The sequence below is a fragment of the Delphinus delphis genome, chromosome 18 (genome assembly GCF_949987515.2).
Source record: "Delphinus delphis chromosome 18, mDelDel1.2, whole genome shotgun sequence".
NCBI lineage: Eukaryota > Metazoa > Chordata > Mammalia > Artiodactyla > Delphinidae > Delphinus > Delphinus delphis.
This window is the reverse complement of record NC_082700.1, coordinates 912908-1167869: the sequence shown is the minus strand read 5'-3', so window position 1 is coordinate 1167869 and position 254962 is coordinate 912908. Positions and strand designations below refer to the sequence as shown.

At 47.6% G+C, this 254962-nt stretch overlaps 4 protein-coding genes across 9 annotated transcripts; 2 read left to right on the top strand and 2 right to left on the bottom strand.

The window, feature by feature from the left end:
* Window positions 1-3076: 3076 nt before the first annotated feature.
* EEF1AKMT1 (EEF1A lysine methyltransferase 1) lies at window positions 3077-26480 on the top strand. Of its 3 annotated transcripts, none has more exons than XM_059995595.1 (5): window positions 3077-3125; window positions 17362-17512; window positions 19321-19400; window positions 23692-23972; window positions 24885-26480. In XM_059995595.1, the coding sequence occupies exons 2-5, from the start codon at window positions 17369-17371 to the stop codon at window positions 25019-25021; spliced, it is 642 nt and encodes a 213-aa protein (XP_059851578.1). In that variant the 5' UTR covers window positions 3077-3125; window positions 17362-17368; the 3' UTR covers window positions 25022-26480. The 3 variants fall into 3 exon arrangements, with proteins under 3 accessions (XP_059851578.1, XP_059851576.1, XP_059851577.1); XM_059995593.1 differs by having other exon boundaries at window positions 19318-19400; XM_059995594.1 differs by lacking the exon at window positions 3077-3125 and adding an exon at window positions 3128-3227 and having other exon boundaries at window positions 19318-19400.
* A 260-nt stretch (window positions 26481-26740) lies between these two features.
* On the bottom strand, window positions 26741-50792 carry IL17D (interleukin 17D). The gene is made up of 3 exons (XM_059995591.1): window positions 49643-50792; window positions 48912-49207; window positions 26741-27291 (listed from the first exon to the last, which is right to left on the bottom strand). The coding sequence occupies exons 1-3, from the start codon at window positions 49991-49993 to the stop codon at window positions 27009-27011; spliced, it is 930 nt and encodes a 309-aa protein (XP_059851574.1). The 5' UTR covers window positions 49994-50792; the 3' UTR covers window positions 26741-27008.
* A 2519-nt stretch (window positions 50793-53311) lies between these two features.
* Window positions 53312-129237, bottom strand: IFT88 (intraflagellar transport 88). 3 transcript variants are annotated; one of them, XM_059995587.1, is made up of 26 exons: window positions 129145-129237; window positions 123048-123143; window positions 119547-119609; window positions 113905-113961; window positions 112722-112775; window positions 112048-112111; window positions 111319-111388; window positions 108291-108381; window positions 106776-106880; window positions 104512-104614; window positions 103329-103443; window positions 101237-101468; window positions 100204-100274; window positions 92396-92482; window positions 87130-87229; window positions 82319-82405; window positions 79883-80069; window positions 77293-77401; window positions 75203-75353; window positions 74594-74709; window positions 72802-72854; window positions 71094-71159; window positions 67691-67797; window positions 58294-58360; window positions 53853-53959; window positions 53312-53633 (listed from the first exon to the last, which is right to left on the bottom strand). In XM_059995587.1, the coding sequence occupies exons 2-26, from the start codon at window positions 123135-123137 to the stop codon at window positions 53508-53510; spliced, it is 2478 nt and encodes an 825-aa protein (XP_059851570.1). In that variant the 5' UTR covers window positions 123138-123143; window positions 129145-129237; the 3' UTR covers window positions 53312-53507. The 3 variants fall into 3 exon arrangements, with proteins under 3 accessions (XP_059851570.1, XP_059851571.1, XP_059851572.1); XM_059995588.1 differs by lacking the exons at window positions 53312-53633; window positions 53853-53959; window positions 58294-58360; window positions 67691-67797 and adding exons at window positions 69221-70191; window positions 70563-70683; XM_059995589.1 differs by lacking the exons at window positions 53312-53633; window positions 53853-53959; window positions 58294-58360; window positions 67691-67797 and adding an exon at window positions 70459-70683.
* An 11952-nt stretch (window positions 129238-141189) lies between these two features.
* On the top strand, window positions 141190-214832 carry CRYL1 (crystallin lambda 1). 2 transcript variants are annotated; one of them, XM_059996084.1, is made up of 8 exons: window positions 141190-141322; window positions 148923-149030; window positions 161963-162089; window positions 190883-191044; window positions 194592-194786; window positions 208677-208782; window positions 213838-213944; window positions 214299-214832. In XM_059996084.1, the coding sequence occupies exons 1-8, from the start codon at window positions 141273-141275 to the stop codon at window positions 214410-214412; spliced, it is 969 nt and encodes a 322-aa protein (XP_059852067.1). In that variant the 5' UTR covers window positions 141190-141272; the 3' UTR covers window positions 214413-214832. The 2 variants fall into 2 exon arrangements, with proteins under 2 accessions (XP_059852067.1, XP_059852068.1); XM_059996085.1 differs by lacking the exon at window positions 141190-141322 and adding an exon at window positions 151812-151876 and having other exon boundaries at window positions 148924-149030.
* The last annotated feature ends 40130 nt before the right edge of the window (window positions 214833-254962 follow it).

Genomic DNA, 254962 nt, shown 5'->3' with positions numbered 1-254962 from the left:
TGATGCTTCCCAGAACTGATAAATGAAAAAAAACGGAAGCAAAGAGAGTTTATTTTTATTTATTTATATTTTATTAAAAAAAAATTTGGGCTGTGCCACGCAGCATGTGGGATCTTAGTTCCCCGACCAGGGATCGAACCCGCACCCCCTGCATTGGAAGCGCAGAATCTTAACCACTGGACCTCCAGGGAAGTCCTGCAGAGAGAGTTTAAACAGGGATGTGCTAAGTATTTTTATTCCCATAGTAGTTAGCAGTTTTGTTTTTAAGTTTCGATAGTGTTCACTACTGATTACTTTGCCAGGTCAGTTTTCAAGTATTCCTTTTAGTAAGCTCCAAATCTTAGGCTGCAATTTTGCAGCTCATAACTGCACTGCCCTGGATGGTCCTTTCTGAGGACTGATTTGGTAAAGCTCTTTGAACTGGCAGAGTACAGGGTAGAGGCCGGGAGACCTAGATTCAGTTCACAGCTACACTACTTAGGGTTTACATGGATTTCCACAGTCTGTCATCTTATCATAGGACCAGAAGTGTTGTTAATTCCCAAAGAACAAATTGAAAGCACAGTGATGGATAAAATATAATAGTAGATGCTCAATAAATTCCATTCTGTTTAAAGATCATTGATAAGAACACATTTTGCTCCACTAGATAAATGTGTCCTAACACAAAGTCTGACACCTGATAGTCATTCACTCCGGTGGTATTATGATAGAGTTAACTGTATTATTTACTGCATCTTCTTTTCTAAATGAGAGAATTGATCTATTTAAGTCAGTGGTTTCAGTTTCTGTTGAATATGCTCGTATTATTCCCACAACAAAAAGGCCTAATAGTGATTCCCCAAATAAGTTTCATGCGCCACTAATCCTTTGTAACTTAGCTGTTACCAAGTAATTGGAGAAATAAAACTAGTTTCTTTACTGTGTGAAGTTAAATGCTTTACTGCACAAGTGCACGTTGGGAGGCTGTAGATCTTAATCCGACTTTCCTTACGTGGTGGCCTCTTCACAAAGCACCTTATGGGACTAGACTTCTAGGGACTATCCTTTGCAGCATACTTGGGTTAATTTGAGTAATTTGGTAACAAACCACTAAAAAAAGGAAGAAAAACCTGAATCTGTGTTCTTGTAAGTATAGGTTATACTAGATATTTTTAGAGAGGAAAACCAAGTCTCGCTCCATCTCTAAAGAGGTCTTTCCAGAGTAATCTCCATTTCTTTTATGCCCCGTTTCTGAAGAGTAGCATGACGAACAAAAATCACTTCTGAATACACAAAAGGAGTAATTCCTGAATTAAGGTTGATTTGAACTTGCCTGGCAAGTCCAGTTTACTGGACAAATAATTTCCCATTTATTTACTTACTTAACTTAGCTCGCGGCTTGTGGGATCTCAGTTCCCCAACCAGGGATTGAACCCTGACCCTCAGCAGTGAAAGCGTGGAGTCCTAACCACTGGACCGCCACGGAATTCCTGTAATTTCCCCTTTATTTCAATGATGATAAAATTGCCTCTTAATATTTTAAATTTTTTATGATTTGCAAAAACCGTTACATTACATTGCAAAAGTCTCATCTGGAAAATTCTGATCTTCATGTATCACTGTGACATGCTGTCTGAGCAGTCAGCACTATTGGTGGAGGTGTAACTATTTGAACTTCCTGACAATTATGGTCACTTTAATTATAAAAACAACATAGTAATACACATTACATGCAGATAACACTATCGTGTCACATGATATGAAAGCAACTGAAACTTTGAAAGCTTAAAATAGATCTGTTTCAAACCAAAACTAATTTGCTTTAACGTAAGCCTTCCTGTTTAGCCAAGGCAGTTTCCTATGTATGGAACACTACCTCTGTAAAAAGTATACTGCCATAAAAGTTGGTGGTTGTTTCTCGGTTCATGTTGCTTTCTTTTAGCTTGTGTATGTTTGCTTTCCTGCTCCTTTGCTAATAAGTTACAGCTGGTTTTGAAATACCTGGCTTAGTGGAGTTGTCATCAAAGCAATCAAAGAAAAAAAAAAGTATGGATTGCTGTAAGCCCGGAAACAGTTTTTAAAATGGAAATTATGGTACTGCCAAAGCTGTAAACCTGTTTTTTCATTTATATCCTTACCTTACACCGAAAGGATGTAAAGCTATTTAGCAGAATTTAACTTAACAAGATCATAGGATCGGTAAGGAAAATGAAGGAAAAGAAGGTAGGAACATAATACAGATAGATAGCCTTGGAGAATGGAAAGTGAATTCATCACTTATAATTGGTAACTGCCAGGGTGGAAGGGAGCCTTCCTTTCCGTGTGCAGGTGCTGTGTTGGGTGCCTTAGAGCCGGCCTGCGAGCGCACTCCTCCCTGGAGGCTCTGAAAGACTGAGCCAGTGGGCTGACCAACACCATCCTACGTTTGGGTCATTTCCATAGAAATTGTAGTGGCTTCATAATGAGACTATTTGCCGGAGTAGTAGCTGGTCTTATTTCAGCGCGGAGACAGCGCGTGCGTCTTCGGTTCAGGCGCCTCTCGCCCTCTTCACAGCGAACCCCAGCGTGACAGGTGCAGGTGCTGGTCTCACCTTAACCACGTCAGGTTTGGGAAGGGAGAGCACACCGCGGAGGAAGTCGAGCGCAGGGTTTTAAAGGTTTTTTCTAATGCTATCTTTACTATAAAGCTTCAGGTTAATGTCCGAATTTCTCGATTAGACGGAGGAGACGGAGCAGACAGAGCCTTAATGTCTGTGAAACGTACAAGCGTATCGAGTGCAAAAGAGCAGGTCCCTTCGTATGCGTTTGACCTGAAGGGAATCTAGTTAAAACCTCAAGTACCTTTTATTGCCTCCATCTGAAGCACCTGCTGAGTGCGGCGCCTCCCACCAGCACGAGGCGGCCCAGCGACTGACGCGGGACCCAACCGCCTGCCGGAAGCGCCCGAGTGGGCGGTGTACGCGTGCGCGTAGCCAGCCACCCCGCCCACGTCCCTGTTCTGCTGGTTACTGCGCGTGCGCGGGCGGAGCCCCGCCCACGCTTCCGGCCTGGCGGGACAGTGTGCGCACGCGCAGAGGCAGTCGGCTGTCCGGGCCAGCGACGGGAGGCGGCGGCGCACGGGCGGAGGCGAGTGGGGCGCGTTGGTGAGTAACCAGAGCAGCCTCCGTGCTCCTGTGTTCGGGTTTCTGCTCCCTCGGGTTTCCCGGCGCAGCCTGCGGGCTGCGGCTGTAGTCAGCGGGGCCGGGGTAGGTGGGAGCTGAGGAGGGTCAACCCCGGCTGGCGGGGGCGGGGCGGAGGGGCTGCCGCCTTCCGTCCCCTCAGGGCGGCCGCAGGGGCTGAGGCGTCTCGGCCGGGCAGAGGGGGCGGGGCGGGCCGGGGGCTCGTGTGCGTCGAGCCGCGCTTCAGGCAGGTGGATTTCACCCCCGTGTCTTAGTTGTAAAATAACAGGGTAGAGTTTTCGAAGGCGGGAGAGCAGGCGCCGTACGGAGCGGGAGACCACGCGGACCGCCCGGGCTGTTCCGCCGGGTCACTCGGGAGGCCCCCGCGCCCCGCCCCCCTCCTGCGCGGCCCCGGGGTGGCCTTGGCCAGGAGACACTGTGTGCATGGTGTGGACAGGGAGGAGCGGCCGGCTGTAAACCTGACACGTGGAAGTAGGCTTGTGTGCGTTTGAAACGTGCATGGCCTAAGGTTGCCTCTTGTGGGAGGGTCGCTTTGGTTTTGTGGAGTTGTTCGCGGCAACGCAGGGTAGCCCGCTCCTCCCTGCTGACGCAGCTCCTTGACGTGCAGCCTTCGCGCGTGCTGTCCGCCTGCACGCCCCCTTCCGCATCCTTGCCTGTCCCTCAAGGCCCAGGTACGAGCCACCTGCTGCTTGTCTCCGCCCTCCACCCGCACGCGCTGCTCGTTCTGCTCTCAGGGCACTAAGCGGTGCCCCTCGGATAGAGGGCTCGGCACGTTGCCACACTCAGCTGCCTCCTGTGCGTCTTTCTGCCGAGAGCAGAGTCTCAGCCCTAGCGCTGGTGACTTTGGGGCCGGGGAGTTCTTTGCTGTGGAGGGTGATTCTCTAAACCGTACGGTATTTACCAGCATCCCTGGCCCCTACCCATTAGATGCCAGCGCACCCTCCGCAGAGAACCACTGAGCTGCAGTAGCAGCCACACGAGGCTTAGCATCAGTTTAACAGCAGTGTAGCACAGCACTTCCCAACTCTTCTTGGCTCCTTTTTTTCTTTTTTGGCTGCGCCAGGCTGCTTTCAGGGTCTTAGTTCCCCAACCAGATCTTGAACCGGCCCCCGGGCAGTGAAAGCATGGAGTCCTCATAACCAGCGGACTGCCAGGGAATGCCCTTCCCAACTCTCTTGGAATTGAAAATCTCACAGCAGTTTCACAGGCCCACTTAGAAAAATTTTTAAAGATGCTAAAGATACGATGAAGTAGTGACTTAAGCTTAAAAAAATTTACTGTATTACAACTAAAGTTCAGTTAATTTAGAGTTTAGTAATGTTTATTATATAAACAGATTTTAATTTTTCCCACTTGTGATGCTCTCATGAACTCACTCTAATTATGTGAAACAGTGTATGATTGCTAACATTTGCAGTTCATGTCTCTCCATTGAGCGTCTCTTACCGTAATCCAAAATATATTTTATTCCTATTGTTTGTTTTCTCCCTGCCTCACTAGAACGTAAGCGCCAAGAGGACAGGGACTTGGAGTCCCATCACCAAGAATAGTGCTAGTGCGAGGTAGTGCCTTGGTAAATGATTATCAGCTTTAAAAATAAACTTTTAGGGCCCAATTCATATTGAAATACAGATTGAAATTTAATTGCTTTTTACAGCCACAAAAGTAGGCAGTTTTCTTAAATTGCTCTTTGGAATTCTTTCATTTGAACGAAGTCAACTTTTTTTTTATGGTTTTCATGTGTTATTTCTAAATAATTAGCTAACAAGATTCCAAGTTGCAAATGAAAACCTTTCTCCATCCACAAATGCAGCTGTGGAAAGTGTTTAGTACTAATAAATAAAAATTCAGATATCCCTGTCTGTATGAAGGATACACACGTATATGTGTATATATGACTGTATGTGGACACACATGTTTTTCTTTGTCCTTCTTCTAGACAGTACTCTTCTAGACAGTATTCTTCTAGACAGTATTGTGGGGCAGCTTGGATCAGGAATCGGTTGTACACTTCAAATTTCTCAGGAGACGTTGGACTTTAATATTTGCCTGATTCTGACTCTTGAAATACAGGACTAAAATGAAGCCTCTTAGTACTTTGCAGATAAGTTTGCTGTGTTCTCAGACTTCCTCAGCTCAGCATTGCACACACTAATAATTCTCCCTTCTTCTTTTCTTCTTCTGGGACTCCCACAGTGCGTATGTTGGGCCACCTGAAGGTGTACCCCATCTCTGCTGATATCTCCATTTTGTTCAAACATTGTTTTCTTACTGTTCTCCACATCTTTTAGTTCTTTTAGCATCTTTAAGACAGTTGTTTTGCCATCTGATCTTTTTCAGGGATGGTTTCTGTTGGTTTACTTTTTTCCTTTGAGTGGGCCATACATTCCTGTTTCTTTGTATGCCTTGTGATTTTTTTGTGGAAAACGCTGGAAATCTCAGATTCTCCCCCTTCCCCAGGATTTGCTTTTTTTGTCATTCTGTTGTTGTTGCTATTATTGTAGGCTGTTTTTGTGCCACGGATCAGCCTGAGGAAACTTAAGGTCTTTCTAAGCCTACACCTTTTCCTAGGCATGCATAGTGACCTTCTAAATTCCTCCATATATTCAGTTGCTGTTTATAATGGTCTAGTCCTTAAATGTGTGGCCCCCAAAAGGGCGAAAAGAGAAAAATGGAAGCGGGGGAGGTGCTGGCACTTTAAATCCCCTCAAAGTTGCTTCTGCTGGAGGGGGGAAGTGCTAACAACAATATGAGCCTTGCAGCGATGGCTGCCTGACTCTGTCTTTGCCTCCATGATTAGAAGTAGCTGTCAACGATCAGAATACAGATCCCCATTATTTGAAGGGCGGGTCCTTATTGCCCACCTTGCTCCCACAGGCTGCTCCTGGAGCTGTTGAAATTGTGTGTTCTCAGACTTTATTATGTTTGTCTACTTGGCATCCATTAATTACAGGGCCAAAGTAATGGCCCTGTAATTCCTTACATCTTCTCTGCACGTTAGCTCTCATGGGCACGTGAAAGTCATATCACAGACCTCCCAAACCACACATTATAGAATGTGTGTTTTCCCTTCTTGCCCACTGTCTTAACAATAAAGACACTGTCCCAGTTCTCTCTCTGCTTCCTTGTTCCTGCATGTGACAGGTTTCATGTGGTCCTTCACCATGTGCTGTGCCTCTCATTTCCTGGGGAACTGTGAATAACAAACTCCTCTTTCAGTGGCATTGACCTCTCCATATCCTCATTCGGCTGTATAAATTAATCCCTGAGCACAAAACAGGTATTTGTGCACACCTTCCTGAGGCAGGAATGAGGAGTGAGGAATGGGTAGCCACTGCCGAGTTAAGTGCCCAAGTGGAGTGAAATTAACCAAATGTTAAGTCTTCCCCTGGGAGTTGCAAGCCTTTGAATAGACTCTAGGGATCCAAGATAGTTACATCAGATAGATTTTGCCTGTAAAATTATCTAGGTATGGAGACAGTCTTCCCAGAACCTTCTAATAACCTTTATACACACTCTCTCACCATTCACTCCCATTGATACCACCTTGATGGTGTCAACCTTCAGAACAAGTCTCACCTCTCTGACCATTTTATTTTGAGGCTGTAAAATGATAGATCTGCTATATCTGCATTTTGTCTAAAAGTGATAATAGTGATAACTGTATTTTATCAAATCTCAAGAAAACATGCTGACAATTAAACTTACACTAATTTTAAAGCCATTTGTTAAAGTAATTTAAAAAAATGTGTATCTTAAGTCTGAATGTGATACATGTGACAAGTCAGTCAAAGTCAGTCCCGCTCCAGGCAGACAGCATCCACCGTGCTCCAGGCAGACAGCATTCACCATGCTCCACGCAGTTTCCTGTCACACTTCATAGTATTCCCTTTAGTTACTAATTTCCTGTGCTCCAGTTTCACTCATTCCCTCTTCTGCCAATTCACTTTTTGTAAAGTAGACAGTCATATGAAGGTACTAAACTGTCTTATTTAGTGGTTATAACAGATACCATATTATTAGTGGTATACTTACAACTTCAGGGAGTACTGAAAGTAATATTTGTGTTCCTGTTGTGTGCCAAGGACTATTAGGCACTTTATAGATAGTAATTCAGCTAACTCAAAATAACCCTATTAAGTAGGTGTTTGTTAATATTTGTCCATTTTATAGATGAGAAAATTGAGGCATAGAGGGGTTAAATACTTGCTTCAAGCTATGCAGTTAGTAAGTGGCAAAACCATGATTTAAGCCTAGGTAATTTGGCTCCAGAGGCCATGCTCTTAATCCTGTATCATGTTTTTCTGAATGTCTAAATAATAGCAGAAATACTTTTTCACAATTAGTATAAAAAATGTTATCAAGTATAAAAAATGTGATCATCTGCTTCGAGTAAGAGTTGTTTATATGATCTAGTCCAGTAAAGTATTAGAACATCTACATCTTGAGATGGGTGTGTGCACAAATTACAGATAGTTTACAATGAAAAATTTCAAACGTTTAAAACGACAGCCTGTAGTAAGAAGTTTTGTATCATGATACATGACCCTGTACACACATGTGTATTTTTTGCTAAAACATTTCACAGAGCAATACTTAACTTCTACTATAAGCCATATACTTCGATACAACTTTTTCTATTTAAAAAAAAATGCTGGGCTTCCCTGGTGGCGCAGTGGTTGAGAGTTTGCCTGCTGATGCAGGGGACACGGGTTCGTGCCCCGGTCCGGGAAGATCCTACATGCCGCGGAGCGGCTGGGCCCGTGAGCCATGGCCGCTGAGCCTGCGCGTCCGGAGCCTGTGCTCTGCAACGGGACAGGCCACACCGGTGAGAGGCCCGTGTACCACAAAAAAAAAAAAAAGCTGATGTTGTCCTACTATATTGACTTCATAACTTAAGGGAGATCACTGTACAGTGTGAAAAACACGGATAGAAGAATAGATGAGCTGTTCCACGAGATTTATTCTAAGTTCTTTCAAAAAGTTTAGTGCCCTGGGGTGGCATCAAACTGTTTGGAAGCCATTTTAGGCACTTTTTACTTACATAATCAAGTCCATGGGTCTCTGCAGATATGTAATAAACATTTAAAATATTATGTGTATCCTCACTCCCAGAGGTAATCACTGTCTTTAAGCTTCAGTTTTTCATTAACTTGCTTTTATCTTCATGTTTCTGAACTTCATTTAAATAGAATTATTTATACTATACGTATTCTTCTGTAACTTAGTGACTTACATGTTCTTGAGATTCATTCCTGTTAGCATATATATGGCTGTAGTTAATTATTTTTTACTGTTGTGAATTTCCACTTGGAGTAACAAGGGCTAAATTTCCCCTCCCATCTGATATAACTAAAAAACAACAACAACAAAAACCAGATAAAATATGTGGGAAAAAAATGTCTTTGAAAATATTGGCCACAAGACAACAAAGGGCAGTGGTCCCTGAAAGAGGGGAACAAACAAAATGAGCCTGATGATTGCCCCATCTTACTACCTGAGAGACTTTTCAGACTGCTGTGCAGGGGAGGGAAACCCAGACAGAATCCAGAGACCTCTCTGAATTGAGGAAATAGTTCATAGATCCTGGGGAAGCCACATGGGGCCAGAGTGCAAGGCAGAGTGCTGTACCAGAGAAAGAACCCTAGAGAACTGCAGAGGGACCTCCTTGAGAAACTACCTGAGGCTAGAGAAGACAAATACCTGAAAGGATTTGAAGGAACAGAACTCACTCAAGACTGGGAATAGTGACTGTTTCTACCAGCTGTACTGAAAAACCTCATAATTCATGGGGCGTTGGATAAAGTACTTAGAGATACTGCTATTTTGTTACAGTGGTGAGCAGTAATTAGTGCTAGAATAACTGCTGTTCTCCTCTCTACTAACAGTCTTAAAAGCAAGACCCGAAAGGATAAAATTGTTTCCAGGTAACTTTACTGTGTCCCAATACAAATCTCAAGAATACTTACATTTTTAAATACTAATTTATGTTTATATACTTAAGGAGTACAAAAATACCTGCCATCGAACAAGTTACATTTCATAATATCTAGCATTCAATAAAAAAAATTAACCAACCATGCAAAGAAGAAAATATAACCCATAATGAGAAAATCAGTTGGTTGAAACTGACCCAGAACAGACACAGATGTTATAACTAGTAGACAAGGAAAATCAACAGTTATAACTGTATTCTGCACATTCAGAAAGCTAGAGGAAAGACCGAACATGTTAAGTAGAAATATGAAAGAAAGATTGGGTTGGCCAAGTGCCTTTGGGTTTTAAGTAAAAGATACATTTTTCATTTTCACCAGGAACTTTATTGAAAATGTATTCACCGTTTTGTTCCACTACCTTCTGCCATTTTTCAGGCAACTTCATAAGTCCACTTTCCCAAAATGTCTTATCTTTTTAAGCAAAGAACTGTTCCAGGTGGCTTTTACAGTCTTAAAGGGAACTGAAATTTTTTCCATTAAGAGAATTTTGTAAAGACCAAAACATGGAAATCCAAAGGTGCAAAGGTGAATACGGAGGATGAATCAGAACTTCTCAGCTGGAATTTCCCTGGTAGTTCAGTGGTTAAGCCTCTGTGCTCCCAATGCAGGGGGCCCGGGTTCGATCCCAGGTCAGGGAACTAGATCCCACATGCAGGCTGCAACTGAGACCTGGTGCAGCCAAATAAATAAATATATTTTTTTAATTAATTTATTTTTGGCTGCATTGGGTCTTCGTTGCTGCGCGCAGGCTTTCTCTAGTTGTGGTGAGTGGGGGCTTCTCTTCATTGCGGTGCATGGGCTTCTCATTGCAGTGGCTTCTCTTGTTGCAGAGCACAGTCTCTAGGCGCGCGGGCCTCAGTAGTTGTGGCTCGTGGGCTCTAGAGCGCGGGCTCAGTAGTTGTGGCACACGGGCTTAGTTGCTCCGTGGCATGTGGGATCTTCCTGGACCGGGGCTTGAACCCATGTCCTCTGCGTTGGCAGGTGGATTCTTAACCACTGCACTGCCAGGGAAGTCGCATAAATAAATATTAAAAAAAAGAATTTCCCAGCCAAGCTGTAATAGTTTTTGCCTGATCATCAAAGAAACGTGCTGTCGTGCGTTATCCTGATGGAAGATTATGCGTTTTGTTGGCTAATTCCGGACACTTTTTGGTGAATGCTGCTTTCAGTTGGTCTAATTGGGAGCAGTACTTGTTGGAATTAATCGTTTGGTTTTTCCGGAAAGAGCCCATAATAGAGGGCTCCCTTCCAATCCCACCATATACACATCACCTTCTTTGGATGAAGACTGGCCTTTGGTGTGGTTGGTGGTGGTTCCTTTTGCTTGCCCCACGGTCTCTTCCAAGAGTACAGTATCCACTTTTCATTGCTCTTCACAAATTTGTTTTAAAAATGGAACATTTTTATTACATTTAAGTAGAGAATCGCATGTGGAAATCAGTCAAGAAGTTTTTTCCACTTATGTGGAACCCAAACATCAAAGCAATTAACATAACCAAGCTGTTGCAGATGATTTTCAGTACTTGATTTGGGTATTTTGAGTATGTCGTCTATCTCCTGTGTGGTATAATGTCGATTGTTCTCAATTAATGTCTCGATTTGATCGCTGTCAACTTCAGCTGGTCTACCCAACCTTGAGCATTGTCCAGTGAGAAACCTCCAGCACAAAACTTCGCAAACCACTTTTGACACGTTCGACCAGTCACAGCACCTTCTCCATACACTGCACAAATCTCTTTTTGCGTTTCAGTTGTGTTTTTACCTATAATAAAGCATAATATGCCAAAAATGTTGTTTTTTCTTCCATCTTCAATATTAAAATGGCTACACAAAAATTCACCAATTTTGATAAGGTTTTTTTATTTTTTTAAAAAAGATGTTGGGGGTAGGAGTTTATTAATTAGTTTATTTTTGCTGTGTTGGGTCTTCATTTCTGTGTGAGGGTTTTCTCTAGTTGTGGCAAGCGGGGGCCACTCTTCATCGTGGTGCGTGGGCCTCTCACTATCGCGGCCTCTCTTGTTGCGGAGCACAGGCTCCAGATGCGCAGGCTCAGTAGTTGTGGCTCACAGGCCTAGTTGCTCCGCGGCATGTGGGATCTTCCCAGACCAGGGCTCGAACCCGTGTCCCCTGCATTAGCAGGCAGATTCTCAGCCACTGCACCACCAGGGAAGCCCTGATAAGTTTTTTTTAATTGGAGTATAATTGCTTTACAATGTTAGTTTCTGCTGTACAACGAAGTGAATCGGCTATATGTATACATAGATCCCCTCCCTGTTGGACCTCCCTCTCACCCTCCCCCATCCTGCCCACCTGGGTCATCACGGAGCACCAAGCTGAGCTCCCTGTGCTATATCGCAGGTTCCCACTAGCTATTTTACACATTGGTATAGTGTATTTGTCAAACTTAATCTCCCAATTCATCCCACCCTCCCCTTCCCCATCCCACCCCCACCCCCACCCCCACCCCCACCCCCACGTCCACACATCCATTCTCTATGTCTGTGTCTCTGTTCCTGCCCTGGAATTAGGTTCACCTGTACCATTTTTCTAGATTCCACATATATCCGTTAATGTGCGATATTTGTTTTTCTCTTTCTGACTTACTTCTGTATGACAGACTCTAGGGCCATCCACATCTCTACAAATGGCCCAGTTTCGTTCCTTTTCATGGCTAAGTAATATTCCATTGCATATATATATATATATATATATATATATATATATATATATACCCCACATCTTTATCCATTCATATGTCGATGGGCATTTCAGTTGTTTCCATGTCCTGGCTATTGTAAATAGTGCTGCAGTGAACATTGGGGTGCATGTGTCGTTTTGAATTATGGTTTTCTCAGGGTATATGCCCAGTAGTGGGATTCCTGGGTCATATGGTAGTTCTGTTTTTAGTTTGTAAGGAACCTCCATAATGTTCTCCAGAGTGGCTGTATCAATTTACATTCCCAGCAACAGTGCAAGAGGGTTCCCTTTTCTCCACGCCCTCTCCAGCATTTATTCTTTGTAGATCTTTTTTATGATGGCCATTCTGACCAGTGTGAGGTGATATCACATTATAGTTGTGATTTGCATTTCTCTAGTGATGCTGAGCATCTTTTCATGTGCCTTGTGGCCATCTGTATGTCATCTCTGGAGAAATGTCTATTTAGGTCTTCTCTTGTTTTTGATTGGGTTGTTTGTTTTTTTGATATTGAGCTGCATGAGCTGTTTGTATAGTTTGGAGATTAATCCTTTGTTGCTTCATTTGCAGACATTTTCTCCCATTTTGAGGGTTGTCTTTCCTTGTGCACTTGAGAAGTGAGTGTATTCTGCCGCTTTCTGGTGGAATGTCCTATAAATATCAATTAAATCTGTCTGGTCTGTTGTGTCATTTAAAGCTTGTGTTTCCTTATTTTCTGTCCGGATGATCTGTCCATTGGTGTAAGTGGGCTGTTGAAGTCCCCCACTATTATTGTGTTACTGTTGATTTCCCCTTTTATGGATGTTAGCATTTGCCTTATGTATTGAGGTGCGCCTATGCTGTGTGTATAAATACTTAAAATTGTTACATCTTGTTGGATTGAACCCTTGATCATAATGTAGCATCCTCCCTTATCTCTTGTCACAGTCTTTATTATAAAGTCGATTTTATCTGATATGAGTATTGCTACTCCAGCTTTCTTTTGATTTCCATTTGCATGGAGTTATCTTTTTTCTATCCCCTCACTTTCAGTCTGTATGTGTCCCTAGGTATGAAGTGGGTCTGTTGTAGACAGCATATATATGGGTCTTCTTTTTGTATCCATTCAGCCAATCTGTGTCTTTTGGATGGAGCATTTAATCCATTTACATTCAAGGTAATTATCAATATGTATATTCCTATTACCATTTTCTTAATTGTTTTGGGTGTGTTTTTGTGGGTCTTTTTCTTCTCTTGTGTTTCCCGCCTAGAGAAGTTCCTTTAGCATTTGTTGTAAAGGTGGTTTGGTGGTGCTGAATTCTCTTATTAGCTTTTGCTTGTCTGTAAAACTTTTGATTTCTCCATTGAATCTGAATGAGATCCTTGCTGGGTAAAGTAATCTTGGTTTTAGGTTTTTCCCTTTCATTATTTTAAATACATCCTGCCACTCCCTTCTGGCCTGTAGTTTCTGCTGAAAAAATCAGTTGATAACCTGATAGAGATTCCCTTGTATGTTATTTGTTGCTTTTCCCTTGCTGCTTTTAGTAGTTTTTCTTTGAATTTATTTTTTGTTAGTTTGATTAATATGTGTCTTGGTGTGTTTCTCCTAGGGTTTATCCTGTATAGGACTCTGTGCTTCCTGGACTTGGGTGGCTATTTCTTTTCCCATGTTAAGGAAGTTTTCAACTATAATCTCTTCAGATATTTTCTCGAGTCCTTTCTCTCTCTCTTCTCCTTCTGGGACCCCTATAATGTGAATGTTGTTGCGTTTAATGTTGTCCCAGAGGTCCCTTAGGCTGTCTTCATTTCTTTTCATTCTTTTTTCTTTATTCTGTTCCACAGCAGTGAATTCCACCATTCTATCTTCCAGCTCACTTATTGTTCTTCTGCTTCAGTTATTCTGCTGTTGATTCCTTCTAGTGTATTTTTCATTTCAGTTGTGTTGTTCATCACTGTTTTTTAGTTCTTCTAGATCTTTGTTAAACATTTCTTGTATTTTCTCAGTCTGTTCCTCATTTTATTTCTGACGTTTTGGATCATCTTTATTATCATTACTCTGAATTCTTTTTCAGGTAGGTTGCCTATTTCATCTTCATTTATTTGGTCTTGTAGGTTTCTACCTTGCTCCTTCACCTATAACATATTTTTTTGTCATCTCATTTTTTTTTTTTTGATGGGTGGGGCTGTGTTCCTGTCTTAGTGGCTCTTTGGCCTGAGGCATCCAGCAGTGGATTGCAGGCAGTTGGGTAGAGCCGGGTCTTGTTGCCAAGATGAGGACCTCCGGGAGACCCCACTCCCCTTAATATTCCCTGGAGCCTGAGTTCTCTGTTAGTCCAGAGGTTTGGACTTGGTGCTCCCACCACAGGAGCTCAGGCCCGAACCCCGGCCTGGGAACCAAGATCTTGCAAACAAACAAACAGAAGAGCTGAACAATAACAATAAATAAAATTAGAGAAATAAAAAATATATTAGAAAAAATAAAAATATAAATGAAACAACAACAACAAGGTAAAACAGGGACTTCCCTGGTGGTCCAGTGGGTAAGAAAGACTCCGTGCTCCCGGGTTTGATCTCTGGTCGGGGAACTAGATCCCACATGCATGCTGCAACTAAGAGTCCACATTGCCACAACTAAAGATCCGGTATGCTGCAACGAACACCCCGTGTGCTGCAACTAAGACCCAGCATAGCCAAAACAAACAAATAAATAAATAAATACAACAAGTTAAAACAACCACAACAGCAAAAAAAAAAAGAAAAGGCCTTGGCTGTGGGGGGCGGGGCTTAGGCTCTGGACCCTCGCAGCCAGAAAAGGCCCTGAGTGGGCGGGGCAGGCGCAGGGCTTAGGCTCAGCATGCCTGGAGGGGGCCTCAGAGTGCGGAGGATCAGGCCTGGGACCTCAGCAGGCTCCCCGGGGCCCGAGTGGGCGGGGGAAATTCTGGCTGTGTTCCCTTCTGATCCTCTGATCCCCCAAGGGTCTCTCCCTGTCCCCGTTGATCCCCTCACTGTGAGTGGGCCCCTCCCCCAGCCACCCCTCAGGGATGCTGGTCCTGTCCTGCCTCCACTTCTCCTCCCCTCTCCCTCCCCCCCAAGTCCTACCCCGTCACTTGGGAGTTCCTCCCGTCCCCTTAGGTGTCCGAGGTCCCCCACCAGCACCTGGTAGGTGCCCTAATTGTGAGGAGATGCAAACTCCACATCAGTAAGTTTTTTTAAAATGCATGCTGATATGACAGCTGTCACAATACAATCTAACAAAACTGTTTCAAATGAAGGTAAAGACATCTAAGTGCTACTAGAGCCATCTTACAGAAAAACCCAAATGAACTTTTTGGCCAACCCAGTAAAAGAGACCCAAGTCAAACTTCTGGTCATAAAAACTACAGTATCTGAAATAAAAAATACACTGGGGCTTCCCTGGTGGCGCAGTGGCTGAGAGTCTGCCTGCCGATGCAGGGGACACGGGTTCGTGCCCCGGTCCGGGAAGATCCCACATGCCGCAGAGCGGCTGGGCCCGTGAGCCATGGCCGCTGAGCCTGCGCTCCGCAGCGGGAGAGGCCACAACAATGAGAGGCCCGCGTACCGCAAAAAAAAAAAATACACTGGATGTGATTAACATCAGGTTAGACATTGAAGAATAAAAAATTACCAAACTCGAAGACCAGAAATGAAAACTTATCACAAATGAAATACAAAGAAAAAAGTTTTGTTTTTGGTTTTTTTTAAGTGAACAGAGCATCAGAGAGCTTTGGGACAATTTCAAGTTACCTAACATTCATGTATTTGGATCCCGGAAAGAGAAGGACAGCAGAAAAATATTTGAGAGGGCTTCCCTGGTGGCGCAGTGGTTGGGGGTCCGCCTGCTGATGCAGGGGACGCGGGTTTGTGCCCCGCTTTGGGAAGATCCCACATGCTGTGGAGCAGCTGGGCCCGTGAGCTGTGGCCGCTGAGCCTGCACGTCCAGAGCCTGTGCTCCGCAACGGGAGGGACCACAGCAGTGAGAGGCCCGCGTACCGCAAAAAAAGAAAAAAATTTGAGAAATAGTGGCCAAAAACTTCTCAAATTTCAGGAAAACTGTAAACCCACAGATCCAAGAAGCTCAGTAAACTCAAAGCATAACAAACATGAAGAAAACGACACTGAGACACATCATAACCAAATGCTCAAAACCAGTGACAGAAAAATCTTAAAAGCTACCAGGGAAGGAAGACACAAACAAAAAGTAAGAAAACTAAGGGTGACAGCAGATTTTATGTTGGAAATAATGCAGCTAATAGTGGAGGAATCTCTTTAGGGTGCTGAAGAAAAACTCAACCTAGAATTCCATCGCTCCAAAAAATAAAATCTTTCAAAAAGCAAGGCAATGTAAAGACAGTTTTAGACATAAAAGCTGAAAGGATGCATCAGCAGTAGAACTGTGCTACAGGAAATGTTAAAAGAAGCCATTCAAGCAGAAGGAAAATGACAACAGATGGAAATAGTAATCTGTACAACAAAATGAAGTGCAGTGTAAGTGGTTACGAAGTAGGTAAATACATAAGGTTTTTAAATTTAACGGTGTGGTGTGGAGTTTATAACAAATGTAAAAATAAGATGTTGGTCAAACAGTAACACGAAGGATTGGAGGAGAGAAATGGAAGTTATAAACAATTATAAAATTTTTATGTAATACAAGAAGTGATATGTTACTTGAATGTATGCTGTGATATATATACTGTAAACCTTAAAGCAACCACTTAAATAACAAAGGTATAGGTAGCAAGCCAACAAAGGAGAAAAGGGTGATATAAAATGTTTTCATTGCTGTATAGTAGTATCCCACTGTAGGAATATAGCAGTATATTTTATAATGTCCAGTGGGTGGATACTTCAGTAATTTTAGTTGTTGCTAGTACACATTTCTACTTTGAACGTATTTTACATGTCCATTTATGTGAATTACAGGAGTTTCATATAGTTATATGATCTATATGTATATACAGAATTAGTGAGTTGAAGCAAGGGTAAGGTCAAATTGTTTTCCAAAATGTTTTCATCAGTTTACATTTCAACAGCAGAATAGGCAATTACCATTACTCCACATCCCCAAAACATTTGGTATTATCAGTCTTCTTAATTTTAGTCAATCTGGCAGGTATATAGTGGTGTCTCATTATTATCATAATTTGCATTCTCTCGTCCTTTTTATTTTTCATATCTCTTCCTATACCCCTCCTTTATGATCCTTCACTTATCCTGTCAGTGACACCCAGGAGCCTTAGGTCACCTAAAAACAGTGACATTCACACATAAAAAGATCTTATTAAGAGAATCTACTGTGAATTAGCTGCATGTGGCCGTTGGGGCACCAGAAGAAAGTGCAACATCTTTATAGTATTTATGGTAAAGATTTCACTCTGCAAGGGATCATACAGGTGTGTTTCCTTTATACAACTCATTTTCAGTTTGGATCCCTGCTGTGAGATAAAATTTTTTTAATCGTTGTTTGATGGAAAAGAAAAAACAAACATCACTTATAGTCATTTCCCTGCAGGTGTGAAATGAGCAACTCTGAAGATGAGGACCTCCCCCAGCTCTCTTCCCATGCCCTGGCAGCTCTGCAGGAATTTTATGCTGAGCAGAAACAGTACACCGACCTCGGTGGTGATGACAAGTATAACATTGGAATAATAGAAGAGAACTGGGTAAGTTAATGCATTCCCCACCCATCAGGAAGTGTTGGTGTGGAGCCTATTCTGTACCTAGTCCAGTGTTTGTCTGTATCTGACCTAATACCCAAGTTTATCTCACTTGTCACTACGAAGCTGATAACCTGTTCAGGAGCTAAGACAGAAAGCAGTCCACGAACATTTTAAGACAGTATAAATGCAGATTTTCCTAATTCTGACTCTCAGGCTGCCTGGTGATCAGAGGAGGGGACATTTCAGATAGAAGAACAGCGTATCATTATATCCAACACAAACTGTGCTTCCTTCTTGTATGCAGATGCATTCTGTTGGTTGTTACGGAGCCCAGCAATCCTTGAGAAAAGGGAAAAATTGATCATTGCAGTAATGGGGTGACTGGACTTAAACATGTAGTAAAAAAATAGATGAAACTGAGTTTTTAAGAAGATATTAATAGTTTCTGGGGCACACTATGTATTTTAATTGTATTTTTATGGTCCAAATAAAAATAGGAATTTAAAAAAGTGAGTTCAGAAAAACTAACCTAACCTGGAATGTAGAAATTTACATTTTTGAAGGAGATAGTTGAGAAATAGATGAGGCTTGAAATTTCTGTCTGTGACTACCCCTTGATAATAGATCTGCCTCTCTTTGCAGCCGGAAGGAGGGGTATGTGTGTGTTTAAGCAGACGTTTACATTTTGTGTCAAGTTCAGATCTCTTAAGTTATATAAAATTTCCCTGTTTACCATCTGTTTGAGACTGGGACAAAAATGTTTCTTTACATTTATTCTAAATGTTCCACTTACTCAGATGCCTCTTTCTCACTGCTTCCCTTCTTTATGTGCTTTTGTCTTTAGCCTGATTCTTTGAATAGTCAATATTAGAAACTTGAAGTACGTTATTATTCTTGAGGTGGTCTTTTTCTCTTTTCCTTCTGCTAATTTAAATACTATGTACTTTTTTCTGATTCTAAAAGTAATCTATGGTTGTTGTAGAAAATATATAAAAACATGAACAAAAAAACGAAAGTCATAACTCCACTACCTGAATTAACTATTTGTATATTTTTGACACTTTCTTTTGGTTTGTTTTGTTTATAAAATTAAGGAGATCTCCCAGGAAGTTGGGGGGGGGGGGAAAGACGATGATACAAATTATAGAAAGAAAACATAAAATTAGAGGATAAATCCAGGAAGCTCAATATTCAACTAACTGGAGTTCCAGAAAAATAGAACTGAAAACAAAGAGGGGAGGAAACCTTCTAAGAATGATATTAGAAAATTTCCCAGAACCAAAGACCCTCACTAAGACACATTATTATGACTGAAAATTCTGGATATAGGTGACAAAGAAGATCCTAGAACCTTCCAGAGAAAAGCATGACACCTACAGAGTCTCAGGTCTACAAGTCACATTGCACTTCTCAGTAGCTTTACTAGAAACTAGAAAAAAGTGGAGCAATTCCTTCAAGATTTAGAGTGAAAATTTGTTCAGCCTAGAATTCTACACCCAGCTGAGTTATCAGTCAAATGTGAGGATAAAAGTAAAATGTTTTAGACATGGTAAGTCTCACAACATTTACCTCCTACGCACCACTTCTCAGAAGCTGCAGGATGTTGGGAGAATTAGGGATAGGTTCAAAGAACCCAAGCAAATGAAACAATCATGTATTAACTCTAGGAAAAACGAGGTACCATATATTACTTGGCCCAGCAGTGAACACTGATAATTGATATAGTATATATTGATATAGTAGATATAAATTAAAAGGATAAACTCTATGCCAGTTGTAAAATGATTTCACTCATTCCTCTGTCATAGCAGCTGAGCCAGTTTTGGTACACTCCGGAGACCGCCCTGCGCCTTGCAGAGGAAGCCATGGCAGCTGCTGGGGAAGGTGGCAGGTGAGATCAGTTTCATTTCTCTTTTGCCTTTTAATCTAAAGTAATATTTTAAATGTCCTTCCTAGATGGGACATGGTTGGTAAGAAGGCTGAACTGTAATCTGCAAAACCTGTAGTTTGCGATTCGCAGAACATGAGGAAATAAGAACTGCTTCACTGTTGAGTCTGGGGACACACACAGAAATCTATCTTATCTCTGTTCCTTATTTTAACATTTTCTACCTGTTACTTTTATACCCCTAGAGTTTGCTTTAAAAGAAAAAAATCTTGACCTTTTTGAAGTTTTAAGAATAGATTTTTTTTTTAATTTGGTTTTTACTTCTGTCAAAACTCTGCACGCATATAAAGTCTAATGGTCCTAAAAGACTTGTTCAGAAAATAATCCACTGTTAATTTTCCCCTGGTCCACCCGCTCGCCTTTTCAGCTCTTTCACTGACCTCTTGGTATTTACAGACATTTCTAAATAATGTTTCTCTTGGCACTTCTTGACTTGTCACTCATAGACCTTATTTCTTGACTTCTCACTTTAAGAGAATGAGGACTTGGCTCCCTTCACTGGCCACAACTGCCACATACGTGTCTGCTTTCTGTCCACTCTCCCGATAGAGTTATATCCATATCCTTTTTTCATTTTCTTTTTTTTAGTGGCTGGACTCTTTGCTAATTTTTTGTGCGGGCCTCTCACTGTTGTGGCTTCTCCCGTTGCAGAGCACAGGCTCCGGACGCGCAGGCTCAGCGGCCATGGCTCACGGGCCCAGCCGCTCTGCGGTATGTGGGATCTTCCCGGACGGGGGCACGAACTCGCGTCCCCTGCATCGGCAGGCGGACTGTCAAGCAGTGCGCCACCAGGGAAGCCCCATCTTTGCAAATATTTTGTTGAGGATTTTTGCTTCTATGTTCATGAGTGATATTGGTTTGAAGTTTTCTTTTATTCTCTTGGTTTGGGTTTCATATTGGTTAATGGTAGCTTCATAAAATGAGCTAGGAAGTATTGCCTGTACTTCTATTTCCTGGAAGTGACTGTGTAGAATTGGTGTTAGTTATGTCCTAATTTTGGTTAGAACAGGGTTTATGTTGTTAGGACAACATAGATGTTCTTTACAGCTGAGTCTTTTCCTTTTCTGTGCAATGTTTCATCTTCCCTGAAGAAAATAATAATTTTTTTTTTTTTTTAGTATTTCTATGTCCATATTACTAATTAACTCTCAAATTCTCCCCAGTGGTGTGAATCTCTTATCAACAAATTCAAACATATTTTTCAGCTCCTTGAAAAAAATGACTTCCAGGGCTTTGCACCCTGTTCCATGTGGACTGGTTGATTTCTGGGTTTGCTGCAGCTCTGGTCTACCTCTCTCTGTTCCAGACGCCCTCTGTCCAGTACCCCAGGTCTTAGTTTACAGCTTTATCCTGGTTGGGTATATCCTTCAATAGTTTCCATGGGAGGGAAATTCTTAAAACCTTTCATGTCTGAAAATGTTTTTATTCCACCCATTCTCTTCATGTGTTAGTTTTGTTGGCTGTCGAATTCCAGGTTTTGAGGGCATTGCTTCATTGACTGCACGTTTCGGTAGTGCTATTGGAAAATACAGTGCCATTGTGGGAAACCTGTTTTCCCATCCCTGCCTACTGCTAGCTTAGGATTTTCTCTTGATCCCCAGTATTCGATGTGTCTTGGTGTGTTGTTGTACTGGGTGGAAGCCCTTCCATCCTCATAACTCAGGTCCTTCAGTTTGGGAAAATAGTCCTAAATTATTTGATTTCCTTCCCACTTTTTTTTTCGATTCCTCTTTCTGGAATGCCTATTATTTGAATGTTGGACCTATCTACTTGTTTTTCTGTCCTTTTTCCATCTTTTGACCTTCTTCTGGGAAAATTCCTCAACTTTATCTTTGAAACTTTCTACTGAATTTACCATTTCCGCTGTCATGTACTTAGTCATCTATACCATAGTTCTTTTTTGGGTCTCTGAATATTTATTATTGTATCTTGTTCATCCTTCTGAGGATATTATAGGATTTTTAAAAAAAGAGCTCCCTACGCAGTCTCTAACGAACTGCACACATGCATCTTGTTTACTTTGGCCTCTGGTATTATTAGATGCTTTCCTTGAATGTCTGCTGTCCGTCCGTATTTAAGGGTGAGGCGCTCTAGGGCTGGAGGTTCTGATACCTGGGCAGGACTTCTCTACTTGGGTGTCTGCAGATGGCTGTTTCCCCATCAACGCCCAGGGTCAGCATGTCCAGGCCTTTCCTTGTGGGCTGGTTAGAGCCCCAGGAAGTCTTCCTGCCTGGAAGTCACGCACCTCATTGACCTCATCCCAGAAGGCTTATTTCTGAAAGAGGGCTGGGGGTGCCAACATCCAATGGGTTTAACGTGATCCTTGCCATTTCCACATGGTGCCTGGCACCCACCCTTCAAGCCCCCCCCAATCCAGAGAACATCTATGGAGGCTTGGGATAGGGAAGAGAATCCTGGGGGGGTGCATTTTCCTGTTTGTTGCCCCACCGTCCCCCCCCGCTCCTTGAGTCACCTGGTTGTGCAGCTTCCTGAGCCACGGGCGCTGTGCTGTCAGCCGGGTTCCTGCTCAGCCTTCCTGGCTGCCAGTTTGGGACCTGGCTAAATGAATGTGTTCCCTCTGCCATCTTGAGCTGGAAGTTTAACTGGAAGTCCAAAGGTTTTCTTTTTTCTGTCCTTTTTCTATGTAGTTTATTACGTTTTTCTTAATGACATGTTTTTACCTGTATTTTATTTTTACATATAAGGGCTTTGGAAGCAACTTATTTTTTCTGAAAGGCATCTTCAGTATTTTTAGGAGTTATGTCATAATTTTAAAGATGAGTAGTAAGAGTAGCATTTATTGAGTACTTACTGTGTGTCCTGTCTCCTGGGTAAGTGCTTTCTGAGGGTCATCTTGTTTAACCCTCACACCTCTGGAGGTAGTTCCTGTTATCCTCTCCATCCTAAAGACGGATGCTGAGGCCCACGCGGTCACATCACTCGCACAAGGGCCCCAGCTGGGAGCAGCAGGCCGTCCGCTTCCCCTGCCACTGTCGCCACACCCTGCTCCTGTGCCGTCCTCCACCTCAGATCACTGTCCTTCCGCCGGAAGTACCTCCTCTGGGGTTTTTAGGGAAGGAGGTGCTGCTGTGGTTCAGGTCCTCTGCACCCCCGGCCCAGAGCTCTGGCAGCAGGCGGGCTGGGGTCTGGTCCCCACAGAAGGCGGTCAGGATGCCCCCAGACTTCTTACGTGCTTCACGTGCATTTGGGCCAAGAAGCCTTTGAGCCCAGCGTGGGCACCTAACCAGACGTGTAACACTTCTCTGAAGAAATGCATCTCACAGTTTTAAAGCTGAGTTTAATTCTCTAAATAAGTAGTTTTCTGAATGATTTTATGTGTGTGCGTGTGTGTGTGTGTATAATAAAAATCTAAAAGTGACAAAGGGGATGGAGACAAAAAGTCTCTTTCCCATTGTCTGCAGACAAGCTGTGTATCTCCAAGAGGTAAGCATAAACCCCACTCCATGGAAGCACAGTTTACGCTCTCCTGAACTTGACTGTCTTGGAGAGTAATGACAACATGGTATTCCACTGTAATAGACGTACCACAGTCAACTGAGTAATTCAACATTTAAGGTACTTCTAGCATTTTTGGCAGTTGGCTTTAAAAGTTAACTACTGGAACACTACCCATTCATAAACTGGAGATGCTTGTAATGAGACAGATTTACTGTACCAGATATTCCTCTGTCAATATCTGGTACAGTAAATTTTGTATAATTATACAAAACAGCAGCAGAAATTCGAAGTAGTCTGTCTGCACTGAGACCTAGTTTTAATGTACTTTTTTGGAAAACTAAAGTTGTTTAGGAAGTTATTTGGAGTTTTTTCTTCAAGACTATATTACAAAGTAACTTCAAAATATTTAGTTTGAGGCTAAAAAGTATTTGAAATAAATGTTAAGAGACCACCATGAAAATACTAAGTAAATTCAGGCCATGGGCTTCATAACCCTTGTCCTAATAATGTTTTACATTTTTTTTTTTACCATGAAAAGCACATTTATCCTTTCATACTTTAAAATTATGAGTTGTAGATTTGTAAACAGTAGATTCCTTAAAAGTGAGGCAGTAGAAAGTCTTCTTTCAAAATGTACTGCTGTTATTACTTCAGTTTGCATTATTGTTTCCTTTAAGAAAATCTGGACACGGGGACTGTGGCTTTTCAGTGAAGTGGTTATTGACGCCATGTGCTGTCACAAAGCTCAGTCACGAGTTGGCTCCTTCTGTTCCAGAGTAGCATGTGTGAGTGCCCCCAGCGTTTACCAGAAGCTGCGAGAGCTGCACAGAGACGACTTTTCTATCTGCATCTTCGAATATGACCACAGGTTTGCCATATACGGAGAGGAGTTTATCTTCTATGACTACAATAACCCAGTGGATTTACCTGAGAAAATTGCTGCACACAGTTTTGACATGGTAATAGCAGATCCCCCTTATCTCTCTGAGGAATGTCTCAGAAAAACGTCGGAAACCATCAAGTACCTGACCCGGGGCAAGATTCTGCTGTGCACAGGTAGGTGCCAGATTGGCAACACACATCCCATGACTTTAATAAACAAGGTTCTTCCCCTCTCTGTGCCCCAGTCGCCTTATCTGTACAGTGGGGCTGAGATGCTGCCTGCCTCTCAGGGTTGGGGAGAATTAAGTGGCATGATGCCTGGGAATCGGGGTTCGCCACTGGGTGAGTGCCCACTGGGTGAGTGCACCAGGAGTGTTACTTGTACTCATCAACGGCAGTAACAGTAACAGTATCTCACTCAGCCCGTACAATTGATAAGGAATCTCGGGCGTTAAAGTGGATGCCAAAGGTTACAGCGCTAGACATTAGATTAGGTTTACCAAGGCTGAGAAAGAGACTTCCGCACTGGTGATGTGGATATATTTTCTTAAGGTGGATATACTGGCATTTGACTGAGAACGAAAACATTAAGTGCTGGTCCCCCTACTTCCGGGCAGCTTGGCATCCAGGCCTGCTGTGCGGGCCCTGCTTCCCCCAGTGCAGTGGGTGCGGAGGACAGGGCAGGAGGGAGGGATGGGCTGCTGCGAATGTACTGGTACAAGTTTGCACGATTTGCTACTATTGAAAAAGGGGTTGTTGACTCGAAGTTGGAAAATGGTGGTTTTTAGTAATTATTTTTGCTTTCCTTATGTTACTTTGTGGAATATAATTATTATCTCAGCCTTGCAGATGTAGGAAAATTATTAAATGAAAAAGAAAAGGGAAAACATAGGTAATATGCATAAATGTTGGAGGAAGTAAAAAAGGAATATAGAGCACTGACCTGCCCCCTTATCGCTGAGTGGTACCGTCAACTCACCGCTTCCCGCATCTGGTCGAGAATACCTCCCTGGCCGGCCTGGTGGGTGTGGAGCTGAGACATGGTTGGTGCCTCAGTCTCCGGGTTCATCTGGTTGTTCTCTTCAGGTGCCGTCATGGAGGAAGAGGCAGCAAAACTTCTTGGAGTGAAGATGTGCAAGTTTATTCCAAAACACACTCGAACCTTGGGAAATGAATTTCGCTGTTACGTGAATTATGATTCTGGGCTGGACCGTGAACTGTGAACGCAGCTGGTAATACAATGTAGTAAAGGACCCATGTGACATTTCCCTCTTTTTATTTTCTTAGTAGATTGAAAAGCTACGGCCTCCCCTCCGCCCTCACAAACTGGGGCTCCCCCGGCCTAACTTTCAAGATGAAGAAGACAACATCTTGTTGTGATTTCCTTAGTGAGGGCATCCCTAGAGCTTGGGATGCTTGTGCCAACTTGAGTCAGTGGGATTATATTTGGAGAAGCCATAGAAGCCATCTAGTCTACTCTCCACTTAACGCAGGTAAAGAGCAGAAGTACAGGCGGCTTAGTGATTGGCCAGGACCTTGGCCTCTGCCTTGGGCGCGTCCTGTGTCCTACGGGTGGCTGCGGACACCTGCGTGTGCTTTGACAGCCATGCGGTTTGGAGTTGTAGCTGAGGACGAGGGCTGTGTCCAGTTCGCAGTTGCCTTCCCGGAGCTCAGTGCCCAGAAGAGGGCACATGCTCAGTAAGTATTTGTTGAGTGTTCCAGTCAGAGAAAAAATGCAAATACAGGTTGCCTTTCTAGATCTTGGAAGGGAAAGCTGATTCTTCCATTGGAAATGCGTTACCTGTTAACAGCTAACGTTAGTTAAACTGATGCTTAATACAGTTTATGGAATAGCAGTATTATCCCCATGCAAGCCGTTTACTCTGCTTCAGTCCGCTCCTCTGATGTCTGCACTATTTACGTTTGAGGAGTGGCTAGACAATGTTACACCACAGTGGCAATGCTTGAAATAATTACCCAAGGTTTGAAAGGCAGTTTTTCTTTTTAATTTGTGGATTTCTTTGTTGACGTATGCTAGATATACCACCACTAGGCTTACCTTTTTTTTTCCCCAGAGGTTGAGCACAGAAGTAAAGTTCCCCAAATGGTATAGAAGTACCCACAGCTATCAATTTCAATTTTGAATTTTTTATTTTGAATTTTGCTCAGCAGTGTTTTTCATGCACAACCTCTGTCAATATCTGGTACAGATTGAAAGTTCTCTCGGTTGACCTTCTGTCCAGATCAAACCAAGACTGATTGTAAGTAGGGACAAGAGCATATAAACGAGGCCGACTCTGCAGATCATCTTCCTTGAACGTTAACCATAAAATTAAGATACAGTGATAGACCTTAATTACCACTGTTTCCTCTGAAAATTAGTGGAGCCCTTAGTGGAGCCCAGAGAGAAATGCACAGCCAGCATGCCCTTCACCTACAATTGTTTTAAGGATTTTAAAGAACTTTTAAGCCTAAAGAAAAGGGTAAAGGTTTAGCTCACGTTGCGGTCGTAGAAGAGGACTCCACTCCTGATTTCTGGGAATCGTAAGTCTGCAAGTGAAAAAAATTTCTAATTGTATAAACCTTGTAAGTGTGAGATTCTGGGGTGAGCTGAGCCTCCCAGGGGGAGGGCAGGTCCTAGGCAGCCATGTCCACTGGTGACCGTCGGCAACAGGCGGGGTTCAGGGACCCAGGCCACAAGGCGGGCTAGAGGGTGTGCTTCTAAAAACTCCTGCCGAGGAAGTGAAAACAATGTTTATAAAATGTTTACATGTCAAGTAAAATGTTTTTAATATACTTGCTCAAAATGGCTAATATAAAAACTTTCTGCCCCTACTGAAAATACCTGAATAAACAAGAAGGTATATATTCTACTTTTTTAAAAAAAGGTGGTAAGTGTTGTCCTCGAGGCTCTGTGCCCTCCCAGCAGTCCTTGCAGTGCTATTACCCGTGGTTGAAGGGGCCGGTGGCCGGGAGCCTCAACGAACTCTGGCGAAGCGGGTCACCTGTGGTGGCCCCAGCCTTGGGCCGCCCACACAGGGCTGCGACGTGGTTGGTTCCCGCCACCTTTCACCGCCCTGCGCTCCTGCCCAAGAGGAAGCCTGGGGGATGCAGGAGGTCAGGCTCACACGCAGTCCAGTCCAGTCCAGCGCTGGGTGCTCCGTCCGAGTTTCCTCGGGGCCTCGGGGTCCCCGGATTGGGGATGGGTGCTCAGGGCCGGGCCGGCTTGTCCAGGCTGGAGTTGGCGCCGTCTGCATCCTTGTCTGGCCCGGGCACGCAGGTGCAGCCCACGGGGATGGTGACGTACTCCTCGGTATAGACGGCGCGGCCGCCCGCGCAGGCCGGGGTCCGGCGCAGGACCACCGCGGGCACGAGCACTGGGGCGCTGCGCAGCCGCACATCCTCCTCCCCGCGCGGCCCGGTCAGGCAGCCCCGGCACAGGCAGTAGGCCTCGGGCAGGTACCTGGGGAAGCGGCCGGGGTCGTAGGAGATCCTGCAGGGAGAGGACGGGCCCTGAGGGCTTGGCTTCTGGGCCGGTGGGGCTGGGGTCACTGACTACGCGAGGGGCTGAAGCCGAGCAGCCCCTGGCCTTCACTGTATTAAAGTGAAGACGGTTGACGGCCGCCACGTTCCCTGAAAACGCTCAGACTCTGCACCAGTGCCCGCAGGAGTGGTGTACACCACACAGCCCGCGTGCTCCATGAGATGCCCCCAGCCACCCTGCTCTGGGCCCTCACCACCCCACGGGCCCAGGCTGGGCCGACCCTGGCCTCCCCGCCACTGACAGAGCCTCAAGCAGAGGCGGCTGCCAGACACTACCTGTCCAGGAGACCCTGCATCCCACTGTCCATCAGGGTCCACGTGCCCTCCCTCCCGCGTGTGGGAAAGGGGCCGAGTCACAGCAGGCGGTGGGGGGCGGGCAGGAAGGACTGGCTGCCCAGGACAGGTGGGAAGTGAAGGATGCCTTGAACTGGACCACTTCCGTGTTCCTCCAGGTCTCCCTGCTTTCTGGTCAGATGCCAAGACCCAAGTGTCGGCAGCCAGGACGATCCTGTGGCTGCTGGCTGGACCCTGCCCTCGCCTCCCTGAAACCAGGAGGTCACTGATGGAACCCAGGGCTCCTCCCTAACGTCCCCTTGTATGGGGACGCTTGCCCCACCTCATGGGATCGCCAAGACCCCAAACTCTCATTTCTGTTCATCTGCCTTCCTACTCTTGGAGCTGGGTCCTCGTGACGCTGAAGTCTGAGTCACAGCCGTGACCTGACCTCGCAAGGGACACGCATCCATACGTCCACAAGCACCACGCCCGGGAAGGCCCCCGCGCGCTGGCCCGAGGGGAGCCGAGGAAGGAAACGGGCCAAGCAAGATGTGCCCAAGCGTGCCCACCCCTGGGACCTGGGGCTCCGCGGGGAGGGCGTCGCCAGGCTTCCAGAAGCTTCTTGTCCCTCACACGCAACTTCTGTGGACTAGTGTCCCTCGGCCCTCACCGTGCAGGACTGCAGGGCACCAGCCAAGCGAAGAAGTTTCCAGATGAGAAGGACCTTCTGAGAACCAGTTAACGAAAGCGCAGAGGTGGGAAGGCACACAATGGGTGAACTGGGCAAACTGGGCCGGGAGGCAGAACCTGACCAGCTGTCAAGCGTGGGGGACTGGAGGCCGCGTCAACCGGGCCAGCTGCCCATGGCCTGTGGACAGCCTCAGGAACGGTATCTTCACGCTTGACACCAACTGCATGCCACTTACACAGCAGGAAAGAACTAAGGCAGGGTCAGGCCTGGGCCCGAGCTGGGCCCGAGGGAGGGAGGAGGCCGGTGGGGAGGGGCGGGGCGGGCCTCAGGATGCGACCAGACGGAGGGTGGTGCTTAAACTCAGGGACCACACCGCCCTGCCCCTGAGCATCCCAGAGCCCAGAGGGACATTTCTGAGTCCTTGGCCACCATGTGGATGTGGGGATGAGGTCAGGGGAGAAGTCGGGGTGACCAGGAGGATAGCAACGGGGGGCAGGGAGGCCTGGCTCTGACTCCCTTCTCACTGCTGTGCAAGGAGGGGCCCTGGAAATCTGTGCGCCAGGAGGAGGGCAGCGGGGCTGGCCTGCGAAGGCACCTGCCTGCCCCCGGGACACGGAGACCCACAGCAACCCCACCCGGCCCGCATTACCACAAGCAGGTGAAAATCTTTTATAAGCGTCTCATCGCTTTTCCCTCCGTGCTGCCTTTGGAAGAACTTTACTTTTCCAGCTTTTCCACCCCCATAATGCCTCATTCCCACCCCCTCCCGGGGCAGAGGCCCCCCCACACCCCCTGTCGGGCAGGGGCGGTCATGTCAGGAAAAACCCCAGCTCCTCGGCTTCGCCTTTAGAGGCCTCCGCGACCTGCCCCTCGCCCACATACCTTCCCAGCCGTCCGCGTGCCCGACACCCGCCCCCAGAGCGGGACGCCTGGCAGGGGCCACGGCTAAGCTTTGGCTCAAGATGAACTCTCCCCCAGACCAATCTCAACTCAGCAAAGACTTGCCATGTTTTAAGGTCCAATGCAAGTCATTATCTTCATTATCTTCCAGAGTTTTCAGATTTCCTTCGTCAGATTTAACCTCTTCTTTCCCCATATCCTCATAACACCTTGGGCCTCTCAGACAAAACTGCACATTTTCCACATCTTCCCCTGTGAGGGAAGGGTAAGGACTGTATCTGGACTCACTCTCATGCTCTAACAAGCCCACCACAGCGCCTGCATAGAGGAAGAGTTCAGTAGACGGTAAGAGGGTGGTGGTGAGTCTGGACTCCTCAGCTTCCTGTCCTCCAGACCCTTAGGTCAAGATTAGACCCTAACTTACATTGAAGGAAAAGGAATTTATAATGTCTGCAATCACATTCAACATTCATTCAACAAACACCTAAGGGCCAGTGGTGTTTCAGGCAGTAGGAATATAGATGAAATACTATAATAATCTACCATCCAAGGACTCACCCTCTCAGGGGATAAATATACAAAGAAACAAAGAGTTAAAGCAGGCCATCACAGCAGAGGAGGCTTCCTGGTAAAGTGGAACCTGGGTGGATTCATCCAGATGACGAAGGAGAAAGGGCATTTAGGGCAGAGGTCAAAGCCTAGATGTGAGGGACCACGTCAGTTATAGGAGCCGCAGCACAGGAGAAGAACCAAGAGCTGGGGCTGGAGCCATCTGGGGGGGCCTCCAGGGGGGCCTCCAGTTCCTAACAGGAATTTGGATCTGACCCTGAAGGCAAGAGGAAGGATGTTAAAGAGAAGTGACCCCGTCAGACGGAATTTTAGGTCCCTCAGACTAGAGTGGAAGCCGGTCTGGAGCCCAAGAGAGATCTTGGCTGGAGACGGAGATTTTTAAATTATTAGATATGAATAGTAGTTAAGTGAGATCATTCACATAAGTGTATAGATACCAAATAAAAGAAACTCAACAGAGGTTTCATTCCAAGAGGGAAAAAAGAGGCAGGGGAACCTAAATATTAAAAGAGCCTTGAGAAATCATCAACAAAATGAAAAGGCAACCCACTGAATGGCAGAAAGTATTTGCAAAGCATATATCTGATAAGGGGTTAATATCCAAAATACAAAGAACTCATATAACTCAATACCAGAAGAACAATCTGATTAAAAAATGGGCTCAAGACCTGAATAGACATTTTTCCAAAGAAGGCATATAAATGTCCAATAGGCACATGAAAAGATGCTCAAACATCGCTCATTATTAGAGAAACGCAAATCAAAAGCACCTCACATCTGTCAGAATAGCTATTATCAAAAAGACAAGAGGACTTCCCTGGTGGCGCAGTGGTTAAGAATCCACCTGCCAATGCAGGGGACATGGGTTCGAGCCCTGGCCCGGGAAGATCCCACATGCCGCGGAGCAACAATGCCCATGGGCCACAACTACTGAGCCTGCGCTCTAAAGCCCATGAGCCACAACTACTGAAGCCCACACACCTGGAGCCCGTGCTCTGCAACGAGAGGCCTGTGTACCACAATGAAGAGTAGCCCCTGCTCGCTGCAACTAGAGAAAGTCCGTGCGCAGCAACGAAGACACAACACGCCCCCCCCCACCCACCCACCCAAAGACAAGAAATAAGTTGGTGAAGATGAGGAGAAAAAGGAAACTCTTGTGTACTGTTGGTGGGAACATAAGTTGGTGCAGACACTGGAAAATAATATGGAGAATCCTCAAAAAAATTAAGAATAGAATTACTAAATAATACAGCAGTTTCACTGCTGGGTATTTATCCAAGGCAACAAAAACACTAACTTGAAAAGACGTATGATCACTGCATTATTATCACAGCATTATTAGAACAGCCAAGACATGGAAACAGCCTAAGTGTCCATCGACAGATGAATGGATAAAGAAGATGTGGCACATATATACAATGGGATATTACTCAGTCATAAAAGGAAACGAAATTGAGTTATCTGTAGTGAGGTGGATGGACCTAGAGTCTGTCCTACAGAGTGAAGTCAGAAAGAGAAAAACAAATACCGTATGCTAATGCATATATATGGAATCTTGAAAAACAAAGAAGGTTCTGATGAACCTAGGGGCAGGACAGGAATAAAGACGCAGACATAGAGAATGGACTTGAGGACAGGGGGAGGGGGAAGGGTACACTGGGACAAAGTGAGAGAGTGGCATGGACATATATACACTACCAAATGTAAAATAGCTAGTGGGAAGCAGCTGCATAGCACAGGGAGATCAGCTCGGTGCTTTGTGACCCCCTAGAGGGGTGGGATAGGGAGGGTGGGAGGGAGGCACAAGAGGGAGCAGATATGGGGACATGTGTATGCATATGGCTGATTCACTTTGTTATACAGCAGAAACTAACACAGCATTGTGAAGCAATTATACTCCAATAAAGACGTATAAAAAAAACAATATAGCATATTCGAGAGTTGCTAAGAGAGTACATCTTAAAATTTCTCATCATGCACAAAAGATGTATAACTCTGTGGTGACGGACGTTAACTAGATTTACTGTGATCATTTTGCCGTATATGCAGATATTGAGTCATTACATTGCACACCTGTAACTTAATAACATGTCAACTGTATCTCAATTTAAAAACCGGAGCACCTTGAGCAGAGTGATAAAAGTACTGGGGCATCGCTGACCTGGTTTACACGAGCCGACCAGGTGCAGCTAGGAGTTGAGCCCCAATTCCCAAGTGTTTCCATTTGGATGAGAAACCATATGGTTGCTTAAAAAACATATCAAACCCTTAGGGACATTGGACAAAACAATGGGAAGTGTCATAGCCACGAGAGACAAAGGACTGAGGGACTGTCACAGACTGAAGGGCCCTGAGCTGCAGAGGCTGGACCCTGGGGCAGGGAAGAGGCACGAATAGGAACCCTCTGAAGGTCACAGTTCAGAATATGGCGCCATATCCACACAGCGCCTCATCTTGGTAACTTTGCTGAGCTGTGATGCTGACATTTGGGCAGTCTGGGTAAAGGGTACAGGGATTTCCTTGTACTAATTTCACAAATTTTCCTGTTACGTTTAAATTTCAAAGCAAAGAATTAAGTAATAAAAGAAAAAACTTTAAGTTTTACAAATACGAGACAATCAAGAAAATCTAAACTGGACTATTTGAAGATATGAAGGAAGTATTCAATTTTAGGTGTGTTCAATGGTATTGTGGTTTTGTTTAACAAAGAGTCTTTACCTTTTAGAGAAACTACCAAACGTGTGTGTACACACACACACACACACACACACACACACACACAGAGTGACCGTGTGCCTCTGAACCTGTCTCAGCAGGTCAGCAGTGAGCCTCGATTTTCAAGCTTCCGCCGCGCAGCCAGGGGTCGGACACACCCGCGCATGGGACCCAGGGGAGGCCCAGGGGTGAGGTGAGGCCAGAGGGCTGGGCTCGCAGGTAGTGGGGGAGGGAGCCAGGGGAAGTGGCGCGCGCGCGTGTGTGTGTGTGTGTGTGTGTGTGTGTCTACACGCGTGTGTGCGGTGGGGCAGGGACTTGCGAAGGAATCTGCGACGTGGCAGGACCCCTGAGCCCAGAGCAGAGAGTCTGGAGTTACGGGTCCCGGAAGCCACAAGGGGCTGTGAGACGCAGACAGGTTCAGGCTGACAACAGGAAGCTCGTGCCGACGGCAGTGTAGACGGCTGTGTGGACGCAGCCATGGGACAGAATCGGGTGTGGGAGGGAGGCCCCAACCTGAGGGCGTAAAGATTCCTTTCAAACAACTGGGGTTTCTCTTTCTACACAGGTGACAGTCCCCGTGTCACGTGCTAGTTTTGTAGGTGGACCTGATGGCCGCCTGGATGTGGTGACGGGTCAGAAGCCTCATCCGACTAAAAATACCCCCCCGACTCCCGCCAGTTGGCCCGAGGGACTGAAGTTTCCACTGTCACAGGGACACCTCTGGCCAAGGCACTGTGACCATGGGACCCCTGCCCACCCCACCTGGGATGGGAACATGGATGGCTCAGCAGTCATGGCCGGCGTTTCTCTCAGGATAGAAATGTGCTCCCACGGGATGGGGTGCAACGCGTCCATCCCACCCGACACCGAGCACTGCAGGTAGGGGGCCGGCGGGGACCATGACGGGGCGTGGGGCTCAGGAGCAAAGTCCAGAAGCCTCGGGACATGGGACAGACGCAGGCCCGTCACCCCACCCCCCTGCCCTGAGATTCTGGGAAAATCCTCAGGAGTGCTTTCGGGGTAAAGAAAGCTGCCAGCAGGGATCCTTTGTCGCCCCGCAAGGACACGCGGTCGAATGGCCCCCAGCGCCCACTGCCTCAGCCTTCCCGCTTCTGCTGCCACCGTGCGCGCGCACCCAGCCAGAGGGAACATGCAGGAGCGAGGCCAGGTCCCCTCTGCAGGGACCCCACGTGTGAAGCTTGGCCGCAGGGAGCGACAGCTGGACCAGCTTAATCCAGGAACAAAGGACGTGAGGAGAAGGGATGGAAACCGAGCCCAGAGGAATGTGAGTGACGGCAGGGCCAGAAAAAGAGCCGCTCGGGCCCTGGACAGGGTAGGAAACAATTCGAGGCAGTTCCCCGAGGAGTGCAGCAGGTCACCGGCAGAGCCGCCACCGTGTTTATGCATAAACCCATCCTCCCTCTTTGCAAAACACAAATGAGTTTAATTTCATACAGCAGAGGCTGTGTGATCACTTCTTTCACAGCAATCCCAAGACCCCAGGCCCCAAAGCCAGGAAGAAGTGGGGAAAGGCCCCTCTGCCCAGAAGCAACGGATGGAACCAAGTGGCCTCAACAGTCCGGGGTCCCCAGATCCCAAGGTCAAAACAGACTTTCTTAAAGGGGTGGCCTGGAGTCAGTGTCCTGAACTTACAATTTTGGTCCAACCTGGTTACCAACCAGTGACACTGGACGAGTCATCGCCCCTGCTGGTTCTCTGCAAAGTGTATGGGATGGATTTGATGGGCGGGCTGCTTCCTCCACCTTCTTGATGGCAGGACTAATAGTGATATTTTTATCAACATTTTCTGCTTAGAAGAGACGCCTGTAATCCCCTGAGTTTCTAAGATATCAGAGACTCTCCCCGAAGTAATTTATGAAGTCAGTGCAATTCTCGTAGATTTCTCTTAGGACTTGGCAGGCGGATCCTAAAACTCGTACAGAGAGAAAAGGGCCCAGAGCAGTCTAAACAGCTGCGAGGAAGAACAGGAAGGGCTTTGCTCTACCCGCCTTCAAGACGCTGGTAACGGGAGGACATCGGGCGGCCCTCGGGGAAGCTGAGGGGGACAGTGTCTTTTCCCAAGCGCTGTTTCTCCTGGACGTGGGCAATTAAGGCAGAAACAAGGTTTCCAAACTGTGGTTTTCAGAACCGTGTGGCATGGGGCCTGTTCAACCCCGGATTCCCACACTTCCCTCCACACTCAGGAGCTCAGCCCGCTGGCTGCCAAGTGACCGCCTGGCTCGTGTCTGGGAGCCCCAGACAGAAGCCCCCCAGCACCTCCGAGGGGGTGACTGCACACAACCGGGGCACTTCCCCATCCCCCCAGCCCCCATCTCAGGACCCTCCCGCTGGACGCCCATGCCAAGGAGTCTAATTAGCCCACAAGGTCACTGCTGAGCCAGCATGGACAGCAGCGCTGCGACTGGCTTGCTCCCTGCTGGGATGCTGTCCCCTCCCCAGGGCTGTGGAGCTCAGGGGGGCGCAGGGCTGGGCCGGGCCAGGTCTAAAAGCCCCCTGGACAGTCCTGACCAGACCCGGGGGAGGCCACTGGGCCCAGGTCTGAGAGACCACAGGGCACTGAGGCAGGTCTGTGCCAACGGGTCTGACCACCTGGGGCGCAGGGACAGGAGACAGCAGCCCCCCGTGCGGCGCCGCTGGCCCTCCTGTTGCTCCGGTCGAGCCGGACGGGCTTTCACCACGGCTGCCAGTAAGCCCCGAACACGGCCCCACCCGACGAGAACCTGAGTGTGTGTCCCTGGGGAAGAGGACATGGGACCAGCTGGGAGGCAGAGGGACCTGACCGCATGGACCCTGAGGCCGTCCCCGCGGGCGCACCTGGCCCTATGCCGGCGAGGACGTCCAGGGGTCAGTGACCCTGGGCCGAGGCCACCGAGCTGCGATCCTCAGCCTGGCCTCGGACAGCCCTGACCCCAAGCCAGGGAGGCCGATGCAGACCCACTGGCTCCTCTGCCGCCAGGCTGGTCCCCGCGGAGCCTGGAAGGCCCGGCCCAGCCCCCAAGGGTCAGCCCCGCACGAGGGGCCCGAGGCCCCCAGGGGCTCAGCCCTACCACCACGGGGCCATTGGAAAAGGGTGACCTGCTGATTCCATGCAAGACCTGACCACCTGGGAGCTCAGGGAAGAGCAGAGACACTTGGAAAGAATCTGGAAGACGATTCAGGACAAAAGCCCTGCTGAGGGACAGAGAAAGGGAGCCAGGGAACGAATGAGCCAGAGCTTCTCTAGGGCCCTTTTCTCCCTCAGGGCAGATGCCACACATTCCGGGCAGCTGGGAAGAATCTCTTCAGAGGAAAAACAGAGCTCCTGCCACGGCGGCCTGGACTCTCTGTCCAGGGAAGCCGCAGAATCTGGCGTTAGAGCCACGTCCGCTGCGTCCGTCCTTGGGGCGGGCGGGCCAAGCACCTCGTGCGCGGTGTGAGGAATAATCCACACGGAACACGAGCCCAGACGCTGCGCCTCATCCTGGGAGCATTTTGGAAGGTCATTTTCCCCTTGACCGCGGGAGCCAGGCACCCACTGCCCTCCTTCAAGCCTCGTGTGTCGTTTCCACAAGACCAAGGCCAAGAGCACGCGGCAGGCGTGCTCGCCACCCAATCCTTCCACCCGCGTGAAGGACACAGACGTTTTATTCAGGGGACGACGGGATGGAATATTCACTCATCTTACGTAGAACAAGACCCAGCAGTCAGAGAAGACAACCTTCAAAGCAAAACGAACGGCCTATTTTCAGGAGAGACCGTCACCCCACGACGGCGCTCCCGACAACGCTTCTATTTCTTACTCTGGAACGCTGGTGGCCGCAGCCCAGCCCGCTGTGTGCCGAGCAGCTCAGAGAAAAAGATCGTGCAGGACGTGGACCAATTAAAGTCACTTATGCATAAAAATATTTGGGGGGAGAAATACCACCATTTCCTACCAAGCTGCTTTAAATGATGAGTTTCTCCTTCTCTACCACGGAGTCTGACGATGTCCCCTCCCGAGCCCAATGTCCTGTGCTGTCACTGGAGCCCCACCCCCAATGGCAGTCGACTGCCTCCGTCCTTTCCTCCCTCCCTGCCCTTCTTAACAGAGAGGACACGACACCTGTACTGAGAAACCCGGGAAGGCAGAAAGGCTTTGCTTCTAAATCATTAGAATAACGAAGCCCGGCGCCAGGCGTCAGTGAACTTGCCAACGGAAAACAGACAGAAGCAAGGTCTCCCCAGGTTCAAAGATGACCGGGGCCGGCGGGCGGGTGGGTTGGCCGGTGCTGCCCCCTGCCGGCCACCTCCCTGGGAGCTGCGGCTCCTGTCTGTGGGGACCTGGGCTCTCGGTGCCGGGACACAGTCTGACCGTGCACCCGGGGGGAGGGGGCGCACGAGAGAAACAAGCGGGAACATTAGAAAGGGGGCGGACCTTCTCTAACATGATGCTTCTCACCTCTGTACTTTCTCTAATTAACATTCTTTTACAATTTGAAGGACAACATAATGAAGAAAAAGCGATGTCCACAGCACCGCCTCGCACAGTGGATTGGACAACTGGGCGACACTTGTTGGGGAAGGGGCGCGGAGGCGACGCTCGGGGGTGGCGTGGCGGACTCAGGGTCGGAGGAGGGGTGAGCAGAAGCGCCCTTCCTGTTTCAGCCCTCCTGAAACCAGCGTGGCTGAATATCCACCCACCGGCTCCTGGGAACGTGTAGGTCATCGCCGCGGGCATCTCGCTGGCCCGGCCAGAGACAGTGGTGACCTTCTCCCCGCCACAAGCTGGGAGCTGTCGCTGCTGCCGCCCTGCTCCCAGAGTCCCCTGCTGAGAGTCCCGGCCACAGAGCAGAGCCAACCTGGGTTCTCCGTGCGAAGATTCCACTTTCCTGACGCTTCCTAACACCTGGCCAGCGCCCCTGCTGGTACCCCCAGTGCAGGCTCACCCGTAAAGGGCCGATGTGCCCACAAGCGGGTGGCCCCCCTGCCCCTCCCGTTAGGTCCCTCGACCTCCCTGTCCTGTTTCTTTTTCTTTCCATTTATTCCCTTGCTGCTATTGTGACCCATGGAGTTGTCTATTGCAAAATAAACGTAGGTGTAGTTGCTTAAATTCCCAGGAGGAATTTATAAAGAAAAGTAGCAAAGCCTAAAAATAAATTGTTGTGCATTATTCACATCCTAGAGAAAAGCTACCTTTAGACTAAGACCCAAAATTGAGAAATGTAAACAAGTTACGTGGAGTGCTGGTGGGCGTGTATCTTCGGGGTGTCAATGTGTGTCTTTAAACTGTAATAAACCTCAGTACTCCTACAATATGTTTCTTACTGTGTCAATGTGACTTTAAAAAACTTACTGAGCAATCACATTGATTTTATTTTTGTCGTATTTGTTTCTAAAGCTTAAGAGAAACAAACACGATGACACAAAGTAAGTGAGAAAATATTTTTATATTCTGGAGGCTGAATGTTGCTTTTCTAACAGCCCATATGTGGGGAGCACAGCCAGGGGAACCAGAGCGGTCTGGACCTGGGTCCTGGCTCTCCCCACCCAGTTCCTTGTGTCCCCAGGCTGTGGCTCCCGGGGGCTCTGACCTCCGTGAAGGCAAGTAAGGCCTCTGCCGGGAGCCCACAACTGGCGAGAGCAAACAGTTCCCTTGGAGCCAAGACTCTTGGGAAATCGACGGCTGTCGTGACCCGCTGAAGCTCGGTTTCTTTAGTGTCTGCTCTTTCCTCGCGGTTGGTAAATTTCCCTTCTTTCCACTTTAAAGTTAAGATGTTTCGGCCCCTTTCTTGGAGCTTGGCCATGATGGTGGAGCAGGAAGACCCCCAAGCTCACCAAAATGACAAATATTTACAGAGCAACTACCAATAAAAAAAAGACCAGAAACTACCAGAAAAGATGTTCTACAACTAAAGATATAAAGAAGGAAGCACAATGAGATGGAGACGGGTAGTAGTGGCAGAGCGTATACATAGGAGCATGATACTGTGCATAGAAAATCCTAAAGACACTACCAGAAAACTACTAGACTCTTCAATGAATTTGGTGAAGTTCCAGGATACAAAATTAATACACAGAAATCTGTTGCATTCCTATATACTAACAATAAAATATCAGAAACAGAAATTAAGGAAACAATCCCATCTACCATTGCATCAAAAAGAATAAAATACCTAGGAATAAATCTACCTAAGGAGGCAAAAGACCTGTAGTCTGAAAACTATAAGATGCTGATGAAAGAAAGTGTAGTGACACAAACAGGTGGAGAGATATGTTCTTGGATTGGAAGAATCAATATTGTTCAAGTGACCATACTACCCAAAGCAATCCACAGATTCAACGGAATCCCTATCAAATTACCAATGGCATTTTTCATAGAACTAGAACAAAAAAATTTTAATTCATATGGAAACACAAAAGATCCTGAAGAGCCAAAGCAATCTTAAGAAAGAACAACAGAGCTGGAGGAATCAGGCGCCCTGACTTCAGACTATACTACAAAGCCACAGTAACCAAAGCAGTATGGTACTGGCAAAAAAAAAAAACAGAAATATAGCTCAATGGAACAGGATAGAAAACCCAGAAATAAACCCACGCATCTATGGCCAATCTACCACAAAGGAGGCAAGAATGTACAATGGCGAAAAGACAGTCTCTTCAATAAGGGGTGCTGGGAAAACTGGACAGCTACATGTAAAAGGATGAAATTAGAACATTCTCTAACACCATACACAAAAATAAACTCAAAATGGATTAAAGACCCAAATGTAAGACTGGATACTATAAAACTCTTACAGAAAAACACAGGCAGAACACTCTTTGACATAAATCTCAGCAATGTCTTTTTGAATCCACCTCCTAGAGAAATGGAAATAAAAACAGAAATAAACAAATGGGACCTAATTAAACTTAAAAGCTTTGCACAGCAAAAGAAACCATAAACAAAATGAAAAGACAACCCACAGAATGGGAGAAAATATTTGCAAATGATGCAACCAACAAGGGATTAATCTCCAAAATATACAACACTGTAGCTCAATATCAAAAAAACCAAGGAATCCAATCAAAAAATGAGAAGACCTAAATAGACATTTCTCCAAAGAAGACATACAGGTGGCCAAAAAGCACATAAAAAGATGCTCAACATGACTAATTATTAGAGAAATGCAAATCAAAACTACAATGAGGTTTCACCTCACACCAGTCAGAATGGCGATCATCCAAAAGTCTACGAACAACAAATGCGGGACTTCCCTGGTGGTCCAGTGGTAAAGAATCTGTCCTGCAATGCAGGGAACATGGGTTCAATCCCTGGTCGGGGAACTAAGATCCCATATGCCATGGGGCAACTAAGCCCGTGCGCCACAACTACTGAGCATGCATGCCTCAACTCAAGAGCCCTCATGCCACAAACTACAGAGCCCACGTACTCTGGAACCTGCGCACCACAACTAGAGAAGAGAAAACTCACACACTACAACTAGAGAGAAGGCTGTGCGCCACTAGAGAGTAGCTCACACACTGCGAGGAAAGATCACGCATGCCGCAACGAAGACCCGATGCAGCCAAAAATAAAAACTAATTTTTTAAAAAGAATTAAAAAAAAGAACTATAAATGCCAGAGTGTGTGTGGAGAAAAGGGAACGCTCCTACACCATTGGTGGGAATGTAAATTGGTGCAGCCACTATGGAAAACAGTATGGAGGTTCCTTAAAAAACTAAAAACAGAGCTACCATATGCTCCCACAATCCCACTCCTGGGCATATATCCAGAAGAAAACATAATTCAAAAAGATACATGCGAACTTACCTGGTGGCGCAGTGGTTAAGAATCCACCTGCCAATGCAGGGGACACGGGTTTGAGCCCTGGTCCGAGAAGATCCCACATGCTGCGGAGCAACTAAGCCTGTGCGCCACAACTACTGAGTCTGCACGCCTAGAGCCCGTGCTCTGCAACAAGAGAAGCCACCGCAATGAGAAGCCTGTGCACTGCAGTGAAGAGTAGCCCCGGCTCACCACAACTAGAGAAAGCCCGCACATAGCAATGAAGAGCCAATGCAGCCAAAAAATAAATAAATAAAATAAAATTTTTTTAAAAAGGTCTACAAACAGTAAATGCTGGAGAGTGTATGGAGAAAAGGGAACGCTCCTACACCATTGGTGGGAATGTAAATTAGTGCAGCCACTATGGAAAACAGTATGGAGGTTCCTCAGAAAGCTAAAAATAGAGTTACCATATGATCCTGCAATCCCTCTCCTGGGCACATAACTGAAAAAGATGAAAACTCTAGGGACTTGCCTGGTGGCACAGTGGATAAGACTCCGCACTCTCAATGCAGGGGGCCCGGGTTTGATCCCTGGTCAGGGGACTAGATCCCACATGCATGCTACAACTGAGAGTTCACATGCCACAACTAAGGAGCCCTCCTGCCACAACTAAGGAGATCGCAAGCCACAACTAAGGAGCTGATGAGCTGCAACTAAGGAGCCTGACTGCCGCAACTAAGACCAGGTGCAACCAAATAGATAAACATTTTTTTAAAAAGATGAGAACCCTAATTCTAAAAGATACATGCACCCCAGTGTTCACAGAAGCACTATTCTAAATACCCAAGACATGGAAGCAACACAGATGTCCATCAACAGATAAATGGATCAAGAAGGTGTGATATAGGGGCTTCCCTGGTGGCGCAGTGGTTGAGAGTCCGCCTGCCGATGCAGGGGACGCGGGTTCGTGCCCTGGTCTGGGAAGATCCCACATGCCACAGAGCAGTTGGGCCCGTGAGCCATGGCCGCTGAGCCTGCGCGTCCGGAGCCTGTGCTCTGCAACGGGAGAGGCCACAACAGTGAGAGACCCGCGTACCACAAAAAAAAAAAAAAAAAAAGGTGTGATATATATACACAATAGAATATCAGCCATAAAAGAATGAAATAATGCCATTTGCAGCAACATGGATGGACCTAGAGATAATCATACTAAGTGAAGTCAGAAAGAGAAAGACAAATATCATACGATATCACTTATATGTGGAATCTAAAATATGGTAGAAATGAACTTATTTACAAAACAGAAACAGACTCACAGACATAGAAAACAAACTTGTGGTTACCAAAGGGGAAGGGGAGGAGGATTAATTAGGAGTTTGGGATTAGCAGATACAAACTACAATATATAAAATGGATAAACAAGGCCATACTGTATAGCACGGGGAACTATATTCAGTATCCTGTAATAAACCATGATGGAAAAGAATATGAAAAAGAATATATATACATATATGTGTGTATATACATAACTGAATCACTTTGCTCTACACCAGAAACTAACACAAAATTGTAAATAAGCTATGGTTCAATTTAAAAAAAAATTTTTTTTAAACCAGTTCTAAGAGGGAAGTTTACAGCGATACACACTCAGGAAAAAAGAAAAATCTCAGATAAATAACCTAACCTTACACCTAAAGGAACTAGAAAAAGAACAAACAAAACCCAAAGTTAGTAGAAGGAAAGATACCATGAAGATCAGAGCAGAAATAAATGAAATACAGACAAAACAAAACGAATAAGAAGATCAATGAAACTAAGTGCTGGTTCTTTGAAAAGATAAACAAAGTTGATAAACCTTTATCCAGACTCATCAAGAAAAAAGAGAGAGGGTCCAAATCAATAAAACCAAAAATGAGAAAGGAGAAGTTACAACTGATACCACAGAAATACAAAGGATCATAAGAGATTACTATAAACAACTGCATGCCAATAAAATGGACAACCTAGAAGAAATGTACAAATTCCTAGAAGTGTACAATCTCCCAAGACTGAACCAGGAAGAAATAGAAAATATGAACAAAGCAATTACCAGTAATCAAACTGAATCAGTAATTGGAAAAAAAAAGAAAAAAACTCCCAACAAACAGAAGTCCAGAACCAGATGGCTTCATGGGTGAATTCTACTAAACATTTAGAGAAGAGTTGAAGAGTTGATTCCTATCCTTCTAAAACTATTCCAAAAAATCAGAGAGGAAAGAATGCATCTGAACTCATGCTATGATACCAAAACCAGACAAAGATATCACACAAAATAGAAAACTACAGGCCAATATCACTGATGAACACAGATGCAAAAATCTCCAACAAGACATTAGCACATTGATTCCAACAATACATTAAAAGGACCATACACCATGATCAAGTGGGATTTATCCCAGGGATGCAAGGATTTTTCAACATCCATAAATCAATCATTGGGATACACCACACTAACAAATTGAAGAATAAAAACCATTACGATCATCTCAATAGATTCAGGAGAAGCTTTTGACAAAATTCAACATCCATTTCTGATAAAAACTCTCCAGTAGTGGGTATAGAGGAAACATACCTCAACATAACGAAGGCCATATATGATAAGCCCACAGCTAACATCACACTCAATGCTGAAAAGCTGAAAGCATTTACTCTAAGATCAGAAAGAAGACAAGGACGCCCACTCTCACCACTTTTATTCCACATAATATTGTAAGTCCTAGCCACAGCAATCAGACAAGAAATAAAAGGGATCCAAACTGGAAAAGAAGAAGTAAAACTTTCACTGTTTGTAGCTGACATGATGCTATACGTATAAAATCCTAAAGACACCACCAGAAAACTACTAGAGCTCATCAATGAATTCAGTAAAGTTGCAAGATACAAAATAAATACACAGAAATATATTGCATTTCTATACACTAACAATGAACTGGGAGAAATGGAAATTAAGGAAACAATCCCATTTACCATATCATCAAAAAGAATACTTAGGAATAAATCTAAGGAGGTAGAAGACCTGTACTCAGAGAACTATAAGACACTGATGAAAGAAACTGAAGATGACACAGATGGAAAGATACACCGTGTTAACTGACTAGAAGGATTTATACTGTCAAAATGACCAAACTACCCAAGGCAATCTACAGATTCAAAGCAATCCTTATCAAAACACTGATGACATTTTTCACAGAACTGGAACAAATAATTTTAAAATTTGAATGGAAACACAGAAGACCCTGAATAGTCAAGCCAATCTTGAGAAAGAAGAACAGAGCTGGAAGAATCACACTCCCTGAGTTCAAACTATACTACAATGCTACAGTAATCAAAATAGTATGGTACTGCCACAAAAACAGACACACAGATCACTGGAACCGAATAGAGAGCCCAGAAATAAACACACACACTTATGGGCAATTAATCTATGACAAAGGAGGCAAGAATACATAGTGGAGAAATGACAGTCTCTTCAATAAGTGGTGTTTGGAAAACTGGACAGCTACATGTAAAAGAATGAAATTAGAACATTCTCTAACAACATATACAAAAGTAAACTCACATGGATTAAAGACCTAAACGTAAGATCAGACACCATAAAAGTCCTAGAGGACGGCTTCCCTGGTGGCGCAGTGGTTGAGAGTCCGCCTGCTGATGCAGGGGACATGGGTTCGTGCCCCGGTCCGGGAAGATCCCACATGCCGCAGAGTGGCTGGGCCCGTGAGCCATGGCCACAGAGCCTGTGCTCCGCAATGGGAGAGGCCACAACAGTGAGAGGCCCGCATACAGCAAAAAAAAAAAAAAAAAAAAGTCCTAGAGGAAAACATAACCAGAACACTCTGACATAAATTGTAGCAATATTGCTTTCAATCTGTTTCCTAAGGCAAAGGAAACAAAAGCAAAAATAAACAAATTTAAAAGCTTTTGCACAGCAAAGGAAACTACTGACAAAAGACAATCTACTGAATGGAAGAAAATATTTGCAAGTGTTATGACCAATAAGGGGTTACCATCCAAAATACATAAACAGCTCATACAACACAATATCAAAAAACAAACAAAAAAAAACAATTAAAAAATGGGCAGAAGACTTGAATAGACATTTTTCCAAAGAAGATATACAGATGACCAAAAGGCACATGAAAAGATGCTCAACAATGCTGATCAGAGAAATGCAAATCAGAACCACAATGAGATATCACCTCATACCTGTCAGAATGGCTATCATCAAAAAGAACACAAATAACAAATGTTGGCAGGGATGTGGAGAAAAGGGAACCTTTGTGCACTGTTGGGAATGTAAATTGGTGCAGCCACTGTGGAGAACAGTGTGAGGATTCCTCAAGAAAAAACAAAAATAGAACTACCATATGATCCAGCAATTCCACTCCTGGGTATGTATCCAAAAAAAAAAAATGAAAACACTAATTCGAAAAGATACATGCACCCCAATGTTCACTGCAGCATTTTTTACACTAGCCAAGATATGGAAGCAACCTAAGTGTCCATCAACAGACAAATGGATAAAGAAGACGTACATACTAGCCATAGAATATTAGCCATAGAAAAAGAATGAAATCTTGCCACTTGCAGCATTGTGGATGGACCTGGAGGGTATTATGCTTAGTGAAATAATTCCGACAGAGAAAGACAAATACCATGTTGTCACTTGTATGTGGAATCCGAAAAAAGAATATAACAAAACAGAAACAGACTGACACAGAGAACAAACTAGTGGTTGGTTACCACTGGGGAGAGGGAAGGGGGAGGGGCAAATAGGGATTTGAAATTGTCGTAGTTAATACCTAACTGCATAAAAGCTGTACCAGTCACATCCCCAGTATAGGGAGAGCCTTCCCCTCACACCGTGCCAGCTCGCCTGGACGGGCACTCCCACCAAAACACCTCTCTCAGCACAGTGATTTTCTTTTTTTTTAAGAAGAGTTGGCTTTGTTTTTTCTTTTTCCTTTTGGCTGCGTTGGGTCTCTGTTGCTGCGCAGGCTTTCTCTAGTTGCGGCCAGCGGGGGCTACTCTTCATTGCAGTGGCTTCTCCTGTTGCGGAGCACGGGCTCTAGGCGCGTGGGCTTTAGTAGTTGTGACACACGGGCTTAGTTGCTCCGCGGCATGTGGATCTTCCCGGATCAGGGCTCGAACCCCTGTGCCCTGCATTGGCAGGCAGATTCTTAACCACTGCGCCACCAGGGAAGCCCCTTTAATATTTATTTAGTTGGCTGCACGGGGTCTTAGTTCCAGCACTCAGATCTTCGTTGCGGCATGCAGGATCTAGTTCCCCAACCAGGGACCGAAGCCAGGCCTCCTGCATTAAGAGCGTGGAGTCTTAACCACTGGACCGCCAGGGAAGTCCCAGTACAGTTTTGTTTTTTGTTTTCGGTACGCGGGCCTCTCACTGTTGTGGCCTCTCCCGTTGCAGAGCACAGGCTCCGGATGCGCAGGCTCAGCGGCCATGGCTCACGGGCCCAGCTGCTCCGTGGCATGTGGGATCTTCCCGGACGGGGGCATGAACCCACGTCCCCTGCATCAGCAGGTGGACTCTCAACCACTGCGCCACCAGGGAAGCCCCCCAGTACAGTTTTAATACGCCTGAGGGCGAAGTCTGTCCTCCTTTCAGAGTTGGGGTCATGTGACTTCCCTCCATGAGGACTGACCACGGCCTCTGTCTTCCTTTCATTGGGTCTTTTTTTTTTTTTTTTTTTAACTTTTATTGGAGTACAGTTGCTTTACAATGTTGCTAGTTTCCACTGTATAGCAATGTGAATCAGCTATACATATACATATATCCCTTTTGGATTTCCTTCCCATTTAGGTCACCACAGAGCACCGAGTAGAGTTCCCTACACTATACAGTAGGTTCTCATTACTTATCTGTTTTATACATAGTATCTACAGTGTGTATATGTCAACCCCAATCTCCCAATTCATCCCACCCCATCTTCCCCCCTTGGTATCCATACGCTTTGCTCGCTACATCCGTGTCTCTATTTCTGCTTTGTAAATAAGATCACCTATACCAATTCACTGGGTCTTTTTCTTGGTTTGTAGGAGCTCTTCATGAAACAAGCCCTTTGTCACATGGGTTGCAAGTTTAGCCTTGTATTTTTTTCCAATTTTGCCAAGAAGAAATGGCAGATAATTATGTAATTAAATTTATCAATCTCCTCTTTAATGACTTTGGGGGCCTGTGAGCTACAAAACAGGCCTTCTCCACTCAAGAGTATAAATATAATTGACTGCGTTTTTATGTGTGTTTGTGGTTTTACTTTTCACGTTTAAGTCTGAGTCATCGGGAACTTATTTCCATACACGAGTGAGATCCAATTGTATCCTTTCAGCTGCTTACCCAGTCCCAACGCTATTTATCAAATGATCCATCTCTCCCCTAAAGATACGGAAAGCCACCTTATACTCCAAATTTCTATTTTAAAGCCTAGCTTACCCAGCTGAAGTGGTCCTTTCCGTGGCTTTCGGGTTTGACGTGCAGTCCATTTCCCTATCCATCTTTAAGAGTTCTCTGTTTGTAGCCTTAAATAGCACTTCTGAGTCTGAGCTGACACAGCACAGGTGAGGCCACTCTTCCGCCCGCGATCCCGCCCGGCAGTAACATCTAAGCACACCGCTTAAAGAGGCTCTGGGGTGCCACGTGTATTGCTTTATCTAATCTTCCCAGAAACTCGGGAGGTTGGGGAGGTGATCCGAGGTCAAGGCGCAGGTCGGGGTCTGCCGGCAGCACCAGGCAGGGCCGGCTTCAGCGGCCAGCCACCTGCAGTCCCGGCCCGTGCCCATCCTGGAAACCATCCTTCCCGCAGAGCGTGGAGCCACTGGGCCTCCCCGTGCTGAGGGGCAACCTCACGAGGCTCGAAATGTCTGAAAAACGACGCAGGCGTAGCTCCTGGCCCAGGCCCGCGAGGGGCAAAGGCTCCCCAAGCAGAACCACGCGATGCTGGGTTCCTTCCTGACAGCTACCTGCCCAGGCCGCGCCCTGCTCCCTCCACTCTGGGGTCTTTCCTGGGGAGACACAGGCGTCAGTGCCAGCAACGTGCAAGGGCAGCTCAACTCCACCACGGGGAGCTCTCGGGCTGACAACTCCTGGTCTGCGCTCCAGCCCCGACCTCTCGCGAGACCACACCTCTGCCCGCGTGCTCTCAGGGACCGAACTCAGCAGCCCAGCACTAAATTCGTTTCCTCCAGGGAACCTGCTTCCTCGTCCTGTTGCTAAAATGCGTCCACAACCCAAGCCAGACGCGTGGCAGACGCGCCCAACAGGAGGTCCTGAGTTAACAGTTTCCCTGCTGCCTCGTGGTCCTCGTGGTCCACGGGCCAAGGCCTGGCCTGGGAGGAGAGTGTAGTCTGTTTTTCCACGATGCCACCTCGCACATCAAGGGTGTGACATGAGGCTAGAAAGAGAGGGGCGGGACAATAACCCACCCTTTGGGGCCCTGGGATTGGTGGGGAGAAAGAGGAAAAGGCGGAGACGAAGCACCAGCGTGAATGGCTGGCAGGTGTGTCCCGAGGGCACCAGCCGCTGGTGGGAAGAGCCAGCACGCGGGGCGGAGGGGGCTGGGCGCCATGGCAGGCGGGGGAGGTCTTCGCACGTCCCCGCACAGCACACCGTGGGGACTGGGACGCTGTGGGCCCCTCCGTCCCACACGGAACCATCCTCCACTAAATCCTGTCCCTTTTCCTTTAAGCAGTGCCATTCAAATTGGTCCTGGTCTCACCTCCTCCACCATCCTAGCTGCGTGTGTCCAGTATTCCCCCCTCAGGGACAGCTTCTCGAAACACGAGTGGCTGTATGGCTTCCTCGAACGAAAGAACACCCTCAAGGATAAATGTCAACCTTGCAACACTGCTAAGGGCAAACCCAGGCCTGCGCTCCCCGTCCCCCGCTCCCCCCCCGCCCCCCGCCCCGGCCTGAGCTCCTCCCTCCCTTTCCTCCGGGTCACCCCGTCCCTTTCCCGAGGCTGTGGCAGCGAAGGATCCCACTTTCTCCAGCCTGAGAGCCCCTCGGGACGGTGACACTCCGCAGCGACAGCAGGGAAAGAAGCGGACGGCCATACGTGCGCTGAAGACACTCTGACCACACTGTGCCCTGTCTGCACGCCGCTGCTTTCCTGCGAGATAACCTCTCCCCCGAGCGACCCCGGAATGACGCCCGTCCTCCAGCGTGCTCGATGCCCCTCCGTCCTCCCCCTCCCCCCGCTTAAACCACCGCACACTTAACTCCTCATGTCCAATCACGTCCCGCCTCGTCTGCTCCCAATGACCGCCACCCCCCCTCCTGTCGACCACAGGCTTGACGAGCTCGGAGGGTCGAAGGCCAGCAGCACCTGGACCAGCACAGGCGCCCGAGAAACGTCCGCAAGACCCCACGTCAGACCCCGCACAAGCCTCCTGCGCAGAGTCCTCTAACACTCAACGAAGGCTCCCCGGGCTCGGCCGCGTAGACCCCTCTTAACCACGTACCTGACAAGGTACAGGTGCTCAAGAAACTGGGGCGTCGGAAAGACCGGAAAGGTGAACGGAGAACGCGGGTCCCTCGGAGGGAGCTGCCCGGCCTCTGCGGGAAGGAGCCGCTGCAGGTCCGGCGCCCCCCGCGCCCCCCGGCGCGCCCGCTCACCTGTAGGCCCAGGGAGACACGCTGCGCAGGTTGGTGGGCGGCCGGAAGCGGCGGTCGGCGGGCCTGCCCCCGGCCGGGCAGCTGGCGTTGCGCGCCTGCTCGCGCGGGCCCAGCTGCAGCGTGTGGTGGAAGGCGCCGAGCACGCCGGCCGCCAGTCGCCCGTACAGCTGCTCCAGAAGCTCCTCGGGCCGGTCCGCGCAGCCCCGCGCCCGCGCCGGCCGCCGGCCCGCCCTCGGGGCGCCCTCCGCCCGGCCCGGCGACAGCGCCAGCAGGACGCCGGCCACCAGCGCCCAGACCTGCGGGACAGGCCGCGCTCAGCGCCGCGCGGAGGAGGGGCCCGCGCCCCGCCCCGCGCCCCCGCCCCCGGGGCCCCGCCCCGCGCCCCCCGCCCCGCGCCCCCGCCCGGAGGATGGGTGCTGACCACGCCGGCCCCCGCGCGCCCTCCCCGCCCGCGCGCCGCCCGCGGGCACCCCGGGGCCCTCCCCCGAGGCGGCCCGCTCGCCCCCCGCCGCCGCCGCCCCGAGCAGGGGTCCGCGTGGGCCGCGGGTGCGCGGTGCGCGTGTGCGTGTGCCGGCCGGGCTGCTGCGCCGCGGGCTGCGAGTGCCTATGACGGCGCCCGGGCCCCTCGGCGGCCCCCGCGTGTCCTGGGCGCGCGGGCCCCACGAGGCGGCCCGGGACGGAGGGCGGCGGCGCCCGGGGACCGAGACGCGGCCGCTGCGCCGCGCACTCACCGGCGGCCCCAGCATCGCCCCGAAGTGGCTCCGGTGGTCGCGGAGGCGCGGACACGTCCCGAACGGAGCCGCGCGGCGCTGAGCGGAAGGAGGCGCCTCGGCTGGAAGGGAAGTCGGCCGGGTCCGGCCGCCGCGAAGAGCCTCCCGGACGAAGGCGCCGCGGGAGCGGGACGGGCACCTGGAGAGGCGCGCGCGGGGCCTGGAAGCAGCTTCTTCGCCACGACTTCCTCTGAGGGACTGGAGATGGAGAGCGTTCCGAACGGGGGGCGGGGGCGCTTCTCCTTCCCCCAGACACCAGGAAGCGGTCCTTATCTGCCCCACTAGCACCTCCGAAATCCAAGCACCAAACATTCTACCCAGCTTGCACTTTTATGGCCGGAACTGGGCATCCTTGGGCGCTACAGGGTCAGGAACTCCTGCTTCGTGATGCCGGGACTGTAAGCGCGCGCAGTCATGTAAAATAAGCCTAATACTTTGTAAATAAAGAAAATATACTTACACGAGGGAATTCTATTTCAAGAACCAAAGCAAACGTGCTCGTTCGTTCATTCTGTAAATGAATGCTTAATGCTTTTTAGGTGGTGGGCTAGTGAATACGCTCATTTTACGGCAGTCATACTTGGCCAATGAAAACAAATGATTGATAACAGCTGAAAGGTTTTCGAAGGTATAGAAAATACATAATTGTTCTCTAAATGCTTTCCAGCTTTGGTATTTGACTGCCTTGTAAATCACTGGTTAAACTACATTTCAGTTATGCTGTGTAGAAAAACAACACTTGTATGCCTTGAATATTCTATAACTGAAGAGTTTAGGGATTGTTCTATTGACTGCTCAAAATCCCACAGAAATCTCCAATTTAAGCCATTTAAGCTATTTACAGCTTGGTGAGTAAACGTTTGTTTTGAGGTTACAAAACTTTTTTTCTGATTAGTAGAGAAATTGTGTTCTTTCTGGTAAAATGGGAATAAACATATCAGTACACGAACACATACTGTTTTTTTTTAAATGTGGGAGAAGTGTGGGAATCCTTTAGGAGACGGCAGTTTCATCCTTTGAAAGGTAAGGCAGTACAGCGCCACACCGCTCATTCTATATATTATTCAACAAAATATCTTCCATTGTCTGATAACATGGCAACTTCTCTCTCCTCCCCTGTTACTTGGAAACGAAGGTATTTACTTTCCAACACTTTTCATTTTATGAAAGATCATAAACTACTGAAGATGCTTGCCCACTTGATAGAACATAAAATGCATTTCTGTGATGCTAAGCAGAGTTGAGAAATTGTCTTCTCAACAGGTGCAAAACGTCTGCAGTCAATTGCCCTCAAACCTGAACATATTTATGAACGTGTGAAATAAACACGCTCTTAGTTCGGTCCAACATTAAGACGAGTGAGAAAAAGGCGACAAAACACTCAAAGGCAGCCTCGTCACGTTCCCTTGGAAGCTAACTCCTCTACAGTGTTCTCCGCAACGAGAGCCGTTCCTCTCTCAGCCCCTGGATCACTCAGTCCCCCAGTGCCAGACCGGCTGTAGCTCCCTGGCATGGGAGCCGGGGTAAGGGTGGCTACGTCCACTTACCTTCCTGGGTTACTGACGGATCCAAACCTCCTTCCCTCCTCCGAAGGTCAGGTCTCCCCACCAAGAGTTCTTTCTGTCGTCTTCGCGGGCAGCACCTGGAGGTCCCACCACGCCTGCACCTCATTCCCGCACCTTTAACACCTGTGGAGGAGCCACCCAAGACCTGGCCTCTAACTGGCTACCCCAGCTCCACCTGCTTTCCCCCAGCACGTCTCGACTCTGGAAGCCTGTGCTCCCCCACCGCAACCCCTGCGCTCATTACCGGGAGCGGCTCCCCGTCCGTCCGAGTGTGTGAGTGGCCCCCGACACCAGCACCTTCTCTCCGCACCTGTCCTGTAGCTGGCTGTCTGACCTCGTCTGCTGCCCCTGCCTTTTCACCAGCCACCCCACGCAAGTCCTAGTTTCCCTTCTCGGCTGGGGCAGAGTTGGTGGTTCGACGCGATCACCACGCCCCTGCAAATACCCTGGTCCCTTGTTCCTTTTTCGCTCTGTGACATCTGCCTGGAACAACCCCACTCTGTTCGTTCATACAGCTGGGCGTGCGCCGCATCTCAGATGGCCATTCCACACGCGGGCCTGTCACACTTTCCGAGTTACATACTTCTCCCGAGATGACTAACTTCCGTCTCCCTCCTCGGATCTCTCCTCCCCACCTCTCGCCTGGGCTCCGAACGCACGTCTGTCGCTTAGCCCTGCCGCTCGCGGCCCTCCTGACGCACAGCACACGGTCTGCTCGCTGCTTTCCCGGGGCCCTAGTGTGGCAGCACTGGCTGCCCTGACGCGACCACCTCAGAGAAAGGCAACCCCGGCCACAAACGCTGCCATCGTGTTCTCCTCTTGCTCACAACCCGCACACAGGCCACCGGTAACTCTCCCGCGCTCTCCCTCCCAAGCTCTCCCTCCCAAACGCGTGCTGGGCCGCACCGACCCTCACAGCCCCCAGGCGCCCCTCTCCCACGCAGGCCGCCCGCCCCAGCCAACCCCCTCAGGGCGGCGGGCTCGCTGCTCCCGAGGTTAGACCACGTCACGTCACGCGCCCTCCCCCAGCGAAACCTGCCAAGGGCGCCTTCGCTGTTACAGAGTGAAGCCTCAGGCGCCGCTGGGCTCCACGAGGCCCGGCCCTGCCCCGGGGGCCCGGGCCCTTCAAGCTCCCCACCGGCGCGCAACACCCCCGAAGCGCGTCTGCCTGCTGCTGACACAAACGCCCCTGGAGGGCTTCCCCAGCTCGCCCCCTCCACCACCGTCACGCTCCGTGGCACTCCTCCACTTCACTCTCTTCGCCGCCCTTAACAACACCCAAAGCCCATCGAAAAAATACACTTGTTGTCCGCGTCCCCCGCCAGCATTTACGCTCCTTGAGGGCAGGGCCCTGCTGTCTCCGTCACGACCGTAGCCTCACGCTCTCGCACACTAGCCGTTTAGTGTATTTGGTGAACGCCTGCCCCATCAGATCATAACTTCTTCTGCGAGCAGGGAATGTGCTCTGCTTTTGGCGTTTCCTCTCCCGCACCCAACACAAGTGTGCATGCCGTGGAAACAGGGTAAAGTGAGGTGGAGGGTCCACTCTCTCTCGTGAGGTGTGACAGACCGGCCGCGTCTGCCCTGACTGCCCACCACCACACTCCTCTGGACGATGCCCGCCAGCCAGACATACCGTAAGAAGGATGCACGCAGTCCTGGCTTCGACCCCGCATTTCACCGGGAAGCACAACTCGAGGCTGCCGCGCTGGGGGCTGAAGGGGCCACGGGCTGCTGCTCTCTCACTACTTTACTGCCCCCAAACAGCTGCTTTACTAGCGCTGGAATCCCCACAACGCAACACTTCCAAAGCAACTTACCTGAATACAGACTCATCAAGGGCGTGTCCCAGCACAGCTGTCAAGCTGCAAACCATGAAATCACTAGAGTGTTTCCATTACTCACACGTTGTCTCAATGAAATTACAGAAGACAGCAGCACACACTGTAGTAATCAGTGAGTAATAATACTTACGTGTGTGGAGGTCCTAGGGAGTGCTACAAGATCTATTTCTTACTGTGGGTCAATGTTTTCAAGAGGGTAAGTCAGTCTCTGGCCTAAAGTATTATTTTCACATGTTTTTATTCCATTAAAAGCAAAACAAAATCTAAATCCATACTCACAGAACAGAATACACTTATTTAAAGTTTTGACAGTGTGCAAAATTAAAGTTTGGGTATTTAATCCAAACTTTAACATGAGTATTATCTTGTAAGGCGATTCCTTCCCTTTAATTAATAAATAATACATTAAAATATATATTATTCTGGAAGCAAATCATCTCCTAATTCTTCATCAGCAAAATCATCCTCGTCGACTCTCTTTTTGGCTGCAGTTCTGGGTCTTTCTATTTGCGGGCCAAGCGGATCCACATAGGAGGCGTCTAGGTTTCAGAACAGATGGTTGCATTAGAGGAACAGGGAAAAACAGCAAATGTGAAACCAATGAGGCTCATCTTCAAAACTGAACAACCCAGAATGAAAAGAAACGCTCTCCCAAGTCATGTAAAACTTCTGTCTGTGCTGGAAAACCCTTAATAACGCCCAGGTGGACGCGTCTGCCCGTCCCTTCCAGTCCAGACCTGCCAGGCCCGGGCACTTGCCTAGCTCCTTGTTACTGCTGCTGTCGTAAGGCTCCTCCGTCCTGGGCAGGGCTCGGAGCTGGGCGCTGAGCCGCTCGCCTCTGCTACCGGCACCACAGTTCTGGCCGCCGTCTGGAGACACAGGAGCAAAAGCACATGTGTTCAGCACGGTGGGCAACATCACACTGCATTACAAATCTTAATGTCTACTTATCTGTCAAGAAACAGGAAGGCTGTTTCATTTGACAGCCAATTTCCAAAGGATGTAATCCTTGTTTTTTGAAATTTAAAAGAAATCTCTTGTTGGGAACCTATAATATAGTCAAAGCATCACTCAAGAGTAGGCTTCATCAGACCCTTTCCACCGTGTGCTTGGAGACACTGGCGAACACCCCCTGGCGCGGAGTGGGGCAGCGGGTGGGGGGAAGGGGCTGGGTCGTCGCCCACGTGGAGCCTGGGAGCCGTCAGAGGCCTGGGCAGGTGAGGGGCGGGAGAGGCCAGCGAGCCTGGCCCAGGCACCGCCCCCCAACTCTTCACAGGCCTGGAGAATGAGTACAGAAGGGGTCAGATGTGCCCGGCAGAGGAGGATAGATTCTGGCCCAATTTAAGGAAAAACCTTAAAAGGATTATAGAATCCAAATATGGAATGGAAATAGTGCATAAGAGACGTTCACACCCAAGACAGAATAAAAATTAGACTGAAGAACGCAGTAAACCATTAAGTATCACACGCAGTAAACGACCAACAATTTTAACACAAAACCTTCATAACCCAGTACGCGGAGTCAGTCAGCAAACCCGCTGTCCCCCAAGGGCAGACAGGGCCGCAGGAGAGGCCACCTGTCCGGCTCCCGGCCTCGGGAACATGCTGTCCCTCTCACCCCTCATCCCTGCGGACGCTACGGGGCGGCCATGTGGACCCTGAACTCGTGGAGCTCAGCTCTGCCTGTGCACGTGCATTTGATTTAATTGTTTTTCTCAACTGATGTTTTGGCACCGAGCTGTTAAAACCTGAAGCCAAAATTTTGCATTTAAGGGTAATGCATTTTTTATTTCAAGTACTTAAAACAAGTTCATTTCATTTTAAGCTTATTCTGTAAAAAACAAACTAAAGTACTGAAAATCCTGCAAAGCTCTAAAGCAAACGCTGCTGCTTCCCAGCGCGATTTGTGTAAGTGATAATAATAACATACTGTTTGCCCAGCATCGGCGTGTGCAGGCGGGTCTCACACCACCTCCCGGGGGGAACCCCCTGTGGGTGACAGAGCCCGGAGGCTGGGTGACCAGAGACTGCCACATACGTGAACGTGGGTTTGGTGGTAGTAGTGGTGGTGACCTTTTACATACACGAGGCCGCATGTAATCTGCATTCTCTCCTTTGAGATACAGCATTGGTTCTCCAGGTGTGGTCCCAGGACCAGCAGCGGCAGCTGGGACCTGGTCAGAAACACAGGACCCCGGGCCGGTCACCGGGGTTGGGGGCTCGGGTCTGTTTTAACCAGCCTTCCCAGTGACTCTGCTACACACTCAAATCTGCTACACGTGAGGAAGGGTGCTGAGGTCAATCAGCAAATTAACAGAGACCAGAGTCTGGTGCACAGAAAAAGAACAATTTTCAAGGGCCCTCAGGCATTTCAGAAACAGCCATTTTATACAAACGAATAATTATGATGACATGTTCCCTATGGTCCTCTCTCCTAGGCAACACTTTTAAAAACCTAGTTGTAGGCGCTGCACTTAATTTTAACACATCATACTTAACAGCTCCAGGCTGGCCTCACCTGGATCCACATAGAAAATTGTCCCTTTCCCCTATTTGAGCTGCGGGTCTCATCCAGACAGAGTGCCAGAGAGTTCCAGGCTGAGACGTGTGCTGCTGGGTCTCCCGGGGCAGAGGTGGAAGGTGGTGGGCCCCGGGCACCCTTCAACACGCAGGCCGTGCTGGGAGCTAGAGGGATGGCCAGCGACCTCGGCCCACGGGGGGCTGCAGGGGGCGGGGGCGGGACGCTGCTGAGGGGGGGCTCATCCACGGGGCCCAGGGTGTTCCGAGGGCCGCAAGGCGAAGCAAGGAGGAAGCCCAGTGGGCTCAGACCCCAAAGCTGGGCGGGCCGGTCCCCGGCCTGTGCGAGCTGGAGGGGGGCCGAGAGCCAGGCTCCGGGGACAGGGAGGGGCCCCAGGAGGAAGTGGGGTGTCGGCGATGATGGGAAACAGGAACAAAAGAGCAAGTGTAGAGAGAGAGAGAGGCAAGCCCCCCGGGAGCCGGGAGCTGCTTTAAACCTGCCCCAGAGCCAGGTCCACGACCCCTGGCCCACAAGGCCCACGGCCGGAGCTTCGGCTCCAAGAAGCGTGTTTGTGCCCCAGGACTGCCTGTTTGTGCTGGGCTGCAACGCACTGGATGGGAGAAAGGAAAACCTACTAAGAGAGAAACGGCAGTGGTGGGGAGGCTGGCCCAGGAGGCGCCCTCCTCTGCGCGGGGTGGCACGTGGGAGGCGGGTCGGGGGCCACTCTCTGGGGTGGACACCGTCGTCTGGGCTCCGGCTCAGCACCGGCAGCTCTCAGGACACCTCGCTTGGAGGGCTGGAGTCTCCCAAGTGGACCCTGAACGTGAGGACCCCCAGGGGCCTCAGCGACACGTCACAAGCCCACGGTGACCAGGGAAGGCCCTGCGGACCGAGGGCAGGCTTGGTGATGGGTGTGCGTTAGGGTTACTCTGAGCTCAAGATTTTCAGCGGGACGTGGAGGATCTTAGAGGGTGGTGAATCTGGTCCTAGAACTCAGTAAGTAACTGACACTTCCCTGGGGGTTACTCCTTCGAGGGACACGCAGTTCAAGAGCTCCCACCTCGGCCAGCTGGCGGGCTGCCCAGACCCTCCCCAAGCTGCTTCAATGCTTTTGGCAGACGCAGGCCCACAGCCCCTCAACGACAATCCAAATTCCAAAGAGCTCTAAAGCCAGGTTTCCAGGCAGAAACACAACTTCACGTCAAGAATAAAACCTGACTTGACCTGCAGCTATTCCGGGCCATTGCTTATCCTTAGTGTGAATGTTCACGCTTCCCTGAAGTAGTGAGACTCCTTGACTTGGAGGTGCTCCCCAGGGGAGGTGCTCCCCAGGGGAGGTACAGGGTACATGGCTAATGCGTCACAATACATACTTCTCTAAACTCCGCAAGATGCTGAATTCCACCGCAGGTGGCCCTGCTGGACAAGGGACTGAGAGCTGCTGGGACAGGTCTCCAGACCAGGACCTGGATGGAGGGCCACCCACACGCATGGGACGGGGAGGGGCAGAGGCGGGGAGGTGAGGGGCGGCCCCGGCACACACAGGGCCCAGGCTCAGGGCCGCCCTGCCAACTTCTCAAGCTCTGGGTGCTGGTCCCTGGGACCAGGCCTGGGGCTTCTGCTGGAGCAGCGGGACTGACCCTCGGGGAATCCAGATGTCCCGCTGGACCAGGCACGGCACTGGCTGTCAGCGGCTGGGCGCACCGAGAGAGCAGAGCTCCGCCCTCGAGGGTGCTCTCCGTCCCAGCTGCGCCCCCACCCCCGCCAGGCGGCGCCCTCAGCAGATCAGGGCCCGAGTGTCTTTCCAAGTTGATCCTGATTTCCTTGAGGGCAAGGGCCCCGTCTCATTCGTCCTCATGTCCTCAGCACCCAGCGTGCATCCAGTAAATGAACGAACGAACGAAAGAAAGGCCTCCCTAAACCGAGGGTCGCATTTCTCTTTGTTGTGACTCCTGACCACAGACAGACACAAGATGACGACGTCGGGTCCTGTCTGCACGACGGTGCTACGAGCGGACATGATACGGATCCCAATTTAGCATTTGTTTTTCTAATTAGTTTCTTTAAAACCATCCAATTTCCCCTAAATATAACTTCTACTATCCCCTGAAGTAGAGACAGAAGGTAGATTTTGTTGATGGGGAAAAAGGGGAGGAAAACTTAACAAACCTTCTTATTAAGTAACAGTGTCCCCAGCAGCCACAGAATCGCCCAAAGCGACAGCATTTGCGTGGCTGGTCCAGAGACACAGGGCTACGGCTGGGACCATGGCCATGCCGCCCAGTGCCCACACCGGCACCACTGCTACACTACAAGTGTACAGGTCTGTCAGCATCCAGGTGACGACCCCAGGCCCCATGGCGCCTCCTCACAACGCAACCTAAAAAACGTGACACAGTAAAACCCACTAGTATGGACACCCGTGATAATCTATCCAATGTGAACTGTCTATTCATCAATTAGCAGAAACAGGTCCGTTTATTCAGGAACCAACACCCACTAACACCTACAAACACTCGATTACACAGCAGCCTGATGCTCACAAAAGTAGAGTAGGTGAAGTTTAACTGTGTATAAAACAAACAAACAGGACATCTTCAGATTACTTCAAGGTGCTTCTAGAAGCCCGTGTACTAGAAATCTGTCAACTGGCACGTCCGGGGAGACAGGAACAGGGACACTCACCACTGCCAGCGCTCCCGTCTCTCCTGCCGCGGGGACCCCCGCTGCCATCCCTGCCGGACTTGGTGCGCTAAAGCAAGAAGGCGACACGTTAGAAGGACATACTGGATGTCAGCTGTACTGTAATGAAAACAGGAATAAATGATAGTCCTTCAAGGTCAACGATAACCAAGCACCGATTTCTAAAACACACGTTAAACTGTGCGTCCCTTCGGCCTTACTGTCCTGCCTCCCGAGGCTGGGCTCACTGGGAGTGGCCCCTGAGTCGGCCCCGCAGGAGGGAGGCCCGGCTGCCTTGTAAGTACGGGGGAAACCCTGAGAAGGGCCACCAGTCCCGCCAGACACGCGAACGGCACTCAGGCTTCAAAGTGCAGGGTCGTCCTTGCTTCTGCAAACAACTTAAAAACCAAGTATTTCCCAGATGTGAAAGCTCAGGTCTTAAACGCAGTGGCTGAAGGGGTGGAGGGAGAAGGGGACCTTGCGAATGGGCTATTTCTGCTTTAGCCCCACTTGACATGATTAAAGGACAACAGGGTTTTGAAAGTCAGCTTCCACAATAAAGGCACTGTTAAATCTCTATACCTGAGATCTGCCCAACAGTCTACTTTCTTACACATCAACTCACCCTTAAGACATAAGAATTATCTCCAAACTGTGACATTCTTAGGTTTCTTTTTACACGCTTTGCTGCGCCTAAGTTAGAGCTTCTGATTAAATGCTGACTCCAGGCTCTTGTATGAATAATGGTTTGTTTAGAGAAGAGGGTAGTCAGTGAGCAGAAACAGACGGCTTTTGACAACTATTTACAATTGAATTAAAATTTCTTAACATAGATTGGTATCTTATTTAGATCTTCAGTAACGTAAACATAATTTCATCATTAATTCAAAGGACACCATTCATTCCCCCAACCCTGACAACTCCCCAAATATTTATAAATTATCAGGTCACAGATGGGATTACTGACATTGTAGTCTCCTAGGAAGAAAAAAAACAATCTTTTTCAATGATTCAAGACTCATTTCTGTAGAGACACAGATGTAGAGAAACAAACGTATGGACACCAAGGAGGGGAAAGTGGCAGGGGGGTGGGATGGTGGTGGGATGAATTGAATTGGGATTGACATGTACACACTAATATGTATAAAATAGATGACTAATAAGAACCTGCTGTATAAAAAATAAAATAAAATTCAAAACACTAAAAGACTGGGCTTCCCTGCTGGCGCAGTGGCTGAGAGTCCGCCTGCCGATGCAGGGGACACGGGTTCGTGCCCCGGTCCGGGAAGATCCCACATGCCGCGGAGCGGCTGGGCCCGTGAGCCATGGCCGCTGAGCCTGCGCGCCCAGAGCCTGTGCTACACAACGGGAGAGTCCACAACAGTGAGAGGCCCGCGTACCGCAAAAAACAAAACAAAACAAAACAAAACAAAAGGCTCATTTTTGTAAAATGAAACACTCTCCTAAAACTTAGGAACTTCAAATATATGTAAACATGCTTGAGTTTTTTCTATTAAAAAGAAACCTCCCCAGAACTCCATCTCTCCCTCTGCCTTCACAAACAAAAGAAAATCTAAAAATGATGCAACAAAATAAATATTTTAATATCTCTAATCAGATTTTATTTCAGATTAGTAATTGCCAGCATATCTGTAAGACGTAGACAATAAAATAATTAAACTCATAAAAACAAATGTCCACATAACTTGAAACTTTTTTCCAAATCAAACGTGGGAAAAGATCTAAGAAACTGTAAGCTTAGCACAGGACAACCTAGGAAAGCGAGCACGTGCATCGATGACTGTGCCCCCGTCACACCGTCTTTGCGCCTGTCTAGAACTTTCCCATGCTTTGGCTTTCACTCGCCTTTGCCTAATTCACCCCCTCAAGCCCTCGCTGTTTTCCAGCCTGGAAGCCCCCTGCCATGGCAAGCCCATCTGCATCAAGACCCCCAGGTGGGGCACGTGGGGACGTGGCCTGCTTTGCTCCCAGGAGAACCCAGAGCCGGCTGACTCAGCCGAGCCCCATGGACCCGAGTGGACTGGCGCCCGCCGTGGGCTCAGACTCCATCCTCCTGGGCCCGGGACCGCACGCCCCCTCCCCGGTGCGGCCTCCTCCTCGTGGGCTTGTCCCCCAGCTCCACCAGCTCCCCCGGCCAGCCCCCCTCACTCCCCGAGGCCCCCATGACTCCACTCACTCGTCTGTGGGTGGAGGTCAGGGTTCTCGTCCTCTTCCACCCATTTGCCACTGGAAATCAATAAACCCCACCGTGATCAATCTTGTGTCCCCGTCGCCATAGCAGCTGGAGCAGTGAGTCCGTGTGGAGGTTACAGAGACGGCGATGTCACAAGTGAGACAAGAACGTTTACCGGCACATAGGCTCGATAAGGTTCTAAGTTTAAAGCAATGTGACCTGTGGAGACTCGGCCAAGTCTTCTCTCAGACCATCCACACCCAGAGGCTGGGTCGCGGGGCCTTCAGGGGACGGAATGAAGGGGAGCCCTCAGAGGGTCGGGTCCCGCCACCCCCCAGAGCCCCGGGAACTAAAGGGACAGGGAGGGGATGACAGAGCGGGGCTCCGCCAGGCAGGTTGGAAAGGTCAAAGTGGCCGCTACATTCACACCATGGCCGTGAGGGTCTTGGGGAGGGACGCGTCAGCCGCGTGACTGGAGGGGGTTAAGACGAGGTCCAGTTTGGGGAAACCTTCTGGAGAAAGAGAACATGAAACTCTGAAAATAAAGTAGGCACAACAATAACAACTTATTGGGAGGGGCCGGTGCAAACGGGCCCCAGCCCCACAGCGAATGCCAGGGGGCAGACCACAGGCCCAGGGACACAGGCGCACTAGAGCGTCACGTTTTGTTCTCAGCAGGAGACACTGCCGCCTTCTCAGAGTTTCAACACCTCATAAAGTTCCCAGGAATCCGGACTCACTTCCAGGGGTGTGAGGTACGGAAGCGGGACTGACAGAAGATTCTCATCACAGCAACACTGACACGTCAAACAGCCACAGAAAGGGGCAAAAAACGACAGAGGCCTGCCTTTGCTGACATGGGAAGCTGCCATGTTATCTTCCTCAGTGAGGGGAAAACTCAGGTTACAAGACAGTATTTTTATAAAAATCCATTTTTGTTTAAAAAAAAAAGTCCCATTTAAAAAACGTATTGATAGGGCTTCCCTGGTGGCGCAGTGGTTGGGGGTCCACCTGCCGATGCGGGGGGCGCGGGTTCGTGCCCCAGTCCGGGAGGATTCTGTGTGCCACGGGGCAGCTGGGCCCGTGAGCCATGCCGCTGGGCCTGCGCGACGGAGCCTGTGCTCCGCAACAGGAGGGGCCGCGGCAGTGAAAGGCCCGCATACAGCAAAAAAAAAAAAAAAAAAAAGTATTGATATGTTTGCATATATTTGTAAAAATGCCTGGGATTATGAAATGTCAAAATGCTAACAGTGATCTCAAAGTCGTGGCTGAACGATTTTCACTTTTTCCTTAACACATTTTTATTTGAATTAAAACGTTACTTACAAAAGTAATCTACCTGAATTTTTAGAATAACATTTGTTTCTTCAATAATATGAAAAAAAAAAGATGCCATACCCACTTTGGGGGAAACAATGAGAGAAGAAGGTACAAAGAGAAGAGGAGCAAAGTAGATATAAATAAAATGATGGAAAATTGAACAGGTAAGTGTTGGGAAAGTGTTTTCTCCCCGCCGTGAACACACGACACTGCTCTCCTGCAGGGGACAGGCAGAGTCTCCAGGACCCGCGCAGCCCCACATTGTCACACTGTCACCTGCCCCCGGAGGACAGTGGTCACAGGACCCAAGGGTGAGGGCTGCAAACTCTCGCAGCGATTTGACGTTTCTGACATCCAAGGATGCGGTCGTTTTCTAGCAATGTCGGTGACAGACTGGGACAAACCTAAGTTCACCGTGGACGGTTGTGAAGGCCAGCCGAGAACACTGTCCTCATCTTACTGAAGAGAACCAGGTCTGGAGCGGACTGGGGTTGGGGAGGAAAGCCCAGGGTTCCGTCCACCATCCTGGGCTTTTATTCCGTAAGAATTAGATTTCTGTCTTAGAACAAGGAGCAGTTGTTACCTAGTTAAGGATCCTTAAGAAGATTGGCTCTGACTTCAAATTCAAGAGAAAACAGAATTTAAGACGCTTCTTTGCAGCTTCAACTCCAAAGAACTCACGAACGTGGCCGCACCTTCCTGCCCTCGGACCTCTCTCACACCTTCCCGTCTCCACGCCAGGCCCTGAGGTCCAGCCACACCTCCCCCGGGGACCATTCGGACCCCTGGTCGTGGGCCGAACCCCATCCGGTGCACACGCTGCGTGTCTCTGCTGGGCAACAAGCGACCTGTGTTTGTCTCGTTCTCCTGCCAGGTGACGAGCAGCTGGAGCACCTCGTCCATGTCAAGTGTCTCCTGAACAGGTGAACCAAGGACCCAGCACAGGGTGATGCCAGCAGGCGAGGACTCCACGGCCTTTAACCAGAGCGTTGCGGAGTCTCACCCTGGAAAATGTCACGGCCCAAATCACCACACACTTGATACCAAGGATGAATGCTATATGAATTATCCTGTGTTTCTGTTGAACTTTATAAATGCAGTAATGTATAAAATGGGCGAAACATTCTCGCAGCTTTCATTACATACGTAAACTTTAAAAATTTTGCATTTTTCCTTCACAGTTAATTTAAAGCTGTGTCTTTATGAGACCTTCATACAAAATCTTTTTCTTTTTAAGAACTTTTAAGAACGCTTTTGAGACCAAAAAGGTTTCTGCTCAACTAGCTTCTGGTAATAACTGGAAATCTGAGGATAAGTACCAACTATATTTTACATTAGTTTTGAATGTCACATATTATTTTAAGTTGGCCAAAACAAAGAATTTCTTGAAATTATTTGACTTCTTTGGGGGGAAAATGGCAAATACTGGGAGAGGAATTCTCCTTTTGAATATTGTAAAAATTTAGAAATTCGATTTTTAAAAAGGAACAAATTATTAATGTACTTCATTTGTGAATGAGCAATTAAAACTTTGTGTTTTGGGGGCTTCCCTGGTGACGCAGTGGTTGAGAGTCCGCCTGCCAATGCAGGGGACACGGGTTCGTGCCCTGGTCCAGGAAGATCCCACATGCTGCGGAGCGGCTGGGCCCGCGAGCCATGGCTGCTGAGCCTGTGCGTCTGCAGCCTGTGCTCTGCAGCCGGAGAGGCCGCAGCAGTGAGAGGCCCGCGTACCGGAAAAAAAAAAAAAAAAAAACTTTGTGTTTTGTAAACTCTCTCTTTCCCCATCTTCTTTTTCCCTCCTAATCGTTTCCTTTTGTCCCTTAATCCTCTTTGGTGTGGGCTGGTATTTTTCTCTTCCTTGGCATTTTTAAAATACTCAGCCTTCAACTCCTGTCTTCCCATTTTGCTCTCTTCCATTCGTGCAATAAAGTTTGAAGAGTTCCTTGCAGCTAACGTTCTTCTGTTCAGCGAAGCGAAAATGCGAACTGTCTCTTAAAACCCAACAGTGCTGGGGGGCGGCTCCACCCAACGCCCGGGACTGTTTGCCACGGCTCTGCGAACAGGGCACAAAGCTTCCTCCCCGCCCAGGAACACAGGCCCCCAGCACAAAGGCGAGAACAGCCGCCTTCTCCATAAATGTTCCAGAAGAGGACGCACTTCTCTGAAAAGTCAGCCCAGAGAAATGAGTTTCTAGCTTTCATGCTTTAAGACTGGAGCTGGGGGCCTGGGGAGGTCCATCACCCCCATCCACATAACCCTGAATCTGTTTATCTTTCCTTCTTAGGTCTACACAAATTCCTTTCCGTTTTAAAACAGTTTTTAAAAATCCACGGCCTGATTTATTTTGTGTTTACTTTTCCCCTTAAAGCAGATTCTGTATCCTGAGCTGGTGTTTGATCGTTTGAAGGTAACCCTTCGGAAGCATAACACTACACCAGTGCTTCTGGAATGTCTGTGAGTAAAAAATTAGTTTGAGAACTTGTTTAAAAACCACATAGATTCTTGGACTCCATATCCGGAGACTTTAATTCTGGGGTTGGGGTAGTCTGGGGTGAGGCCCAAGACTTTGTAAGAAGCCCAGGCGATTCTGAGGCTCTGAGGGTCCACAGGCCACACTTGGAGAGCACTGTTCTGAGGTCCTAGCTCTGATCAAATTAGAGTGAGCTCACAGAGGTACATTCCAGTTTAGCTCATGGAGTGAGCTACCAACTTCCTGGATGCAGAAAAGTAAGGACTATACACCAACTGAAAGTAATTACTCTCATCATCCTTTTTCTCTACTATCTGTAAGGGAGCAGAGCATGGCAGCCAGGAGCCTGGACTCAGAAGCTGGCCTTCCTGGATGTGAATTCGAGGCCTACCCCCCAACAGCTGTGTGACCTGGAGAAAGTTGCTTTGCAACCACGGGCCTCAGGTTTCTCATCTTAAAGAACAGTAATAATAAAACCACATCCAACATCATAGCATAGGACTCCTGTGACGATTAAACTGGCCAGTACGTGCAAAGGGCTAGAGCGGCCCACACTCATCACGCACTGGGTGTTGCCGCTGCTGGTCGCTGATGTCCAGCTGAGCAGACGTCATCAGGTCGGAGGAGGGGAAACTGCAAGCAGAGGAGGGAGATCAGGAAAGGCCACCCAGCCTCTTCACTCCTTTTCTTTTCTGCTGCCAAACTTCTGCCACTGTCAGCACTTGCAGGGGAAAGGACGGGATAAAGACTGGGGCTGAGCTCTGCATTCCTTCTAGCAGCTCAGGTAAAGGTGTGGCGTGGTTATCCAGGACATCCCTGGTCTCAACCCTGTGGCTGGTTCCCAAACATCTCCAGTTAACAATATGGACGAGCTCGACTACAGACGCTCACAGAGGCCCACAGTGCTTTAGCAAGGAACACCTGAAAGCTAGACAGACTGTAGAAAGTCACCAACTGGAAAAAAGATACCTAACCATGTGGAAATATTCAAAGAAATCAAGATATATCTGTACAAGAGGTATTACACAGGCCTCGGCAATTATTTTATGAAGAAATCCTAATTACGAAGGAAAAACGTTAAGTTTTTGCATTGAGACAGATTCTAAACAGGAGACACACAGGAAAAGTAACAAGAAGTTTTAAGTTCAAATTTAGAAAAGGATAGCATCCTTACTTCAGGCATTGATTTGTGACATTTTGTTTCATAACGAATAGCGTCTCATGCACCACGCAGCCAGGAAACAGGGCGCCTGCCCCACGGCTCACAATCTAGACCAACGCATGGGGGCACGCAGCGATTTCCCGAGTAGGCTGCTCTCATACCCACAGGACTCCTTCTCTGTAAGCCTCTGCTCTCTCTCCTAGGACTGACCTTTTCCACTAATTTCCCCCTCAATTTTGTGTTCATACGTAAAATATAAGTGAGAAAACACCAAGAAAATGTTTCTCTTTATGTAAGATTTAATAAGCAGTCCCGAAGAACAATGGAGAAACTGATCTCAAGGAAACAGAAAGAAAGTGCTCTGTGGATAAGGACTGCGACGTAAAGGAAGACGAAGGAACGGCTGGGACGAGAGCGTGTATCTAAGTGATGCAGGTGCAGTGCGGCAGTGATAAGGCATTAGGAAGAGAGACACTGCTCGAGCACAGCGACACAGCACTCACGTGGGTGAGCAGGTAAGGTAAGCACTGCGTAATTTAAATGCATCAACTGTAACTCGTCTGAGCTTACTAAGTGTCCTTAATTACGCCATGGCGAGTACAACATAAGGATAAAAGGTCAGGTCTATGAGAGACACAGACAAAAGCTGACTATGTTCACTGAATACACAAATACTGTGATGAAGAGGAATCAACAGGCCGAGTAGTAATTAGAAAGGGAAAGCCACTGCAGTGACATTCGGTACTCATTGACAACAGTAAAATCACAAGCCCCCATGAGCAAACGAGAACAATCAGGACAGGGGGTGCAGTGCGGGGGGGGGGGGGGGGGAACCGCGGAGTGATGGGCCGCCACGTCAGGAGAGGAGCGCCTGTAGCGGCCCAGGCCGTCTAGATTCAAGGAGGGCAGGGGCTGGCGGGGGGCTCTGAGGAGGGTGCGTGGTGGGCACAGGTCTCGACCTGACCCCTCAATTTCACTTCCCAGGAGTCCTCGGAATCCATGTTTCCTAAAGCCTGAGTGCGGCCCCCGGAAGCAGGAGCTAGAAGGTTCCCAGCTCCTCACTGGGGTGGGGGGCGTCCGGCCGGGAGGCCCACTCCCACTCGGCTGCGGGGTCAGCACATGGGCCCCATGCGGGATCCAGAACTTGCCTGAGCTCATGTGCACCGTTCGGTCACCATTCATAAGTGACAAACCACTGATGCTTAAACTTACGAAGTCTGAAGACTTCCAGATGCACCCACGGTTCTACACTAAGTAACTTCACAGAACTAGTTTTGAGCTCCAAAGAATTTCATGGTTTGAAATAGATACTTCTTTTTGATTCTTCTTCATGAAACAAATGTAATAGTAATTATGATGATAGTTATGATAATTTGATCTTCCAATTTGTACTAGTTTAATTTTACAAAACTTTCACACAGGTTATCTAATTAAATTAGCAATTGGTATGTGGTATTCAGCTGGTCTTCACAGCAGGTTGTAACTATATACCCTAGCAGTGGCATTTTAATACCAACTTGATGTTTTATAGGATTTTTAAGGTCATGCTCATAATGCTTTTGCAACTGACAATTTAAAAAAGAGAATAAAACAATCAGGTCACATCCTCAAAGCAAAAACAAGATAACGACATTTTGAAAGCAAATACGAAATTTAGATTTAATTACCCAAGGTAATTAAATTTTTGGAAAAGCTTAAGCTTAAAGAATTTTCTTTCTATGAAAGGCGGATACTCAGAAATCATGTTAAAGTTTTAAATATTCTAGGCTCAAACACAGGAGGGATTATTCTCTCACAGAAGTAAAACACTGCAGGGAGCACAGAAATACACCTGAAGCCTCTGTATCAGCCATCCTCAGAGCCGTGCCCTACGATGCAACACAGCAGCCCAATGAACTGCTGTTGTAGGCAAGTGACTGTCTCCTGGTTTCCACAGGCCACGAGACTCTCCAGCTGAAGTTACGTCTACAACTTAACCTGCAGCTATTTTGTACTGGAGAAATTACAATTGTTAGTCTATTAGTAGATTTCCACTAAAGACTACACTGAATCTACTGCACTTTCTCTGATTAGGAACTAGATTTTGACTAAATTTTATCCTAAAACTAGAGTTTTAGTTATTTTTCCTTTCATGCCACAGCAGAAAAATAACTGCAACTTAATTTTACTGACAGAAGCCCAGACATCACTCAGCTGAGCTACAGAAGGCTGACATTTTCAAAACTGACAGCAGTTTTCGGCTCACATGACATACCTGTTCCCTGATTTCTTTCATTTTTTCCAATCTCTTGAGTTTTGTTGCATATTCTTGAACTTCTTTTAATCCAATATCTGTGCAGAGACGAACCAAGAAACGTAGACCTAAATTATGAAAAATATTTTTAGAAAAGTAGGTATCCATGGTGTTCAAAGAACAATAAATCAGTAAGCTCAGTCTTCTGGGACCCGGGTAGGAATGCTGCTCACAAACAGGGTTTGCTTCTCTTGAAAAATCACTGCACTTTGTATTCCTGGCCCTCTGAGAACTGACCTCCTGGGAAGACGGTTTAGAGGGACTCTGCCACCCGCCCTTCAGGAGAGACCACAGCATCTATAATCCGAGCCTTTATCTCCTCACCTGCTTCTCCTTTATACCACTTACGACTCCTGACATACTATATACTTGTTTATTGTCTTTTTCTTCCCACTAGAATCCAAGCTCCATGAGGCCAGGATTTTGGTCTGTCTTGTTTTCTGCCACACCCACAGGGCGGGACCAGTGCTGTGTACCAGCACTGCAGTCACCCCATAAGAATTTGTAAGTTAGTGACTAATTCATGACCATTAATGTATTACAAAAGTAATGGTACTAAAATAATCTAAAATGTCACACATTACTACTGCGTAAATTGCCTATGTATACATTTACCCTGATAATGCACAGTAAGAAGGTAATTTATATTTTCTACAAATAATACTCGACTACAGGTCAATTTTTGATAACAGAAGAATGTATTTTAAGACAAAATCACCCTTTGGGTTCATCAGAAAAGTACTCTGCTCAAAGTGAGACCTTACATGAGTGCAAGTGTTTTTCCTATGCTACCATAAGGCAGACTACTGATTACACCTGTTTTGAAAATTAAACAGGCCAAAGTACCTTGGACATTCCCCACGGCACAGATAATCACTCAACTTTTTTTTTTTAAACAGTTTTTCAAAAAAATAAATTATTTATTTATTTTTGTCTGCGTTGGGTCTTCGTTGCTGCACGCAGGCTTTCTCTAGTTGCAGCAAGCAGGGGCTACTCTTCATTGCGGTGCATGGGCTTCTCATTGCGGTGGCTTCTCTTGTTGCGGAGCACGGGCTCTTGGCGCGCGGGTTCAGTAGTTGTGACTCGCGGGCCCTAGAGCACAGGTTTAGTAGTTGTGGCTCATGGGCTCTAGAGCACAGGCTCAGTAGTTGTGGCACACAGGCTTAGTTGCTCCGCGGCATGTGGGATCTTCCCGGACCAGGGCTCGAACCCGTGTCCCCTGCACTGGCAGGTGGATTCTTAACCACTGCACCACCAGGGAAGTCCCAATCATTCAACTTTTACAGTGAATCTTAAACTCTCTCTAAAGAAAGAAAAGTGGCCTTGCTTGGAGATGCTCTCTTTGCTGTCCAGTGCGGAGGTGCTGCAGCTACTGCAGTGGTCCTCAACCAGCAGCAGCTGCATCCCCAGGGGACACCTGACAATGTCATAACAGGAGGTGTGCTCCTGGCACCCAGTGGGTGGAGGGCAGGGATGTTGCTAGAACATTCTAGAATCCACAGGATGGCCCCACAGCACAGGATTATCCGATCCCAAATGTCAGTGCTGCTGAAGCTGAGAAGCTCTGCCCAGCGGACTGCTGGGTTTCCATTCCCCAAAAGCTATTACTGCTCTCATTTAATCTTTAAAGTATCAGTTCCCCAATGTGACTGAAGTTAAGAATCACATTAAAAGCTGTTAAAAAAGAAACAGGAAAATAAATAGATGAGAAAAAAAAAAAGAAATAGGAAAAATCAGATATCTGGGTCCACTGCAACCTGAATGAGAATCTCTGTAGGTTGGGCTACAGATTTGTAGTTTTTACAAGTTTTACAAGTAATTCCCATGTATCCGGTTTTCTGACTGGCATTCAGAAACTGCTGTGAGCTAATGGACCCACATGTGACCAGCATTACAAAACTCCTCGCCCCTAGGCTCTTACCAAAGGCCATAATTCTGAGCTCTCTGCTTTCACAGAAGTCAAATTGAGAAAAATATTACTGAAGGAACATGCAGCACATCTAACCCCTGGATCAGGCTGCGCCACTGAAAACGTGGCCCAGAAAAGATCTGTTTTTACTGAAATGTGCTGTTTTGTGTGCATGGTCATTGAAGGACAACATTCAAAACGGACTTTTCAAACACATTATTTTATTTGTTGGACGGATGTTAGTAAAGCTAGGAGCTATGACGTCTTCCAGTGACCTTTTATCTACTCTCCTCTGTGTCTCAACACAACTGAAGTAAGAGTTGAAAGGATTTTCTTCTTCCCAAGGAATTACTTTTTATTTTCTTATAAATAGTAAAGATTATAAAACCCACTGTATCTTCCCTTTTTCCTTTAGTCACAAAGCTACTGGGGCCATATATAGTTTAGTGAGAATATGAGACCTATGAATATGGTTATTTTGTACTTTTCCGGATCCTGATCTTGTTGCTGTTACTGTAACACTGTTACTTCAGGTTGCATCAAATCCACTGTGCTATAAGATTGGAAGAAATGAATATTTTATACAAAGCCAACTTTATAAAAGGGAAATAAGTTACATATAACATAATGTTTTAAAATTAATTTGCTACCAGTATCAGCAAGATTATTAATGTTCTATTATCATAAACTCTAAAGGTATTTTTTCAGTCTCAAAAAGTTATAATTAAATGGATGGTTTAAAATGCTTTTCTAGGGCTTCCCTGCTGGCACAGTGGTTAAGAATCCGCCTGCCAATGTAGGGGAGATGGGTTCGATCCCTGGCCCGGGAAGATCCCACATGCCGCGGAGCAACGAAGCCCGTGCGCCACAACTACTGAGCCTTCACTGTAGAGCCTGAGAGCCACAACTACTGAACCCACGTACCACAACTACTGAAGCCTGCGCGCCTAGAGGCTGTGCTCCGCAACGAGAAGCCACTGCAATGAGAATCCCGCGCACCACAACGAAGAGTAGCCCCCGCTCGCCGCAACTACAGAAAGCCCGCCTGCAGCAACGAAGACCCAATGCAGCCAAAGATAAAATAAATAAATTTATAAAAAAGAATTTTTTTTAAATAAATAAAATGCCTTTTCTATAAAATACCAGTTTATGAACTTTAAAAAATAATAAAACAAAATTTATTCTTAAAATTTCATAAAGCTTTGAAATATAGATCTGTTTACTACTGAAGAGAATTCAGTGGTATATTTAAATCCGTCAAGAATTAAATTCTATAAAAATGTGTACTTGCATAGTCAAATTTTCTGATCCTATAACCACATATTTAAACATGTACCGCAAATTATAGGTTGGTATCTATGTATGCAATTACTGTAGCAAAGGTAATTATTACATATTAGGACATAAAATGTGAGAACCTATACTTTCAAAGTTACAAAATGTAGTCTCACTTACATTCAACGTTTTCTGGAAATTTTCTGTGAATATCTTTGTAGGTATCTAATGCTTTTTGGTAGTCACCTGTAAGTGAAGGAGGGAAACAAACATGCTAGCAGATTACAGAAACGAGCAGGTTCAGCAAAATACTAATTTAAATTCAATATTCTGGCACCATTTCATTGGTTTAGAAGGATGACTTCCATGTTTGCCACAGGCATAAACAACCGTTCCCAACATAACTTCTGTTTTTTGTTTGTTTGTTTTGGCTGTGCAGCATGTGGGATCTTAGTTCCCGACCAGGGATCAAACCTGTGCCCCATGCGGTGGAAGTGTGGAGTCCTAACACCTGGACCGCCAGGGAGGTCCCTCAATATAACTTCTGGAAGAAAATGTACAGACAAAATAAATCTGAAAAAGGCGCAGAGCGGAAGTAAATGGTTGAAACTTAGTTCTACTTCTTAAAATGAAGTAATAACATTAATTTCAATGTTATTCACTTGGAAAAGATGAAAAATAACTTGTTTTGCAGTTTTTATATTCAAACATTAAAAAGTTTACAGAAAGCATTTTGTTTTGTAATAAAATAATTTAGCTTCACATGGCAGCAAAGAATAGGAAAAACGAATTTTGGATCAAAGACCTTTGCTAAAATCTCAGGCAAGAGTTATGCCCTTACGTCTGGGCCTCCTGCACAAGGGGGTGGCCCGCCGGCCTCGGCGTCGGGGTGGAGGCTGAACAAGACGGAGAGCGGAGCACCCAGAGCGCGGCCGGGCCGGCTAAGGTGGCCGCTCTTCCCCTGGACGGACACACACACACACACACACACACACACACACACACACACACACACACGTCACAGGACAGGCACTACACGTGCGCAGGCAACTCGGACTCGCCCTGACATAAATGAAATGTGTATACAGAGAGGTCTTTCCGCCAACAGGAAACACGGTAACATTAGAGACCAACCCGCAAAATGACCTGAGGTCACACCGCACCTGTGTCCCGCTGCCACCTGAGGGGCTCTCAGAGGCAGACAGAGGGCCCTAAGAAACGGCGGGGACCGCTGCCGGTGGTCACGGCTCGCGCTTCCCTGGGTGAGGGAGCTCTCCTGGACATCTGGTTGCTCTATAAGAGGGACTGCATTTTTCACACTTAACTACATTAGCATGTTATTTTAACTAAACATTTTAACCACAGTGTTAACATTTATCTCCTGCTTAATCCTGACATTTTAACAGTATCATTCACTTCATGGCTAGTCCCAAACCATTAACACACTGACACTGCAGAACAGGCCAGCAGCACAGGACGAGATAAAGACTGACACTGAAAACACAACCAGGATGACTAGTGACATCTGCTGTACAAAATCAGGTCCTGCGGCCCCAGTTCTGGGCTCTCCTCAGCTTTTCAGGTGTGAGAGAGGCTCACACATTGGGCAGAGCACACAGGATGTTTAGAAGGAGGTGACTAGATGGGACTTCCCTGGCGGCCCAGTGGTTAAGACTCCCCGCTTCCAATGCAGGGGATGCGGGTTAGTAAACGTAACTTTTAACTGTACGTAGTAAACACTGTGTCTTTCGTATAATGTTTGATATGTGTACTATCAAAAGTTAATCTTAATAAATAAATCTACAATAGGAACACATTTATATGCATAACTACCTAAAAGATAGAAACAAGCAACATATATTAAAGTGAATAAAATTAAAGCATTTACCACTTCTTCTAAAACAGCTAGCTACCATCAGCTGCCACTTCACTTGTGTAGGCCTGTAAAAGAAATTATGTGAAATTAGAGATGAAACAAAAATAATCTGTGATGGCCAAACAGTTTTATAAAGCTAAGCTACATATCGGTACTAGCTTTCAATTACTTTTTGACATTTGATTAGGTCGTCTTTATTATTAACAACAGCATATATACAATTTCCTTCATTATTATCTGTCATACTGATATTAGGAAATTTACATTTAGAGCCCTTCAATTAACTCACACCTTTGTTTAGACATTCTTAGAAGAACTGCCTCGCCAGTTTGCGTAAAGACCACAGCATTCTATTTTAACCATTTTTATTACCTTTGCCATATCTTATACTTAGTACCTAAGGCTTAGAAACCTAGGTTTAGGCTTGCAAATTTAGTATTCAAGAGGCAATTTTTGACCTTGTGTTTGAACAATTAGACTTCAGCTAAAAAGAAAGTAAAAAAGAAATCTATTCATTCTTTTTTTTCCCTTAAAATAGAAGTGAATTTCTTTTCTAAAATAAACATGACCAGAATTTCTAAAGACTACTACTAAAAATTTCTGAGAAAAACAAAATTTGAAGGAATAAAAGACTAGGGAATAATTTAATGCTCTCCTCACTTCTCTTTTATTTTTTTTCAAATTGAGGTATAGCTGATTTACAATATTAGTTTCAAGTGTACAACACAGTGATTCAAAATTTTTATAGATTATACTCCATTTATAGTTATTATAAAATATTGGCTATATTCCCTGTGCTGCACAATACATCCTTGTATCTTATTTATTTTATACATAGTAGTTTGTACCTCGTAATCCCTTACCGATACCTTGTCCCTCCCGGCTCCCCTTTCCCCGTATCTAATGTTAAAATTCAATTTGGCCAAACACAAAACACAACATGACATATCCCAATTATTTTTGAATAATGTATAAAACATTCTGATATGAATTTAAAGACATTTTTAAGAATTTGATTTTTTTATAAGTTTGATTTCTGTTCTGTCTGAAGTTAATATTGCTACTCCTGCTTTCTTTCTTTTTTTTTTTTCTTTCTTTTTTTAAAAAAATAAATTTATTTAATTTTGGCTGCGTTGGGTCTTTGTTGCTGCACGCAGGCTTTCTCTAGTTGCTGTGAGCGGGGGCTACTCTTCGTTGCGGTTCGTGGGCTTCTCATTGCGGTGGCTTCTCTTGTGGGCTCTAGGCGCGTGGGCTTCAGTAGTTGTGGCACATGGGCTTCATTAATTGTGGCTCGTGGGCTATAGAGCGCAGGCTCAGTAGTTGTGGCACACGGGCTTAGCTGCTCCGTGGCATGTGGGATCTTCCCGGACCAGGGCTCAAACCCATGTCCCCTGCATTGGTAGGCGGATTCTTAACCACTGCGCCACCAGGGAAGTCCTGATTTTTAATATATAATGTATATCAATTACAAACTGAGACCAATGAAACATTCAATTAGGACTCTTTCAGAAATGAAACTTTGTCTTTGGAATGAGAGAGTCATTTTCTGATTGATAAAGAAATAATACTTGTTTACTGAGATGTGAAAAAGAAAAATACACACAGAAAAGTACCTTGAAGGTATTTTTTAAAACATTTGCATAAAAAGGAAATATATTTATCATAATAAAGACCAAGTCAAATGAAACACAATACAAGAAAATCAAAACAATGCCTGAATGTTCACTAATAACTGTTCATGAACTCAGTATGTCTATCAGATTGTAGACATTTAACTAAACATAAAATCGTAACAGTTACCTACTGTATAAGAGAAGCTCTTTCAAAGTACTGAATGGCTTTTTCACAAAACTGGGTGTCGATGTAATAGGCCCCAAGCCACTCGATGACTTCAATGTTGGACGGGAAATACCTATACGACTGGAAAGGGAGGTGTGACAAAAGAACTTCAGTCACAAGGCACAGTTCACTCCCCAACACCTTCCCCACCAGCTGCCTTAATGTATACAGTGTGACACTTCTTACTTAAGAAGTATGAGCTGTGTCACAAGTACTGTTCAAGTTTTGAAACTATGTAAGATTTGGAAAACTTAAGATTTGTTTGACACATTTTCAATTATCTATAAATATCTTTTCGATGTACTGATATATGATCTGAGTCAAATTAAGTATGCAATAGACTCAAAAGGGATTAAATCACCCTTCAAGAGAAAAATGCACTGGTACCTTTTATTTTACCTTTTATTAAAATAATCAAAAACTAACTTTATATTCCACAAATGTTTTATTTTAAATTATTTATTTAAAAGCTAATAAGCATTTATAATTTTTAAAAATTAAAAGGCCTGCTGTCTTTTTTATAACAATTCATAAAAGGCTAAAAAGCAGAAGGAAGGCAAGACTGCACACCCACCTCATAGTAATATTGGAATGCTTGGGATTTATCCCCCTCACTGTCATATAATCCTCCCAGTTTAGACAAAGCTCTGGAGTCAGTTGGAACAACACTGATCAGCTGCATTAACCATTCCATAGCTTGATTGGGATCTTCCATTAACTCGTATCTTAGACAATTTCAATGAAGGATAACACAATTTTTCTAAATTCACTGATCAATAAGCAAACCTAAAACCAACATTTCATAAAAATATTTCTTAGTCTATACTAATGTGCTACTTAGTACTGTTTACTCTGGATTTCGTCAGGGATGAGGATGAAAAATGGTCAGTAACACTTCTGTCCCCTATACATGTATATGGGACACACATATACACACACACACACACACACACACATCTTGCTTTTCCTTTTACTTCATTACTACCCACTAAGATCAACTGCCACACTAGTAGAATTAATAGTGTGCTGTTTTATTCAAAGTTTTGTCCAAAATTTGTCCTTAATAAAAATGCCTGGGGCTTCCCTGGTGGCACAATGGTTGAGAGTCCGCCTGCTGATGCAGGGGACACAGGTTCATGTTCCGGTCTGGGAGGATCCCACATGCCGCGGAGCAGCTGGGCCCGTGAGCCATGGCCGCTGAGCCTGCGCATCCGGAGCCTGTGCTCTGCAACGGGAGAGGCCACAGCAGTGAGAGGCCCACGTACCGCAAAAAAAAAAAAAAAAAAAAAAAAAAAAAGCCTGAGTGCTGTGTTTCAATCATTCCACCTCTCTTAAGTGTTCAACATTTTAAAGGAATGGTTTCCATGTATTTTCTGGTGAGTTTTCCCTAATTACATTACAAGCCCAAGACAGTTTTTTGTAGCTTTAATGCCTAGTAAGTCCTCTGCATGCACTCAAATAATTTATTCACACCAGTACTTATTGATTACTTACTATTTATATTAGCTGCCTTAATGACATGAAAATATTCCAATCCAAAGTTTCATTGAAAAAGAAGAGCCTTGGGGCCTCCCTGGTGGTGCAGTGGTTAAGAATCCGCCTGACAATGCAGGGGACATGGGTTCCAGCCCTGGTCCAGGAAGATGCCACATGCCACGGAGCAACTAAGCCCGTGCACCACAACTACTGAGCCTGTGCTCTAGAGCCCACAAGCCACAACTACTGAGCCCGTGTGCCACAACTACTGAAGCCTGCTCGCCTAGAGCCCGCGCTCCGCAACAAGAGAAGCCACCACAATGAGAAGCCCGTGCACCACAATGAAGAGTAGCCCCCGCTCACCACAACTAGAAAAACCCTGTGTGCAGCAACCAAGACCCAATGCAGCCAAAAATAAATAAATAAAATAAATAAATTTATTTAAAAAAAAAAGAAGAGCCTTCTACTTTTAATGATGACAAATGTGATACCATAAGAAAAACATTAAAATAAGGAAATGTATTCAAACAGCCTCAAACACAACAACTGCTTGACTGGATCGACACTGATCAGGAACTGGGCACCAGCAGGTCATGACACTGGCACCTTCAGAGAAATGAACTGGACAAAACAAAAAGGCTAAAAGAAATAACTATGCCGCTATCTGCTCTAAAATTAACATTTTTTATCAAAAAACTTTTATCTACCCTACCAGAAGCACAGGAGACAATACTTAAAATTTTTTCATCATTATCGTTATTTATTTATTTATTTTTTGGCTGTGCCACATGGCTTGTGGGATCTTAAGTTCCCTGATCCGGGATCAAATCTGGGCCCTGGCAGTGAGAGCGAGGAGTCCTAACCACTGCACCGCCAGGGAATTCCCTAAAGGGTCTAAATTATGCTCAATGAACATCTTGTGTGGACTCGACATGATACCCAATTACTTCAATTACTATGTCTAAAAATTAATAATAGTTGCAACTTCTAAATAATTCCTCCTATAATGCAAATGACCCTTTAAAACAGGATCACTCAAATCATATTTTCATCACATATTAATTTGATAGTCAGGTTTTAAAATATACCCCCATCAATTAATTCACTGGTTAAGCTTATTTAATAAGTGGTACTCAATCACCAACTGAGTGAATTAATAACTGTCCTTAAGTTTTTCACATAAGATACATATTTGCTATCTGGTAAAGGACTTGGGCGCTGTTTCTTAGGATTGCGTGAAGTTTCAGGAAACAGTCCAAAGCTTCATCAAGCCGGTTTAGCTTCTTACAGGTAAGGCCTTTACAAAGAAGGAAGAGAAAGAAAGGTAAGCTATAAACACCGGTACTGGCAGTAATTTTCTCAAAGTAACAGAATGAATATTTAAATATAGGTAAATATTCATCCAAAAGAGAAAATAAAGATAAACACAATTAAAAAAAAAAAGGAACAAGGCAGGGGCAGGAAATTCCACTAATGTTTGGCAGACACTAAATCATGAAAGCTTTAGTGTATGTTTTGAAGTGTTGAGGGGAGCAGGAATGACAAACATTGAAAGAACAGCACAAACAGTTCAGAAATGGGCTGGGTTACAGAATTCAGTTAAAGTCAGGGAGGACTAGGACTTCCCTGGTGGTCCAGTGGGTAAGAGTCTGTGCTCCCGGGCTTCCCTGGTGGCACAGTGGTCGAGAGTCCGCCTGCCGATGCAGGGGACACGGGTTCGTGCCCCGGTCCGGGAAGATCCCACATGCCGCAGAGCGACTGGGCCTGTGAGCCATGGCCGCTGAGCCTGCGCGTCCGGAGCCTGTGCTCCGCAACAGGAGAGGCCACAACAGTGAGAGGCCTGCGTACCGCAAAAAAAAAAAAAAAAAAGTGCTCCCAATGATGGAGGGCTGGGTTCGATCCCTGGTTGGGGAACTAGATCCTGCATGCATGCTGCAACTACGACCAGGCGCAGCCAGAATGAATGAATGAATAAATAAATAAATAAATAAATATTTAAAAAAAATAAACAAACTCAAGGAGGACTAAGGGACAAGAAATAAACAGTACCAGGACAAGTGATTACACATGACGAAAAACCCACACATTCCTCTCTTGAATTTATTCCTTTTTCAAATAAATTCAATTTTTATTCAAAACTAAATAGAAAAACAAAGCTATAAAAGCATGAAAGGAAAATGATTTTGTGATCCTGGGGTCGGGAAGGGCTTCATAAAGCAATGAACAAATGAAGCCACAGATTTTCAAAAACCAAATTTGACTACGTAAAAAATAGAAAAATTCTGTTTCACAGAAGAAATTATAAAGCTCCCTTAAGCGACGGACTAAGAGAGGCATTTAAACATATGAAGAGGTCAAATGGACGGAGGCCTGGTGAGTGACCTCGTGCCCCCCAGGCCCCCATACTCACCCCTCTTCTCCTAACCCCTCAGTGCCAGGTAGAGTTGCTAATGCCCCCTGCCCCTCCCGTCCCACCCAGCCCAGCCCGGGGAGGAGAGATCCAGCTGCCTGGACACCCTCAGGACACAATGAGACAGACGGTGCATGGTGGGGAGTGGGCAGGCCTCGAAGGTCCCACTCCGCCTCAGCTGCAAACTCCTAGATACGAGGAGAAGGCCAGGCTCATCAGACAAGGAGGAAAGATCGTCACAGTAAAGAGAGGATAACATGAACAAGCCAACCAAAGAAGCAGGAGAAGAAACCTTCAGAGGAAACTTCACTGAAGCCAAGACATGAGCCTGCACTGCATCAACATGTGTCTGCAACAGCACGAGCTCATGATGGGGTGGGGGTGGGGGAGATGAGGGGGACACAACGGGGGGATGCCACGACGGGGGCACACGATGGGGGTCATGACTGGGGGACACGACGGGGGGGCACGACCGGGGGGGCATGACGGGGGGGGCACAACCGGGGGGGCACGACAGGGGGACACGATGGGGGTCAGGTGACCTCTGACAGGCAGGGGAGGGATGGGGTGGTGTGAGCCTTCAGGTCTTCAACAGTTTATTAAAGACAAAATCTGAAGTAAAAATAACAAAATGTAAAAATGTGTTAAATATAGGTGGTAGGTACAGAGGTATGCTTTTTCTCTCTCTTTTTTAATGTTTGAAATATGTTTGTAATTAAAAAGGAAGGGACTTCCCTGGTGGTGCAGTGGTTAAGAGCCCACCTGCCAATGCAGGGGACACAGGTTCAAGCCCTGGCCCAGGAAGATCGCACACATGTCACGGAGCAACTAAGCCTATGTGCCACAACTACTGAGCCTGCATGCCACAACTACTGAGCCCACGTGCCACAACTACTGAGCCCGTGTGCCACAACTACTGAAATCCATGCACCTAGAGCCCACGCACCGCAAAGAAGAGTAGCCCCCGCTCACCGCAACTACAGAAAGCCTGTGTGCAGCAACAAAGACCCAATGCAGCCAAACATAAAAAAATTTATTAAAGAAAAAAAAGGAAGAAAATGAGATTTTTTTTTCCCCACCTATCAATTTGGCAAAAGTTGAATTATAATATCCAGTATTAGCAGGAATTCGGGAAACATTCTCATACCACGGTGGGAGGAACCTGGAAGTCTTTTTAGAGGGAATTTCGGCTACATCTACCCAAATCTCACAAGCGTCCAGATTCTGAGTCATTAATTCCATTAAAAATAGTCTATAATCCAAGAGTCTTCTTTTCAACTTTTTGTTGCAAGGAACCCTTCCTCTCAATGAATTGGAGCTTTATAAGCAAAAAAAAAAAAAAAAGGCAATTTTGCCTGTTTCACTTACCAATATTATAAAGTGCTTCAGTACAAGAAGAATCATTTCTTAGAGCCTCTTTATAGAATTCAGCTGCCTTCTCATAGTCACCATTTGCAAAAACTGTATTCCCTTTATTAGTAAGAGCTGACGGGTTATATCTGTCAGAGTTCACAGCTAAATCTGCATAGCTACTGGCTTGTGAGAATTCATTCTCCTAAAGTACAAAAATATACAAATTATTTGAAGTTCATTGTACCCCTTCTGCCTCTTCTGAGATTACAGACATGATAAAGGGACTTTCTGAGATTACAGACAGGATAAACAAGCACATAGTTTACATATCTTGGTCTCGCTGGACTCACTCCACAAAAGGTTTTACTTGTTAAGAAGTTTCTTACAACCGACTGCTCCGCAGTCATGGTCTGGACACCACCACCACTTCCATAGCAGCGGTTCCATCTCCAGCACCCACTGACTGCAGGTGGGAGCTCCCCACACCTATGGCACCCACACAGCTAGAGGCCCCACTACCCTCCTGCCCCGTCACCCTGGCTGCATGGCCGGTGGGTACCGCATCGCCACAGTCCACGCCTCCGTTGCGTCCCCACCGCCAGTGCCTAATTAGGACACGGCTGGGCTGGCATTCACCTGTGCCGCGAGGGCCTCGCGCCTCTCACAGCGTAGCTGCTGGTGCCTCGTGGGCGTGGCTGAGGGAGGGGCACTGCTTCCCACCTCCCATCCCCCCCCCCCCCCGTGGTCCTTGTCCAGTGGCCGTGGATGTGAACGTGTGGCGGCACCTTACCCTCTGAAGGCCCTTCCCAGCCTCGCCCCCCCGCCCAGCTCACCCTCGCTCCCCACCCATGTCCAGCTCTTCCTCCTGCAGAGGACCCAGATCCGCGCCGGGCTGGGCTGTGGACCACAGAGGGCATCCGAGTCCCACAGACCTCTCCACCAAGTTCATGGGCACCTGGGTTGTTTCCACCCACTCCTGGTTATCATGAATAACGCTGCTCTGAACATTCACATACAAGTATCTGTGTGGACTCCCTCAGAGCGGGGTGCTGGCGTCATAAACACCAAACCGTGGAACACTGTCTTTTAGATTAAGCTTCGGGCACAACTTAGAAGAGCAGTGACGGGTTGCTGACGGGACTGGAGAGCTGTGAGGGGATGACCTCAGGGTCCCTGGACGGGGAGGGGAGGGGAGGGGCTGGGGTGGGGGGAGGGGAGGGGAGGGGAAGGGAGGGGAGGGGAGGGGGAGGGGGAGGGGGAAGGGGGAAGGGGGGAAGGGGAGGGGAGGGGAGGGGGGGGAAGGGAGGGAGAGGGGAAGGGAGGGGGGAAGGAGGGGGGAGGTGGGAGAGGGGAAAGGAGGGGGTGAGGGGAGGGGGAGGGGGAGAGGAGGGGAGGGGAAGGGAGGGGAGGGGAGAGGGATGGGGAGGGGAGGGGAGGGGAAGGGAGGGGAGGGGGAGGGGGAGGGGAGGGGAGGGGAAGGGAAGGGGAGGGGAGGGGAGGGGAGGGGAGGGGGAGGGGAGGGGGGAGAGGGGAGGGGAAAGGAGGGGGGAGGGGAGGGGGAGGGGAAGGGGGGAGGGGGGAGGGAGGGGGGAGAACACAGGCGGCTGCAGGTGCAAAGGCCCAGCCCTGCTCCAGCGGACCATCCTGCAGGGTGGGCTGAGCCTCGCTCGGCTGCATTGGCTGAGCCTTCCCCCGCCCCCCCACCCCGGGGACCTTCATTCTCTTGTGCCTCCTCTCCGCTCTCACGATGCCTGCCCCCCCGAAAGCCGTCATGCTTTTCTAGTTCCTTTCCTGTCTCCTCCACGGATCTGCACTCTGGCCTCCTCAGCCCCCAGCCCTGCGCCCTGCTCACACCCTGGAGACACCACCTGCTGTCTGCGTACCAGAGACGGGGCTTCAACAATTCACAGTTACTTCTCACAGTTCCGGAGGCTGGAGGTCGAAGACCAGGGGATCAGCAGGCCTGGTATCTGGTGAGGGCCCACGTCCACATCTGCAGATGGCCTCCTTGCTGTGTCCTCACAGGGCACAGGGCTCTGGTCCCCTTCTCCTCTAATAAAGGCACTAATCCCATCATGGGGGCTCCCCTCATGACCTCAGCTAACCCTAAGTCCCCACCTCCAAATACAGCCACGTTGGGTGTTAGGGCTTCACAGATGAATTTTGGGGAGACAATCATTCCGTCCATGGCATCTGTCATCAAAGCTTAAACCTCTACAGAGACAACCACGCATTTTATCTCTAACCCTGATTTCCCATCTGAGGTCAGCTCCACAGGTCCTCCCTCTGTCCTCCTTCTGAGATGGCCTCGCGCTCACACGCACCACCCAAGCGGCCCGCAGACCAACCCAGCCGTGCTGTCCTTCTCCACCCCACTTCTCCAGAGCCCCTCCTTGGGCAGCAACCTAAAAATACCACAGTACCAACGTAGTCATGAAAAGCAGAACTCACCAAATAATACAGGAATGAGAGGTTGGTTGCAGCTGCACTCTTCACACTACTGTCCTTTTTTTCAAACATTTTTAAGGTCTCTACAGCCTAAAAATGAAATGTCTGCCAGTTATTACCTCTGTAATATGATAGCATTTAGGCTTCAGTTTGGGGACAAGACCAGGGAATGCAGAGGGGTGATTAGTGTGTTCAGGAAAACAGATGACAGATGAGAATTTCACTTGATTATCAGTACTTGTGAAAAAGAATTCTCAAAACTGGGATAGAAAGCAATTCTGGGAGCGTCACAAAGTTACCTGATACAGATCCAAATGTAACTACACTCTGAAGCCATGAGGAATTTAAAGCACGTTTTTACCCCCTGGCAAGTCTGAGATGCCCCGACATGGCAGGACACTTGGGATGCCAGGCTCCTTGCACGGGAGGTGGATGAGTTCTCCACCTAGAAGTTACTGAGAGGTACCAGAAACAGGAAAAAGACGTGGTTTTTCCTTCCTTCCTTTACACTACATTTACTGAATAGAAAATGCTTGGCCGCTGGCTCCTGGGGAGCAGCTGTGTCCAAGCAAAGCCCTGCTCAGCTTCTGCAGGGGCCGCAGCTGCTGCTGCTGGACGCCCGTGCGGTCCAAGCCCTGCGCCGGTGGACGCCGTGCGGTCTGAGCCCTGTGCCGGTGGGCGCTGTGCGGTCCGAGCCCTGTGCCGGTGGACGCCATGCGGTCCGAACCCTGGGTCGGTGGACGCCGTGTGGTCCGAGCCCTGTGCCGGTGGACGCCGTGCGGTCCGAACCCTGGGTTGGTGGACGCCGTGCGGTCCGAACCCTGAGCCGGTGGACGCAGTGCGGTCCGAGCCCTGAGCCGGGCCACCGAGCACTTGACTCCCCTGCGGCCAAGGGCAGGAGACCTGCACACCCGGTCGTAGCGCAGTAAAGAACTGCTCTCTTAAAGGGTCTTGATTACTCGAGAGAAAACTGTTGGAAGTTTCTAGACCATTAGTTTATAACCCCACAAAGTAAATTCTGTAAGAGAAAAACCCGAACGCCACACCGTCCATCTTGAGAGCCCCTTTCTCACTTTCTTTCTCGGAAGGCTCTTCCATAACAAGAAGCTCCTAAAACTTACCTGGAAGTGATTCCCTGCAGAAGCTACCTCACCAACCCTACCCAACCCCCAGCTCCTCTTCCGAGCCTCTAAGCTTTACAAGCTGCATTTCACACTGAATAAGAATTGAGATGTTTTTATCTTTACTTTCAGATTGTGTCACTATAAATGTATGTGCTAATTTAAAATATAAGGCAAGTGGGGACTTCCCTGGCGGTCCAGTGGTGAGGACTCCACGCTGTTGCTGCTGAGGGCGTGGGTTCAACCCCTGGTCAGGGAACTAAGATGCCACAAGCCGTGTGGCATGGCCAAAAATAATTAATTAATTAATTAAATATAAGGCACGTGAATAGGCATAACTCACATATCCACTGAATCCTCTGACTCAAGTAGACTGCAGAGGGGAAGAAGGCTGCTCTCTGATATTTCTGACATCCATAAAGCAGAACCGAAGGCAAACTAACGACAATGGTAATTTTTTAAAAACAGAACGCTATCAGTTTATATCGCTGTTTCAAAGCAGCTGTTCATATTACAGTCAAGGAAATGTGGGGGCTGGATCTTAAAATGCTGATATTTGTTAATCTGTGGCTCATCGATAACAATACTTTAAGACTACGTTTAACACCAAATCTATTCTCCCCACAAGATCGCTACGAATCCCTGGGGGCTTCCCTGGTGGCGCAGTGGTTAAGAATCCGCCTGCCAATGCAGGGGACACGGGTTCGAGCCCTGGTCTGGGAAGGTCCCACATGCCGCGGAGCAACTAAGCCCGTGAGCCACATCTGAGCCTGTGATCTAGAGCCCATGTGCTCCAACTACTGAAGCCCACGCGCCTAGAGCCCGTGCCCCACAACAAGAGAAGCCACCGCAATGAGAAGCCCACACACTGCAACAAAGAGTAGCCCCCGCTCATCGCAACTAAAGAAAGACCACACGCAGCAATGAGGACCCAACACAGCCAAAAATAAATTAATTAACTAAAAAAAAAAAAAAAGAATAAAGTTGTGTAAAAAAAAAAAAGATTGCTACGAATCCAAACAATACATAAAGAACAATGCAACCCAAAGCTATTACTCAGAAGAATTAACAAAAATATTTAGAACTTAAAACATTCATTTAAAAACATGGACAGAGTAAAAACATATTTCAAATTTTAAGCTTCTAAACTACAACTATCCTGAAAAGGCTAAATATTCTAATAAAAGGAACATTCTCAGGTATTTTTGGCTTTGAAATAGGCTGTTTTCATACTGTTCTTTACACATTCAATGAATGCATCTCTAATATTTCTGTTTTTAAAAGTAAAATAATGTAAATCAATTTATAAAGAAAACAGATAAAAGTTCACAATAAAATTTAGTTGTAAATGGCAAAACAAATAATGAAAATAAACACTGTTAGTTTGGGGTTTTTTCCCCAAGAAGAATTAGGAAAATAGACAAATCTCCGTTTGGGTTTTCTTTCCTGGCTGATTCCGTCCGCTACGGGCTTCAGCTTTCCTCTGGGTATGTCTGTCCACCACCACTGGCCTTCACCCCATCCACCTGTGGCTTTAGTGGAGTTCTTTCTCTGCTACAAAACAACACTATCACCACAAAAAACCATACTCTGAGATTCCAATTTCAGCATTTTTTTTTGAAAAACATTTACAACATTACGCCAAGTTGTAAGTGAAGCATCTTCGGGCTTCCCTGGTGGCACAGTGGTTAAGAATCCGCCTGCCAACGCAGGGTACGTGGGTTCGAGCCCTGGTCCGGGAAGATCCCACGTGCCGCGGAGCAACTAAGCTCGTGTACCGCAACTACTGAGCCTGCGCTCTAGAGCTTGCGCGCCACAACTACTGAAGCCCGCACGCCTAGAGCCTGTGCTCCGCAACAAGAGAAGCCACCGCAATGAGAGCCGGTGCACCGCAAGGAAGAGTAGCCCCTGCTCGCCGCAACTAGAGAAAGCCCGCGTGCAGCAATGAAGACCCAATGCAGCCAAAAATAAATAAATAAATAAAGCATCTTAATCAATGATCCTTATGAGTTAAGTCAATCCAATCCTTTTTAACCTAAAAGTGTTCCTTCCAAACTGCGACTGTGTTATACCTACCTCGTCATACTTACAATACACAACAAAAGAAACACAAAGTAAAAGCAGCGATGTAAAAGAAAGCAGAAGTTACATTTTTAAAACATCAGTAAAATAACTGATATTAAAATTGTATATAGGCAAACGGAACAAAGAATATTTTGAATGAGAACAGCTAGGAAAGCAGCAAACAATATGATTTGGGTTAAATGAATTTAAATATGAAAAAATTAGCGGGTTTATTCCTTAGTGAACACATCTTTAAAACATGGACGATAATACAGTGTTAAACCTTTCTAAAAAGACCATTTAAAAGTATCAACAGAAAACTCGGAAAACGGCTTTCTCTATTTTGTCATCTGTAACAGTACTTCTCACACAGACACGAACTTATTTTTCTTGGTCCACAGATGACTCCAGCAAGATAGCAAAGACCAATCTGTCTCACTTCACTTCTACTTTTCAGCATCCCAACAGGATCAGAGTTTCATCTGTGGCATTTTTAATGCCCGAGGGTGTGATGCTCAAATGGCAGAACAGACACGAAGATACCTAGGAAGTCTTCTTATGCTTTACAAACAATCATTAAGCACGCTGAAGCCACACACACCGTGGGCCAGCCGGTGTGCTGCCCTAGCCTTCACGACACAGCAACGCCATGGGCACCGGGCTGCTTCCCCTTCGCTCACGTCCTCGGGGCAGATGCCCTTCTCCCTCCTCCCCGAAAAAGGGGTCAGTTACTTCTACTGTCTCCAGGAAAACAGAAGGTCTTAAATAGGAAGAAAGCCTGAAAACTGGCTCAGGAGAGCGTGCAGGAAAGACACTGGGCGCCCTCTGGCCCTCACTCTCTGGGTCTAAACGCGGAAGAGCTGAGTTTTCTACATTGCAGGCATATATGCTACTAACCACTGGTTTTATAAACTAGGGTATCAAGTTTCATTCTCTATTCTCCTTTGTGATCCCCGCCCCCTTTTAAAAAGCTGTTCTTCTGTTCTCCTGTGAGGCAGACTGTGGAAGGGGAGCACCGTTCCACCCCACCCCAGGCGGCAGGACAGTGGTGAGACCAGGGACAGATTCCTTTCGTGCCCAACGCAACGTCAATGAGTAAACCAAACACGTAAAACAGATGCCAGGAGAGCTGCTCAGGCACCAGGCTGCTGCTCCGGCTCCTGGCCTCCCCCACTGCCCGTGTACGAACCCTGACTCTGAACAGCCTCTGAGCTTCAGGAAACACTTTGAAAACCTCTGGGGAAAGCTGACCTCTGGACTAGAATACGGTTTAGTCATTTAGCAGCCATGTTTTACATGGCAAGCGTTTATATTTTAAGAAACAGGACAGGGGAATTCCCTGGTGGTCCAGTGGTTAGGACTCCACGCTTCCACTGCAGGTGACATGGTTTCAATCCCTGGTCAGGGAACTAAGATCCCACATGCCGTGCGGCCAAAAAAAATGAAACAGGACAAACAGGTCAAAATTAAAACCATGATATATTAGAGGAAATTATGTTAAGGTAGAAATAAAAATATTATTCAACTTCAGAATAATCCCAGGTAACAGTAATCTAGAAAGGAGTTTCACAGTATTATCGCTTTGACCAGTTAACATTAACTTCCATCTAAACATTTTTTTAAACTTACTTGATTAAAGTCCTTTTGTCTCAGGTACATAATTGCTTTGTTTATTTCCAGATCATTTGCCAGCTCTACGTACTGAGAAGCTTTCACAACTTCAACACACCTATAAAGTAAAGCGTAAAAACGGTTATTTTATTTTGTTTTAATATATCTAGGTTTTCTTAACTGTGACTTTTCAAAAGTGTTTAAAAGTGCCCCTAGTGTTCTGTAGGACTGAGCACCTGACTCCTTCCAACACAGGCATTAAGTTACAGAGCTCTTCAGTTCCAAACCCGTTTTATCAGCCAATTCTTCATTAGCCTCTTGCCACGTCTAATTATTTATGGTATTTTAAATAAAATTCTCATTTTAAAATTAATAAAACAACTTCAGTTTGTAACAGGCAAAATCGTTTCTATATATTTTTTCATCTTAAATGCTCTGATGGTGAGAAAAATTCTACAGAACTTGAGAATATATTTAATTTTTTGTGTACAAACTTGAACAGACTTTCATGGATCCGTTGCTCAGGGCACACAGAACATCTACTGTTAACTAAACATCAGGCAATGTGCCAACTCCTGTAAGCATGAACACATTTAGTCCTCACCACAGCCCTGAAAGACGGGCATTATCTCATGTCATAGATACAAAAATAAATCGCACAAGTAGAAAACTGCCAAGTAAGAACTTGAGCCCAATTTCTATTGCTACCAAAGCCCACTGCACCAAGACTAATGCTTTCGAAATTGAGGGTCATGACCTTTCAAATAACAGAAGAGAAAAGGTATCAAAGGGTTGTGCATAACAAGGGCAAGGCGGTGCTGCGTTTTCTCACTGAGGGTCTGGTTCAAAGAGGTTTCAAAGCCACTGGCTTAGACAAATAATCTAAAAATACTGGGACTTCCCTGGCAGACCAGTGGTTAAGACTCCACGCTCCCAATTCAGGGGGCCGGAGTTCAATCCTTGGTCAGGGAACTAAATCCCGCATGCTGCAACTAACACCCGGCACAGCCAAATAAATAAATATACAATTTAAAAAAATAAAATTAAAAAATAAAATTATTAAAGCAAAAGATCCCTTTCTTCAAGCAGAACATTTTTTAAACCCTGATTTATAAAACAGTCCTTCTGCTTGGAGTGGTGAGAGAGGATGTGAAACCCAGCCTGTCAGGCCCCCCTGGAGGACCCTCTCAGCAAAGCAGCGTGAAGGGCTCCCCAAAATAAGGGGGAAACCCTCTATTCCACAACGCACGCAGCAAACAGTCACCGAATGTCTACAACGTGTGAGACATTACGTCTGGTACAGGGCTACCAGGACACACAAAATACAGTTCTTGCCCTCGAGGGGAAGCAGACCTGTAAACTGAGTTAGGTGTAAGAACCGCAGTGAAGAAATACAGGAATGGAGGGGTGGAGACACTAGGAAAGGTATTCCAGACATGTCTGAGCTCGGTTTAAGGGAAAAGGATGAATCGATTTGACAAAAGGGGAAGGGTGTTCCAGGAAGAGGGGCTCACAAACCCGAAGATGTGGAAGATTAGAAAAGTGGGAAATATTTAAGACGCTGACTCATTCCCTGAGCTGCCGTCAACAAATCAAGTGGCTCAAAGACAAAAGCATGATGCTCTTCCCCTCCTGTTCCCAAACAGGATTCTGCAAAAGGATTATGCCCCACAGAAAATTACTGGAGTCACTTTTTTTCTCAATTTTCTAAAGATGGAACAAAGCTCCCACCATGCTAGACAGACAGGATGCCTTAGAACCTTTGGGCTAATTATCCAGAAGAATCTATACAGGAAGGGCTGCCAACATCTCGGCCCTTGAGACACTCTTCCCTCTACTTACAACATCCTCCCTCCCTTCCCCCACTTTTATTCCTACTAATCCTTCAAGCCTCAGCCCAAATGTCACTTAATCTGGGGAGCCTTCCATGACACCATGACAACAAACTACAGTAGCATTAGCAATTGGGACTAAGAAATCACACAGCACACAATAAAACACAACTTGTTACATTAGTATAACATAGCACTTACAATGCTTTGTGATTGCTAATATAATTATCTGTCTACTTAGCTAATCAAGGAGATCTTAGGTGACAACCAACATTAGCTAAACTGTAAATTTCTCGAAGGCAGATACTTTTTATCCTGAACTTCCAACTGGCCTGCAATAAACAACAAATTTTTTTTCTTGTTATATACAACACTGTAAGTCAACTATAATTCAATAAAATATTTTAAAAAAGAAATAATGGCTGAGAACTTCCCAAATCTGGGGAGAGATGTGGACATCCAAGTTCATGAAACTAAGAGACAACCCCAAAAGTTCAACTCAAAACAATTTTCTCTATGATACGTTGTAATAAAACTATCTAAAATCAAAGATAAAGAGAGAATTTTTAAATCAGCAAAAGAATCTGCCTGACAATGCAGGCCCTGGTCCTGGAAGATCCTACATGCCGTGGAACAACTAAGCCCATGAGCCACAACTACTGAGTCTGTGCTCTAGAACCTGCGAGCCACAACTACTGAAGCCTGTGAGCCTAGAGCCTGTGCTCCACAACAAAGAGAAGCCACCGCAATGAGAAGCCTGTGCATCATAATGAAGAGTAGCCCCCGCTTGCCACAACTAGAGAAAGCCCGCGCGCAGCAACAAAGACCCAACGCAGCTAAAAATAAAATAAATAAAATTTTAAAAAGTCTAATATGACAAAAGTAATTAGTTTTGATAAGTTAAAATGTTAAATTAGTGGAAAATTTCACTCAGACTGGTTGGCATTTTATAAATACTTAAAATTTCACTTACATACCAACTACTAGATTGCAAAGACACAACTATAATCATCTTCTTAAAAAGCTAAAAACATTAGAAAATTAAATGTATATGATTTAGTAAACATTAAGAGAATTCAAGTTAGATTTAGTAACAGTAAAACAACATTTACTATTCAGTATAATTAAAGATGAACAGAGTTCATTTACTGTGAGATGCTTGTCTCCCAAATCAAGATCTTAAGGTTACAACCAACATTTGGTGTTCACAGAAAGGGATAGAGTGACTTGTACTATACATTGATCAAAACATATGTGGAGTACATGTACAGATACAGGGACATTTTAAGGAACTTGTTTATAAACTAGGCAAGCAACCAGTCAGGTAGAAAACCAGCCGTTTTAGAAAAACACATTGTATCTGAAATGGATGAAAAAACTGGAACTGTTTATCTGAAAAGAGAGAAAACTTTGAAGAAAGCCCTAACCTCACTATCAGCAATAACTGGCAGAGCCGCTGATTCCAAACAGTAGCAGGCACGCGCTGTTTCCCATTGCTGCCCCCATGAGGAGCGCCATCCTGGAAGCGTGAAAAGCGTGCTGGCTTATGAAGCAGGGAAAAGGAGGCTACAGTAAGAAAGTGACACGGAGCAGGGCGCTTCCTGCTCCACGTGAGGCTGGGGATCCCGGATGGGTAGCGAAGCGCTGAGCTGGGCAGCGGGAACCACTGACCGCCATCTCCGCCTGCAGACCTCCCCTCACACTCAACAACGACAAAGAACAGCCAGAGAAAAAGAACGTGCTCTTGGAAATGTAAAATAAAACAATTAAATGGAATAGTTGAATGAGAAATTCAAAGAAGTCTCCGAGAAAGCAAAGCAGAACCAAAGTTGGAAAATATAAGAAAGATAAGTGACAAGGAAGTCCAAATCCAATTGATAGAAATTTATAACTGGAAAAGGAAGTAAATTAGCAGAGAAATAGTATAACATTTTCTCAAATTAAAGAAAACAGACTGCAAATTGAGGGGTCTACTGAGTGCTTAAGAAGAAAATAGAAAAAAAAAGACAAATTTAAACACATTATGAAATTTCAAAACAAAGCTACAGAGAAAATGATAAAAATTACAAGAAACTGCAGGTCACCTACAAATAGCAAGGATGAGACTAGCATCAGAATTCTAATCAGCAACAGTGCTAGTTAACAGTGAAGAAATGCTTTTTGAGTTCTAAGAGAAAACAAGTTACAACTTAGGGTATTATACCCGATCAAATAAATGATCAATCAAGAATGAGGACAGAATTAGACACTTACAGACATGCACAGACAGATCTTAGGGGGTTAATTCAGGAAGAAATCAAGGAAAAAATAAAGATGATGTTCAAAAAGAAAGAGGATCCAACATGGGAAAAAAATGAAGGTAAACCCCAAGATGACATTCAACGCCAGCCTAAGGGAACCAACGGCTTACAGAGACTGGGGCAGGGAGAGTTCCGAGAGAGAGAACTCCAAATAACCTAAGAGAAGCAAAGAGTGCAAGAGAAGACAGAGAGGTAACTGGAGACACCAGAAAAACAAACGTCATAGGCCAAATATGAAGCCTCCAGAACAAACTAAACCAGGGAGACAATGGATTCCATGGTGAGAATCTGGATCGTAATGAGGATATGGTAAAGAAAGCATACGTTACTTCCACCAAGAAGAAACATGAAAAGTAATTAGAAAACGGGAGCTGTAACTCTTCTGTACTTACTTGGTTTTCTAACCATGTACATGTATCTTGGATTTTAAAAATTCTGGTAGGGTACCACGCAGAACAGGTCACAGACTCACTCTATACTGGTTCGAAAAATCATAGAAAAGAGTTTCATGAAGGGCAACGTTGGATTCAATACAATGAAGAATTTTCTAACCCTTAGAGATGTTCAGAAATAAAGCAAATGATTTGAACACCATAAGAATCCAAGCAGAGGATAGATGGCACCTACATGGGATGCTATAAAGAGGATTCTCATACCGGGTGGAAGAAACAAATTCAACTACTCATCCAAAAAATGACCTAAGATTTTTCCAGCTCTAAAAACCCTTCACTCCTATCTGGGAAATATATCCACAGACAATAGCCTTTTTAGGTGTGAGAGGTATTGCTCAGGATAAAAAGTTTAGTAGTACTGACAAATTTAAGGTAGAAAAAGGACATAATGAGAAAAGATAAAGTAAAAAGGAAGAGGGCACAGGCTGGAATTTATACAATGAAAGCAATTATGTACCCACATATCAAATGTAGCACACTTGCCTTAGTACTTAATTTACAAAATGACATGAACAATAAGAAAAATATGTTAGAACTTTTAGAGTGGCCTATACTAATCTTACCATATAATAGTATTTGCTTGATAAGTAGAAATCAATATTTGCAATTATTTACTTTTCTAATAACAAAATTTTAAATCAATAAAAGTATAAACTAGAAAACATCATGTCCATCCAGTTATACTGAATTTCTCTCTTACCAATCATAACCTACAGCAAAAGATGTTTCAATTACAGGAGCAATGAGTTTTGCAGCTGTCATGATGTATTTTTCTGCCATGGCTTTCCTATATCAAACAAACAAAAAATATTTAGAAATATGGTATAAAAAGAGTTTCGATTTATTTCTTAAAATGTAAGTGTAAACATTGTCTGGGCAGCTATGCTAGCAATCTGTTTACAAATCAGGTTGAAAACCACGACTGGGAAATGCGATCAGTAAGCCATGACTGCCCTTGGGGTCAGCAGTTCTTGGTCTGTGATCCATTCTGAGGAAAGAAGGAAAGAAAGAAAGTGGGGGAAGGGAGGGAGAAAGAAGGAAGGAGAGAGAGATACACAGGACTCTGCAGCTGAAGCTGCATAATCTGCACTGTCTGTGGAAATGAAAGGGTGAAAACTGCCACTACAGTGCTAAATACTAAAACTGAACTACTACACGTCTCTATAGATTTGCCTAATCTTCACCTTTCATTTTATAAATGGAATCATAGAATATGTGGTCTTTTGTGACTGCCTTCTTTCACTTTATCACAATGTCCTCAAGGTTCATGTGTACTGTAGCATATGTCAATATTTCATTCATTTTAGGGCTAAATAATATTCCATTGCATGGATGGAGCATATATTTTTTACCCATTCATCAGTTGTGGACATTTGGGTTGCTTCCACTTTCTGGATACGAATAATGCTATGAATATTCCTGTATAACTTATTATGCTATTATGTGGATGTATGCTCTAATTTCTTTGGGGTATGTATCTAGGAGACAAATTGCTGAGTCATATGTTGTTTAAGAAGAACTTCCAGACTTTCCCAGAGTGGCTGTACCAGTTTACATTCCCACCATCAGCATACAAGGTTTCAACTTCTCCACATCTGCATCAACACTTATTATCTGTCTTTTTGATTCAGTCACACTAGTGGGTGTGAAGTGCTACCTCACTGCGGTTTTGAGTTGCATGTCCCTAGTGAATACTGAAGTTAAGCATCTTTTCATGTGCTTATTGCCATCTGAATATGTTTTGAAAAAATGTCTATTCATATCCTTTGTATATTTTTAATTAGGTTTTGGCGTTTTTATTATTGAGTTGGAAGAGTTCTTCTACCTACTGTAGAAGTAGGTCCCTTCTTGGATACATGGCTTGCAAATATTTTCTCCCATTCATTAGGTTGTTTCCACATTCTTTTTTTTTTTTTTTTGGTGGTACGCGGGCCTCTCACTGCTGTAGCCTCTCCTGCCGCGGAGCACAGGCTCTGGACGCGCAGGCTCAGCGGCCATGGCTCACGGACCCAGCCGCTCCGCAGCATGTGGGATCCTCCCAGACTGGGGCACGAACCCGTGTCCCCTGCATCGGCAGGCGGACTCCAAACCACTGTGCCACCAGGGAAGCCCTGTTTTCACATTCTTGATGGTGTACTTTGAGGAATGAAAGTCTTTAATTTTGATGAAGTCCAATTTACCTATTTTTTTCATACCTAAGAAACCACCGCCCAACACAGGTCAATAATATTTACTTCTATGTTTTTTTCCTAAGAATTTTGTAATTCTAGTTCTTACTTCTAGGTCTATGATTCATTTTTTTTTTTCTTTTTCTTTTTCTTTTTTTTTTTTTTTTTTTGCGGTACGCGGGCCCCTCACTGTCGTGGCCTCTCCCATTGCGGAGCACAGGGTCCGGACGCGCAGGCTCAGCGGCCATGGCTCACGGACCCAGCCGCTCTGCGGCATGTGGGATCTTCCTGGACCGGGGCACGAACCCACGTCCCCTGCATCGGCAGGCGGACTCCCAACCACTGCGCCACCAGGGAAGCCCTATGATCCATTTTGAAGTAATTTTTCTGTATGGTGTGAGAGAGAAGTCCAACTTCATTCTTTTGCATGAGCATATTCAATCGTTCCAGCACCATTTGCTGAAAAGACTATCCTTTCCCCATGGAATTGTCCTGACAGTTTTACTGACTATAAACAGAAGAGTTTATTTCTGGACTCTCAATTCCATCCCATTGCCTTTTATGTATGTCTTTATGCTTCTAACATAAAGTATTATCACACTGTCTTAATTAGTGTCGCCTTGTAGCTTGAGTCCTCGAACTCTTCTATTCTTTCTCAACACTGTTTTGGCTGTTCTGGACTCCTTACATTTCCATATGAAGTTTAGGATCACCTTGTCACTTTCTGCAAAAACACTACTGGGATTCTGATAGGGGTTGCACTGAATCTGTAATCTGGGGGGCACGGCCATCTTAGCAATACTAAGTGCCTATCCATAAACATGTGATCTCTTCCCACTTATTTAGCATTTCTTCCAATGATGTTTTACAATTCTCAGAGTACAAGTTTTGCATTTCATTTGTTAAATTTATTCCTAATAAATTATTTTTTATGCTACTGTTAAATGTAATTGTTGATTTCATTTTCAGATAGCTCACTAGCACTGTGTACCACACTTCTCTAGTATTCTGTTGATTCTTGCATGTTTATCTTTTACTCTGGAACCTTGCTGAACTCGTTTATCAGTGGTAAACTTTTTTAGTGCATTCCTTAGGACCTTCTATATACAAGATCATGTGATCTTCAGAGGTAAGTTTTACTTCTCTCCAATCTGGATAAGTCTTTTACTTTTCTTTCTGTCTTTCACCATTAAGTATTATAATGCGAAACTGTGGGGTTTTCATAGATGTCCTTTATCAGATGGAGCAACCTCCTTTCTACTCCTAGCTTTTGTTGAAGTTCTTTTTGTTTGTTAAACAAAATCCAATATGGATTTTGGATTTTGTTCCCCCCCAGTTTTCCCTTTTTTTTTTTTTTTGGTTTACTGAGATGATCACGTGGCTTTTGTCCTTTGTTCTACTGATATCCTGTATCATATTAATTGAATTTTAGATGGTAAACCATTCTTGTAGCCTTGGGATAAATCCAAATTAGTCATGGTACATAATTCTTTTCCTATTGTGTTAGTATTGTTGGTTTGCAAATATTTTCTTGAGAACTTTTAATCTATAGTCATAAGATATTTTTCTGTAGTTTTCTGTCTCTTCTGTTTTATTTTGGTATCAGAGTAATACTAGTTCATAAAATGAACTATTTTCTGGAAGAGACTGTATAGAAATGATGTTTATTCTTTAAACATTTTCTAGAATTCTCTACTAAAACCATATAGGCCTGGAGATTTGCCTTATAAATTCAATTTCCTTAACATTCAAAGGGCTATTCAAACGATCTATTTCATATTAACTGAGTTGTGGTAGTTTGTGTTTTTTAAGAAAGTGGCCCATTTTGTCTAAGTTTCAAATTTATGTGTACAGGGTTGTCTGTAGTATTTCCTTAATATCTTTCTGATGTCTGCAGGGTCTGTAGTGATAGCTACTATTTTGTTCCTAATACTAGTATTTTGGGTCTTCTCTCTTTTACCTTCATCAGTCTTGTTAGAAGTTTGTTAACTTTACTGATCTATTCAAAGAATCAGCTGTTTCACTGATGTTCTGTATTGTTTCTCTCTTCAGTGCCAATGATTTCTGTTCTTTTATTATTTCTTTCCTTCTGCTTCTTTTGGGTTGACTTTGCTCTTCTTTTTCTAGGTTCTTTATTTTTTAATTGAGGTATAGTTGATGTACATTATATATATATAAAATACATAATACTTGAAAAATATTTATATATATAAAATCCCTGAAACTTATAAGTTTCAGGTGTACAACATAGTGATTCACAATTTTTAAAGGTTATATTCCATTTATAGTTACAAAATATTGGCTATATTCCCTGTGCTGTACAATACATCCTTACAGCTTAATTATTTTATACTTTTTCTAGGTTCTTAAGCTGGGAGCTTAGGTTATTGATTTAAGACTTTCCCATTGTCATTCTAATTGCTTTTCCCTTATGGGTTGTTTTCTCTACCTCCCTACAAGACTTTGTGATTTTAGGGACTTCCCTTTTGGCCCAGAGTTTGAGACTCCACACTCCCAAGGCAGGGGGCCTGGGTTCAATCCCTGGTCAGGGAACTAGATCCCACATGCCGCAACTGAGAGTTCGCATGCCACAACTAAGGAGCTGGCGAGCCTCAAAGAAGATAGAAGATTCTGCATGCCACAACTAAGTCCTGGCACAGCCAAATAAATAAAATAAATATTTTAAGAAAAAAAGACTTCGTGTTTTTAATTTTCAGAAGTTTAATCATGATATATCATGACATGGATTTTCTTGGGTTTATCCTCCTTGGGATTTCTTCAGCTCCTTGTACTGTAAGTTTATTTTCCTTGCCAAATTTAGGAAGTTATCAGCTATTATTTCTTTAGCCTAATCCCCTTCATCTCTCCTTCCCAGATTTGATGACACAAATGTTGGTTCTTCTGTAATAGTCCCAGAGATCCCTGAGGCTCTGGTTGTTTTGGTTTTTGGTCTATTTTCTCTATTTGTTCAGATTGGATAATTTCCATTTTCTCTTCCAGTCACCAAATCTCTCCTGGCTCCCCTTCATTCTCCTGTTGAGTCCCTCCACTGAGCTTTCCATTTCAGCTGTTATATTCTTCGGTTCTAAAATTTCCATTTGGTTTTTCTTTATATCGTTTCTTTGCTGAGACTCTATTTCTTTTCTGAGGCTATTCTGTCATTTGTTTTAAGTGTGTTCATAATTGCTTGTTGAAGCATTTTTATCATGATTGCTTTAAAATTTGTCAGATAATTCTAACATCTCTGTTATCTCAGTGTTGGCATCTATGGACTATCTTTTTTCACTGTTTGAGATATTCCTGGTTCTTGGTATGACGAGTGATTTTTGATCAAAACTTGGACATTCCCTGGTGGTCCAGTGGTTAGGATTCCAGGCTTTCACTGCCGTGGCCCAGGTTCAATCCCTGGTCAGGGAATTGAGACCCCCTGCAAGCCACGGCACAGCCAAAAAGAAGCTTGGACATTTTTACATTATGAGACTGAATTTTAGAAGATGTGGTATATATACACAATGGAATATTACTCAGCCATAAAAAAAGAATGAAATAATGCCATTTGCAGCAACGTGGGTGGACCTAGAGATGATCATACTAAGTGAAGTAAGTCAGACAAAGACAAATATCATACAATATTACTTCTACATGGAATCTAAAAAAATGATACAAATGAACTTACTTACAAAACAGAAACAGACTCACAGGCATAGAAAATAAACTTATGGTTACCAAAGGGGAAGGGGGGGTGATAAACTAGGAGTTTGGGATTAAAATATACACAATACTATATATAAAATAGATAACCGGGACTTCCCTGGTGGTGCAGCAGTTAAGAATCCACCTGCCAATGCAGGGGACACCGGTTCAATCCCCGGTCCGGGAAGATCCCACATGCCGTGGATCAACTAAGTCCGTGCGCCACAACTACTGAGCCTGGGCTCTAGAGCCCGCGAGCCACAACTACTGAGCCTGCATGCCACAACTACTGAAGCCCACGTGCCTAGAGCCCGTGCTCCGCAACAAGAGAAGCAATCACCAATGAGAAGCCCGCGCACCAACAAGAACCTACTGCATAGCACAGAGAACTATACTCAGTATCTTGTAATAACCTATGGAAAAGAATCTAAAATAAATATATATATAGTAAATCAACTACATTTCAATAAAAAAGTAAAAATAAAATAATGTTCATTCAGGCTCTTCAATACTACTTTCACCCTGATTCTGAAGATTTGGGCAAGTGATGTATTTTTATTTTGTTATTTATTTTTAAAAATTATTTATTTTATTTTTGGCTGCATTGGGTCTTCGTTGCTGCGCGTGCATGTGGGCTTTCTCTAGTTGTGGCGAGCGGGGGCTACTCTTAGTTGTGGTGTGCAGGCTTCTCACTGCGGTGGCTTCTCTTGTGGCGGAGCACAGGCTCCAGGTGCACGAGCTTCAGTAGCTGTGGCACACGTGGGCTCAGTAATTGTGGCTCGCGTGCTCTAGAGTGCAGGCTCAGTAGTTGTAGTGCACGGGCTTAGTTGCTCCGCGGCATGTGGGATCTTCCCGGACCAGAGCTCGAACCCGTGTCCCCTGCATTGGCAGGTGGATTCTTAACCGTTGCGCCACCAGGGAAGCCCCAAGTGATGTACTTTAAAGAGCTGAATGCTTTTGTATTTTATTGTGAAAAAAAGAAAAGTGACGTAGAAAAAAAAGACTGAATTTTATTTAAATCTTCTGTTTTAGCTGTCTTTCCTGACACCACTGCAGCAGGGAAAGAAGAGACACCACCGCATCACAAGCCAGATAAGGGGAGAAGCCCATATTCCCCGCACAGCCTGCTTTGACACCTACGTGGGAAGAGGTCCTTGCTTCTGCTGGGTGGGATGGGAGTCCCTGCATCCCCCGGTCCCTACTGACACCATGGTGGGGTGGTCTTGTTATGGCTGAGTGATGACTGAGGCCCTGATTCCCCACTGCCCCTCTGACACCAGGCAGGAGGGAGGGTCAAGAGCGCCCTGTTACTGCTGGGTAGGGTGGAGTTCCAGGCTCCCCACGTGCTGTCCACTACACCACAGAGTCAGAGTGGCAGGGCTCCATGAGGGCCTTGGGGGTTAAAGTCCTGCTCCCTACTTGGTCTGCTGGGGTACTGAGTGTCTCCTTACAGCCCTGGGAGTTGGCTGTTGCTGGCATGTGTGGGGATGGGACCACAGCTCTTTTCTGTGCATCTGTCTGAAAGTTTTCTGTCTTGCTAGCCTACCCCTTACCTTGTCCTCTGGCTTTTCTTAGAGCCTTTTTTAAAAATGCAGCCCCTGGCTCTCTGACTGCCAGCTTCTTCAGCTCCAAGTCTGAGCAATGTGAGGGGAATCACTGCCATGCTGTTCCTCAAGCCCCCGGGTCCCTTGATGATTTGCCCTCTTGTCTCTACCTTTCTTCTCATTTTCTTGTACATACAATTTCTGGGGTTTTAATTTGTACTCAGAAGTGTAAGTTTAATTTTTACCGTTAAACTAAAGATTAAGGGCCCTCCATCCACACAATGGAATATTATTCAGCCTTAAAAAGGAAGGAAATCCTGTCACCGGCTACACCGTGGATGAAAAGTGAGTCACAGACAGACAGTACCGTGATTCCACTTCCATGAGGTCCCTAGAGCAGGTCACATTCATAGACAGAAAGCAGAGTGGTGGCTGCCAGGGGCTGGGGGAGGGGGGTGGGAGTTGTTTAGTGGGTACAGAGCTGCAGTTTGGAAGATAAAAAGAGTTCTGGAGACTGGCTACAAATCAATGTGAATGCACCTACCACTACCTTTGAAATGAAGAATTACATATCTTGGTTAAGATAAATTTTATGTTATGTGTATTTTATCACAATTAAAAAAAAACCAACTAAGAGCCCTCTGTGATGTGATATAACTTCTAAGATAACCTGTTGCATATTCAATAAATATTAGAAGGTACAAGCCATATCAGAGAAAGGAAAAAATGAAATAAATAATTTTGTCTTTGGGAGTTGAAATTTATTTGGGGGGCATGATAAAAATACAGAGAGATATAAATTTTTGAACAAAGGTAATATGAACAAAGTTCTAATATTGCACCAGAGGCAGAGGGAAAGCAAATTACAGAGAAATAGTAAGAGTAACTGAGTAATAATAATTGGGATTAGCATGAGGACTGAGATTATATTGAAGGAGAAAAAAGAATCTGGTGGAGTATAGAAATGGTGAAACGACAGCACTATTCAAGAAATATACTGAATACAACAAGTTTTGAAAGAAATCATCAGAATGCACATTCAACTCTTACAGAAGTTAAGACTACATTATTAAGTTTTAATCATGAAGTGCCCAAAATATTACCTTTCACGTTCCATTTGCCTTAGATGATCATTTTTTATAGCTTCAATCACTAAATTAGTATGTGGGTCATCCTGGGGGAAAAAATGAGTGATTCAGAAGAATCAAGAACTAGATTTCTAATCAACCTCACCCCTAGGCTAGCTGTATAAAATGGAGAATATATTAATCTTTCTAAACTATTTTCCCTTATGTAAACTTTTTCTTCTTACTTCTGATTACCTATCACATTCTCCACCGAACTAACATAGATTCTAGCAGCTGATACAAGGTCAGGCTGGAAAGAATAGGGCCAAGTACACAGAAGCTGTGGTTGTTAGTACAAATGTGTGATATTATAAATTCTTAACTCAAATATAAATGCTTTAATGATCATCAATTACTTAGTATGATCCATATTGCTACTTCCTATTGAAAACATAGATGATTTCTTTCACAACATATATGACTTTTTCTCAATATGGAAGTTATATATAATAGTTAACATCTACCCAGCACTTACTATGTTCCAGGTACTATTTTAAGCATTTCACATGCATTACCTCATTTAATCCTTACAACCCTACGTGGTAGGTTGTTATAATTAGTGCTATTTTAAATATAGAGGAACAAGGAGAGTTAAGTACTGAGTAGTGGGGCCAGCCACTATGCTGCGACACCCTTACACCCCATCAGGAAGACCTATTAGGTTCAATTTATGAAACTGACATTACTATACATTGTGATGTATCAACACAGGCAAGTGCACAGGGTACGACTCCATATAAAATAACATTAAAGAATGACAATTTTTCCTAAGATTCTCCTTTTTGTTTTTTTGACTAAAATTGTGCAGTCTGTTTTAACCACAATCTCTAGCCCTATTTCAATAGCCCTGGTGTCGACCTAATTTAAATAACAAATGAAAATGATAAAACACATTAATACAGGGCTGGGAGAAACCTGAAATGTCATCCACTCCAACTTTCTCATTTCTGGAGACAGAAAAGCACAGGTAATTAGCAGCTGGCTATGTAACAGTCTTCCTCATACTCACATTTGGTGAAATGTATTTACCATCTTCATCAGTTTCTAATGGAACAGCAATCAGCTTTTGGAATGCCTTCTTCATTTTTTCTCGATCTCCAACAGCAAAGTAACTAAGAATTAGGTTGAAGCCTGCCTTCAGGTTTGGTGCCACACTCATTATGTGCTCAAATGAATTAATGGCATCTGAATACTGCCCAGTTTTAATAAATGTAACTCCAATGTTCTGCATAATTTTAATCCTAGAGAAAAATAAACATGGATTCGCTTTAAAGGTCTGAACTCCCTAGTATGGCAATCAAGACATTCCACAAATAATTTCCTTCTTTTCTTTCCCACTTTACTTTTTTGTTTTGTTTTGTTAAAGCTATATTGATGTTTACTTTACACATCATAAAATTCACTTATTTTAAGTGTATGATTCAATAATTATTGCTATATTAACACAGTTGTGGAACCAAAACCACATTCCTACTTTGTCATTTGCATCACCCCAAAAAGAACCTGTGCCCACCTGCAGTGATTCCTCGATCCCACCTCTAGCCCCAGGCAAACACTAATTCACATTCTGGCTCTCTGGATTTGCCTTTCTAGACATTGTACATAAATGGAGTTACAATATGTGATATTTTGTGTCTGGCTTCATTCAATTAGCATAACCTTTTTGAGGTTCCTCCATATTACAGCATATAAGAGTACTTCATTCCTTTTTTATTGCTGAATAGTATTCTATTGTATGGCTATACCACATTTTATTTATCCATTGACTACTTGATGGACATTTGGATGGCTTCTACTTTTTGGCTATTATGAATAATGCTGCTATAAACATTCATGTACAATACTTTGTGATAACACATGTTTTCATTTCTCTTGGGTATATACCTAGGAATGGAATTGGTCATATGGTAAATTTGTGTTTAACTTTTAAAAAAAGCAACCTAATTATTTCCAAAGTGTCTGGGCCATTTTATATCCCTAACGTATGAGGATTCCAATTTCTCTACATCTTCCTCAACACTAATTATTGTCCATATTTGATTATAGCCATTCTAATGAATGTGATCCCACCTTATTTCTAACCACTCCTCAATATAACCCCATTTGAACTAAATCCTTTTACTCCTAGTTCTCTGATCAGATCACAGTATTTCCCGGACTTTTCTCACAGTGCTCCCTCTGTCGGGAATGTTACCCCTTCGCTTGTCTTCACTTTAGTAAGCAATCCAAGTATACCTCCTTTCGTTAAGCCTTTCTTGACCTTTCTTGTTCTCAATAATTATTCCTTCAACTTAATTACTATACTATCTCTTGATTATGGACTGTTAAGCCCTTAACATATACTATATAATATTATTATCTTTTTCTAAAATGCTCAAATTCTTGGCCTCACCTGGGTTAAAAGTACCTCAAGGGCATTGTGTTCTGTAAGTTAGATATTTGCTGATGATAATGAGATATCATGCATAATTCGAAAACAAATTATTGTGAAAAGTGGTATTTACAAAGAAATTAACTTTCACAGAGGCTTTGTACTGTGCCTAGGAGAAATTATGACCAGTGAGTATCCTGGTACCTTCCTATGTTCCCATAGTTATAACCAGACCATAAGGTAGTCTACTGTTTCTGCTCCTGAAATACTGTAAGAACAGGAAACATCCCAGCATCCCCCTCTTCCCCCCTCTTCTAAGATTCAACAGTAACCCTTCCTCTCACGCTTCCCTTCTCAAGCTGTAGTAAGAATGTAAGGAGGTCTTGATTTCCAGTCTTGCATTCTGGAGTCTGGTATGTTCTAAAGAACCGCTGTTTGATTTGGTGTTGGCAATAAGCTGTATTCTGGCACTATTTGCCCGCAGCGTTATTCCCTATATAGGCCCATTAGCTTAGTTTTACTCCAACTGATCACATATTATGCCTTCAACCTTTAACTTCCATCACACAAACGCATGCAAGTAGTCACAAGGGGACAGACCAAAGTACTACAGCTACAACAAGAATCTAACACCTCTCATGTACAGATACCATAAAGCACTCAGCCCACTGGCAACGCGTCAAGAGTGACCTTGTTTCTGAAGAACGACACTTAAATTCTACACACTTACCTCATTTCTTTATGGACACTTGGAATTTGATCTAAGGCCATTCGGTAGAATTTAATGGCTTTGGAATAATTTCTTTGCTTTAAATAAATATTTCCCATATTCACTTTCAACCGTCCTAATTGAAAAAAATTTAATGAATATATAATATCCTACTTTGTTCACTTTTTCTATGATATTTTAGATGACCTTAATTTATATTTTTTGAAGGTCTTCTCAACTTATGAAGCTTCAGACATTAACTAAATTTCTCACTTTAAAACAGTTATACTATTTTCATGTATGTGCACACTAAACTTCTGCAAGGAATTGGAACTTAAGACAGATGGATTCCTGGAAACATGGCTAGAAAACAAGAGTGACATTATAAAACTGGAGTTCTGTTCTTCTAAGAAAACATGGGACTTAAAAAGTATTAGATAATTCAAAATTAGACCTTCTTTTGGGCGTTATTCCAGCATCTCCCAGAGCTGCAAGATGTACAGTTTATCCTTTTTTCCCCACATTTTCTACGGTAAGCATTTATGAATTGGTGAGAAAAAGTGTTTCTACAAAACTTGAGACTCAGCTCAAATGCAACATCCACTCAGAAAGCTTGTCTAGACTTTCCAACTCGTACTCAAGTGACCCCACACCTCTTTTCACCAGGACCTGGGGGTCTGAGGTAACGGTCAGCTCTCCATAGTCCTGACCCTTCTCCACTCTGCAGGGCCCACCCCACGGCGCAGGATGAAGAAGCCTGGAGCTCAGGAACAAAAAGAGTACACTTACCCGGTTTAAACTATATGATGTAATAGTTTAATAAAATATTAAAGAAAATGATATTCTGATACACTTTAATACTGAGACCAAAAAATTACACAATATAAATGCTAAATATAAACAAAGGTCTCTTGTGGATAATTATACAAGGGAAAGCATGTTCTGTAGGTTGCCCTGGCTCATTCTACCTGTGATACAGAATACTGTTTTCATTTACTGTTAGGCAATGTATCTTATACCAACTGTATTTCTTCATTTGTATTTGTGTGAATTTTCATATCTTTAAGCAGGGCACCTCTATCATAAATATGAATTTGCTCAGAGTACAGATCATTTCATTATAAGAAAGCATAAAATGAGGAAATGGTAAATTAACGGTACAAAAGAACTATACTTATTGGAAAAACTGACTATACACACTTACCTGCATTGCTAAACATCTTATTTTTCACTATAACTTGATAGGTGTTTAGTGCTTCAGGATACATTTCATTAGCTGAATACTGACTGGCCAAGTTGAAAAGAACCTAAGGAAAAAATATTGCAAAGAGACACATAATGATCATTTTAGGTCCCTTTTGCCTATAATCTTTCTAGAGATTAAAACACTATAACAAAGTTAGATGCTTCTATCAAGATTCCCAACCCATTAAGCAATGAAGTACACAGAGAACACCTTGCATTCCAATATGAACCAGAACATTAAGACAGGTGGGAGCTTCCCTGGTGGCACAGTGGTTAAGAATCCTCCTGCCAATGCAGGGGACACAGGTTTGAGCCCTGGTCTGGGAAGATCCCACATGCCACGAAGCAACTAAGCCCGTGCACCACAACTACTGAGCCTGCGCTCTAGAGCCCACGAGCCACAACTACTGAGCTCGTGTGCCGCAACTACTGAAGCCCGCGCCACCTAGAGCCCGTGCTCCGCAACAAGAGAAGCCACCACAATGAGAAGCCTGCGCACTGCAACAAAGAGTAGCCCCTGCTCACCGAAACTAGAGAAAGCCCACGTGCAGCAACAAAGACCCAATGCAGCCAAAAATAAAAAATTAAATAAATTTATAAAAAAAAGACAGGTAGAGCTTTCCTCTAAATTTCACCTAATTTTCCATGTATTCTTTCTAATTAATGGATTTGCTATCTTTTAATCTCAGGAAGACCCACAAAGAATAAATATGTATTATTACTATAGCTGGTAATAAAAGGAGTAAGGAAGAGAGTGGACCAAACTCTCTTTGTAAATATAAATTAAACATCATGTGGAATACCTTAAACCTTAATTTGTACAGTATTGCTGCTCTACGTGCAAATTTATAATTTAAATCATTAAGTTACAGTAAATTATGTTCCTGAAGGAAAAAAAATAATCATCACAAATTATTCCCAAATCTAAAGACTCCATGGAATTTAAAAATATTAGCTATAAAAAAAAATTAGCTATAAATAGTAAACATATAAAAATTCTTCTTGGGCTTCCCTAGTGGCGCAGTGGTTGAGAGTCCGCCTGCCGATGCAGGGGACACGGGTTCGTGCCCTGGTTCGGGAAGATCCCACATGCCGCGGAGCGGCTGGGCCCGTGAGCCATGGCCGCTGAGCCTGCGCATCTGGAGCCTTGCTCCGCAATGGGAGAGGCCACAACAGTGAGAGGCCCGCGTACCGCAAAAAAAAAAAAAAAAAAAAAAAAAAAATTCTTCTAAGTTCTAACGTCCTTTTTTCCACTTGTTTAGCATATGAAGACTTTTCCTACTGAAAACATACCCTTTTAAACAGCAGTATAAATATCAAAGAAGTGTCTTTTCAGAATTGAATAAATTTTGCTAGAAATTAGCTGGTTTTTTCCCCCTACTCTCCTCACAGAACATTATCTTATTCACCTAGTTTGAAGTTCTCTAAAATCACAGACCAAAAAGTCCACATTAGAATCTCGTTATCGGAACCTCCCTGGTGGCGCAATGGTTAAGAATCTGCCTGACAGTGCGTGGGTTCGAGCTCTGGTCCGGGAGGATCCCACATGCCACAGAGCAACTAAGCCCGTGAGCCACAACTACTGAGCTTGAGCTCTAGAGCCCGCGAGCCACAACTACTGAAGCCTACACGCCACAACTACTGAAGCCCGTGTGCCTAGAGCCCGTGCTCCGCAACCAAGAGTAGCCCCCATTCGCGGCAACTAGAGAAAGCCCACGCGCAGCAACAAAGACCCAACGCAGCCAAAAATAAATAAATAAATTAGAACCCCATTATCTCTCTATGTTTGGTGACGGATGTTAACTGGACTTATTGTGGTGGTCATTTCATAATATATACAAATATCAAGTCATCGTGTTGTATACCTGAAACTAACAGAACACTGTATCCCAATTATACCTCAAAACAAGACAAAATGAATCTCGTTAAAGTATCCACACTGAATAGAACCCAAATATTAGCAATCTTCACGAGTCCTTGGCTGGTAGGTTTACAAGTATTTACTACATTATTAAAAATGACTAATTAACTAACTAAAGAAGATCACTGTACATACCAAAGATAAGAGTGGTCCCATGAACTAAAGAGTATTATTAATCTAATTCTGGGCACCTTAAGTCCAATAAGGCTTAAAGAACAAGAGAAAACAAAAAAGAAAAAGAAGTTCTGGAATCTATAAATTCTCGCCAAGGTAACTGTACTCAACAGGTACTTCATACTTACTGAGTAAGTTAAATCCAAATTGATGTTTTCTGGACTTGTAACTTGTTCTCGTTGCCTCACCAGGACTCTCTCTTTTCTTCCCGCATCTTTTGCCTTTTCTAAGGCCTGAAATCAAATGTATACTGTGTAAACTCCTCTGAGCACTCACACGGAATTTGGTGCATTCGGGAAGTGTCTGCGGGAAGCAGGGGTGGCTGCCATTACCCCTGGCTTCCCTGATGCCCCGTGTGCTCCTACCATAAACTCCCTTTCTATTGTTTAAACGGGAGCTCTTCCTCCCGCATGGAAAGGCCGAGTGTCTTCTCTGGGAAAAAAGAGGAAGCGTGGGGGTTAAGACCTGGAGCACACCTGCTCCACGTCGAGGTTCTCCATCACCTCACCTCCCACCCCCTTTCGGTCTGACCATGTCTATCTACTTCCTTTTTCCTCCCAACTCCTGAATCTTTGGTGTTTTAATTCAATCTCATGAGGTAGGAATTTAGGTGGATTTGTTTGGTTTCTCGGATGCTCAAAATACAGACAAGTATTGGATCATGGATCATGGATAACTGCTACTCAATACGACAACAGATCCTTAGTTTCGCTCAGATCTTACTCAGGATGCCAAGAACCTTTTATCAATTTCCACTGAGAGACTGACCACAGTCACATTAATTAAACATGGAATTTTTTTTTTAGAACTAGATAAAAAAGCACAGGTTCTGTGAGCAATAAAAGTAGCTTATACTGGGGCTTCCCTGCTGGCGCAGTGGTTGAGAGTCCGCCTGCCGATGCAGGGGACGCGGGTTCGTGCCCCGGTCCGGGAGGATCCCATGTGCCGCGGAGCGGCTGGGCCCGTGAGCCATGGCTGCTGGGCCTGCGCGTCTGGGGCCTGTCCTCCGCAGTGGGAGGGGCCACGACAGTGAGAGGCCCATGTACCGCAAAAAAAAAAAAAAAAAAAAGTAGCTTATACTGAACCTTTCTAATGGTATTCATTGATCTGATAACTAAGTCACAGAAATTATATTTATGTGGTATGATGACCAAAGTAATGTGAACAAAGCAAACTAAGAGAAAAGATTCAATTTTAAAAAAAGCAGCAGAGTTGGATTGCCAAGAAGCAAACCACGATTTTGCAGTTTACTTAGGACAAAATACTTTAGAGCAGTCAGCCTTGAAGGAGAAAACAGCCCTTAGTGCTGTGTGTGGGCCATGGGCTCCACCTGCAGCAGGCTGTGCGTCCCATTCAGCAGTCCACCAGGCTGCAAAATTTAGCCAACCGATGCAATGGAATTTTTTCCCCTCCTTAAATGACCAATGTGAAAAATTACAAAATCAGCCAATTGTTTTGACTTCAGAGTTTATGAAGCAGAGTTTCAACTGCAGGTTCTCAAAATAATTATTTCAGTGAAAACTCTAAGGCCAGTCCACAACAAAATGGAAGTATTTATCTATACATGTGCTTACATAGGTACACACATAAAGATACATATGCACACACTTCACAATCTTGAATCTTATAGTTTATGAACTCACCAATTTTAAGTCTCCACAACTGTTGGCAATACAGCTTTCTTCTACCAACTCATTTACTTTCTTCTCTAATTGTCTTATCTTTTCTTCTGGACTGTTAAAGAAAAAAGTAAGTATATTTGAATCATTCAACCACTAACAATACACACAAAATTTAACCTACTTTTAACATTGTTCATCATGTGCTTATAAACTTTAAGAGTAAGTCACAGATAAGACAAATATATAAGGGGCCTTAAAGAATAAATGTGCCACTGTTTTTAATAACTACATTATATAATTATTCATAATAGTAAAAATAACCAACATTTATTTAGCATAAGTGTAATTTAATTTTGAGCTAAATGCTTTACCCTAATTATGTCACTTAATCTTCACAAGAATATTTGATACAAGTACTATCATTATCTCATTTCACTGACAGGGAAACTGAAGTTTAGAAAGTTAAGTATTGGCGGTCCAGTGGTTAGGATTCTGTGCTTCCACTTCAAGGGGCACGGGTTCGATCCCTGGTCAGGGAACTGAGATCCCACAAGACACACAGGGCGGCCAAAAAAAAAAAAAAACGAAAGAAAGTTAAGTACTAAGCCTGAGATCATACAGCTAGTAAGTAACAGAGCCAGGATTTAAACACATGATAAGGTAACTCTAGAGCCATGCTATTGCATTACCATCCCCAAAGGAAAGCAGATTCTATGGCAAATGAAAACTTTATCTATGGTTAGAAAGACTGAAGACCCCATAAAAGAGAGAAAATTATTTACTACCAAATAGATGCCACAGAGACTTTTTTTTTTTTTTTGGCCGTGCTGTGTGGCTTGTGGCATCTCAGTTCCCCGTCCAGGGATCGAACCCGGGGCCATGGCAGTGAAAGCACCAAGTCCTAACCACTGGGCCGCTAGGGAAGCCCCACTCACCACAGAGACTTCTAACGAGGTGAGGAAGTTTAAAACCCTGACTTCATTAGTAGCAAACGAAGTGTCCCCAGATCAGCCATGTTTCAAACACAACACCAGTGTTGCTTTACTACCACTTTCTTCAAATAAAACACAACACTCTGAATGTACGTTACTGCCTAAATAAACTTTTACTACAAATATATCACAGTAAACATCAATTCTCTTAATTCTCTACAAATGGACTTTGAAAAAGAACACAGGAATAAATTTCACAGTATAGGTTTGTCTATAAAATCATATTCTTCAGTAAAACCTGGGATTAAGACAACATATTTTATTAGTTTATAGAGATTGCAAAATTCTAATAATAGATGGTGGCTTTCTAAAGGTTAAAAAGTTCAGAATTCAAAGTACGGAATTCTATTTTCAAGCTGTCTGAAACACTCTAATAAATGTCTTTAAATGTTGCTTACAGGTTGTTATAATTAAGCCTAAAATATCAATATAAAAATGTAACGCTAAAACTCTGTAAGAGAATTTTATGAAGACAGTGAAAGTCACTACCCCATCCCTACCAGCCGCCAGGAGAATGAACTCTGTGCAGACACTGCTGGGCGCCTCCACAGGAGCCTGCCGCCGCCCTGCGTCCCTGAACGCGAAAGCTAGGCTACAGGAGAGTCTCACCCTCCTGCCGAATGTCTGGTTCCATCAGGCACGTGTGATGAATTTCTGGCCAATGAGAAATGAAGACGCGTCTGCCTGGGGCAGATGTCTCCCGGAAAGATCCCTGCTCTTCAAAGAGGACCTAAGACTGAGCACCTTCTGACTCTAGGTTTTATCAACTACAGGAAGGTTCTGAGCTCCCGTGGCCCTCCTGGAATCACGAGGATGGGCAGGCTCTTGAGAAGAGCCAAGAGAATCAGAAAGAAGCTGAAGCAGCGTGAGGTTATTGAGAAGTTAAATTAACCATCCTCCAGGCCTCCTGTTATGGGAGATAATAAAACATTCTTGTTGTGTGTGATTTTTCTGACGTTTCCAGCTGTTAGCAGCTGACAGGATCCTAAATGACATATTTAAGTAAGATAACATGTATTTGTTAGCAAACTTGCTGTCATTAACTAGGATACAAAGTACACTGACTTTCTATATAAGTTCCTTATTAGTCAAAAAGAGAAATTATGTAATTTATACAATAGCCCAAATACCAGGTTTAAGAATTACAATTTAAAAACATGAGCCCTGGGGCTTCCTTGGTGGCGCAGTGGTTGAGAGTCCACCTGCCGATGCAGGGGACACGGGTTCGTGCCCCGGTCCGGGAAGATCCCACATCCCGCCGAGTGGCTGGGCCCATGAGCCATGGCCGCTGAGCCTGCGCGTCCGGAGCCTGTGCTCCGCAACCGGAGAGGCCACAACAGTGAGAGGCCCGGGGACCGCAAAACAAACAAACAAACAAACACACATGAGCCCTGGAAGTAGACCGCCTGGGTTCAAGTCTCAGTCCTGCCGTGTACTAGCCTGACCCAGCGAGCTCTCCGTGCTTCCCTCCCCCTGAACTGATGACACAAGAGCTCAGGGAAGCTCGTGCACAGCGCAGGGCACGCAGTGATCGCACAGAGAGCACTCGGTAAATGCTGGCTGCTATCACTATTTGTAAAATCTAATGGTGCTTAGATATCAGTAAATGTACACAGCTGAATTTACACCGTAGCTTTTTAGCTACTCTCTAGTCAATGGCACAAAACTAAGTTAATTCTATAAAAAATTATATTTCTCAATATCAATATGACAAACTAACTTATACATTTTCTTAATTTTTTTCTTTGAAATATTCTTTTAAAATAAGAATATCTTATTACATGTACAGCAACATGTGGCCTTCAAGAGAATCAATACTGGCACGTACAAAAATCAGATACATCTTCGAGTCAATAATATTACAGTAAAACTGCATGGAATACACAGGGCTGCTTTTCTGAGACTTGATTCTTTTGCTAGTTCCGAGAACCAGGGATGATGCTTTGGTTACTATTCTGCTGACATGAACTTTTCAAATACGTAAGGATTATGTACTTGAGAAGTAAAAGTTAAGAACATGCAACCAACCACAGCAGAGCAGCACAGGACTTGCATACCTGTCTTCGTTCCTGGCCTCCAGGGGCGGTGCAGGGCCCCGCGACTGACCGAGGGGGTCGAACGCAGAGCCTGAGACACAGTCAAGAGTTCACGTTTAGTGCTCAATCCAGCACAACTGAACGGATATGAAACCGCGCACATGCTATTTAATTTACCTATTTATTAAATGGAATGGACATTTTTATGCTTACATAAATATTTTGCATATGAAGAAACTGGTAAGATTTTTAACATACATAAAAACATGTAAATAAAACTGTGTGTTACCATGTAAAAACAAAAATAAATATCTCTCAGTATTTATTTCTCCCCCATAGTAATCTATCCCTATTATGAACTCTAAATGGCCAATCATGTGAGTAATAACCTGGTATTAGCCTTTTAATTTTCCATTACTGGTATAATAATCATTAATTTTCGTCATAACAATTTTATTTAAAAATTATTATTTAACTTATCATATATTTAAATACTGTTTTCACCTTTAATTCTTTAGCTCTAACTCACATACAAATTTTAGATGTAGAGCTCGGCATGTTTTGGCAGATTACATGCCAGTGTAACTACCACCTCAACTGGGATGCAGAACATTTTCATCACCCCTTTCCTTTCTTAATGGTACCTAAAATAATCAATGGCATGTTAGATATGGTAATATATTTACACATACAAAAACATTTAAAAAATTTAAAGATCTGAAAAAAATTAATAGCTGAAATAGAACAAACCTCTCAAAGCTGCTTTGGTAAAACCAGCTGCTCTCACTGCTGTCATGGGTCTAGTAACTCCATCCTTAGGAGAACAAGCATCATTTAAAGAGCATTCTTAAATAAGACCTGCCTCTTACTTGCAGAGCTGCACGACACACGTTGTAAATACAGCCTAGCGTGTAACACTGGTTTCGTCCCCTGCCGGCTTGCTCCGTGCTCCCACCTCCTCATGTGCCGGCCTGTCTGCACTTCACCTTTCCTCTGTCAAATTCTGATTCCTTGTCTAACTGGACTTACTCCCAGTTTGAAAAGAAAAGCACTCTTAAGGATTTTTAGATAGTACCTTACGCAGCTTAGTAGCTGGCTACTCCCCTACTTTTGGTTGGTCTCCTATATGCCTAAGAGAGAAACCACAGAAACTGCTGTAAATGACAGCAAAGGAAGAGCGGGTCCCAGAGTACATCCTACAAGCAAACTATCAGGCCTATGTCCATTCCCAGTGGGATTTCATTTGAGACCTGAGTAAATAAATCCAAAGAGACTTTGCCACCAAAGATTTCAAAAGGTCCAAACTTCAGCCCACAGTTTAAAGAACCAGGGTCACTATATAAGTAACAACTTAAAAAAACTTTGGTAATAATATTCTAAGTCACAGGAAAGGCCCAAAATGAACACCCACACAATGGAGATACCTGAATAGCCCCTGTCATTGGTCTTCCCATTGACGATGCCAGGGATGTCTTGGACTAGTAAACAAAAAACTAAGTTAAAACGATTCCAAAAAATGCCTACATTTAATTTTATAAACCAAAGTATAAAAGTTTTCTTTATAACATTTTTTCCTTCATCCTATTGGCAAGTAAACCTAAACATAATTTTTTTCCATTTATCTCCCGAGGATATAGGATCAAACAATAAAACTCTAAAACAGGCATTGGCAAACTATAACCCGCAGCCTTTGTACTGGGACACAGCCGCAGTCCATTTGCCTGTACATCGTCTGTGGCTGCCTCTCTGAAAATGCTGAGCTGGGTTCCGAAGAGCCTAAACCACAGGGCCCTTCACAGAAAAGCTTGCTGTCTCCTATTCAGAAACATCACCAAAAACCAAATTTATGAGTGATACCTGCTTTGGCTGATTAATAAACGTATGCATCACATGACACACTGTTATATAACGTATAAGGCCACTTTCTTCATTCACAGGAAGGGACACTTGGAAGGCAAGTGCCCGGGACCTCTAGGTTCTAAAACCATTTTTATGACCCCTAAGAAATATTATCATAACGACTAGGAAACACTATTTCACCTCATTCCTCCATTTTTCTCCCATTCCTTTATTATTTCACATAAGCTAAAATATCCAAATTGTAGGTACTTTGGGCAAGATTTAGAAGATTTTATTTTATGGATTTTAATATAGCATCTTTCCTCCAACGATCTCAAATAAAAGCAAGACCCAATTATATGCCTCTGAAGTTTTTCTTAAATTTTATTTTTTCATGTATTAATTATTAAGTTTTTAAAAATTATAAACATTATGTTTAAATAACATCTAACCTCACATAAGATATATGAATGGAATACACATGACATTTGGTTATATTATATAGAAAATGAAAAGAAGTCAATCAACAAACACGAGGTTTACAGGTAGGAAAAGACAATAAAATATCTTCTGTTATATTTAAAACCAAAATGACTAGAATATTCAAAGCTATTAATCAACAATATATAATGTTCATCACTAACCAAAATGGAAAATATATCCAGGTCATGGGCTGAAAGGTAGCCAGACTTATTTAGAACTAACTGCCTAAACTGAACTTATGTATGAGAAAATGCATCTTCATATCTTCAGCTTAAGAAAACCTACCCCACATCCAGTAGCTACAGGTCTAGCAACTGCTGTGCTTGGTATTTTAGCAGTTATCTTGGGGAGGAAAAAAAACATAGTTAATAGAATTCAGATTAAGTTATATAATAGAAAACTGGAAAAGAAATAGAAAATATAGGCTCATCAATAGAGAAATATTTATATAATATTTAGAATAATTTCTTTTAAATTATTCTAAATATTAACGAGCTCAAGTATTTTAAGTATCAGGAAGGAGACCTATTCTGGAACTCATTTTAAAGGAGAAAAGGGACTTTAGAATGACTTGAGGGGCCAATAAGACAGATGAGTCTTCACGGTCACGCCTACCATTCATTTTGCGTGATTATCACTGCCAGACCGCTGGGTCTAACAACAGACAGAGGATCTCAGGGAATCTGGGGTTGAATCTCAGCTCTCCCTCCACTTGCTTGTTTATTTTATCTCTTTGAACCTAAATGTTCTCATCTCTGAAATAAAGATACAAAGTATGTTGATCACAAAGTTGTAACTGGAATCAAACAGGACCACAGAGGTGAAAAAGTGCGCTAAACAGGTTAGCTGTTGGGCATCTTTGTTTAAGTATTTGATTAAAACATCATTTTTAGAGGAGTTCTACTTCTGGCTTGACGGACCACTGTTTTAAACATCTCTCCCTCTAAGAACTACTAAGGCGGCTGGGGACAAAAATATTTTTGCTAAAAATCAGTTTGTATACATTAGAGAACCATCAAGGCCATGAGGAATTACAAGGCCTCAAGCTGAGGAACAGAAGGGAAGACTGAGGGCTGAGCTGCGTCTGGGCTGCTCTTCTCCCAGGGGTGTCTGTTAATGCGGAAGGCCAGGCCGCAAGGGTGAACAGAGCTTTTCACAGAAGACAGGACTGAAGACATAAACCCTGGAGCTGGGCCTGCTGAGGTGGCAGCCCTGGGAATCCTCCAGTATTCAGACTTGACTAACCTCCAAAGGCTACACTCAGACTGGAAGGGAAATCAGAAGGACACCAGCCCTTGTGAGACCTGAGCCCAGTTCAGAATCATCTCAAACTCAACTGGCTTGAGGTGATTCAGGGTTCCTTGCATCTCTGAGGCCATAAGCAAAAGTAAATTCTCTCCAGTAAAAGGTATCTGTCCTGATAAGGCAGCCACTACCCACATGTGGCTGTTGAGCATTTGAAGTGTGGCTCAGGCAATAGGACCTGGATTTTAAAACGTTACTTACTTTTAAATGATTTAAATAGTCACATGTGGCTAGTGGTTATCACACTAGACAGCAGAGACATACAGCCGTAAATTATCTCTAAAAATTTTCATTTACAATGCCTGGCATTCAATCTAAAACAACCAGACACATAGGAACAAGACTACCTAACCAAAACCAAGAGAAATAAATGGAAAGACAGGCAGAAGGGGAAACATGCGATGGAAACATCAGACACAGGCTTTAACACAACTATGGTCGATACGTTCAGCGAATTAAAAGACAAGATGACAATTTCAGTAGACAACTAAAAACTATAAAAAATGGATGAATGGAAATTCTAGAACCGAAAACTGAAAATAACGTAAAATTCTGGCATTGTCCAGAAAGTTGTAAAATACTAAATTATACTAGACTTTGATAAGTTAAAGATGAGTATTGTAATCTTTACAAAAACACTAAAAAATGGCTAAAGAATGTAAGCTCCCAAGATAACAGAAGGAGAAATGGAATAATAAAAAATAAACAAAAGAAGATAAGAGGGCTTCCCTGGTGGTGCAGTGGTTGAGAGTCTGCCTGCCGATGCAGGGAACGCGGGTTCGTGCCCCAGTCCGGGAAGATCCCACATGCCGCAGAGCGGCTGGGCCCGTGAGCCATGGCTGCTGAGCCTGCGAGTCCGGAGCCTGTGCTCCGCAACGGGAGAGGCCACGGCGGTGAGAGGCCCGCGTACCGTACCGCCAAAAAAAAAAAAAAAAAAGGAGATAAGAAAGGAGAGAAAATGAAACATAAAAAAGGCAGGAAAAAACAAACAGCAAATACTAAGGCAACAAATTTAAACCAAATCCGTAATTTCATTAAATGTAAATAGACTAAAAGAAGAAGATTATCTGACAATATTAAAACAAATACAAAAAACCCAGAGCTCTATTCATGCTGCTAATAAATACATCTTAAATATACAGATATGAGAATGCTGGAAGTAAAAAGATGGGAAAGACATACAATGTAAACACTAGACAAAGAGAGCCTGAGTAGCTCTAGCAATATACTAATATTTGACAAAACAGACAAACAGCATTACTGGAGACAGGATATTTTATAACAATAAAAGGGTCAATTTAACACAAAAATATAACAATTCTAAATGTCTTTACTCCAAATATATAAATCAAAAACCTAAAAAAAGGAAGAAAACCACAATCACAGTGTAAGATTTGACCGTTTTTCTCACTAATAGAACTGTAGTTCCTCTCCACAAAAAAAAAATCAGTAAAAATACAGAAAATTTGAACAAAACCATTAACAAACTTGACTTAATTGACAGATAACAGGTCTTGGAAAAACATGAAAAGGAAGGATGTGGGTCTCAGCAACATTTTTCTGTGAGAACAAATTGAAGGAAAGAGACCGTTTTTCTTTCTAACTACTCACTGATGACTAGATCTGTTCTTCTGGGTTTTATGTTTGGCACTGGACTGATCTCTTAAGTGGACTGGATCCTACGTTACCTCTTTCTTTCTTCACCTTGCACCCTCACCCACACTGCCTTTCCTCACAGATCTCAAGGGCAATCTGAACTGTGCACATCCTTAAATATTCAACTGTAAATCTATCTTCTAAGCAGCCTCTTCTGATTGTCCCAACTAGTGATGAAGAACTTATCTTTGTGGTCCCATAGCAATTTATACTCTTTTTACAACACATAATATATTATGCCTTGTAATTTCTATTTCTGTCCATTTTATTCTCCTCCTTAAGTTCCTCTGGAGCTAGCTGGAATTTTATCCCTCTTAAGTGAGCCCAGTCCCTTTCATATAACAGTTGCACAAATTTTTCCCATTTAATACAGTATGTAAGGTGTGATGAAAATATCATTCAAGGCGGCTGGAGACCTGAGCTCTGTCCTGGTTACAGGTAAGTGTGAGACCTCGCCTCCCCAGGCTTGTTTTCCTCATCATAATGTGAGGATCTCTGAAGTCATTTCTAAATATGATGAAGGACCAGCCTGGAGACATTACCACCTGTCTGATACCCAGAATCACTAAACTGAAGACAATGTTTGCTTATTTACTAAGTCATGTGATAAAGATCTGTGGAGGACCCACAGCAGGCAAAGAGAGAACAATATGATGGTCTGCCTCCTCAGAAAGCTTATGGCCTTGTCATTAGCCAAGTGTAAGAACTTAGCCTACAATTTTCTTTCCATAATGAAGGTAAACTTAAAATTAAAATATAGCTTGTGGAATGTGTAGTCAAGAATTGACTTCACCCAAAGAGAGGTCTGGCTTTGCCCTTTGCTACTGGGAGGAGATCTGCAGGCCCCTGGAATGTCCTGTATGACACACCCCTGTTTGCCTGGGGGCTTTGGCCACCAGACAGTCTAAACTTCAGACTTATGAGCCTGAACCTCCAGGAGGGGCTGGAGACTAACGGGCAGCCATGAGTACAGTATGTGATGGAGCTCCATGAAAACTCTGGACACCACAGTGGTGGGAGGGCTTCCTTGCTGGCAATCCTCCCAAGTACCGTCACCACTCAGAGTGGCTGGGAGGTTAATGCTACCCAGGGCTCCACAGGGAAAGGATGACCAGAAGCCCCACGTTTGGACCCTCCCAGACTGTGCCCTGTGTCTCTCTTCTCTGGGCAGATTTAACCTGTATCCTTCCCCTGTAATAAACCGTAAGCATACCAGCTTTCAGCAAGTTCTGCGAGTCCTTTCAGAAAAGGACCAACGCTGAAGGTGGTTTTGCAACTGGTGTCAGAAGTGAGGACAGGGGCTTCCCCGGTGGCACAGTGGTTAAGAATCTGTCTGCCAACGCAGGGGACACGGGTTTGAGCCCTGGTCCAGGAAGGTCCCACAACCGCGGAGCAACTGAGCCCACGAGTCACAACTACTGAGCCTGCGCTCTAGAGCCCGCGAGCCACAACTACTGAGCCCACATGCCACAACTACTGAAGCCCGCGCGCCTAGAGCCCGTGCTCCGCAACAAGAGAAGCCACCGCAATGAGAAGCCCGCACGCTGCAACAAAGAGTAGCTCCCGCTCGCCGCAACTAGAGAAAGCCTGTGTGCAGCAACAAAGACCCAACACAGCCAAATAAATAAATAAATAAAAATAAAATAAAATAATTTTTTAAATAAATTAATTAATTTAAAAAAAATTGGTCAAATGATCTTAAACAAGGGTGCCAAGACCATACAATGTGGAAAGGTCAGTCTCTCCCAAATGGTGCTGGGAAAACTGGATATCCACACAAAAGAATGAAATCAGACCCTTAATCTTGTATCACATACAAAAATGAACTCAAAATGGATTAAAGGCCCAAACGTAAAAAGACCTAAAACTATAAAACTCCTAGAAAAAAAACATAGGGGAAAATTTCATGGCATTGGACTTAATAATGATTTCTCAGCTATGACACCAAAAAGCACAGGCAACAAAAGCAAAAACAGACCAATGGGACTACATCAAATATAAAAACTTTTGTGCATCAAAGAACCCGATCAACAGAATTTTAAAAAAGCAACCTACAGAACGGGAGAAAATATCTGCAAAGCATATACCCAATAAAGAATTCCTACAACTCAACAACAAAAAAATCAAATAACCCAGTTAAAAAATGGGCAAAATACTTGAACAGACATTTCTTCAAAGATGATCTACAAATGGCCAAAGAGCATAAGAAAAGACAGTCAACATCACTAATTATCAGAGAAATGCAAATCAAAACCACAATGAGAATCACCTCATACCCATTAAAATTGCTACTATCAAAAGAATAGAAAATAACAAGTGTTAGTGAAGCTGTAGAGAAACTGGAACCCTTGTGCACTGTTGGTGGGATTGTAAAATGGCGTAACCACTATGGAAAACAGTATGGAGGTTCCCCCAACAATTAAACATAGAACTACCATATGATCCAGCAATTCCACTTTTGGGTATATATCCAAAGAATTGAAAACAGGGTCTCAAGATATTTGCACACTCATGTTCGTAGCAGCACTATTCACAACAGCCAAGAGGTGGAAGCAACCCAAGTGTCCATGGAACAAAATGTGGTCCATCCATACAATGGAATGTTATTCAGCCTTAAAAAGGGAGGAGATCCCGACACAGGCTATACCGTGGATGAACCTTGAGGACATTATGCTACATGAAATAAGCCAGTCACAAAAGGACAAAAACCGTCTGATTCCACTTATATGTAGTACCCAGAATAGTCAAATTCATAAAGACAGTAGAAGGGTGGGGGCCAGGGGCTGGCGGAGGAAGATGGGGGTTGCTGTTTAATGGGGACAGAGTTTCAGTTTGGGAGGACAGAAAGTTCCAGGGATCTGTTTCACAACAATGGGAATTAATTTAACACTACCAATGTGTACATTTAAGAACAGTTAAGATGGCATAGGATGTGTTTTTTACCACAATAAAAAAAATTCACTTACTGGAGGTCTTCTGCCGTGACTAGTTTTCACAGCTTGCTGAAAAGCTGTGTCATTCTCCAATTCCTAAAACGAAAAGGCAAATTTCACATCCAACATGAAGTGACAATTTTTTAAATGTTTAACCTCGACTGCTTGGTGTTCATGATCCTCTATAATCCACCGTCCTCCATCTGCTGACATCCAGGTAGGGCTCAAGGACTCCCGTCCTCAAATCCCCCTCACACTGTACAAAATGCCAAAGTCCCTTCCCCCCTCGGGGAGAGGAGTAATGACAATGTCAGTCAAGTTTAAGGCCATTTCACTGGCTACTGTTCAAATGGGTGCTATCAACACACGTGGTTAAAAGATCAAGTCTGCAAGGATATGGCCTTTCTACTGTTTCTCTTTTCCAAGCAGCTGGAGCAGTAGGAACAGAGAATCACCCCCATCCTTTTTCCCTCTCTCCCTCCCCTCTCTTCTTCCATATTCTGGACCATGGCTAGGAGCCTTCCCTGAGAAAACCTTAGGACAGAAAAGGCTGTATTCTCTCCCAGAAATGGGGCAAACACTTGCTCTGGTTTCATCTCTGCTTGCCCAAGTGAAAATGGCTTTTCATCTCACGGGAGAGGTAAAGTCTGAGATTCAGACTAGAGCCAGCCTAGGCTCCAGCGGGTCCAACCTGTGATGCCACTTGGAACCAAAGCCTCCGTTGAAATAAAACGTTACTATGCTTTGCTGATTCCTGACCTATGCTTACATTCTCCCTGAGGAATCTGAGGAAAGTAACATTAGTCAAGTGCAAGATACCAGTGTTTCCGAGTTTCCTGGACAAAATGCCATTGTAGCCTCTCTCAAAAGCACCAAGCCTCGCCAGCTGCCAGTCTAAGCAGCCTTTGTCCCCCGTCTCTTCAGCAGCACAGGTTCGGCTCTAGCCCTCCAGACATCTGTGCTCAGTTCTCACACTCACCTCTGATTTACTGCAATCTACTTCCCACAGAAACATACTTGCTGATTATTAAAAAACAAACACAAACAATACACAAAAAATGGAGTCGATATCAATTAGCTTTTTAAAACCTTGGAGACAATTAAAGTAAAACGTTTGTATAACCAAAACGCTAATACAATGTACTTTAAATGTGATTATGTACAAGGATTCTTCTTTACTTTTACTTCAAATAATCTTCATAATCTTCCATATCAACTACATAAAATGAAGTAAGTACACAAGTCTCAGCCATAGAAACCAGGCAACTTTCACACGAAGCACAAAGCCACGGGCTGCCTTTGAAATAATTATACTACCTTGGCACATCTTTTAGGAAAAGCCTTCCAATATTGCTCAATTATTAGTAAAATTTGATTAATCAGCTCAGTGAAGTCTCAATGACAAACTAAAAACTGTCAACAAATTCTCCATTACAAATACCAAATCAACACAATTTTTGTCATTTTTTTCCTTTGTTCATGATTTGATTAACAATTTGCATAATCTATGAACACCTTAGCAACTGTTTCAAGTAATTCAGCTATATATTAATTTATACCAATTAATTAAAATAAAAGAAAACCACGGGTAAACCAAATTTTTTATTTTACTGTGTGATTTATTTTTGTGTATGATATTCTGAATATTTGCTTCAAGTTAAATAATGAAGCCACACTGTGATGACCTGAAGAGTTAGGAAGTTTCTCTGATGTTTTTAAGAATGATTATGATGATATATTAATTCCACTTGTGGGACTCTCCCCAAGGAAATGTTTGATCACAATAGAGAAAATTATTTATGCATAAAATTGCTCATTGTGCTATTGTTATTAATAGGGGCAGAAAACTATAAATAATTATCCTATAGTCAGAAAATAATCAACTGTATATAGTCGGTATTATGCAGCCATTAAAATTATATTTAAATTTTCAGGACCATGAAACTTTGTTTATGATGTAGCCAAATGTAAATAAGCAAACAGAAAAGTAAACATTAGTTCAATTCCAAACATGCTAAAAGAAAATTGTATGTGTATGCATGAACGAAAGACAAAGCAACAAAATGTTAACCGTACTCATTTCTGACTGCTGGGTAAATTATGGGTAATTTTGTTTTTCAACAATGAGCACATATTTTTTTTTTTATACATATAACTTTTACGACTGGGAGAAAGGGGGAGATTCAATGGTTTTCATAATTTATACTAGCTTAGGAAAATGCCCATGCTTTAATACAAATTTTTAAAAACTAGTCTATGTAATCATATCCGTATAAGTGTTTGTATACAGGGACGGAAGAACCTGAATATATTAAAAGACAAGGGAATACAGCAAAACATCAGGTGATATATCTAATACAGGTGATCTTCAGGTAATAGTATTCATGTCATTTTATTTTTTTCTCCAATCTTATGTATTTTTCAAATTTTCTATGATGAACAGTATCTCCTAGATTTTTTTTTTCTCCTAGATTTTTATTTCATATAGAGTAAGTGAATGATTTCTATTTTCTTTTCTTGCTTTCTCTCTAGGTCTCCAATTCACAGGCAAACTTTTTTCTCCAGAGGAAAAAACAATTCAAAAATGACTGAAAGCCATATGAAAAACTCTAGAATGAGATTTCCTAAATTAGTTTAAAGTCCTCTAAATGCTAATATTTGATTCTTAAATACTAGCAAGTAAATTAACGCCCACATCCTTCATCCTTACTTTTTTTTCACACGCTAATTAAAGATAACTTTATAAAGAGTTTTCTTTGGTTTTTGTCTTTTACAATTTGGAAACTATAACTCTCACAATAATGTAAACAGATTTAAAATATTCAAGTATTTGTCTTAGCAACAATTTCATCCTGTAATTACTATACTACTAAATATTAAGCAGATATAGGTTTGTTGACATAAGCGAATATTCATAAAAGGGAAAAGGTTACGAAACAGTACACACAGTATGATACCATTTTATCCAAAAACATACAGATACAGTATACATATACACATACATATGTGCATAGGGAAACATTTAGCATTAAGCACTGTAAGTTAGTTAATGTTTATCTCTGGGTGGTTTATTCCTGGGCGGTTTCATAGACAGTTTCTATGATTTTAATTTTTCTTTATATTTATTTCTATTCTCTAATTTTTCTATAAAATACTTGTATAATTTAATTCAAAGAAGAAAAATAACTACATGACATTTCAAATTTAGAGCATTAAAAAAAACTGATTTTAGGTACTTCAAGTGATCTAAATCTTGTAACTTACATATTCAGATAATTAGTACAGAAGAATACAAGTATATAATTGATCCTAATTCTTTCCCATAGACTTTTTCACATCTTTATGCTGCAATTATTACTATTGGTAGAAAGTACAGTCTTCAGTAAATAGCACTTTTCTAGGCTTTTAATCAACTTACTTAATCTAAAGCATGATAAAGCAGAACCCCTCAAATCCAAAATTTCCATGAACCAGCTGGTTAGCAAAGACCAATGTAAAAAAAAAAAAAAAAAAAAAACAAATTTTTTTTTTTACCTCGGTATCATAGGTTGGATTGTAGTCATTATAACCAGAATAAAGATCATCTTCATCTGTCTCTGGGGCCAGGTGTACATTTTCCATCATTTGTACCTATGAAAAATCACTGCTGTAAATGTATTCTTCGAATAAGAAATAATTGTTAATTGAAATAAAGTATACCTATTTAACAACCTTTCTGGTCAAATTTATCTCTACATGTGTTTATGGCTTAAACTTTTTTTCATTTCAAATTCTTAAAACTAGATATCAAAACAGACACAAAGGTCAATGGAACAGAACAGAGAGACCCCAAAAAACCCATACATATATGGTCAACTGATTTATGACGAAGGAGCCAAGAATATACAATGAGGAACGGACAGTCTCTTCAATAAATGGTGCTGGGAAAACTGGACGGCCACATGCAAAAAACAAATCTGGGCCCCTACCTTACACCATAAACAAAAATCAACTCAAAATGGATTAAGGACCTGAAACAATAAAACTCCTAGAAGTAAACATAGACAGTAAGTGCCTCGACATCGGTTTTGGTGATATCTTTTTTGGATCTAACACCAAAAGCAATGGCAACAAAACTAAAAATAGATAAGTGGGACTATATCAAATTTAAAAGTTTCTGCACAGCAAATGAAACCATCAACAAAATGAAAAGGCAACCTACTGAATATCTGCAAATCATATATCTGATGAGGGGTTAATATCCAAAATATATAAAGAACTAATGCAACTCAACAACAACAATAAAAACTCGATTAAAAAATGGACAGAGGGGACCTCCCTGGTGGCGCAGTGGTTAAGAATCCACCTGCCAATGCAAGGGACACGGGTTCGATCCCTGGTCCAGGAAGATCTCACATGCCTCAGAGCAACTAAGCTCATGTGCCACAATTACTGAGCCTGCTCTCTAGAGACCACGAGCCACAACTACTGAAGCCCGCACGCCTAGAGCCCGTGCTCTGCAACAAGAGAAGTCACCGCAATGAGTAGACATTTTTCCAAATAAGACATACAGATGGCCAATATGTACATGAAAAGATTCTCAACATCACCTATCATCAGGGAAATGAAATCAAAAGAGATTTCAGCTCACACGAGTTAGAATGGTTATTATAAAAAAGATTGGGATTTCCCTGGTGGTGCAGTGGTTAAGAATCCGCCTGCCAATGCAAGGGACACGGGTTCAATCCCTAGTCCAGGAAGATCCCACGTGCCCCAGAGCAACTAAGCCGTGCGCCACAACTACTGAGCCTGCGCTCTAGAGCCCACGAGCCACAACTACCGAAGCCCGTGTGCCTATAGCCCGTGCACTGCAATGAAGAGTAGCCGCTGCTCTCCGCAACTAGAGAAAGCCCAGGCGTGGCAACGAAGACCCAACACAGCCAAAAATAAATAAATAAATTTTAAAAAGAAAAAGAGGACCCAACACAGCCTAAATAAATAAATAAGACTAGAGATGGTCATTCCTTGGCAGTCCAGTGGTTAGGACTCCATGCTCTCACTGCAGAGGGCCCAGGTTTGATTCCCTGGTCAGGGAATTAAGATGACATGAGCCGTGTGTTGCAGCCAGAAAAATAAAGACTAGAGATAAGCACTGGTGAGGATGTTGAGAAAACGGAACCCTCATGTACTGTTGGTGGGAATGTAAGCTGGTGTAGCCACTGTGGAAAACAGTATGCAGGTTCCTAAAAAATTAAAAATAAAGTTACTGTATGATCCAGCAATTCCACTTCCGGGTATTTATCTGAAGAAAATGAAAACACTAAGTCAAAAAGGTATTTGCACCACTACGTTCATTGCATCATTACTGACAATAGGCGAGATATAGAAACAGGGCTTCCCTGGTAGCACAGTGGTTAAGGATCCGCCTGCCAATGCAGGGGACCCGGGTTCGATCCCTGGTCCGGGAAGATCCCACATGCCTCAGAGCAACTAAGCTCGTGCGCCACAACTACTGAGCCTGTGCTCTAGAGCCCACGAGCCACAACTACTGAGCCCACGAGCCACAACTACTGAAGCCCACGCACCTAGAGCCTGTGCTCCGCAACAAGAGAAGCCACCGCAATGAGAAGCCCGCACACCGCAAGGAAGAGTAGCCCCCGCTCGCCGCAACTAGAGAAACCCCACGTGCAGCAAGGAAGACCCAACGCAGCCAAAAATAAATTAATTTTTAAAAAAACGAAACAAAAAAAACTAGGTGTCAAAACATTCATTCATTGCACTTGTTTCACATTTATTCCACACCCACTACATTAAAAGGACAGTGATAGACACAGCTGATTGTACTGATTTTCAAGGAGCTCAGTATCAAGTGAAGAAAGGTATATAACAGTCAATTATAATGCAAGGCAGAAATCACTGAACACCTACCACAGGGCTAAATTAAAGAGACCAATAACACAAAACGTCAGCAAGCATATGGAGCAATGGGAATATGTTGTTTAGTGGCAGTGTAAAATGGTACAATTTGAGGAAACAATCTGGCAGTCTCATAAAATTAACATATATCTCTTATGACCCAGCAATTCCACTCCAAAGTATTTATCCAAGAGAAATGAAAATATATGTCTATAAAAAGATTTAAGTGTATTTACATGAGCTTTATTCACAATATCCAAAAATTGGCAACAGACCATACCCATCAATAGAATGGATAAGCAAAAGGTGGCATATTTAATGCAATGAAGTACTACTCAGCAATAAAAACCAGTGCACTGATGACATTTATAACAATACATAAAAATCTCAGTTATGCTGAGTGAAAGAAGCCTCACACATAACAGTACCTAATGTATGTTTCAAGTCCTAGAACAGGCAAAACTATGGCAGAAAACAATCAGAACACTAGTTGCTTCTTAGAGGTGGGGGGTAGGGACTGAATGGAAAAGGGCATGACAGAATTTTCTGAAGTGATAAATGTTCTATATCTTGACAGGTGATTTGATTACACAGACGTATGCATTTGCGAAAACTCAGTAAATGCATACTTAAGATTTCTTTTTACTGTTTGTAAATTTTTTCTTGAATGAAAAGACTATAAACAAATATTGAACTATAATTAATATACATACTCAACTATTTAAAGGCAAACTTAGTATCTGTAATTTAGTTTGAAATGTGTAAAAATAAGATGGATAAAAGGATCAATGTGATAAAGCAAGTACAGAAAAATGTTAATGGTAGAATCTATGTAGCAGGTATGATGTTCACTGAAAAATTCTTTAAAATTTGCTGTAGATTTGCAGAGTAAATTTTCATAATAAAATGTGAAAAAAGTACAAAACAAGATGAAACAGATATCAAAGCAAAGTAAAACAGAAGCATGGGAGAAACTTAATTATTGTGCATGTCTACTGTAAATGTGGTAATTATCAGAGAACTGGGGACGAATTCCCAGAAGACCACTCATTCAAATTGAGTCAATATTTTTGGCAATTTGGGAAGGGGGCTGTCCAGTTACCCAAGAAATGTAGTACTGAATTACTTTGTGTATCTCAAAATACATATTATCTTTAAAGCCTGTACAATATTAAGTGCGTCAGTAAATTCCTACAAAAATTTCAGCTTAATCTTATTGCTCAGTAAAATGCCAGATATATGTGGCCACTCATAAAATTTTAACATTACTTTAATAATAAAATTATTAATCTTTTGATATAATTCACATACCATAAAATTTACCCTTTAAGTACCGTTCAGTGATTTTTAGTATATTCACAAGGTTGTGCAGCCATCACCACTATCCAATTCCAGAACATTTCATCACCCCATGGAGAACCCTGGGGCCCTTTAGCAGTCACTCTCCATTTCTCCCTCCTCCTGTCTCAGAGGATTTGCGGATTCTGGACATTCCATAAAAAAGGAATCATCCAATATGTGGTATTTTGTGTCTGGCTTCTTTCACTTAGCATTTTTTCAAGGGTCATCGATGGTATAGCATGTATCAGTACTTTATTCCTTTTTATCGCTGAATAATATTCCATCATAAGGATATACAACATTTTGTCTGTTAATGGACATTTGGATTGTTTCCACTTTTGACCATTATGAATAGCTACTGCAGGACTTCCCGGGTGGTCCAGTGGTCAAGAATCCACCTTCCAATGCAGGGGACCTGGGTTCAATCCCTGGTGAGGGAACTAATATCCCTTTTGCCGCAGGGCAACTAAGCTTGTGTGCTGCAACTACGAAGCACACAAGCCACAACTAGAGATCCCACGCACCACAACGAAGATCCTGCACGCCGCAACTAAAGATGCTGCATGCCACAACTAAGCCCCGATGCAGCCAAAAAATAAAAGTAAATAAATATTTTTTTAAAAAACTACTGCACTGGGGCTTCCCTGGTGGCGCAGTGGTTGAGGGTCCACCTGCTGATGCGGGGGACACGGGTTCGTGCCCCGGTCCGGGAGGATCCCACATGCCGCGGAGCGGCTGGGCCCGTGAGCCATGGCCGCTGAGCCTGCGCGTCTGGAGCCTGTGCTCCGCAACGGGAGAGGCCACAACAGTGAGAGGCCCGCGTAACGCAAAAAAAAAAACCAAAAAAAAAAAAAAAAGAAAAACTACTGCACTATGGGGAATTCTCTGCCGGTCCAGTGGTTAGGACTCAGTGCTTGGCAGAGCCAAAAAAGAAGAGTCCCTTATATGTTCCTGATACTAGACCTTATCAGATAAATGACTAGAAACTATTTTCTCCCATTCTGTGCACTCTTTCCCCCTCTTGACAGTGTCCTTGGAAGCACAAAAGCTTTTAAATTTGATGATGCACACATATCTTTTGTTTGCGCTTTGGGTGTTACAGCTAAAAAACCACTGCCTAATCCAAGGTCAAGAAGATTTACACCTGTTTTCTTCTAAGAGTTTTATGGCTTTAGCTCTTAGATTTAGGTCTTTTGAGTTAATTTCTCATTACTTTTTGGAGATGAAAATTCACTATGAGAGCAAATGTCAATCATATAGAAATGTTCATTCCAAAATAGCCCCCCAAAATATTGTCAGTGGTAGAAGACATACAAAATATTTTAACTTAAAAGCTTTAGGTCAGGTAATGGGACACCAGTGGTTCTCAAAGGTCAGTGTGTGTCAGAAACCCAAGGGCTGGGACTTCCCTGGCGGTCCAGTGGTTGGGACTCCACGCTTCCACTGCAGGGGACCTGGGTTCGATCCCTGGTCCAGGAAGTAGGATCCCACGTGCCATGCCGCGCGGCCAAAATAACAACAAACAAATCTATGCTAAACTGATAGGCAAAGTAATTTTGAAAAAACGAAAGAAACCCAAGGGCTTGTTAAAATCAGACTGCCACTCCCCCATACCGGTTTCTGATTCACCAAGTCTCAGGTGGGAGTCGCCAGCATCCCCCTCCACCCCTTGGAATGTGGATTTCTAACAAGTTCCCAAGCGTTGCTCCTGCTGCTGCTCCGGGGACCACACTGTGAGGACCACTGTGTTCAACAGAAACCACCTAATTACAAGTCAATTTAAGTCAATTTAGCTTACACGTCTCTCAGAACAACAAGCAACTTTTACAACTGGAGATCCTTTCTTCTGGGCTGTCCCCAGACCAAAACAGTTCAGATCTGAGAGAGACTCGGGGTGACCGACGCGGAGGGTAGGGTGCGGTGGGGAAAGGTGAAGCACTCAGGGAACAGCTAAGGCGGCGAAGGTCCGCCACAGCCCGGGTTTCCCGGGTTCTGCTGCCAAGGCAGCTCCCGGGCTCGCGCCGTCTGGACTGAGCGCGGGAAGCGCCCCCCACCCCGCCTCCCCGGGGCCCCGCCCCCGTCCCCACCGGCGGCCTCTCGCCCCCCGGGGGCCGCACCGGACAGCCCGGCCGCCCACTGGAGCGGACTGACTCCGGCCCGGGAATGCCCACCTCCGCGAGACCGGGCCCGAGCTCGTGCCTCCCTCACCCGCCGAGCCTTCCCGGGAATTTCTGCGCTTCCCGTCACGAACGCTGGGTCAGGGGCTCAAGGGCCGCGCGCGGGCTGCGGGCGGGGGCGCACGGGCCGGCGGCGGGGGAGGGGCAGAGCCCCCGCGACCCCCCACGGCCCCCCCGGAGGGCGGCGGGCACCCGCGCCGCCCGGGGCCCTCTCCTACCTCGCGGCGAGGGGAGCAGGGAGACCGCGAGGGCTGCGGGGTTGGCGCGGCCTTTCCGGAACTCGGCGGAGAGCTGCGCAGCCGTGGCGTTGCCACGCGCGGATCTAAGGAAGCCGCTCCCACAGTGCTCCGCGAGGGGGCGGGGCGATACAGGTGGGCGGGGCCGAGCCTGGAGGGCGGGGAGGGGCCTGAGCGGAGAGGGGCGGGGCCGGCTCCGGCTAGGGAGCTGGAGCCGAGGGGCCCCGCGGAGGCGGTCTTGGCGGGCGGTGAGTGGGACAGGAACTTCGGGGAAGCCCACGTCTCCTAGATCCTGATGAAATCATCCGGAAGGCAGATCACCGGCGGGTGGTGCTGGTTGCTGTGAATAGCTCCGGTGGCCGCCGCACTAGCTGTGAGCCCTGGAAGCGCGTCCGGGCAGGCAGCTGGCTGTCTGGACCCCTCCCGCGGTTCCCCCCGGTCCCGGCTAGAGCCCAGGCCGCCCGCGCGGCCCCGCGCACCTCGTGGTCCTGTCCTGTCCTGTGCTCCTGCCCTGGACACGTCGAGGGCGGCCCGAGACGCGCCAAAGCCGGCACCCAGCCTGAGTGACGCTAAGCAAGAGAACGAGGAATGAAGTTAATAACCGGTTCACATCTTTAAAGTTTGTCTTAAATTTTCAAGATAAATTGGCGGGGAGGCGTCTAAAGACACCAGTGTAATTAGTGAGTTTTGGAAGACTGAGATGTTGTCTCCCTCCAGTGCAAAAGGCGAGTTATGCTCTCTGGCATATTAGGGATGATGTCTGAGCATCGTGCTGGCCTGCAGTTCATCATAAAAAACTGAGGTTTCCAAAGTTTAGGGCCCCTCAGCTGTGACACAAACTCACTGTGCGTGCAGCAGCCGCCTGCGCTACCCCTGTGGGACTGGGGAGGTGTGTGGGCAGAGGGAGTGTGAAGCTCAGGCTGCTTGCTGGGCTGTGACAATAAGGTCCTCTGTCTCTGACCAGGTGTTTCTGCCAGCTGTCAGGACACCCTGTTAGCTTGTCAGCTTGGAGACCTGGTCAAGTCTTAACACGGCTCTTGAGAGTATCTAGCCACCCAGCCTGGCTCAAAGTAGCTGTTCACTACATGTTTTGTGAGTTAATTCCTGAACACTGTAGAGCCCTTCAAATCACTGCACTTCGGTATATGGAAACCATTTTCATTATCTGTTTAGATCTCCAGGCTGTAAATTTGCAGCTCCCTCGATTGTTAAAAAATATATTTATTTATTTATTTATTTTGGCTGTTAGCTGGAGCATGCAGGATCTTCTTTATTTATTTATTTTTGGCTGCGTTGGGTCTTTGTTGCTGTGCGCAGGCTTTCTCTAGTTGCGGTGAGCGGGGGCTACTCTTCGTTGGGGTGCACAGGCTTCTCATTGCAGTGACTTCTCTTGTTGCAGAGCACGGGCTCTAGGCGCGTGGGCTTCAGTAGTTGTGGCACGCGGGCTTAATAGTCATGGCACGCAGGCTCTAGAGCTCAGGCTCAGTAGTTGTGGCGCACGGGCTTAGTTGCTCCGCGGCGTGTGGGATCTTCCCGGACCAGGGCTCAAACCCGTGTCTCCTGCATTGGCAGGCGGATTCTTAACCACTGTGCCACCAGGGAAGCCCCCTTCATTTTAAATGTTGTAATGAAGCTACTATTTTTTTAATATATTTATTTATTTACTTGGCTCCATCGGGTCATAGTTGTGGCGTGCGGGATCTTCCTTGCCGCATGCGGGATCTTTAGTTGTGGCAAGGCACACTCCTAATGCAGGGGGGCCCGGGGTTCGAGCCCTGGTCAGGGAACTAGATCCCACACGCCACAAGTAAGAGCTCATATGCCACAACTAAAGATCCTACGTGCTGTAACTGAAGCTACTATTTATTAAGCACATGCCTACATCGGCAGACAAAATGTTAAGGTCACGTAGCTCATATTACTAAAATACAAGCTCCAGAGAGAACAGAGATTCTTGTTTCCATCACTTCCAACCTGGAGGGCTAGGCAGCAATCACTGCATTTTGTGGTGTTTTTCTGGGCAGAAGAGGTGAAAGGTTTTCACAGTGCCTAATAAATTACTTATTAGATAAACCAAGTGTTGCCAAGCTGGGGTGGGAATCCAGTGGTGGTAACACCTATGGTGTACTTGAGTAAACTTTTACGAATAAACAGTAACTATAAAACTATGTTATGGGACTTCTCTTGTGGCGCAGTGTTTGAGAGTTTGCCTGCCGATGCAGGGGACACGGGTTCGTGCCCTGGTCCGGGAAGATCCCACATGCCGCGGAGCAGCTGGGCCCGTGAGCCATGGCCGCTGAGCCTGCGCGTCCAGAGCCTGTGCTCCGCAACAGGAGAGGCCACGGCAGTGAGAGGCCCGCGTACCACAAAAAAACAAACAAACAAACAAAAACTATGTTATGAGCTCTGATAGTGGTAGATCCACAGGACCTCACGTACACCAGGTGTTAGGGACCGAATTGTCGCCCCCAAATTCAAATGTGGAAGCCCTGACCCCCAGGACCTCAGACTGTGACAGTATTTGGAGACAGGGCCTTTAAAGAGGGATTAAGTTAAAAGGGGGCCTCGCGGGTGCTCTTGCCACCTGGTTTCCTTCTCTCCGGGCTCTTCTCACCACCTCCTCAGCACTCTTGCATCTTCTCTCTTGCTGTCACTCAGTCTGTTTTCCACACTGCAGCCAAAGTGGTCACCCTTCAGTGAAGGTCTGATCACCTCGTTCTCTGCGCAGGACCTTTTGGTGCCCTCTCTCCCCACTGGCCTTGACCTCTGGACAAAGTCTAAACTCCATGTTGTGCCTTACAAGGCTCTTCAGGGGCCAGGACACAGGAATCTGTTGCAGCCAAGAAAAATCAATTCTTGCTAACTGAAGCAGAAAAGGAATTTTTTGGAACGATGTTGGGTAACTCAGAATTGTCAGAGAGGCTGAGGAGCAAAGTTTGGAAAAGCAACAGCAGCTCAGGCAGGCAAGGCCCAGCCAAAATCGGCTCACGGGAGCGAGCTGCCGAAGTCATGACCAACCCTCGCCGTTTGCTCAGGCAAACCAGGAGCAGTTGGTCGCCCTGCTTAGCCGGCTGCTGCGGCCCTGCCATCTCAGTACCTCAAGGCCCTCTCGCCGGTGGACACGCTCTCACACAGCTGTGCTCTGGCACGTAGCACTTTACCACTGGACCCTGGTTCCATCATAGCCACTGGGAACCGTTTCTAACCACCCTGCCCTTTGTCTGCCTCCTGAGCCCCAGATGGGAATGCCAGCTTGCTGTGTGTCGGTCAAAGGCCGTGTTCTGGCTTCCAGGGAGCTCAGACGGAGGGTGTCTGCTCCCCGAAGCTTCCTCCCACGCATTTTGGGATCCTCCTAAAATACGAAGGGTGTCAGATGCTGGGCAGCCAACAATATCCATGGACAAACGTCCACGACACCACTCCTCCCCTTGGCCTCCTCGCCGGCACGTCGTGCCCCGGCCATACGTGCTTTCAAGTCTTCCTCACCCCCAGGCCTTCACAGCACACTATTCTCTTTTCCTAAAATGATCTTTCCTACTGTCCTCTTAGCCTGGCCACCTCTGTCCAGAAGGCCCTCCCTAGTCGCTGAGTACTAGTTTGCTAGGGCAGCCGTAACAAAGTACCGCATGCTAGGTGGCTTAAAAACAGAAATTTACTTCCCAGTGCGCTGGAGGCTGAACTTCAAGATCAAGGTGTGGGCAGGCGTGGTTTCTTCTGAGGCCTCTCCTTGGTCTGGCCGCTCTCTGCTACCCCTTCACATGGTCTCCCTCTGGGCACCCTGTGTGTCCTAATCTTCTCCTCTTATGAGGACATGAGTCACATTGGATGAAGACCCACCCACAAGGGCTCCTTTTAATTTAATCCCCCATCTCCAAATACTGTCACATTCTGAGGTCCTGGGGGTCAGGGCTTCCACATTTGAATTTGGGGGACACGATTCGGTCCCTAACACCTGGTGTACGGTGGATCTACCACTATCAGAGCTCATAACACAGTTTTATAGTTACTGTTTATTCGTCAAAGTTTACTCAAGTACACCACAGGTGTTACCACCACTGGATTCCCACCCCAGCTTAGCAACACTTGGTTTATCTAATAAGTAATTTATTAGGCACTGTGAAAACCTTTCACCTCTTCTGCCCAGAAAAATACCATGAAATGCAGCGGCTGCCTGTTAAATATTTTAAATTATCATGGCTTTTTTTTTTTTGCCCCAAAAGCTAAAAGCAAATTAGCCTGAAAATGTAGAGTGAAATTTTTTTCTCATCTTTTTTAAAAAATAAATTTATTTATTTATTTATTCATTTTTCCCTGAATTGGGTCTTCATTGCTGCGTGCGGGCTTCCTCTAGTTGCAGCAAGCGGGGCTACTCTTCCTTGCGGTGCGCGGGCTTCTCGTCTTGGTGGCTTCTCTTTTGTGGAGCATGGGCTCTAGGTGCTGGGGCTTCATGAAACAGTGAAATTCAGTGCTTTCTACTGTCAGCATTAAGTATTTTTATTGCTCTGTGTCAGCTATATTCAGGGTCTAACAGTAGCATTTGTTCGTTTGTTCATTCATTCATTCAACTGTAAGAGTTTCACCAATGGATAAACCAGAAATAAGGCATTCCTGGCAGATGGAAAAACGTCTGGAAGCTGCACTGTCTAATATGGTAACCATTAGCTGCTGGTAACTATTTAAAATAAAGTTTAAATCAATTCAATATAATTTTTATTTGTTTTATTTTTGGCTGCATTGGGTCTTCATTGTAGTGCATGGGCTTCTCATTGTGGTGGCTTCTCTTGTTGCAGAGAACGCGCTCTAGGCGCGCGGCCTTCAGTAGTGTGGCACACGGGCTCAGTAGTTGTGGTTCGCGGGCTCTAGAGCTCAGGCTCAGTAGTTGTGGCACATGGGCTTAGTTGCTCCGCGGCATGTGGGATCTTCCTGGACCAGGGCTCGCACCTGTGTCCCCTGCATTAGCAGGCGGATTCTTAAGCACTGCGTCACCAGGGAAGCCCTCAATTTAAATCAACTATAAAGTTTAGTTCCTTAGTCTCATTAGCTGCGTTCCACAGGTGTGTGTCGGAGACTCATGTGCAAAACTTTTCCATTATCACACAAGGGTCTACAGGCAGTGCTGGGAGGATGCAGAGAACATTAAACTCACTGGACTGCACCTGAAAACAGTTGGAATAAACTATAGTAGTTTGTAAGTGCCAAAGCATGATCTAAAGAATCATCAGTGACCTGATAGTATTTTTTTAAATATGTGTGAGATAAATTCTTCTAAATATCTATAATAATTCAATACAGAATGTTGAGAAATGAATTATTGTTTTTGTTTTTTATTTTTTTGGCCATGCCGACTGTCTTGTGGGATCTTAGTTCCCCAGCCAGGGATTGAACCTGTGCCCCCTGCAGTGGACGTGCCGAGTTCTAACCACTGGACCGCCAGGGAATTTCCGAGAAATGAATTATTGTTGTATTTACATGTGCTCTTCAAAATTCTCCGTATGAAGAACAAGATATCACTTCACTGAAACACTGTTAGTCGCCACATTCATTCGGTTCGTGTTTGAGTGGGTTTGTTTAATTCTGGGGGCACATGGGGGTGGTTTGGGAAGATGTTAGGTTTTGTCTTTTTGAGGTGGCTTGTATATAACATTGTTGAACTGCGTCAAAAGGCAAGAAAAATCTCTCTTTTTTATTGCGAATGTGTCTCTATCCAGCAATGACTTTGAAAGGGAGATCTAAGTACTTTCTGTACAACCCCAGAAAAGAAAGTCGAGGTCCCTCAGGGTGAGGGTCCTGCCTGTCCTGCTTGCTTAACTGAGACCCCCTGCTGGTTGACTGAGCCCCTTACCTTCTGTCTTGGTTTCTCACCCTGAGCCTTCTGCCACCCCCAGAATCCTGAGCCCAGGCAGAGATGAAATCCTTGAGTGACATCTTCTCTGAGTGAATTCAGAAATCATCTGGAGGGAATTCCCTGGTGGTCTAGTGGTTAGGGCTTTATGCTCTCACTGCTGAGGGCCCGGGTTCAATCCCTGGTTGGGGAACTAAGATCCCACAAGGGGCTGCCCATGTGGCCAAAAAAAAAAAAAAGAGAGAGAGAGAGAGAGAAATCATCTGGGCAGAAGCCATAGTGACTATAATGGTTATGAAATGCTGAGTTTCTGACAAGGAGCTACGATCTATCTGGACACAGTTACATTCAAGCACACGGATTCTCTAGATGATATTATACTCATCACAGCCTCTGTCATATATGGTTGTACAGGTTGTGTGCTGCAGAAGGGGGCGACATCTAAGGAGAGGTTATTCACATAATAGTTTTCATAGATTTGCTGCTTATAATAATAAAAACAATTTTCCAGAAGATGGCAGTAAAGTATCTTGTTCGAAAACATCAGTATAGTATGACAATTTTCTGGGGGTGGGAATATAGTGTTTTGAGGAAAAAGTGCCTTTTTCTTACTTACAGAAAGGTGTGAAATGGCTTATCACTTGCTCTAGGTCCTGTAGAAAATCAGCCCTCTATTACTGGCGAAAATGAACAAATGAAGTTTAATAGGTAGAGGAAAGGAAAAAGAATTATCAGGGATATATTTCGAAATTCTAGCTTCCAAAATGCCGACTCTTTGTTAAAATAATAATATCAATATATTATATGTGTTATATAGTATGAATAATACAGTGTAATTTAAGCTTTCCTAGACCTCATGGGACCGTGGGTATAAATGTGCTTTATGAAAATAGAGAGGAACCCTTTAGTTTTGAGGTACATGTTTCTGTCTCCTCAAAAGTCTCCCCCCTAAAATACAAACTGTCTTCAGTCTATGGTTCCTCCCCCAAAATACACGTTTTTATAGCAGTTACAAAGCTGTCCCTGAGACCCAAATTCTCGAACACTAAGCTTTACCAGGTATGCACAGATCCTTTCTTAACTCAAAAACATAAATACCATGGCCTCTATTCTCTTAAACCTTTATATACTTACTTCTTAAGAAATATTTTAGGGGGAGGGATAAATCAGGACCTTGGGATGAACACACACACACTACTATATGTAAGATAGATAACCAACAAGGACCTACTGTATAGCACAGGGAACTATAGTCAGTATTCTGTAGATAGCCTATATGAGATAAGAATCTAAAAAAGAATGAATATATGTATATGTATAACAGAATCACTTTGCTGAACACCTGAAACTAACACAACATTGTAAGTCAACTATACTCCAATGAAACTAAAATATTAAAAAAATATTTCAATAATCCGAGTCTTAAAAGTAAATTGGGGTCACTTAAGAGCAGAGCATTTGACCAGATATCCCAAGTGGATCTTCTCATTGCTAACGACCCTCTAGGCTGAGTGCTAGGTCCACCGAAGTTGCCCCATTGGTATCTGAACGCTTTCTTGCCTCTGGGCACACAAGCCAACCTGGTACCCTTCCTGCACCAAACACACATCAACAATTTCTCCGTGGAGTCCTGGTTCCTTTTAGTGAAAATGGCATTACAGACCAAGATTTGGGCATCTGGGGTTCAGATCAGATTTGAGATACTGGGTATTGTTAAGCCTGGGCTGTTTCAGGGAGCAGAGCCGGAAAATACCTTTTTTTTTTTTTTAAGGTGTGAGTTCTTACTGATATTTTCAATTCAATTCTAACATCACAGCATTCCTCTTTAAACTCTTTGTTTCTATAATTATACCTTATTTTATGGTGAAATCTTCCTGCTAAACGAAATCAACATATTTATTTGATTTGTCTAGAATACAAAAAAAAAAGTTAAGAATAGCAATATGATATTGGTGTGAAATATAAAACGACAAAATGAAGTTCAAGATTTTCTTGATGGCCAGTAGGCGCATGAAAAGATGCTCAACATCATTAATTATTAGAGAAATGCAAATCAAAACTACAGTGAGGTACCACCTCACACCAGGCAGAGCGGCCATCATTAAAAAGTCTACAAATAGGACTTCCCTGGTGGTGCAGTGGTTAAGAATCCACCTGCCAATGCAGGGGACACGGGTTCGAGCCCTGGTCCGGGAAGGTCCCACATGCCACGGAGCAACTAAGCCCCTGCACCACAACTGCTAAGCCCCCGCACCCAGAGCCCGCACGCAGCAATGAAGACCCAATGCAGCCAAAAAGAAATAATAAATAAATAAATAATAATTTTAAAAAGAGGGCTTCCCTGGTGGTGCAGTGGTTGAGAGTCCGCCTGCCGATGCAGGGGACGCGGGTTCGTGCCGCGGTCCAGGAAGATCTCACGTGCCGCGTTCCAGGAAGATCTCACATGCCGCGGAGCGGCTGGGCCCACGAGCCATGGCCACTGAGCCTGCGCGTCCAGAGCCTGTGCTCCACAGCAGGAGAGGCCACAGCAGTGAGAGGCCCGCGTACCGCAAAAAAAAAAAAAAAAAAAAAAAAAAAAAAGAGAGAGAAACTGCCATTGAGGTGGTTTCATCTTAGAAATGAGTGGAAATACACAAGGAATTCAGCCTCTGAAACGTGCCCCAAATTCACCTTAGCCATCATCTGGCCCATCTTCAGTGGCTGAATACTTGGTTATATGTGCAAGATTTGTAAAAAGGAAACTTTGGCGGTGCAAACCCATTCCAATGAATAATACTTGATTTCTAATTATGTTAGAATCTACATGTTTTCATGGGCTGGATGCAGTTTTAACTTCATCAAGTTAACAGCTTCCTCTTCTGAACCACGGACCTTCCTATCATACTTGAGTCTCAGGCTACCCAAGGTGAATTTCCAAAGATAAATTAGAATCTCATGGGACTTCCCTGGCAGTCCAGTGGTTAAGATTCCCCGCCTCCATTGCAGGGGGCACGGGTTCAACCCCTAGTTGGGGAACTAAGATCCCTCATGCTGCGTGGCATGGCCAAAAAAAGAGAAAAAAAAAAGAATCTCAGAAATCTATAACCAAGGTGTATCAAGATCAATTTCAATTAAGCTAATTAAAAGAGGGAAAAACATGTCAGAGATTACACATTTAAACTATCACCAGGAAGTTCATATGAAAACCTCTCCACAGATTCATATGGATTTCAGATGACCTGGGTTCCAATAGAACTGATTGATAAACACAAGCTGTCAATATTTATACAAGTCAAAATTCCAGTCTGAAACACAGAAACCACCCAGATATTTCAGCAGAGTGTCTATCTATCTATCTCTCTCACTCAACAGAGAATTTAATATGGAGAATTTGTTCTGTCATTCTTGGACTGAAAAGCACAGAACGTCAGGAAGGCCGCTACTCCTGGGACTCAGGGATGCAGGAAGATTTGGGGACTAGCAGAGGAGGGGCCTGGGGGGGAGTGGAGCCTCTGAGGGGTGTGAGAGGCTGTGCCTGGGGGGGTCACAAAGCTGGAGGAGGAACCAGCGGAGGTCACCCGGGCGATTGTTAGGGCGACACTAGGAGGATCAGCAAGTGACCTGACCTGTGTTTTGTCTCCAACCCCCCGCTGGTGGACCGTCACAGGAAGCCAGCGTCAGGGTCACACAACAGAACATATGTAGAAGGGTGGATGTGGAGCAGAGAGACAGCAGTTTAATAATAACTGGCACAGTCTAAACACGCTTCTAAACATGGTTGATCTTTCATGTCGCAACAGTGAAGGCCATGCTTTCTCCTAAGAAGATGCAGTTCTCTCCCCCACAGAGAGGCCCTAACCCTCTCGCCCCAAAGGGAAGAAAGAGCTAAGAGTCGTGGCACCCATCTCTGGGCAACACTCTTGGTGTCCATGTCTAATTTGTTTAAGTCTCACCTGAGGATTTTGTGACCTAATGACTAAATTATAACGTTACACACTACCAACAGCCCTTACATGAAATAATAAGGGAAAAGGAGGAGGGAGGCAAAAGAAATTAGGTCACAAACACACACACACACACACACACACACACACATACACACACAGATAAAAATAAGAAAAAATGAATGGCTGCAACACACACCACCTCTGCTACTGGTCAGAACATAACATTTATGACTTCTTTTTCCAACTACGTGTTGCAAGTGTACCCGCATCCAGCATCTCAGCTGATCAAGGTTTTGTGTGGTGTTTTTTTCCCTAGGTGGGAGAGGGGTGCAGTGAACCAAACATTTATTCTCAAAGGATATAAATCATCCAAAATCCTACTCCCCCCAAAATCAACTTTATTGAGGTATATATGTATAACTGACATATAATATCATACACTCATTTAAGTGTATATTTCAATGAGTTTTGAAAATTTATACACCTGTGTAACAATCACCATAATCAAGATACAGAATACTCCTATCGATGCAACATTTCCCTTGTGCTCCTCCTGAGGCATCATCCCCTGCCCCCCCAGGCCCAGACAGCCACTCATCTCCTATCCTTAGGGAGCAGATTAGTCTTTTCTCGAGTCACATGTAATTTGAATCACAGGTCCGAGTTTCCTGCTATCTGGAAGTTGAGTGTTCCTATGAGTTTTTTCATAAGCCGAAATGGGTAAATCAAAGGAGCAGTTACCTTAGGACACGTCTTGCTAAGGGGAGCACAAGATAAATGAGATGAAGCACAGATGCTCACAGACACAGTTCAGAGCTCTGGCATCTGATGCTGAGATGCTGAGTGTAGTCCCCGGGCCGCCCTTGCTGCCTGGGCCGTGCGCTGCCCCTGTAACGGCTCGCTGAAAAACAAAGGCTGAGCACTGTTTTCGATTTTTGCCTTTTTTCACGACTCCCGTGACTGCCACGAGTCTAGGGACCAGCACCTTCTTAGCAAAGAGCTAGCTAGCACTGCAGAGCAGCGAACAGCCCAGCTGCTGCCACCCCGGGAGCGCGCCCTCCAAGGTGCGCACTCTGCACGCGCCTTGACCGGCTTGCTGCCTGTGTGGCTACGGAAACCGCTCAGATCTGGGCTGGGGAAGCCTTGCAGTCCGGTACCCTCAGCACCAGGGGTACCTGACGCTCTCCCAACTACGTACCACTGTAGCATTTGTGCAGGAAAGAGGTGTGCCTCTGAAAGACTTCATTGCCGGCTTGGGAACGTTATCAGTCTTCATAATTTCAGCCAGTCTGATGGGCGAAAGACGACCTCTTTGTTGTGTCACTTTTCATTCTCTTCTCTAAAGTGAGTTGAGTGCCTTTTCAAATGTTTATCGATAACTTGTGAAATTGCTCTTGCTCTGACATTCCTCTTTTCGCTCCTGACCGGGGAAGACAGAGGAAGGGCTCCGTGCGTCACCCTAGTCTCAGAGTCACGCGTTTCCGCTGCCTAATCGTCTTGACCTGGATGACTGGTGTGCCCCCGTTTGTGCTGTGTGGACAGTGTTGTCATGGGACATGTGATGCCCTTTCCTCCGGTCTGTTTCCAAAAAGAGCCAGGGGTGGCGCGGTGACGTTTCCTTCTCCTGGAGCAGAAACCATCTAGGCCTTCGGTAGGAGGAAACACAGCCTGGCTGCGGCGGGCTCCACAGCCTTCCAGTTTGCCCCTCCCCCCTCCCCCCAGCTTTTCTGCCTGCTGTCCCAAGGCTCCTGGGCCTCGGCCTCATCTGCGGAGAAAGTTGGGGTCTTCCCAGAAACGAACTACCAGTGTGAACTCAGCACTAACCGTCCTCAGCTTAAGGCCTTGAGCTGGTGTGGACGGAAGTGGTGCTAATGTCTTCACACGGGAAGGGGATTCCAGTGATAATTTTGCGGGGTCCTTTAGCGGTCACGCCTTGTGCTGGTCTGGAGGTGTCCTCTCCCCGTGCACCGACTTTAGGGGCGCCGTTGGGAAATGACCAAAACAAAGTGAGTTACTGGAGTCCGAAGTGGCTGCTCTGCCACCCGGCGTCCAGTCCACGTGGTCCTCCCGGCAGCTCCTCCCGTGCGCGCCCCGGGGCGAGGGGAGGTGGATGCTCCGCGCGCCCGCGATGGGCCAGACGGCCCCCCTCACCCGACGCTGTGCTAAGCGCCCCGCCTGCCGGGCCCGGAGCCCGGCGCGCCCGCGGGGCGTGGAGAAGTGGAGGCTCCGCCCGCGCCCCACCCACGGGCCAGGCTCCCCGGCCCTGTCGCGGCTCTGGGGCGGGCGGAGCCAGTGTCCGGGTGGCGCGCGCTGCAGCTGTGGGCTTGGGCACCGCGCGGGCTATGGCGTCCCCAGCGTCCTCGGCGCCCGGCGGGGTGGCAGTAGTCGGCAGGTAGGGCTCGAGCCCGCACGGCCGGGAGGGTGGCGGCGGGGCGCGGGCGCTGTCGCCCGGGGGGCTGGTGGCGCGGCTGCGGTGGCCCCGGCGCCTTCCCGGGACCCGGCCGGCCCGGGCGCGGGCGGGGGCGCACTACGGGGCGCGGCTCCGTTTCGCCCGCGCCTCGGCCCGGCTGCGGAGCGGTGCGGGTGCGGGCGGAGTTCGGTGATGCGGCCCCAGCGGGGACAGTGACGCTTGGCGCTGCGAGTGGACGCAGAGCTGTCGGGCCGCGGGTCCGCACAAGGGTGTTCTCTCACGTTCTAGCCCCAGGGATGGGCGCTCGGAGGCACGGAGGGGCCGGCGCGGCGGGGGGCTCTCGCGCGCTCCGGCCCGAGGCTGTCACCCGGCGAACCCGCTTGGGGGCGGGGGGCGCGGCCCGCGCGATCCGAATCCGCGCCTCCAGTGTGGCGAGGGCCCCCTATCCCGAGGGCATCCGGGTTCGCCGGGAGTTGTGTGTCAGGTTAGCAGCTTAAGTTCCATCCACGGTTTTCTGGTTTGTGCTCCATCTCTCTTGTAAAACAACTGCTGTTTTAAAACACGCGTCTACGTGCACCTTTCCGTTGGTAAGCTAGCATAGCAGTCTACCCAGTTGTCGGTAGTTGCAGTTGGTCGCTAGGCGCACCTACTGGGTGGCTCAGTGTCCGGTTACAACGCCGAGGTGCTGGCCTGCCTGACCCCCGTCACAGCCCTGTCCTGAGAACAAGTCCCTGTCCGGGTGTCTCCTTAGAGCCCTCTGAGGATGGAGACAGGACGCTGTGTCAGATTCCTTTACATGGAGAAGTGGAGTTACCTGTGCCTCTGTCCTTTCCAGGCACGTGGGCATGTGGCTGCCTCCTGAAGGGATATAAAATATAGAAAAAAGTGTACTTTGTCCCAGGCGTGGTGACTACGCTTGCCTTGCACCTTTTGTCCAGGGTCAAGTGTGTATCAACCACGGCCTGGGACTGGTGCCCTGCCGGCACCCAACAATGTTGAGCGAAGTCTGGAGTTGACTGTACAGGTGACCCTTGGACCACTCGCGGGTCAGCGGCGCCCACCGTCCATTCCCACCAGAAAAGTCAGTTTAATTGACAGTCTGTACCCAGCCCCAGATCCTGCTTCCCATAGGATTTACCATGTAAGAAAGCCTGCATGTAAGTGGCTCTGCGGTGTCCAGACCCTGTCGTTCCGGGGTCAACTGCGCCCTTCTCTGGCTCTGGTTCTTGCGGGAAGGAGATACGAAGGGGAGTCAGTTTACTTCTGATTCCTTGAGGGAGGCTGACAAAAGAATTAGACAAGGGCTGGAGAACTTCATTCACCACACGAATTAGGAGACGGTCCTGTCTCCCCCGCATTTTTTTTTCTTGGCTGTGTTGGGTCTTTGTTGCTGCGCGCAGGCTTTCTCCAGTTGCTGCGAGCGGGGGCTACTCTTCGTTGCGGTGTGCGGGCTTCTCACTGCGGTGGCTTCTCTTGCTGCGGAGCTCGGGCTCTAGGTACACGGGCTCAGTAGTTGTGGCACACGGGCTCTAGAGCGCAGGCCCAGTAGTTGTGGCGCACGAGCTTCATTGCTTCGTGGCATGTGGGATCATCCCGGGCCAGGGCTCGAACCCGTGTCCCCTGCATTGGCAGGCGGATTCCTAACCACTGCGCCACCAGGGAAGTCCCTCCCCCACACCTTTAGCACCTCCGAAAGCAGCCATCTCTGCTTCTGCGGCAGCCCTGCTTTCCTTCCCTTCTTCCTCCCTCCTCCCTGTCCCCTCCTCTCCCCTCTGGTCCCTTTCTCTCTCCCATCTCCCCTCCTGTACCCCTTGTCTCTCTCTCTCTCTCTCTCTCTCAACCCCATAGGTCATTCCAAGGGGCATCCATTCAAAAGATGGGCCTGGGGAGTGTGAATTAATTGGCTAAAACCTGGTTCACTTTCATTCTTGGATTTCAACAGACCAAAATATACATATTTCAAAGTTTAGAGAACATACTGGGCCATTGTTTTTCCATTTTATCTTAATAATTACCAGACTGCCTCTTAAAAGTGCACGCTAGGAATACAACCCCTATTTAGTTCTTTTCCATTGATCTTTTCGTCAAGGGCACTTAGCTTTCCTGAGAGCATGCAGGGTGAGCCCCTTCAGAGCAGTGGGCCTGAGAGAGTAAGAGTGTGTTTTTGAAGAATTAAGAAAGGAGAGAAAACCCCCTTGGGTTCAGGGCTGTGCGAACATTAAAGGGGGAGAATCTGGAAACGGCAGCTTTACAAAATGGCGGTAGAGATGGGTCTCCCCGAATCCATCCTAGCGGTGTTGCCAGGCCTTACAGACCACGGTGTTTCTGAGCCGAAATATGACTTCAGAGCTCCGACGTACACTGCACTGTGTTCACTGAGGTTTTAGGCCTTGAGCTTTGAAGGTAGGATCTGTCCAGGAAGGCCAGCGTGGTCGTGGTCGTGTGTTCCTGGTGTGACCAGCCAAGGTCCTTGGACTCTTTAATCAGCAGAAATTGATAAGGTGCCAGAGGAGAGACTCAGGCAAGGCTTTACTGGGACTCGTGCTGAGGGGGTGTGGGGTGGTGGTGACCTTTTTCCTTACACAGGGTGAGGGTGTGGGCAGATCCACGGTCCGCCAGAGGGGCGGCTCAAGAGGTCTGCCCACCCCCCTGGTGGTGCTGTGTGCAGTGGTCATGCACAGGACCTTGCCCCTAGCACCTCAGATGAGGCCGTTGGGTCTTTGGTCTTTTTGTATCTTGTTCATAATTTGTCCCCACTGCTCATGCGCGCAGTTATTTTTAGGTCCCTATAGTGTCTTTGTATCTGTAGCTCGAGGAGAGGTGTGTACGCAGGTGTAAGCACTGCGGCAAAGGGTCCCGGGTCCCGGGTCCCAGCCTGTCTCACTGGGGCCCCATGTGCCCTCTTGCTGTCCCCTTTTTCTGGGCACACTCCTCTAGGACTGAGCTCAGGGACCAAGTCCTCCAGGAAAAGTTCTGCTTCTGGGACCCTCCCCTTAGGGTAGAAACTGTCATCTCCAATTGTATGTCCCTCCTGCCTGGTCCTAGTAGACAGATGTTTGAGCTATTGTAGCAGAGATGTGTAGTGGGAAGGCTTGCTAGGATGTTGTCCTATATCACGCTATGCATCCCCTGAACTTGTTTTCATTTATTTTATTCCAGAATTTTACTTTGAGGTGACTGCGTACATTCTTTATAAGAAATTTTGTGAGGCATACATTTTTTCCTGCTACTTCTGCATTAAAGCACAAGACACACAGACATATACACAGACGCACAGAGCAAACCCTAGGACGCTCCAGCTGCCTGTCATCAGCTCAACACTAAACATGCTTTTCCTAGAAATATTTAATAGCTCTTATTGGCAAATATTCCGTAGCCAACTGAGATTAAGACGGTTTTACTTCAACTTTTGGCCAGTAAATAAGTAACTGTAGAATGGAAAAGTACTTTAAAAAGTATCTAGAGTGGACTTGTTCAAAGCTAAGTGCCGTTAATGATAAAATTAGAATTGAACCAATTTTGTTACTTCACTTTTCTCCCTGGCTGCTTTGCTGCCGTGTAACAGAATAAGTTACCTTTGAATAAGCAGCCTTTGAAATACCAATTCAGATCTATGAATTTAGAAGCTTTAAGGCGCGGTCCCCAACCTTTTTGGCACCAGGGACCGGTTTCGTGGAAGACTGTTTTTCCACGGACCAGGGGCGCAGGGGAAATGGTTCAGGCGGTAACGGGAGCGATGGGGGACGGCAGATGAAGCTTCCCTCGCTCACCGGCCACACACGTCCTGCTGTGTGGCCCTGTTCCTAAAAGGCCAAGGACCAGTACTGGTCAGCGGCCCGGGGGTTGGGGACCCCTGCTTTAAGGCATTAGTCATAACGGTAAGGACCCGTTCTATTCCCCAGGCTTGTAGGGGTTCAGGAAGAGTTAGCAAGATGTCACTGGCTCTAAGGCCAGGAAGCTAATTGTATTTGGGCCCCAAGTAAGGTAGTGCTGGGGACCGGAAAGCCGTGGGAAAGCGGTGAGCCAGATGCTGCCCCTCCCTCTGGGGTCTGGCTGTGACTCCCTGCTGCACCTGTGCCCGCCCTCCTGCCCCCGCCTGCCCACCCCCTCCGCTGTGTCCCCAGCGTTATCATCTTTCAGCCCCAGTAAGTACCTGATGCTCACGTACAGTTTCCATAGTTTAGGCCCAGCTTTAAGGAGATGGGAGCTCAGTCCTCTTCAAGCACAGGGTGCTGGTGTCCGCTTCGTGGTGTCATCGGTGACTGACAGCTGGGGGAGGGGTCCCCCAGGAGTGGGCCTTCTGCTCTCCACCCCTCCTCTAGGGGAATATAGGCCATACAGACCTTGAAACCCACGACAATAAAAGTAAACTGACTTTGCCTTTAATGCCTGTTGTATGGAATACAACTCATCTCTCCCCAACTTTTTTAAATTTTATTTTATTTTTTAAATTTTTTTATTTATTTATTTATTTATTTTTTTTTTTGTGGTACGCGGGCCTCTCACTGTTGTGGCCTCTCCCATTGCGGAGCACAGGCTCCGGACGCGCAGGCTCAGCGGCCATGGCTCACGGACCCAGCCGCTCCGCGGCATGTGGGATCTTCCCGGACTGGGACACGAACCCGTGTCCCCTGCATCCGCAGGCGGACGGACTCTCAACCACTGCGCCACCAGGGAAGCCCTCTCCCCTTTTATTATGAAAATTCTCAAACACAGAAGAGTTGAAATATAGAAAAAAGAATACCCACATACCCACCTCTGTATCCAACAATGGTTAAAAAAATTTGCTCTATTTGCCTTTTCGGTATATGATTTATTTAACCAATTCTGAATATTAGAAGGTTAGTTTTTACTTTTTTGCCGGTACAAATTCTACCTTGAGTAGCTATTTGTGTGCATTGCTTATATTAACCTAAGATAAATTCTGGAAGTAAAAGCCCTGGGAGCTGGGGAGGGGGGTCTCCATCTCCTTACCAGCACTGAGTGTGATCCGCCTCTGCCACCTGATCGGGATTTATCTGCTGTCGTTGAACTAAGGCAGTAAAGTATGTTTCCCAGTTAGTTTGTTCACGTACTTTGTTCAGGTTCCCCCCTTTTGTTTGGCATGTTCATCTTTTACTTTTGAGCTTGTAGAACTTTTTGTGTCTTTATCTATTACAAATATTATTTCCTTTTGGACATTTGTCTTCTGTTGATTCTTTTAGCCATAAACAAAGTTATGAAGATGAGTTAGTTTACCTGGCGGCCAGTATTCAAGCAGGAGCATCATGGCGGCCTAGAGTGTGGTGAAACATCTTTGATGGGAAGGTTGGAACAGTAGCATGAGATCTGTCTCCCAGTGCATTTGTCGACCACGAGGAACCACAGCCTCTGGGAGATTGACATGTGACTGACTTCTGTGTGAGCCCAGCCTGGGAGCATAGTTGGGGATGAACTAGGTGACCCAATGCCAAACTAAATACAAGGATAAATGATTGAATTATAGTTCTAGACATCGTTTAAGTTGCTGCTGCCCCTTAGACCAAGAATGCAAGCCACAAAGGCAAGCCACGTGCATAATTAAATTTTCTAGTAGTTACATTAAGAAAGTAAAAAGAAACAGGTGAAATTAATTGTAATATATTTTATTTAACGTAATATTTCCAAAGTGTTATTGTTTCAATGAATAATTGATATAAAGATTATTGATGAAATAGTTTACGTCCTTTTTTGGGGGCAGTCTTCAAAATCCAGTATGTTTTTACACTTGCCGTGCATCCCAGTTCCGACCAGCCAGTTGTTGGTGGGTCAACTGGGATGACCAGCATGAATGGTACTGGCCTTTACCTGCGCCTTGCAGCTTGGAGAGAGAGAGAGGAGAGAGAGAGAGAGAGAGAGAGAGAGAGAGAGAGCGCGCGCGCGCGCGAGAGAGTGTGTGTGTGTGTGTGTGTGGACGAGGATGTCCTCATGCAGGACTATCTCGTTCAGACTCTGGCTTGGGCCCTGCAGGGTTTCTTTTTTCCTCCTATGCTCTAGAGCAGCTCTGCAAAGATGGAAATGTTCTGTCACCCCTGCTGTCCAAGGCGGTGGCCGTGATCACATGTACCATCGAGTACTCTGAAACGGGTCTCTACTGTGGATGGACTGAATTTTCAAATTTAATTCTTCTTAATTTAAATAGCTGCGTGTGGCTGGGGTCCACCTTATTGGACAGTGCGGGTCTAGGGCACTGAGGGTTTAACAGAAAATTTGTTTGTACATAACATGTAACTTTACATTATTTCATAGTGCGGAAGAATCTGGAGTACAACCTGCTGTGTAATGCTGCTCCCTGCTCCAAAGTTGCATAGAGATGGTTTTCGTTGTTTGCACTCGGCATTTGGGACCAGTGGCTTCACGGAGATACCTTGAAACCAGACAGTGGCCCCTCTCCGGGCTGCCTGGTTGGATTAGGGGCTGAGCGCCTGGGACCGTGGAAGGATTTTGGTCAAGAGGAGGCCTGCTCTGCGCCTCCCCTCAACCACTCTGAGGCTGGGAATGTTTCTGAACCTGAACTGTAGATTAGCTGAGTTGGGGGGAGGGGGGCTGGGGGGCCGGAATGGGAAGAGTCCTCCTTGGAGCCTGTCTCCAGGCTACTGCTCTGGCCCCCCTTCCCCGGAGCTGCTCACACAGTCACCATGGTGAAGCCTGTGGGCCGTCTGTTCCATCTACTGGGAAACGAATGATGCGCTTTGCTACGGTTCCCCGAATGCTGGGGAAACAGAGACTCGGGGTCAGAGATAGAGGGTTTCACTGATCACAGCAGGCCAACAGCTGAGCCCCCCTTTGCACTGGCTCCCCTTTCCTCTCAAGTCCCACGGGGCGACGTCAGGGGGTCCAGGTGGATCCGTGCAGATTCAGTGAGGATGCTTCAGGGGAGGGACGCTGAGCCCGCTTCCTTCATTGGAGGTGATATTAGAAACCAAGGTTTGGGCGCTCTGCATTCATTTCTTTTCTTTAAATTAAAAAATATATTTATTTATTTGGCTGCACCGGCTCTTAGTGGTGGCATGTGGGATCTTAAGTTTCAGCGTGCGGACTTCTTGCGGCCTGCATGTGGGATCCAGTTCCCTGACCAGGAATCGAACCCGGGCCCCCTGTATTGGGAGCATGGAGCCTTACCCACTGGACCACCAGGGAAGTCCCGAGATGTGAACAGTTTTTATGTTGCCTCAAGTGCTGGTGGTGGTAGCAGAAATTATTTATTGGAGGAGGAGAAGGAAAATGCTGTCTCTGTTCTTCAGATTCAGTTACTTGTCTGACAGTGATCAGTTGGGGGTCCCCAGGGGGGGCCTTTCCCCTGGGCTCCCTGCTCCCTCCCTGCTGGAGTTTTGGTCTCTGCCATGCTCCCAGCAGGGTCTGGACGGGCACTGGAGTGAGGACTCAGGAGCTCTTGCATGGAAGCAACAGTTTAAGTAGATACCGCTGTTAGAATGTGTAGTTTTAAGATATCAAAGATTTTAGGAATGGGGTGCCGTGTAATTTGAAACTTTCCTCCTGGGCCGGGAATGGAAATGCTCCATTTTCAAGCTAACGGGTGGCCTCTCAATGTCTCTCCCTGCAGTGGCCTCATCGGGCGAAGCTGGGCAATGCTGTTCGCCAGTGCAGGCTTCAAGGTGAAACTGTACGACATTGAGCAACGGCAGGTAACATACGCCCTGGCCAGCATCAGGTGAGTCCACTGCACCTGCGGAGGAATCCAGCAGCCCGTGGCCTCAGGTGGTCTTGTTTTCCGTGTCCTCAAGGCTGTAAGTCCTGTGATTTCACTCTCCTTCGCTGTCGCAGCCTTGGAGCGGGTGAAGGCCAGGCTGATGGAGAATGGGATTCACACCAAAGCAGGGACTCAGATTTTGAGGACAGGACTTAGGGCAGTGAAGACATGTGAGGGGCGTGGAGGAACTGAGTGTAGACCCTCAGCTTCCAGCCCGAGTGAGTCAGGGAGCTGCTCTCCTGTGTCCCACGCCCTGGAGCTGTGTGGACTCTGCGCTTCAGAGAAAACTTAGGTCTGTGAACAGTCAGGAACCCACTCAAGGACATAGTAGGACACAGAGTCCAGCCGTGGCTTATCTGACATGCCAAGGACAGGCATCCTCGGCATTTGTCTATACTGTTCGTTTTATAGAGATTCTGCAAGTATTACTTTCCATGTTAAATATATACAAAAGAACAGGTCGCTTATACTAGTTTATGAAGACTGGAGTAAAACAAACATTCATGAACTTGAGGTCTAGAGTAGTATTATCAAAACCCTGTGTCCACCTTTTGAATCTGACCTCCATCTTCCTTTATTTTGTATCTACCATTACCTTGCCTAAAAAGAAGTTTTATCATATATTTGTTTCCCTAAACAATATATAGTTTAGTTTTGCTTGTTTTTGTGCTTTATAAAAATATTTTTGTGAGATTCACCCATGTCATTGCTTATAGCTGTAGTACATCTGTGTCCATTGCTATATAATATTCTGCTGTGTGACTTTGCTGTTATTTATTTATATTTTATCCTGAGGAACGTTATAGCTGTTTCTAGTTGGGGGCTAATGTAAACAGTGCTGCATTATTATCCTTTCATATGTCTCTGGGTGCTTAAGGGCAAGAGTGTCCACAGTGAGATTGCTGGGTCTGTTTTCCTTCTGGGATTCTGATTATATGTATATCGAACCAACTCATTCTAGCCTTCACATCTTTTAAAGTCTCTTTCAACTTTCCATCTCCCTCTCTCTTTGCAGGACATTCTGGGTACATTCTTTAGATCTTTCTTCCAGTTTACTGATTCTAGTTTTAGCTGTGTCTAATCTGTTATTTAAACCATCCACTGAGTTTATTTCAGTAATTAAATTTCCATTTTAAAAGTTCTATTAGCTTCTTTTCCAAATATACCTGCTCATTTTTAATAGTTTCTCATTGTTTGCTGATTGTTTGTGGTTCCATTTTTCAAACCTTTGAGCGTTTAATACATGATTGCTTTATATTATATATCTGATAATTCCAGTACCTGGGGTTGTCTTAGATCAGGTTCCTCAGAATCAGAACCTGAGACAAAGATTCCAGGGCCAGTGATTTATTAAGAAAGTGCTTCTGGGAGAAACCAGTGAGGGACTGGGGTCGGGATAAGGCAGACAAAGGTAAGATTTTGGGAGGAGATCCAGCCTCAGCGAGTTTGCGTTTGCGTGGGAGTCCTGGAGCGTAAAGTGCTCTGCAGAGTTTTCATCCCTGGAGGCTAGGGAGCTGCCTTCACACTCCTGCCTGGGTGTGACTCCCAGGCTTCTGGGTCCAGGGTGGTGCCCTGAGGGAGGGGGCAACGAAGAATTCACAAGCTGGGGGGATGGGCTGGTAAAGGGGATTCGGGGAGATCTGGGGGATCCCCCATGCCTCCACTGCAGAAACCATTGGGGAGTTTGAGGTAAAAACATTCTTTCCTGACTTATTCCCACTTTCATTCATTCAAAAACCCTGACTGAGCACCTCCTGTGTGCTGGGCACGGAGGCTGAAGATTAAGTGGCAAACACAATAGACTAAGACCCCAAACCTCGAGGGGAGGGGAGCGGAGGGGGGCGGACAGTCCAAAGGAGTCACTGGCATGCTTGGTGTCTCAGCGTCAGCTCTGGCAAACCAGGCAGCTGGCCAAATCCGGGCTGCGGTGTGTTTGGTGTATCCTGTGAGCTAGGATTGAATGTAACACTTTTAAGGATTATAAAATAAAAAAGAAGAAAAGTATGTAACAGAGACCTCATGTGGCCACAAAGCCTGAAATATCCCTATGTGGCCCTTTACACAAGAATCGCTCGACCCACGTGTTTAATAGTTGAGATTCCGGTTTCCACTCCTGACGTGTGGGTTTTCCCGGACCAAGCAGTTCTCCGACCCCAGTTGCCCGTCCTACGACTCAGCTCACTTCTGAGATGCCATCAGGCTCCGCAGGTGAGGGACTCGGTCCCGCGAGCCCCTCAATCCAGACGCCAGTTAAGCCCAGTTGTCACCTGTGCTCCCGCCCTGTGGATCAGAGGTTCCCACAGCCCCCTCCTTGGCTTTGCTAACCGTGGCTAGAGCGGCTCACGGGTCCGGGAGACTAGCTACTCACTAGATTTCTGGTTTATTACCTACGGTGTTAGGGCTGCAAGTCAACAGCCAGATGAAGAGAGGCGCAGGGGACACGTGGAGGGGCGGGGAGTGTTCCTGCCCTCTGGGGACCCTCCCCTGAATCTCCACCTCTTCAACCTGGAGGCTCTCTGAACCCCGTCTTTGGGTTTTATGGAGGCTTCATCATTTAGGCACTGTTGATTAAATCCATTAAATCATTGCCCGCTGGTGACTGAACTCACTCTCCGCCCCCAGGTCAGGGGCAAGGCTGTAATTACTGGGATGGTGCCACAGGCAACCAGCCCCTGTCCTGAGGGTCTTTCAAACGTCACCGCATTAACATAACAAAAGACACATTTGTTGCTCTTTTCACAGGAAGTTCCAAGAGTTTTTAGGAGTTCTGTGCCAGCTCTGTGAAGACCAGCTACATCTTTTTTATTGTAAGTCACAGTATCACAGCAGTAGTAGGTGCTAAGAAGAAAAACAAAGTTTGCGGTGGTTTATCACGGTAGGGGTGGGAAAGTGTCCCCTTCTTCCCTTCTAGGTTCTTTGGCTGGTCTGACGATTAAACTGATACAAGGCAGATTAACAGGAGAAAACCAGATGTAATTATGTACAGAGGGGAGCCCCCCAAAGCCATCAGGACTCCCCAGGCTTAGCCGGGCAGCTGAGGCTTCTGTAAATCCTGCCTGGGCGGGACGTCAGGATACCGAGGAGGGAAGGCCTTTCCCGGGAAGGAGAGGAGACCTTGGGATAACAAAGGCTGCCCTATTGTGCAGGGGTTTCTCAGGTAAAACTGTCTCTTCTGACCCAGGCCCCCTTTCCAATGTAAATGTAGGCAGTTGAGGGGGAAGGAAAGAGCCTTTCCTGAATCTGCTGGGTTTTGATTGCTTTTATCTCAAAACAGTCCTTGTGCCAAGGTGGCATATTTTGGGGTGAAAAAACCTGTTCCCCTTCGTTGCCTTGTGTGTTTGGTGACCTCTGAGCTCGAATGAGTTTGGCCGTAGTCTGTGGAAAGCCTGGGCCTGCACTGGACCTAGTGGAGTGTACTGCAAACTCTCCGCTGGGGGTTTTCTCAGTCATGCTCCTGGGTCGGGGGACTGAGGGTCTGACTTTGTCTCCTTCACTCCTGACCCGGGGTCTCAGACACAGGCCCCTCGTGCATGTACCCTTAGGACAACCCTGACTTTTGCTGGCTTCAGTTCTTTTGTTTTTTTAGTTGATAAATATTTTTTTAATGAAACAGCTCCTTTTTAATACCTACATTTTCTCTTTTTATTTTATTTATTTATTTTTAAAATATTTATTTATTTATTTGGTTGCACTGGGTCTTAGTTGTGGCAGGCGGGCTCCTTAGTTGCAACTCCAGGGGTCCTTAGTTGCAGCTCGCCAGCTCCTTAGTTGTGGCATGCAAACTCTTAGTTGTGGCATGCATGTGGGATCTAATTCCGTGACCAGGGATCGAACCCAGGCCCCCTGCATTGGGAGTGCGGAGTCTTATCCACTGCGCCACCAGGGAAGTCCCTCTCTTTTTAAAACAGATCTTTTTATTTAGAGCAGTTTTAGGTTCACAGCAAAACTGAGGAGAGGTATAGAGCTTTCCTGTGTCCCCCCCAGCCCCAAACACATGCACAGCGCCCCCACTGTCAACATCCCTCACCGGATGGTACATTTGTTACAACTACAATGACACATCATCATCATCCAAAGACCACAGTTAACATCACAGTTCACTCTTAGTGTTGTATAGTAAGTCCCCTACACACGAGCCTTCAAGTTGCAAACGCGTGTTCGCATGTCCATCCACGTAAGTTAGTTCCCCTGTCCGGCGTACACTGTCACGCGTGTGCATCCTCTACAAGTGGACGGCCACTGTGCTTTTGTGTACCTTACTGTACAGTACTGTCTAGAGTACAGTAGTACAGTATCTTCATTTCAAGCCCAGGATGTCCGGAAGCAAGCGTAAACGCAGTGGTATATATAGCTGACTGTGTTAGTTGGGCACCTAGGCTAACTGTGTTGGCCTTACGAACAAACTGGACGTACGAACGTGCTCTTGGAATGGAACTCGTTCTGTATGTAAGGGACTTACTGTACATTCTGTGGGTTCAGACATACGGACATGTATCCACCATTATAGTATCATAAGGAAAAGTTACTGCCCTAAAAGTTTCCTGTGTTATCAAATGAAACTTCACGTGCCTGATGCACAGTGAGGCCCAAAAAACCAAAATGGCAGAGTATGGAGCAGAGAAAGGTTTACTGCAGGGCCAAGCAAGGAGAACCGGCGGCTTGTGCTCCAAAGACCCGAACTCCCCAGTGGTTTTTAGGGAAAAGTCTTTATTAGGCAAAATTTGGGGTGAGCGCTTCAGGGTGTGGGACTTCCTTCTGATTGGTTGGTGGTGAGGTAAGAGGGCGGAGCTTCAGGAATCATGTGCTCAGCCTGAAGTTACCATCCTCCACCTGGGTTCTGCAGAAGAGCTCAGACAGGTATTGTGATGTGTATTCCTTGAGGAGGAAGGAGGAGGGACCCCGCCCCAAGGCTGCGCTATTTCCTGACTGCTCCTCCCTGGTCTCTGCATCCCGTCCCTTCCCTGATCAGCAACTGTTTGAAGCTGCCCTTTGGAACTCAGGGAAGGTCTATGAGGCTGAACCCTTTTTCCTGCCAACAAGAAAAGGGGACACAAAAAGGCTTTTGTACCCGGGAGGGCCCCGCAGGGTCCTGCTCCATTTCACCTGTGCTCCCTCCTCCCAAGCCCTTGTCAGCCACTGAGCTTTATACTGTAGCAGTTTGGAATCACAGTCTGTAGCCTGTTCACGTGGACTTCTTTCATTTAATAATATGCACTTAAGTTTTCCCCATGTCTTTTCATAACTCATTCCTTTTAGCACCGAATAATACTCCATTTTTGGGATACACCGCAGTTTATTTATCCATTTACTTACCGGAGGACATCTTGGGCGCTCCCACATTTTGACAATTACGAACCAAGCTCCTATAAACGAACATCCACGCAGGTTTTTGTATGGACATGTTTTCAACTCCTAAGGGTAAATACCAAGGAGTACAATTGCTGGATCATATGGTAAGAGTTTTTTTTTTTTTAAATAGATTTCCCTTTTTTAAAAAAATACATTTATTTACTTGCTTATTTATTTTTGGCCGCATCGGGTCTTCGTTGCTGCACGCAGGCTTTCTCTAGTTACGGTGAGCGGGGGCCACTCTTTGTTGCGGTGCGCGGGCTTTTCATTGCCGTGGCTTCTCTTGTTGTGGAACACGGGCTCTAAGCACAAAGGCGAAGTAGTTGTGGCGCTCGGGCTTAGTTGCTCCGTGGCATGTGGGATCTTCCCAGACCAGGGCTTGAACCCATGTCCCCTACATTGGCAGGTGGATTCTTAACCACTGCACCACCAGGGAAGCCCTAGAGTGTTTTTAAAAGACATCAAAGGAACAAGGCAGCACAAAGAACTTAGTATTTAATTTAGTGGAGGATGAAAAAATATTGATAGTTAATCTAAGAAAGAAGTGGAAAATTTTATTTGAGCCAACCTGAGGATTATAACCCAGGAAACAGTCTTTCAGAAAGTCTGAGGACTGCTCCTCCTGTGAGAGGTCAAAGCACAGTTGTGTAAGTTTTTGGGATGAAGATGAAGGGTTATATGTCAAGTATGCATATTTGTTATTGAACTCACTGCTCAAAAGCCACTACTGGAGAGACCACTGTTGGTTGGAAAGGAAAGGTTGCTTTATTCAGGAGGCCGGCAACCTGGGGAGAAGGTGGGGTCATGTTCCAAAAAAAAAATCCAAAGATTCTCCTCAACCATGAAATTAAAGGGAGAATCATTGGGAGAGGGGGTCAGTCTTCCTCGTCTCCCACTGTGTGCAGACTTTCTTCTGATTGGTTGGTGGTGAGTAAAGGGCGGAGCTCCAGGAATCTTGAGCTCAGCCTGAAATTGCCATCCTCCACTGGGTTGGGGCCTTAGTTCCGGTAGAAGAACTCAAGGTATTGTGATGTATATTCCTTGAGGGGGAACCAGCACCCTGCCCTGGTTTCTCTGCCCTGGGCAGAGAAAAGTTTTATGTTTAAATTTTCCTTGAAATTTACAAATGAAGTTTATAAATGTATAGATTAAATGTATAAATAAGTTCATAAATTAAATTTGTAAATAAATTCATAAATAAAATTCCTTGAAATACGAATTTTATTTCATCACGGTGACGTAGGGAGCAATAGGAATTTATCGTGAGTGTAACAACCATTAAGGGGAATACAGTCTAAAGAACTTTGAGGAATTTGTGGCGTTCCTAAGTAGGTGAAATTACACTGACTTTGATAAATTTATCTTTTGTTCCCACATTAGTGGTTTGTCTGAGTCGGGGCACAGGGAGTCCCTATGGGGATGGTAGTGACAGTCGTGCTGGGCCTCACAAGCTGGGCTTTTACTTGGCTTTCTGGCAAGCGTGTTGGTGGAGGCGGTTTGGAGCTGAGAGTTTAGCTCAACAGCAGGCCCAGGGTTGGAGGGAAGCCCAGCCTGGAGAGGCGACCCTGAGCCAGCCCGGTGCGGGCTGCAGACCAGCTCGGAAAGGCCAGACAGTAGAGCTTTAGGCCTTTCAGTTCCTCCTTGTGGAGCTGAAGCTGCCAGTCCGTGTGCAAACAAGGGGCAGGCCTGCGTCCCAGCAAACTTAGTGTGTTAGCACTAGCTTTGGAGTCCATAAAATTGTCACACGTCACAAAGTATTGTTTGTTTGTTTGTTTCAACCATTTAAAAATGTAAAAATCGGGCTTCCCTGGTGGCGCAGTGGTTGAGAGCCCACCTGCCGATGTAGGGGACATGGGCTCGTGCCCCGATCCGGGAAGATCCCACATGCCGCGGAGCGGCTGGGCCCGTGAGCCGTGGCCGCTGAGCCTGCGCGTCCGGAGCCTGTGCTCCGCAACGGAAGAGGCCACAACAGTGAGAGGCCTGCGTACCCCAAAAAACAAAACAAAACAAAACAAAAAATGTAAAAATCATCATTCTCTCTCAGGCCTTATGGGAACTGGACTGTAGTTTACTGACCTCTACACTTTTCAGTTCTGTTATCGTTTCATGTTTTATTTTGTAGACCTAGTTCCAGCGCAGCTGTAACCAAGAGCAAACTCTTATGATTCCTCATTGAAAAGTCCTTTGTCCTGCTTCTTGGGGTATTTGTATTAATAGGCCTTATTTTTTAGGTGTATCATTAAAGATCTTGGCCACTTTTAAAGTCCTTTCAGTTATCAGGGAGAACATGGGGAAATTATAAGTAGGGTTTTCTTGTTGCTTTTTTTTTAGGCCAGATTAAAGGCTTTCCTATTTTCCTACTACTTTGCTTAATTAAGATCTAATACTTTAAACTATTATTGGTGGCCAATTAGATTGGCCTGTAAGATTTTTCAACCAAAAAAAACAAAACAAAACAAAAAACACCAAACCAAAACAATTACTATTAGCATCCTTGTTATAGAACAAGCAAGTGTACTGAATTCTTATGTGTCTTAACTTGAGTACACACAGATCTTTCCTCATACAGTGGCTTTGTTTTCATAACCCACATATGTGTAAGTCGAGTTCACTTTAATATGCAGAACTGGTTGTACTTCTGACAGGAAGTGGGATTTCGGGATATCTTGTGACTGCCTCTGCTCAGATTGTTGCTGGCAAAAGCCTCCGGGAGAATTGGGTTTGAGTGCTGTCTGGTCACCCTCCTAGGTGGGGCACCACTCAGTTTTAGGTATTGTGACTAACGTAAGGCCACCTGCCCCCCTTTCTTAAATCAGGGGATTTTCAAATGTGCCATTCCTGCACCGGAGACCAAGTTCAGAGCCTCGAATCCAAGCCTTACTTTTGGGAATATTTTGGTCAGGAAGATGAGTTCTGAGTGTCACAATCTTTTCAGCCAGAAAAGAATTGTCACTGCTTCTTTCAGTAAGAAAACCATCAGCCTGCAGGCCGAAATGGCTGTCGGCTCACGTCGACAGCAACACTGGGTGTTGGCTGTGGTCCTGAGAGGTTCAGGACCCCAAGATGAAGTATCCCTGGCCATGTCTTAGGCACGAGGCTTAAGGAGAACCAACTTTATCCTTTTGTCAAGAAGCATAAACGGTGTATCTTCCCGATTGGGTTAAATTGGCTGGTGGGTCGTTGTTGTGCTCAAGGAGCATCCTTATTATTCTTTAATACTTATTTATTTAGGCTGCATCGGGTCTTAGTTGCGGCATGTGGGATCTAGTTCCCTGACCGGGGATCGAACCAGGCCCCCTGCATTGGGAGGGCAGAGTTTTACCCACTGGACCACCCCAGGGAAGTCCCAAGGAACATCCTTTTGTGGCCCCTGTTCTGTGGTCCTTGTTGTCACACAGGTGAGGACAGAGCTGTGCCTTCCTCTCGGCACCCCTCGGTGTTTGATCTCCAAACACCAGCCAGGATGGGCACAGAAATAAAGCGATTCTTGTCCCCAGAGCCTAGAACATATTGAGCACTAGCTCAATAGTTGTTTTAACTGAGTCATAGGAACGTTTTCTAGAGTCTGTGGCTGTGTTTTTCACAGACTTTTCTGCCGTCTATCCCGCCCTTGCGGTTTGCCTCACTTACCATATTCAGTTCTTCTGAACATCCTGTAGTAGAAAATAAAATGTTGAAACTCTTTTTTTTTTTTGAGGTACGCGGGCCTCTCACCGCCGTGGCCTTTCCCGTCCCGGAGCACAGGCTCCGGACGCGCAGGCTCAGTGGCCATGGCTCGCGGGCCCAGCCGCTCCGCGGCATGTGGGATCTTCCCGGACCGGGGCACGAACCCGTGTCCCCTGCATCGGCAGGCGGACTCTCAACCACTGCGCCACCAGGGAAGCTCCAAGTGGCTCCTATTTTTAATAAAAAGTTTGGTATTTTCCCACTTCAGAGACACTGAAAATGATAAAAATGAGATGAATGAATGAAAAGAAAGCGTCCGCACAGCATTCCACCGCAGGGGCCGAGGGCGCCGCGGCACGTCGTCCCGACGTAACTGGGGCCTTTGTGAGCATCAGCTTGACGCACTTGAGCATCCCTGGGCCCTGGGACACGTCTGGCCTGGCCCCTCGTTTCCCAGCTGCCCCCTGCCCTGTGCCTCTGTGATTTAGGATTTTTGTTGGCGGAGGCCAAGTAGACTTGCGTTCATGAGCTTGGTCCTGCCTGGCTCTGCCCTCCCGCTGCATCCTCTCCATCTCCAGCTGCCTCAGTGCCTCAGACCTCAGGGAAGCGGGGGGAAGTAGAAAAACCTGCCCCAAATCCCTTTGTCACTTCATAACAGGCTGACAGTGACGCTCCTCGTGGAGTTGGCCGCAGACAGGAAGCAGGCAGCGAGGACAGGGCTACAGGCGGAGTGCAGAGCACAGGACACCAGGAATCCTCTGAAACAGCTCAGTGCCTAGGTTGTTATATTTTAAACAATTTTATTAAGGAAATGCATGCATAAAGACAACTATTAACTAGAGTTTATAACCCAAACCCACAGTCTCCTGTCCCCCGTCCCTACACCAGGGCTTAGGATCTGACCTGGGAACACATTCTGCTGTTTGGGAAATACTTGTGTTTTATTTCTTTGATAAGTTCTTATCTTTTTAAATTAATAAATGTCTGTTTAAAATAAAATCTCAAAAACAGAAATATACAAAAAGATCACCCATTTTGGACCCTATACTGTTAATTGTTAACATCTTTTCTCCTAACTTTGCTGAAGTTAGGAGCCTTGAGTCCTGGTGCTGGGCTGCCCTCTAGAGGTCAGGCTGGGGCACTGCAGCCTCTCAGCGGGCGTTCTCGGCCTCCGCGTAGTGAGTGTATGAGGCTGAGAAGCCAGCTGAGAGTCGTACCTTTTCCAGGTATTTATGTTCGTCCCCTGCAAAGCTCGAGGCAGAAGTTCTTCCAAAACACTCAATGAAGAATATTGGAACTCGTGTAACTAGCTTTTTTGGTTTGTTTTGGCTGATATACCACAGCTCTTCCAAATCATTTATATGATAAAACTCTCACAGATTCTGCCTCCTTTTAAAAAATTGAAGCCTGAGTCCCCTGCATGGTGATGGCCTGCGAGGGCTTCTTCGCGAAGCCGTCCCAGAAGCAGGAGGGGCTGCGTCCGCCTGATGCGTCGTGGACCTGTTCTCTTTGCCTGAAGCCTCTTTTTGGTAAAATAATAAAGAAACCTGTATTTCAGCACATCTTTCCGTTTTTTCACAGTAACAGTAGCAAGAAAGTTTCTCTTCCTCAATTTGTAGCTAAAGCAAAATACAAAATGCACAGCTTTAAGAAAAAAACAGAACAAGGGAGCTGGCCGACCCACGTGGGCCCTGGTGCCTCAGGAGTACCGGCCTCCCCGGGACAGGGCAGGACAGGACAGGGCAGAGCAGGACAGGACAGGACAGGGCAGAACAGGACAGGACAGGAGAGGACAGGACAGGTCAGGACAGGACAGGACAGGACAAAGCAGGACAGGACAGGAGAGGACAGGACAGGAGAAGGCAGGACAGCTCAGGACAGGACAGGACAGGACGAGCAGGGCTGCCCATGGGTTACCTCGGCTCAGGGATGCCCTGCAGACACCGGCCCAGGGCCGTCCCTCCTGTCCAGGCCTCACTCACATGATGCCCGGCCTTCCCGTGGTCTCCTGTTCCCGCAGTGCCTGGTGACCTGAGACCCAGACCCTCCAGGTAACTGGCCACGCTCAAACCATCGCCCCAACCCAGGGCCTCCCCGACCCCTGGCTGACACCCTGCGCCCAGGAGCGCCAACCCAACTTGTTCCCTCCAAAGGACTCCCCGACGGCTTAGTGATAAAACCTGTGGCCTGAAACCACGTGAAAGTGGCTGAGTCACTGGCAGAGAAATCCAGAGAATGTTCTGGAAAGCCTGTGCACGTTTGTGCGTGTGCTTACCTTGTGTATTTAACGTGTCGTGAGTTACAGCCACGCAGCCCTGGTCCACGTTGCGAGGCGCCTCCTTGTGCCCCTCTCCCCAGGGGCCCACTGAGGCTGAACAGCCACTGGTTTCTGGTTTTACCCACCATGGGCCTTGTTTCACCCTTTAAAGACTTTTTTTAAAAAAGTTTAATTTTAAAATTCATATAACATAAGATTTATTGTCTTAATAATTTTTTGGTCCAGTTCAGTGATATTAAGCGCATTCACACTGTTGCACAGCCATCTGTCTCCATCACTCTTGTCATCGTCATCTTGCAAACTGAGACTCTGTCCCCATTAGACAGCAGCCTACTCCAGCCCCTGGCAGCCCCCACTCTCTCTCTGTGAAGTTGGTTATTCTAGGGACCTCGTACAAGTGGAATCGTACAGTACTTGTCCTTGTGTGGCTGGCTGTTTCACTGAGCATAATGTCCTCAAGGTTCATCCATGGTGTTGTAACCGGAAGTGGGGTCCGGCCACTCGCCACTCAAAAGCCAATAAAGAGGCCAGGCTGGTGGAAGGGAAGGTTTGCTTTATTTTGCAGGCCAGCAGCCGGGGTGGGGGGCGGAGGGAGACGGACGCCTGTCCAAAGGCCGACTCCCCCCGCTGACAACCAGGGGGCAGGAGCTTTTCCAGACAGCTTTTATTCTACCGGCAGAAACAGAACAGGCAGCTCTGACAGTCACCATGAAATTGGTCATCGCTGATCTGACCGACGTCATCTTGATTGTTTTAGGTACAGTTAAACTTCAGTTCCACATTCGGTTTGCTTCCATCTCTTTGAGGCCAGTTCTCGGAATTGTGGCAGCTTCTGTCATGGCTACAGTCTGGTCATCATGGAGTTAACTTCTTTCACCCGGTGAGGGTTTCAGTATCTGCAAGACAGCTCACAGGATACGGCTCAGAGTATTATCCCTATCCCTTAAGGGGGAACTAAAGGTCCTTGACTATGCTTAATGACTAAACTATTATTTTTTGGTCTCCTTTGACTGTTTTCCTTTGTTTCTGCATTTTCTCACTTCTCTGATTAAACTTATTCTTTGGCTAAAGTTTTTCCACAGACAAAAGGCAGGCTGAGGACATAGCGTCCTGCTGCGTTTCAGTGTAGCCTGTGTCAGGGTTTCCTTCCCTCTTAAGGCTGAATAACATTCCATTGTGTGGTTGTGTATCCATTCATCCGTCTGTGGACATTGGGTTGTTCCCCTCTTTTGGCCACTGAGCAATGCTGGTATGGACACTGGGGTACAAATATGTGTTTGAGTCCCAGCTTTTAGCTTTTGGGGGTATACACCCAAAAGTGGAGTCACCAGTTCATGATAGTCCTATTTTTAACTTGTTGAGAAACCACCCAACATCTGCCCCCCTGGCTGCAGCTTTTGCATTCCAGCCGGCAGTGCACAGGGTTGTTTCTCCACATCCCCGCGAGCGCTTGGTTTCTTCTCTCTTCTGTTCCCCGTCACCATCCTAATGGGCGTCCCGTGGTTTTGATTTGCATTTCCCTGCTGATGAGTAACGTAGACCTCTGTTTGATTTTGAATTGTTTCCGAATACTCACGGCTCACTCTGCACTGCTTTCCAGAAAAGAGATGAAGTTGCTGGAGCAGTCGGGCTCCCTGAAAGGCTCGCTGGGCGCCGAGGAGCAGCTGTCACTCATCAGCAGTTGTTCCGACATCCGGGAGGCGGTAGAGGGCGCCCTGCACGTCCAGGTGAGTGGGGACACCTGCCCGCCGGGGTTGGAACAGCTAGCCTTCCAGCTCCTTGGGTCAAAGGCAGTCGAAGGCGTGGGCATCGTGTACCTGCAGGTCAGGATGTCGTTCACGTGACAGGAAACACTGTCTTTAACCGTCTGGTACATGGGCTCCCGTCAAACCCCTGGGATAGTGTTATCTTTCAGGGGTGTTAGAACGTTGAGCAAAAATACATTTTCTGGACAGCTGACACTGTTATTTTGTTCTTCTTCTAATTGAATGAGAGATTATGTTCATGTTCTCATATGCAATTGTGTAAAAGCTGAAAGAAATCACCCAAAAGAAACCCTTTTGTTTCTTGTGGCATTTGCATTTAGTTTTTCCAACAACGTCACTCAGCAAAAGCAGGCTCTCTGGAGGCCCTGTTCCCACCGCCGAGGATGCTCCAGGCCGAGCGGGAGGTGCCCTCACAGGGTCCAGCCCACCCGGGCCCACAAGCAGCTCCTGCTCCACTGAGACCCCGGTGTCACCCCGGCTTCTGAAATGTGACACTTACTGCCCAGGGTTGACGCGGGCTTCGCTCCGGAGCCCCTCACTGTCTGTCCAGTCAGTGCTGATGTTTCGTCTGCTCTGTGACGATGGTTGAGCTGAGAATGTGGGAGCAAACCCGGGGCCCGAGTGTGTTTCCTGGTCCGGAGGCCGAGGGCCTGACGCTCCTCCAGTTCACACAGCAAAGCTCCCCATCTCCTCCTGGTCTTTCCACCCGGATCTCGTGACACCGAGGGCTCTGAGGGGCCCCGGCGTTACTGCTTAGCCTTCCTGACGTGGCCCTGAGCGCCCAGGGGTCCTCCCAGCACGGTCCCCGCAGAGGAGGGTCTTCACGTGGTTAGCTCGTTTTTAAGGGAAGTGTCTTCTCTTCTGCGACCCTGCTGGAGGAGGGGGATGTAGGTCGTGCAGCTCGTGGTGCCAGAAGAGACCCCCTGCAGGGGCGAGGGGACAGGGGACCGAGGGCTCCAGAGCAGACCTCGAGCCGCCCGCCCTGTACTGAGCAGCTGTGAGGGCCTTTCTCCGGCTTCCTGACCCGACCCCTCGTCCTGGTCCGGCGAGGGTGGGACACCCATGCCTGGGTCGTCGTGGTCACATCAGGTGACCCTAATGCAAGGCCAGGCTCCGTTGCCTCCAATGAGAACATCAATAAATTCCTTTTTGGGGTCAATTTGATATATAATATTTCTGCGATGGAAATGAAAGTTTATAATGACATGTATGATGACCTGACATGTGAACATGTGACCACAGAACACTCGTTCAGACTCTTAAACGGTGTCTGACTTGGCGTCTGTCTTCACTAAGTGACTTGAGCCTCTTTTCTTTTTTCTAATTTATTAATTTATTTTTGGCTGCATTGGGTCTTGGTTGCTGCTCGTGGGCTTTTCTCTAGTTGCGGCGAGCGGGGGCTGCTCTTCGTTGTGGTGGGTGGGCTTCTCATTGCAGTGGCTTCTCTCGTTGCAGAGCATGGGCTCTAGGTGTGTGGGCTTCCATAGTTGTGGCTCGCGAGCTCTGTAGTTGTGGCTCGCGGGCTCCAGAGCGCAGGCTCAGTAGTTGTGGTGCACAGGCTTTGTTGCTCCGCGGAATGTGGGATCTTCCCGGACCAGGGATCGAACCCGTGTCCCCTGCATTGGCAGGCGGATTCTTAACCACTGTGCCACCAGGGAAACCCGCAACTAATGCATCTTAATTTCACCTTATGTTTTCCAAACAAATGAGAAAATAAATCCCCCCCAATCAAAACCTGCGTGATGTGATACCATGTGTTTGTTAAGTTATATTAGGTTTCTAAACATTTATTTTAAAGAATAAAGAAAGTTTGGGAGAATCCTACTCGGGTCCATTATTCCAAAAATGTTTTAGTACTTTCCTGTATTTGTATTTCTTTCCATTTCTTCTGTTTATTTTCTCTCTTTCTCTAACATACTTAACATTATACTGTAAATAGAATTTTGCCTCACGGTTTTTCTTTAGGACTTTACAGCCTTTCTTGCCTTCCTGTCTCTATCAGATAGAAGTATAATTTTTGGACTTAAAAAAAAAACTGTTATGTTTATCATGTGATATCTAACCTGAGAGAACCTTCCATCTAAAAATGACCTCGGGGCTTCCCTGGTGGCGCAGTGGTTGAGAGTCCGCCTGCCGATGCAGGGGACACGAATTCACGCCCCGGTCTGGGAAGATCCCACATGCCGCTCAGCGGCTGGGCCCGTGAGCCATGGCCGCTGAGCCTGCGCGTCCGGAGCCTGTGCTCCACAACGGGAGAGGCCACAGCAGTGAGAGGCCCGCGTACCGCAAATAAATAAATAAATAAATAAAAATGACCTTGAAGCCGAAGGGCCAAGGCCACGGCTGCATCCGCCCCCGCCAGCCTCGCGGCAGCTCCCCGTCCTGCTGCCCGGAGGCTTCCTGCCAGCCCAGCCCTTCTTAGCAATTCCTTATGGTTCCCTTTTTCCCAATTATAAAAGGAAAAATTCTCATTGTAGAGAAATTAATCCAGGCTACTTGGAGGCTTTTCTTTAATAAAAAGAGAATGATCATTACTTCAGTGAATTGTCCAGAGTCAGGAGGCAGAGCGCGTGAATTAATACAAACAACGCTTCCACCGCAAACCATCCAGTTGTGGGATTTACTGAGTCCCGAGGGTCACAGCCCCAGAAATGTGAGCGTAGTTCTTTGTGGTCAGTTTGTCTTCTACCCAAACCCCAGCGGGCGGGAGCCTGGGTCAGAAGGTTTCCTAACACTCTGCTGAAATGTGGGAGCGTGCAAGAATGGAACCTGAATTTCTAGAACTTAGTGCAATTTTGAAATCAAATCTTGCCTGGCAAGAGAATCTACCGTGCTGGAAAAATAAGTTTATTCTGAAAAGCCCGTCTAATGCATTGGCTGTTACAGAGCATTAAGGCTCACTAGCTGTGGTACAGAGGCTTCATCTTACCTCTGGAATTTCAGACCTGAGATCAAGGTAGCTGGTAGGAGCCCTGGGAATGGTCATGGAATTAAGTATGAGCTTTAAGTGGACTTACCTTACACAAGCAGGGCAGCAGCCGAGATCTAGAAGTAAAAATGATATTTATCCATGTGGATGTGAGAATTTGCATCTGAACCTTACCTGTACAATTTAGAAAATGCTAGTCTTTTTTTTTTGGCTGTGTTTGGTCTTCGTTGCTGCGCGCGTGTCCCCTGCATTGGCAGGCGGATTCTTTCTTTTCTTTTTTTTTTAAAGAAGATGTTGGGGGTAGGAGTTTTTATTAATTAATTAATTTATTTTTTCTGTGTTGGGTCTTCGTTTCTGTGCCAGGGCTTTCTCTAGTTGTGGCAAGTGGGGCCAGTCTTCATCGCGGTGCACGGGCCCCTCACTATTGTGGGCTCTCTTGTTGTGTAGCACAGGCTCCAGACGCGCAGGCTCAGCAGTTGCGGCTCACGGGCCCAGCCGCTCCGCGGCATGTGGGATCCTCCCAGACCAGGGCTCGAACCCATGTCCCCCGCATTAGCAGGCAGATTCTCAACCACTGCGCCACCAGGGAAGCCCGGCAGGCGGATTCTTGACCACTGTGCCACCAGGGAAGTCCATGCTAGTCATTTTGGTAAGGACTTGGAGACTGTCAGTAATTACAGGAAGCAGTGTTCACGATAAATACTACAGTTTAAATGTGTACATTTTCTTAAAGAATGCAAGCTTGCTGGACTTTTGGTCTTGGTCCACTGAGGCTCAGAATGATCCTCCTTTTGGTGGGTTGTGGTCGGAGTGGGAGGGTTGTGTTCAAGTGTGGCGGGAGCACGTGGGGCGACCAGCACTGAGCGTGCACATTGAAACTCGAATTTCATTTTTCCTGTTCGTGTGTGTGTGTTTTAATTTGTAAAATCAGGCTATAATTTACATACAGTAAACTCTGGCAGCGTTAGTGTCCAGTCCTGTGTGTTCTGAGAAATGCGTGAAGTCAGGTCACCCCACGCCCAGCTTTAGAGCATGCCCGTCACCCCACAGAGTCCCCCCTTCCCCTTTGCCATCAGCCTCCCCTCCCCATCCCAGGCCTGCAGCCACTGCTCTGGCTCTGTCCCTGAGTTTTGCCTGCTCCATAACGTGGTATAAGGCGGAATCACCCGGGCCTGCACATGCTTTGTTAGGTTCATACATACATAGGTCATGAAGTAGGTGCTCTTGTGAAAGGTACCCTCAGAAATTTTCAACTCCTAATTGCTCGCTGCTAGCGGATAGTAATATAGTTACAGTTAAAAGTGTGTTGTTTCATTTATTTAAATTTGGGAGGATTTTCCATATATCTTTGTTATTGATTTCTAGTTTAAGTCCATTGTAGTCCCAAAACGTGCTTTATGTCATTTCAATTCTTTGAATTTGTTGAGGCGTATTTTATAACCCAGGTTATAGTTTATCTTGGTGAATATTCCATGTGCAATTGAGGAAAATGTGTATTCTGCTGTTGTTGAGAGGAGTGAACGTAAATATCAACTAGGTCATGTTGGTTGATAGTGTTATTCGGGTCTTTTTTTTTTGGCTGCGTTGGGTCTTCATTGCTGCGCGCGGGCTTTCTCTAGTTGCGGCGAGCGGGGGCTACTCTTTGTTGGGGTGCGCGGGCTTCTCATTGCGGTGGCTTCTCTTGTTGCGGAGCATGGGCTGTAGGCACGAGGGCTTCAGTAGTTGTGGCACGTGGGCTCAGTAGTTGTGGCTCACAGGCTCTAGAGTGCAGGCTCAGTAGTTGTGGCACACGGGCTTAGTTGCTCCGAGGCATATGGGATCTTCCCGGACCAGCGCTCGAACCTGTGTCCCCTGCACTGGCAGGCGGACAGGTGTGAGCTGTGCTCTGTCTGTACCTCCTGGTGGCCTAGGCCCTCCCGCCAGCTCACACTCAGCAATTTGTTGGGCTTTGGGTTGACTTATCACCTGCTTTAGTAGCGCCTGCAGTTTTCCTCTGAGCTCTGCCCCAGGGGACAAAGCCTCCAGTCTCTCCTTGGAGAGGCCCGTCTTTCCTTGGATTTCAGGTTATTGGGTTGTTCTGTGATCTCAGCTAGGTCCAAGAAAAGTTACGATTTTGTAATTTATCTGGCTTTTCCTTGTTTTTAGGGTGGGAGTGAAGTTCTCCACTGCTTTCACGTCCCCATAGGGTCTTTATTATCCTTAGTTTTATAAACTGGAATATAATGTTTATATTTAAAATAGGAATAACATTTCTTCAAACATTTTTTGTTGTCCTAAAAATTTCAGAAGTGGTTCACACTTGTTGGAGGAAAAAAAAGAAGCATAAAGTTGTATATGAGGGGGACTTACCTGGTGGCGCAGTGATTAAGAATCCACCTGCCAATGCGGGGGACACGGGTTCGAGCCCTGGTCTGGGAAGATCCCACATGCCGTGGAGCAACTAAGCCCATGCACCACAGCTACTGAGCCTGTGCTCTAGAGCCTGCGAGTCACAACTACCGGGTGCCTAGAGCCTGTGCTCTGCAATAAGAGAAGCCACCGCAATGAGAAGCCCGTGCACCACAACGCAGCCAAGAATAAATAAATAAATAAATTTATTTTTTAAAAAGTTGTTCGCCTCCCAACCCCTGGGGGTGAGTATTGTGAAGAGTTTGGAGTTTATTTATCCAGAGTTCTACAACTCTTGTAATCATATATTACAGACTTAACATTTTCATAATAGGAATCCTATTATGATATAATGTTTTACGACTTGATTTTTGTACTTAATAATACATTATGATTGTTTTTTTCCATGTCCTTGTATACTGATCTACCTAGTCGTGTATTTTCTATAGGTTAGGAAATCATTCATTTGTACACTGTTCAATTATTAGCTAAATAACGTGTTTTCACAGTTGAACATTAATGTTTAGAAATAAAACAGTTTAACACATTGAAATAATCTTTATAGTTTGAAGATTAAGAATACCAAGTAAGGCACTGTACATGGTATTGTCTTGGCCCCTGAAAGTTTGTGTGCTAATAAGGTTTAATATACGGGTCGGCAAATTTTTAAAAAATAAAAGGCCAGCGAGTAAATGTTTTAGGCCTTGAGGCTGAGGACAGCCTCTTGCATATTTTACAGTCCTTCAAAAATGTAAAAGCCATCCTTGGCTGTGGGCCATGGACTGAGTTGGCCTGGCTCATAGTCTGCTGACCCTGCTCCACTATGTTGGAGACGTTTTCTTTCCCCAATATTGAGGACTGGCTTCGGATAGGGAAAGACTTTCACCAGTCAGCCTGGCTAGAGGCTCTGGGGGCCTTTCTGCCCTTTTCTGGAGATCTTATCGCTCTGTAATTCCCGTTAGCAGTTTGCCTCGGCCTCTCTTGCTCCCCCGGGTGTCCATGTGCGGCACTGCAGGGTCTCTGGCGCCTCAATGAGCTGTTCCCGAGTCCCCTTTGTTCTCAGCGGCCCCCAGGCATCCAAGGTGTACCATCCCCGTCAGCGCTGAGAGTCAGGTAGACTGAAACCAGCCCCTCGCAGCCCACGAAAGCAGCCATGTGGGTGTGCAGCATCCTCCCGAGGAGAAGCTGTGGGTTGGGCCTTTCCTTCTGGTCCTGAGCGTGACGGCTTAGGGGAGGGGTCTCGTAGATGACACCCACTTCCACGCACTTGTTCTTGGCTTTGCGCCCGCCTGGTCCTGCGACTTCCTAAGTGGCTTCTGGAGTTCTCACAAAGGCTTTCTGGGCTGAGGTTGTTGCTACGATTTTGTCTCCGGGGCTTCCTATCCCACCGTCTTGATGATGTCACTGTAAGAGTTGCACGACAGAAGAGACAGATCTGGGCATCAGGGATGCCGTGACACGCCATGGCCCGAGATGAGCTCGTCTGTACACGTCTGTCTTGTGCGCTTTCTCTGCGAGGCCCCTGCGTAGGTGGGATTCGGTCGATCGAAATCAAATGCCGTTTAGAAAACGGCGATCTCACTGCTGCTTGCAGTATTTTACTTTGACAAAGGAAACTTGGTTGATGATCGCCGTGTATCATTCTTCTGTGTTTCGAGTTACATTTCTAAGGGCAGGTTCATTAATGGAACCACGAGGCGTAGGCCCCTTTCTGGCCCTTGGTGGCTTGTTGCTGGCCTTGTGAATTCCCGGCTATTAAGAGCGGCTCATTAAGACAGTGGATTTCAGGCTCACCAGTACTGGGTACATTGATCTTTAAGATGCTTATTAAATTGATTAATGAAAACAGGCATTTCATTATCCACATTTGTAACAACAAACGTGTCATTGTCCCAACGTTGACATTTTTAATTTGGTTCCAAAATTACTGTGAAACTAAATGAGTGACCCTACTTCCCCCTAAACTTAAAAAAATAGAAGCTCAGATCTTCGTGCCCCGGTCCGGGAGGATCCCACGTGCCGCGGAGCGGCTGGGCCCGTGAGCCATGGCCGCTGGGCCTGCACGTCCGGAGCCTGTGCTCCACAACGGGAGAGGCCACAGCAGTGAGAGGCACGCGTACCACGAAAAAAAAAAAGCACTGCAGGACTCTTTTGGAAAGATGGGGTGACGACATTATAACAAAAACTGTACATAATAGAAATCTAGATAGAAATCTAGATATCTATATGTATCTAAACCTTTCTTTATATGGACAGAAACTTAATTATCCCTTATGCCTTAGAAGTTGTAGGTTGCTGAATTAATACTCAAAGCCAAAATCAGCATGTGTCTAATATAAACATATTTAGTTTATGAAATCTGTTAGGTGGAGTATGTAGATACCAACTAAGGAAATAATTTTCAATCTTATTGCTCAGTTAAAAACATGGTAAGTCCATTTGAAAGTGGCCATGGCATGCATATTTAATGCTTGGGAAATAGTAAATACTTTTGCAATTGTAATATTAGCCTCCAGTTATTTTCCCCAAAGTGTTTTCCCTTTTTGCTCTTGGTGGTGGGTGGTCATTGTTGACCGAGAACCTTAGGTACCATACAGCACGTCATGGGGTCCTACCTTTCTCAGAGGTGTATTGTAAGGCATATGAGGGAATCTGGGAATTTAATATTACAAAACACCCAGGAGCACCTGGGGCATAACTCCGTGCTGGTGAAAGTCCGGGGGCCCAGCATCCTGCCGCAGGAGCCTTGGGGGCCCCGGGCTGGCGTTTGTTTCCCCCCAGCTCTCGGGCCCCTGCTGTTCCTGGTGCCACAGGCATCCAGGGCTCAGAGCTGCTTACTCGGAGCCACCGCGGTGTTTATTTTCATCTGAAAGTCAATATTCAAAGGCTTGTTGCCCGGCGTATCTGTTTGAACAACTGGGGAAATGGTCAGAAGGTTTCTTTCAAGTTGGTGGCTGTCACCTTTTAGGAGCTGGGTTGTGCTGTGTCAGACCCGGCCGCCCAGGGCAGAGCGGCCTGCCTGTCACTCAGGAGCCTAGTCGCCAGCACGCACCAGCCGCACCTTTGTGCGAGGGACCGAGCTCCTGTCGTCCTGGCCGAGCTTCCCCTGGCCCACGGTGTGTGTTGCGATCGGGTGGGGAGCCTGCGAGGGGTGGTGACTCAGCCAGGCCAAGGCGGAGGCCTTCCTGAAGGAGGTGCTTTCACGCTTGGAACACTTTACGGCATCCCTTCCTGCTATTAATCCGTGTGTTACGGGGAGTGTCGGGGCTTTCCTGCGTTGCTTCAGCTGAGCCACTGCCTCTCATCACATGAGCTGCTGGTGGTGTGAGGGCTTGTCCCCTCCGGGGGAGGCCCCTGCACTGAGCGGCCCCCATGTGCCAGTGTGGCTCTGGGGCCGGACCCGTGGCTGAGGAGGGGCTGGGGTTTTGGCTGGGAGGGCTTGGGGGGAGGGGGAGTTTCCCGTGTCCCCTGTGGGCACAGCTGGTCTCAGCAGCCGGGGCCCCCCTGCACCTGAGGGGCAGGAGGCTGTGTTTATTCCAAGTCGTCCTCCTGTCCTCTTGTTCTTTCCTAAACTGACCCTTGGAATACTTGGTTTGGCTGTGGGAAAGTGTTACTAGTGACAGTCATTTATATGGGTGGAATTCCATGCAATAATTATGCATAAAGCCAGTTGGTTATGGAAAAAGTGCAGGAAAGTATGAAACACATATTATCACTGCCTTACGACCCTGACTCTTTTCTGCCCTTAAATGGAGCGATTCTCAGCAGCTGTGGCTGAGGTCCAACTGCTGCTCTTTGTAGAATGCAGGGCCACATACCCACCACGCTTTTTCGTTTGTACCCTGATATATATATATTTTTTAAACAAATTTTATTTATTTATTTATTTATCTTTGGCTGTGTTGGGTCTTTGTTGCTGCGCGCGGGCTTTCTCTAGTTGCAGCGAGCGGGGGCTACTCTTCGTTGCGGTGCACGGGCTTCTCATTGCGGTGGCTTCTCTTGCTGCAGAGCACGGGCTCTAGGCACGTGGGCTTCAGTAGTTGTGGCACACTGGCTCAGTAGTTGTGGCTTGTGGGCTCAGTAGTTGTGGCGCACGGGCTTAGTTGCTCCGCGGCATGTGGGATCTTCCCGGACCAGGGCTCGAACCTGTGTCCCCTGCCTTGGCAGGCAGATTCTTAACCACTGTGCCACCAGGGAAGCCCCTGTACCCCGATATTTTTATTAACTGTCTACTGTCTCCCTCACCTCTAAATAGGGAATCCCCTTCTTCAGAGATTAAGAGATGGAAACTGATGTCTTTTATGAAGAGCGTTGAGAGTACAACTGAATTACCCTGTGACTTAGGTCCAATTAACCAGATACGTTTTGGGTACTTTCCTGAGACGTTATTCCTGAAATGTTAGAATAGGTGAGAGTCATTGTTCTAAAAATGAGTTATCTTGAGTCCTGCCACCTCACAAATTACCTGTTTCTGTTTTTCGCTTTCTTTTGATCCTTACAGAATTTTGTGAAACTTTATATTGTGTTTCCCCACCCCCACCCGAACCGAGGGTCTCGTTCTACGTTCCATTCCTGCTTCTGGGATAGAGACTGTGTTACTGTCAGGTCGGCGGTGCGGGTGCTGGGCATTGGGCTTGGTCCCCTGGCTGTGTGGCCCCCATCCCGTGAGGTCACAAGAGCTGTCAGCACAGAGGCCCCGGGCGGTACCAACGGCTGAATCTGGCCACATACAGTTTAAAAGCAAAATGTTTTGAATGGCTCACTGATGTTTGAAAGCCAGGATACTTTCACACACAGCGTAGTTTTCTAGTGGCTCTTCAGAACCTGATCATCCGGCAACTGTGAGACTGTTCTTGTTGCACCCTGTGCTTCCTTGTAATTTATTTTTTATTTAAAAAATTTTTTTAATTTAGTTTTTATTAAAAATTTTTTTTTTTAAATTTTGGCTGTGCCGGGTCTTAGTCGCGGCGCAGGATCTTTGTTGCAGCACGTGAGATCTTTAGTTGTGGCACACGAGCTCTTAGTTGCGGCATGCACGTGGGATCTAGTTCCCTGGCCAGGGATCAAACCCAGGCCCTCTGCGTTGGGAGTGCGGAGTCTCACCTACTGGACCACCAGGGAGATCCCCCAGTGCTTCCTTAATCCTAGACCCCAGGTCATTTTCATGGTTTTGCACTGTTTTCCTTAGAATGGAGAGGAAAGTGAAGTATCTCTTATATCCGTGTCTCAGGAAAACAGAAACTAGATTGGAGACGAAGGATTTCCCACCACGTGGCTTAGCTCACGTGCTCCCTGTCTGAGCTGGGGGGGACCCCTGTGTGGTTCGCTCCCTCCCACCCCCCATCCCTGCAGGCCCAGGTCTCACCCCCAGATCCTGACATCCTGACCGTCCTGATGGCACGAAGAGGCACAGAGGGAGTCCAGAGACAGGTTCCAGCTTCCAGGCGCTCCTGCCCCTCCCCCTCCCTCCCCTCCCCTGCCTGACGCCCCTCTCCTGGACCCTCCTTTCCCCAGCGACCAAGACCCACGCTGCCTGCACCTGGGGACTGGGGACTGGGGAGCGTTCCAGTACCGTCAGCCCCTCCTCCGCGCCGGGGGCCGCCCAGCCATCCAGCCCGATCGCACGTTTTTCTTACATTCATGTGAGTGGCTAGGGTGTGCGATTAAGCATTGACCTTCTGTCCTGTGTGGCAGGTGTACCATCAGACACACACACGTGTGCGCGCACACGCGCACACACACACACACACACACACACACACACGGCCTTTGACGCACATCACCTTATTTTCTCATCAGAAGTATTTACCAGTCTCTCCCTGTGCAGAGTCCTGAGTTCCGTTTCCCTGATCACTTGAGAGGTTGGATACTTGAGCTGCTCCCCCTTCCCTCTTCCTTGGTTTTCTGGTGAAGTAACTGTCATATTCTTTGCCCATTTAAACAAAATACTGTAACTTTTCTTTACTGATTTGTAGCAATTATTTAAAAACCTTAGGTACAAAATCCTTTATTTTAATATTTAATCAGTTTCCAGGCTGTGTTGCTTGGTTTATGCTGTCTATTTATGAACATACTTTTTTTTTTTTTTTTGCGGTACGCGGGCCTCTCACTGTTGTGGCCTCTCCCGTTGCAGAGCACAGGCTCCAGACGCGCAGGCTCAGCGGCCATGGCTCACGGGCCCAGCCGCTCCGCGGCACGTGGGATCTTCCCGGACCGGGGCACGAACTCGTGCCCCGTGCATCGGCAGGCGGACTCCCAACCACTGCACCACCAGGGAAGCCCCATTTTCTTCTTGAGTAAAACTAAGCACCGTGTGTCTTAACAAACTTCTGCTACAATGGCTGGAAAGTTGCAGAGCGTGAACCAATTTGTGCAGTGATCTGACTTTTCAGGGAAAATGCTGGGAAAAAACACAGGTGCCAATAAATGATTACCTCCTGGAGGCGGAGCTTTGTGAGGTTTGTCTTTTTCCTTGGTCATATTTTCTGAATTTTCAGCAATGAACATGTATTACTTGTGTGGTAATAAAACACACGGATTCTCTGGCAGGTTCATTGGGGGCACCTGAGGGTGCAGTGGTCAAGACCCGGCCCTGGGAGACCGACAGACATGGGTTCAGGTCCCGCTTCTGTTTCTTCCTAGTTACACGAGCTTTGGCAAGTCCTCAGCTCTGCGCAAATCAGCTCTCACATTTCTAAAACATGTGTAATACATGAGGATGATTATTCTGAGAATGAAATGAAAAGGTATACAAAGTGCTTACCACGTACCAGGTACGGATTGAAATGCTCAGGAAATACCAGAGTTTCTTTTTATTTATTTAAAAATTAAAAAAGTTTTTGGCTGCATTGGGTCTTCATTGCTGCGCGTGGGCTCTCTCTAGTTGTGGCGAGCAGGGGCTACTCTTCATTGCAGTGTGCGGGCTTCTCACTATTGTGGCTTCTCTTGTCGCGGAGCACGGGCTCTAGGTGCGTGGGCTTCAGTAGTTGTGGCTCGCAGGGTCTAGAACGCAGGCTCAGTAGTTGTGGCGCACGGGCTTTGTTGCTCCGCGGCATGTGGGATCTTCCCGGACCAGGGCTCGAACTCGCGTCCCCTGCAATGGCAGGTGGATTCTTAACCACTGTGCCACCAAGTCCCTGAACACACTTTTTAAAGTGGCTCTTGAGAGATTTGCACTGTGAGTTTTGGTTGTAACTGTTGGCGGAATGGATGCTGGTTGCTACTTTGTTAGCAGGTGTCCCTGGGCCCAGAACCGCCCAGCCTGTGTGGCTACTGCAGGCCCCGTGTGTCTGGAGCACTTGAAACAATGCTGGTCAAACTGACACAGGTGTAACATCCCCACTGGATTTCAAAGACTTGCTGAGGAAAAAAGAAAAGGATGTAAAATATCTCGATAATTTTTAGTGCCAATTATATGCTGAAATGACAGTATCTGGGTATATTCAGTTAAGTAAAATAGGTTGGTGAAACTAAGTGCACCGATTTCTTCTTGCTCTCTTAATGTGGCTACTAGAAGACTGAGAATTGCGTACATAACTCTTGTCGTTTTTCCGTTGGGCGGCTGGTCTGGAGCATAAGCCTGCCTGGCCCTGAACTGGGTCACTTGTCTTGGTCCCTGCTGTTCCCCTGGGCAGGGCCTGCCCTCTTGGTTACTGTTTAGAGGGAAATAACCGCTCGTTTTACTTACCTTTGCACATCTGACCAAGCCTCTGCCTCGCACTGTGCTTCTGCTGGCGCGTTTGTTTCCAAACCTCGGGGAATATGTTTGAGTGAATTACCTGTGAACGTGCTGTATGACACTATATTGACGATGCTGTTGATTGTAAGACATCTTCCAACGTGAGAACCATTAAGGAAAAAAAAATGCAGATTAGAAGATGACACAGCATTATCTAACCCTTGACCTATGTGGTGCTTTGAGTTTCTTCCTCTAGTTCATTTGCAAATGAATGAATCAAAATATTCTGTAACTTTTTGAAAAGACCTTTAGCATTATTGACTCGGCGTCCAGGAAGTTGAAGAGTCCGGCTTCGGAGGGGGACTGCCTCACCCAGCTTCTCAGTGCCTCGGCCTCGCCCTCTGTAAAGTGAGGTGGTGGCAGAACCTATAGCTGCTCCGTTGTCATGAGACCTGCGTGAGCGTCTGTGAATTAAAGCAGCGCCTCTTGTGTCAGCACCTGAGCAGCGCCCGGCACGGAGCAAAGCCCGGCAAAGAGGGACCATCCTGCAGTCCTTGTGTGTGTGTGGGGGTGAATCCCCACTTACAGACCAGGGAACCAAACTCACCAAGGTGACACAGGTAGTGAGCGCCAGGTCAGGATTTATCTTCTCGTATCAGACTGAATTTCGGAGCTAGAAGCGAATGTAAGGTCTCCGGCTCAGTTTAGTGCCACAGGCTCTAGCGATGTGTCTCCCACCACGATCCAAGAATTGGATGCGTGTTGCATTTCATGTGAACTCGCTTCCACATCAGCTGTCCTCACAGAGTTAGAGAGACCAGCTTAGGTGGGCAGGGAAACTGACGTCCTTCCAACAGGAACAGGTGGCACTCAGCCCCAGGAAGGGCACCTAGAGTGGCCCAGACCTTCTGATTTTTCACATTAACCAAGCAAGTGAGAAGTTGGAATTTTTATCTCTGATTTTTAAATCTTGGCTCAGATTTTCTTTTTTTTTTTTTTAACATCTTTATTGGAGTATAATTGCTTTACAATGGTATGTTAGTTTCAGCTTCACAACAAAATGAATCAGTTATATATATACATATGTTCCCATATCTCTTCCCGCTTGCGTCTGGCTCAGATTTTCTTAATCACATTGCGGTTATGTGTGACCTCTGGTTACAATCTGGTCTAAATGTTAATTCTGACTGACGTTAACATTCCCTTCCAGAACCTTCATGAGTATTTTCTTCCTGCTCACTTTTGTTTTACTTCCTTCAGAGACGTTTCTCTGGGGCTGGCGGATACGTATGTAACACAGTTGTTTCGACAGTGACTTAAGGAGTGTTAGACTTTTTTTTTTTTATAATATTTATTTAGTTATTTATTTGGCTGTGCCGGGTCTTAGTTATGGCGTGCGGAATTCTCAGTTGCAGTGTATGGACTCCTAGCTGTGGGATGCACGTGGCATCTGGTTCCCTGACCAGAGATCGAACCTGGACCCCCTGCATTGGGAACGGGGAGTCTTAACCACTGGACCACCAGGGAAGTCTCTGTGTTAGAGTTTTATTTCCAGTCTTTATTACAAAAACACATTTTAGGTAGGAGGAGGTCTAGGAAAGACTTATCTCTCCTTAACGTAGACGTAAAAATCCTTAACAGAACTAATAAGAACCTGCTGTATATAAAAAATAAATAAAATAAAATTCTAAAATTCAAAAAAAAAAATCCTTAACAGAATGTTAGCAAATCAAATCTAAAAAAATACAAAGAGAATTATATATCATGACCAAGTGGGATTTATCCCAGGTATGCAAGGCTGGTTCAGTACTTGAAAATAAATTAATGTAATCCATTACAATGCACTGCTACCATTTTTGCTTTGGGTGTTCACTTATATTTTAGAGCAACTGAAAACAAAACATTGATTTTACCTTTGTTTACCCATTTCCAGTGTTCTTCATTTCTTTGTATAAATCCAGTTTTTTGTCTGGTTACTTTTTTCCTTCTGCCTGCAGACTTTCCTTTAAAATTTGTTCCTATTCATAGATTCACAGGTTGGCTGGGAATGAATTCCCTAAATTGTTGTTCTTCTCAGAAAAGTTTTTGTTTCTTCATTTCTGAAAATATTTCTGAAATATTTTTACTGGCTATAGTAGCATTCTGAGTTAATGGGTTTCTTTCTTTCAGCACTTAAAAATATCACCCCGTGACTTTCCATCTTCTATGATCTCTCACAAAAAGTCTTGCAACTCTTTTTTTTTTTTTTTTTTTTTTGCGGTACACGGGCCTCTCACTGTTGTGGCCTCTCCCGTTGCGGAGCACAGGCTCCGGACGCATAGGCTCAGCGGCCATGGCTCACGGGCCCAGCCGCTCCGTGGCATGTGGGATCTTCCCGGACCGGGGCACGAACCCGTGTCCCCTGCATCGGCAGGCGGACGCTCAACCACTGCGCCACCAGGGAAGCCCCTCTTGCAACTCTTCATTTTGTTTCTGTATATATTAAGTGACTTTTTCTCTGACTGCCTTCAGTATTTCTCTGTCTTCCATATTCAGCAATTTGAATATAATATACCTAGATGTGTGTGGATTCGGGGGTAGAGAGGGGTACTTACCCAGCATTGTGTTGTCTGAGCTTCTTGCCTATGTGATTTGGGACTTTCATTAGTTCCGGAATGTTCTTATGATTTCTTTGAATGTTTTCTTCTGCCCCATTCCCTGTCTGTAGAAACTTCGGGATTTCAGTTACACATATGTTAGGTCATTTGATATTTTTCCTGCAGGTCTTGCATGTTTTATATGCGCTTCTCTGTCGTTTTGCTCTTTGTTTTTCACTTTGGATGATCTCCTTTGACTGATCTTTAAGTTCACTGATTCTTTCCCAGCTGTGTTGAGTCTACGGATAAGTCAGTCAGAGGCAACCTTCATCTTCCTTTGTTTTTCATTTTTAGCATATCTGATATTCTCTTCTAGTTTCTATTTCTCTGCTAACATTACCCGTGTGATATTGTCCACAATTTCCCTTTAGAGCCGTTAGTGTATTAATCGTTTAAAATTCGACGTCGGATTATCCCACCATCTGAATCATATCTGAGTCTGATTCTAATGATCACTTTGTCTCCTGGGTGTGCACTTTTTTGTAGCTTCACAATTTTTTGTTTTGGAAAGTCAGACATCCTGAGTAGGACGGTAGATCTATGCCTGGGATTTGGTCTTTCCTCCTGTGAGGCTTTTGTGTTTTTTTAACATCTTTATTGGAGTATAATTGCTTTACAACGGTGTGTTCGTTTCTGCTTTATAACAAAGTGAATCAGTTATACATATACATATGTCACCATATCTCCTCCCTCTTGTGTCTCCCTCCCACCCTCCCTATCCCACCCCTCTAGGTGGTCACAAAGCACCGAGCTGATCTCCCTGTGCTATGCGGCTGCTTCCCACTAGCTGTCTACCTCACGTTTGGTCGCGTATATATGTCCATGCCACTCTCTCGCTTTGTCACAGCTCACCCTTCCCCCTCCCCATATCCTCAAGGCCATTCTCTAGTAGGTCTGTGTCTTTATTTCTGTCCTGCCCCTAGGTTCTTCATGACATTTTTTTCCCTTAAATTCCATATATATGTGTTAGCATGCGGTATCTGTTTTTCTCTTTCTGACTTACTTCACTCTGTGTGACAGACTCTAGGTCCATCCACCTCATTACAAACAGGCTTTTATTGTGAGGATTTGAGCTAATCTAGTCAGGAGTTGGGCAAGCTTTAAGGTTTTTAAATTGCTATAGTCACCCTTGGCGCATACAGGTTTCAAATTCCTTTAGCAATACCTTGTGTTTAAGATGAGGACTGCTGGCCAGAGGGCTTTTCCCTCAATATCGTTAAGTCTTCCCTTTGCACTGCCCTCAGAGAGGATCTCTTTCCATGTTCCTGCCCTGTCCCTTCCCAGAAGTATTCTTCTGTTACTCGTTACTTAATCCTTGCTAGCCTGGGGAAGGGTCTTTCCTTGGGGCTCTGATAAGCCTTAGTTTCAGGCAGGCACTGTGTCCCTGGGGCTTGGGGATGGGAGGTAGGGTGGAGGGGAGAGATAAGGGGGGACCTAGCATGCATTCCTTTTCCTCCCCCAGGGATAAGGGTTTTTATTTCAGTTCCCTTCCCCCACCTACAGTGGGTTTTCAGTAATGGTAGGTTTTTTGTGCTTTTGTCTCCAGTCATTTCAGTGAATTAAGATGTATTTGTATCACATATTGAATGAGTCAGATGTTGAACCACAATTGTTCCCGATTATTCCCTTAGAGTTTTCTTGTTGACATTTGGACTTTGAGAACTTTATGTCTGAGACGGGTCCTAAGTATTGGAAAATTAGTGGGCCTCATTGTGTCCTTGCCGGGGTGTCTGTCTGCGCTGGGAGTAACATCGTCAATCTGCTCTCAGCACCAGAAGCTGTTATAACATGAACAGAAAATTTCAGCCACAGGTTACTCTTTTTGGCATATATGTAGACTTACAAGAAATGATTGCTGAAAATTTAAACACTAAATTATAAAATGGTTTTGCCACAAGAGAAGGACTTTTTTTTAGTACTTAGCAAGCAATATTTTAATATTTTAAAATATTTAATATTTTAATATCACAGGAGTACCAAGGAATTTCCCTGACACTGTTGTTGGATTAACCAATGGGCAGGTGTGCGCGTTATTTAACGCTCAGTTAAAGCTGAGCCTGCCTTTGAGCTGGCCTTGGAGGTCTTTAGCCAAGACCTTGCTTCAGTTAACGGAGTGGCGCGACACACAAAGCTGTGCTCCACTGCCGAAGCCACACAGGGTGTACAAGGTTAGATGTTTCTGTGGCACAGGTGGCTGCGTAAGACGAGGGCAAGCCCCCCGCGCAGCGCTCTGACTGTCCTCACGTCCTTGCATCTGCACGCAGAGGGGGTCTTGCTTGATGAAGAGGTGGTCTCCTCAGTGAGCAGAAAGGGAAAACTAGCCAGGTCAGCGAATCAGCTGATGACCAGTGGGTAACAGAGCTGCAGACAGCTTCTCCTTGGTTCTTTTTTTTTTTTTTAAATATTATCAGTATTCAATTTAATATTAATTTTCTTAATCTTCAATATTAATATTCTTATTATTCAATTAAGAATAATAAAAATAACAGTGTTATGTTACCTTCCATTATTCCATCATTTCTTCTGTAACGCGCTTCCCTTTTTTATGTAAATTACTCCTCGGTTCTTAAAATAGAACTCATCCCCTTTTAATTTAAGGCTCTGACTCAGGGCTTCAGAAGTTTCTGTTTTGTTTTTTAAATCAGGAAGGATTGCAGTTTTGTTAATCCAGAGGCTCTGAGTAAACGCACACCTGTTGGTGGGGTATGTGTTCTCATCAACTGTTTTGCCAGATGAGTAAACCATTGGGGGTGTTGGTGCTTGTGCAACCCTTTAAGGTCTGCAGTGGGGAGGGGACTTTTCCTTTCTTAGACAAGAGGTATAGGACTGATACAGAATTTTAATGGATTCTTAAAGTCATCCTTGGGCCAACACTCTTTATTGTGAGACTCGTTACCTTTTTTTCTTTTCAGTGCACATGGGAAAAGAGACCAGAAAACAGTTTTTCTTGGTTACATGGGGACCTGGCTGCGGGGAGATGATTCCCCATGGGTCTTGTGTTTCTGCACATCCTGTGAGCAGAGGCACCGACTGCCCTTTCATTCTAGACTAGCTTTTCACGGATGCTCGAATAACTCACAGCCTTGGAAGACAGGGAGAGTGTCTCCCTCTAGAGTAAAGGGCCACTTTGCCGTCTCCCCCTGGGGCATAGGTCGGTCAACTTGCTTGTAGTCAGTCATAAAGGATTTATGTTCCCTAAGCTGTGACACAAACCCAGGATCCACTTGGGTCCCTTTGCATCACCCCTGTGGGACTTGAGGGCGATGTGAACATGAAGCTCGTGCTGCCCGATATCCTGTCAGTAACAGTCTTTTGTCTCTGACCAAAGAGTGTTGTGTCTTCTAAGAGCATCTGTGAAACTGTGGCAGGTTAACTTGTTAGCCTGCAAGCAGCAAAAATCTCAGACTCTTTATACTTCCTGACACCGTCCTTAAACATTGCCCTGCCTTAAAACTAATATAAAAAACTCGAAAAATAGAGGAAAAAAATCACTTTTAAGGCCATCACTCTAAGATTATAATCTTAATAATATTTTATGTACATCTTTCCAAATACATATTTCAACATAACTTTAATCTTACTGTAATACAAAATCATATCCTGCTTTCAATAATCAACACTCTTCTGCATATAAAGTAGTTCATTGTAATTGTAGACATTAGAAAACTTGGAAAATGCCTATTGCCCAGCGATGGGGTCCCTATCACTATTTTCTGTATTTCCTTCCCATATTTTATGTATATTTATTATAAAGTTATAAGAAAGAATATTACACTCTTTATTCACCTAGCATCACGTCTGGTGTACTTTCCTATTTCATCAAATACTGAAGAATAGTCTTGCTTGCTTTAATGATTATAGCATCGCATTCTTTGGAGGTCCTTTTATCATAATCATTTTACAATAATTTTTAAAATCAATTTTGGAAATTCATTATCTATTTCTATATTGCTTCTGCCTCTCTGTGTCTCTATTTCTTTGTACCCCGCCTCCCTTCTTCTGGGACTATACTTACCTGTATGTTAGAACTTTTCAGCATCTCCACATGCTTTCCTTGTGTTCTTTGCTGTACTTTCCATCCCTTTGTCTCTCAGTACTTCAGTCTGGGTATTTTATCCTGACGTACCTTCCAAGCTATTATTTCTTTATCTAAGTCTCACCTGCTTTTAAGTCTATCTTTTAAAGTTTTTAATTGTATTTTTCAGTTGAATTTCCATTTGATTCTTTGTATAGCTTCTAGTTATATGGTAAAATTATTTAATATCTCTTAGTTCCTTAAACATTACTTACAGCTATTCTCATGTCTGATAGCAGGACTCTCCGGCTGTCCTGTGGGTCTGTTTCTAAAGCCTGTGTTCTCTCTTGGCTTCCAGTCCAGGCTCCTCCATCTGTTTTGTTTTGTTTGTGAGACATTGTTATGAAACGCTAAGGCTCTGCCTGAGGCTCTTTCCTGCAGAGGAGCTTCCCTGGAAGAAAGCCAGGCTGGGGGCACAGGTCCCTAATTTAGTCGTGGATTGGGATGAATTGAGGCGTGTGAAGGCTGGTCCCTGTTCCTTCCAGGGTACAGCCCTTGAGGGTCCGAGCTACAAGTCCTGGCAGTTACAGCCTTGGGAGCTGATTTTCCCTCATCGCTGCAAAAAGCTGCAAAAAGCTCTGCTTATCTCTGCAGGCATTTTGTCTGTGCTTCTGCAAAACACAGGTACCTTGAGGATGAAGGTGGAGTCAAGTGTTAGGCTCGTAGCTCTGCTTCCCCTTTGACCTGAGCCTTGGCCCCGCGGTTCCTCAATGCTTTGGTTGCTTCCCAGTAACTTCAAACTGATTTTTAAAATAATACATTTTCAGCTTTTTAAAAGTTGTTCTCAGCAGGAGGGCTTGTCCAAGCAGTGCAGCCTACCGTGGCCAAAGTGGAACAGTCTCCACAGCTCAGTTGTTGCACATCCCCTGCTGTGCAGTGCTGGCCCTGGGGTGTGGTGGTAAATGAGACCTTTTGGAGGCCAGATGGGAACATTTTAATGTTCCTTCTGTTATTATGTGTGTGTTTTTTCTCCAGTAATTCCACTTAAGAGCAGTTTGTGATACTACATTAGTATTCTGACTTCGACCGGATGGCACTGGGAGTGTCTGTCTGTCCTCAAGGCAAGTGGACAGGCATGGCCCGCTGGTGTGGTGCCTTTGTGTCGTTCTCCTTGCTTTTTTTTTTTCTTCGTTACGCGGGCCTCTCACTGCTGTGGCCTCTCCCGTTGCGGAGCACAGGCTCCGGATGCGCAGGCTCAGCAGCCATGGCTCATGGGCCCAGCTGCTCCGCGGCATGTGGGATCTTCCCGGACCGGGGCATGAACCCGTGTCCCCTGCATCGGCAGGCGGACTCTCAACCACTGTGCCACCAGGGAAGCCCTCTGCTTGCTTTTTTGTTACAGCACCTTGCCTGCTCTCTTATGGCTACGTGCATCTATGTTCCCCACCAGCACTTGTGCTTCTTGAAAAGCAAGGACTGCATCTTCTTCTGTTTCTTGGCAAAGTTCCTTGCATAGACTAGTTCCTCAGTAGAGTTGTGTTTAAATGCACACGTTAAAGCTAATGTTTCGTGACTTGTCCGTCAATTTCAGACTTCCATCTACCCAAGGTCACCTCAGTGGATCTACCTTTGCAAGATTCCCAAATACTTCTAGACCAGTACACAGCCACATACACCACGAGAGGCTTCAGTGGGACGTGGCGCAGCGTCCTGCTTTATACTGGGCGTGAGGCGGAAGTCATTGCATTGGATGCAGGCGAGAGACTTTTCTTCTATTAAAAAATGCCAGAGGTCATGCTTACAATGGAGAACTATCTGTGGGATTAGCAGCGTGGCTAGTAGCTGAATAAATGGGGGGAACGCCAGCAGGTAGTAGGCGTCATGCTTACGGGGCCCATCCACTGCACGTGTCCCACAGCTCCAGGAACAGCTAGTACTGCCCCATGGGCTGCACAAAGGCAGGAAATGTCCTGTGTTTGCTCTTCAGCCCACTTTAGACATTTCCTCTAAAGTAATGTGAGGCTAGAGGGCAGTAAATACGCATCCACTGAAGTTGTATTAAATTGATTAGCACGTTACAGAACTTGTCATTCATTACTTCGTTAATTGATTCAACAGGCGTTTACCGACTGCTCTTGGAGCTGGGGATATAGCCATAAACGAAAAGTAAGAATTCCTGCTCTCGTGGGACTTTCATCTTTGAATCCTGTTTTCCAGTACTGATGTTTTTAAAAATATAACCATTTTTAAAGTGACAGTTCAAAAGATGGGCAGTGTTCTCCTAATACTTTTATTTTCTCCTACATGTGAGGCAGCTTTTCTGAATGTAGGAATATACAGCTGCTCCTCCCCAGTCTTGGAGTTTGCACCATGTTTATTTGTATCCCAGTACACCCGGATGTGGTCAGATGGTTACTGGAGGAAACGGCTTTACTGCATCTTTAAGTATATAGCAGGTGTTTAGGAAAAATTTGTTGCTTACTGTTAGACTGCATTGCTGATTATAAATATTTTTTATCCCATAAATCTGATGTTTTAGAAACATTTTACAAGATAATGAGGCTCACTAAGGTAAACCTAGTGATCTTGTAGGCAGGGGACTGGAATTATGATGCTGCTTTTCTGTAGATCATTAGATTAATAGATTGTTAGGGTTCTTCTTTCTGTACTGGCAAGTTAATATATCAGCTGGCGCTAGAGAAGGGGACCAGATTAGATGAAGCATCCGTGTGACGATGGTCTGAGAAGGAGAAATAAATGTGAGTCGACTTTCCAGGCCGGTGATTGAAGCTGTGGGCCTGCGGAAGGTTTCCTAGGTGAGTGGAGGCCTGGGGCTGAGCGTGGAGACCTGTGCCCAGTGACTGGGCAGAGATGCTTCTCCAGAGGTTCGCCATGTTACCAGTCTTTATGGGACGAATTTGGGTATTGATTTCTGTTCTTATCTTTATTATGGTCTTTCTATTTTCTTTAGATTTATTCTGTTCTATTTCTGATTTCCTAAACTGGATTTTGGACTTACTTCTCAGAGCTGTTTTAGCTGAACTCACATACTTTGATGGGCAACATTTTATTGCTGCTCAATGCTAAGTATATTTTAATTTCCATTAGGATTTCATTTTGACCCATGAACTATCTGGAAGTTAGTTTTCAATTTTCCAAGTCTATTGGGTAATGTCTTGTTTGTGATTTCTGTCTTAAAGACGTTGTAATTAGAGAAAATGGCTCATGTGATATGAGTCCTTTGGATTACCGAAGCCTGCGTTGTAATTTAGTACGTTGGCACCGTTGATAAATGTTCTGTGTGTTTGGAAAGGATGTGTATTTTCTGCAGTTGGCTGCAAGGCTGTCCATGTCCAGTAGATCAAGCTTGTTACTTGTGTTTATTTCTCCCATGTGCTCCCTGAATTTTTGAATGCTTTTCCATAATAATTGAGAGAGGGGTATGGAAAGATCACAGCATATGGTAGGTCTGTCTGATTCTCCTTGATGACCTGTCAACTTTTGCCTTTCTGTGTGGCATTCTGGGTCCTTTCCTGGCCTCTGTTTTGTTCATTAATTTTCCCTTCAGCTGTGTTTATCCTGTTGCTTAACTTACTCAGTAACTTTATTTTTAATTCCAATTTCTAGATATTATACTTAGTGCTTTTCCAGATCATCCTGGTCTTTCCGGGTTTGATTCCTTTCTTATAGTTTTAATTAATTTAAACATACTTATTTTACTAGGCTCTCCTAGTTTTCAGTTACGCGAGGTTCTGTCCTTTGCTGTGTCCACGTGGTCTCGCGTGTTTACAGTTGTCGGTGGTTTGTTTTCTTCAGTGTGTCTTTACTTGTGAATCCGAGGAGAGGTGAGGCCTCTTCAGCAGGTGTGCCTCCAGGGTCTTCTTGAGTGTGTGTCTCCTGGTAGTATCATCACCAGCCTGGGAGAGATTTTTATGTAACTTTCTCAGCTTGTGAGTGTCCAGACCACATGTGTAGTATAATTTTGAAACCCAAACCTGGGTGAAATTCAGGGTCATGAATATGAATTCACATATTTGTTTTCCTCTCCCTCCACCCTGTGACCTTCCCAGCTGGAGCCCAGATCAAGACAAGCTCCCTGTCTTCTCCCTCAGCAGATGGGCTGTTTTTGGTTTAAACTAGTTGGCCAGTTCCTGAAGATATAGCCTTTTGAGGGTCTCGGCTGTATCACAGGGGCCCTGACTGCAGCTCCCTGAATCCTATGGCCTCTGGTTCGGCTCTTCCTGCGGTCATTTGAACGTCCTCCCTCCCCTGAGGGTCACAGGTCCCTCTAGTGCTGGCTGCTCTGCTTTTCCTTACGTTCCTGAGAGGTCAGCTGTCAGTTAGAAGGATGACTGCTTTTATGTGGAGTGATCCAGTCTGTGGAGGGAGGACTTTTAGGCCTCCTGGTCCCTCACATGACTGGAAGCAGGCGTCTCCCTCAGTTTACGGGAGAAGCTTTTATTAGCATACATACTCTTCTTCTTTAAGTTTTAAAATATTTAGCGTGAATTTGCCTGTGCACCTTTGTTTTCAGGGTTATGTACATTTTCTTGTTTTAACAGTTGTTGCGCTGCCAGTTGGAGGAATCTGAAGAGGGCCTATTTTTAGCTAAATTCTATTGTAGGCCACAGGTCAGTTTTCAGTAAACACACGCACAAACCCATAAACAGACGCATATATACATTTCTATTAACTATCTTTCTAAATTCACCTGTTGTCTTTTCTGACTGGGAGGTAAGATATTAGGACTGCAGGATGGAGGCAAGCCCAGCGCCTCGGTTTTGGGTGGCCTGGGACTGCGGGTGATGGAAGCAGTGAGCCCACCCTACTTTCCCGGACACTTCATGGTTTGGGATGGAGAGACTCACATTTAAGGACCAGAGGTGAGAGGTCATGGCTCTGTTACAGCATCTGGCAAGAAGCACGTGGCTTGGTGGCTTTCTGAATGTTTAGCAGGACAGGACGGGCAATCGTAATGCCGCTGTGATTCGTGTATGACCCCACGAGCTTATACTCACTTTATTTAGAAATGCTGTGAAACTATATGCTAATTGCAGGCTTATGGGGAATATTTTAAATTATAATATTTTCATGTCAAGCATTTTAACTTAATTGTAAATAAATGATTTCATAAAAGGTACAAAAAAAATCATTGGAATGAGGATGGAAATAGACATCGCATTAGGACAGCAGCTGATGCTGTGCCCCTCTGCCTGGCCTCCGTTCCCTGTGGTTACGTGAGGAAGGGCTCCTGTTTAAAGCGAACCAGTCATCCTGGTCATACTCACACCTAATCCCCAGGAAGTCACATTCCTCAGTACAGCCCACACTAGGTTTTGCTTTGGAAAGGTCTCTCTTGATTGGGTATGATTTGTTCTAGATTATTGTAGAACTCTGTTTAGGACTTATAATATGCTTTAAAAAAACTTTTATTTTTATTTATTTATTTTTTTTGCGGTACGCGGGCCTCTCACTGTTGTGGCCTCTCCCACTGCGGAGCACAGGCTCCGGACGCGCAGGCTCAGCGGCCATGGCTCACGGGCCCAGCCGCTCCGCGGCACGTGAGATCCTCCCGGACTGGGGCACGAACCCATGTCCCCCGCATCGGCAGGCAGACTCTCAACCACTGCGCCACCAGGGAAGCCCTTTATTTTGATTTTTTAGGAAAGATATGAGCCTCTGGTTAGGGCACAGTGCTGTTTATTGCCTGTGATATTGACAACTTGTACTTTTCCATTGTTTTTCTTTAACACATGCTATTTCTGCTAGAGCAAGGAGGTTTGTCTTTTTTTTCCTTGGTAATCGTGACATGCACCTCTTGAGAAGACTAGTCATAGCAGTCTCTTGATGTGACGGATTTTAGAGATTGTGCTCTTGCAAGAAATACTGAAAAGAAATTGGTGATGATTAAACAGGTTGAAGCAAGAGATTTAATTAGTGCTAAGAGACAGAACTTACAGTAGATCATGTCCATCTTCAAGCTGAGAATGAATTCCCTCTGCCATGATTACAATAGGATTTTAGTTCAAATTTCCTTTCTTCCCATGTCTTTGCTGATAAAATTGGCTAATAGAGCTTCTTTGCATGTAAAATACCTTAAGTACCAAAGTCTTCTAATTTAGTTTTTCTTTCTTTCTGGAAAGAACATTGAAGACTGCTTCCAGATATTTCGCATTAGCAAAGTAGATTTTCTAGCAACAGGATGCCTATCTAAAATGCCTGAATTGACTTTAAAAAATCAACTAAATTTCATTTTCCCCGTGAAAGTATTTGTTTTGGAAAACGCATACGGTTGCACAGCATGTGGGTAAAAACTTCAGCGTTGAGCTCTCGTCCAGCGCCTCCTTTGCCTGGGGCTCATCCAGTCCACTGACTCGTGGCCACGCCCCTTTTCCAAAACAGGCCTATGGGTCGGGTGCTGTCATTGGTGACTTTCACTGATAACAAAACACTAAAGTATATACGTTATTTACTTTAAAATTTCAAGTAAATGGGGGAGAACAAAAGGTTAGACCTATAATACCATCATTCAGTTTCTTCCTTTCAAGAATGGAAGGGAAAAGGGGTGTTTAAACGTAACCCCACCTTTTAAGTGTCTGAACCCCCCTTTTAAGTATCTTTTAAGTCACGCGTAAGCTCCCTTTGAGGCACCATTAATAGCTGTGATGCTTGGAAGGTTCCTTGGTGCTTTCCTTGTCCCCAGAGTTTTGATTGTCAGAACCTGAGCTTGTGGTTGTGCGTGAGAATATCACTTATTATGGGCTGCGTCTCTCTCCCACCTCAAAACAAACGAAACACAAATAGTTGCTTTGAAAATGCTGTCAGAGTTTAATTAAGCCAAGTCCAGCTAATTACCTTCAGCAGTGAGAGAAGTTTCACTCTGACACTTCCCATCTGGTGGCTTTCCCTAGACAGGCCCTTGAAAGACACCAGGAGCCCACCCGGGGATTCGCACCCGGCCGCGCTGCTGAGGTCAGGAGAGAGCGAGGTGTGTGTCTCTCGCTGTTTGCTGTCCTTCCCTGCTTCCCTCCCAGCCATCTGTGGGAACCCAGCGACTGCAGCCGCTCTCAGCTTTGTGATCCACCCAAGTGATGACGGTCCTGCGTAACAGTTTGCAGGCCCCCTTCCTCAGGCAAGCCATGAGTAACAGCAAGGAGATGAGCTCAAGGCTTGACAGGGACAGAGGCGTAACCCTGGCCCAGTACCTGGGACACAACTGGGTCACTATTAACAACAACAGCAATCAAACTTCAAGCAGATGCGCCGTTAAAACCCTTGCATAATTGTAGCAGGTTTGGGTTTCCTCTGGTTCAAGTGTTCTTGCCTCTTTGATAATCAAATGATCTGAAGAAAGGCATAGAATTTCAAGGGAGAATCTGCAGGACAGGCTCACAATGAGGCCATTCACGGGACTCTTTTATTAGCTTACACTGTATCTGCATCACGTTTAGCCCCTGGCGTTACTACAAGGCTCCATTTAAACTTAACCCAACTTGCAGACTTAACTGATCCAGGAATTACTCAATACAACCAGCCAGCTACTGTAGCTTTTCCCCTCTGATAAGGGGATGTAACACAATGGGCTTCACAGTTCTTAAATGACTCCGTTTTTTTCCCCCTGTCTTTGAGATGTGGTGCTTGTGTGACCTTTTGTTCTGAATAAAATTCCACATGGTTTGATTATATTTTTTAAAAGTACCAGCAGACACAGTATTGACTTCTTACCCTTAGAGGAGAACGTTTAAAATCTTGTAGATGGTCTAGAAATGGAATTCATGTCATAATATTTACACAGCTAATCTCACTATATTAGATATTATTAAACTTGAAAGTATTTTATTTTTGGGGGGTGATTCTGATAAAATTCCTGGTAGTACTTGTGCATTACACTTTGACTTTTGCACACTTCCGGTTATCTGCTGGTGTCTGTGCCGTTTCTGCTACCACAGTGCTGATAGACTCACCTGGGCACACTCGGCCAGTATGTGGAGGGGAAGCGGCTGGGGAGCCTGACCTCAGAGTGGGAGACCCTTGAGGATGGATTTGGTAGCAAACCACTGAGAGCACTGTCGGCCCCCGCTTTGGATCACACCTCAGAATAGTGGGTCTCAAACTTTAGTGAACAAAAGTCATCAGAAGTTTGGATAAAAATGCAGACGCCTCGATTCCACGCGCAGGGCGTCTGAATCGGTAGGTCTGGGATGAGGGCCTGAGAATTTGCATCTTTAGCAAGCACCAGTTGATTCTGTTATCTGACCCCACTGAGAACCATTCCCCCCGATTCACCAGGGATTGGGAGCTCAGGGACCCTCCTGGGGAGGCGTGACCCTGGTGGGATTTCCCCAGGGGGTGGCAGGCGGGAAGGTTGCTCTGGAATGTCCAGCCAGTATCCTCTTCTGTTCCGCCTCCTTCCACAGCAGGGCGGCACCCGCCGTGAGCACCGCGTTCCCAGGGACCTGCGTCACCCGTGGGCCTGTGCTTGGGTGTCCGAGAACGTCTTCTCACCCCCAACCCCTTCTGTACGTCGTCAGAATTTCCGAGCAGTTGTTATCTGCGGTATTTAATCCGAATTTGCTTCTCTAGCCTCCCCCGTTACCGCCCTATTAAAGTAATTTTAGATTTTTAGAAACAAAGGTCTTTGTCAAAAGATTTCCAATTAGAAGCGGACTCTCAGGAAGCCTTTTGGGAGTTATGGATGTAACATGTTTGTTCATTTCAGGAAGGTAAGATTCTTCCTTGAAGATAAGTTGATCTGGTGATCAGGACAAACAAGTGGTGATGACTGCTGTTGATATCCCAGCGCTTTGCCTGCAGTGCTGTCGTGTGTTCTGTTTGTAGAACCCACCCCCAACGCGGTTGAAGGACTTGTTTATTATGAGAATTTTCAGTCCGACACACAACTAGAAAATACAGTTCCCGTATCTGCGTCACCTGGTTTCCAGAGTTACCAAGATTCGTCATACTTTTTGGCAGCATGTTTTTCCCCGTTCCTAAATTTTGCTGGTCGTTTCTTAATTGGTTCTTTTTGGAATGACTCAAACATGAAACGCTTTGCTTGGGGTCTAAGTGCGGTGATCCTGTGTAGTAACTGGAAGATGTCCTTTTCAGGAATGTGTTCCAGAAAACCTAGAGCTGAAGAAGCAGCTCTTTGCTCAGCTGGATGGAATCGTTGGTGACCAAGTTGTCCTGAGCAGCTCCAGCTCCTGCCTCCTGCCCACCAGGCTGTTCTCTGGCTTGGTACACGTGAAGCAGTGCCTCGTGGCGCATCCTGTGAGTATGTCGAGCCTGGAGATGCAGTGAGTCTCACCTGGCTTTCCGGGAGCAACGTGTTTGGATGGATCTGCTAGTGCTTTGTAACTGCTTTACTGAGATATAAGTCACATATCACACAATTCAGCTTGTACCTTTCAGTGGGTTTTAGTACATGTAGAGAGTTGTACAACATCAGTGTCTTACAAAGAATTTTATCCAAAAACCCCTTGAACTGTGTATCTTGTCCCTCACGCACTGTGGGAGAGAATGATCAATTCTTACAGACTTTCTCCTTAAGTAACTCACCGTCTAGCTGAGGGGAGAGACTGCTCATCAGATCATCCCAGTGCCAAGGAAAGGTGCCGCGTTAATGAAAAGTCTAGACCACATGGGATCCTGCAGGTGGGTCACCTGTACTGTGTGGTTTCCTGAACTTAGCTCAGAGTAGGGTCACTTGTGCTGATGTGCAGGGTCCGGGTCCCCCCGCCCCGAGATTCCGGTGCAGCAGCTCTGACTTAAACCCTCCTTTTTGTGGTCCCTTCCACCAGACGTTGCCACTGACTGCGCCAACGCACTCACCGGGCGTGCGCTGCGAGGCGTGTTGGACCATGAGCTCCAAGTTGGCACGTGGGCATTCAATCTTTTTGCGATTAACGTGTTAATGTCAGGAAAGGGGAATCAGAGTGGGGATTCAGGGGTCATTCGGTGGACGTTTGAGTACCGAGTGGAGGTCAGTGTGACCTTGGAGACCTGGGACAGCCTGCTAGGACAGAGACGCCACTAACTTAGCTCAAGCCCACCCCGGGCCAAGAACGAGCATGGGCCTCGTAGAATTGCCAGGAGACCAGCTTGACTGCAAGAGCAGGAGAAAGGTGGACGGCTTGGTAATACTTGGGTCATGGAGAATCGAGAGAGTTACTCTGAAGAATGAGAACTGGCAGCTCCTGCACGGAACTTGGGGCAGAATTCCCAGCACGAGTGGCCAGGGCCTAGGGAGGTGAGGGGTCCTCGAGTGGGGAGCAGGGAAATGCCTCTTTCTGAGCAAGAGGAGGTTAGAGGAGGAGATGAAGACCCAGGGGAGTCATAGATGCCTGCTGCGTCTTCCATGCTGCTCAGAGGGACAGCCTGGGAGGCATAGATGCCTGCTGCGTCTTCCGTGCTGCTCAGAGGGACAGCCTGGACCACCGTTTACGTGACTGAATGGTCTGGATGTCCTCACACTGAAGTTTAATGGAAGGTGTAAAAGAATGGTTATAAGATAAGGAGACTTAGACCCAGAGCACAGAGAAGAAAACCAAGCATTTAGTTACCACTCCATACAGGTGAAAACAGCACCAGAGAGACCTTAACGGAAGCACCCAAATACCAAGTCCCATGAAGCATGTCATGTCCTGCTTCCGTGACATATGTGTGTCCATAAGAAGCCTCTTAGACACCGTGATTGTTACTTGGTTGCTTCAATAAAAGGTGCAGGCCTCTTAGTCAGGAGCTTCCGTTTCTAACCAGTGTTTTTACTTCTAAGTCAGTTTAAAAAACAACTGAATCAAATTGTTCAGAAAACATCCCCTAAGTCCTCTGACAGGGGTTTTACTCCATCTCTCTCTTTTTTAAAAAAACTTTATTTATTTATTTTTGGCTGCGTTGGGTCTTCGTTGCTGCGCGCAGGCTTCCTCTAGTTGCGGCGAGTGGGGGCCACTCTTCGTTGTGGTGCGAGGGCTTCTCATTGTGGTGGCTTCTCTTGTTGCGGAGCACGGGCTCTAGGCGCATGGGCTTCAGTCGTTGTGGCACGTGGGCTCAGTCGTTGTGGCTCGTGGGCTCTAGGCGTGTGGGCTCAGTAGTTGTGGCGTACGGGCTTAGTTGCTCCGCGGCATGTGGGACCTTCCCAGACCAGGGCTCGAACCCGTGTCCCCTGCACTGGCAGACAGATTCTTAACTACTGCGCCACCAGGGAAGTCCCCACATCCCTGCTTTATAGTAAAGAGAAGTTCACCGAGGAGAGACATGCTTCCAGTTCTTATCATTCTGCTCTTAAAAAGGCTAGAGGTTAAACATTTTTATAAGAATTCAGTGATGATAGGCAGGAGACAAGTGATTCAACTAAGGCATTGCTTTGTAATTTATTTGAACTAGATGCTATCCTCGCTTGCTTTCTAGGACGGATGCGACAGGGTGACCAAGACAGGCTGGGAGCAGAATAAACCTCTGAAGTGTGGGACCAGCTGCCTCTCCCGCCAGTCCTAGGAGAAATAGTTTCTTCTCTCTTCTGTAGAAGAAGTCCTTTTAAAGGATGCTTCATATAGTTACTTGGTAGATGTGAGATTCTACCAGTTTTCACCCCAACATGGAGGGAAGACAATTTACAGTCAAGCCTCATTCGGGGAACAGTTTCGTGTGCATCTGCTTAGTGGTGAGGCTGATCAGCAGCCTTTAATCAAACAGCCTTTTCCTTTTTCTGTTTTTGTTTTTTGGCCGTGCCCGGCGGCATGTTGGATCTTAGTTCCCCGACCAGGGATCGAACCCGTGCCCCGTGCAGTGGGAGCGCGCAGCCTTAACCACTGGACCGCCAGGGAAGTCCCTCAAACAGCCTTTTCTTTAGATGTAGGAGAATTTTCCTTGAGAATCTTCAAGAGTGGTTTCTCAAAGGAAACCAAGAACACCAGAGCTGGGTGGGCAAGCATTTCCGCTTGAGTGGACAGACTCTTCCTGTCTTAGCATCTATCACGATGTTGAGGCTGAAGAGAGCTTCTGATGTTGTGTGACTTCTGGGTAAGGTATGATTGCGGAAGCAGATGTTTGAGGCTCGACATGGAGAAGTTAAGGAAATGCCAACGTTAGGGAAGATACTGCCAATCCAATCATTTTTTTTAAATTAATTAATTTATTTATTTTTGGCTGTGTTGGGTCTTCGTTTCTGTGTGAGGACCTTCTCTAGTTGCGGCGAGCAGGGGCCATTCTTCATCGCGGTGTGCGGGCCTCTCACTGTTGTGGCCTCTCCCGTTGCGGAGCACAGGCTCCGGACGCGCAGGCTCAGTAGTTGTGGCTCACGGGCCTAGTTGCTCCACGGCATGTGGGATCTTCCCAGACCAGGGCTCGAACCCGTGTCCCCTGCATTGGCAGGCAGATTCTCAACCACTGCGCCACCAGGGAAGCCCTCCACTAATTTTTAACACTGACACAGTAGACCGGCAATGACTGTTGTGGAAAGAGGATGGCTGGGGGCAGGGTAGGTAGAAGCTTACGAGGTCAAGACGGCTGGGCAGAGAAATCCCGAGGGAGGTCAGGGGTTTGGAGGTAAGCGGTAAATGTACGCGACGGCAGTTTGCACGCTCCGATGTGGACCTCAGTGTTGGCTATGATTCATGCATTTCTGTGCTCACGTTCTTTCGTTTCCTCCCTGCTCTGTGCATTACTTCATTTCTCGAGTTTCTTGTCACTGATGCTGAATCTCGAGGGGCCCCGTCTGCCCTGCTGCTGACCCTTCGGAACAGTGAGCCAGCCCTGCCGGAATGACGCCCAGACGCCAGTGCCGTCTTCCTGACTCTCTCTGCTCTGTCTCTCTCCTAAGGTAAATCCACCCTACTACGTCCCGTTGGTGGAGCTGGTCCCACACCCAGAGACGGCCCCTGCGACGGTGGACAGAACCTACGCCCTGATGCGGAAGATCGGACAGTCCCCGGTCAGACTCATGAAGGAGGTGGACGGCTTCGCTCTGAATCGTCTCCAGTATGCCATCATCAGCGAGGCCTGGAGGCTCGTGGAGGTGTGTGCGCCACCCTCTGTCCTGGCAGCTGAGCAGAGGAGGCAGGAGCCTCTGGGCACGCCATGCGGGTGGGAGAATCAGACACTTGCTCTGTTCCGGACACCAAGGGCAAGCTGTTTCTCTCTGTGTCTCAGAGGTTCCCCTGTGCGGTAGGTCACTTGACATTCGGATGTGGTGATGGGCTCCTCTTCCTGCCCTTTCCTGTCGTTACCACGTAATTATCTCTGTGACGTGCTGCATTTTCCCACTATCTCAGATTCTGCTCCCCCCACTCCCAGTATTATAATTTTTCAGGAGGAAAAATAAATTATATTTTGAGTAAACTTGTATCCTCTAAAGGAACGCAGTTTATTTCAAGAGCTTGAGGAAGAAACAGTGGATGACTTTTTTTTTTAAATTTATTTATTTTTGGCTGTGTTGGGTCTTCGTTTCTGTGCGAGGGCTTTCTTATAGTTGCGGCGAGTGGGGGCCGCTTTTCATCGCGTGCGCGGGCCTCTCACTGTTGCGGCCTCTCTTGTCGCGGAGCACAAGCTCCAGATGCACAGGCTCAGTACTTGTGGCTCACGGGCCTAGTTGCTCCGCGGCACATGGGATCTTCCCAGACCAGGGCTCGAACCCGTGTCCCCTGCATTAGCAGGCAGATTCTCAACCACTGCGCCCCCAGGGAAGCCCTGGATGACTTTTAAACTTGTTAGTAGCATGCTTGTCTCACATATAGACAAGAGATTATTTATATATATAAATTTACACACATCTCTATTTACATACGTGTACATTTATATACATATATGTTTAACATCATCCTGAATTAAAAGATTTTAGACGTGACTTTAAAAATTGCCTGGCCACACGCGCTCCCACCTGCATTTGTGTGAGGGGCCTGGTCCCTGGCAGGGAGACGTCAGGGCAGCTCCACACCTGGGAGTGGTCCAGGCTCTGCCGGTCTGTGCTCCATCCCTCACTTTCTGATGCTTCCCCAGCTTCTGAACTGGTCAGTAGCGTGCTCTGCCCACACCTGTCCTGCTGAAACTCGGCAGAGTGAGCAAGGGTCTGTCCAGGTACGGGCGGCGAGAAGGGGGCTCGGGCTCAATCGTCTTTGCCTGGAATGGATTCACAGCCTCTAGTCTCGACTCCTGCGGACGCCTGGCGGTCCCAGCCTGAGACAGAACAGGGAAGCTGGCCTGGGGGCACCGGCTTTCAGCTTCCCAGTGCAGGATGCACGTGACCCTCCCACAGAACCCTGGCTGTGGCATTTGGTCACATCCCTGTTGGGTTCATCATCTGAGCTGACTGCTCACACTAGCTGCAGTTCTGTGTCCTCACTGTTTGAATCCAGTTAATGCTCCTACATCTTCAAGATGCAGTGTTGGGATTCCCACTGTGAAGTTTTCAGCTTCAATTTCTCGGTGACTGTAAAATGTTTTGGAATGTCAATCAGTGGTAGAAGCACTGAAGTAAAAACAGCCCCTTGGAGATCTGTTTAAAATATTTCCACCAGGACTTCCCTGGCAGTGCAGTGGTAAAGAATCCGCCTTCCAATGCAGGGGATGCGGGTTCGATCCCTGGTCGGGGAACTAAGATCCCACAGGCCACGGGGCAACTAAGCCCGGGCGCCACAGCTACTGAGCTCGCGCGCCTCAACGAGAGAGCCCACGTGACACAAACTACAGAGCCCACTGCGCTCTGGAGCCCGCGCGCCACAACTAGAGAGAAGCCCACGCGCCACAACAGCAACAGAAGATCCCACATGATGCAGCTGAGACCCGTCGTGGCCAAAAAAATAAAGAAAATAAAATAAAAATATTTCCACTTGTCTAGAGTACGGGAACTTAATATACCGCAAGAAAAATTCACTATTACAGTGAAACGTTGCGGAGATTTTAGGGCGACTTTTATTTGTAAGATATCTTAGTGCCTGGAAGAGATGGAGAAAAGCCCTGCAGTTGAATTTTGCTTTCTGTCATCTAAACGAGGAACACCAACTCGAGGAAAACTCAAGAGTTGGGAAGTTTTCCTTCCTCTTCTGTTTTCTGGAAGAGATTGTAAAAGTTCTGTTAATTCTTCCTTAAATGTTTGGTCGAATTCTCCAATGAAACCACCTGGCCTGGAGAATTCTTTTTTGGTCTTTAATTACAAATTCAGCAGCTTTAGTGGTTGTAGAACCATTCAGGCTGTCTGTTTCATCTTGGATGAGTTCTGGCGGTTTACGGTTTTGGAGAAATCGGCCCGTTTCTTCTGTGGCTGAACTTACGAGCGTGAAGTTGTCGGTGGTGCCTGTCGTGACATCCCTGGGTTCATTCCTGTTGTGGGTGATTCATGTCTGCTCTCTTTATCTTTGTCATGCCAGAGATTTATCAGTTTTGGTGCTTTCCTGAAGAGAAGGCTTTTTGTTTCATTGATTCCCTCCCCCTGCCCCCCCACTGTGGTTTTCCTGTTTTCAGTCTCACTAACTCTGGAGGGAGGGTATCCCTTCATCCTTGCAACCAAGCAGGAGAGAGAAATTCCAGGAAAGACAGGGTGGGAGCGGTGTGTGTGCGTGCATGTGTGCGTGCATGTGCGTGCGCACGCGTGTGTGTGTGTGTGCGTGCGTGCGTGTGTGTGTGTGTGTGTGTGTGTGTGTGTGTGGTTCCTGCACGGGCCTGTCCTTCGTGGGGAACCAGGGGAGATGAGCCAAGGTCGGGAAGAGGCTGCGCAGAGCACACTGTCCCGTCCCAGCCCGTGAGCTCCGCAGGGCATCCATTGTGGGAGCAGGACGGGTGCCCCGGCTGCAAGGGCACATGGGCGCTCACAGCCGTGCAGTCCGTTTTTTCCTGGACCGTTTGGCTGCAGAATTGGGACGGAGCAGCCCCTGTTGGCTGGGAAATGCCAATGGCTATAGTCTAGTCATCCGAGGTTAGGTCACTGGGTGACAGGATCCTGTTGGCCAGAAAAGTGATTTTCAGTCGATCTTTAGCTGACGAGCACAATAAGGGAAGTAGTGTTGTAATGACAGACTCTCGCCCAGACAACAGCTGAGCTTGTAGTGCCCGTAAATTCCTGCCCTGTTGAGGGAGGGTCCGTGGAGGCGAGCGGGAGTGAATCACGGAGCCGCCCTTGGGTTCTCAGCCCATCGGAATGTGCGGGTGGTAATGAGCTTTAAATCGCTTACCTCCGGTTTTGTTCATCCTTCTGAGAAAGGTAACATCCAGGTGATTTCTGCTCCTTGGGCCTCTGGCGTCTTGCTCGGGGCTGTGGTCTGTGCGGGACCCTTTGAGAGATTCCAGGCTTCCGTGGTCCAGCTTTCGTCCTGGCACGAGCACAGCTGTTATGAGGGCTGGTTTCAGCTAATAAAGTGCATCTCCAGGATCGTGTGGTAAAGTTCACAGATGAGACATTTTGTGGTAAAGCCACTCAAGGGTTTCTGTTGGATGTAATTTAGGAGAGCACAGCGGTCCCTCCAGCATATTTGAAGTCGTGTCTAGATTACTTCCAATACCTACTACAACCTCAGTCACGTGTAAACAGTTGTTCATACAATGTCAGTGCATTTAAATAGTCGTAAATAGGATGTAAAAACTGTGTAAACAGTTGCCTTTCTAGCAAATTCAACTTTTGCCTTTTGGACCTTTCTGGATTCTTTTTCCTGAACATTTTTGATCCACGATCAGTTGAATTCGAGGATGCGGAACCCGTGGATACAGAGGACTGACTGTAAAACACAGGAATGAGGAGTCTTAGCACAGCAAACCACTGAGAATCATCTCCTCATCAGTGACTTCCGTTTGTATATAGTATTTCAGAGCTTACAAAGTACTTTACATTTCTCATGATTTTCAGAGTTTTTCAGATCATCCAGTCCTAAAACCACGAGAGACATATTGTTATTTTTGCCTTTATAAATTAAGTGGTTTGATCCATGCTCCCCGGTCTGGTAGGAATTCAGACCTGTGCCGCCTGTGTGCCACGGTGTCTGCATTTGTAAGTGAAGATGACAACGGACTGTTCCCCGTCAAGATCTGATGAGGGTTGGACGGGTTATGTCTGTAAAGGGCTTAGAACGTGGCTGGCGTGTACTAATGCTCGAGTAGGTGTTATGGTTACAGTGATGAGGTGGCAACCACGTTTTCTGAATCCCAGAGTCCAGGGATGTAACAGCAGTCACCTGTGAGTTAGCTCCGAGCTGCAATGCTCACATGCCAGGGCACGAGTGAGGTCCTGGGGCTCAGGGTGGCAGCGCGGGCGTCACCTGGGCGCTTGCTGGAGGGTCAGCGTCTCAGGCCCCACCCCAGCCCTGCGCAACTGGACTCTGCATTTTTTCAACCCCCTCCCCTCCCAGGGGATTCCCGTGCATCGTAAAGGGGGAGGAGTCCTGGCTCAGCCCTGAGACCTTGGCCTCAGCCTTGACGTATGGAATTCCATCTGTTCTAAGATAAAATTGATTTATTTTTTTTACATTTTAACATCTTCGTTTTATTGGCAGCATTTTTCTTCCATAATGGAGCGTTAAATGCTAATTTAACTTTCAATCAATGGAGTCTTAACTTCAATGAGATACAGTATATTCTGCCGTCTTTCTCAGTTGCCTTTTCCCCTTCCATGTTTTCTGTCTTTGCGTGTCTCTTGTTTCTGACCCTCTTTATCTCTGACTCAGGGCTCACAATAGATAAACATGCAGCTCTAACCATCTTTGCTTAGTGGAAAGACTCTTACATGGTCCCGATTCCTAGTCCTAGATTTATGGCACTGAATACCTCTGGTTATCCCGAAAAAAATGTGAAAATTGATTTTAAGACAAGATTTAGTTCACTTGTGATTAAAACACAAACACAGCAGAACAAACGAATGCTAGGTTTTCACTGCTCCTCCAAATCAAAGCTCCCGTCCCCCTCAGTCCCCCAGATGCTGTCTTCCCCGTCACGCCGGCCGCACGTTTGGCATCAGCGATCCTCACGTGGCCTTTGGTTTCCGGAGCAGGGATGCAAACCGTAGTCTGGTTTTCCTCATTTGTCGCAGGCCTGTGTGAACAGAGTGTCCCTCCAAGGGTGATGGCTCCTTGGGCCTGAGAGGCGGCCCTGCCGGCCCCCGCGAATCCGGTGCTCCCGGGCTGGTGCTGTAGGCTGGGCTGCGGGTTCCAGCCTCGCCGTCAAGCTACACCTAAACTGGAGAGAACTGCCAACTCCTTTACGGAGGGGCCGACACCGGGGACCGATAGTACTGAGCGGAGTTTGGGGGGAAGATGACCTAACGCCGTAGACTCGCTGCCCGAACTACCCCTTAGGTTTCTCTCACTTGGGCTGTGATCGCGTGGCGGGAGGCGGTTGTTGGATTTCGCTCTTCTTTTAGAAGCCAGTGTGAGCATGGGCCCAGTTCTCCAAGTTCAAGTTCAACCCCAGAAGTTTGCTTCTCGCACACGGAGCCTTCTGAGAAGGAAGCCAGGTCAGACAGCGAGCCGCCTTGCAGCCGTCCTTTCCTGAGTCTGGGGGGGCCTTTTCTCCATGAATGTCACCCTGAGTACGTACAGGACCTGCCAATGACTCGGGAGGCAAACCAGCACGAACAGGTGGCGAGGATGAAGAGAAGGAGAGGCAGGCTGAGTCACTTGCTCTGCAGGCTCTGGGATCAAGGAAGGCTGCAGAGACTCGTGGCCTGAGTGGCCCGACAAGAGAAAGCACGTTCGAAGCCGTGCTTCCGGGCAGGTGGAAGGCGGGGCTATTTTAGAAGCTTTTATTTAGAGAGAAGGTGTTGGAAACACCAGGACCGCTTAAGGCTTGGCTCCCCTGGAGCGCGGCCAGTAGGAAAAAGCTGAGGCTTGAGCAACATGTTACAGAAGAGACCTTGGCGACACCCATCGGTGTACTTGGCAAGAAGAGTCATGTAGAAGGAGTGAAGGGCGGTTAAGGGCGCCAAGAAAGAGGCCAGCTCCTGCCCTCCCCACCACACGCTCAGCTGTAGGATTTTCTACATGTTACGTCTTTTAAACTTTAAACTTAAAAGTTTAGGGGTTGCGAATTCCCTGGCAGTCCAGTGGTTCATACTCTGAGCTTTCACTGCCGAGGGCCTGGGTTCCCTCCCTGGTTGGGGGACTGAGATCTTGCAGACCACACAGCTTGGCCAAATAAATAAAGAATAAGAAATAAAAAGCAAATTTATTTCTAAAAAAAACCGTAAACTTTTTTTGTTTTTGGGGGGGGCCTTGCTGCATGGCTCGCTGGGTCTTAGTTCCCTGACCAGGGATCGAACCCGGGCCCTCGGCAGTGAAAGCGCAGAGTCCTAACCACTGGACATCCAGGGAAGTGCCTATGTTTTTCTCTCACACAAGTAAAGTGTCTGAGTGGATTTCCTCATGGTTGCCTTTTCCTCCCCCAGCTCTGAGCCTCGGTCCTTCCAGGAAGGATGCTTCCTCTGTTTGCCGCTTTCAACCGGGGCCTGGGCAGCTCTCCCTGCCCCACGCAGGGCTCGGCTTCCTGCGCCGCCGGGTGCCCGGTCCATCCCTGCTTGGTGTTCATCTGCTCCAGGGTCCACAAGTCTTATGACTGCCCGTCACCAGGCGCCCTAGGTCAAAATTCACCCATGGAAACTTTTTCTAAAACGTTTTCCTGCCATCTCTGCATTATTTATTGTACCTCCTGAAAACCTAACCTCGACAAGGCTGAGGGAACTGTCTTCCCCCGGCCCCTGGAGCTCACCTTTCAGTCCTGGCCCACGTCCCTGTGCTCACCTGGCCTCTGTCTTGCCTTCCGAAGCCTGGGTCAGCTTGTCCGTGGCAGGAAGTCCATCCCCAGAGGACACTGAAGGGTTCTCTGGGTTCCAGCTGTTCAAGCTCTTTCTCCCGTGCAGTGTACCGAGCCTGCTGTGGACCCAGCTGCACTGCCATCCTCCTTAGCTTAGCCTGCTTCTCGGGGGACGCGTCAGCTGGGACTACAGGCCCTTCGGAGCAGGTGTGCCACCCCCTTCATGAGGACCATCCTCCAAATTAACTGAGACCTGCTTTCTCGGCTGTAAGTTGGAAGAGCCTCCTATCAGTGGCCTTCCGTTCAGAGGCAGATGGAGAGGGAGGCGTTTCTCGTTACAGGGCAGCTCTGGAAGGACACCAGGGTCTCAGCATTTTAAGAAGCCCCGGAACTATATCAGGACCCACACCTGTGGCTCAGCAAGTGTTTCATGTCCTTCACTGACCACTGGGAGGCGATCAAATTAACGAGAGGCCACTCCTGGCCGACGCGCGTTAGGCCGCGTGTGACAACCTGTGGGCGTGCAGGCACGGCAGGAAGGCGGGGGGCACTGGGCTGCAGGTTCGCGTCTGGAGCTCCTGTTCCTGCTGGCGCCTCCTGTGCGTGGAGCTGGTCCGTCCAGCTCTCCTGAGGTTCCCTCCTGCATGGGGAGCGCCCGGCCCAGCTGCAGCCCGCAGACTCCGACGGTCTCCCTCAGGGCGGTACAGCTGAGAGACTTGATCTGCTGGCTGGGAATCACCAGTCAATTAGAACTCTCCCGGCAGCAACGGCCTGTAAGAAGTAGACCATTTCTGTAATAGGATTTACCCTTTTACGGGAGGTTATTTTCTGAGTAGCCGCGCTGGCGAGCAGCAAAACCCTACTGAAAGGAGAGATTCTGCTGACTTACTGTTTCAGAGACAACTCCAGCCCCATTAACAGATACACGTAATGAAGACACCAACCACATACTCAATTTAAAAAACCTGCTTGGCATGCCTGGGGTTACTGCAGCAGTGTTTAAAGTAGAAGCACCTATGCTAGGATTCTGACCGCTCTAAAAGAAAACCAGGGACTTCCCTGGCGGTGCGGTGGCCGAGACGGCGCCTTCCAGTGGGGAGCTGGGATCCGCGTGCCTCGGGGCCGGGAAATCGGGGCGCGGGGCACAGGCTGTATTGTAGCGAGTTCGCTGAAGACTTTAAGGATGTTCCACATCCCAAAAGAAAAAAAAATCTTTAAAAAGGAAAAGAAAATGAAATGCTGTCACTCTAACACCTGACTGGTAATCCCCACCCACAGCTAATCGGGCAGTGATGGCTTTCAGGTCCTCTGCTGTGAGCTGGAAAGTTAACAGGCAGGGCGGGGGAGGGCGGGGGAGGCCGGCGCCCCCGGTGGAGGACGGAGGCGGAGGGAAGGCGTCCGCAGGAGAACGGGCAGAGAGGCGAGGCGCAGGTGACCTCTGGGACAGGGAGCCTGAGGCCCGGCCATCCTGCTTCCCGAGGTGCAGGCGGGAGCGGCCCTGGGGGTGTGAAGCTCCGTGGCTGGTCGTGAGGGGCAGGTGGCCACGGGCCAGGGGTGCCTCGGCGTGGAGGCCGAGGGCTACCGCTGCTTGGCGCCCACCTCTCTGTCGAGAGCCCTGTTCCCGGACGACCCCAGTTAGGGCTCCACCACCGCAGCGAGCCCTGGTGCGCTTACATTTGCACGAACGGATGCCTTGGGCTTTGGCTGTATTTAAGGTCCAGGCCTTTTCTTTGTGTTGGACTCATAATACTGGTGTTTTTCTCCCTGAAAGCTTTGTTACGAGCGCTGCAAAGTAAGAAAAATCACACGAGGGTGTCGCTGCCGCGGCCCAGACAGCTCTGGACTATCCCTCGGGTTAAGACAAAGCCTTTCCCCTCTTTCCTTTTCATTTTTTGGTTTCTTTCCGCTAAAAGCTTTATTCTTAAAAATATTCAAAGGGAAAATACCACTTACGTTCCCTACCCTGAGCCAAATTGCTTTTATTTTTCTGTGTTCTTGTCTAGCCTCTGTTAAGAATACTTTCCTCGAGGGCTTCCCTGGTGGCGCAGTGGTTGAGAGTCCGCCTGCCGATGCAGGGGACGTGGGTTCGTGCCCCAGTCCAGGAAGATCCCACGTGCCGCGGAGCGGCTGGGCCCGTGAGCCATGGCCGCTGAGCCTGCGCATCCGGAGCCTGTGCTCCGCAACGGGAGAGGCCACAGCAGTGAGAGGCCTGTGTACCGCAAAAAAAAAAAAAAAAAAAAAAAAACTTTCCTCGACTTTTTATTCATTTCTAATGGCTTCATGAGATTTCATTCCACTGATCCTTTTGAAAAAATCTAATCGTTCGCCTGCTGTGGGTTGTTTTAAGGTCATTTCAAGTTTTCTGCCGTACGATGCCTCTTTGCACATACGGTCTCCTCCTCTGGCGCCTTCTTCTCCCAGAACAATTCGGGCAGTGGGATCGCCCTGTCGGGCCGGACACCTGCCGAGGATGCGGCCCCGTCTGCCCCTCACTTCCCAGTGGCCTGGCTGGGACCGTCCACCGTGAGCTCTCGTCTCCTTGCCCCGCGTCCCCTCTGAGGCGCTGGATGCAGGGGTTTGATGCGTATGAGTCAGTGTCCCGTTGCATCAGCTAAATGTGTTCAGTCAGCTCTTCTCCAGGGTCGCACGGTTTGCCTGTGTCATCCCGCAGGAATGGCCCCGCCCCGCTTCCAGGAAAACACAGGGTGCTGAGCGGCTCACAGACCCGACAGCCTCTGGGTGACAGCGGGGCAGCACTTAGCAGTCTCCCCTTTTTCACCTATGAAAGTTCTGTCCTTGCCTCGCCTTTTCCCTGGAAGGAAGTGTGGGTGGGGACGGGTGAATCAGGGCTTCGTCACTGGCTCCGGAGCCAGTTTTCATATTGTGTGTGGGAGACGCAGTGCTTAGCGAAAGAGTGTAGGAAACAAAGGCATGCAGGCGTACGTGAGTGGAAGGAACTAACTCATGGTTCTAGCTGGTTTCTTGTGAGAAAAACCCGAACCCTCATCATCGTGATAGTCCTTGGTTTAAACTCCACGATCAGTAACTACGTTATTACTCTGTACCGTTTGTTCATAAGGGCTGCAGGGATGGACTTTCTAAAGAGTCCAGTGCCCCGACTCGGGCTTGACTATCTCTGCACCGGGGTCACTGGCGTCTGGCTTGACACTGAACGTCTCTGGGGATCGGGGACTAAGCCTGAGGTGGCCTCTTTCTCTGTAACCCCTTCTCCTGGGCCTCTGACGGGGGGGTGATGCTGGACCAGCACATGCTTCCTTCACGCCCCTGGATGTTGCATTTCGTCGTCTGACACACTAAAGCTTTTTTTGTCTCAGTTAAGACATTGGATTGAAGCCTGCGCAGCTCTGGTTGGGGGAACTTGTGTATAACCTCGTCCAGATTCCTGGGAGGCGGGTCTGTTCCTCGTGGTGATGGTGCCGGCCGAGGTGGAGAAGTGTTTGCGCAAGAGAGACTTGAAAATTCAGGACCAGGTGTGGTGAAAAGTAGAGATCAAAAGCTGGGAAATAGTAAAAGAGAACCAGACAAGGAAAGACGGCATGAGAAACGTGAGAAAGGCAAGTGACTGCGAGGCCATATGCCAAAAGTATGTGCCTCGAACAAGAAAGTTTAATATGAGAAGGGGGTGATTAGAAGGAAGGGTATTTCTGGGCAGCTGGTCATCAGTAGAGGAGACAGTCCCATGGCTCTCCCTTCAGCAGATTTTGCATTCCTGAGCTACGCAAGACCCCCGCCGCCTCCCCCTTCTTTCGCGTACCCCCGAAGGACAGGCCGAGCACCACGGTCCTTATTTTAGTGGTGTCTTCCCATCCTCCTGCCCCTGCTCACAAAGTACCAGACCCAGGATGCCCGAGGGTAAGGATCGTGCTTTGAGCTTCCACTCTGCCCCCTGCGAGGATCGGCTGGGCTGGGCCAGAGGGCCGCTCATTCAGTCACAGCCTGTGTTTCTCTGAAGATGTTTTATAGATGCGATTAGCAGCTACAGTCAGTTGACTTGAGTAAGGAGATTATTCTCAATAATCTGGGCAAACTTCATCCCATCAATTGAACAGCCTTAAGGGCAGAGCTGAGGTCTCCACCAGCGGCTCCCGCCCTGGATGTCAGATGTGCCGGTGTCCACACGCCGATTCTTTGGCATAAATCTCTTGGCGTATCTATAGCTGAGCGGTTCTGTCTCTCTGGTGGGACCCTGACTGGTACATCCCAGACCTTTCATTGCACTTGAAGTTTGCACCTTGCTTGTGGGTGGCAGTCTGGGAACCTCCTGTGAGCACGCCAGGTGCAAAGTGTATGCCCAGGCCGTGGGTGTGTGGTGGTGGATTGTGGAAAGTCTTAGACTTTAGCTAAAGGAGGTGAGTTGAGGCAGGAGGTGTTCAGTGAAGGGGCTCCTGCCCACTCTGGCTGGGCTGTCCTCATCCAGTGGTTTTTCAGGACATGATGCAAACCACCTTTTGAACTAGCAGTGATCATAGTGTCCATTGCTCTGTCTGAGATTTAGGAAACTTTTAACCACTTGGGGCTTTTCCTTGTACGTGTGACTTGAGAATTTTACCACGAGATAGAGGAAGTACTGATAGCTATACTGACCCCCCAGGCACACTGGAATGAGGGAGTTTCAGTCCTCAAACTGCTGCGGGGGTCCTGTCTCTATCCAAGGAGTTGTCACCAGATCCATTCATCTCAAGCGCTTGGCCCGCCTTTTATGCCATAGCAAGGATTTATTTAGTTATTATTGATAATGTTAACATCTAGGCCACAGGTGGCACTAGGGCTCTGGGTGGAGCGGAGCTCACAGCACAACTTGACCTTCAGAATATCCCGAACATGAAGCTTCAGTTCTGCGCTGAGTGCAGCAGGGATGAACCCGGGCACCTGCCTCAGTGGCGTGGACCCTAATCAGCGAGCATCTTGGCTGAATTTCTCGTGGCCGATTCTTTTCTTTGGATTTAGCTTCTGGGTAAAAGCTCAAGCTTAGAGAAATCTGCCTCAGAAAATTCAAATCGGGCAGAAAGCAGCAGTTAGGAAGAGGAAATATTAAACCTTTTTCTCTTTTCTAACTTGTTCAGCTAATGAATAGCAACTGGTCAAAAACTGACCGCCCTCCGTGGATGAAGCAGGGGTGAAGCAAGTGCAGGTCCTCTCCAGTGTGAGGGCGTCGGGTGATGGAGAAGCCCTCTAACGCTTTGATTGGTCGGGTCACTGTTAGCGCTCACGACGCTTACAAATCAGAATTTAATTACTCTGGGTGGCTCACTGCGTGGGTATTTTGAAATCTTTGGAAGTCAGCTCTGAAAGTACTGAACACAGTTTTGGGAGAAGAGAGTCAAGGCAAACACCGTCGCAGGCCAGGCTGGCTTCCGGGTCCGCATCCTTCCCAGTTTGGTGGTGGAATGGAAACTCGAGGCTGTTGGAATGTTGACCTGGGGGCCAGGGCCGAGGGAGGGTCGGCAGCCCCTGCGTGGCTGCCTTTCACGGCGCTCCCGAGCCTTGGGAGCCTTGGGTGCGGGAATGCCCTTCCTGCCCAAGACATGGCGCGGAGGGAGCGAGGGAGAGAGGCGGCCGGACCCTGCGGACCAGCAGTCGTTTCTTGGTGGTTCTGGGCGGCACCACCACGGGCCTTGTGTTCAGTGTTTCCTCCTGGTGCCCATGCCCCGCCCCGCCCCCCCCCCCCAGCTGTGCCACCAGGAGGGGAGGGCGGGCGACTGGTGAGTATCTGAGTGAACTGGGTTGATTTGCTCTCAGTAGCAGTCAGATGAACCCAAGGATGGTTTAGAACTAATAGGAAGCCCCTGGTCCGCGCCACCTGGGGACAGCGACACGGGTGCAGCCACATCGGCTCCCAGTGGAGGACGCGCCAGGCCGCGGCTCTGCAGTCGTTTACGGTGGAAATGACGACAGCCCAGATGTTTACCAACAGTAGGACGGATGAGGAAGCCGCGAGGACGGGCGCCTACAGCAGCACACGACTCTGGTGAATCTTGAAAGCGTGAGGTGGAGTGACAAACGCAAGTCAGAAAAGAACGCACTGTGAATCCATCTCCAAGAAGATGGAAAACAGGCAAAATGCAGACTCCATGTTTCGGGAACGCGGAGGAAGGGATGGTTATTACGAAAGTCAGGATGTTTGCCTCTGGGCGAGTCAGGAAGCCTGGAGGGGCCGCGCGCTCAGCTCTGCGTGTGGCTCCGCGCGTTCCCATCTGTCACACGCACGTGCGCACGTGTGTGCAGCCACGCGGAAAGGGCTTCTCACCCAGGGTCCTCAGTCGCTCCGAATCACCCCTGCCCTGCGTGGGCCCCCGGCCCCCCCCTCCTCGCAGACGCCCACAGGGGCCCGAGGGACTGTTTTCTCCCCCCGGCAGCTGGGCCGCAGGGGTGAGGGGCGCGCGGGCCTCCTGGGGGCCTGGACTTTGGTGGTGGAGCCCCCGGCCCAGGGGAGGGAGGGAAGGCGGGCGCCGGGCGGGGGGTGTGTGCGCGCCGGGGCTGAGGGTCCAGGCTTGCTCCACCCCCGACTCCCTGTTCCCGAAGCGGGGCCTCTCCACGTGGAGGAAGGCGCTCCGGTAACAAGAGCTGGAGACTTTGCAGCCACCCTGACAGCCTGGGCCGCTTCCCTCTCCCGGCGGCCGCACGGGTCATCACCTTGCGTCCCTGCTCCTTCCGCAGGCGACCGCGTGGAAGGTAGGGCCGTGTGAGCAGCACGCACGCACGCACACACACACACACACACACTCACTGCTCGAAGCTGCCTTGCATCAAAGAATAGCACTTGTTTACGAGCACATCAAAAGCTGAGCGCAGCCGGGCTTGCAGGCGGACGAAGCCTGGAGGACGCTCTCCAGCTCTTCCGACAGCCCCGGGTCTCAGGCAGAGGTGCAGAGAAGGCTTCCGCCCTTTGCTTCCGACAGGACGAGGGTTGTAGGTTAGAGAAGGGGGGACAGTGGAGGGGCCGGAGATTGAATTGGTATTCGACCATTTCACAGCACACTCTCCTTTCAGGATCCGTTTGTATCCTACAGTTCTGTGATGCCGCGTTTGATGAAACCTGTGATAGTGCTTTGCAGAGAATTTTGGGATCCCGCTCTAGAGAAGTCAGGATGAGAATGATGGTAATGAAACGGTCTTCCCCGAGGACTCACCACCTTGCCGACCCCTTCTCTCCACTTAGGAAGGAGTAGTGTCCCCGGGCGACCTTGACCTCGTCATGTCGGACGGCCTGGGCATGCGGTACGCGTTCATTGGGCCCCTGGAGACCATGCACCTCAACGCCGAAGGTAGGCTTCCGTTCCGTCGGGTTCAAGGTGGGATTCTGTGCTGTTTAGTGCTTTCATGGTTTTGTAACGGTCAATCTTGCCTTTTCTTACAACTGAATAGAAACAGTGTCGTGCAGGAGATGGCGGCCAGTCCGTCATTCACAGGGAGGGGCTGAGGGGAAAGTCCACGCGGGCTCCACGCACCTCCCTGTGGCAAGAACTGGGGGGCGGGGGTGAGATGCTGCTGACACCGCCAAGGACCCTCCAGCCTGAGGAAGGCAGAGCTGTGTTTCCTGAGAACGATGGTGAAGTGCTTTACAGAGGCAAGAAGAAGAAATAGGACTGGGGACATGACCACCGGCACCTCGACTGCACACACCTTCTGCCCAAGTAGGAGCAGCTTCTGAGCGTGTTTGCTGAGCGTGGGTCTCCTTCCAGAAGGCGGGGAGGCCTGAGGGAGGGGCTTCTGCGGGAGAAGGGCTGGTGACAGCTGCGGGGACAGGCCTGGCTGGCGGCTGCCCCAGAAGCCGACCTCCAGGGGCTGGGGGAGTAGGTGAGAGCCAGTGAGCTGGTGACACTGAAAGAAAAATAACTTGAGAAGGGGAGACTCTCCCAAGAATGAAACTTTCAGCCCGACTTTAATCAACTGAAAAAAAGGACATCATTTGAAAAACAAGCAATAAAACCTACAACAAATTAAGACAAAATAAATCAAAAAAGCTATGCATAAAAATCTGGGAAAATGTCACCTAAATGTTATTACTGCTGCTGTCTCTTGGTGCTGAAATGATAAGTAACTTATCCTTGTGCTTTTTTATGTTGTCATAAATTTGTACAATTTTTGTGTATTGTTTTAAGCATTAGGTTATTAAGTTGTGAAACTTGAGTACAGATAGAAAACAAATGTTGTGTTCAGCTCCATGGTCTACGTTTAACGAACGTGTTGAGAAACTGGAGCATATCCAGAAGAAGGTGACCGGAGTAGTGTGTGTCCGTCTGTCTGTGTCTTTTGTGGGGCTGGAGCTAGAACAGAAGACCGGAAACAGCCGGAGGAACTTTCTAGAACCTGGAGCTGATGTGCGGAGAGGCCCTGCCGTGAGAGGGGAGCTGAGGGGCCGGAGGCTGGTGCCCACCTGCCAGACGCTTGGGTTGAGAGGAGACTCCTGCAGTGAGGTCAGAGGGCGGGGGGCCGGAGCAGGTGACCCCTGGGAGTCTGTTGGACATAGATTTTAGAGTTCGGTGTTTTCCTGTTCGTTCAGTCACTTCTCACCACAGTAATTGGTGGAATATAGTTTCCAGTGAGTGAGTCAAGCAGTTTCCTAGATGTGTTGGTGCCCGGCTGCACACGTGTGCGCCCAGAAGCAGTTCAGCACGGGATGGTTCTCCCCGGGGCGGAGCAGGGAGGGGGCAGCGCTGAGCACGGGGCTGCGCAGAGAGCAGCGAGCAGGGGTTCCCACGATCGCTCATTAAAATGAAGCCTTGGAAAATTTCAAATGTTTTTTTCAACCAGAACCTTAAAAGTGAGGAACATATTTAAGCATTTGAAGTGGACGTAGACACTGCCTGGTAACCGTCATGTTTTTCTTTTGCTTTCTACCTTTTTTTTTTTTCTTGAGAAAAATAAGATAATTCAGGTATCACAAGAAATCTATAGGGAGAGACTGAGAACAGCTTTAACTCTCAAACAAATAGAAACAGAAGCCGATGAAACCAGAAACTCAAGAATCAAATAGTGTGCAGACAGGAAGGAGGCCCACAGCAATTTTTCAAACAAAGCAGAAATGATAAGCAAACCTAATTGGCTTAATATGATAGTGGTGGACGGATGTAGTTTTCAACTTCAGAGCATTCCAGAGACCAGAGTTAGACGGTTTCGAGATCTGGCTTGGCATCAATGGAAACGCTCGTTATTCCTCACAGTGTCACCAGAATATATCAAGAATCCTTCCTCTGGATATAGCTTTATATAAAGCGACGTCTCAGGTTAAGGCTAGTTATTAGTCTTTGAAAGCTACAGTTTATCTGGACGTGGTAGAGGTATTTTAGGATCTGAGAAGCAGGAGGCCAGCACGCCTCCTCCGTCTGGCTACGTTTTAAGGCAGCGCCGGCTCTCAGAGTGGTGGGTCTGGCTGGTGGAGTCAGCCAGCGCTCCGCTGACCTGCAAGCTAGATGACCTTGGCAGGTCAGTGCACTGCACCTCAGTTTCCCCACCTGTAAAAGGGGTATAGCAGCAGTGACCCCCCCCCCACACACAGGGGTGGCATGAGAATACATGGTGTGGAGACACTGGGCTCGTTAGAAACCAGTGAAATGAGCTAAATCTAATTTCATGAGAATCTGTTCCCCCCCCTCCCCCCGCCGTCTTTTCTTATTCCATATAAGCATCTCTTAAGAAGTTAGGTTCAGGGCTTCCCTGGTGGCGCAGTGGTTGAGAGTCCGCCTGCCGATGCAGGGGACACAGGTTTGTGCCCCGGTCCAGGAAGATCCCACATGCCGCGGAGTGGCTGGGCCTGTGAGCCATGGCCGCTGAGCCTGCGCGTCCGGAGCCTGTGCTCCGCAACGGGAGAGGCCACAGCAGTAAGAGGCCCGTGTACCGCAAAAAAAAAAAAAAAGTTAGGTTCAGAGTCTTCTAAAAAGGTAAGCTCTATGAGTTTTTGGAAGAGGGTATTGTTGACAGAGCAGAGGGCATGGATGTAAAGAAGATATGGGGGAAGGGCAGACTAGTGGGATAAAAGGTGAAGTGGTTTTTTTCCTTTCCATTTTTTTTTTTTACATAGTTTTTATTTATTCATTAGCCTGTGTTGGGTCTTAGGGGCTGTGCGCAGGCTTAGTTGCCCCACCCCGCGGGATCCCGTGTGGGATCTTAGCTCCCCGACCAGGGATCGAACCCGCGTCCCCTGCATTGGCAGGTGGATTCTTAACCACTGCGCCACCAGGGAAGTCCCTAATTTCCAATTTCAATGAAATTGTTATTCTAGAATAATTCCCACTCAGTTCACCTTTCATGGTGTAGAGAAGCCAAAATTATCGTTGGAAATATTTAAAGGCCTCCTTTTTTACCCTCTAATGGAAGGGGATGTGTTGCGAATAATAGTAAGAGTGATACCTTCACTGGAAGGTTGTCAGTAAGGCAGGCACACCGCGGATCCTGACTGTAAGTCACTGTGAACTTCCTGTGTCTGGAGCGAGTGGAGGCTCCCAGCCTCGCCACAAACAACGGGCTGTTTACCCTGAGAGCTGAGTGCATGTTATAGAAAGTGTTTTTATGCTAATGAGACTGAAGTTTTAATTGGTTTTCTGAACAAGTTGGGGAGAAGTTATGAACTGTAAAGAGTTTCACCATATTTTATTCTGTTCTGAAGAAATAAAAGCCCTTTTAAAACTACAAATTGTATAAAAGGCAGTAGGGAAAAAAAGATTCTAGAAAGCCCCTGGGAGACTCAGATGACTTCACAGGGGCAGTGAAAGAGGGACACTCGTTCAGAAAACGTAAAGTGACCCAGAGGTGAAACACGGCACCTGAATCGAGTCCCGTGGCCCATTGCTGGGGGTTGGGGGCCGGGGCAGCTTGTTTCTCCGAAAGTGGGTGAGTTCGCGGCTGCAGCACATCTGCCTGCTCTTTTCTCACTCAGTGTCTCCAGCTCACTTGGTTCAGCGTCTCTGCTTCCCCAGCACGAGTCAGCTGTATTTGTGTCTGGATTTTATCACTTTGAGTTTGAATAAACCAACAAATCGTAACAGTGAAGTAAATATTGAGCTCTGGACCGTCCCCTGGTGCTTCTGGTAAACACAGTGAAACCCCTCATCTTAAAAGGGAGCGTCCACCACTTAATTGCAGGTGCTAACGTCAGAGACGTTGCATTTTCCAATTCTCACCCTTCGACCCACTTTCTCTTCTAAGACAAAGTGGGTATCATTTTATCACCCTCTGAGAGAAGGCAAACGATTTGGGACAAATGCAGTTGAAATCAGCGAATTTAGGAGATGCACCAAAAGCAACCCCACAGAAGCTGTTTTTCTTTTTTAAGGCGTAACTAGTGGAGATCATTTTTATTTTAAATGAATCGCGCAGCTTTCGTGGGGTCGGTGAGGGCCCAGCTCTGGATCTCTGCAAATCCTGCAGTTTCGTTTGTTCCCTTGTTATCTTTTTAGCCTGACTGACCAACTGCCGAGTCTCCCTGGTTTTGAGAGAGGTTGGCAAGGGGCCAGCGCAGCTCAGCGGCTCCGGGGCCAGGCTCCCGAGGCGACCTGCCTGGCGGGCAGGAGGGAGGGATGGGGGAGGGAGGGCCACGCTGTGTGCCGATTGGTGAGTCCAGGCAAGCCCGCCCCGCGTGTGGGCAGCTGACGGGCTTCCTCTTGGAGTCGGCCTCCGCCAGGCAGCCCGCGCGCTGCTCCTAAGTGCGGCGCTTCCCTCCCCCCCGCCCCAAGCCCCGCCAGGGTGAGCCTCTTGTCCATGTGCTTCTCCACCAGAATCCTAGGGCTCCATCTTCGATCGAGGGCCCGGCGTAGTGGGAAGTCGTGTGGCCGGGGCTCAGATGCAGGTCGGGGCGGGTGGCTGGCGGCGCCCTAACCCAGCGGCCACAGCCTAGCCAGCCCCTGGGGTGAAGAGCCCGTGTTAAGGCCGCCGCCGCCCGGGGGGTCAAGTGCCAGGTAGAATCCAGGGATAAGAGCGGAGTGGGCAACGGAATTAATTGAACTTGACATCTTTGGTTCTTAGAAAATGCATTCGAGCCATGTACACGAGTAACCTCACAGATACATCGTTGAAGGAGACGCTTGTGGTGAAAACAGGATTCATGTGATAGTCGAGGAATCAAAGCAGGAACGTGGGCCGACCCAGCATCCCTGAGAGGCGCTGACCCAGGCCTGGAGGTCGGGTTGCTTCTCGGGCCTTTATTACCGAGAAAAGCTTGAGGAGTGAGCCCAGGGCCGCTGACAGGGGTGCCTTTCCCACCCGCAGCCCTGCTTCGTCCACGGGAGGGTGAGCCCAGGGCAACACCCTCCGGACACATTCTTGGTTTGAGCCTCAGACAAGAGTTCTCTGACTTGGGCATTCTTGTTTTCTTGTGCTTCCAGGTATGTTAAGCTACTGTGACAGGTACAGCGAGGGCATGAAACATGTCCTAAAGACTTTTGGACCCGTTCCAGAGTTTTCCGGGGCCGTAGCTGAAAAAGTGCACCAGGTGTGTAGACTCCCTGCCGGTGGAAGGCGAGGATTCGTTTGTAGCCAGGCTCTTTGGCTTGACTTTGAGGTTCCACGTCCCTGACTGTTCATAGCCCTGTCAGGGTCTCAGGGGACCCTCCGAGCGGTGTGACCAAGGAACTGGCAGGTCATTTTGACTCGTCTGAAGGAACCGTCGGCCCCTCTGGATTTGGAAAGTTACATTAGTTTAGGGTTTGCCAGGCTTCTTTTGTCTCTGAAAGCAAATTCAGAGTTTGCATAAATAGGAGAAATTTCCCTCCTGCCAAGTTAGTTGCTCTTCATGCTTCTTTCCCCTTTTTCCCTCTTGTCTTTTCTTTGTCTTTCCTGCTCCCAGGCCATGTGCGTGAAGGTTCCAGATGACCCGGAGCACTTAGCTGCCAGGAGGGAGTGGAGGGACAGGTGCCTCATGAGACTTGCCAGACTGAAGAGCCAGCTGCAGCCCCAGTGAAGCCTCGCGCGACCACTGCCGCCCGTGCTGGAGCCCGTTCGCTGGAAGCATGAGCCCCTGTCAGGTGGCTCAGAGACGCGCGGAGGCCTTGGGAGCCCAGCAGTCAGAGCACGACCTGCTCTCCACTAGGCAGGCGCCCCGGTGGACTGGGGGTCAGAGCAGCGCTGAGGTCTGCGGGCTGGATCCCCTGTCACCAGGGCAGCCAGGAGAGCAAGTCGCCTGAAGATTTTACCATTTATTTCCCGTGTGGTTCCATGTGGATGCCCTTCATAGCCAGTGATCGTAGTTTCAAGTTACTTTAATCTGCTGCACAATATTTTTATCATTTTCCGACCTCTCGCTGAGTACTCTGTGGCCCTGCATTTATGAGGCAACTGCCTTCATTTTCTTGATGCTTATTCCAAATAAAAGCGTTTGATTCCATAAAGACGTCTTTTCCTTCTGTTCTTTCTGCGCAAGTCGGTGATCCTGATGACGAACGTTATCTCGAGTGACCACGACGGTTGAGTCGTAAGCGGATCCTTTGTTCAGGGCCCTCTGTCATTCGGGGACAGCCCACAGTTTGGGCCAGAGTTTCCCACGGCGCCACGGTCGGGTGTGCTTGGGAAGCCCCTTCTGGGGGTGGCGTGCAACCCACCGACGCCGCCACAGCGAGCGCGTGACCGATGACACGGCCTGTCTCCGGCCGTGAGCAGGACGAGGTGATCCTGGGCTGTGGAGGCCGCACCCAGGACGGGGGCTGGGCCGAGGCTGGGGATCCCGGGCCGGCCGGTGTCCGCAGGGCAGCCCCCGGCAGGGAGAGGGCGCTGGAGCGCACAGACCTTCGCTCGGGCCGCGCCCCCGCCCAGTCTCCGGAGCCCCTCCCAGCCCCCGGCGGCGGCGGCGGGGGAGGGCGGGCCGGCGGGAGACCCCCTTCCGGCTGTAGCACGGGGCGCTCCTGGGCGAGACCCTCGGCTCCCCTGAGCCGGCCTCGGGCTGCCCGGCCGGGGATCCTCACCAGGTTCTGACTGGCCCTGGGGACCCTCCCAAGCTGGACCCCCTTTGCGACTCTCCCTTCGCCACGGCCGAGGGCTTGCTCTTGTTGGACAGCCCGCAGGGCCACCTTGGCCTCTGGAAGAGCTGCCACATTGTCCCTTCCTGGGCTGTGGCCCGGAGCGCGGGCTCTGACAGCCACCTGCTTGTTTCAGTCCGGACCCGGGGCCGGGCGTCCCTGGCGGGTTTTCTAGGTTGGATGGAACCATACTTGGCACTACAGCAAGCGGAGAGCTCACACACACCCCCACCCCCAAATTGTCATCTGCCCAGGTGGCGCTGGACAGGTAGGACTCGAGCAGCACGAGGACACCTGGCACTCTGCCTGGAAGTCCCTCCTGTCCTTTAAAGGGCGTCGCGTCGCCAGTCCAGTGCTGGGGCTGCCTGCCCCCCCGGAGCATCCCTCAGGTTCGAGGTGGTGACATTTTGTTTCCCTCCTCGGCAGGGAGCTCGTTTGTATTCTGCCGAGGTAAGAGCTCTGTTCCATTCCCTTTGGCCCGGCGTTGCTCCTTTTTTCAGATCTCCAGGCCCACGAATTTTGGGTCACTGCCCTTCCCCCAACACGCCGCTCGGAATTCACTCCCCCCGCTGGCGTCCCGGCTGCCCCGGGCCCTGGGCACCTGCAGGCCTGCGGCTCCCTGGGGCTCAAGCTCTGGGTCCCAGCCAGCCAGGCCTGCGGACGCTGGGTTTCAGCCCAGTCCCGGGCTCGGGGCTGGTACACTCCTTTCTTTTCCATAAGGATCTGAAATGACCCCTTCACATTTTTGGAAAAACTGCCTTTTAATTTTCTGTCCTTAGATATGCTGTGCTTCCTCTTCTCTTTTCCTTTTTTTTTTTTTTTTTTTTTGCGGAGAGTGGAGCTGGCTTTAACCTGAGTAATTCCCGAGTGAGTTCACCTCCACCACCTCTTTTCTTCCAGAAGCTGGCTGTAGAGGAATACACAGCAAATCAAAGTTTACCTCCCAGCCCTCAGGCCTCTCGTCAGGATGACTGACTCTAAGAGGCTCCCCAGAGAGGAGATCGTGGACCCCAGACGTTTCCTCTGTTGCACTTCATGTTTCTGTGTAGCGGCTGGGTTAGCGTGCGAAGTGTGGACCAGTAGACAGGCCCGTGGGCTGGGCCCGACCCCTCCTGGGCACGGGTGCCGGGTGGGTTCAGCTGGTGTCGGGAGCTGCTGGTCCCTGCGGTGTCTGCTGGGTTGATGTACCAGCTGCGGCTGAAGGCGAGGACGGTGACGCCTCCCATCTCACATGTGTGGGCCTGGCCGGTGCCACCTCCCCCCGGAAGCCCTCCTATCCCTCTGCCAGTTCCCTGACACTCTGCCTGGACCCGCGTGTGTCACCTCTTCGTTCTGCGCAGCAGCTGCGGGGTCACACGTCGGACCCCGGCCAGCTGCAAGGGCTGAGGAGTCATTCGATGTCTTGCTCCCGGTGGCACCCAACACAAAGCACGTTCCCAACAAACCGGCCCAACCAAACAACAAAGGAACTCGACATGTCCACTTCAGGCCACCTCTGGCAACGACTGGGTAACCAGCCCTCTGCTGAGGACGAATAAGAAACACATGCACAAAAATCTTCTTAAAACATAGAAGAGCTAAAGCAAGACGTGAGGCATCTGGGCCACGGTCTGAAAACCCAGGGAGGGCACACAAGCAAGGACACTTCCTGAACCACTGGGGCCGCGTTGACGCAGCCTGGAGCCGACAGTGGGGCTCTCTCTGCGTCAGTGAGAAAAGCAAACCGCCATGTGCTAAAGCACAGTAAAGTGTCGAAGTCGGAGTTTCTTTTTCTTTTTTTTTTAAATAAATTTATTTATGTTTGGCTGTGTTGGGTCTTTGTTGCTGCGCGCGGGCTTTCTCTAGTTGCAGTGAGCGGGGCTACTCTTCCTTGCAGTGCGCGGGCTTCTCATTGCGGTGGCTTCTCTGTGGAGCACGGGCTCTAGGCGTGCAGGCTTCAGTAGTTGTGGCTTGCGGGCTCTAGAGCACGGGCTCAGTAGTTGTGGCACACGGCCTTAGTTGCTCCGCAGCACGTGGGATCTTCCCGGAGCAGGGCAGGAACCCACGTGCCTTGCATTGGCAGGTGGATTCTTAACCAGTGTGCCACCAGGGAAGTCCCTGAGTTTCTAATGAAACTAAGAAATTAAAAAACCTCGGGACTTTCCTGGCAGTCCAGTGCTTAAGAATCTGCCTTCTAATGCAGGGGACGTGGTCAGGGCACTAAGATCCCACATGCCACAGGGCAACTAAGCCTGCATCCTGCAACTAGAGAGAAACCCGCACGCCGCAACGAAAGATCCTGCATGCTGCAAAGACCCGACGCAGCCAAAAAAAAATTAATAAATATTAAAAAATAAAAAGAAATTAAAAAACCGCATCAGTCGCTTTTGGAGCTGTTACAGACCAACGCGTTGTTGTAAAAAATGGCAAATAAAGGAAGGGACACGTATCTGTCATCTGCCCTCTCATCAGGCCCCCGCACTGCATGCACACATGGCACCCACCGGGCACTAGGAGCTCCTGGACACTGGGCTCACACCTGTCTCCCCAGGTCCCTTTTCTAGGTGACCCACTGGCCCTGGACCCTCCCACTGGCTTCTGGGCAGCTCTGCAGGCTTGGCCATGGGGGCCCCTCGTGGGCATCTATTCCCAGCTCTGTGTCCCCTGATGTCAGATCGAAATCGGCCACCATGTCCACCACGTACACGTGTGGGCATCCGGAACTCAGCAAGGCTCAGAATCAAGGCCTGTTTTTGGTGTGTGTGTGTGTGTGTGTGTGTGTGAAGGTTAAACCCTCACGAGCACAGCACAAGCTGGCATCAGCCTGGTGAGTCCTGCTTGGAATATACAAATCAAGTGTTCCGAAACCACCACACAGAAGGAATCGGACCCACCCGACACTTGTTAAAAAGACAGATTCTGGGTCTTCCAGAAAGTCCTGCTGACTCGGAGTGTCCACAGGCAGGGCCCAGGGGTTTGTGTTTTCGCAGGAATTCCAGGTAATGCTGGTGCGCAGCCAGCAACACGCTCATCGCTCCCCACCCACCTGACATCCTCCTGAAACCTCTGCAAAGACAAGTTCTGAGCCCCTCCCAGGGGGCCTGGATGACCCTTGGCTCCCGGTCAGTCCACGAACCAGCCTCCTGTCCTGCTGCTCCTCTCTGCTCCCGCCCTTTCCAGGACCATTTGTACAACCGACCCGAGGGGTCTCCTCTCTCATGATTATGGGATTCTCCTTATGCAATTGGAAGGGCAGCTATGTTTCAAGAAAATGGTACTTTCCGTAAGAAAAAGGGAATTCTCCAAGTATGTGAGATGCAAGTGAATTGAGCTCTTTTGAAACTTTGAGTCACGTCGTGTTAAACGTGCCATGAAAGGCTTATACAACCAGACCCGGTTCAAGGTTCGACATTTACGTGGCTCAGAGACCTGCTGCTCGGGCAGCGTGACCTGAGAAGGAAATAGTGGAAAGAAGCATCTCTTTATTAGTCCGAGATCTGGAAGCCAGTGTCCATGACGGGCCGTGCTAAGAAGACGGTCTTGACAGAGTGAGAAAGTTCACGTGTCACAAGAAAAGCTAACCTTTGATATTAGTGAAACTTTGAAAACTGAACCAATAATTCTTAAGACTAAGAATCGGGAAAACTGTTTCTGACAACGTAGGGAAACACAAGTCACCTGAACCAGGCACCCCTCCAAGTATTAGGGCCACTGCTGTGCTTAGAACAATAAATGCTTTAGAACAGTGCCCTGCACAGCTGAGCAAACCGTGCCCGGCCCAGCTCGGTGGGAAGATACTTACTGCTTTCAGGCAACCTATAACTGAAGACCTTCTCATAATATACATGCAACACGTTCACTGTCTGTCTGTCTATATCCCTCCCTACATAATATATACTGCAGATATAACTACATATAACATATTTTCTATCCATATCATATATTATATATGGTATTCTATATACAACTATATATATAGTTATATATATATATAACAGTTTCTCTCCTCCCCTCTCTCTGTGTACATGTCACATCCTTTTGCTCTTGAATAGCTTCAGAAGTTGTTAGATCCATAAAGCACTCTGCCTTATCTCTAACCCACAATGGAAAACACTGCTTGCTTATGATGAGAGGCTGAAAAAGCACAATATTTTGATGGTGCTTGATTGACATTTTCTACAAGAGAATTTGGGGATTTCAAAATATACAAGTAGAGTGTCTTCACGTTGTGTTACCAAAGCCAAGGTAAGTCCTAGTTTTCCCAGCTTAACAGAGTATTAGTTCCACTCTAGTGCTCTGATCCTAAAATACAGCTTTGTCTCTTGTCTTTATCTGCAGTGGAAAACTGGGATGTTACAGAAGACATGTACCTCAACATTAACTTTCTTACTTTGAAAATAATGTCTGAGTTGATACGGCAACTGAGCTCTATTAGTTGGTAAACCTCCTCACCTCACTCTAAACCACAGTACAACCCTTTTATCAGGTGGCAAATTATAGACTGCTGGAGTCTGAAGAAACTTCAAAGGTCAGATAACACCATGTGATGTATAGTGCTTTACAGTTTATCATCGATGACCTCATTTATCTTTACCATTATTATTCCCACTTTGCAGATGGAACTAAGATATTGGATCACAGAGCTGGTAGGTAGTAGAGTTGGGTCTAATCTATGGTTTCCTTGCCCCAAATAATACTATTTAGCATTTAATTGTGCACCGACTGTGTTTCTGACACTGTGATGGGCTCTTTTTTTTGTTTTTTTGTTTTTTGTTTTTTTTTTGCGGTATGCGGGCCTCTCACTGTTGTGGCCTCTCCCGCTGCGGAGCACAGGCTCCGGACGCGCAGGCTCAGCGGCCATGGCTCACGGGTGCAGCCGCTCCGCGGCATGTGGGGTCTTCCCAGCCTGGGGCACGAACCCGTGTCCCCTGCATCGGCAGACAGACTCCCAACCACTGCACCACCAGGGAAGCCCTGTGATGGGCTCTTTATATACATTATCTTTGATGCATAAAACCACCCTGGAAGGAAGTACTTTCTTTATGAATTTTGCAAAGGAGACCAGAATCCAGGTCCGTCTGGTCTCAAAGCCTGTTCTTTCCCCTCTTTCACTTCCTTTACTATTAGGAAAAGCATAAATGTGTTCCCCAGGCAACCTAGGGAAGGGTTAATAGCAAAGACTTGGAGGACCCTGAAATGGTGCCCACGATTCCCAAGTTGTCTTCCATCTGCAAAGGAGCTGATCACAAGTTGGTCTCTCCTTTCAGTCAGTCTAGGCCTGTCCTTTTGTGAATGAATCCTTCTCTGCGGGCGGATAACATCACAGGTGAACTCCCAGGAATTGCTCACAGGAATTCAGCATCGCTTTTGCTGTAGATGGAAGCTTTCTTGCCCAGATTCCCCAAATCGAGCCTTGTTAAGTAAGAGAGAGTGAGCGAGGGAAAGCCTGAACAAGGTGGCACAAGAATTTGTTCCAAAGTAGCTGCTTCAAAGATTAATTCATGTTGATTTGAGTCTTTGAGGTAGAATTTTTGAAGAATCACCTCAGGGATGAGCTTTCGTGGTGGAATCTGTGTCCCTACCCTGGGGGTTGCCTGTCCCCTTGTTTGTAGGTGAATTCCCATCTATGACAGATTCACTCAAAAGACAGCACCCTCGGCATCGTGGGGATAATAGTTGGGAAGAAGAATCAGGCCCTAGATTACAGCCTGGAAGGCACTGTTCATTGTGAGACCACAGGATCTGCGCCTTCTTGGGGCTGGGGCATCCTCGAGACGATAGGACGTGTGATTTTCTCTGGGCAAAGCCTCAGAGAAAAGGATCCCCATGGGCGGTACCATTTGATACCAGCATGTTGCTGATCCATTCTGTGGTTTATGAGGCCCTGGGTATAGTTACATGTAATTGGTGGTCAGCCAGATGGAAGTTTGGTAGTAAGGGAGCTTGGTGGGACAGTGCACTTTCCAAATTTGGGTCCTCCGGGGAGAAATGCACAATGCTGGCCGTTCCACGGCCACGAAGGATGAGAAAATGAGTGTTGTGGTTCCTAATGACTCGTTTCAGGAAACAGGGCATCGAATGAACTCCTGAGGGGTTAGGTGAGGGGTCCGGAGGAGAGAGCAGCGGGTTTAAACCCAGAACTTGCCACCTGGTCAGTTCCCCAGGGCGGCCGCTGTGAGCCAGGGACACTAGACTCAGCACAAAGGGAAACAAAAGGTTAGACTTGATTGTAATAACCAGATTCTGTTTTTAGTTCCCAGAAATTTTTAACGGGCTCTGCCGGCGACAGGACTAGCGCTGACCGGAGATTCCCGAGGGGCTGGTTTGAGACTCCGTTTCCAGGAGACCCGAAACCGGCATGAAGCTCAGTCTGGCTTTGCTGACGGAGGGTTTAGCATAAGAGACTCCATTTTGGGCCCTTTGTCTTGTTTTTTAACAACAGTAATACAGAGATTGGGGGGCAAAAAGTAGAGCTGCAGAGCTGCCCTGATTCCTACCGTTGGGAGCCCAATTCCATAGCCTTCTTTTCGACTCTTCAAGTTACCCGATAGCCTCTCCATTCAATCCTTTCTTTTTTTAATTTAATTTTCATTTTATATTGGAGTCTAGTTGATTTACAACGTTGGGTTAGTTTCAGGTGTGCAGCACAGTGGTTCAGTGATGCATATGCATACATATCTAGTCTTTTGCAGATTCTTTCCCCATATAGGTTAGCACAGAATATTGAGTAGAGCTCCTTGTGCTATACAGTAGGTTCTTGTCGATTATCTATCACAGTCAAACTTTAATTTTGTGCCGCTCCACATACAATGTGAGCACCTCATAGCATTATAATTCAATTTATGCCCCAGCCCTTTATGCTGTCTTGTCACACGTTTTACTTCTACTTACATAGAAATCATACAATAAACTCATTTTTATTATTTTTGCATTTTACAGACCACGCTTCTAAAGAACTGTGTTCCCGTAGGTTTACCACGCGTGGTGGTTTTCATTCTTTCCTGCAGATTCAGGTTTAGATCAGGGATTTTTCCCTTCAACCTGGAGAACTTCCTCTAGCAACGAATTCTCTCATTTTTTGTTCTTCTGAAAATGTCTTTTATTTTGCCTACATTTTCAAAGGAGATTTTCGCTTGACCTAGATTTCGAGGTGGCATTTTTTTCTTTTTGAAGGTGTTTTTCAATTCTCCTTTAGCTTCTATCCCTTCTGTTCATGTCAGTCATCATCATTTTTGTCATTTCTCTGAGGGTAACGTGTCTCCTTTCTTCTCATTAGTTTTTTTCCGAAGATTTTCCTCTTTATTTTCATTCTTCAGAAGTTTGGCTAAGATGTGTCCTCTGCGTTTATCACGCACGCGGGTTGCTGAGCTTCTTGGCTCTGTGGGTCGTCTTGTATCAATTTTGGGAGCAAACGGCCGTTATCTCATTCAATATTCTTCTGCCCATTCTCTCTGTCTGTTCCTTCTGGGCTCCAATTCGTATGTTAGACCAATCATTTGCTGTTCTTCCACAGGACTTTTCCTCTTTGTGGTTCAGAAAATGGATCATTTCCACTGACTTGTTTTCAAATTCATGATCCTCTTCTAGCTGTGTAGTCCTTCGTGAGGCCTAGCCACTGAATTTTTAATTTCGGCCCTGTTTGTTCAATTCTAGAATTCCATTTGTTTCTTTTTGACATTTCTAGTTCTCTGCCAAGACTCTCTCTCGCGCGGCCCTCCCTCTTCTTTCCCTCTTTCTTGTGAATCCCTTACAGATTTGTCAGAGCTGTTTTAAATGGTTCATCTGCTAAATTCAAAATTTAAGTTATCTATAAGTCTATTTCTATTATCTTGATTATGGGTCACGTTTTCTGTTGTTTTGTTTTGTTCTTCTGCTTGTCTAGTGCCTTTTTAAGGATGACTGTTGTTTGGGGAATTGTGGATGATGTGTTGTGGGGACTTTGAGTTGCATCATCTTCCTCTCCTGTGGGTTGCCTTCTGCTCTGGGGTGCGGTCACCTCCTGGCTGGGCCTCAGGCCTGTGGGCTCCGGCTGTCACTGTCCCAGGGCACAGCCTTCAGCCCCTGCTGAGCTGTAGTCCGTCCGGTTTCTCCGGAACAGCCTGCGGGTTCACTGAGCCCGGTCCTGAGCTCAGGCTCCGGGGACCTAGGCCTCCACCTTGGCTTCCTGCGTGTCCCCGCACTCGGGCTGCCACTGCTGAGGACACGGGGGAACCTCACACTGATTCGGTGCTTCCCCTCCATCCGCCATGCTTCCTGGGACGTTTCACCTCTGTCTTCAGCCCAGTTCGATGGCCACTTTCTGCTCAAGTACCTGTTTTGCTGTTTGGCGACTGGACAGCTGGTCGGTGTGGAGCCGGCCGGGGTGCTGTCCTCCCTTCGGGGAAGGGGCTGTACCTGCTCCTGGTATGTACCTGCCACTGGTCTTCATACTCTGACCAGTTTGTCATGGTCATGAGGATGGTTAGTCCAGTACGAGCTCCCCTCCCGCGGCTGGGACCAGAACGACCTGAGCAGCTTCGAAAAGCCTGGATGCTGTGTCTACACCCCAGGCCACCTATGTCGGAGTTTCTGGGTGCGGAACCCACCATCCGTATCTTTTTTTTCTTTGTTGTTTTTTGTTTTGCGGTACGCGGGCCTCTCACTGTTGTGGCCTCTCCCATTGCGGAGCACAGGCTCCGGACGCGCAGGCTCAGCAGCCCTGGCTCACGGGCCCAGCCGCTCCGCGGCACGTGGGATCTTCCCGGACTGGGGCACGAACCCGTGTCCCCTGCATCGGCAGGCGGACTCCCTACCACTGCACCACCAGGGAAGCCCAACCGTCGGGATCTTTTAAAGCACCCAGTGATTTCTGTGTAACCAGAGTTACTGGAAACGTTTACTGAGCCCTCGTATGTCTCAGTTCCTCGCAGGAATTATTTTTCTTAATTCTATGGTAGCCTCATTGTTTTCATACAAGGGAACTAAGAGTTAGATGTGCAAACATTCCAAGGTCACACCGAACGTTCCAGAGCCAGGGCTTGATGTAGCCAGCCCGACCTCAGACCTGCAAGTTAACTCCACGCTTCACCGCAGTGCGTGAGGACAGCAGGCTCACAGGAGACCGAAAGTTTAGTTTTGAATGAATAGGACTCCATCACGTCGCCATCACTGACTTTGGAATTTCCCCTGTTGTAGGAGAGTCATGATGTTGTCAACATTTTTCCCCTTGTAAAGTATTCTGCATAGAATATTTTGTACCTAAAGCTAAGTGCGTCTCTGTTTACTTAGGATAAATTATCAGAAGAGGAATCAGGTTGTCTATAGATAGAAATGTTTAAAAATCTTGGTACATTCTGCTAGAGACTGCCAACAGTGTACCTGAATGCTGGGTAGACCAGAGCTGTGGGGACGTTTTTCACTGGGAAATAAAGAATAGGATTGTTTTTATTTTAACCCAGCCATCTGGACTGGGAAATTTGACTTCTAGTACATCTTTCTGGTAATGACCTTAAATGCACTGAGCTTCACATCTGCCCACTGGAACGTGTGTGGGCTTCCTGGTGGGACAGTGGCGGCGAGAAGAGCGTGGAGGGTGTCCGTGTCCACGGCGTGAGCACTCCTGTCCTGGATCAAGCAGGTGTATCTGGCTGCGGCTGAGTCAGCCATGACAGGCGTCCCCTAAGCCACCTGAGTTTCCTTGCCATTGTTACCTTTTCATAATCCTTTGCCAAATTTATCCTTGGACCGATTTGTGAGGGTTGATAAAGTAATAAGATGAGGTTTTAAAAAAACATGTTCCACCCTTTCTGGACTGACTACCTCCTTGTTCAGCGGTGAAAAGCAGGAAAAGAAGGGGAAGAGACGACAGGTGTGCGCAGGGCTGATGTGCCCAGGGCGTGATTGGGAGAACTGGCTCGTGCTCTGAGTTCTTTCTTTTTTAAAACATATTTATGGGCTTCCCTGGTGGCGCAGTGGTTGAGAGTCTGCCTGCCGATGCAGGGGACACGGGTTCGTGCCCCGGTCCGGGAAGATCCCACATGCCGCGGAGCGGCTGCGCCCGTGAGCCATGGCCGCTGAGCCTGCGCGTCCGCAGCCTGTGCTCCGCAACGGTAGAGGCCCCCGTACTGCAAAAAAAACCAAAAAACATATTTATGACAGATGGATAACATGGCATTTGTAGATAGTTTCAAAACACTGTTTCTACTAGAAAATACAATGTAAATCGAGGCAAGTTTTCAACACACACAACTCTGCGATGCAATGTCCGGAATGTTCCTTCCTTTTTCCCTTTTTAAAGTGGCCTTTTCTGGAGAACTCTAACACAGAATTGGCAGTTCCTCCAAGGCAGAGCAGCGCTACATGGAACATTTAAAGTCAAGCTGAAAAGCGCTTCTGAGGTTAAATCTGGGACCTGCTGAAAAATCCAAACAACTCCCTGACTCCCGTATGAATCTATACTATAGCCAGTGTGAATCTATACTACAGCCAGGTAAAAAAGGGTCCTGCTCAATATTTTTATGAAGGTTACTAAACTCAGAACCAATTTCTGTCACGCCCACAGACGTGCAGGAGGGGGCGCCTTCCCCAGACGACCAGTCGTGAAGACGTCGCTATTGTTTCCATGAGGTTCACGGACGTGTAGTTTACATACAGTAAAATGCACACATTGAAGTCTGCAGTGTGAGTCCTGACGAATGTGTGCACCTGGGAACCGCCACCCTGGTCGAGACATGGGACGTCCTCCTGAAACGTGGGTATCCCTGTGCCCCTAGCCCTCCCCTACCCGCTGCCCCGGGCGACTACTGGTGTGGTTCCTGCCACTGGGTTGGTTCCTGGGCTCTGGACTCCAGGGACGCGCAGGCGGACGGCGGGGCTCTGTGTCCGGCTTCTCTTCTCCCAGCTCTTGTCATCACTCTGTCGTGTGTGTCCGGAGTTCATTCCCTTTCTGGTGTGCAGCAGCCTAGGTTTCTGTCCTCTGGCCGTTTATCCGGTTGTCCATCACCAGCAACAAAGACTTCTTGTTCCCGCATGGTTTGGCTTTTATGAATAAAGCTCCCATGAATGGTTTTTTTTTTTTTTTTTTTTTTTTTTTTTTGCGGTACGCGGGCCTCTCACTGTTGTGGCCTCTCCCATTGCGGAGCACAGGCTCCGGACGCGCAGGCTCAGCAGCCATGGCTCACGGGCCCAGCTGCTCCGTGGCATGTGGGATCTTCCCGGACCAGGGCACGAACCCGTGTCCCCTGCATTGGCAGGTGGATTCTTAACCACTGCGCCACCAGGGAAGCCCTCAGTTGTACTTTTTAAAAGCAACACTGTGTCACCTTTTCTGGGAGAAATGCTTCATGCTGAGAATGCAGAGCAGACTTAAAGGACTTTGAATGAATTGGGGCTTAGGTTTGAGACAGATGTGCCGATCTATCAAAAGTCAGCTTGCGTTCTTCTCCTCATCCCAGGGGTGCGGAGAGCAATCTGGGGAGAGGAGGAATTCCCCTGATGCTTTCCCTTCTCTCCCGTCTGAACCCACCCCCGGCCCTCCTCCTGCATCGGCTGAGCCGGGATGGGCCCCTGTGGCGGCCGTGGGACCTCCCTGGGGCGGAGAAGGGAGAGCTGGGCTCCAGAGTCTTGAGGGAGGCCTCTCCCCTGCCTGTGTGTTTTGGAGAAGGCGGGAAGGAGAGGCTGGGTTCGCACCAGCTGTAACTAATTCCTGCGGTGGGGCCCGCACCTCGTGCCGCGTCTCCTGTCTCCTGCTCTGTTCGCTTCCCGTGTCCACGGGGCAGGGAGCCCGAGAGGAAGACCCAAGGCCGAGCCTCGTGGGCCAAGGTCTCGGGCTCGCCTGCAGTGGGATTTGGGAAGAGGGAGGTTCCACTCGGCAGCGGGTGGTGGAGACCTCGGTGCCTCTTCCTGCAGCTCATCTCTCGGTCCTGACCCACCACACACACGGAGAGGGGCTGCCGTGACCACCCGTCCACGGTGTAGGAAACAGGCTCTCCTGAGGGTGGGGGTCTAGGGGCTTTTCTGTTTCACCCTGAGCTGTGAAATGTCAGGGAGACAAGACGACCACAGGCCGGGTCCCCATTTCTCCTCCAGGACTTTGTGATCCAGTCAGAGACTCGAGACTATCACACAGGAAACAACAGGAGGGTGACTGGTGTCCTCACAGGCTCGGGCGACGCACATGCCCAGTGGTTTGGAGGAGCCTGTGGGGCACAGCACGCGGGAGGGACCTCAGGAGGACAGAGGGGCTGAAGATGTGGCCTCTTGTGAAGGCTGGGAGGGTCCAGGCTGGGTGCGGGACGGGCGCCGAGCTGCGTGAGACGCAGGGAGGACCGCCTGCCCAGACCAAAGCCAAGGCGGCGTGTGGTGAGTCAGGGTCCCTTCCTTCCCAAGTGTGGGACGGGTCCTCTCCTGACCACAGGGCCTCTGTGTGGGGATGGGGCCTGGTTCCTGGCATTCGTTCCCCATCTTCACACAAAACAAACGCACGAGTCTCCTTCTTGGGACTTCCCTGGTGGCGCAGTGGTTAAGAATCCACCTGCCAATGCAGGGCACACGGGTTCGAGCCCTGGTCCAGGAAGATCCCACATGCCACAGAGCAACTAAGCCTGTGCGCCACAACTGCTGAGCCCACGTGCCACAAGTACTGAAGCCCACGCGCCTAGAGCCCGTGCTCCACAACGAGAGAAGCCACCGCAATGAGAAGCCCATGCACCTCAACGAAGAGTAGCCCCCGCTCGCCACAACTAGAGAAAGCCCGCGCGCAGCAAGACCCAACACAGCCAAAAATAAATACATAAATAAATTTATTAAAAAAAAAAAAGAGTCTCCTTCTCCAGCCCCATTGCCGTTAGGGATCTGGGTCTGATTTGCAGGCGCTGGGGCCTAGGTGAGGTGGACGCCCCTCTGTGCCAGGCAGCCATGGTCTCCCCACTCCATGGGGAGCCCAGGTCAAGCCGGCAGCTGGGAGGAGGTGGGGAGGCGGGCGCCCGCATGCAGCTGCCAGTCCCCACGATGCGACTTGGGTTGGAGCCGGGAGGGCAGGTGTGGCTTCCGGGCCCGATGGAGGCTTTCAGGGCTGGAGGCTTCCAGACCCGAGGAGAGGCGGCAGCTTCCGTGGCGGCCAGGTTCTGAGGTATAGCTTTGGGAATCACGCCTGAACCTGCGTCTGTTTCTTCAGCCCTTACACAAGTAGTGCTGTAAACTGCTGAGTACCCTACAATAACTCTCCTGCTAAAACTCAGCGGCAGTGGCTTGTTCTGGACCTGAGCCCTCCTGACGCAGCCTCGCCCTGGTCTCACACACACAAACAGCCCTGAGGATCTTCAGCAATTGAGGATGAATGAAGTCATACACGAGGCATGTTGCTCCCCTTGGGAAAGAGAAAGAGGTTCTGTTAAGACGGCTCCTAACAGAATTCATCCTGGGAGCTGAGAGCTAGCAAAGCTGGGCCGGAACCACGGCCACCCCGCCAGCCCCTGGGTGTGTCACCGGGAGCGTCTGCAGAATCAGCACAATGATCCTCCCACTTGTGGTTTCTTACGATTTGCTTGGCGCCAAGACAATTAAATGCTTCTCAGAAAGCAAGCTCCTAGGAGCGAGGGAAGATGAATCTCCACCTGATAATTCATCATGTCTTCTGCATCTAATTTAACCACCAAAGGAAGATGGTTCTCTCGCTCTCCCGTCATCAGGGCCTGGGTCGCTCTGTCTGGGACTCTGGGCAGGGGCACAGTCGATTTCCAAAGACAAGCTGGTTGTCTGGCCTCCTTCCTCTGTGTCGCCCAGTGAACAAGCCTCCAGCCTGAGAGGGAGAAGAGAACGCAAGGGCAGGAGAGCGCTGTCCTGCGCAAACCCGGCACGTGGTTACTGGGTGTGTGAGCAACGGGTCTGAGGGGGAAGCACGCCCCTCAGAGGCGGTCTGCAGCCCGGGAGCAGGGGCGCCGTCATCCGCGAGGTCGCCCACGTTGAGCGCTGGGTTCTGGGTGTTTGCTGATCTGCCACCGGCACTGCCCTCGCTGGGCCCCCCTTGGCTCTCCAGGCCTGACCGTGGCCACGTCCCTCACCATCTACCCTCCTGGCCGGCCATCTCCCAAACACAGGGTTAATCAGGCCGCTCCTCTGCTGGCAGCCAGGTAAAGTGTTAACGTCCTATCTTATCTGTGCCCATGGCCTCTAAGCCTTTCCCCATTTGAATATTGAAACGTAAGATTACCAAGATCACCCTGGACACCAAGAAACCTCGCCCACCTCCCAGCCCGTCCAGATCAGCAGTGAGAACATAAACCTTGAAGCCTGAGGGGGCCTTAGGGACCAAGGCCAGGGCTCGCCAGCATTTAAAGGTCAGGCTGGAAAAGGACGAAAGTAAAAGTGGCCGTGGAGGAGTGGTAAAGAGACTGCGATGGGACAGAAACAGAGAAGAGTGTGGTGAGAACCAGAGTGGCCCAAAGTGGCAGGTTCTAAAAAGAGGTCAAGTACGTGAGGACAGGGAACCGATGCAGTGGGGCGGGGGGCGGCGTGGGGGCAGTGAGGACAGACGTCCAGTGGAGACCGTCTGTGAAGGGGACAGAGAAATGAAGGGGAGGTAGAGGACGGGGGTCGGGGGACTTTAGACGTAAAGGAGGTGCTCCGCACCACAGCACGCTCCGTGCTGTTAGGAGTAACCCTCAGGTGACAACCCTCCAGTGAGGGGTCCAGAGGGTGTGGGACCGAGGGGTCCTCAGACTGGACGCATCGCCCACTGCAACAGGGGGACTGACAGGCTGAAGTGGACCGCCAGGGAGTTCCGGTCGACAGAGGTGAGTCAAGGTCATGGGCTGAGAGGACGCAGGTCGAGAAGGCTTGGGGGAGGAGGAAAGGCCAACTCTGAAACGGCCACTGGTAGAGTGGGTGACGGCGGCAACTTCAGTGACTCTCCCCATGAAACTGAGACACGCTCGCTCCCACCATATTCCCGGGGCTGGGAGAAGCAGGGCTGGGTTTGGCTTCTCTGTGGGCACTCAGGGGCCTGTGCTAGCCCCGGAACACCAGCTGCTCCCTGGGGCGGCCCGGGGAGCCAAGGGGGGCCCCACACTGCCGGGAAGGCCACCGGCCATCCTCTCTCTTGGCCCTGGGCCCCCCTGAGGAGAGGTGGAATTGTGGGACACCAACACCTCCACTGCTGACCGAGTGGGTGCGTCCGAGACAGGATGGTGAGACATTTACCTTTCCACAAACCAAAAGAGTTCACTTAAAAAGGTGCCCTCAATTACACTAAATGGGCTGTTTTAAGTGGGTCTGTATAGACAACAAAAACTACAGGTTTTTTAAAAAACAGCTTTATCGAGATAGAGCTCACATACCAAACAGCTCACCCGTTTAAAGTGTGAAATTCAGCATTCTTAGTTTATTCACAGGGTTGGCAACCACTGCCACAGTAAACTTGAGAACATTTCTATCCGTCCATAAAGAAGCCCCACAGCCATTAGAAGCCCCTCCCCGTTCTCCCTCTCCCCTCCCCGTTCTCCCTCTCCCCTCCCCGTTCTCCCTCTCCCCTCCCCCGTTCTCCCTCCCCCCCGTTCTCCCTCCCCCCTCCCCCGTTCCCCCTCCCCATCCTCCCCCTCCCCTCCCCATCCTCCCCCTCCCCATCCTCCCCCTCCCCTCCCCATCCTCCCTCTCCCCTCCCCATCCTCCCTCCCTCCCCATTCTCCCTCCCCTCCCCATTCTCCCTCTCCCCTCCCCATTCTCCCTCCCCTCCCCCTTCTCCCTCTCCCCTCCCCATTCTCCCTCCCCTCCCCATTCTCCCTCTCCCCTCCCCATTCTCCCCCTCCGCATTCTCCCTGCCCCCAGCGAGCCCCAATCTACTTCCCGTCTCTGTGGATTTGCCTAGTCTCGATACTTCGCATAAATGGGCTTGTACAATGTTTGGCCTTTTTCCTGACTTCTTTCACTGAGCATAGCGTTTCCAAAGCTCACCCACGTGTGTCAGCACCTCGTTCCTCTTCGTAGCCTCCTAACAGTCCACTGTACAGATGGGTCACATTTTATTTTTTCATCAGTTGATGGTCATTTGGGTTGTTTCCACTTTCAGATTATAGAGCTTTTTTTTTCTTATAATTTTATTTATTCATTTATTTTGGCCACGTGGCACACAGGACTTTAGTTCCCAGACCAGGGATCGATCCCGTGCCCCCTGTGGTGGAAGCGCGGAGTCTTAACCGCTGGAAGTCTTAACCGCCAGGGAAGTCCCAGGTTACAGAGCTTTTTAAAACGACTCACAACACAGTTTCTCCACTCACTGTCCCGTGGGGGAAAGCTCGGCCGACGCATGTGGTTCAAGCCCGGGCTCGTGGCGAGCGCTCCTCCCTGCGACCGCAGGCCCCAGCAGTGCCGGCCGTCGGGAATCACACCCTAGGAACTCCGCACACAGCTGAAAGTCAGCCTCATTGCTCTTGACACACTTGTCGATTTGTTTCAATATCTACCCTGAGAAGCTCCATCCCGACAGGCACAGTCTAGCTTGAGCCGGGGTCTAGTACTGTTTTAAAGGCCATGACTCAGCGCTGCCCCACTGTGCAACACTTTTCTAATCTGATCAACTGAGCTTCGTTGTATGATCAGATAGCGAGATGAAAAATGTTCGTTTTGGTTACAGGCTGCAGCTGCGTCCTGGAACCTTCTTCAGGCCGGGTGTGCAGGAGGTAAGACATTAACATGGGTTTAGGGCAAGTTTCCCCTCACAGAGGTGATGAAGCTCGTCAGCCTTCCAGGGGTCCCTGTGGACCCCCCGGGGGTCCTCCTGTTTCTCAGGTTTCACTCCTGCTGTTGGGCCCAGGCAGGGAAAAGCCCCGACCTCCAAGCCTTGGGCAGAGTGAAGAGAAGGTCACTGCCGGTGTCAGCTTCAGTCCGCTGGAAAAAGGAAAACAGAGGCGATTGTGTTCTCTGGAAGCCAAGGCTCCCAGCACAGCGTCTCCTGTTTTCAAAGTAGGAACGTGTCCACAGCTAATATTTGGATGGGCCCGCAGGCGTCTTTCTGCTGCGGAGGCCTGGGCCGGTCCCTTCAGAGACAAAGAGCTCCTGCTGGGCGCCTGGGCAGAGGGGTGTTTGGCTGAGGGAGGGCAGGGCCAGCCTGATTGGGCTCTTCTTGTTTTAGGCAGAGTTTTGCAAAGGGAGCGGCTAAAGCAGAGTGTGGGGTGTCTGCTCCAGAGACCCTCTGTTTCTCCACCCAGCACGGCCGGTTCCTTCAGGCGCGGCCAAGGACAACACTGGCCCACGAGCCTGGACCACATGGAGCTCTCGCTGCAGAGAGAGTTAGGAAGCAAACAGAGCTCACTCGGCCCAGCCCCGCTCAGCCGGCTCCTCTGAAGCCTCACCCAGGGCGGCAACGCGCGGGCAGGCAGTGGGCCTGGGCCGAGCCTGGGCACCTCCCGCCCACAGACAGCAGAGGGTCTGAGCAGGGAAAGCACGGCCGGGCCCCGATGCACACGTGGTGCAGGTGCAATGACCTGAGAGGCCGTGAGCCATGTGCAGGGAGGTGGCGGGGAGTGCCCCAGGGATGACTTGGTCCGTTTTTAAAGGGCAAGAAGTCCTCTGGGACAGCACAGAGGCAGGGAAGAGGGCTGCGGAGGGAGGGGCGGCACCCCACGTCGCAGGAGCAGGTCAGGCAAGGGCCCAGGTGCAGCCGTGAGATGCGCCGGCATGAGTGAGCTTAGTGATGCGTGTGGGTAGCCACGCAAGCGACTGGCCATCGGTCTGCAAAGTCCGGTGTGGACGCTCCTCTGTGGACACTCATCACAGTTTATGACGTTATTTTTTAAATTGTCAGTCTTCTCACTAGATTGTAAAAGTCATAACTATTTCATCAACCTTAAGAAGAACTTGGGGACTTCCTGGTGGTCCAGTGGGTAAGACTCCACGCTCCTAATGCAGGGGGCCCGGGTTCGGTCCCTGGCTGGGGTACGAGATCCTTCATGCCACAACTAAAAGATCCTGCGTGCCCCAACTGAGGCCCGGCACAGCTAAAATAAATATAAATAAATAAACATTAAAAAAACAAAACCTTAAGAAGACTTGAATAACTGGAGAGCCGTATTTCATGGTCCTAGATGAAAAAACTTAATTTTGCAGAAATGGCAACGTTCCACATTAAACTATAAATGTTTAATGTAGTCCCAATGGGATGCTTTTGTAATGTGAATCTAGATTTAAATTCCATCAGATTTTTAAATGAAGAATCATATTTGCAATCACATATTGAAACTGTCATAATAAAATAGATGGTGCTCATGTAGGAACAGCTAGATCAACAGACCAGAGGAGGAAATTTAGAAACAAAATTAGGCATATGTGGTAATTCAGTTATTATAATGGTCACACTGTAAGTGGTGTTGGAATAACTGATTGGTCGTTTGGAAAACAAGTCACCCGAATGGGGGCGCACGTGTGCGGTCCAGGTGTTCTCAGCACACAGCGCAACGCGTCTGCCCCTACATCCGCCAGCTCTGTGGTCTTGCACAGCCAGGGGACGTCAGTGTGTAAGAAGGAGTAACATGTCTTCTGGGCATCGGCCCCCATCTGTCCACCTGCTAAGTACGCCTGGGGCCCTGCATCTTGTCCAGGAAGGCTTGTGTCCCCTGTGGGGGGTCGTGTCCTCTGAAAGACTCTTCTTTGAGCCCGTGGGGTACAGTGGATAAACGTCCGCCTCCAATGGCTGGATTTACATTTAGGGAGAGGCTGGCCCTTCTCCCAGGGGGGGGAAGAGCCAACCAGGCAACTTACGATGAATTCACTGGTGGGCTTTTTGGGAAAGGTTTCAAAGTGAAGGACTGCCAGGAATGTTATTAGGTGTATTCAACAATATGATTGTAAACCAATTCCGTTAAGATTACTTGAGTGCCTAGAAAGGGGCAAGAAAAAGACAGGAAGAGCTTTTAACAGAAGCTGGTGAAAGGGCTTTGGAGAGGGAAAGCGGGGCTGGTTGCGCAGCCGTGTGAGTGCACTTCATGTCCGAGCTGTGCACTTAAGGCCGTTAGAACGGCAGGTTTTATGTACATTTTACCACCTTAAAGAAAAGGAGGGGGAGGAAAGAGAGCTGAAGGTGAGCTGCCCGCCCTGTGCCCTGAGCCCCCTCTTCCCTGCCCTTCAGCGCCCGCAGGCCCCGCCCAGTGGGTGCTTGTCTCCTTTCTCCATCTGTCAGGAGGGTCCCTTGCGCCCAGGCTGCAGGCTCTCAGGACACCCCTCCACCAGGGCCTCCGACAGTCCCCCTTCCCCCCCACCCCGCACGTCCTCGTGTCCCCACAGCTGCACGGCCCGCACTCTGTCCCCATCTGACGCTCTCAGTGCGGAGACCACCTGCGTCCTCCCCCCGCCGCCCGCACGGGATGCGCTCAGTTCCCGCTGCAAAAAGCAGCCAACGGGTCCGAACCTCGTGCTTGTACTGCGGCCGCCTCGGAGCACCTGCTGCCCACGGCGGGGCTGCACACAGAATACTCAGGACCGAGGATGCACATATTTACATCCTGAACTCGAGTGCGGGCATTTTCCTGGACTTGGGGCTATAGAAACGTACGTATAATACTGATATGTTCTTAGTGAAGATTGTAAATGGAAGATAGAGAAAAAATAACTAATAATTTGCATCACAATTCACGTTAATTTAATTATTTTTCTTATAATACATTATTATTCCTGTTACCATCAAGCAAGCCAGGGCTTATTGATAAAACATTGTCAGGTGAAGTGACTCAGGTCTCATGGTTTTGGGTGAAAACTCTGTGATTCAAGCTCAAGTGTCTGATTCCCAAGCACAGGTTTGTTTTTCAGAGGAAACACAGCTAGAATAAATTGCTGGAATAAATCAGTCATTAATGATCCATGTCGACAAAGGGAGAGAGTGTGTTTGAAATCACGGAATCACCACCCCTACACGCACTGGCCCCAGAGCTTACTAAAATGTTTAGAGGCTTAGGGTCGGGGCAGAAACCGTGGGCATTTGGCCTTGTCTCGCATAAGCTCTCTTTGTGGAAATAGTTGAGTAAGATAAGACACAGTCTCTTTCTCTCAAACACAAATCGCGTACCGGTTTAGGAAATCAACATACACAGAGTTGAGAGAGACTTAGGCAAATTTTGATTTTTTATAGTCATATAAGCGATTTAAGTGCAGGATAGAAAATTTTTAAAGATACATAAAGAAAATGATACAATCTCACATAGTCCTGCACCAGTGACAACCACAGACAACGCTCTGGCGCACTTGGTGGAACGTGAATCCACGCTGACTGAGACCACAGCACTGCATACGGTAGCACCTCACAGCCCAGCCGGTCCCAGCCTTCCCTTTAGGGGCAGAGCCACACAGGGACCAGGTGGCCGTGAGCCGGCGGCGGCCTGGGCCGAGGCCAGTGCTGTCTCCACCTTTCCCTCCATCCTCAGGCAGGGCCCCTGTACTCTGGGGGACACACCTCCAAGGTCACCCAGACCGGCTCCTGGGACAGCTGGACCTGCCCCCGTACCAGGACAGACGGGCCTGCGTCAGAAAGGCAGCCTGACCCTCAGAATGTCCCTCTGCTGGGCTCAGGCGGCCACCCAAAATCTGTCCTCCTGTTCCCCGTTCCACCAACGACACCTCAGCAGAGTGTTAAAGTGACACGACTTTCCGGCACCCCTCCCGCCTGTTCGAGGGGCTGATTTCCACTTATGGGGGATTATTTAGATGGTTTCCTCTGACGGCATCCCCGGTGTCCACCTGGCTTCCGGGCCAGCTTTAAACGGCTCTGGGGCCAGCCTACTGCCACGGAAGTTGGCACCGCCAGACGCAAGGACCCCAAGCATTTTGAAAATTAATTAATTAATTTTTTGACGCTCGCTATATTCATACTTCTTGGATATTTTATAGTAAGAAAGTATTCACATAATCCTTGAGTTTTGTGGGGGTTTTTTGGCTGTGTTGGGTTTTAGTTGCGGCACACAGTCTCTTTTGTTGCGGCGCACGGTCTCAGTAGGTGTGGCGCACGGGCTTAGATGCCCCACGGCATGTGGGATCTTAATTCCCCAACCAGGGATCGAATCCGCAACCCCTGCATTGGAAGGCGGATTCTTAACTACTGGACTGCCAGGGAAGTCCCCCCAAGTATTTTTATCTTTGGGACTTTTTGGTGTGTGACGTTTTGAAGTTATTTTGTAATGGGAAGGAAACTAGCCCCTACTGGATCGCTGTGATGCACAGGTGTTATAACAGGTACTTTATGTAATTCTGTCCTTTTTTTCTCACAACCATCCTTATCATCCCCATTTTACTCATGAGGAAACCCAATCATATAGGTAATAAACAGTCAAACAAGGCTGAAATTCAGATCTAACTCTAATATGCTTTCTTCTGTGAACGCTGCTGCTTCCAGGAATGTCATCTTAAAGTCTTCGCACATTCTAAAGTGTAGTTTGTCCGAGTGACAGTCACTCCCCAGGGGCCGAGCATCCCTTTGACATACAAAGTGGCCAGTCAGCATTTATGACATACTTAGTAGATGTTCCCTCACGAGTTGTGGCGTAAAAGGAAAAAAGTCGAGCAAGGTAGGAGGTTGTTGGGTCTGAGCCCCAAAAGCTCCGGGGCAGAATCGAGTTTCGATGGGGTGGAGTCCTGGGTGGTGACGGGGCGAACCCAGGCCTTTCTCGGGAGCAGCCGCAGGCCATTACCTCGGCCGTGATGAAGGGTCCAGGGCAGAGTAACGCGAACCCAGCCAGCAGCGCTGAGGCGGGCTGCACGCTGAATTAGCTAGAACCCGCTTTTCTGGGACGGAAAGTATGAGTGAGTTAAGTGGCCCAAATATACGCCTAGACCTACAAATGACCCAGGGCAATGATTCCACTGCTTATGACTCAGATCCTCTCCCTATAAAATGGGGCAAACAATACTGCACTCCCTTTACATCCTGGAGAAGTTGGGAGAATTTGCAGAAGTTATCTTAACCCATAATCCTGGTTACACCCCCAGTACAGTCCGCTGAGTCCTTATTTCTTGCATCCCAGAACCACAGGAAAAGAAGCTTTCCGACACAAAACACAGAAATTACACAGCGCTACCCGAGTTAATTCTAAAATGCAGTTTCTGCCAAATCCAGGCACCCTGTTGGTTACTGCTTCATAAAACTGAAAGATCTTAGAGACGACCCGGTCCGGTGACGGCAGGTGTCTGCCCTGTGTCCAGTGCCCAGCGAGACCACCATTCCACGGCGCCTCAGGGGCCTTCTTAGCTGGCACCTGCACCAGCACCCCAACTGACCGCAGCTGGCATCGGAATGGAAACCTATTTGCCATCCCTGATCGAATCCTACCCTTGCCTTTTAGAGAAGAAGTGGACGCCTGGAGAGATGAAATGGTGAAACCAGAATGGGGCCAGGACCTCACAGCCGGTCGGTGGCAGAGCCAGCCCTGAGGTCCAGGGCTCTGACTTTCAGCCCCACGTCCATGTCCTTCTCACTCCTTTAGGGCTAACGAGACCCAGTCTACTAATCACTTATTCATAAGCAGGTACTCAGAGCCTACTGTGCACCGGGCACTGTGCCCTCAGCCAGCCAGGCAGGAGTTCATAAACCACTGGCCCTTTGTCCACTCAGCATGGGCTGGATCAAAATTCAGCGAGACAGCGAGAGCGAGAGAGAGGCAGGGAGGGAGGGAGAGAGGGAGAGAGGGAGAGAGGGAGAGAGGGAGAGAGAGAGAGAGAGAGAGGGAGAGAGGGGGAGAGGGGGAGAGGGGGAGAGGGGGAGAGGGGGAGAGGGGGAGAGGGGGAGAGGGGGAGAGGGGGAGAGAGGGAGGAGGGGGAGAGAGAGAGAGAGAGGATAGATATTATGGTGTCACTTTTCCCAGGGCTTTTTTTTTTTTTTGGTACACAGGCCTCTCACTGTTGTGGCCTCTCCCGTTGTGGAGCACAGGCTCCGGACGCGCAGGCTCAGCGGCCACGGCTCACGGGCCCAGCCGCTCAGCAGCATGTGGGATCTTCCCGGACCGGGGCACGAACCCATGTCCCCTGCATCGGCAGGTGGACTCTCAACCACTGCACCACCAGGGAAGCCCTTCCCAGGGCTTTTAAACTTCTCAAAAAGAAGTTTGCCAAGTTAATAGTAATAAGATAGCTCGTGATCCCTCCCGACTACTAGCAGTCTTGTTTGAGAGTTTTTTGTTCCTTCTTCTGGTCTCTTCCTGGCCATTGAGCTATAAAAATCTATGAACATGACTATATATAGTTTTGATGGAAAAACTATTATGGCAGGACACTTGAATACATTGCTCCAAGTCTCGTATCACGGTTTAGGAGAGAAAAAAGATCTAAGCGTCTTGGTTACATTTAAATTATCAACCTAAATAAAATGCCAGTTGAAGGTCAACTGTGTTATAGGGGGGACAGCATTGGACTAAGTTTCAGAAGCCCGGGTTCTGGTTCTGTTTTCCCCAGGCAGCTTGTGACACGGCGGGCCTCACCCCAGTACTGCTGACCCTCTCCCCACGTGCAAAGTGCCCGTGCACTGCCTGCCCGGGAAGGCTATTCAGACTAACGATAATAGTAACAGCCGCGCCGCTACTGTGCTTTACCATTTGCAGCACTCTCACAGCACCTCTGAGAGGTGAGTGGGGCAGCTATACTTACCCCAATAAAGATGAGAAATCCAAGGCTCAGAGAAGTGAAGTAACTCGCTCCAGGTCACCAGCGAGAAAGTGGCTTCGGGGGAGCCTCTGCTCTCCGTGGGGCGCCTTCCCACACGCTCCTCCAGGGGAGGCTGCTGTGGTCAGGACCCGCACACACCGCGTCCCGGGCTCTCGGAGGTGGAGGCTGGCCCCCGGCAGGTTTTCCGGCTGCAGGAATTAGGACGAGCTGCTTGCCGTGAACAGTTTCTCTGCTCGGACGCCCTCTGCGTGTTCCAGGCCGGTCCGCTTCCCCGCCACGCACGCTAGGGACTGTTTCCACCTACGTCCTCCTTGTTCAGGGACAATCCACACGCACACACGCGCACTCACACACGCGCACGCAAGCACGCACGCGCACGCACGCGCGCGCACGCAAGCACGCACACGCGCACACTCACGCGCGCACGCGCACGCAGGTGCCACCTCCTGCAAGCATGCCTTCCAGTGGAACGGCCCAGTACCAACCCCTCAGAACGGCCCGCAGCAGCTTCTTAGAGGGCTGGGAAGGTCACGGCCCAGGCACAGGTCTTGCTCAGGAAAAGGCCGGAGGAAGAAATGGAAACGCACACCAAGTTGGTCAGCAGTCTCCCTCTGCACCTGGCTGGCCCCAGGGCACCCGGAGACCAGCAGGGACCCCTGGTACCATCCCCCTGACCCGCTGGGGGTCTGCGCCTTACGCCTGCGCTTACAGTGGCCGCCATGCCTCCCGCCCCGGGCCAGGGTGCGGGGCTGCCGCAGACCTGGCCTGGGCGCGGTCTCCACTCCGGGCTTTGTGGGTGGACAGCTGCGCTACAGCAGTGGCTCGAAAACTATTTAAAGGGGTGTGTGTGAGAAACAGAAGACAGTGCCCTGCGGGCCGTGAACTTGGAGGCTTCCTCGCCCACCCTCCTTCATGGGAGCGAGATGCTGGCTGCAGCCTGAGCGTCGATCTTACGGCCTCCGGTGGGTCGGGACCTATGGCCCGCACTGCGAAGGGCACCTTTCGAGGGCGCCCTCGTGGCCCCTGCTTACAAGAGGACAGACCCCGCTCATGGGGGCGGCTCGCAGAGCTGCCAGGCCGTCAGCCCAAGCCCCGCGCAGCCCCGAGCCCCCCGCGTGCTCTTCCCAGACCCCGCCATCCCCTCTCTCCCACAAGCCCTGCTCCCGCGGGGGTGGGGGGGCGGCCTCTTCATTCCCCCCCGCCGTCCACGTGGTTGTTGCCCACTTGTGTTTCTTCTTCAGAGAAATGTCTGTTCACTTCCATCGCCCATTTTTTATTCAGGGTGTTTGTTTTTTGTTGTTGTTGAGTTGCTGGCTCAGGAATTCATGAAGTCAGGATTTATACTGAATCTGTTAAAAAGTTCTAACTCGATGGCCCGGCCCCTGCCGTAGTGGAGAGGCAGGAGGCCAGGAAGGTGTTAAGTTCCTGTCTGAGAAAAGGCCCAGGAGGAGTCTTGCGTTGACGGAACGTCCAGCTCCTGGGTGCCCGCCACCGGCTGTCAGACGGCCCCGCTCCCTCGGCTCGGGGGCGAAGGGCTGTCTTCCACCCGCGGCTGGCAGTCTGCTCAGTTGCATGAGTTGGTCCCCAAGTACAGACCGGAGACGCGGCAAGAGGAGAAGCAGAGTGTGGGCCCGGGCTAAAGATAGGCTGCCCGCAAAGGGGCGTCCCCGCTAAAGGCCATCGTCCTGTCAGCGGGGAGGCCAGCCCCTGGGGTCACGCAAGACCTGGGCCCGGGCCGCCCGTGTCCGGGGTGGGGTCCTCTGCCTCATCGAGGGGAGGCCAGGCCGGGACGTGGTCGCCATCAGGCGAGGTCACAGGACAATGAGGAACCCCCCCATAAGCTGGTGGGAGCCTTCAGAACCCGGAACTGCGACAGACGCGGGGAGACCTGCCATCACCACTGAGCCTTCTGTTCATTAAAATAATCTGAATTGTCCTTCCAGAAAAAGTTCATATTCTCTCTATTACCTCCCTTCCCCTTGTCCTTCTACCTGGGGTGGGACCTGGGTGTGGATTTAGGCTACAGAGTTGATTTCTCCCTCATGTCAAGTCCTAAACATGCCTTCCAGGTCAGCACAAGAGGATTCGGCCCCGACGCCGCGCGTCCCGTGGCTCTGCTGTTCTCTGTGTCCAGGACCTCGTTGTCAGCCACTTCCATGGTGTGCGGAGAGGCTCGCCTGCCCTAAACAGCCCCGACGTGCAAGTAAAACACCACCTGCGCGCACGGCCCGGTCACTCAACTCAACAAGCAGGAGTAAACTTCTCACAGTCGTTCCTCCAACACCAAGAAAATCATTCAATAAGATTGGGAAGTAAATACAACAGTCAAAATGGAAAAACGTTACAGAAGATTAAAAGGGAGCTTGCAGACATATGGAGACACACTGAGGGTCAAAGCCTCACTGTTAACTCACAAATGGGACAGACGAACAAGGGACAGAGCTGGATGCTGGTGGACGTGAATGACCAACAAAGTTGGAGAGGTCTGGCGGCACCTCAGAGAATGAAAAAGACAAGAAAATTAAACTGGAAAGAAGCTAATAGATAAAAGTGACAAAGGGGATCAAAACAGGACCCGAGGTGGGGAAAACTCGGGCAAATGCAACAGAAGATGCATTCAAATATGTAACACAAGAGCATTTTCCCAATTAAAAAAAAGAACAGAACTCTGAACCCAAAAAGCCACATTCCAGGAAATTCTGGTATAGAACACTCATGAATTTCAAGGTAAAGAATGGATCCTTCAGACATCGGGCAGAAACATCAAAACACATACAAGCCTCCCACCAAAATCAGTGTGAGCTCTGACATCCCAACAGCAACATCAGTGCCACAGACTCTGGGACAGCACCGGGCACCCGAGGGCACCCGAGGGCACTGGGCCGGCCGGAGGCCGAGGAACAGGTTTGTATTTTTGATAGGCTTGTGAGAAAAATCAGAGGAATGTGTAAATCCGCCCCGTCAGTCAGGACTCCAGCGTGCTGCCCTTGACCGCACAGACGGGTGAGTAAGAGCTTCAAAGTTCTGTGTCCACAGGGCAGGGAGCAGCGGGGTGGAGTGGCCGGGAGGGGCTGCCCCCCCGGGGGCGCCGCTGGTGTGGGGGTGGGGGCGGCGGTGGGCCCAGGATGCCCGTGGCCTCGGCCCCTCCTCATGGCAGAGATGTACACTGGGCGTTGTGTTCCTTTTTCCCTTTTTTTTTTTTTTTTTTGCAGTACGCGGGCCTCTCACTGCTGTGGCCTCTCCCGTTGCGGAGCACAGGCTCTGGACGCGCAGGCTCAGCGGCCATGGCTCACGGGCCCAGCCGCTCCGCGGCACGTGGGATCTTCCCAGACCGGGGCACGAACCCGTGTCCCCTGCATCGGCAGGCGGACTCTCAACCACTGCGCCACCAGGGAAGCCCCCTGTTTCCCATCTTTGAGAAAAGGGCAGCTAACTGCAGGTGGGAAGGCGAGGAAGATGAGGTGAGGCGTCCACACGGGAAGCAGGACTCCGATCTGACTCAGGTCCCTCAGGAGGCCTCCCTCTGGGGTGGGCAGGGAGGGTCCCGGCCGTCCCAGAGCCATTCCACTAGGGGGCCACACCCGCCGGTTCGACCCAGCCGAGACTGAAGGGTGTACACCAGACATCAGCTCAGCCGTGTGCACTGGGGCCCGGGATGCCCCTGACCCTGGTCTGTGTTGGGACAGCTGTCCGGCGAGTGTTCCCTCGAGGCAGCGGTGAAGGTGTCCACACTGAGGAGAGCCGCTTCGTTGAGGCGGTGAGGCCCCTTCCAGGAAGTGCTGTGTCCCTGCGCCCTGCCGCACGGCCGTGCTCTACCCTCTGAACAGACTGCCCCCGAGGGGCTTGGCTTTCTGCTTCCTAAATTCCGATCCCTTCCAGCGCTGCTTCCCTGCGATTCGAGATTGGGGCCAGCCCTGAGGGGTGTGGATTTACTCATCTGCTCTTAAAGAGCAGCGTTATTTAAACGACGCACCAGAGGTTACTGGGAGGCCCTGCGAGGTGGCACAGCTCCTAAGCGGCAGAGCTGGAATTTGAACCCAGGTTAGGATGACCTTGAGCTATGTTCTTTCCACTGTGCAACGCTGCATACACCAGAAGCTAAAAACATGGAAAATATATGGAGTAACAGAATCGGATTTTTAAACTACTAAGGTAAATCCGAACGTTGTGCTGAATCTATCAGGATTCAGTTTATTAAGGGCAAACGTGAGTCCTACACGTAACGTTCATAAGAGCATCTGCATAATTAGAGCACAGCACGGCCAAGAAAAACACACTTTGGATTGTTTTTAGTGGACGCCACTGGAGTTCTGCCCGTGACTCTGGACCTCAGTGCCTCGGCCCCTGCCCCGGTTTCATCACAGCGTGTAGATTCCTGCCCGGCATTCCGGGTGTGGCCATGCTGGGCACCCAGCTCAAGCAGTGCAGGTGTGTGTCCTGGGCAGTGACAAAGGGACTTGACCTTTCTGGTGTTGGAGGAATCTTGGGTGGCCTGCACACAGTTAACCAGAGACGAAAATTCACAGGAACAGGACACCTGAACAGCCGTCCAGCAAGAGGACGGATTGGCACCAGAACCAACACAGGAGTCAGAGACCCATTTCCACTGCACTGAACAGCTAACTTCCTGGGGAAACAGCAGCCCAGGGGGCAGTTGAGAGCGCTGCAGCTGGGGCACACCTGGCCTGAAACCCACTTCCCTGCAGATTCCGAGTGATGGCTGGAGGCTCTTTACCCATGAGCGGTGACGCAAACTGCATGTCCTGGAGGAGCGCCCAGGGTGGAGGAGAGGTGGGTTCGTGGGCCTCGCTCAGCACCAAGCCAGGCACAGAGCCAATGCCCAGGGCCAGACTGCCAGGTCGTTATTTCTCACCCTAGAGCTGCCCAGGAAGCGCTGGAGGACCTGCGTCTGCCTCTCAAAAGACTTCCAAGGTTGAGGCCCTGCACTTCACCCAAGAGCTAATTTAGGGGACTTCCCTTGTGGCGCAGTAGCTAAGACTCTGCGCTCCCAATGCAGGGGGCCCAGGTTTGATCCTGGTTGGGGAACTAGATCCCGCATGCATGCCGCAACTAAGGAGCCTGCCTGCCACAACTAAGACCTGGCACAGCCAAAATAAATAAGTTAATTAAAAAAATATTTTTTTAAAAAAAAAGCTAATTTAGGAAGATTGACACCACTGAAAACACGACAAAAAATACCTTGTCTCACTAACAAGAACGCGCTGACTGAAGTTCCCGATTGCCAGTTGGATTTTCGCCTCATCGATATTTTCGAGTGGATTATTGATGAAACACTGGATTCAGTGAGAAGACAAGTGCCCGGGCTTTCCCTGCGTTTCGTGTGGTGGCGTGATGTGACCGGGGGTGTCTGGACCCACGTGACCGCCCGGTTTTGCGAGTTCCCATGTGTCATTGGGGGTGTTGATTCATCATTTTCCTGGTTTTCAGTATTTTGTGGTCATTTATGTGTTTGGTTTTTCTGCTTGGCAAGTGCATCAGTAGATGGAACTTTTTCTCAGCGTGACACGGAATCATCCGTGTTAACACAGGGTCATGAGCTGAATTTGCCTTTTGAAGTCTGAGAGGTGATAGGAGGGGCTGATGAGTCAGTGTTTAATCGAAGGAGAGCAGATGATGCTCTGAGGGGCGGGTTTTCTTTCGTTCCATTGTTTTTAGCACTTTTATTGAGCACCAGGGGTGAAATATGCAACTTGGAGCAGCTGTTTCAAAGGGACTGAGAGTCTTTGAGTTTTTAGTTTTTCAATAATCATGGACTCAACTCTGAAACTGCTGCTCACATGCCCTTCACAAACAGCGAGCAGCTGTGAAACGGGTTCGTGTGCGACTCCACACACTTTGCTTGCTGGGATTCCTTGTCCTGAGGGATAAAATGTTCCCTGGAGAGAATGTCACTGACAGGGAAGAGTCCAATGTCCTAAGAGGCTAATTCTTTTTTTTTAAAGAGCAGAACAAAACATTATAAACTCATTACTATAAAGACAACTGTGTTCAGCTTCTTTAAAGATGAGAAAAATGGGGCTTCCCTGGTGGCCCCGTGGTTGAGAGTCCGCCTGCCGATGCAGGGGACACGGGTTCGTGCCCCGGTCCGGGAAGATCCCACACGCCGCGGAGCGGCTGGGCCCGTGAGCCATGGCCGCTGAGCCTGCGCGTCCGGAGCCTGTGCTCCGCAACGGGAGAGGCCACAACAGTGAGAGGCCCGCGTAAGTGGAAACCAGTGGCTCCCAGGAGTTCAGAATCTTTGAAATATTTTTCATTGCTCCAAGTGATATTTGAGTTTATAAGGTTCCTTTTGGTGGCTTGTGCCTTTAGTTAATGATTCATTTAGCAAAGGCAAAGGCCTGAAGAACGCTGTTTCGTGAGCTCCTGTCTGGGGAATGTGTTGGATCTAAGATGATCCGGATTAAAATCTGAATCACATCAGAGTGTGGATACCAGCTCCTCCAGCGGTTCTTCCCTGAGTCCTCATGACGCAGTTACCCCTCCCGGCCCGGCCCCAGGACGCTGCGGGCACCCACCCCTTCCGCACTCGGTTCCGCTCCGTCACCCGCCGGGGACTCGGTTCCTCGTCTGCACCCACCAGTCCTTGTCTGTCTTGTTCAGAATACTGAGTACTTCGCTAAGTACCTGTGTGTGGAGGGAATGGAAACCTCTGTTGATAAATGAGTTTTTGAATGACGTCCATAGAAATGAAATTGTCACCAGTCAGGAAGCGCCTGGATGCTTCCTCAGGTCACGGCGCAGAAAACTTCTCCTGGGGCTGGGAGCTCCTGGAGGGGAACCTGAAGACGGACATCATCATGGGCGAGAATCCAGGCAGATGAAGCTCCTGGTGGTGACATTTCCATTCTTTAAATCAGGCATTTCTGTCAAAGTGCCGTTATGTTTAAAAGTAGGGGATTCACACCAGCAGTAACTGGAGCGCTCACCTCGGGCGGCAGTGACTCCCCTGGGGCTGCTCTCCCCGCGCGCGTTTGGAATAAGCCCTCCGGTTACGAAATGGCCGAGAAATGCCATTTCAGGAAGACTGTGCGATAGGACCCAGAGGAGGGCTGGTGGTACTACGAGAAGAGGAAGCCCGGGGACAGGAGGAGGGTGAGTGAGACCCCGCGACTCTGGTGGAAGCTGTGAGGAACCCCGAGCGGGGAGCCTATGGGGCCCAAGGAGCCACTCGAGGCACCAAACCTATCCTAGTGTCACAGATAGTGTAACGTGAGAGCATCCCAGGGCTGGGCTGAGGGAGGCGAAAGCCCTTTTGCTTCAAATCCTGCTCAACCCCAGCTTACAGTGTGGCAGTGACTTTCCCACGCAGCCTCCTGGGAGCAGGCGGGGCTTAGGGGGCGGGACGCGCGGGTGCCCTGAGCTGAGGTTGGAGATGCTTTAGGCCCCAGGGCAGGTACCCAGGGCAGTGGGGCTTGGGCCGTGTCCAGGTGTTCTAGCCGGGCCCAACCAGGAACCAGGGGTCCCAAGCATGTGGGAGGCATGCGGGAGATGTCACCGCAGGTTTCCCACCAGGGCCCTCGCGCGTCACTCCACCAAGTCACTGCAGCCGCCTGGTCCGGAGGGAGAGCAAACGCCATCGCGCCAGGCTCTCGGCGGTGCCTGAAATCCCTGGTTAACGACGCAGAGCCCTGCTGAAGCCCCCAGAGTCACGAGCACCCTGGGAGGTCCTGCACACCCTGCTGGGCCGCACGGGCTGAAGCCAGCACCTCACAGGTGAGGCCCTCGCCCTCCGAGAAAGTGCTTTGCTCTTGGGCATTTTCAGCACTTCTTTCATGAAAAGGAGGTAGTACTCGAGCTGCACTGCTTTCTTCCAAAAACAAATTGGAAACTCTTCTTGCTTTGCTTTGGGGTGAAATGAAGACTAGTAATTGGACCTTTTGTTTTTTTGTCTTGATTGTTCATTTTTGTAAGAAGGTGAAAACAAAGCAAAATACAAATGGCTGTAGAAAATGCTACAGGATTCAGCAGTGTGTTTAAAAGTAAATGCGGCGCTAGAAACGGGGGGGGGGTCCCCAGGGACGCACACCACGCCTGCTCCGCCACCGCCAGCCCCGGGACCCCTCTGGCCACACGTTGCAGAGCTCGGCAAGAGCGAGCCTGTTCTGCCCCACCTCTGCTCTCACATCTTCTAAAAAACAGCTTTGATGAGACTAACTTACATACCAAACAATTTAAAGTGTACGATTCCGTGGTTTGGAAAATACTGTATTACTAACTTTAAACATTGTGGTAAATATATGTATACCTAACATCAAATTTGCTATTTTCGCCATTTTGGGGTGTACGAGTCAGTGAGTGGCATTAAACACATTCTCAGTGTTTACAACCAGCACCACTGTCTATTTCCAGGTCACTTTCATCACCCTAGACTGTACGACCATGAAAACACCAGCTCCCCTCCGCCAGCCCCTGGCAGCCAGCTTTTGCCTTCCGTCTCTGAATTCGCCTCTTCCAGGGTCCCCATATACGTGAACTCATACAGGTTGTCTTCCTGCGTGTGGGTGGTCTCGCTGGGCCTGTTTTCAAGCCTCGTCCCTCTGTCGGGTGCATCTGCCCTTTACCGCCTGCTGTGGCCCTTGTGTGCATGCGCCGTGTACCTGTCATCTGTAAATGGGCATTGGGGTTGTTCCCACCGCTTGTTATAGTGAAGGAGGCTGCTGTGAACGTTCGTGTGCAAGCATCGTTAGGGATATCCCTGGGCATGGAGTTGCTGGATCCTGTAGTGAGCTTGTTTAGCTTCTTGAGGTACCGCCAAGCAGCTTTCCACAGCGGCGGCACCTTTTCACACCAGCCATGTACAAGGGTTCCATTTTTTTTACATCCTCAAAAAAAAAAAAAAAGAAATTATAACCATCCTAATGGGTGTGAGCTGGTATCACATTGTGGTTTTTCTTTTTGGCGGTACGCGGGCCTCACACTTCAGTAAACCTCCCTCAGATTGATAACATGGTAATAATGTGATGTATCCACTCTGTCGAATGACTTTCCTCTTATATCCGCAAATAAATCTCAGGTATTTTCACATGGAGGAGACAAAATCCTTGTGTTGTAACTGCAGAAGATAAACCCCTGGGGTAATTTCCTCACAGGGGTCAAATGGCCAACTGGCCCAGAGATAAACCTGGGACTGGAGACCGAGGACACCTGACCTATCATCACGCCCCGCCCAGCTGATTACAGTACTTAGGCCACAGGTAGGCGTTCGGCGGATGAGGACAGAATCCTGTCTCAGCCAGCATCAAAGCTGACTGCATCCCGAAGTCTGCAGCCGGGGGACAGGGTGCGGGGAGAGGAGCTCCTGCGAGGTACGAGGCTGGTGCTCTGACAGCAAGATGCTCTCAGCCCGGGAGCTGGTCCGCAGGCACTGCCCACCGCCTGCCTTTCAGCTCCCCTCCTTCCCTCCTCTCGTCTAAGGGGCTTCATAACCCGCTCCTTCCTGACTCCTGGGGCAGATCTGGGCAGAGACCCTGAAAGACGAAAGCAGGGCGGGAAGGAAGATCTGACTTCATAAAACTGGCATCAGGACAAGAGGCAAAACCTGACGCTCTGAGCCTGGTCATTTCCCGTCGCCTCGTGTCAGCGGTAACTTCTGAAACTCCACTGTTTCTCAACCTTTTTGACTACGACCCACAGTAAGAAATAGGTTTTATATTGTGACCCACCACACACACACACACACACACACACACACGCAAGCACACATGCAAGCACACACGCAAGTATCTAAAACAAAATTTATACAAAGCAATACCTTGCAAAATGCCGTGCATTCTGATATTTTAACTCTTTTATTTTAATTATTAGAAAATTCTGGGTGTGAGCCATGAAACTGATTTCAAAGCCTGCCGCTGGGCTGCGGTGGTTTGGAAATCAGGAGGCTTCCCTCATCGGGGCAGTGAATATGAGAGACCCCTACCCTCACCACCATGTGGGGCTTTTTTGGGAAACGTATGACTCCTAGATTTCTTCATTGTCTCCGATTGGCAGCAGATCTGAATGCAGCATCAGCTCACACACGTCCGAGGAACTTTCCCCAGTCTCTCTAGCTCAGGATATGAAGCCTTTTCAGAGCCTGGGTGACCAACAGGGCAGGATCAGGTGCACAGACTCACGAAGAGACGGACCCTCGAGACAGCGGCACCGCACAGGGCGGGCCCTGCTGCACCCGGAAGCTTGGCCCTCTTATGCTGGGGCTTACAAATGGTTGAAAGAGACAGTTAGGCAGAGGGTACATAGACTTCCCCCCCACAAGACGGTACGTTCGTTACAACTGACGACCCTACAATGACACGTCATCATCACCCAGGGTCCATCGTTTGTATCACAGTTCACTCTTGGTGGTGTACATTGTATGGGTTCAGACACGTGTCGATTATCATAGTGTCATACGGAAAAGTCACAGCCTTACAAACCTCCTGTTCCCCACGTATTAATCCCTCCCTCCCCGCAAACTCCTGGCAACCACTGGTCTTTATACTGTTTCCATAGTTTTGCCTTTTCCTGAATGTCATAGGGTTGGGATTGTACAGTCTGCAGCCTTCTCAGATGGGCTTCCTTCACTTCATAATGTGCATTTAAGCTTCCTCCTCGGCTTTTCATGGCTTGATAACTCATTCCTTTTAGCACTGAATAATATTCCTTTGTCTAGATACACCACAGTTTATTTATCCATTTACCTCCTGAAGGACATCTGGGTTGCTTCCCATTTTGGGCAGTTCCAAATGAAGCTGCTATAAACACCTGTGTGCAGTTTCTCTGTGTAGACATAAGTTTCAGCTCCTTTGGATAAATATCAATACCAGGAAGTGTGGCTGCAGGATCTTATGGTACGTGTAGGTTTAGTTTTTGAGAAACTACCAAACCGTCTTCCAAAGGGGCTGCAGCACCCTGCGTTCCCGCCATCAGCGATGAGCGCTCCTGTTTCCTGCGTTCCCGCCAGCAGTGATGAGCGCTCCTGCTGCTCCACAGCCTCCCCAGCATTTGGTGTTGTCGGTGTTCCAGATTCTGGCCATTCTAATAGTAATGGTGGCATCTCGTTGATGTTTCAATTTGCAGTTTTCTGATGACATGTGATGTGGAACATCTTTTCATATTCACACTTGCCATCTGCATCTCTTTTTTGATGAAGTGTCTTTTAAGTTCTTTGACCCAACTGCACATCAGGTTGATTATTGTCTTATTGTTGAGCTTTAAGCGTTCTTTGTATAATTTGTATAGCAGTCTTTTATCGGATATACATTTTGCAAATATTTTCTCCAAGTCTGTGGCTTCTCTTTTTATTCTCTTGACAATGTCTTTCAAGGAGCTGAATTATAGAATTTTAATGAAGTCCAGCTTATCTATGATTCTTTAATGGGTTTTGCCTTCCGTGATGTACCTACAATGTCATCATCAAACCCGAGGTCGTCAGATTTTCTCCTGTGTTGTCTTCTAGGAGTTTTATAGTTTTGTGTTTTCCATTTAGGCCTGTGATCCATTTTGAGTTAATTTGCGTGGAGGCTGTAAGGTCTGTGTGTCGATTCCTTTTTTTGCACGTGGATGCCCAGTTGTTCCAGCACCATTTGTTGAAAAGGCTAGCTTTCCTCTGTTGTATTACCTTTGGTCCTTTGTCAAAGATGTTGACTAAGTTTTCGTGGGTCTATTTCTGGGCTCTCTATTCCATTCCGTTGATCTGTGTGTCTTTTGTTTTGCCGGCAGTACTCTGTCTTGATTATTGTAGCTTTATAGGAAGTCTCGGTGTTGTCCTTCTCCTTCAACAACGTGTGGGCTCCTTTAGGTCTTTTTTTTAAAAAAATAAGTTTATTTATTTTTATTTTATTTATTTTTGGCTGCATTGGGTCTTCGTTGCTGCGCGCAGGCTTTCTCTAGTTGTGGCAAGCAGGGGCTACTCTTCGTTGCAGCGCATGGGCTTCTCATTGCAGTGGCTTCTCTTTATTGCAGAGCACGGGCTCTAGGCATGTGGGCTTCAGTAGATGCAGCACGCGGGCTCAGTAGTTGTGGCTTGTGGCCTCAGTAGTTGTGGCTCGCGTGCTCTAGAGCACAGGCTCAGTAGTTGTGGCGCACAGGCTTAGTTGCTCTGCGGCATGTGGGATCTTCCCGGACTGGGGCACGAACCCGTGTCCCCTGCATCGGCAGGCGGACTCTCAACCACTGCGCCACCGGGGAAGCCCTTGTCGCAGTTTTTTATCTGTAGCATTTCTTTTGGTGCGTTCTTAGATTTCCATGTCTCTGCTTACACTGCCCACCTGCCCCTGTCTGCTGTCTGTTGATCCACTGGAGCACTTCCTTAGCGTATTTTCCACATTCGTCTTAAATTCCCAGTCTGATAACTCCAACATCCCTGCCACGGCTGAGTCTGGTTTTAATGACGCTCTGTCTGTCTCCTCAGACTGTGTGTTCTGCCTTTCGTATGGCTTGTGGTTTTCTCCCAATAGCTGGGCACGATGTCCTGGGTAAGAGGACCTGCTGTCAAGGAGCCTTCAGTGCTGTGGTGGTGAGTGGGGAGGGCTGCCACCGCAGGCCCAGGGTGAGTCTGTGTCTCTGGGGAGCCCGAGCCTCTGCATCACCACCTTCACACGTGCGTCAGGTCCCTGCCCCTCAGCTGGGACAGGAGGACTGGAGCTCCCTCCGCCCAGGTCAGTGAGGCTCTGGTTACATAGTCTCCCCTGAGATCAGCCCTTGTTAAGGGGAACCAAACGCTCTGGCTTATTTCACGGTGGTTCGGAGCACGAGGGGAGTTTTCACCAAGAGGACCTGGCAGGTTCCTGGTGGCAAAGCTCAGGAAAGCCCGGTGATTCCCGCTCTGAGTGGCTCCCCTGGAGTTCGATGCAGCCGCCGCAGCTCGGGTGCGCTTACCTCTGCGTAAGTTCCCACCACGCTCCGCTCGTGGGTGAGCTGCGGTTCTCTGCTTGGTCTCTCCCATCTGGGGACAGCGGTTTCCCCTCTGACCTCACTTCGCTCACGGATCTAAGAAGAGTTGTTGGGTTTTCCATTTTCTCAGCTTTTTACCTGTTGCTGAGTGTGTAGCAGCGTTTTCAAAGCTTCTTACCTGCAGAAGCAGGACCCAGAAGGGGTCTTACTGGCTTTTTAGGAAGAATTTATCTGAACTATTTTGGTGTTTAATGGTCCCAGCTAAGGAACTGTCTCCCAGCCCTGGGCATTTCAGGCTCTGGGCCAGCTCAGCATAGATGTCTCCCACTGGTGGGGCTCATCTGGGGGAGCAGAGCTCAGGTTCCCAAGTTTTCTAGTGCTTTCTATAAAGCACCCTTAACTAGGAAATATGGCCGCAGAGGTAGGAAGTTGGGTTAAAAACTTAGATATAGGGCTTCCCTGGTGGCGCACTTGTTGAGAATCTGCCTGCTGGTGCAGGGGACACGGGTTCGAGCCCTGGTCTGGGAGGATCCCACATGCCGTGGAGCAGCTAGGCCCGTGAGCCACAACTACTGAGCCTGCGTGTCTGGAGCCTATGCTCTGCAACAAGAGAGGCCGCGATAGTGAGAGGCCCACGCACTGCGATGAAGAGTGGCCCCCGCTCGCCGCAACTAGAGAAAGCCCTTGCACAGAAACGAAGACCCAACACAGCAAAAATAAATTAATTAATTAATAAACTCCTACCCCCAACATCTAAAAAAAAAAAAAAACTTAGATATAAATATGCCCCTGTGTGTATGCGATGGGGTAGCACTTTCTAAATGATGGGCATGGAAGTGCCTTGGGATGTGCATGGTGTCATCGGGAGGGACACGCGTGTGGTGGTTGCCCAGGCCCCACACGGGAGCAGGTCTCCCCGTGCACAGGTCTCAAGTCCCAGCCCCGATACTACGGATGGGTCGCCCCCGAGCTCCACTGCACAGATCTGCACCTTCACGGTCATCGTGACCACAGACCACCCGCTTCATCTTTCTAGTGCAGGAAAACAGTTTGGCTTTTGATATTTGGGGATTAAAGGAAATGGGTGTGTACGTGATTCTGTAGTTAATTGCGGCTGCAGAAGGTGGTGGGCTTGTTTGCTGCGAGGGGCCCACCTGGCTGCACCTCACCCTCTACCTTTGGGATTTTTTGGATTCTGTGAAGTTGGGGGGCCTCTGGGGTGCCGCTCGGAGGACACACTGGCTCAACTTACTCTTCTGTAAACTGGGCCCGGGTGTTAGGAGGTGGGTTGGTCTCTGTCCCAGCATCGAACAGAGGTCGAGCTGTGTTTGCTCCCAAGCTGAGTGCAGATAGCTTTTTGCATTTTATCGTGTAATGGCCCCAGTCTCGTTTTAACGTTACAGAACTAAACCAATTCCTCATAATCATGTACACACACACACACACACACACACACACACACACACAATCGGGTACATCTGAAGCATGTGAGAATCTAGAACTAAATAAGAATAATTTAAATGCAATAAGGTAGCAATCTCCAGGTGAGAGTTTAGGAGAATGTATTAGTCAGGGTTCTCCAGTGAAACAGAATGGATATGATGTGTACATAGAGGAAGAGATTTATTCTAAGGAACTGATTCATGTAATTAGGGAGGCTGGTGAGTCCCAGATCTTCAGGATGGACCGGCATCTGGAGACTCTGAGAAGAGCCTGTGTTGCCATGCCAGTCGGGAGGCGTCTGCTACAGAATTCCCTCTGACTCAGAGAAGATCGGACTTTCTGTGCTCTTCAGGCCTTCAACTGATTGGATGAGGCCCACCCACGTTACGGAAGGCAACCTGCTTTGCTCAAAGTCCATCAATTGAAATGTTAATCTCATCCGAAAATGTCCTCCCAGACACATCCAGAGTGTTCGACCCAATATCTGGCCCCGCGGCCCAGACAAGTTGACACATGAGCTTAACTGTCACCAGTACACCCGCTGTCCACCGGACACCCACACACATCCCCTTGGAGCACACGTAACCGCCGATGAAGATTAACTACAAGGCCGTGCCGCCACCTCACGTGGTACAGCCATCCTTTGTGCACCACAAACACTGAGTCTTTTCCAGAAAAGGATACAGCGTCCTTGCATGAGGTTCAGTCTTCTCCTTGATATCATAACTTAAATACTAGGATGTAAAGTCAACACATCTTGTGTTACATGATAAGGGAACAGAAGAGAGAAGAAAACAAAGGTATGTGCTTAATATTTACACGCAATGTATTCATAACAAAACAGGACAGATATACTGAAGACAACCACAGTCCTCAGGTCTGTGACTGGTCGCGTGGCCATAGCTGGTATTTAGAGGTGTCCTCTTTGCCCGCCCATTCCGTGGTCCCTTGGCCATAGCTGGTATTTAGAGGTGTCCTCTTTGCCCGCCCATTCCGTGGTCCCTTGGCCATAGCTGGTAATTAGAGGTGTCCTCTTTGCCCGCCCATTCCGTGGTCCCTTGGCCCTCAGCAGGCACCTCAGCTGGTCGTGGGTCTTCACCTGGCGGGTGACGCAAACCTTCGCTCCTGAAGGGTCTGGGCCATCAGTAGTCCTGCCTTGTTGGGGTGATGTAGTTTTCCACTGACCTTAAGCCCAGGGCCTGGCGGTGCTGAGATGCCCTAGGGATCTCCGGTGCCGCAGAATCTTCACCCCCATCTCCACTGTGGAGCTGTCATCCAATTTCCCCTTGGCGGTAGGATCAGCCCCCCCAGCCAGCAAGGAACCCCCTTCTCTGAGGGTTGATTCCGAAGCACGAGGAGCCCAAGGTGGCCAGGTGGCCGCCTCCCAGTTCAGTGGAACCGTTTTTGTGTCTCCTGGTGGAAGACTTTCTCCCTGTGGAACTAGGACCCACAGGCCCGGAGAGCATTAGGTTGCGGGGGTAGGGAGCAAAAATTCTGCTAGTGGGGCACCAGGGTGCTGGTGAGTGGCCCCACCCCTGACCCCTGGACTCAGCAGTCCCAGCTCTGGGAGCCCCAC

Coding starts and splice junctions, on each gene's coding strand:
- IFT88 (XM_059995587.1), bottom strand. CDS start 123,137: ATGATGGAAAATGTACACCTGGCCCCAGAGACAGATGAAGATGATCTT. Junction 106,881..108,290: donor GTTGTGGAGACTTAAAATTG/GTGAGTTCATAA, acceptor ATTTGATTTCAG/GCCTTAGAAAAGGCAAAAGA. Junction 71,160..72,801: donor TAGCTGTTTTAGAAGAAGTG/GTAAATGCTTTA, acceptor CTTCACTTACAG/GTGACTACCAAAAAGCATTA.
- IL17D (XM_059995591.1), bottom strand. CDS start 49,993: ATGTTTGGTGCTTGGATTTCGGAGGTGCTAGTGGGGCAGATAAGGACC. Junction 49,208..49,642: donor GGGCGATGCTGGGGCCGCCG/GTGAGTGCGCGG, acceptor CCTGTCCCGCAG/GTCTGGGCGCTGGTGGCCGG. Junction 27,292..48,911: donor GTGTCTCCCTGGGCCTACAG/GTGAGCGGGCGC, acceptor CTCTCCCTGCAG/GATCTCCTACGACCCCGGCC.
- EEF1AKMT1 (XM_059995593.1), top strand. CDS start 17,369: ATGAGCAACTCTGAAGATGAGGACCTCCCCCAGCTCTCTTCCCATGCC. Junction 17,513..19,317: donor GAATAATAGAAGAGAACTGG/GTAAGTTAATGC, acceptor CCTCTGTCATAG/CAGCTGAGCCAGTTTTGGTA. Junction 23,973..24,884: donor CAAGATTCTGCTGTGCACAG/GTAGGTGCCAGA, acceptor TGTTCTCTTCAG/GTGCCGTCATGGAGGAAGAG.
- CRYL1 (XM_059996084.1), top strand. CDS start 141,273: ATGGCGTCCCCAGCGTCCTCGGCGCCCGGCGGGGTGGCAGTAGTCGGC. Junction 149,031..161,962: donor TACGCCCTGGCCAGCATCAG/GTGAGTCCACTG, acceptor ACTGCTTTCCAG/AAAAGAGATGAAGTTGCTGG. Junction 162,090..190,882: donor AGGGCGCCCTGCACGTCCAG/GTGAGTGGGGAC, acceptor TGTCCTTTTCAG/GAATGTGTTCCAGAAAACCT.